This window comes from Podarcis bocagei, assembly GCF_964188305.1.
Source record: "Podarcis bocagei genome assembly, chromosome: 16".
Lineage (NCBI taxonomy): Eukaryota > Metazoa > Chordata > Lepidosauria > Squamata > Lacertidae > Podarcis > Podarcis bocagei.
In genome coordinates, this window is record NC_138142.1 from 24,086,569 (window position 1) to 24,318,662 (window position 232,094).

Sequence of the window (232,094 nt, forward strand, 5' to 3'; positions counted from 1 at the left end):
CCATCCCAGCACATCCACAGGAGCCCTGCCCAGTTGCTATGCCAACCCTGATGGTCCTAGACAGAAGACCATCAAGATCACAAAGAACTTGCATATGGGAGTGGATTCAGCATGGACTGAAACAAGGGGCGGGGGGAAAGGAGGAACCAGCCAGGTGACAGGACACTCAGGTTACCACCACAACTCCTCCCTCAACCCCTCCTTTCTGTAATGTATGCATGATGTCAACCCCTCCTTTCTGTAATGTATGCATGATGTTTCTGGGGGTGGGCTTGACCTAGAGGATGGGAATTTCAAAAGTTTTTATAAGGTCTTGCACACCATCTTTCTGGGTCTTTGCTCTCTCCTGCAAGTGAGGGGAACACCCTGTTGCAACAGTTCAATAAAGGCCAAGCCTACAGGCTGCTGTTTTGTTCCAAGTTATCCTGGTTGGTGTCTTTGTTTTTGTCCAAGGGAGCCCTCGGATTTTTCCGGTAACACGGGTAAATGCTTAAATAATTGCTGCTAATTATGCTTTTATGACCTGTCAAGTAAACGAGAACTTGGCTGAAGCTTTATGGGTCCATGAGTGTTTTATTGCCTTCTGTGTGAAGCTCAACCATCATTAAAAGCTTCTAGGAGCTGTGCTGAGACGTAACTCTGCTTGATCACACATGCAGTAAAAGTGTGCCGGACTGCATCTTTTATCACTACCAACTGAACTGTCCTACCATCCTGGGTATGATGTGCACAACCTGCTCAGTTCCTTATATTTAAGAAATAAGCAAATCTATGGATTGGAAGGGCCAGTCCAGTCTTAATTTTGGCCTAACTTCTCTTATCTTGGTGTTTGCCCTCTGTATGTATGTTTGCGTGAGAGAGAGCATGTGCATGATATCATTTGAACCAAGGGTGCTTCCAGACCACCTGTCAATTGAGCATCCATCCTTATTTGTTGGTGAGGAGGTCAGATGATGTCACGTCAAGCAAGTGTTGCCCACGCTCTCCCCTCGCCTCCCTTATTCCTAAAAGTCTGGTCCTGTTGGAGGAAGCAGGTTTGTTGTGCAAGACACCCCAGTCAACCTTAATTGCAGAGCTTGAATTTGCCTGAATGTGGTTTGAAACAGCAGCTCAGAACCATTCCTCCATGCTGCTGCAGGCTCCCAGCTAAGGTCTGGCACAATGCGGAGCGTCGTGAGAGTCTCTGGTGTGCTGGGCATTGTGGTCCATAGGAGACCATGCAGCGCATGGCAAAGGACACTGATGCAGATGAGAAGCTGTTGTCTCGTATGAGGTGGGGCATCAGTATCTTATTCAGGGACCACCTGGCTGGAAGACACAGCCCTGTTACCACCAGAGGGTGAGTCTCCTGCAGTAACTCCATCTCCCCAGCCTCACAGACCCTGCCTTTCACACTCTGCATCTTGTCAGCCTTGAAAGCTTCAGTAGGCTGCAGCTCAATATCTCCCTGTTGCTGCTGCAGAAGTGGGGGTCTTCTATTAATTTACTAAGCCCTCAACAATGTTGGTTCAGGGCACCTCCATCCTTGTATCCCAGCTTGATCATTGAGATCATCTGCAGGCATGTCACTGGTCATTCCCCGGGATGGTGAGGCTCATTTGACAAGAGAAAGAAACTTAAGTCTTTAGTGTCATGGGCCTAGTCCTGTGGAACACCTTGCCACTAGAGATTCAGCAGGTGCCCAACGTGCCAACTTTCAAAACTTTTTCAATTCTGCCATGCTTATATTCAGGCAATAAAGAATACAATGGTTAACTGATGTCTGTTTTTAACTTTTAAAATGTGGTTTTCACTGCATGGTTTTATGTATTTCTGTAGCAAACTGTGTTGCTTTTTCTAATAAACAGCAGTCTATAATTTTTTTTATATTTATATCCCACCCTTCATCATAAGATCCCAGGGCAGTTCACAGAATAAATAAATGAATGAATATTGCAGTTGGCTTTCATTTGAGCTTTTCCATTGTCAAGCTCTATGCCTACCTTCACTGAACACTGGAAGTTCCCATGGGATTTCCCTTAGAGCAGCCATGGGGAACATGTTTTCCTCCAACCCTGTCAGCTGCATCCAGGAATGCCCATGATGGAGAGTGATGGGATGCTCCCCATCTCTGTCTTAGCGGACAGTGAACAGCTTGCAGGCTTAGAAGGAGCAGCAAAGTCTGGCTGGCACGTGCCAACATTGGGACCTGCCATTTTAATTGTGCCACAATACCTCTGAGCCCCTGACATAGCGTTGCTCCAGAGTCACTCCACATTGGGGGCCTAGACGCACTGTGTGGAAAGTAAGGTGGGCTTCGCCCCCTAAAGCAATGGATAAGTAATTAATAAATGACTGGAATAATGAATACCTAGCCCGATTGTAGTATGAACCATGATCCTCAGGTTGGGCAGGCCCTAAAAGATAAAGTAGAAGATGACAACGGAGTCAATTCACTTCTTTTTTTTTTAATTGATTGCAATGCAAACAGGCATAAGTATTTTTCTTTTTAATTCCATAAAACCAGAAGATCCGAACTATACAGAAAGAAGGTGCATGCTTTAGAACAGTGTGGATACCTCGCAAACAAGAACAGCAGTCAGTCCATGAAGAAAGGTGCTGAGCATATTGTACAAACGGCAGAGACTTGGCAGCATCAAGAGCTCGGAGGTAAAGGAACGTAAAATGCTTCTGGCCGCTTAAAGCACTGATATGATTAAATATTACCTGCCCGCCCCCACCCTCCAAATTATCATACATTTGTGTGGTGTTCAAGATGAACCAGGCTGCCCATCCAGACCAAGGAATGCAACTGTAATTTGTTCATCAGTTGTTTATTAATGGCAGTGATGGTGATGATGATAATATTAATATTAATATTAATATTAATATTAATAATAATAATAAAAGGCACAGTGACACAAGGGAGCTGAGCTGAAGAATAGGGAGAGGAAACTGATCACATTAACAGCTGCTTGGGAGACCTGTACACATTCAGGATTATACTCACCCATATTACATCATTGCCCTACACAGCCAAATGCATTTTTGTTCTTGCTTGATCCAGAGGACACTTAGGTCTAAGTTAACCTGCTGAAGCCAATGGGAGGGAGCAGAGGAGAGTTTTCCCAATCAATATACTGGGTTCATTCAATAGCCTGGGTTAGGGTACAGATTTCTGTTTCAGTCTGCACCATCTCTGCACGGGAACATTTCTGTTTCAATCTGCAACCCCTCTGCACTGGAACATGTGGATTGAAAAAAATGAAATGTGCTGCCATTGCATTGTAATGCTTGATTTCTACCACTAGGTGTTGACATAGCGTGCTGCGCACAGCTCAGGAATGGCACCTCGTGACAAAACACAAGCATCAACTCATAGAACAAAGATCCCCCTTGAATACGGCTGTTCTCTCACTCCTTTTGTGTAGTAGGAGCCTAGAAAACCTCTCCCGTGAGATGAAACTGCACTTCCTTTTCTACAAACAAGCAGCAGAGCAAGGCAAGAGGGCTTTCGCTCAAAAGGACTAGAGCAAAGTGTGGTTGGTTGCTTTTATGTTTTCCTTTTCCGAGGGGAGCAGAATGGAGCAGACAAAATCCAAGAGGTTCAATGGTCATGTTTCCAATGTGTTTCAGTTATCTTCTTCAGGGGAACTTGTTCAACTTTCACAAATTAGCATTGCCTTCTAGTGTTTGACTGGTGATGGTGCCGTCTCTTTGAGCTTCGCCTGCCACAGCATGTTGCTGAGCATGGGTGTTGAGCAAACTGAGCTATTTGTGGGCTTATTGCTGCCCCTCCTTATGATCTGGCCTGTTACAATTCCTCCCACTTTTGGCAGGTGGCTTTTTCAACCTCTCGAGAGACCGACGAGCCACACAGGATACAAACAAGGTAAAACGAATGTTCACGTGCCTTTGCATGTTGACTCACAAACAATAAGTTGGCTGGCGCTCCGGACTTCCAGTTGCACTCACCCATCTTAAAAATGGGGTGGGGTGGGGATCCTCTTAGCAGCTGAGTGTGTGTCTGGGTCACCTGATGTGGGAAAACAATGCGACGCTATCACAGTGTGGTGGTTCCATTCTATTCTTTTGCGAGGCAAGAGGCTGTGTTTGTTATCTGATCGTTAAGGCATGGCATGACCAAGACTTTGTGTCTGTGGGGATGCATGGGATTTTGGACTGAGCAAGAATGTGGGGGATTCTCGCCATGCTGAGTTAGAATAAAGCAGGGGTGGTGGTACCTGCGATCCCTCTGGGTGTTCCTGGACTACAACTCCCACCATCCTTGACCATTGGCCATGGTAGCTGGGATTGATGGGAGTTGGAGTCCAGAGGCATCTGCAAGGCCCCCAGTTTTCCACCGCTATTCTAAAGATATCAGCCACCTGGTTGTATCAGTTTTGCCACTACACTTACAAATCAATGCAATCCTTGTCTACTCAGAAGGAAGTTCCCATGGTTCATCTTTCTTCCAGGTGTGCATAGCAGGGGTGGGGAACCTCTGGCCTAGGGTCCACACGCAACCCTCCAAGTCTCTCTCTGGCCTTTGAGACTCTCCCCAGGAATTGCCCCTCACTCCATGGGTCTTTCCCCCTGCCTTGAATGCATCCTTGAAGTCTCTGTTGCTGCCTCTTGTTTCTCCGCACGGAGGTCGCAGAACGGTGTGTAAGCATGAGCAGAAAGTAGCTTACTACGCAAAGGGGAAATTTGCATATGCTGCTCCACCCACCTTCGCCCCTGGCTCCACCCACCATGTGGCCCCCAGAAAGTTGCCAAAGAAGGAATGCGGCCCTTGGACTAGAAAATATCTCCACATCTCTGGTGTGTAAGACGGTAGCGTGAATCAAACCAGGGGACCTAAACCCAACCAGGGTTTTGTCATGGCTCAGATGTTGTTACCAACGAGAGCAATTGTCCCATGCAAAAAGCACATGCTTGGGCCTCCAAGGAAACTGCTGTCTTGCTCTGCCAAGCTCACAGTCAAATGTCTGTAAGCTTCAAGGAGTCTTAAGGTGGGCAAAAGGAATTCACAGCCGACCTTTGGGGAAGGGCTGTAGCTCAGTGGCAGAGGTCCAAGGTTTAATCCCCCAAAGGCCTCTCCAGGGAGGGCTACCAGGAAACCCTGCTTGAAACTCTGGAGAGCATCTGCCGGCCAGTGTAGACCATACTGAGCTAGATGGACCATTGCTCCGAATCAGAATAAGGCAGCTTCTAGCATCTCACAAATGCTGAGAGCTTGCGACAGACACCAGGCCCCTGCCTTGGCAGCTCCCCATGTTGTCCTTTTTACACAAAGCAAAAGGAAACACCAAGCGAGAAAGCACAGAGTTTTTGGCACTGACAGCAAAACCCTTCAATGAGAAGGCAACAGTTTAGGACCCAGCTGTTTCCTACTGGAAGTAATTCAGCTTTTTACTGCTGGGAGATCCATCTATCTCCTTAGGGAGGAAGGGGATGCCCTGGGTTTATTCTGAGACTAGAAAAGCAGTGATCTATCAGAATAGTCAATCATATTCTGTAACTGGAGAACTCTGGAAGCCATCAGAAAGAGTTCATGAATATAGTCTGCCTGTTCCTTCCTGTGTCCTCTTTGGCTTTGGTCTGTTGTAAAGATGGGCAACCTGTGGCCAACCAGATGGTCTTGGACAGGGGGCAGCACACTTTTTCAGCAGGGGGCCGGTCCACTGTCCCTCAGACCTTGTGGGGGGCTGGACTATATTTTGAAGAAAAAAATGAACGAATTTCTATGCCCCACAAATAATCCAGAGATGCATTATAAATAAAAGCACACATTCTACTCATGTAAAAACACTAAGCAGGCCCTACAAATAACCCAGAGATGCATTTTAAATAAAAGGACACATTCTACTCAAGTAAAAACATGCTGATTCCACAGGCCGTATTTAGAAGGTGATTGGGCCGGATCCGGCCCCCCGGGCCTTAGTTTTCCTACTCATGGTCTTGGACATGATGTGGGGCGAATATGTCATTTTTTGTTTTTCTCCGTTTCTCATGTTTTTCAGTCTTAAATTAGATCCCCCACGTTACCATCTCAGCTCGTGATTTTGTTGTTCTTGTGAAAATTCACCAGAATTTTAATGCGAATTTTTCCTAACAAGTCTGCATTTTCTCCCAACATACACTTTTTTAAAGCAAAGTAATTCCCCCTAATGCAATGCATTTTGTGTCTGTTACTTTTGCTGATATACGCGTTTATATTCACACTTTACTCCGGTGTATGCGTCCACGTTACTTAGCTGGAGAACGGCATTTGAAAACTGGGAGAAGTGCACATTTTGAAGAACGACTGATGTTTCAGTCCACATACTATTTGGCAAAGTGTGAATTAGGTAAGCTCAGCATTGGATGTGAACGGGATCCCCCATCCTGACTGCCATCAGCCCCAGCCTGAATGGGAAATCAGCAGAAGATGATGGGAGTCATAGCCCATCAACACCTGGAGGACCACAGATTCCCCATCTCAGTTCTATGGTTCTACAGAAGTGATCCATTGGTACCATCCTCATTCTTTTTCTTTCTCTCTCTCTCTGTCTGAGGAGTAAAGGAAAAAGCACATCGCATGAATTTAACAAGGGAAACCCTCTTGGATTCCTAATAGTGTATTCATACCCTAAGCAGTGTTTTAGCCACAATGCCTGGTGACCCACATTTGCTTCCTGGCAGTCTGTTGGTTACAGCCCACCCAGCTTGCTGTGTTGCTGACTTTGCGACCATTGGATCAGTGCTCAAACACGTTGCGGAAGGTGCAGGGAAGGGAGCAGGGAGGCCGGGGCAGTGCATCACGTTAAGAGACTGCGCAGGTATGCCGTACGAAGGTGCGACCATTATCTGTGCAACGAAGGCCAGTCCCACCTTGAATGCAAGGACTGAGAGGCTGCAGAAGAACAAAGCCACAGGAGGAGCTGCCCACCACACTTTCCCTCTTCCCCCCTGCCAGATTGCAGGAATGAAAGGGGCAGTGGCAGGAGGGGAGAGAGTGACCCACTGCTTGAAGCAAATCATGCTAGGCAGAGATTTTGGCAAACAGACAAGAGCGGCGATTCTGCGTTCCTCTGCTGCGTAACTCGACAGCAACTGACCGTGACCCTCCAAACCCACCCCAGAACACGCACACACACACGCACACACAAAATGCAGATGACGACCACTAGGGTGGTGGTTTTCATGCAGCCATGAAGTCGGCCTTGTCATGAACGAGCGGAAGTTGTGTGTCTTTGCCGGAGCTGCTTGCAGGTTGCGTTCAAAGCCATCGCGCCACGGTGGGAGATTCCAGAGAAGGTCACACGGAAGGAAAATAAACTGCCACAGGACGCGAGAAGAGGGTGGCGGTGTGGAGGGGAGAGAAATATCACCAGCATTGTCCTCCGTCTCTTCCTCCCTCGCTATCCAAGCGTCAACAACACATCCTTCAGGACACAACAATAGGACGAGACACAGACGAGCGTTTGTTGTGGGCCTGGCGGAAGTCCCTGGAGGAAAGGAGCGGATGGGGACGCGTCAGTACAAGGTCCAGACCCTTCTCCTTTTCGAGGGCTGGAGCAGAGCAGCTGGAGCTGCCGTGGTTTGCCTGGCTCGGCCTCCTGCCTCGGGCAACGCGAGGCGGTCACGTTTAGGAACAAAACACCCTGCAAAAAAGGCATCGGTTAGAGCTGAGATCACACATGCATGGTAAGGCATGTAAAAAAAGCATCGTCCCCTCCACTCGAATCTACATGCATTTCATTCTCCCTTCACAAGTTACGCATTCCCTGGCTTAAATGCCATCCTTTCGTTAGTTGGGCGGAAAACATCGTATGCACTTGCTCACCCCAGATGCTGGGCTAGTGGGCAGCACTTCCCTTTGGCTACTAAACAGGGATGCAGTCACATAATATATACAGTGGTACCTCAGGTTAAGTACTTAATTCGTTCCGGCGGTCCGTTCTTAACCTGAAACTGTTCTTAACCTGAAGCACCACTTTAGCTAATGGGGCCTCCTGCTGCCACCGCGCCACCGGAGCACAATTTCTGTTCTCATCCTGAAGCAAAGTTCTTAACCTGAAGCATTATTTCTGGGTTAGCGGAGTCTGTAACCTGAAGCGTATGTAACCTGAGGTACCACTGTAATCATAGAATTCTAGAGCTGGAAGGGACCTAGATCACTTAGTCCAACTCCCCTGCAATGCAGAAATCACAGCTAGACCCTGCTATATAACCCCACGTTTTGGCATTGTGTGACTACCTGCCCCAAGCAGTACCACAAAGCAGCTGCCTTATGTGGGATGTGAAAAACAGAGCAGTCAAGTACAGCATTCCTAGAATGGACATGCTATGCTTTGTACCAGCCAGGAGTCTAACTTCCTGTTTCCTCCTGAGCATCCTCTGCATGTGACTAGAGGCCTGTGTGTCTGTGTGAGGCTTAACCTGGGCAAGGGAGCACATCTCCTTCCTTTGTCTCTTCTCCATTTTGATTTTCCATGTGTTAGCAGAAGTGACTGCCTGTTCGCAGTCACTTAGGAACTAACTCCCTTATGGGATAGTTCCATATGTGTATATAGTTTTGTAACCTAAGTCTGCCTTCAGGGATCCAACTGTGAACTGAATGATTGTGAGTAAACTACTTTTATATTGACTTTAATAAGACTGCCGTGTCTATTCTTTTTAAGAGGGACAAGAAGGGAACTTACCAGGAATCTTATACTGAGAGGCTCAGACAAGCCTGCAATAAGCAAACCGCTGTGCATTTAAAGAGGAATGTTACTCTGCTAAGATATAGAACTTGCTAATGCAAGATATCATTAAACAATATATCCTCTCCTGCATCCCTGAACATTCCCACACCTTAAACACGAGAGAAATGTCCTCGCCAATTCCCCCCTGGGGTGTCTTTTCTGTTCCTTTTAGAACTGAATGGCTGTTACATATACTAGTTCTGGAATTTTTTTCAAACACGGCAAATAAAATTAACACATCATTATTAACTGCTGTTATTTATTAGTTGCCTAACACAAACCATCTCTAGGCTGCTTACATACCTGGGTTAAAAAACAACCATCACATTTAAGAATAAAACAATACACGCCCCCCCCTACACACACCAGTAGCAGTATAATTATCGTGAACTGTATCTGAGTCTGACCTGTCCAAACCAGGGGCCATATCCAGAGTCCACTTGTCTACTAGAGCAAGGGGCTTTTGCTGTAGTGGATGGCTGAGTTTTACCATTGCACAAGAAAAGAATGCAGTGCAACACTTGCCCTAGGAAAAATGTACTGTGCAAACTGTGGTTTATTAAGGAACTGGGAACTGCAGCACTGTGAGGGGTAAGTTCTCAGGAGTATTTGGGAGACGTGATGGGCTTTAAATGCACTTTAAATGTATGGTGTGGGATGTGACCTAAGCCGTAGTTTGGCTTACTACAATGCGTGAACCAAACCATTGGCTTAGCTCCTAAGTTGAATTCATGGAATAAGCCTGTCTTGCCTGCCTCTTTCTTCTGCAGTCGAAGGCCCACAATCCCCAGCACCCTTAACAAACTACATCTCCCAGGATTCCTCAGGGGAAGCTGCAACAGCTAAAGCGGTATAAATCTGCTTTAAATGTATGTTGCGAAAGCTACTATGTGGCAAAAAAAAGCCTCTTTGAATGGCTGGTACCATTTCTGGACAGTAGGTGGCAGGGTTGGGTTGGGATTAGGTCAGCTGGTGCCACCAGCTCAGCAGAAGGCACAAAATATTACAACAGTGGATCTCATTCCCTTCTCACTTACTTGGAACACTAGAAAATAGCTGAGGGTGTCTTGGAGGATCAGTTAATGTGGAGAGAGAGAGAGCATAGCTCAAGGGCTGAGTGTCTGCCTTGAATGCTGAAGGTCCCAGGTTCAATCCGCAGGATTGCCAGATGCTAGGAATGTCCCCTGCCTTAAACCCTGGAGAACTTCTGCCAGTCAGTGTAGACAATATTGAAGCAGATGGGCTCAGCACAAGGCAGTTTCTTTTGTTCCTATCTCCAGTTGAACGGGATGGGTAGCAGGCAATGGGAGGGGCAGAGTGGAGGCTGACCTACTAGGGCAGGCACCCCCAACCTTCGGCCCTCCAGATGTTTTGGACTACAATTCCCATCATCCCTGACTACTGGTCCTGTTAGCTAGGGATCGTGGGAGTTGTAGGCCAAAACATCTGGAGGGCCGCAGGTTGGGGATGCCGTACTAGGGCAAATGGGAGTCTCAGTACCACCCTTACAGAACTTAGCAGGTAGGAAATGGTGACTAGAACTCTGCCTATCTTTACCTCTGGCGCCACCTGCTGTTAGCTCCCCTAAGTTCTGCCCCACCATTCCCAATAGACACCAGCCACCACTGCCAGGGCTATTTACTCCAACTTGGCAGTAGCTTCCCAGGGTTTTTCTCTGGAACAGGAGTGGGAGAACACCCTTCCAGCACAAGGGCTGCATTCCTTTCTGGGCATGAGAACCTAAAAGAGCCTGTGCTGTATCAGGCCAATGGCCCACCCAGCCCAGCATCCCGTTCTCTCTGCGGAAGAGAGGGAAACCAGCAAGCAGGAACCCAAGTGCAAGAGCACAGGCTCCCGGTTTTCAGAAGAGCTGCTGCCTCCAGCTGAAACCCTCCTGGTGGGCGTGGCCAGAGGAGAAAGTGGGCGGAGCAACAAATGCAAATTTCACCTTGCATGCAGTAGGCTTGTTTCTACTCACATCCCTCTTTCCAGGCAAGCGAGAAGCATTTATCAGAGTCCGAGAGGTGTGTTCAGGCCAGGCAAAAAAAGGCCAGGACTCCTGAGGGGTGTGGCCTATTTGGGGGAAGCTCTGAGGGCTGGGCAGAGCAGCCGGGAGGGCTGCATTTGGCCCCTGGGTTTCAGGCTCCCCACCCCCCGGTTTTAATCGGCAATCCAAGGGATGGAACTTCTGCATGCGGAGCTTAGAGGCTCAACATGCCTGCTCCCCGGTGATCCCCACCCACTCTTGGCTTGTAGCTCGAGCGATGGCGTCAGCCGAACGACAAAAGGGATTCTCTCGCCCCAGCCCACACGTTTCTGGGGAAACAAAAGTGTCGGTTTGAAAAGGAAAGGAAGCCAGCGGGCCCGACTCACTCGTCCGTGTCTTTCTTACTCTCCTCGATGTGCGCAATCGACTCGGACCGGAGGCGGTTCGTCACTTCGTACGTGCGCAAGGTGACTCCAAATATATCCTCGTGGTAGCGGTTGTCATCCTGCGGGGGGCGGGGGGCGGGGCAGGCCGGGTGGGAAGGAGGAGGAGAAAAACCAACGCACGGTTAATTTCAGGAGTGTAGAGTCGGAAGGGACCCTATGGGTCATCTAGTCCAACCCCACTGCAATGAAGGAATCCCGGAAAGATGGCCCTCCACCCTCTGTTTAGAAACCTCCAAGGGAGGGAACCCCACCACCCTCTGAGGCTGTCCATTGCACTGTCAAACGGTTCCCCCGACCACCCGGAAGTTCTTCCTAATGTTTAACCCGAATCTCTTTTCTTGTATAGTAGTACCTTGGTTCTCGAACACAATGCGTTCCGAGAGTCCATTTGAGTCCCAGAACTGTTTGAAAACCAAGGTGTGGCATCCAGTTGGCTGCAGGAGCTTCCTGCACTAAATCGGAAGCTGCGGAAGCCGTGCTGGATTTTCGGCTTCCGAAAATCATTCGAAAGCCGGAACACTCGCTTCCGGTTTTCAATTGTTCAGGAGTCAAAACACACGAGTTCCAAGGCGTTCGGCAACCAAGGTATGACTGTAAAGTTAGAATCTGTTTAGGGAAGCTTTTAATGTTTAATAGACTATTGTATTTTAATATTCTGTTGGATGCCGCCCAGTGTGGCTGGGGAAACTCAGCCAGATGGGCGGGGTATAAATAATAAATTATTATTATTATTATCATCTCCTTTCTTACAAGAGAAGACTGCAAAGGGCTACTATAATGGGTGTGGGAACTTAAAACACCCCAAGGGCCACATTCTCTTCTGTTCAAGCTTCCGGGGACCCCCCCCCCATGTCAGTGGGAAAATTGATTTTTTTCCCTTTGGTTGGTGCGGCAGGCTACTGTCCACGCACCCCTCTCTCAAGCACCTTTCTTTATATCTCCACCTGGGGAACAATGAAGCATTATCAGAGCTTGAGGACAAATCCTGGCCAGGCAAACACAACCCCCAGAGAGCCTGAGGCAAAGCCAGTGAAGGGGATGTTCTGGGGAAAGAGGGTGCGTGTGAAGGAATGACTAGCAGGTGTGGAGCACGCTTCCACCCGCAGACAAAGCCATATTTTATTTGCATATTGTGCTAATAAAAAGAGCTTCGGCAGAGCTAGCTGGCAGCTTGCTTGTGCACAGCTCACCTGCATTACCAACTCTTGCCTCATGTCCTTCACTTCATGCGTGGCCTTGACAGTCTGGATGCAAAGGAGGGGGAGGAGACAGCAGCTGGGGAACCCGCCAAAGGGAGAAAGCTGAGAGCCAAGTGCTTGGTGGCGGCACGGCAATGAGGGGGAAGAGGAAGGTTCCCAAAGTAGGTGCTGTCGGAACTCCGTTCGACCGAGCCTTTGAAATCGCCTCCGACGGTTAATGACCTGAGCCTTTGATAAGACTCCAAGCACATTCTTCAATCGGCAGAGCTCCCAGCACAGGGAAGGATGAGGCCGTATGAGCTACATTTTAAAGAGTTTTATTTTCTAGCTACGCAGAACAGAAAAGACATCCTCTCTCTATGGAAGCAGAGAGCAACTGAACAAAGGAACAAAGGAAACAGGAAACCACTAATGTCACATCCGTCTCTAGTCTCCTGTGAGAATTCCAATAGCCTGGACTGCCTCTGGAATGTAAACACAGTCCTGTGACTCGCAGCAGCTGCACAGTGAGAAACAGAAACTAACAGGTGCTACTGCCTCCTGGGGGGACAGTGGGATTACCTGGGGGTGGGCGCACTAAAATTCAAGGGGACCTGTGCTGGTTTTTTTATTGTAAGCTCCTTGCGCGGGGACCTTGCAAAATCACCAGGGGCAGTGATGGAGGCGGGGCCTGTGTTCAGGACTCGCCTGATTTCAGCTCTGGATGTTGGCAGGGGGCCTGACGCCATGGGCTGCCCCCATGGCATGCTGGGTGGTGGGGATGGCTGCTCACCCGTAGCTTGCTAATGAAAGCGCTGGCTTCCTCTGCCGTCAGCTTGCCCTGATGCCTCCCGATGCTCTGGACGGTCTTGAGGACGTCTCCAGCCATAGTGACATCGCCGCACACGTAGAGGTGCCCCCCCTGCTCCTTCAACGCCTTGTAGACGGTTCCCGCCAGCTGCTCCTGAAGGATGTCCTGCACGTATTTCTATGGGAAGGGAAAGCGGACAGCAATGGGGTGTGTGTGTGTGTGTTTGCTTTCATGTTGTGGAAGAAGGCTCCCATCCTTGGAGCACAGCGCCCCCTGCAGGCAGGCTAATGAACTGCAGAGCTGACCCCAAAGAGGAAGGGAGGAAGGGTAGGGGCAACCTGCAGATTTTGCATATTATGCAAATTATGCCACATATTCGGTAGGTTCAATATCCTCCTATACAGTCCTCACAAGATTCGGACTTAGGTAGGGATGAAAAAGAGTTTCATCTGGGTTGCATTTTAAAGTAAGCCAACCTAATTCACGCTTCCCATAGTGCCGCAAGGATCAGAATGCAATTTTCCTCAAGATTTTACGCTTCTCTGAATTTTAAAATGCAGCTTTTGGCTCAAAAAAAAAAAAGTGCACCAAATGCATTTTAAACACCTCTGTGTTGTTATGGTTTTTTGTTTTTTTTTAAAGGAATGCATGCATTCAGATAAAGTACCTATTTAAAGAGGAATCTTTGCATGCATATTTTTAGACAACGATATAAATTATAATACCACATTTATCTCTTTAACAAATCTGTGGACTGCTTCGCAGCACAAAGCCACCACAGTGATACATATGTTAAAAACAGAATAAAACCCAAAAATGCAAGTTCTAAAAACCATTATATAGGTTTAGAAAACTCTAAAACCATTCACACAACTCTAAAAACTACAAAAACCCTCTCATCCTCTACAAAACTGATCTTCCATAAATGATTGGGTTATATCTCAAGGTAAAGCTGCTTAAACAAAAATGTCTTCAGAAGGAGCTTAAGGTAGCAGACATTGTTCCCCTTGCTACACAACAGCCCTTTGAGGTAGATTAGGCTGGGAGATAGTGACCAACTCCAGGTAGCCCATGATTCAGAGGAGGGCAATGAAGATATTCATTGGTTTGGGAAACAAACCCTTATTTTTTATGACTTCACATATCCCATCTTTACAGGTGGTGTACGTGGTTCTCCTTCCCCACCTATTTTATCCTGACAACAACCTTGTGAAGTAGATTAGCCTGAGAGTCAGTGACTCTGCCTCAGTGTGACCCAGTGTGGATTTGAACCCTGGTCTCCCAGGTCCTAGTCTGACACTCTAACCACTACACCACACTGCCTCTCTCGGATTAAAGCAGAAACAGGGTGGGACGGACTTATGAATGAACATGTGAGCAAAACAGTCTGATCCATAGAACCATACAATTGCAGAAGGGGACCCAAGGGGTCATATAGCTCAGGAATCACTGCTGATCACAGGTTACCTTTGGTTTGTCTGGCTCACGGGAGTAGGCCGTAAACAGCTCCTTGAAGACACCACTGCTTTTCGCCAGCAAGGTCTCCTCTTTGTAAATGTGGTCAATCTTGGACTGTCGACAACCAAAGACCAGCATCATGGGGCATGGCTTCAGCCCTGGGGGGACAGATTGAGGAGGTGGGAGGGGAGTATCAAATAGCTAGAAGGGACCACGAGGGTCATCTCTCTCTCTTTTTTTATAATGATATTTATTAAAATTTCATAAACAATCAATAACTTCAGAATTAAACATAAAATACAAAAGCCAAGAAAAATAGCAAAATTAAAAAAGATACAAAACGAAACACATACAAAATACACAATAAAAAAGAGTTAACAAAATAGGAGAAAAAAGAGAGAGATAAAAAAACACCAATAAACAAAACAGAAAAAGATTAATATTTTCATATCTTGTATTTCCTTCACTAGTTTCTTGACCTCCTCACACCTCCCTTTTTGTATTCCAGTTCAGATGTTTAATTCAGCAAATCCTTACCCTTTATCATTTAGCCTTACTCAGCGTCTTAACCTATAATAAATATATTTTCCACCGTTATCAATACGTATTTACATATTCTTATTAATCTTTATACCAACACCACTTATTTCTAATCCAACATCCCTTTAACATTCATTAATTTTACAGTATTTCCGTAGATAGTCCTTAATTTTTTTCCAATCTTCTTCCACCGACTCTTCTCCCTGGTCTCGGATTCTGCCAGTCGTTTCTGCCAATTCCATGTAGTGGGACCACGAGGGTCATCTCGTCCAACCCCCTCTAATGCAGGGATCTTTTGCCCAAGGTGACACTCGAACCCACAACCCTGAGCTTAAGAATCTCATGCTGTACTAACTGAGCTCCTAGGCGTGCCAGCAGGAGGCAACTAATCCATATATAAAACAAAAAACAACCCGCCATTTCAAAACACAGGCTAAAGAACCACACAAGTGATCAGACACAAACCGCAGGTTTCATACTGTGCCTAGAGGGAACTTGACGTTCTAGGTGGCAGTGGTAGCTGGTGTCCATTGGGGCAGGATGGGCAGAAGGCTGGGAGGCTACCAGTAGGTGGTGCCGCAGCCAACAACAGCCAGAGCTAGCTAATTCTAGTTTTGCCCTCTTCCCTGCTGAGAGCGGAGGAGACTGAGCAGCAGGAAGATGCCATCCCTCCCTGGACATCCTCTCTCGTAACGCTAGAAATCGTGGACATCCAATGCATATCGGAAGGTTAAGGACCGGGGACACAGTACTTTCTCATGCAGCTCATAGCTAAACTATAGAAGTTCCTCCTGCAGGAGGCAGTGATGGCCCCAACTTAGGTGGCAGTAAAAGAGGATTAGGGCAATTCATGGAGGACAAGGCTACTTTATGCTCTGCCCCCATGCTTGGAGGCAGCAATGCTTCTGAATACCAGTTGCTAGAAGCTGTGGGAGGGGAGAAGGCTTTTATGCTCAGGTCCTGTTTGCGGATTTCTGACAGGCTGGCTGCTGTGAGAACAGAATGCTGGTGCCAGGCTTCATGGAATCTGATTCCTCCCACGGAGGGGAGCCAAGAATTAAATAAACAAGAAGAGTTCTTACCAAGTCTTTTATTCAGTATTCACAGAGAGAATTATCTTAGATAATGGCGTTGCTCTGAGTAAAGTCCCACCCCCTTCGTCTCTCCTATTATACGTCATCCCTACGTTGGCAGATCTGTGCTTTATGCCTCTGAGCTCTCTGTTCTCCTACTATCTATGCCTGCCGGGTTCTGGGAGAAGGGGTGTCTGGGATGCTTTCTAAAGACACCAAGTCTGTCGGCTGTCTCTCCCCTTCTTCTTCTTCTTCTTCTTCTTCTTCTTCTTCTTCTTCTTCTTCTTCTTCCTGTTCCCCTCCCAATATTTCCCAGCTTCTCCCCTCTGCAGCCTCTGAACTATGACCTTCTGCAAACCACTGTTGTAAACCTATACAGTAGTACTTCAGCTTAAGAACAGTCCTGTTTACGAACGATTCAGTTTACGGACTCCGCAAAACCGGAAGTAGTGTTCTGGTTTGTGAACCTTACCTCGGTCTAAGAACGGAATCTGAATGGTGGAAGGGCACCGGCAGCAGGAGGCCTCATTAGGGAAAGTGCGCCTTGGTTTAAGAACGGTTTTGGTTTAAGAACAGACTTCTGGAACGGATTAAGTTCATAAACTGAGGTACCACTGTATTGTCTCCCTCTTCTCTGGGAAGTGTAGGAGAAGGGGGGAGGGTCAGTCTCCACCATTCCTCCTCTGTCCACTCCTTGACATCTGGACTAGATGGGCCACTTTCCTAATCCAGCAGATAATGTTATTGGGGCTGGTTGCAAGTAGGAGCGTCTCCACCCCCATCGTTCTGCCTGGACACTGAGGTCCAGCACCGAGGGCCTTCTGGCCGTTCCCTCACTGCGAGAAGCCAAGTTACAGGGAACCAGGCAGAGGGCCTTCTCAGTAGTGGCTCCTGCCCTGTGGAACGCCCTCCCACCAGATGTCAAAGAGAACAACAACTACCAGACTTTTAGAAGACATCTGAAGGCAGCCCTGTTTAGGGAAGCTTTTAATGTTTGATGCATTACTGTACTTTAATATTTTGTTGGAAGCCACCCAGAGTGGCTGGGGAAGCCCAGCCAGGTGAGTGGGGTATAAATAATAAATATTAGGAAGGCAGACAGGTGAGGGCAGGCGTAGGTTGGCAGGGTAGTGCCCCACTTGCCCTAATGCGCCAGCCTCCACCCGGCCCTGCTCGACTCATGTAAATGACTGGACCTACCTTTGTGTTTGACTTCAAAGAGCCGTTGCTGCCAGAAGCTCCGGAAAGGAGCAATCCCCGTCCCAGGGCCCACCAGGATGCAAGGAACCTGCGGGTCTTGTGGCATGTGGAACCCAGGAGCTCTGCATAAAGGGCAAGGGGGGCGGGAGGAAGAAGAGTTCTCTTGTGATCACACATTAGCAGGCTGACCCCTGTGTTATTATCATAGAATTGTAGAGTTGGAAGGGACCTCCGAGGGCATCTGGTCCAATCTTTCCACAGCTGTCCACACTTTTTCAATTTCCCCCCATCTTTGGTAAAGGTAAAGGACCCCTGACCATTAGGTCCAGTCGCAGACGACTCTGGGGTTGCAGCACTCATCTCACTTAATTGGCCGAGGGAGCCGGTGTACAACTTCTGGGTCGTGTGGCCAGCATGACTAAGCCGCTTCTGGTGACCAGAGCAGCGCACGGAAACACCGTTTACCTCCCGCCTGAGCGGTACCTATTTATCTACTTGCACAACGTGCTTTTGAACTGCTAGGTTGGCAGGAGCAGGGACCGAACAACGGGAGCTCACCCCGTCGCGGAGATTCGAACCACCAACCTTGAGATCGGCAAGTACTAGGCTCTGTGGTTTAACCCACAGCGCCCCCCCCCATCTTACCCTCTGACAAAACATGGCACCACTTCGTCCGCCTGTATCCGGTTGAACCAGGAGGAACAGACCCCGTGGTGGATTGGCCCTTCCCCATCTAGGCAGAAACAGAAGGAAGAAGACGGGTCAGGTCTGCAGTGGGAACACAAGGCTTGTATCCAACATGCTCTTTCCTATGCGTGAATTTTAATGTTGCACGACAGAGGAATTTCAACACAGCAGCTGCGCTAGTGGAACCTTATAGCACAACAGATTATGCTTTTTGTGTGTGTGCGGCAACATTTCTGCCGGCATAAACATTTCTCTCTCTTTTTTAATTATTTTATTAATTTTCCAAAAATAACAAAAATAAAACAACAGCAATACAAATTCAAAACCAAACAGAAGAAATAGACTCCCCCCTAGTCCCTTCCTTGGTTCCATTATTTAACAGCATACCACATGTCCATTGTAAATTTAAAAACCATTCAAATTACTTATTGTCCATTCATAATAAAATTACAAGTAGTCCTAGAACCCTGCTAATGTGTTAACCTGTGTACATTGCTTCTGTATATATGCAATAAAGTCCTTCCAATCTTCCTTAAATTTATTGTCGTCTCTTCCTCTTAGTTTCATTGTCAATTTTGCCAGCAAACCTTTCTCAACAGTGGACGAAGTATATAAGCGACTTTAACTTAACGCTATGGAAATAATAGAATTCTAGAGTAGGAAATGAGAATCAGGGATCCTCTAGTCCAGCCCCCTGCAAGGCAGGAATCTCAGCTAAAGCAGCCATGACAGACAGCCATCCAGCCTCTGCTTAAAAACCTCCAGGGAAAGATAGTCCACCACCTCCTGAAGGAGACCGTTCCACTGTCAGAACTGCTCTTACTGTCAGAAAGTTCTTCCTGATGCTTAGTCAGAATCCATTTCTTGCAACTTGAAGCCATTGGTTCAGGTCCTACCCTCCAGAGCAGGAGAAAACAAGCTTGTTCCCTCTTGCATGTGGCAGCCCTTGAGATATTTGAAGATGGCTACTGTCATATCTCCATGGTGCTGGAGGAGACTCTTGAGAGTCCCATGGACTGCAAGAAGATCAAACCTCTCCATTCTGAAGGAAATCAGCCCTGAGTGCTCACTGGAAGGACAGATCCTGAAGCTGAGGCTCCAGTACTTTGGCCACCTCATGAGAAGAGAAGACTCCCTGGAAAAGACCCTGATATTGGGAAAGATGGAGGGCACAAGGAGAAGGGGACGACAGAGGACGAGATGCTTGGTTCTCAAAGCTACCAACTTGTGGGAGGCAGTGGAAGACAGGAGTGCCTGGCGTGCTCTGGTCCATGGGGTCACGAAGAGTCGGACATGACTAAACAACAACAACCATATCTCCTCTCAGTCTCCTCTTTTCCAGGCTACACGTACCCAGCTCTTTCAACCGTTCCTCATAAAGCTGGGTTAAATGCGAATTTTGTAATTTAAAAAAAAATTCCAACTCAAGGTCAAACACAGGAAGCTGCCTTAGACTGACCTATCTTTCCAGTTCAATATTGTCTATGCTGACTAGTGGTGGCCACCCAGTATTTCAGACCAGGCCTTAAAACTAGAGGACCTGGCAACTTCCACACACAAAAGTGATGCTCTACCACTGAGTTGTGGTCCCAATTTACCTCTGGTGCGATAGGAGACCACGGCTACCGTGAGGTGGACCTCGTCGGGATACATGTCAGGGGAGGAGCTAATGGAATAGTAGCGAGGCTGGAGCAGCGGGAGCTGGGTCAGCAAGAAGGTGGACGGCATCTGCACGGACGGGAACTCTTCCAGGACTTCAACCATGGTGGGGTTCTTGGACCATTTCCACTCCTCGTATTCCTGCAGGCCCTGCACAAAGGGGACACAGGAAGCTGTCAGTTTGCATTTCTTACTACAGAGAGTTTTGATCTGATGTGGAGCGCTCTTTCTTATTCTACTTCATTCAAGAGGGTTCCGGAAGCTACTCTGTGTGAAAGGAACAAGCAGAAAGTTCATGATGTTTGGGTTGTTCCTTCAGAGAAGCTGAGTACAGCTGGCTTCAACTGGTTCTGTTATCTCAGGCATCCCCAACCTTTGGCCCTCCAGATGTTTTGGCCTACAACTCCCATGATCCCTAGCTAACAGGACCAGTGGTCAGGGATGATGGGAACTGTAGTCCAAAACATCTGGAGAGCCGAAGGTTGGGGATGCCTGTGTTATCTCTTTCTGTCAAGGTCATGCTGACTATAATAAGAGGCCAGAAGGAGCCTGGGTTTCACTTTCTCTTTCTGTCTCTCTTTCCTTCTGGTGTGGTGTTCTGTACATCATATGCTTAGAGTTAAGGTTTTAGACCTATAAGTTATTGTAAGTTTAAATTAAGTCTGCTGCAACTGGATTTCTTAAGGACTGTTCCAGTGCCAGATTTATGTATAAGCTAAACAAGCTATAGCTTAGGGCCCCACTCTCTTGCCCCCCCCCCCCATTTCACTATTAATATACTTCTTCTTAATTGTATTTCAGTTCAACAATTACTTTGATAAAATACATATTTTGTTATGTGCAAATGGCTTTAGATACCTATTAGGTCCATAAATTACCATATAGCACATATTCAACACAAAAAACCAGCGACAATTTCTTGTTGACAAAGGACACTTGGACAGGATCTTCAGTAGCTTAGGGCCTCATCAAACCTAAATCTGGCCCTGGACTGTGCCAATCCTGAATGTATTGGTGACCGTTATGCTCATTTGCCTTCAGTAGCAGTAAAGCTCTGTTGGATGAAATATTAATTGCCTCTGGTCTATTTTTTGGGAATCCTGCAACATGTTTAAGTTTTTACTCTGCTAACTATATGTTGGAATCTGCTCTGGATCAATATTGAGTAGAATTCAATGACAGAGGCTGCCTTAGATGGACTCAGCCCATGGGTATCTGACTGGGGGGGTAGAATATAGCCAACACGTCTGGTAGGCAATGATATCCGCCTCCACGAATTTGTGTAGCCCTCTGTTAAAGATGTTCAAACTGGCAGTCATCACTGCTTCCTGTGGCAGTGAGTTCCACAGGTTAACCACACGCTGCATGAAGAAGCAGGAGGGTGAATTGTTTTGCCTTTCATGGACGTGTCTAACTTCTGTTCATTCATTTCAGCAACTCTGCTCTGAGTTAGACCTAGTTGTTGTTGTTTTAAAAAAATACACCTATTTTTTATTGACACATCAAAAGATATACAAAAGTTCATGCCTAATACAAACTATATTTTTTATAATACACCAGAATAAAAGAAATACTTTTAAAACCTAATCTAAAAAAGGAACAGGAGCAAAAAGAGAGAGAGAGAGAGAGAGAGAGAGAGAGAGAGAGAGAGAGAGAGAGAGAGAAAGGAAGGAAGGAAGGAAGGAAGGAAGGAAGGAAGGAAGGAAAGAAAGAAAGAAAGAAAGAAAGAAAGAAAGAAAGAAAATGGAAAAAGATAGAAAGACTTTTGGTTCTTTGTCAGCTACATATGGTATTCACTCATTAACATTCAATTATTCTGTTTTCTATAAGCCAATCTTTTTTCAATCTTTAAATCCAGATATTCCAAATTAATTTTCTTGTTCACACAAAATAAGTCCGTAAGAAGTTTCCAATCCTTAAGAAATGTCAATAGTGGTTTTTCTCTAATTAAACATGTTAAGTTTGCCATCTCAGCCAAGTCCAACAATTAAGACCTAGTTGTGATGCATGACTGGACGGATTGATTGACATCCCTTATTGCAGAACCCGAATCAGTCTGCATGTGAGGGGCAAAGAGCTGTATCACAGAACAGTGGGATAATCAGCCTTGTGTAACCAACGCGTTTAAGTCTAATTAGTGCCGGAAGGGGTTAATACCATAGAGTAAGATGTCCTGCCAGGCTTAGCTTTGTCACTTCCTCCCTTACCTTGGGAGGAAATAGGCAACCCCCCCCCCCCCACGAGAACATACAACAGTTCATTTGCAGCTTTGCCTGCAAACATGATACAGTGGTACCTCGGGTTACGAACTTAATTTGTTCTGGAGGTCCGTTCTTAACCCAAAACCGTTCTTAACCTGAGGTGTGCTTTCGCTAATGGGGCCTCCCGCTGCCGCCGTGCCGCCGGTGCGCGATTCCCGTTCTTATCCTGGGGCAAAGTTCGCAACCTGAAGCAACTACTGCTGGGTTAGCGGAGTTTGTAACCTGAAGCATTTGTAACCCGAAGCGTTTGTAACCCGAGGTACCACTGCACAAGTACATAATATACAGGGCAAGGTTCTCGCAGCCCTTTCCAGACTGCGGACTTACCTTGCTGAGAACCTGCAGGCGCTTCTTCTCTTTCTCACTGGTCGCCAGCAAAGCAAATTGCTGCAACAGGATTGGCGTGGGAGGGGTGGTGATGTCCAGGTAATATTTGAAGGCCTGGAAGATGGTACAGGGAGGGACACGGTTCTCGTCTGTCCAGTTGCTGATGACACCTGCCAAGACAGAAGCCAGTTGGCCTGCATTGCAGCGGAGGCTGGTCTATCGGGGCACGTGGGGCACTGCCCCACCAGCCTCTGCCCACCCTCAGACAGCTCTACCTGCTGGGCAGCCCTGCCTGTCGGCTACCCCAAACTGTGCCTTTTGTCCATTTTGGATGGGTTGAATATGGATTTAAGATGAAAACCACTTACCACTTTTCTGCTGGGAACACAGGAAGCTGCCTTGTACTGAGCCACAGTCTTGGTTCATCTAGTTCAGTATTGCCTACACTGACTGGCAGCATCTCTCCAGAATTTCAGGCAGGATTCCCTCCCAGGCCTCCCCAGAGATACTGTTGGGGATTGCACGCAAGGCAGGTACTCTGCCTCCTCATTTCGCCATGTCACGGTTCTGGGAGGAGTCCTCAGGTTTCTCTCAACATATTTGGCTCAATAAGGTAATGTTTATTCTCACTTTGCTCCTAAATTAAGGGTATCTTGGGCTGCAGCTAAAGCGGTACCTTTTATCAATTTCTGAGGGGCTGAATATGCAAACCACGTTCCATTTTCCTATCAGTAGCTGCTCCCTTCCCCATTTCTCAAGGCTGAAAGGAGTCCTGAGCTTTGCTGTAAATACTTGGCTCGATAAAGTAATGTTTATTCTCATTTCTGGGAAATGGACCCATAAATTAAGAGCATCTCAGGGCTCAGCGAAACCTATGGATTTTGCCTCCATTTGGCGGCCATTTGTTACACGTTTGACAGGCCAATTGTGGGGATGGCAACCTCCGATGAAATATGGCTTTCTTTGGTATTCATAACATTTGTTTTGTATTCTCTCTGTATCAGGTCAGTTTTTGTTGTAACATCTAACGCATTGTGTAGTCTCTTGAGAATGTAATTTATCACCCTGGCTTTTTTTGGTACCGTTTCCCCCAACTCTTTTATTTCATTTCATATTTCTTACTGGATTGTTGTTTTAACTTCATTATGAAGTCTTGAAATTTTTATTTTTTATTTTTTAAAAAACAACTTTAGGAAGAAAAATGAAGGGAGAAAAAGGGTTGCCTCCAACTAGGTGAAACGTTGAGTAGACCCAATGAGATTAATGAACCTCCATTAGTCATCTCCATTAATTTCTGCAGGGCCTGCTCCAAATTTGATTAATGTTGGCTGCAATCCTAAGTCTTCTACTGCAGGCACCCAAGCAAGCAAAATACAGATGCTGAAGCAACAAGGAATGGCTCCTACATAAGGAAGTCAACTCTGACCAACCAGGAGAACTGAAGAAACAACAGTGCCTTTGCTCCTTACCTAAAGCCGTGTTCCTCTCTTCCAAGAGCTCCACCTTCACCAGCTGGTTGGTAGGGGGCGCATCTTCCAGCCGTTCGATCAAGGCGTTGACCAGGTCTTCGTGGTTACCTGGGAAGACGCCCAGGTGGTCTCCGGGTTCATAATGCAGCTCCTGGTGTCCGTTGGTGTGAAGCCGGAGGAAGATTGTGGAGCGGCTAAAGCAAGTGAGTAAGGAAGGCTTTGGGCGTGCCGTTCTTTGCAGATAAAATTCCCCACCTCTACAGATATTAGGCAGACCTTGCCCATAGCACATTTAGGTAGTGGTTCTCGGTTTGTTTCTGGGCTCACGTTGGTGTCTAAAAGCCCTAAAGGACCCAGGCCCTAAATATCAGAAATGCGTCCCCCTTCTCTAAAGACCCTCTCAAGCATCAAGACTGGCAGAGGGGGTCCTCCTGGTGGTTCCACCACCCTCAAAAGCCTGGGGGCTGGTGGGCGAGAATATATGTATTTTCAGGACCCACCCTATTTTTTGTGACTCTATTTTATGCCTTTATAGTTTGGCGAGTGTCTGGGTGCCCAAACAAAACATGGTTATGGAAGGGTATTGGGTTCACATGCTAACACCGAGCCATCGTTAAAGCAAATCAAGGTTTGGAAGCAGACAGCAAACCATGGTTTCAGATCATGGCTTGCTGTCAGAGAACAAACCATGGTTAAGCCACCGGCCACACATAACATTAAGCGATGGTTTAATGAACCATGGTTTGGTGCTCTGTGCGGACTAGTTCATAACTGAATGCATTCTGATGGATTCTGGGCCTAATCAAGCTGTGTTCCTATCAAACTTGCCATTTTTGGCAGCGGTGAGCCTGCAGCTCCTACCTGGATTTGGGGCTTTGTAGATTCTGACGTGCCAGGAGCCGGGCTGCGAAGACTCGCTTTTTGTGGATGCTGTACAAGCCTGCGAATGAAAGAGAGTCGGTTAGTCTTGTTTGCGGGGACTAGTTGCAAGTGTAACGACTGTGGTTCAAGGACATATTCTGGCTGGTGGGGGCAGCACTGCACAGTATCAAAGAAGGTGCATACGGCCTGGAATGTGAAACCTGTCAGGCCATATTGGGGCTAGAGCAGGCATAGGCAAACTTGACCCTCCAGATGTTTTGGGACTACAACTCCCATCATCGCTAGCTAACAGGTCAGAGATGATGGGAACTGTAGTCTCAAAACATCTGGAGGGCCGAGTTTGCCCATGCCTGTGCCCACCCCTATTGTAAATACATCCAACATTATAAAAAGTACAAAAACACCACAAAACATTATTACAACACCACTGTAGCAGTCGGCAGGGAAATGGCAGTGCAGTGGTGCTCAGCACACTTCCCAATGCTGAGCATCGCTGCCAGTTGGAGAGAGGGGAAGAGGTGAGGCAGCAAAGAGCTCGGGGTGGTGTGGGGGCAGCAGCGGAGCGAATGCGACACCGTGCTTGCACCGCACCAAACTCCCCGCCACTTCTCCTTCCCGCTAACCTGCAGTGATGCTCAGATTTGGGAAGCCAGGTGAGCAACTGCCTCTCCGCTCATGCAACCGCTACCGGGCAGCCAAGCCTGGCCAAGTCCTCCCTCTGAAAACGTCCAACCAGGCACCGGGCAAATAAGTGGCAAGCCACAGTACCTTGTGTCAGTTCGGGTGCTTCGGCAACATAGGTCAGGCGGAACTTGCTCCTCTTCCAGCTCCGGTCGTTGCTGATGAGGGAGTTGTTGGCTTTCTCGATGTTGACGTCGTCGCCCACGCAGAACACATCACACGCTGCCTGCAGGACAAACCAGGTTCTCAAGGCAAAGCAAGGCAGGCTGGGCGGGTGGGTGGAAGAAAGGTGTCCAGCTAGGATTACTCCCCTCGTCTCAGGACTCTGCTTTGGGGAAAGGGCTAAGCAGAGCTGTGAAGATGTCCTGACGGTTGGCGAGGCAGGGCAAGCTCACTCACGGGACTCTCCTGCCCTAGTTGTGATTCCCGGAGGGGGTTGGCAGGGCCAGACCATGGAGTCTCAAATTTCAGCCATGCCCTGTGTGATGCCAAAATTCAGCGCCCTCTGCCTCTCACACTCTATTCTAAATAATAGTTGCGGTGCCTCCTGCAGCTCTGTTTCCAGGTCGCACTCCCCTAAATCTGCCCCTGGGGCAGGAGAGAGAGCAGACAGAGCTGTTTCCTCTGAGAGGGTCTCTGCCATCCATTCCCAAATGCCTGCCTGTCAGAGTCCACCAGCTCCTTCTCCCTCCTACCTCTCGCGCCTGTGGCTGCCTAAGAATTCCAGTTCCTGATGGAGTCGAGGGGCTTCTGACACCCTTCAGACAACCCATTTATTGATCATCCACAGATCACGCCTGGTCTTTTACTGAGCCCTTGTTCCAATTTCCCCCATCACTTTCCTAACTGCAAATTAGTTTCTCTTCTCCTTTTTGAGGCGGATTTGTTGCACTAGGGTGGTGCAGCTCTCTAAACCACTTTTTACTTGCGCAGATCGGAAACTCCAGGCCATGGGTTCAAAACCCTCCCACAAATTTCTGATGGCCTAGAGGTGATGGCCCAACATCTTCCCTTTGAGGAACCCATTGCCCGTGAGCAGCTGCTTACAACAGGGCTGGCCTCGTGGCCCTGAGATACCCTCTCCCCAACCTTTCCCCATTTTCTAATCCCATCTCTCGGCAGGAGGCTGAAGAGAAGGTGGCTACCTTGAAGACCTTTTTGGCCCACGTCCTGAAGGATTCCTCTTGTCCACACAGCTCATCCCCCTCGCCCATCCTCAGGATGCGTTCTCCACCCAGCTCCTCCAGGAGCGTGTCCACGGCGCGAGCAAAGGCGCAGAAGTGGGGATAGGCCCGTGACCCCAGTCCAAAGACAGAGAATCTGTAGGACAGCAGGAGAGGTGAATCAGTCAACATTCCTCATTTCTCGTTTTTTCAATTTAATTTTTTTAAGACCTCATGAAAACAAATCGGCATTTCAGTGTTGATTTCTCCTAATGTACCCATACTCATGCAGGACGTGGGTGGCGCTGTGGGTTAAACCACAGAGCCTAGGACTTGCTGATCAGAAGATTGGTGGTTCAAATCCCCACGACGGGGTGAGCTCCCGTTGCTCGGTCCCTGCTCCTGCCAACCTAGCAGTTCAAAAGCACGTCAAAGTGCAAGTAGATAAATAGGTACCGCTCCAATGGGAAGGTAAACGGTGGTTCCATGCGCTGCTCTGGTTCACCAGAAGCAGCTTAGTCATGCTGGCTACATGACCCAGAAGCTATACACCAGCTCTCTCGGCCAGTAAAGCGAGATGAGCGCCATAACCCCAGAGTCGGCCACGACTGGACCTAATGGTCAGGGGTCCCTTTACCTTTACTTACCCATACTCATATGCCATTCTCCCTTATATTTACACATTTATTTCAAAGCGATTGTCTCATAATAACAGAATGCACTTTGTATGCTATTTCTCACTAGCATATGCAGTTTTCTGCATGCTTTGCCGTACTGTATGCATTTTTGCACATGGGGCTAGACTCAATAGCTGCATTGCGAAATCCAGAGAACTGCAATTTTTGGAGGACGGCTGAGTTTTCAGTTTGCACATTCTTTTGGAAAGTGCAGATTGGGTTGGTTCGCCTTCCGCTGAGTTCTTAATCGAAATTTCCCCATCCCTATCTGTACGCAAGGAAGCAGACATCGAGGTGGTGGCTGCACGGCCAAGCAGAGCCAGCAGGGGTCACTCTCAGCCCGACAGAAGGCCATAGACAGAGAGTGAGATTTGTTTCTTGGGGCACGATTATACTATGTCTTCCAGCTCCTGGACACTGCTGGATTGCAGCTTTGCAATGTGAGCTCTGAACTCCCCCCTGTTCACCTGCCCTGCTCACCTGACGTTGGCCAGCGGACCGGTGCTCTCAAAGTTGTCCCTGGCTTCAGGCCCATCAGCCGAAGATTTCCGAGCATCCGAATACGAGGAGACGCTGTTGAAGCGCACTTTGTAGCTCCTGCAAAACAGGATGGTAACTCAGTGCCAGAGAATCTGTTTTGCGTGTAGGTCCATCCCCAGGGCTGGGAATACCCCCTGCCTAAAACCCTGGAGAACTTCTGCTTGTAGGCAATACTGACCTAGATGCATTAACGGCCTGGACTTGGTATAAGACAACTCCCTATGCTTGTTTTATATTAGGGAAGAGCCATAGCTCAGTGGCAGAGTGTCTGCTTTGCATGCAGCAGGTCCCAGGTTCGAATCCTTACAACATCCCTGTAAGGTAGGCTCTACTGATAGTGCCACTAGACCTACTGAAAAAGTAGTCAGGAGATCTAGTTCTAGATCATTTGCATCAGGACGGATCTATTTTGGTTCTCAAGGTGCAAATAACTAGCCCACTATGCTGGTCAAAGGAAGAGGCTCACTCTGTGGACGCCTGACACCTAGTGGCTGCTCAGGGTAACTGCTTCCTAATTGCTGGTTGAGAAATCATTGGTGGATGAGCGCCCTAGGAATTTTGTATTCCAAGCTTCTTGGCGATTTGCAGCAAGTCCTAGTTCTTCAACAATAGCAGCAACCAAATGACTAAGGCTGATGCAATCAAAGAAAGTCAAGGAGAAGACTTGACAGGGCAGGCTGGTCCATTAGGGCACACTGCCTTGTCAACCTCAGCCTGTCACCAGCCAGCTAGCTGGAGCCCACCTGCCTGCCATCTTCCCTTTTAGTCTTATTGTTGCCCTTGTAGAACTCAACAGGGAGGAGGCTCTGCCTCCATCGGCTATTGGCTCTGGCGCCACCTGCTGTTCGGCTCCCTGCCTCCCACCCTACCAGTCCACTGGGACGTGTGTGTACAAAAAGACTGTGAGCTCAAATCAGTTCTGGCACTGAAAGCAAATCCCTAGGCTCAGAATGTGCTCGGAAGTAGCCTGGCCTTCAGTTCCTGTCTTTCTTTTGCACCTGGCTCTGGTTGATGGATCTTGGGGTTCCCGTAAAAAAAACAACAACAACCAACGCAATTCATAATTCCTGGATCAGGGTTAGCACACCCACCTTCTCTCTTCGAGGTTGGAGTTGGGATTCCTCATTTCCATCAGAGCACAGCCAAATTTCTGGGAAATGAGGGGAAATGTAAACATGTGGGAGAACAGGCACATTGAACAGAATTAAGTTAAAAATTTTGTTGTTGTTTAGTCGTTTAGTCGTTTAGTCGTGTCCGACTCTTTGTGACCCCATGGACCAAAGCACGCCAGGCACTCCTGTCTTCCACTGCCTCCCGCAGTTTGGTCAAACTCATGCTGGTAGCTTTGAGAACACTGTCCAACCATCTTGTCCTCTGTCGTCCCCTTCTCCTTGTGCCCTCAGTCTTTCCCAACATCAGGGTCTTTTCCAGGGAGTCTTCTCTTCTCATGAGGTGGCCAAAGTATTGGAGCCTCAGCTTCACGATCTGTCCTTCCAGTGAACACTCAGGGCTGATTTCCTTAAGAATGGATAGGTTTGATCTTCTTGCAGTCCATGGGACTCTGAAGAAGATCAAACCTATTCGTTCTTAAGGAAATCAGCCCTGAGTGTTCACTGGAAGGACAGATCCTGAAGCTGAGGCTCCAATGGATGGGGGGAAAATCCAACACAAATCTGGACTTGGGGATCAGAATTAGGAAGCTTCTTATGTTGCTCAACAAGGGCAGACCCCCCCCCCGAATGAACTGCACCACAACTTGCACTTCAACTCCCCAAAGTAGGATGCCTTGGAGGAGGTCTGTCGCATTGTGGGTGGTGCTTAGGACTGACCGAGCTAGGGATCATCTCTCAGCATTGCCTTCAAACCTTCCATCAACATTTCCATTCCAGCAGAAAACATTAATATAGTTAAAGCTAAAAAAATGTGGGCTGGGTTGGACCTCTCTTTTTTTAAGTGGGTGCAGGGAGAAGGATTTCATGGCGTCTAAGTGCAAAAGCTGACCAATACTGGAACGGTTACTTTCCCTACAGGCTAGCGGAGCCACCCAGTCACAGGCAAGACTGCTTTGCAAGACTGTGGCTCCACCACGTCAAGTCTTCCAGAAGTACCATAACAAGTTGCCAAGAACAAAGCCAACATTTTAGGATGTAATCTGAAGGCACATGAGACCACTATCTTCCTGAAGCCAACGAGATCTGGAGGGGACCTGCATTTCATTCTTATCTTCAATCACAAATTCAGGCCTTTCTGCTGTGGGTAAAGATCTGCAGACTCAGTCAACCTAACCCAACGAAATGAACAAGGAAAATCTCCCTCCTACCTCCCCGTTCTCTGGTGGGTCTCCATTGCCAAAGGTACTTGTGACCACCAGCACAAGAGTTTCATGTTCCAAGTGGACAATGTCGTACTCGTCCATCGACATCACCTGGAGAAAAAGGGCACAGAGAGGCTCGTGGGAAGGATCCTGACGGCCGTCCAGGATGGAATGACCTGTAGTGGCCTTCCAGATGTTGCCAACTCCTGCCAGGCCCAGCCAGCATGGCCAACAGGAAGGGATGGTGGGAACTGGAATCAAACAATGTCTAGGAGTCCCAAAGGCTTAATTACTGTAACACGCTGTATGTGGGCCCACCCTTGAACCTAGTGCAGATTTTTGTTTTGTTTTGTTCTTTACCACCCAGTGTTAATTTTATCAAACAAACACACAAATAAACATATAAATGCAGTACATGTTTGTATTTTGACTTTTCCTGGCTTCACGACAGGCTAGCTTTTAAAATGCGTGCTTATTCATTTATTTCTTTGCCTTACGGACAAAACAAAACATGAACAGCTTTATGTACAGGTGAGGGAGGTAATGGTGACTAGCTAGCTAGTGCCTTCTGCAAATCTGCAGAACCATTCAGCACGCCACCCCCCAAACCACCTGCCAAAGCTTGATCTTAAAGAGGAAAAGCTTTCTTAAACACAGGCTGGGCCCAACGGTTTGACAAAAGTTACATGTGTTTGTCCTCAAAGAAAAGCAGTTCAGCTCCTTGCTGGAGAGTTGGAGAAGTTGAGCTAAACTCTGGAATGACAGCCAGGATCCTACCTTGGCATCAAAGGCATGCTTGAAGATCTCACACAGTGTTTTTGCATAGACCTGGGATTTTCCAGTTTCCGTGGCATACAGGATAGTGGCCTTGACTCTCTTTGCCATTGCCTGCCCCATCAGTTTGGCAGAGAACTTCACAGCCCTAGAAGGGCGGGGGGAAAGAAGGAAGATTTATTGACCTGGGAAGCTGATCTGATCTTTCCTCCTAGTTACTCTCAACATTTTTATTTTTATCTAATTTTTAGCATATGCAGGGTAGAGTTTGCATTCAATATATTAAAAGGTAGGTGTGCACCCATGTGTTCGATGATAGCAAGAAAACCACAAGCACTGAATGAAACCTTCCATGTAAAGGTGAATTGACTTCAGATGCTCCTTAGGTCTACACCTACGATTTATTTAAGAAGTGCACACCTAAGAATGTAACATTTGAATGAGACGTGGGTAAAACATACATCTTGCAGGTATGATTGGATCAACTGATTGCACTTATCTCCCATCTCCACCCCCCCAGGAGCTCAAGGGGGCATTCATGGTTCTCCCCCTCCTCACCGAATCCTCACAACAACCCTGTGAGGTGGGTTAGGGCTGAGCGGCAGTGACTGGCCCTAGATCATCCAGGGGATTTGAACCCTGGTCTCCCAGCTCCTAGTCGGAAACTCTAACCACTACACCACACTGGCTCTCTGAGTGAGCCGGGGTGGGTATAGCGTCTGGCCAAGTCTTTTTTTAAAATCATTTTTATTGATTTCCCAATAAAAATCGTCCAATTAATATATCCAATCATAATACTTCAATTAAAAATAAAAAACTAAAATAAAAAAGATCAAATTATAGTCCAAATCGTATTTATTAATTTCTCAGAGCTCCCCATGTTCTGGATCTCTGAAGAATATCTCCAACGTCTGGCCAAGTCTTCATCATTGTCACTGGACTCAAATTCCCACCAGCCCCAGGCAATATGGCCTATGCAAAGGGATGATGGGAACTGTAGTCCAATGCCCTCTGGAGGCCCACAGGTTCCTGATACAGACAGAAGGTCCCTAACCAATTGGATAGCTCTGTTGGTTAGAGTCTGGTGCTGACAATGCCAAGGTTGTGGGTTTGAACCAAATGTATGGGACAGCTGCGTATTCCTGCATTGCATGGGGTTAGATTAGATGATCATCAGGGTATTTTCCAACTATGATTCTATGAACACACAAACTTTGCACAGGTGAAAAATGACATTTTTAAGTAGGGACGGCACAAGTCATTGAAAAGATGCTCTCTTAACAGCAAGCGCCTCTGATCAGTTACTTTTAATGAGGTGTATGCTTTGCCTGAATCTTACTGGGCTAGTTTACTGGGGTGTCTGTGTTAGGAGCCCTGGCTAATGACCGATCGAGTCCAGCATCCCGTTTTCACAGTGGCCAACCAGATACCTGTGGGAAGCCCACAAACAGGTCCTGAGTACAACAGCTCTCTTCCCGTCCTAGGTTTCTGGTAGATGGTATTCAGAAGGTCGGCGGTTTGAATCCCCGCGATGGAGTGAGCTCCTGTTGCTCTGTCCCAGCTCCTGCCAACCTAGCAGTTTGAAAGCATGCCAGTGCATGTAGATAAATAGGTACCACTGTGGTGGGAAGGTAAACAGTATTTCCGTGCACTCTGGTTTCCGTCACGGTGTTCTGTTGTGCCAGAAGCGGTTTAGCCATGCTGGCCACATGACCTGGAAAGCTATCTGTGGACAAATGCCGGCTCCATCGGCCTGAAAGTGAAATGACCGCCGCAACCCCATAGTTGCCTTTGACTGGACTTGACTGTCCAGGGGTCCTTGACCTTGACCTATTCTGAAGTATATTGCCTCTGATGGTGGAGGCAGAACATAGCCATTGTCCAATCCTCTTTTCAAACCCCATAGTTGCCTTTGACTGGACTTGACTGTCCAGGGGTCCTTGACCTTGACCTATTCTGAAGTATATTGCCTCCGATGGTGGAGGCAGAACATAGCCATTGTCCAATCCTCTTTTCAAGCAATTGTTTTGCCCCCACTGCAAACCTCAGAATTTTCCTCAAGTGAGCTAATACTTTTTTTCTTCTCTCCCTTGAAAATAGGAGCATGTCTGTTTGTGTGCAGCTTATATCAACACCAGTTCTCACCCTCTTTCTTTGGGGGGGGGGTGCTTACAAAAACGATTTGCATAAATTGAAGGCAGGGAAGAAGCACAAAAGGTCACTGAGAATAAAAGAAAATGCTGGCAGCCTTCTAAAGGGAAGCAGACTCAGCTTACCCTGCACACAGCTTAAAATCAAAAGAATACAGAAGGGTAGAAAGGTATTTCCACCAAAACGATAATCGCCATGGCGCCCCGTAAAGCTCTCAAAATGATTGAGAAATGCCTCACAAGCCCCAGAGAGACATTGGTAAATGCAACTTAACTGGGTCAACGGGTGTCTCTGATAATCTTCAATAAACGAGAAAGGTTTGATTTAGTTTTATTTTTCAGGCCGGACTTGCATTTTTGTCCGACTTTTGGGGTGGATTGAATACAAATGGTCTGATTACCACGCAAGGCTGGCTCAAGAGATTTTGCCATCCCAGGTGAATTAATTTTGTAGTGACCTCACATTTTTTAATATACTGTATATATATAAAATTATTTGCAAACATCTTGCATTGTGCTCCCTCGACAGAGATTTTTCCAGCCACAGTCCTTTTTGTGTGTGTGTTTCCTACAACAAAGGGAAGGCACATTTCTAAGAGATGGAAGTGAATTTTGCACATTTGCTTGAACAGACAGAGAGGAAAAAGGGATTGTGATTAGGAATGTGCATATGGGAGCTGCAACCGAACACTGCAGCGCATTCTCTCCTTGTAACAGGAATGCACTTCCTCAGAAGGAGGTGGCCCTGCCCTGCCAGACCTTTAAATTTCGTTGTGAACCATCTGCTTTTTGCTGGTTGAGAGAATGGCTGCTTCTTGAAAACACTGAAGTGTTGGACAATGGCAGACGAAGTTGATGGACTATATGGAATTGGTGGAAATGACTGGCAAGATCCGAGACCAGGGACAAGAGTCGGTGGAAGAAGATTGGAAAAAGTTTAAAGACTATTTATAGAAATATTGTAAAATTAAGGAATGTTAGAAAAATATTGGAATGAAGTTATATGGCTTTAGTAGAAATGTCATAAGGAATTAAGTATAAATAGATTAATAGAAAATTAAAGGAAAAATAAGGCAAGAATGTGTTAAGATAATTATAGGATAGAAAACAGAGTAAGATGGAAAGGAATTGCTGAAACAATTAATAGAAGTGGAATACAAAAAGGGAGGTGTGAGGAGGTCGCTGGAAATAAGTGAATGAAATATAAGATATTGAAAATGTTTGAGGTGTTTTTAAATTGTTTTTGTTGGTTTTTGCTTTGTTTTGTTAGTCCATGTAGCGTTTTTGTATTGTATTTGTATTGTTTTTTCTATTTTCTTTTTTGTTTGTAGTGTTGTGTTGAAAATGTTGGAAAAGTAATAAATATCATTAAAAAAAAAAGGAATGCACTTCCTCAGGGTTCTAGCCAGTCACCCCTGCCCTTCTCCAGGATACTCCATTCCACCTTTGGTTTTCCATTTTTCTTTCCCAACCAGAGCTCAACTTTTGGGGGCCAGATTCAACTAAGCTAGTGTGTTAGGGGAAACATCACAAGGACTCCTGCTAGCCTTGTGGGGATTGCTCCCTCTCCACCCCACACACGTCCACGTGCCTCCCCAAAATCTGCTCTATAGGATTGGAAGAAACTCCCCACCACCACCCAGAACAGAGTGCAGTGGTAGTGTTTGATTTACATCCTATGCCCTTTTAAAATGTGTTTTTTTGGGGGCAGGGGTTATTGGGTTGTCGTTTTTATTTTTATTATGTAATTTGAGGTTTTATATCTTGATTTTATTCTGTGAACCGCCCTGAGACACACACACCCCAGGGATATAGGGTGGTATATAGGGATGCAGGTGGCGCTGTGGGTTAAACCACAGAGCCTAGGGTTTGCCGATCAGAAGGTCGGCAGTTCGAATCCCCGCGACGGGGTGAGCTCCCGTTGCTCAGTCCCTGCTCAAAAGCACGTCAAAGTGCAAGTAGATAAATAGGTACTGCTCCAGTGGGAAGGTAAACGGCGTTTCCGTGCACTGCTCTGGTTCGCCAGAAGCGGCTTAGTCATGCTGGCCACATGACCCGGAAGCTGTACGCCAGCTCCCTCGGCCAATGGAGCGAGATGAGCGCCACAACCCCAGAGTCGGCCACGAATGGACCTAATGGTCAGGGGTCCCTTTACCTTTATAGATTCAATAAATAAAATAATAATAAGATGGTGGGCTGAACCTTTCCAGAATCATAGAATCGTAGGGGTTGGAAGGGACCACGAGGGTCATCAAGTCCAACCCCATGCAATGCAAGAATCTTTTGCCCGACATAGGACTCGAACCCAGGACCCTGAGATTAAGAGTTGCATGCTCTACCAAACAGAGCTATCCTGGGACAGCTATCCTACAGCTCCCAGGATTCTTTGGGAACAGCCACAATGGTTTAAAGTGGTATAATAGTGCTTTAAACGTACATGGTGTGGATATAGCCATAGTGCAGCACCCCACAAGCTGAATGATCCCAGCTAGTTCTGGCAGACCCAGCAACGCAGTTCACTTACTTGGCTAACTTTTTAAACCCAATGGCTCTCTTCTTGGTGGGAGTGCCATTGATGCCTTTCCAGATATGGGTGTTCCATGGATCAGGCTGGGAAGAAAAGAAAAGAACCCTGGATGAAAGGGAAGAAAATAAACACTCAAACTGAAAGGGGGGGGGGATTTGTCACACCCACAGCCAGAGCTGGTTCGAGTATATTTGTGTGGTCAGCACCAGAGACTTCACTGTCCCAAGGTGAGCAATGGTGTTGTAAGGACACCATTTGGATCAGGATCTCACTGCTGTTCTCCTTGTTAATATACTGAGCCAGACCAACCAGTCCATTGGGCTCAGCATTGTCTACACTGACTGGCAGCAGCTCTCCAGGGTTTCAACTAGAAGATATTTGTCCCCAGACCTACCTGGAGGTGCCGGGATTTGAAACCTGGGACCACCTGCATGCAAAGTAGGTGCTCTGACACTAAGCTATGACACACCTCTTTAAAATAATGCTAAGATTCCAGTCCTCAAGGTTTTGAAGCAAGGGGCAGTGGAAGCTGCTTTATATGGAGTCAGACCATTATTCCATTTAGTTCAATACTGCCTACACTGATTGGCAGTGTCTGTTTAGGGTTTCAGGGAGGAGATTTTTCCCCCTTGCCAGGCCTAACTGGAGATACCAGGGATCGAACCTGAGACCTTCTGCTCTTCCACTTAGCTGCAGCCCTCCCCTTCCTTGCTAGACAGCGCCCTAGCTATTCTGCATCTCCCGACCTCTGACTTGCTGGACACCTGTGAGGGCTGGAGTCAGACACAGGTCAGCACCAAACTAATCAACCACCAATGGCAATGAAGTGAACTATTCAAGGACACCAAAATACAGCTCAGGCCTAGTGGTCTCAACAATCCTTCCCAGTCGGTCTTGCCCTGATGACCCAGCTACGAGGAGTGAAGGTCCTTACCTTCCCACCCCTCTCTAAGGTTCCTCTTCTCCAGGGTTTCCCCATGCAGTCTCAAACTACACCTGCAGACAGCTAATTTCTCCTCTGCCCTTTTCATTTCTCTGTGCATTCTCAGAGACCAGGAAGGAAGGGGATCTGGTCACAGCAGCAGGAGGAGACTCCCTGGATTCTTCAGCCACCTCTTGATCCCCCTCCTCCCCAACCTTTGCTTCATCCTCAGAGTCTGAACTGCTCTCTGGCACAGACTCTTCCTGCTCACCAAACCCTGTTGCGTCTCCAGCTTCTGACACCTCCTCCTCCCCCTGGCTGTCAGGGACCGTGCTGAAGAGGGCTGCACTGAGGAGGAATGGTGGGAGCCACCCCCTCCTGATCCTGAATCTTCCCAGGAGCAGGAGGACAGTATAGATTTGGAACAGTGGCTTGCCGAGGGGCACAGTTCAGAAGGCAAAAGCTGGGAAATACTGGATGGGGAACAGCTAGCAGAAGAAACACTAGAAGAGAGAGAGTTAACAGATTCACAGTCTCTGGACAGCATTCACCCCTGATCCCAAAAGACACAGAGAGCTCAGAAAGTGTCAGAATAGAAAGAGCAGAGGGTACAAGATCAGAGTATAAGATGTAGGAGTGACGTGGGCGACTAGGGACGGAGAGGAGAGGGAACTTAATTGGGAACACTGCCATTTCTAGGAGGTTTGTTCTTTGTTCTTTTGCTGTGATTATTAAAATTTCTAACCGGTAAGAAGGCTCCTTTGCCTTTGTTCTGCTTATCTATTGCCATGGGGGGAGGAAGCCGATTCCCTGAAGCCTGACACTGGCCACTCATCGCCATCCCACCACCAATCCCCTGGCTCTGAGCTGTCTTCCCTTGGGGCGTCCCCAGCCAGTGCCTCCCACCACATCCTCTGCATCCAGCAAGTTGATGACAACACCTCCTAGTGAGCAAGAAATACTGAACCACATGGCAGGGCATGGTGGGCGCAAGGCAGGAAGTGGATTGTGTACCTGGTACTCAAAGGAGGGCGTCAGCCTGTAGTTGAGCATCTCTTGGTGGAAGACGGGGGTGATGCTCCCGGACATGGGTGGGACAATCCACACCCAGTCAGCCGGGCAACCTCCCCGACAACGGTATTCATTTTCCATGTGCTTGATGAAGGACTCTGTGGCCGAGTGGTGGTCCACAATGGTCACCTTGTCGCTCTGTAGGAGTGGGAGCACCAGGTCAATGGGTTTTTAAGCAAAACAGGTACTTACGTCACAGAGGACAAGGCTATCAGGGGGTGGGGCACATGGAGAAAGGGCTCAAGGGAAGACCCCAGGGTTGGCTAATTGGTCATCATTTTGGGAGATGTGTTTCCCAGTACCTGGAAGCTGTACAAAACAGCAATGTTTATCTCCACCAGCGCTTGGTCCTTCCAGAGCGATGAGGTCTTCCGCATGTCCAGGTTCATCTTTTTGGCAACTTCCTGCAGTGGAACAACAGTGAAAAGCGTTTCCTCCCCCAAAATATCCAAAGTTGTGGATTCCTGCATGGGGTGGGGAAACTTTCTTGGCTCAAGGGCCGGATTCCCTTCTGGCCAACTTTCTGGGGGCCACAGGCCAATGGTGGGAGGGGCTAGAGGCTCAAGTGAGCAGAACACACACATACCCTCTCCATTGGCTGTTGCGCAGATGATGCTAAACCATGGTTTTATTAAATTATGGTTTATTAAACCATGGCTTAGTGTTATGTGTGAATTCAGGCCAGCAGCTTAACTACGGTTTATCAAAGGTCACTCATTACTCAAAGACTGCAGTTGGTTTATTAGCTTAGTTAACATTGACCATAGTTTACTGTCACGTGCAGTCTTGGAACTCCTCCGGTTAAGGAGCTGCCACCTCCCAAAAACTACAGAGCCACTAGTGAAGATTGGACATCAAATTCAAACTGCTCCCAAGGTTTGGCTGGTCTAGTTGGTGCTGTTATCTAGTTCGCAATGTACTAAACCAAAGTTTAAGTCCGCCATAAGCCTCAGCTTTAACAGTGGTTTGTTAACTTTGGTTAACATTAAGCATGGTTAACTTTGACCACGGTTCAGTGTTACATTGCAAATCGGGTCGCAGTTCGAAAAACACCTCCTGGTCATTTCAAAAGGACTTGAAGAGATTGTGGAGCAGAGCAGGGAATGGTCTGTGAAGAAGAGATCTTTAAAAGCAATAGATCTTTACAAACTGAGGTGTAAACTGTAGCACAGAGAGCTCTTTACCAGCAAATCCTGAATGGGATTTCATTGCAGGTAGGCCATTCTTATTCAACCTTAGTTTCCCCTTCTGGCCTGCCTTACAGAGATATTGTCACAATTGCAACACTGTCAAATGCTCTAAACCCTCGTGAGAGGCCCTCTCCTACCTCCAGGATGTTGTAGCGGGAGTTGTCGCAGTAATCGCGGACTCCGATCTCGGTGCCCATGTACCAGCCGCTGAAGGGGCAGGCTGAGAACTCCAAACCACCGATTTCAAGTAGCATGTTGGAAACTGCGGGCAGCCCATACCACTGCAGTCCCAGGTCTTTGAACCAGGCAAACCTGCAAACAGGGAAGGGCAGGGCAAGACGAGACACTCTGAATCGGGAAGACAAACTTACAGCCTGAGGGAGCCAGCGCTTGTCCACAGACAGCTTTCTGGGTCATGTGGCCAGCATGACTAAACCTCTTCTGGCGCAACAGAAACAACATGACAGAAACCAGAGTGCACAGAAACGCCGTTTACCTTCCCACCACAGTGGTACCTATTTATCTACTTGCACTTTTGCGTGTGCTTTCGAACTGCTAGGTTGGCAGGAGCTGGGACAGAGCAATGGGAGCTCACCCTGTCATGGGGATTTGAACCGCCAACCTTCTGATCGGCAAGCCCAGGAGGCTCAGTGGTTTAACCACAGCGCCACCCGTGTCCCTTTCCATGTACACACAGCAAGATCAATGAGGATGCAACTAGATCCCCTATCTGAGGTGGCGCCCACAGCCATAGCCAACTCCAAAAAGGCTCCCTAAACATCCTTGGGGGTGAAACAACAAAGACAGGTGTTATAACTTACTTGGGGTGCCTGATGGGTACTTCCAGGACTAGCTCAGGTGGGATCTCAAAGAGCTCGGGGTCATTGCCATTGGCCTGGAGCAGGAGTGGTAGGACATCAAAGCGGCCCTTGGGTGGCTTCCACCCTTGCTGTATGCAGATCTGCGTCCAAAGAAAAGAGGACCGATTAGTTGTGATCCATGTTGCAGGACACCAGCAGCCAGGTACAGCTCTTGCATGAGGCACAAAGGATTCTGGGAGCTGAAGTTTTCTAAGGATGCTGACAGTTTTTAGGAGGCCCCTTCCTCCCCTCATAGAGCTATAATTCTCAGAGTCCCTTGTGAACAGTCATGGCTTCCTTCAAAGGATTCTGGGAAATACTGCGAGTTCTTAGGAGGACCCTATTCCCTTCAAAGAGCTATGATTCCCAGAGCTCCCTGGGAAGAGGGATTGCTTGTTAAGCAGCTCTGGGAACCATAGCTTTGTGAGTGGAATAGGGACCTCCTAAGAACTCTCAAGATGTTTTAGGTGGTGTTTAATAGTTGGTAAATAAGCTCTTAACTTATTTTAAATTGCACTGTTCTAACATGCTGATGTTTGCTGTCTTAGGCTCCTTCAAGAGGAAGGGCAGGATTGAAATGTAATTTAGGAACAATACTGGGTTGTATCCAACTAAGGCCACATTCATACCAGACCTGTTATGATAATGTTTGTTTGTTTTTTGTTTGTTTTCGGCTATAACCCATATTTGGTTGACCAATAAAATCTGGCTATGATAATGGCAATAAATAAGACGATCACAGTTCTACAATGGCTAGGAAACTGGAGGAGTGTAGATCCCTCTTCCTTGTCCACCAACCTCAGTCAGCTCCACGTTGGCTGGGTCTCCCAGGAAGGTGCCGTCCAGCTGTTTGTAGCCAGCGTAGCGGATGAGTTGGGAGTTCCAGACTCGGAAGTCGTGTCTCCCATCCGTCCTCTGGGGGAATATGGTGATGGCCGACCTACAAAAGGCATAAAAAGGGGGAAAGGGGGCTGGGTGTTAGCGGTCCCCAAGAGTAGAGTCCAAGGCGTTGGGGAGACAGGTCAAAAGTCAACAGCTGGGTTGCCAGGCTCAGGCTGGCGAAGGAGCAGTGGCGGCTGGTGCCCATTGGAACTGATAGGGTAGAAGGCTGGGAGGCACTGTGATACCACTTTAAACAGTCATGGCTTCCCACAGAGACTTCTGGGAAAGGTAGTTTTTTTGTTTTTTAAGGGTACAGTGGTACTTTGGTTCTCAAACTTAATCCGTTCCGGAAGTCTGTTCCAAAACCAAAACGTTCCAAAACCAAGGCGTGCTTTCCCATAGAAAGTAACACAAAATGGATTAATCTGTTTCAGACTTTTAAAAACAACACCTAAGACAGCAATATAACATGAATTTTGCTATCTAACGAGACCATTGATCCATAAAATGAAAGCAATAAACAACTTACTGCAGTCACACAATCTATCAGTATCTGAACTGGGTTCTACACAGTCACAAAAACAACAACAATAACTGCAAAAACGAAAACACAAAATAAATAGCAAAAACAGACAGACCTCAGCGTAATACTCAAATAGGAAATGTGGCACTCTAAACGGAGCACGTTTGGCTTCTGAAAAAAGTTCACAAACCAGAACACTTACTTCCGGGTTTGCAGTGTTTGGGTTCCAAGTTGTTTGAGAACCAAGGCATTTGAGAACCAAGGTACCACTGTACTGAGAGTTGTTAAGAGACCCCCTATTCCCTCCACAGAGTTACAGTTCCCAGCGTTCCCTGTGAAGAAATATTCCTTGTTACACCGCTTTTTGAGGGAGGAAAGGGGGTCGCCTAAGAACTCCCAGCCCACTTAACAAACTACAGTTCCCAGTGGTGCCTGCACGAAGCCATGTCTGCCTAAAGTGGCATCGCAGCGCTTTGGATGCCTGGTGCAACTCAGAGCCTGGGTGGCTGTTTGCAACCTTTTGCCTAATTTCATGTGGTGGTCTTGGGGAACTTGGAAGGAAAGGAGGAAAGCATGAGGAGAACAGAACAGTGAGGGGTTGAGCGGGGACAGAAAGGAAGGGGTGGGACACTTGATGGAGGAGGTGGGGCGAAAGCCCCTCTGCAAACAGCCAATGTCCTGTGGGGAGGGGAGAGGACAATGGAGTACACTGAAAAGGGGCTTGCCTGCCTGGACCCCTGAACATTCCACACTAATATTTATCCAGAAAGACAACAAGGGTCAAATCATCACACTGCTGGCTCTCGGCCCCCATCAGATTATCCCAGAGGGAATGTGGCCCTCAACAGACAATAAAGCTTTCCTATCCCTTGCTTAAAAGGGACGCAGGTGGCGCTGTGGGTTAACCCACAGAGCCTAGGACTTGCCGATCAGAAGGTCAGCGGTTCAAACCCCCGTGACTGGGTGAGCTCCGGTTGCTCGGTCCCTGCTCCTGCCAACCTAGCAGCTTGAAAGCACATCAAAGTGCAAGTAGATAAATAGGTACCGCTCCGGCGCGAAGGTAAACGGCGTTTCCGTGCGCTGCTCTGGTTCGCCAGAAGTGGCTTAGTCATGCTGGCCACATGACCTGGAAGCTGTACACCGGCTCCCTTGGCCAATAAAGCGAGATGAGCGCCGCAACCCCAGAGTCGGCCACGACTGGGCCTAATGGTCAGGGGTCCCTTTACCTTTACCTTTATCCCTTGCTTACTTGGATGGTTTTGGTTTTATTTATCTGAGAGAGAGAGATAAAGAGAGGGGGTGCAGAAAAAGAGACAAGGGGAGGGGCAGGGGTGCACCCATTCCCTTTTCCCTCCAGCCCAGCCCAGCCCACCACTGGCTCTGAGGTCACCCCCAGCCTCCTACCCCTGAGGAAATGCTGCAACCGTCGGCAGAGATGAAGGGAAGGTTTTCCTACTGAGAGGCTTACAAACACCACACACCTGAGGTTCCCTTTGTTAGTGGCATACTTTATGTGGTTGCAAATGTAGTTGAACATCCCGTGGGCCGTGGTGCAGTCCCGGGCGTCAAAGACCTGAAAGGATTCAAAGGGAACGGAGTTCAGCAGACAGGAACAAAGGCGAGCGGGGTACAGAAATCCTGATTTTTTTTGGGGGGGGGAGTAATCACTGCTACATTTCTATCCCATCCTTCCCTCTGAGGAGCTGCTGCTGCTGCTGGTGGTATATGACTCTTCTCCTCCACATTTCATCCTCACAACTACCCTGTGAGGTAGGCTGAGAGACAGTGGCTAGCTCAAAGTTGCCCAGGCAGCTCTTCATGGCTGAGTGGAGATTTGAACCCTGGTCTCCCAGACCCTAGTCCATACCTCCTTCGACTGTTGAGGCAGGATGGCTAGCAGCCATTATTTAATTCATCATTAAATGAATGAACGATGATGACCATGTCATTTAAAGTCTACTCATTATTGATCCAGAGTAGATTCCAATGTATAGTTAGCAGAGAAAAACTTAAGCACGTTGCAGGATTCCCAAAAAATAAACCAGAGGCAATTAATATTTCATCCAGCAGAGCTTTACTGCTACTGAAGGCAAATGAGCATAATGGTCACAAATCCAATACATTCAGGATTGGCACTGTCCATAAGCAATCCAGTTGCAGCAGACTTAACTTAAACTTATAAGACTTATAATAAGTCTAAAACATAACACTAAGCATACAGAACACCACACCAGACGGAAAAGAGATAGAAAGAGAAAATGAGTAAAACCTAAGCTCCTTCTGGCCTATAATTATATTCAGCATGACCTTGACACAAAGAGATAAGAGAACCAGTTTAAGCCGGCTGTACTCAGCTTCTCTGAAGGCATAACCCAAACATCATGAACCTTCTTTCACACGGAGAAGCTTCCAGAACCCTCTTGAATTAAGTAGACTAGGAAAGATCTCTACACATCAGATCAATACTTTCTGCACTAAGGAATGCAAACTGACACACCATATGTGACCTCACCTGCAGTTTCGACCACTGGATCCGGCCCACACAGCGGGAGGCATTGCGCCAGGCGTGCTTGGCCCCGTAGATCAGCTCCGTGTCTCGCAGCTGGTAGGTGTCTGTAGCTTCTATCTCCTTGGTGACTTCTTCCAGCCTCTCCAGGTGGGCCTTGGAGCCGAACCTGCCAGTGTAGGATTATACAGAAGCAGTCATTGGTCAACAACAACACCACTGTGATGGGCAAATCTGGGTTACGTTTTGCAAGTGTGCAATCCCATTTTCAATGTGTGTTGTGTGTGTGTGGGGGGGGAGGCAGCAGCTCCTTGGTCTAGCATTCACATTGCACGTAGAAGACCACAGGTTCAATCCCTGACAACTCCAAGTAGGGCTGGTGTCAGGGGCTGGACTGAGGAGGACTGGTGGGGACTGCCTCCCCTTTCCTGAATCTTTCCAATAACAGTATAGAATTACAACAGTGGTTTGCAGAAGGTCATAGTTCAGAGGCTGAAGAGGGGAGAAGCTGGGAAATACTGGGAGAGGAACAGCAGGAATAAGAAGCACCAGGGGAGAGACAACTTACAGACCCAGTGTCTTTGGAAAGCATTCCTGACCCCCCCCCCCCCCAGGACCAGGCGTGCATTGAGAGTAGCAGAACAGAAAGCTCAGATTAGCTGACACAGGGGTGATGTAGAATAGGAGAGACAGAGGGAGTGGGACTTTACTGGGAGCAACGTCATTATCTTTGGGATTCTACATTCCTTTGTCTCTCTCTGTGAATAATGAATAAAATTACTTGGTAAGAACTCTTCTTGTTTATCTGCTTCTTGGCTGCCATCGTGGGAGAGATAGGATTCCCTGGGAATGCCTCCACCTGAAATCCTGTAGAGTGGCTGGCAGCCAGCGTAGACCCAGGGGAGACAAGGTGGTGGTCTCCAGAGGTTAGAATCCAACATTTGTGGATCCCAGCACCAGCCAGCATGGCCAGTGGGCAGGGATGGTGGCTGTTGGAGTTTAATAACATCTGGCGAACACAGTGTTGCCTCCAAGACTGAGGATGGAAGATATCTGGTTTTCAGCATCACAATATATCACCAGCTAAACACTGTGATATATCATGATGTCTGAAATAAGGATGGAGCTATGTAGAGGCATTGGCTGGCTTCAATGTTTCTACCACATTGTGATTTTGGCATAGCACAAACACACACACATCATGATGCGCAATATATTGCCAGGTCAAGAATTATGAAACCGATATCATGATATGGACTTCAGTTTTGGACGATATATCAATATGTTGCCCAACCCTACCACTGACATTATATTTTGGCAAACGTGCTTTTCATCATCCCAGTGGATGCTGGTCCAAATCTACATTTAGTTTCAAAGGACACCCAGGGATTTCGCTCCTCCTCTAGCATTTGCCATGTAGATGTGAGTTAGATGTGGCATAAATCAAGTCCCGAGTCAAAGGATTGCATAATATTGTACGTAGACGATGTCCTGGTTCATCCATCAACTGAAGATTTGACATGAGAAATCACAATTACAGTCGTACCTTGGCTGTCGAACGGAATCGGTTCCAGAAGTCCGTTCAACTTCCGAAAACATTTGACAGCCAAGACGCGGCTTCCGATTGGCTGCAGGAGCTTCCTGCACGTAACTGGAAGCTGCGTAAGCCGCGTCGGACGTTCATCTTCCAAAGAACGTTCACAAACCAGAACACTCACTTCAGCGTTTGCGTCGTTTGGGAGCCAAAACGTTTGACTCGTAAGGCGTTTGGCTTCCAAGGTACGACTGTTCTGACTATCATTCAGAGAGCAAGATGGGACAATGGTCTGACTCTGTATAAGGCAGCCTATAATGTATAATATGCCTTGACTTGTCATGAACTGAAAGAGGACAGCCATGCAAGCTTCCCAGTCACAAGAATGAACACCTGCATCTCACACTTTCCCGGTATAGGAATAAAGAAATGGGTCTATTTTCAGAAATCTGAATGGTTTCTGGAAGAGAGCCCTCTTCACCCTGCCAAGCAGGAGGGTCCCAGACCTTTTCTGTGCAAGACTTGCCTCTTGATGGAGGAATAATACTGATCAATGAACTCTTTCGCCAGTGGGAGCAGCTCTTCCTTTGTCCGGACTTCTTCAGGTCTTCGGACGTGCTGGGAAGGCATCATAATGGAACCCATGCAGACCTGCTCACTGCAGGGGGTCACCTGGAAAAGGGGTGAAGCAGAAGAACGCTTGGTCACAACAGCTCCTTGACAGTCCACCACCTTCCAAGGGAATCCATTCCAATGTTGAATGGTTTTTACCCTCAGAAAGTCCTTCTTAATGTTTAGTCAGAATCTCTGTAGGGCTGCCATAAGTCCTGGTTTTCCTGGACACGTCCAAGAATTGGCCAGCGAAATAATAAATAATAATAATAATAATAATAATAATAATTTATTATTTATACCCCACCCATCTGGCTGGGTTTCCCCAGCCACTCTGGGCGGCTTCCAACAGAATATTAAAATACAATAGTCCTTCAGATATTAAAAGCTTCCCTAAACAGGGCTGCCTTCAGATGTCTCCTAAAAGTCTGGTAGTTGTTTTTTCCTTTGACATCTGGTGGGAGGGCGTTCCACAGGGCTGTGTCCGGGCTGAACGATGGGGGTGGAGACGCTCCTTCAGGTATACTGGGCTGAGACCGTTTAGGGCTTTAAAGGTCAGCACCAACACTTTGAATTGTGCTCGGAAACGTACTGGGAGCCAATATAGGTCTTTCAAGACCGGTGTTAAGTGGTCTTGGCCCATGGCGTCTGGGTGGATTTTCACTGAATCGGCAAAATGTCTGGGGAAACCCGGCCGTATGGTAAGCAGGGCGATTTTTTTTTTTTTAGAAGCTTGAGAAATCCATTAAAACTCCCAAAATGTTTCTTTTTGGGGGGAGATGTTCCCCCTAAAAAGCTCAACAACTTTGTCCGGATTTTCACTTTTTGGAATATGGCAACCCTACTTTCTTGTCATACTTATCTGTCGGTTTGGGTCCTCCCCTTTGGAGAAGCAGAAAACAAGCCTGCAGCATCTTTCATGTGACAGCCCTTCATATCTTTGAAGATCTTTGGCTATCTCAGCCACCCACACCTCACACTCAGACTGGTTTTTTCTGATATACTGGTTTGCTGTTGTTATTTGTTTATGCAACTCGTATTAGGGTTTTTTTTTGTCACCTGATTTTTCAGTGCGTACACATTTGTGTATGTCACAAAAATTCAACAAAAAAGTTGGGGGTGGGGGAGAAAAAGAAGTGCATTTCCTGCTACTTAAATCAAATATTTTTTTCTTTTTTAAAAAAGTTAACTTAAAAAAAAATCAAAATATAAACAGAAACAGCCGTTTTAAATATATATACAGTGGTACCTCGGGTTACAAACACCTCGGGTTACAAACACTTCGGGTTACAGACGCCGCTAACCCAGAAATAGTACCTCGGGTTAAGAACTTTACCTCAGGATGAGAACAGAAATTGCAGCGGGAGGAGGCCCCATTAGCTAAAGTGGTACCTCAGGTTAAGAACGGTTTCAGGTTAAGAACGGATTTCCAGAACGAATTAAGTTCGTAACCAGAGGTACCACTGTACATTAGAAAATAAAATTACGCAGGAAAACACAGGCTTGCCTAAACCTTCCCTCCCCCAAATCAGGTGCTGAAAACAGCAAAGGCGCCTGGCCTGATTTCAATGGGCAGGGAGTTCCAAAGTGCAGGCACTTATTTGAACAACATAGGAGGAATCATTAGCAGAAACCCCTCCCCAAACATATTGGGAAATGCCAGCCTCACTTACCATGGTACTCTTCAGGTGCAAAGTGTCGTTGAGCACCGATCCGGTCTCCCAGTTCCGCACTTTAGCAAAGCGTGGGCACTTGGAGGGGCTTCCATTCACCACATTCTTTGTTGGTGACTGCCGGCCCGAGGGCGGGATCTGGGTGGACATTGGGCAGAGAGCGAAAGAACAAGAACACAGTATTAGGCCACAAACATCCATCCCATTGGAAAGAGGCTCATGTGCATGTTCTTGTCTGTCCTCCAACTCTGTTTCTCAAGCTTGGAACTCAAGTGCCAGAGTTTGGCTTCCTGAGAATACTGCTTTCGTTGCTTCAGGTTTCTAGTCCTTAAGATTGCAGCTTCCTCTGTGGAATCCCGATTCCCAATATGCCAGTTTCTTCTTTCCTGGCCCAGCTCATAGTGGTGGTTGGCTCTCAAGGTCTATAACAGGAGTAGGGAAGCTCTCTTTCTCTCTCTGGAAAGTATTTTTTATTGAATATTATCCCTATAACCCCAATAACAAAATAGAACTTCATGAGACAAACACATGAAAACCAAACCAGACCAAGGCTGGCAATGGAATATTACATTCACAGGAAGAAATTTTATAGCTGGTTATATGGATATTTGCAATGAGATACAAACAGGCAAGTGGAGAGAGTACAGTCATGAGAAACAAGAGAACAAGAGATGCTGACTTGCAAAACATACAGAAACAAAAAACTGTGACTGAAACCATCAGAGGCACAAGGGCAAACTAGCAGTTTAAACATGTACAAACCTTTTCCATGTTTCATCTTCACAACAGTCCTGCAAGGTAGGTTACTACCTTAAAAACTTTTTTTAAAATTGATTTTCCAAAATTTTAACAAATCCATAACAAATTGAGCAAATTAAATGCAACCCCCCCCCTTTTTAAATAAAAGACTTCAGGGGTAAGGGAAGCTTTCTCAACCAAAGGGCTGTGGCCCCTTCTGCACAGACTTCTGGGGCCACATGCAAATAGTGGGCGGGGCCAGAGGCAAAAGTGGGCGGAGCAGCAAATGTAAATTTCACCTTACATACAGCAGCAAGAGGCATTTTCAGAGTTCAAGGACACTTCCCAGCCTGACTAAAGCACTCAGGGAGATTTAGGAGTATGTTTGTCCTGGGAAGGGCTAGGCAGAGAGATTTGGAGGGCCACATTTGGCCCTCAGGGTTTCCCCACCCCTGGTCTACAACATACACAGGCCTAGGATCATTCTGAAATTTGGGATTAGAAGCCATGCAGGTTGTTCGTTTCATTTTGTTGCAGCAGCAAGGTTTCTAGTCCTCACTGAAGCAACCTGGAAGGAACTATCCTCAGGGTAAGGAAGCTGAAAGCTTTTGTGATCTCTGCTTCATTTAAGGAAAGAATATTGGAGGTTTTTTAAAAAATCCTGGAGGGAGGCTTATTTTCTTCCCCACCAAGTTGAACATTTGTGGTTGGCCAGCCCTAGGAGTGGAGAATGGAGACCCTGGATCTGGGAGCCAGGGGAGTTCTGTGGAACGACATGGTTAAAGGAGGATGGAAAAGAAAGCAGGCTGGGTTTCCAGGCTAGGGGGAGCTTAATAGCGGCTTAAGGGGAGGGAAGGATTTTAGCAGCCCTCAACGTGGAGAGAAACTAAGCCTGCAACAGAGAGTTTTATAGCACTTAGCAGCGAGAAATCCCAACCACTGAAAGACAAGGCATGAGAGATTCAGTCTTGCTCAGCTGACATTGCCTAGAACACTAAGGGGCTTTCCATACGGTTCTATACTTTCCCATACAGCACAACCTCTCTCTCTCTCTCTCTCTGGAACCAACTTTATTGTGCATTTACGATGATTTGCACTCATATTGAGGGAGTTATACCTGATATTGTAACGTTTCTGCCTGCAAAGGTTTGGGGGCAGACATACCGCTTCACTTCCAATCTGTGCAAGTCCTGAAAACTTCCTGCGAAAGTCCCGTAGCTTTTCATACTACAAACGCTGGGTTTTGGGGTTGTGCTTTCGTTTGACCCTTCAGGCATAGCTGTCAACTTACAGATTTGAAAATAAGGGACCAGCAGCCTTGAAAATAAGGGACCAGCAGCCAAAATAAGGGACCTGCAGCCTCACCTGTTCCAGGCACTCCAGTTTTCCTGTCCTCCTGCAGTCTGGTCAAACTCATGCTGGTAGCTTCGAGAACACTGTCCAACCAACTTTGTAACCAGAGGTTCAACTGAATAGAATCTGAATCACATGCACCACAAGGCCTATGCAGCCTCAACTTAAGATGGCTCCCCGGCCTGGCTTTGCACTGCAAAGTTTGCAGCAGCACATGCAACAAAATGGCGTCCAGCATTCAAAAACCCCCTCAGCTTGCATTAACTAGCCACACACAAGGCATGCAAGCTCCACCCCCCAATCGTTCTTAGACTTCTTATTGGGTGAGCAACACAGCCAATCAACACAGTTGGAGCCTTCCTCCTCCCTGGCTGGCAGGGAGGGAGGGAGAGGAGCTGTTTCCTTTGAAATTTAAGGGACATCATTTAAGGGACATTTAAGGGACATCCATCAATAAGGGACAGCAGTGGGACATGGCGCTGGAATAAGGGACTGTCCATTCAAATAAGGGACACTTGACAGCTATGCCTTCAGGCCTCTCTAAAATGCCCTTGGAACTCTTCACAGGCCACTCCCCTTCTCTCCAGGCCACACCCTCCCCAGTCTGGCTTCACACCTTCCTTGAAAGTTTTTGGCCAGGCTGCCTTGTGTCCTTCAACTCTGACAACGCCTTTGGTTTTCCTGGATGGAGGAGAGAGCATGTTTGAGAGCATGTGTAGAAATTAGCCTACTCTACAAGGCTGCACCCATTACATCCTTTGCCCTGCTCACTTTTGCCCATGGCCCTGCCTGGCACTGGGGCGTGGCAAGTAGAAAGACAACGTTAAAAGGAAGAATTCGAAAGAAGAAGCTATAGATGACAGAGCTAAACATTTCCCAAGTCAAAAGATTTTTTTACTACATAGGTCTACTGCACCAAAGAGCCTTGCCACCTCAAGTAATTAGCAGATTTATTATGGCATACAAATCAACATATTTCTTCAAAGGCTGAGATGCCATGAAGCAGGACAGTCTAGGTTGCATCTCCCAACTTTTTTTAAAAAAATAAACTTTAAAAATAGTTATGGAGTGCCCTGAAAATATCTGCGGTCAGGAAACAGGATCAGGAAAGCGGAATGCAGTTAAGGTTTTGAAGCTTCCCCCTGCCACTGTCCTGGGAAAATTGACGCTGTTGGGAAAAGCGGTTCCGTCCTGAGGATTTTGAAGTCGGGAAGCTTAACTTGACTTCCAAACCGGCTGCCAGAATGCTGTTCCAGCTCTGGCCGCAGGGGATACTGCTGCCGCTGCCACTGCTGCGCTTTGTGCTTACGTGGTAACAATAGAAGCTAATCCATCATGATCCTGCATACAATAAGGACACTAAGTTGGCAGGGAAAGCCCAGAAACAGCCCACAAAAGGAAACAAGGGCAGAGCTGAGGCAGGGGGTGGGAGGCGACCACACAAAGCTTTTCCACGCCATCCATCAAACACTGTTTGCACAACACGCAGTTGTCAAGAAGGAGGAAACACCAGCCAGCCTTGGCTTGGGAAGCAGCTGAGGTTCTTTTGCAAAAGGAACCTAGGAAACTGCCTTAGACCATCCAGCCCAATGGTGTCTACACTGACTGGCAGCATCTCTCTAGGATTTTAGACAGGGTGCCCCTCCCAGCCCTACCTGGAAATGCCAAGAAATTCACTAAGGACTCTCTGTGGTAGCTTATCTTAAAGTTTTAAGTGCCTATAAGCTTATCACATTTATAAATTTTAAATTTATTGTTGTACATTGTTTTAAATGTTTGTTTTCCTTCTGGGATTGTACCCCCAAGGGTGTTTTATAAGCTGGTCTCTGACAGTAATAAATTATCTATCTATCTCTCATTAGGGAGGGAAGAATCTATCAAATGTGACTTCTCTCAGCTTCTCGTTGCCCCAGTCCTCAGTCCTCCACATTTCTAAAACTATTATTATTATTCCATCGTTCAGCCCAGATACTGAGGGCCTTCCAGCGGTTCCCTCACTGCAAAAAGGGGAACAAGGCAGAGGGCTTTCTCAGTAGCGATGCCCTCCCCGTGGAACACCCTCCCATCAGGTGTCAAGGAAATAAACTACCTGAATTTTAGAAGACATCTGAAGGCAGCCCCATATAGGGAAGTTTTAAATGTTTGATGTTTTATTATGCTTTTATATCTGCTGGAAGGGATGTGGGTGGCGCTGTGGGTTAAACCACAGAGCCTAGGACTTGCCGATCAGAAGGTCGGCGGTTCGAATCCCCACGACGGGGTGAGCTCCCATTGCTCAGTCCCTGCTCCTGCCAACCTAGCAGTTTGAAAGCACGTCAAAGTGCAAGTAGATAAATAAGTACCGCTCCGGTGGGAAGGTAAACGGCGTTTCTGTGCGCTGCTCTGGTTTGCCAGAAGCGGCTTAGTCATGCTGGCCACATGACCCGGAAGCTGTACGCCGGCTCCCTCAGCCAATAAAGCGAGATGAGCGCCGCAACCCCAGAGTCGTCCACAACTGGACCTAATGGTCAGGGGTCCCTTTACCTTTACCTATCTGCTGGAAGCCACCCAGAGTGGCTGGGCCAACCCAGTCAGATGGGCAGGTTACACATCACCAACCTCTCCTCTCTTTGCATCTTATCCACTCCCTCACCTACCCATTTCACAGCAGGCCCAAATCTCCCCTCACCTCCTAGCCCATCCAGGGACGCGGACTTATAAAAAATATTGGGGGGGGGGGCGGGAAAGCTCATGAATAATAAATAAGCTCATGAATATGCAAATAAAGTGGCGCCGCCTCCTCGTGAGCGAATAGGGGAGAGCGTGCTGCGCCTATTAATCAGCTCCGAAGAAAATTGGGTGGAGCTTTTGCTCGGGAGGGAGGGCAGGAGGCATGCAGCCCGACCCTGTGCATTTTGTTTTTTTTTCCTTTATTTTTTTTTATAAAATTTTTTATTTGGTTTTCTGCTTTTATAAAAACAAAACACACACAAAGAAAAAACACAAAACAAAAACATGTATAAAATCAGCAAATCCCCATTTCATAACCTTGTTCCCTGACTTCCCCCCACCCCCCCTCGTGCATCCCAATTCCCAAGATTATATCAGCAAGTTGGTGTTTCTCCTCTTAACCATCTTATTCATCTTATTACCTCTTTTTATAATAAAAATTGATTTTCCTAAGTTGGACTTAAGTTCTCTTCCATCGATTTTCATTTTGTCTTAATTAAGAGTCATATTAACCAAACCTAAAAGTCTTAAGAGTTTTTAAGAATCTCCTCTTCCCTCCCTCCCATCCCCGGTTTTTGTCCCTTCCCAATAGAAATCCAAATTCGAGATTCTCAGCCTGGATTCCTCACGTCCGAGGCTTTCAAGTCTATTTCAGTCCCTCTCCGCCTGTCTTGTTGGTAGTCCTTTATGTCAGTCGTCGAGTCTGGAAAAAGTTCTTTCACCATCAAAGTGTATTCTCTTCCCACAAGGAGATTTGAAAGTAACTGCTGAAAAATTTCCACAAAGCCTGTATCTTCAGAATCAAAGTCCAAACTGAGGCCCCAGTCATATTTCTTTATTTTAAGTTCCTGTATTCCATATTGTCCCGGGACCTCCTCCTTCTTCTTCTGTGTCTTTCGCAGACTTGTGGTAGATAAGTTCCCAGCGTCTCCTTGCTTGTGTTCCACAGATGTCAGCTTTTGGTTGTTACTTCCCAAGGTTACTTCTTCTTTTTCTTGTTGTTTAGTCTCTTCCACCTCTGTAGATATTGTTTCCCATTCAGCTGTGGATTCTTTCTCATTCGGGTCCTCAATACAGAGAGCAGAGTTGCCTGTTCCCAAGGTCATAGTCACAAGTTGTTTATTCATGGCCAAGCTCTGCTCTTGTAAGGTTCCCACCAATTGAAACATCCTTTCGATTTCCACTAGTAACTTTCCTTCCACAGCCATTGTATCCATTGTAGTTACACCGAATTCCCCCTAGAGGGAATCTGGTTACTTATTAGTCTTTTCTCCAACAGTCCTTTAACAAATTATTATTACTTTGTTTCCAACAATTTTGGCTCAATTATAACTCGTCTTAGTCCAGAGGGATCTTAGATAGCGATTTTTCCACTTTAAGCCGCCCGTTTGACAGCTTTGACAGCTGTCAAACTCCGCAGCTCTTACACAGGCACAAAGGCAGGACTTTCCCGAGCCCGGGAGGGAGGGTTGTTTAAAACAAAAAGAAGGTTTCCAAAACTCCACTCTCCAGCCCAAAATTTCCTTTAGCCAAATCTTGAAAGTTAATGTCCTTTTTAACTCACCCCACCAAGGGTAGGCTCTCCAGCTTAGCTCTTATGTCGTTGCGTAGATCGTCTGCAAGGGGGGGGTGCGGACTTCCTTTTAGCACATCCCCCGGTCGTCTCCAATTCAGGGTAAATTTTTTAAAGTCCCAATCCGTCTTACTCACGGGTGATTCTTTCAGTCCAAATTTTCAAGGAAGGAAGTCAGCGCTCTCTGGTCATGGCTCGCGGCTTCGCTCCACCGAGGTAGCGATCGACTCTCAGTGCCACGCCACCCCCGTATCCTCTCCGCAGCCTTTAAAAAGGCTCTTCGTGGATCAGGGGGGGCGCTTAAGGCACTCGCCGAGTCTTCAGTCCGCAGGCATTCGCGCCTGCGGTTTTTAAGGGTCCCCGCGTCGCCGGCGCGGCAAAGACCCGTCCTCGGTAGAGCCGATTCCCTCCGCAGCTCGGAGGGAATCCGCCATTTCCAGATCGCGTCAACCCGGAAGTCCCGACCCTGTGCATTTTGGGCTGGGGGAGGGGCGGCGATGGCGCTCTGCTGGAGGGGCGCCCGAGATTATTGGGGGGGCAGAGCCCCCCAAACGAATTTTTGAGGGGGCTCGGGCCCCCTCAAGCCCCATGGAGTCGGCGCCTATGAGCCCATCAAACCAGCAAGCAGGGTTGGGAAGTGCTTCAGAGAGCACTTTGCAAACTCAAGCACCTCCTAGCACCTAACTACCCACCTGGACCACTGGCCACCTGCTAGCTTGCTCGCCGGCCTGCTTGTCTATCACTACATCTGGAGTTGCCGTGGCCCCCTACTGGCAGCCACATGAACTTCGGCATGACGACAGCCTTACAGATACAATGCATCGCCCAGCCAGGAGATATCTGCAAGAAGCCTCCCTTGGAAATGGTGTCTTGCTTCTTTAAGAGCTCTTTTCCTAAGCAGGAACTCACTACAGGGAAGGGCCTGGGAAACTCATTCTCAAGCCTATAGGAAGAACATGAGGCCACCTTGAGGGGACAGGCAGGGTCAAACAAAGTCCTGCTTCTCCCCCCTTCCACCTCCGCCTGCTCAAATTCCTCCTGACACGAAATAAGAAGCTTTGTACTGGCGGGTGTGACAACTGGAATTTGGTAGCATTGCTCAGATCACGGCAAGCGTTTATTAGGAGAGTCCTGCTGGATCAGATAAAAGATTTGCCTGCTTCAGGGACTGGGAACCTCTGGGCCTCCAGATGCTGCCGTAAGCAGCGACAAGGGGAAATTTGATTTGGTTTGTATTTTAATGGGAAATTAACTAATTTGCAATCCGCAAACTGAAACACAGTTGTCCTTCGAAAGCTGCACTTCGCCGAATTTTGCAACACAGTTCTCCAACCAAACATGGTGTTCAAAAATGCATTTGTTAGGGAGAAATCTGCATAAACCTGCACACATTAATGAGAACATCACACATACACACACATTATGTTGGAGAAAATTGCTTGCAAATTAGTCAAAGCTGCCTACAAAATGTGTTTACTAGCAGAAAAATGCACTGCAATGCAGATTGATTGGGATGAGGTGTCTTGTTTTTTAAATGCAAATTGCTGAAGAAATGTGGAGGACTGAATTTAAGATTGGAAAAACTGAGAAACTTAACTCCCGTCTGCACTATAAATTTAGTGCAGTATTGTATCACTTTAAACAATCAAAGCTTTTAAGGAGCTTTTAAGCACGATAGGCTCTTCTTGGAATTTCTGAGAGGTCAAGTTTTAGAGGTCAAGTTCCTATCCCTCATGCTGTTGGAGCCTACTTTGGTCATGTGATGGCAAAAAGTGGCCAAAAATCTGCAATCAGAAGGCAAGGAAAAAGAACCCTTGGTGGGTTGTCATGGAATCCTTAAGATATTTCATTCTTTGACTTAAAAAACAACAAAACCAAACCATTATTTTTGTTGCTATTAATGGCCCAATATATTTTGCTGCCTGAGGCAAAATGGCGCGTGCACACCCCTATTCAGAAAGTAGCAAATCCTGCTTCAGTACTGGCAATGAAGCACTGCACTGCCACTGAGGGAGATCAGCAGGGTGGTTATACAGGTGGAGGGCAAGCTCTCTTTCCCAACAGAAGAGTATGGTCAGAAAACTCAGGAGGAAGAACTGAGGGACACCACCACCTCCCAGCATATGCCGCCCGAGGCAATCACCTCACTCTGCCTAATGGTAGGGCTAGGGGACCCGACAAGAGTGTTAGCTGTCAATGAACCTCATATCTCAAAGGCTATGCTTCTACTTTGCCCCTGTGTGAGAACAGATGAGGCCCACTTCCACCCTCCTTACCCTGCTTTTCAACACCTACCGGGTCCTTGTCCGAAGAGGGCTTGCTCGCGATAGAGGCTGTGTCAGTCTTCTCCCACAAGTCGTTGAAGACTCGGTCGTTCTCCATTCCTGATGGCAAAGCCTTTGGCGACTTCCGGTCTGCTTCCCGGAAACTGGAAGAGGGGAGGCCAAAGAGACAACCCCCTCGACAGGTCAGCAGTGGTGGGAACAAATACCTGGCCTGTATTCTTTTACTTTTTACAGGTGTATCCTGCAATATGTGACTGATGCAACATTGGGGGATTTCTACCAGCCTATCCACACATCATTCCAATTTATTAGTGTCCCAGTTTTCCAGCGACAGTCCCGGAATTACAGAAGCTACCCCAATTTCTGATTTGATCCGGGAATGTCCTGATTTTCCCTTTTTCCTCCCCTCCTCATCTCAGAGAACAATCAAAAGTGGTGGAGAGATCAGAACACACACCCCTCCTTCTTGGAAACAGGAGCCTTTGCATTCTCTCTCTCTATCTTTCTCTCTCTCTGTGTGTGCATAGATGCAAAAACGGAGTCGTGTTTATACTGAAAATAAAATACCTGCACAGAATGAAGGAAATGTGTTTGTGATCTTCAGATGTAGAGTGCTACACACAATTAATGAAGAGGAAGAGGAGGAGGGGGGAGGAGGAGGAGGAGGAGGAGGAGGAGGAGGAGGAGGAGGAGGAGGAGGAGAAGAAGAAGAAGAAGAAGAAGAAGAAGAAGAAGAAGAAGAAGAAGAAGAAGAAGAAGAAGAAGAAGAAGAAGAAGAAGGGGAAGGGGACCTTTCTTGGATCAACCGCTGATGGCAAATGGGGAGGCATAACTACCCTTCTTGGATCTGCTTACAGCCACATTAAAATCTGCCCAGCTGTGCATATGCATCTCACACTTGCAAAACAACAGAGAGCTGCTGTCTTTGCAAGTCCATACAGGCACACCACCATAGATGTTTGCCCCGTCTTCCCCAGAATTTCGACTTGCGCCACATTGTTCCCTTTGCCAGCTCTGCCATGCCGTGTTCCCAGCATTTTTTCATTGACCTGCCCATGCAGATGCAGGCAGACACTTGGCCCTGTGAGATACAGGCCAGAGGGAGCAAGAGGGAGGGTACAAAGGGGTCTCCACCCCCTGCCTCCTTTCCCCTCTGCAAACTAAAACTATCTCTTTCTTCCCAATCACAACTGGGCAGATCACAGCGGCTGGCTGAGACGTTATTATTATTATTAGCTTTGATATAGTATTCACCTTTCTTCCCCCTCCCCAATATTTTGTATTGAATTTTAACAACAACAAACAAGTTGGGAGGGGGGAGAAATGAAATAACACTTCTTTTTTAAAAAAGGGTAAGTTGTCACAATCGCCAGTAAAGAATATAAGATATTTACTAAGTCAGAAATAAAACATACAGAGAGGGGAAACCATGGTCTATAATTACAAAGTTGTCCCACGGTCTGAATTAAAACAATTACAATTTTGTATTTCAAAGAAGAAGAAGAAAAATAGCCTTGGGTTGTATTAAGTCTAGACACTTGCATCAGCCTGTGGGACCTGATACTCCTAAACCTATGTTTTTTGTTGTTGGCATACGCCTTTCACAAGAGACAATGTAGTGCGCCTCTGGGGATGAAGTAAAACGGCTAAGTTAGTGGCTTCAACATGACCTCTCCGTGGAGCAAGCCACGGCAGTGTGTATGGAGGTCCTGGGCTGCACAGATGACAAGACCCCAGCTCTTGGTCTTGCAAAGGAGAGCAGAGCAAGATGTTTGGTCCCAGCTTGGCTGCAGGAGTTGCTGGAAGGAGGCGTGCAAGGCACCATCCAACCGCCTTAGGGATTCCACTCCAGATTTGTGTAGGGTTCACACCTTAGCTTTTTCTTCTCCTGAAGACACCCTGCAGGGCAGCGGAGGTTTAGGATCAGAGTTTTCCTTCTCCTAGTTGGGCTACTTTCCCAGGCTGATGAGCCCCATCTGCCCCTCACTTCCCTCTACACTGCGCACCAGCTGCAACATATACAAGAGGCTCACTGACGGCAGCGACAACAACACCAAGCAACCATGCAGGGCTGCAAAGTATGCAAGTTGCAGTGCATACACAAAGCTCTCTGCTCTCTGCACGCATGTGTGCACACGCTGCTGGGCAAACGTGGGCTGCCCCATCTGCCCTCAGCCACGCTCATGCCGTCCAACTTTTCGAGACCCTAAACAGGAATGTGTGACTTCCAGGATGCACTCCCAGGCGAATTATGTGACCCATGCTGCATTTTTTCAACCCGAAAAGGCACTTTCCCCAGGAAAATCTTGTACAGTGACCCCCAAAAAGCACATTTTTGTGTGCTGCGAAAAATCACGACCCCCCAAAAAGAGCACGGCATGCAAGAGAGCAAGGCTGTGATGCCCAAAACGGCTGCTGTGATCTGGCATGGGAAAATGGGCTGTCCCTTTTTTCGTTCTGGAGGTCCGTTCTTAACCTGAAAGTGTTCTTAACCTGAAGCACCACTTTAGCTAATGGGGCCTCCCACTGCCGCCATGCCACCACCGCGCAATTTCTGTTCTCATCCTGAAGCAAAGTTCTTAACCTGAGGTACTATTTCTTGGTTAGCGGAGTCTGTAACCTGAAGCGTCTGTAACCTGAAGCGTCTGTAACCTGAGGTACCACTACTTGGGAGCTGTGCAGCCCCCACTGGCAAGCCTTTGTAAGAGAAAACACACAACCGACATCAAAAGCTGCCCCATTTTGCCAGGGATGCAATACCACCAGGATGTATTAGCCAATAGAGACTGATCCACTGAAGCAATGGGGAGAACTGCCCCACCAATCTCAGCCAGTTCCCGCCTGCCTGCCTCCATACTCACAACCTCTCAGGGGATGGTCTGGCTTCCACCTCCTTCCTCCTTAGCCTCAGTGCTACCTTGTAGAATTCAGCAGGGAGGATGGAGACACAAACAGAATCCGTTGGCTCCACCTGCGGCGTAGCTAGCCACTCGGGTGCCTGGTGCAGGGGCGTGTCCTGCAGCCGGGGGTGGAGTCAGCTGCCCATGAGGGTGGGGTGAGCCTTTCCATTGCTTGGAGCCCCTCGTCTGCCTCCCCCTCAGCTATAGGGCAGCTGAGGGAGAGGCAGTAGGTAGACGCAAGTCCCACACTACCATTTCAGGAAGCACTGAACCTGCAGGCACCAAAGCCACCATGTCACTCCTAAAAAGTTTTGTGAGCCCAATTAAAAAAAACACCCTTAAATTTTCTCACCCCCCTCAGTGATGACACCCAGGGCAGACTGCACCCCCTTCCTCTGCCATTGGGTTCCACCCATCTGTGGCTCTGGCTCCACCTACTCTTGGCCTTCCGGCCTTCCACCCTACCCGTTCCAACAGGTGCTGGCCACAGCTGGCAAGTCTTCCTGGTTTCCGTGACCGAAGCCAACCTGGTTTTAGACGTGCAGAATGTCAGGTTGCGAAAGGCGGTCCACCGAGGTCTTTGCTTCCCACCTAGCTTCCCCCAAGGCTCTGAAACGTTAAAACCAAGAAACAAATCTGGGAGGGTTTGGGGGCACCAGGTGACGGATCAGGAAAAGGACTTGGCCCAATGGCAAGCAACTCTGACGAATCCCTGTATGCTGGCTGGAAGTAAAAACAATGGATATTTCGAAATGAAAACAAACACCGATTCTATTAAAAAAAAAACAAATACCAGGAAATGGAAGTTCTTAAAATAATCATTATTCAGGGATGGGGTGGAGCAGACAATCCATTCACAGAGTAGCAGATCTGGACAGCTCTGCTAAGAAGGCACCAAAGAGTGTTTGCTCTCCTAGAGAGTTGGCTGCAAAGTCCTTCCTTTGCAGAGAAAGAATCTTCGTTGCACATTGCAACCTCTTACATGCAGATGCTCCCTGGTTCAATTGCCTGCGACTCCCTGCCTAAAACCCTCAAGAGCTGCTGCCAGTCAGTGCAGACAGTGCTGGGCCAGCTGGAGCAATGGTTGGATAGTTCAAGGCAGCTGCCTAGGTTGCTCCGAATATGAGATTCTGTCCGTTGCCAGCACAAAGGCTTTGGATGGAGAATTCAGCACAAAGGATAAAGAGCCAGAAAAAATGGAGGAGGAGTTTTGAAGTTGCCCATCCCTCCGGTAACAGTCGTCCCCTCTATGATGAAAAGACCCAGTCGGTAGAGGATGAGACTTAACCTCACGGCCACGGGTTCAAGCCCCACCTTGGGCAAAAGATTCCTGCATTGCAGGGGGATTGGACTAGATTGCCCTTGTGAGAAAGTGTGAGGAGGAGGAGGAAGAAGTTGCAAACAGGATAGAATCAAATAATTGTAGAGTTGGAAAGGACTCTGGTCTTAGTCTAAATTTCAAAGGATAGAAAGACGTCAGCACAGAGGTTGAAAGAGCAAGGGTAGTCTGGGAATCTGCAGGCCCCTTACCCTTAAGCCCCATGCAAACCCCTTTCTGCAAGCCGAGTTGCACCCAAACTTCCAGCAGTTATCGTCTGTGCTAAACAGGAAATCTAGGGAAGCTGGCTTAACGTGGTAACCTTCAAAATGGATGGTTTTTTTTAAAAAATCTTTCCACTGCCGTACTTGCAACTGTTCGTTTCTTCTCCCAGGATCAAAACAACTTCCGTCTTCAAAGAATTTACTTCTGACCCACGTCAAATGACTTTCACAGCAGGGGGCTGTTGCTAGTTCATTATATCCGTATATTCGGGGGGGGGGGGACAACAAAAGCAAAAAAACCCCAAACCCACATATAGGAAATTGCCAACAGCCTTATTGGCACAAAGCCCTGGTGTGTTTCGACCGGGTCTTTTCATTGTCTATTTTTAAGGCTATATGCCATTGGCCTGAACAGGCTGTTTGATTGCATAAAGATTTCTCACAGCCAAGCTGTTGTACATTTGTACAATAGCCACTTTAGCAAGAAAAGGAAAAGGAAAAGGGGGGAAAGGTTTATTTATTTGGATTTTAATCCAAGGAGGCTAAGAAACCAAACCATGCATTAGAAAGTTGCCACACTATTATTTCTGAGTTTCAGTTGCACGACCAGAATAATAATATGGAGCAATCTTAAGCGGGTTGAGGTAAGGTAAGACTGTTTAGTCCTCCCTTTCACAACTGCCTTGCAAGGTAGGCCAGTCACACCTCAAGACTATCTGGATGGGAGATTCCTTGGAATCTCAGTTATAGGATGGAAATGTATATTTGGGTGCAATTAGACTGAAGACCTTACACATTGTTTGCTGCTCTGTCCTTTATATTGGGAGCCCAGATGGGGGAAAATTGTCACCCATTCTTCAACTGCATCCAGATCAATTTCCTCAGGAAGGGACAATTGAACTTCAAGCTGATAAATAGCTGTACTTCATGCAATTGCTACCTAAATTTGCAGTGGAAGCCAATAAACTTGGTTCTAATCATAAAAGAAAATGTAATGGATTATAAATACAGTACATTACCCCGGACAATGATATACATGGTTCCTAACGGTTGCTTTGTGATTTCAATTCAAGTTTTTTAAAAAATTAATTCATGTACAGTGGTACCTCGGGTTACAGATGCTTCAGGTCACAGACGCTTCAGGTTACAGACTCCGCTAACCTAGAAATAGTACCTCAGGTTAAGAACTTTGCTTCAGGATGAGAACAGAAATTGTGCTGCGGCAGCAGGAGGCTCCATTAGCTAAAGTGGTACCTCAGGTTAAGAACAGTTTCAGGTTAAGAACAGACCTCCAGAATGAATTACTGTATTTTTCGCTCCATAAGATGCACCTGACCATAAGATGCACCTGGTTTTTAGAGGGGGGAATACACGGAAAAAATATTCTTTAAAGGGAGTGCTGAGCAGAGCCTGTCACTGCCGGGCTGCCCTTCTCCCTCCTCGGAGAAAAGCCCCCACGAGCCGCACACATGCTCCGTGCGGCTCTTTAAAGGGAGCGCGGCTCTTGGGGGCTTTTCCAGGAGGTGGGGCAAGCCTCCTCAGGGCAGCGGGATGAAGGCTCCCCATACCCTGAAGAGGCTTCACGCAGCTAAGCCAGAAGCTAGAACAGCAAGAGGGAGCGCTGCACAGTGATCCATCTCGCTGTTCTGGCTTCTGGGATAGCTGCTCCATAAAACACACACACCTTTCCCCTTACTTTTTAGGAGGGAAAAAGTGTGTCTTATAGAATGAAAAATACGGTAAGTTCTTAACCCGAGGCATTACTGTATTGCGTTGGAAATTCTATATCATAGAATCATAGAATCATAGAGTTGGAAGAGACCACAAGGGCCATCGAGTCCAACCCCCTGCCAAGCAGGAAACACCATCAGAGCACTCCTGACATATGGTTGTCAAGCCTCTGCTTAAAGACCTCCAAAGAAGGAGACTCCACCACACTCCTTGGCAGCAAATTCCACTGTCGAACAGCTCTTACTGTCAGGAAGTTCTTCCTAATGTTTAGGTGGAATCTTCTTTCTTGTAGTTTGGATCCATTGCTCCGTGTCCGCTTCTCTGGAGCAGCAGAAAACAACCTTTCTCCCTCCTCTATGTGACATCCTTTTATATATTTGAACACGGCTATCATATCACCCCTTAACCTCCTCAAAGGCTTTGGCTGAGTGCAATAAAGGAGACCGTGCAGCATTCAGAGAAGTGCATCAACAGAAGTCTAGTGCCCAGATGAAGGGAAGTGTAACAGTACTACTCTATTCTGCCCTCCTGAGACCCCACCTGGAGTTCTGTGTCCAGTTCTGGACACCTCACTTTAAGAAGGGCATCGACAAGCTGAAAGGTGTTCAGAGGAAGGCCACCAAGATGACCAAGGGTCTGGAAACCGAACCTGCCGAGGAATGGTTAAGGGAGTTGGATATGTTTTGCCTGCAGAAGACTGAGAGGTGATAGGATAGCCATCTTCAAATATCTGAAGGAAGGGCTGTTACATGGAAGGCAGAGAGCATGCTTGCTTTCTGCTGCTCCAGACGGGAGGACTCAAACCAGTGGATTCAAAGGACAAGAAAGGGCTAAACATTAGGAAGGACTTTCTGAGGGTAAGAGCTGTTTAACAGGGAAACAGCTGCTGGACTCTCCTTTGTTGGAGGGTTTTAAACAATAGGCTGAGTGTCCATTTCAGGGTTAAATTTATGTGTGATTTCTGCATTGCAAGGGGTTGGCCTAGATGAACCTTGGGGGTCCCTTCCAACTCTACAATTCCATCTGTTACAAAGCATGCCTGCGCTTTGGTTCTCCTGTTGTTTTGCAAAGTGTGGATGAGGTCGGCTCACTTTCAAAAACCCAGACTGAATTGAGTTGCTCCCGGTCCCAACCTCTCGTTTCAGCTGCTGTTGACTCCCTATGCTCCTGTGTTCTTTTGCTGTTACCACCACAGGGTGAAAATGCCTGGGCCCAGTATACCTGAAGGAGCGTCTCCACCCCCATCGTTCAGCCTGGACATTGAGGTCCAGCTCCGAGGGCCTTCTGGCGGTTCCCTCACTGCAAGGTTACAGGAAACCAGGCAAAAGAGGGCCTTCTCGGTAGTGGCGCCCTCCCTGTGGAATGCCCTCCCATCAGATGTCAAGGAAATAAACAACTATCTGACCTTTAGACAACATCTGAAGGCAGCCCTGTATTGGGAAATTTTTAAAGTTTAATGTTTTACAATTTTTTTATGTGCTGTAAGCATCCAAAAGTGGCTGGGGAAACCCAGCCAGGTGGATGGGGTATAAATAAAAGAATTCTTCTTCTTCCTCCTCCTCCTCCTCCTCTTCTTCTTCTTCTTCTTCTTCTTCTTCTTCTTCTTCTTCTTCTGTCAACTTAACTTTGGCAAATGTGCTTTAATGATGGGTGGGGTTCTGCTTGCTCCCTCCCTCACTTTATCTGATCAAAGCCATTCCACCGAAATATAAACACCAAGCTGGGAAAGCAGACACATTTCCTTCCTTACCAAGGTAGAAGACAATCCACTCAGCTAGAAGTATAATCTGTGACTGGATTGGAACCCTTGTTCTGAAACACACCTGGGGTGTGCTTCCTGCCACCCACTGCCCCACTTGGGGCCCAGAAAATATCTGCAAGGAACACAAAAGCATTCTGACAGTGCTCCATAAACAGGAATATTGCTGCAATGGGAACTTTAGAGCAGGTTTTCATAACATTTCCATGTGAGCAACTGCAGTTGTCCTCAGCCCTGTAAACCAGGCGTGGGAAATCATATGTGGCAGCTAGACTGGTGACTGGGAGTGGCCACTGAGACCATATAACACCGGTCCTGAAAGATCTACGTTGGCTCCCAGTACGTTTCTGAGCACAATTCAAAGTGTTGGTGCTGACCTTTAAAGTCCTAAACGGCTTTGGCTTTTAATGTTTGATGTTTTATCACTGCTTTATTATTATTATTATTATTATTATTATTATTATTATTATTATTATTATTATTATTCTGCTGGGAGCCGCCCAGAGTGGCTGGGGAAACCCAGCCAGATGTGTGTGGTATAAAAACAAACAAACAAACAAACAAACAAACAAACAATAAGGAGAGAGAGAGAGAGAGAGAGAGAGAGAGAGAATTGGCCTTGCAGCAGAATCTCAAGTCTCCATTCTGGGCTGTTCTGAAGTGAGGCAATCCTAGAAATGATGTCTCTATACCTCAGACTCTAAGATCGTCACATGAAGGCTTGATGGTGGCCCCAACTGCAGGGACTACCTTGGTGGCCCCTGACCTGTGACAGGGCCTTTTCCGTGGTGGCTCCCCAGTTGTGGAATGTCCTCCCTGTTGAGGTGCAGCACGTCTATGTATATAGGAAGAGTGCCCCATTTTCAGCGGATTGTTTATTAATGTACGCCACTTCGAGGTGCAAATAATTAGGCGATATGTAAATGGTCTTACATAAATAAAAATAACTGCCCACCCCACACCTTTCGAGGCTTTCCCTTTATCGCTTTCCTAATTGCAAAAAAGAAAAAAATGCTGCAAAATGGATTTGCTGCATTTGAGCCATCCAGATGTTGCTGAAATCCAGCTCCCATCTCTGCTGGCAGGACCCAGATTCAGGGGGATGATGGGAGCTGTATGCTAACAACACTTGGCATGACAAACATTCCCCACCCTGACACTAGGGCAAGAAAGTGCTTTCATCCAGTTCCGTTGCGAAACCCCAAAATTCTGGTATGTGGTTGGAGTCCTCCCACAAAATACTGACAGCCTAGAAGCAACACCAGGGAGACAACAACCTGGGAACGCACCCTGTAAGACAGGATTTCTAATTCATTTCTTTTTTATTGCATTCATATCCCACCTTTTCCCTCCAAGGAGCTCAAGGTGACATAGATGGCTCTCCCCCTCCACATTAATCCCCACAATAACCCTGCGAAGCAGGTTAGGTTGAGAGGCAGTGACTGGCCCAAGGTCACATTCAAGTGAGGTTCATGGCCAAGCAGGGATTTGAACCCAAGTCCTAGGGCGACGGGTGGGATGCGGGTGGCACTGTGGGTTAAACCACAGAGCTTAGAGACTTGCCGATCAGAAGGTCGGTGGTTTGAATGCCCACGACGGGGTGAGCTCCTGTTGCTCGGTCCCCGCTCCTGCCAACCTAGCAGTTCAAAAGCACGTCAAAGTGCAAGTTGATAAATAGGTACTGCTCCAGCGGGAAAGTAAATGGCGTTTCCATGCACTGTTCTGGTTAGCCAGAAGTGGCTTAGTCATGCTCGCCACATGACCTGGAAGCTGTACGCCGGCTTCCTCGGCCAATAAAGCAAGATGAGCGCCGCAACCCCAGAGTCGGCCACGACTGGACCTAATGGTCAGGGGTCCCTTTACCTTTACCTTTTACCTAGGGCAACACTCTAACCACTACACCACACTGGCTCATCGGCAGGATCACAAAGATCCTGTGGCTGGGAGATCAGGGAGCAGTGAAGCTTACTATCAAAATGGAATTAGCAAGGTTTCTGGATGTCAGGATGCAATTGTTGTAATTCTCTGCCTCCCCTTGAAAGGGGAAGGAGAGAAAGGAAGGGAGGAGGGAGGGAGAGAGACTTTGATAATGAAAGAGAAACTGGGGGGGGGGGAGCTAGAAAGGAGCAACAGGAAACTTTGATCTGCAGCAAATTCTTATTCATGATTAGGCTTGTTGATCTAATTGCAAATAGAAACCCAGGAGGTGAAACACAAAAGGATATTCAAATATGTGATGTGGTGTAGGCCAGGGGTGGGGAACCTTTTTCGGCTCCGTGGGACAGATCCTTATCAGGATCTGCCTCACGAGCTGGGTTTGAAAGGTAAGTGGGTTTGCCACCTGTCAAAAATCCCTTCTGCTGGGATCTTAAAAAGGAAGAGGGAGGAGACTTGCAAATGCCTCTTTGTGACTGCTTCGCATTTTACGACTTTCTTTATGATATCAGGGACTTGAAAGTGAAGGAAGAGGGAGGCTCACAAATGCATTTGCAAACCTCTCCCCCTTTAAGTCCTTGAAACCAGGAAGGGAAGAGGGAGAAGACTTGCAGAAGCATGGCCAGGAATTATGCTGTGGGGGCAGGCGGAACCTCCGTTAGTTTTTTTTTAATTGATTTACTTGATTTCAGAGGGGCAGCTGTCCCACTGCTCCTCCTTGGCTACGCCCATGTTTGTGGGGGAATCTCTCCTCCCCTTTTACATCCACGATCTTGCACCCTTCTCCTGACTCTCTACTCATAGACAGCTAGGTAAAGGTAAAGGGACCCCTGACCATTAGGTCCAGTCGTGGCCGACTCTGGGGTTGCGGCGCACATCTCGCTTTACTGGCCAAGGGAGCCGGCGTACAGCTTCCGGGTCATGTGGCCAGCATGACTAAGCCACTTCTGGCGAACCAGAGCAGCACACGGAAACGCCATTTATCTTCCCACTGGAGCGGTACCTATTTATCTACTTGCACTTTGACATGCTTTTGAGCTGCTAGGTTGGCAGGAGCAGGGACCGAGCAATGGGAGCTCACCCCGTCGCTGGGATTCGAACCGCCAACCTTCTGATCTGCAAGCCCTAGGCTCCGTGGTTTAACCCACAGTGCCACCTGCATCCCCACAGACAGCTAAGTGGAGATTAAATCCTGACACTTAGACTTCACAATCTTGCACCATGCTGGGAACAGAATTGCATAGGTACTGCATGGTAAATCCCTGTCCTCCTGCTCATCAGCAGATGTCACCAGTGGTTTGGGGAAATTGGCTTGGTGGGCCAAATTTGGCTCATGCACAGGATTCTTCCCATGGGTGGGCATAGCTGTGCCCTCTTTTTTGTACACAGGACAGCAGCAGCTTAGAAAAAGTGGGGGGAAGACCTGTTCAAGTCACACCCACCTCATTTTGTTCCCGTTTGTGCCTTGGACTCTCTGTCCAGTTAAATATTTCACGCGCTGCTCCCTGCAGACTTGCAGTCCACCCTGCAGCGTACTTGGCAATAAATGCCCCAACCTGCCACATCAAGCAGAAAGCTGAAGGAGTTACTTGCATGAGGATCTGTTTCTGAAGAAGGGCTGAATCTGCTGCTTGAATCTTCCTTCCTTCCTTTGCTAGTCAATTTTGCTATTGCAGGGGAAGAAGGTATTAGAGGGGAGGACTACTTAAGAAGTACCGTACATCTCCTTCTCCATTACTCACCCCCATGCATGAAACTGACTAGTGCAAGTCAAATGGAGAATCTGCATAAATGACCAGGTGTTTTGCACATTCACCAGATTCTAGGGGAAAATAATGCTGTGACCTTTGCTCACAGAGAGGTGGGTTGTTGTTTTTTTGCATAATCGCCCCATTAGTGTGAACAGTCTCAAAAATGATGTTGATGGATGTGTACAACTCCATACCCTCCAACGTGGCCCCAAGGAAAACCAGGATGTGTGTCTTTTGGGGCCGAGCTCCTGTGTGAGTCACGTGACTCGTGCAAAAGCAAAGCACCCCAAAATCAGTGTCTTTCACAGCCGCAATCTCGGGGGAACCAGGTGACGTGTGTGAGAGCATGCACCCCCCCAAAACAGGATGCCCTGCTTAAATCAGGACAGATGAGGGGCATGCAACTCATTAGCACAAGTAGGGTATTTTTGGTACATTAGCCAAGTCAATGTGCATATTCTCCACTTGGACCCTTATGCACATTTCCTCATTAATGCATGAATTTTTCATGGCCTATGGAGGTTATGCATAATGGCGGGGCAATGCCCGCTGTTCTCTAACCATGCTTCTAATGTGCACACAGTCTGCATCCCAAAGAGCAACTGTGCAAAATGCCTAATGTATATGCACATTCTCCATTCAACACACATCAACCCCAGCATGTGCACTGTGCACACTTTTAAACGGAGCACAGGAGAAGGAAACCTTAGCTGTGCAGGTTCCAGGTTTCGATGGGCCTCTGTGTTAAGATGTCTTTGATGGGGAGCCCCACAGCTGATAGGAGCAAAGGAATATCGGAAGCTGCCTCATCCCATATGAGACTGTTGGTCCACTGAGTTCAGTAATGTCTACACTGACTAGCAGGAACTCTCAAGGGTTTCAGGCAGGCATAGCATCTTCCTGGGGACGGAGGTGGCGCTGTGGGTTAAACCACAGAGCCTACGACTTGCCGATCAGAAGGTCGGTGGTTCGAATCCCCGCGACGGGGTGAGCTCCCATTGCTCGGTCCCTGCTCCTGCCAACCTAGCAGTTCAGAAGCACGTCAAAGTGCAAGTAGATAAATAGGTACTGCTCCGGCGGGAAGGGAAACGGTGTTTCTGTGCACTGCTCTGGTTCGCCAGGAATGGCTTAGTCATGCTGGCCACATGACCCGGAAGCTGTATGACAGCTCCCTCGGCCAATAAAATGAGATGAGCACTGCAACTCCAGAGTCGGCCACAACTGGACCTAATGGTCAGGGGTCCCTTTACCCTAGCATCTTCAAGTCCTACCAGAAGATGCCAGGGGTGGAATCCAGGCCTTTCTGCGTGCAAAACCAATGCTCTGCAATTGAGCTACAGCTCATCTCCCTCTTGTTCCCTCCTTTCCTCCCACACACACCACTAAAAAGCAAGCAAGGGGAGTTGCCAATCTCAATGAAGAAACAGCAGAGGAGAGAGCAGCCGAACCCTTACCTCTCCCATAATTGGTCAGTTCGAAGTTGCCCTCAGTTCAGTTGGTTTTCTCCCCACAGAACCTGCACCTTTCCCCCTTCATGTGGGGAAATAGCTGAGGTAGGGGAGATAGGTTCTGTAGGAAAATGGGCGGGGAGGGAAGGGTTAAGTATCTCCTCCCCACTTACTTCTGTGCTCCTGCTCAGAACCTCCAGTGCTACTTTTCAGTTAAAACACATCCTCCATCCCTCTCTGTCTGTCTGTCTGTCTGTCTGTCCGTCTCTCACACACAGAGGGAGTCTAGTTTAGCCCCAGCATCAGACCCAGCCTGCCCTGAGGCAGGCTCCTCTGTCTTGTCAGCATTCCCACAACTCCTTGCTTGCCCAGCTGTGTCTGAAAGTCCCAAGGAGGAAGAGAACTTCAGTTCCTGGTTAGATCTCTCCAGAGGCAATTGACGGCTTTCCCTGTCCGGTCACTAAGATTTCTATTTCAAGATTGGCAGGCCAGGCAAAGGTAAGAGCTTGAGTTTCTCCCACAAAGTCCTCTGAGGACATGCACATCTCAATTCAACTGAGCAAGAAAAGAGGCTGATCTAATCTGAACATGTTGAAAAGGGGATCTGGGGTCTTGGAGAGGTGGGGCTTGGCCCACATCCTAGGGGATCAAAGGGAAAGCAGAAAGCCCCCCCCCTTCCTCCTCCTGCCAGCCTGCAATTAACAGAGGCAAGGCTGAAATGTACCCAGAAGAAAGGGACAAACACTTCCTACCCGAGAACATGAGACCATCATGTGCAAAGATAAAGAGCTCAAGTGCCCAGTGGGAGGCAAAGGTAGAACCGAAGGGAATCCAGAGGCTTTGCCTTGCTATCCACCAGCTAACCCACAAGGATGTACTTGAGGGCAGATTTAGAATTAGAAAAAGAAAGGAAAGGGAGAAAGAAAGAAACAATAAATAAAAAGATTTAGCAGCAAGGACAACGTAGAGCTCAGGAAGTGCCTGAGGGTGGTACCCAAAGTCCTCCGCGAGAAGCTTAGTCCCTTCCACTAATCCTACTCCAGAGCAATGATTTTCACAACACAATGTTTTCCACTTACAACTTGTTCAATGTAAGAAGAGCTTGCCAGATCAGGCCAGTGGCTCGTCTAGTCCAGCATCCTGTTCTCACAGGGGCCAACCAGCTGCCCAAATGGGAAAGCCCACAAGAACACTATCCCTGCCTGCAATTTACAGCAGCTTGTATTCTGAAGCCATTGTGGATAGTAGCCATTGCTAGCCCTCTCCTCCTCCACAAATTTACCCAATCCTCTTTTAAAGCCATAGAAGCTGGGGGCCACTACTGCCTCCCGTGGGCAGGGTTCGAAATTAGCCAGGGGCCAGGCGCATTTTGCACCTGGCTATTGACGTGGGTGGCGCTGTTGGTTAAACCACAGAGCCTAGGACTTGCCGATCAGAAGGTCGGCGCTTCGAATCCCCGCGACGGGGTGAGCTCCCGTTGCTCGGTCCCTGCTCCTGCCAACCTAGCAGTTAGAAAGCACGTCAAAGTGCAAGTAGATAAATAGGCGGGATGGTAAATGGCGTTTCCGTGCGCTGCTCTGGTTCGCCAGAAGCGGCTTAGTCATGCTGGCCACGTGATCCAGAAGCTGTACGCCGGCTCCCTCGGCCAATAAAGTGAGATGAGCGCCGCAACACCAGAGTCGGTCACGACTGGACCTAATGGTCAGGGGTCCCTTTACCTTTATTGACCACTTGCCGCCAAGCAAAGGTGCCTGGGCGTCAGGATGGCTTCTGACCTCTCCACTATCTGGAACTGCATGCCTTGGGATCGCTGGATCTTGACTGTTGACACACACTGATATCTCATCCTGTAGAATTCTATGAGTTATATTTTATCTGCACAACCAGAATGAATTCCAGGAACCAAAATGCTTTTTCTGTGCAGCCTGAGCAGGAGCAGTAAGCAACATTATAGTTAATTGTTGCAGGTTGCCTTCAGTTACCCCACGCCACTGCCCTGTTCACAGTTGTGAAGAATATCCCTACTTTATGAATGGTCCATGTCACCATTAAAAAGAGAGAGGTAGGAATAGGCCGATAGATATGTGGACTGTCCCTGGATCAAGTGACTTTTCTTCTTTCAGTTCCCAAAGTTCTTAACTTAGCTCAATGTTGTCATCTGAACTAGCCAGATGTTTAACTGAGAAACAATCACATTCAGCCCATCCTTTGGGGGAAAAAGACTTTAGAGCCATCTTGCCCCCAAATGGCAACTAGACATTACGATTTGGAATGTAACCTTGGTTTAAGGAGACATTTGTCGCCTAGCTTACCGTATATACCTGAGTTTCTAACAGTGCCCGTTAATAAGTACGGAGTGAATAAGTAATTTATTTTATCTGTCCTGAGTCTTTCAGCACTCAGCTTCATTGAATGCTCGTGGATTCTGATACAGTGGTACCTCAGGTTACATACGCTTCAGGTTACATACGCTTCAGGTTACAGACTCTGCTAAGTCAGAAATAGTGCTTCAGGTTAAGAACTTTGCTTCAGGATGAGAACAGAAATCATGCTCCGGCGGCGCAGCAGCAGCAGGAGGCCCCATTAGCTAAAGTGGTGCTTCAGGTTAAGAACAGTTTCAGGTTAAGTACGGACTTCCGAAATGAATTAAGTACTTAACCCGAGGTACCACTGTATTATGAGAGAGGGACAAAATCTTTTCTCTCTCTACCATCTCCATGCCATTTATCTAACCAACATGTGTACCTAAGAGTGAAATCCTCCTAATATAATGCATTTCATTTTCACTGATTATACATTTACACTTTACCCTAGCACATTTATTTACTTATTGCATTTATTCCCCACCTTTTCTTCTGCAGCACTCAAGGTGGCACACAGTTCTCTCTCCCTCCTCCTTTAATCCCCCACAACAACCCTGTGAGGTAGATTAGGTCGAGAGCTGGTGACTGGCTCCCAGCGAGAGCTTCATGGCCAAGTGGGGATTTCAACCCTGGTCTCTTCTGGGTCCTAGTCTGGCACTCTGACCACTGCGCCAACACTTGTCTGCAGAAGTGCATTGCAAAATTTGGAGAAGTGCCCATTCCAAAGGATTTCAAATGAGGCAGGCTGGCTTTTAAACGTGAACCAAACTGTCTTTCTCCCCTGTCGTCTGTGGGAAGATGGCCTGCCTGCAAACTCTGTTGCCAGCAGATCAGATGCCATAAACGACAGCTACCTGTTTCATTTCGGATATCTCATCTCTCCAGGCACTAGATTTTTTCCATCTCCAGCCTTCCAGCTTTCTGTGCCCTGCTCTGCCCTGCTATTTATTCCTCTCCCTCTTTCTCTGTGCATATTTGTGTATTGCCCCTAAGGGACCTGAGTCCTCCCCACAGCTGATGCTGCTGACTTTTGTTTCCAAGCGAGTGAGTCATCCTGGACTCCTCGCAGCCCCCATGGCTGATGTTCGCCCCTCCTTGGGTGAGTGACAGGACGACTTGGAACTGAAGCGATCTGCGTTCCGGGTGGAGATATCAACTAATTCCGCTGGTGCAGCCCATGCACCAATCACAGAGCAGATGATATGACTGTGCCTCTGCGCATAACAACCCCAACTAGCATGTCAGGAAGAAAGCTAAGCAAGCAAAGACATATCCACCAGCGCCGGGGGACAAATCTCATGGTCACCTATTTCAGGAAGCTGCCTAGCAGTGTGCTGTCCACACTGACTGGTGACGGTAATCTGGGCTCCTTGGAAGACCAACTCGAACTTTGAACTTGATGCCTGCAGTGCAAGCGTTCTACTGCTACGTTATGGTCAACCCCATGAGCTTTGGTTACACCGAGTGCTGGCTGGCGCCCATTGGGGCTGGAAGGGCAGAAAGCAGGAAACTCAACAGTAAAGATAAAGGGACTCCTGACCATTAGGTCCAGTCGTGAACGACTCTGGGGTTGCGGCACTTATCTTGCTTTATTGGCTGAGGGAGCCGGTGTCCAGCTTCCGGGTCATGTGGCCAGCATGACTAAGCCGCTTCTGGCGAACCAGAAGAGCGCACGGAAATGCCGTTTACTTTCCCACCGGAGTGGTACCTATTTATCTACTTGCACTTTGACGTGCTTTCGAACTGCTAGGTTGGCAGGAGCAGGGACCGAGCAATGGGAGCTCACCCCGTTGCGGGGATTCGAACCGCAACCTTCTGATCGACAAGTCCTAGGCTCTGTGGTTTAACCCACAGCGCCACCCGCATCAACAGTAGGTGGTGCCAGCTCCAATGACAGGCAGAAAGGCAAACAGTAGGTGGCACCAGAGACAATGAGAGGCAGAAGCAACAAATTCTAGTTTTGTCCCCATCCTCCCTCCTGCTGTGTTCTACAAAAGCACAAAGGAGACTAAGGAAGAGGAAGCTGGCAGGCAGTGCCATCCCTTGGACTAGTTGTAAGGAAGTTGGCAGGCAGGGTCGGATTTGGCTGAGGGCAGGCTGAGGTCAGTGGGGCAATGCTCCAATTTGCCCAAATGGCCTAGCCTCCACTGGCCACCCCATAGCCTCTGGGAAAAACATACTGCTCTTAAAGGAAGCTTGCAGCTTGATTGCTTTTCCTACCCAGGGAGATGCCAGAGGTTGAACCCAGGATCTCCTCTGTGCAATGTGTGGGCTCTGATGCCAAGCAATGTCCCTTCCTATATGTAAATAAATGCTTCTGAATGGTTGTAAGGAGTTCGCCGCAGAAGTCTATCTAGATGGCATCATTGGGAGCTGGATATACGACGTGACAGCCATCTTTAGGCAAGCGGGGAAAATAGAACAAGGTTACTGGGCACTGAATGAGCCATGCTCTATTTTTACCCAGGAGCTGGGAGGAGGTAGAATGCCTCCCCAATGCCTCTCATAGAATCACAGAATCGTAGAGCTGGAAGGGACCCCAAGGGTCATCTAGTCCAACCCCCTTGCAATGCACGAATCTCAGCTAAAGCATCCATGACAGATGGCCACCCAACCTCTCATGGGTGGGGAAGAAGTCTTTCCTTAGCATCTCACATGCTGTCTAGGGGACATCGGAATTTGCACCCTGGGTGATAGTTAAATGCTAACAGAAGGGTCTTTTTTTGCATCAGGATCCCACCCCACTGTCTATCCACAGAGAGAGTAGGGGGTAGGCAACCTAAATGATGAAGATGGAGTCTTTGCTCACAAGGCTCCATCCTTGGGGCGTGTGGTCATAATTCTGCCACACAGGAGAGAGCCAGTGTGGCAGAGTGGTTAGACCAGTGGTTCCCAACCTTTCATTGGCCATGCCCCAACTAAGCATCTCTAAAATCCTGATACACACTCCCTCCCCATGACATATAATTCTTATTATTTAAAAAGTGAACTCCTATTCACGTAGAGGAAGCCTAAAAGGCCATTAACTTGGTCTCAATGAGCTTCCAAATTGCCCCCCTTAAAAATCAAATTGCCCCCCTGTGGGGCGTGTGCCATGGGAACCATGGGGTTAGACGATCAGACTAGGAACTGGGAGACCAAGGTTCAAATCCCCACAGGGAATGAGTGACCTTGGAGGCCAGTCATTGTCTCTCAGCTGAGCCTACTTCACAGGGTTGTTGTGAGGATGAAATGGGGAGGGGAGAACCTTGAGCTCCTTGGTAGAAAAAGGCTGGTCCATCTAACTCAGCACTGTCTACACTGGCTGGCAGCAGCTTTCCAGGGTTTCATACAGGATTCCCTTCCAGCCCAATCTGGAAATGCCAGCTGAGATCAAACTTGGATAATGCTGCGTGCAAGGCAGATGGTTTAACCGCTGAACCCCTATTCACAGTCCCCCTCTTTCTTTTTCAGGACCTTGTAAAGGTTTCTGTTTCGACAAGAAGTGGTCAAACTGCTGCGTGCGACGCCGCAAACCCTGCAGAAAGCAAAACAACAATTTGCATATTTGCAGAATTTATACGTATCATAGATAGCGGCTTCCCTCCGTCTCCAAATCTGAGTTTACTGTGGTGCAGAATTGTAATGCTTCTGTATTTTCAAAGCACATAGAATCATAGAATTGTACAGCTGGAAGGGACCGGGAGGGTCATCTAGCAGTCCAAACCCCTAGAATGCAGGAATGTAGGGTTCGAACCCAGGAGCCTGAGATTAGGAGTCTCAAGATCTACCGACTGAGCTACCCCAGTTATGCCCAGCCCTGTCCATAAAGGTAAAGGGACCCCTGACAGTTAAGTCCAGTCGCGAACAACAATGGGGTTACGGCGCTCATCTCACTTTACTGGCCGAGGGAGCCGGCGTTTGTCCGCAGACAGCTTCCGGGTCATGTGGCCAGCATGACTAAGCCGCTTCTGGTGAACCAGAGCAGCACATGGAAACACCATTTGCCGTCCCGCCGGAGTGGTACCTATTTATCTACTTGCACTGGTGCGCTTTTGAACTGCTAGGTTGGCAGGAGCTGGGACCGAACAACGGGAGCTCACCCCGTTGAGGGGTTTCGAACCGCTGACCTTCTGATTGGCAAGCCCTAGGCTCTGTGGTTTAGACCACAGTGCCACCCGTGTCCCAATAGCCCTGCCCATACCTAGCCGAATATTTGGCTTCTGATGGCCTGTTGGGTAGGACCACCCCTCTAAGTCGCTCTCTCCTTCCCAATCCTGCCTGAAGGTGGGATGCAGAATGAGAGCACTGCCCACAGTCATTACCAGGACTTTGCATCCAGTCTCAGTGGCTTTGCTTATCCAGAATGAAGTGTGGAGGGGATTACAATCCTAGCAGCTTTGATCACTTCCTTCTTGCCGTTCAGTTATGGAGAAAAGATGACAATGAAAGGTGGGGGCGGGGGGAGAGGGGAAGGAAGATGACAAGAAGGCAAACCTGTCAGCTTTTTTTAGTGGGGTTTTTTTTGGAGATAGGCACCTGAGACAATCTTAACAAGTTGGGGCAAAAAAACTATGAATGAATGAATTCAGTGAACGCTCAGGTATGTCAAAGTGATGACTTAGTTTTAATTCCATGAAACTAGGGCTGCAAGCATTAATTAATTGGCACCATTTGCTGATGGTTGCTTTAATGACAGGTGTGTGTGTGTGTGTGTGTGTGTGTGTGTGTGTGTGTTTTAAAGAGAGAGACAGCAAACAGAGCGAAGTCACTATCCCCGAACTACAGACCCCTTTCGTGCTTCAACAAAGGAAATATAGAGTGCTGCAGAGAAAAGGAAGATGCAAAGCAGAAGGTGTAGCTATTCAGGAGCATGATCCTGCAACTATTATGCAGAAGCCAGAGGGGCATCTTTAAAGTTTCATAGAATAGTAAAGTAGGAAGGGACCACGAGGGTCATCTAGTCCATCCCCCTGCAATGCAGGAATCTTTTGCCCAATGTGGGGCTCAAACCCACAACCCTGAGATTAAGAGTCTCGTGCTTTACCATCTGAGCTATCCCAGGTCAGTTTACCACCCTGTGGGATTCAAGCTATAGAGTAGAGCCCACTTGCAGGTTTCCTCATTTGGGGATCTGGTTGGGCACTGTGAGAACAGGATGCTGGACTCAATGGGTCTTTGGCCTGATCCTGCAGGGCTCCTTACCCACCTTATATATTTATATAATAAATCCATAACATCACAGCATCATACAATACATAATGGGTGTAGCCAGGGGAGCAGGGGGGCAGCTGACCCACATAAAACCAAGTCAATTAAAAAAAATTAACTAAAAGTAGAAATAATTGGAATATTTGAAATCGAAACGCTCACTGAGGTCACTCGGATGATGTCATGAAAGGTTTTCAGCAAATCCAAGAAACTTGTTTTAGTTTTGATTTTTTAAAAAATAAGCTGCAAAAGGTGTGTTCATTGTAATTTTGCAAAATATGCTTGTTAACTGCATGAAAGGTACTCCCTGATTTTCTTTTTTTATTATTTAACTTCTTAGTTTTCAAATGTCTGAAGATTTTGACAGATTTTTCTGAACTCTTGGGGGTCAAAAGAAAGCAATTTAAAACAACCATAGTTGAGAAATGCCATTCCAAATCTGCTAGACAGAGCCAGACAGAGGATGGTGACAGGTGGTTGTCCGGTCCCTTGCCCCCCCCAACAGAAATCCTGACTATGCCCATGATAAGTAGGCAAAAGAGCTTTAACATAACCATAATACAGTGCCCAACCAATTGCTGCATGTCAGCAGGGAAAACTCGCAAACATACTAAATGCATCAAAAACAAATCTAACCAAAAGCATTTATGGAAAAGCACATAGCGCAAGAAGGGGTCTCACAGACTACAAACTTGTCTCTCCTGCTTTTGCCCCTCACTTTCAGCTCCCGCAAGAGACCAGACTTGGGACCACCGTCCCTGCAATGAGATCTATGTGAAGTCCTTCTAGCAATGGGCTGGCTACCTCTAACCAGGCAGCAGCTACCGTCCAGGTCTTCGTACATTTGAGTTTTCTGCAAATATTAGAATCATAGAATCATAGAATCATAGAGTTGGAAGAGACCACAAGGGCCATCGAGTCCAACCCCCTGCCAAGCAGGAAACACCATCAGAGCACTCCTGACATATGGTTGTCAAGCCTCTGCTTAAAGACCTCCAAAGTAGGAGACTCCACCACACTCCTTGGCAGCAAATTCCACTGTCGAACAGCTCTTACTGTCAGGAAGTTCTTCCTAATGTTTAGGTGGAATCTTCTTTCTTGTAGTTTGGATCCATTGCTCCGTGTCCGCTTCTCTGGAGCAGCAGAAAACAACCTTTCTCTCTCCTCTATGTGACATCCTTTTATATATTTGAATATTGAGAGAAGCAGGGTCAGGACAGGCAATCTTTATCACCATGTTGGTGGTGGCGCCCTTCCTGTGGAACGCCCACCTGTCAGATGTCAAGAAGACAAAGAACTACACAACCTTTAGAAGACATCTGAAGGCAGCCGTGTATCGGGAAGTTTGCAATGTTTGACATTTTATTATGTTTTCATTATTCGCTGGAAACTGCCCTGAGTGGCTGGGGCAACCCAGTCAGATGGGCAGGGCATTATCTTTATCATTATCATTATCATTATCATTATCATTATCATTATCATTATCATTATCATTATCATTACTACTGTTACTATTATTAGTGTAGTCTCCTGAAACACCCAGACCCACCATTCCAGAACTGTGCAGCAAGTCAGACTTGGGAATCCGGTCGCCCTCCCTCACGACTGGATGCCGGAAACAGAAAAAGAAGGCATTCTCACCAATCTACAGTCATACCTCTTGTTACGTTCGGTTACGGTTACGTCTTTTCAGGTTGCGTCCTGCGGCGACCTGGAGGTACCGGAAAGGGTTACTTCCGGGTTTTGCCGCTCATGCATGCGCAGACACTCAAAATGATGTCACACGCATGCTCAGAAGTGGCGAATTGCAACCTGTGCATGCGCAGACACAGGTTGTGTTCTGCTCATGTTGCGAACAGGGCTCTGGAATGGATCCTGTTCGCAACCAGAGGTACCACTGTATTTATTCAAGATTCACTGAGAGATATGGAGGGTGCAGCCACCCGAATAATGGCGTTGCTCCAACTGGGCTGCCCTCCCTAGCAAGGCAAATTCCCTTTACGGTGGCCGTCAGGGGTTAATCGTCTATGAGTCTTTTGCTCTTGCACTTTCAATGCATGCTGGGTTCTGGGAGAAGGGGGATGGGGAATGCTTTCCAGTGATCAGGTGTCAGCTGGCTGATCTGGCTCTGTTTACCCCTTCTCTTCTCCCATCACCTCCCAACTCTTCTGTTCACCTGAGACCTTCCTCAAACTACCGCTGCAAATCAAGACCGCCTTCCTCTTCTCAGGAAGGTTCAGGAGAAGGGGGGCTGCGCTCCCCACCATTCCTCCTCAGTCCAGTCCCTGGCACAGCAGAACCACCAGGTGTTGAATGTTGTACCAGTCTGGTTGCATTCTTTCCAGTATACTCTGCTTTGCCTTCATGGGACATAACCTGAGTAACATACCAATGAGGCAGAATGATGCGTGGACAGTCCAGTATAAATCCAGTGCACTATTATTGGGTCAATGGCATGTTGCACATTACACCAGCAAAAAGCTCCCCTGTCCGGAGGGGGCCCCTGAAGCACCTCTGCTGAGCTTTGGCAGCAGGAAGTTGTATTTATTGGCCATATTAGAACCCCACATTTCAGATTTAAAAACTTCGAAGCCGTTTGGTAAAAATACATCTATATTGGCAGTAACAATTTTTCTTTAAAACACGCTGTTTTGTTCCATCATTTAGCTATTTGCCCTGAGCTCCAAACCGGATGTAGGGTGGGATATAAGAATCTCGAATAAGAAGAGAAATGATTAATTCCGATAAAACTAAGCTTAAATCCATAAATTACAAAACAGCTTTTCTAATACATATATATATTAAAAAATCAACTCAGGGAGACCAGCGTCCAAATCACAACTCTGCCATGAAGCAAATTTGGCAACTTACTGTCACTTAGCCTAATAGTGGTCTACCTCACAGGGTTGTGGGGAAGATAAAATGGAGAGAGGGAAAAATAAACTTGACCTCCTTGGAAGAAAGGCCAGATATAGATATAGATAAAGATATATAGATATACAAACATTAATAAATAATTATAAATATGAATTTAAAAAATGAATAAAACTGTTGATAGCCCTTATCATTTCTGCTCTCAGTGCTTCTTTCTGAGGAACCAAGTCCTACAGACACATTTATTTATTATATTTATATACCAACTTTTCTTCCAAGGATCTCAAGGTGCGGTATACATGGTTCTCCTCCCCTTTTCATCACCACAACAACCCTGTGAGGTAGGTTGTTAGGCTGAGAGATCTCCAAGGTCACCCCGTGAGCTTTGTGGCTGAGCGGGGATTCGAACCCTGGTCTCCCAGGCCCTAGCCCACCACTCTAACCATTACACCACAATGGCTCTCTGCATATCACATCACCAAAGAGTGAACAGCCAAGGGACCTACCCATCCACCTGGACCTCCGCGTCTCTTGTGACCATCCTGGGTTGCGCATCTCCGTTGAGCTCCTTGCTGTTGCTCTTCAGGAGGTCCAAGACTGGCTCAATCTCTTTCAACAGTTCGCTGTTCTCGACGCTGCCATTGAGGCAATGGTCAGAAACGTCCCCGCTCCCTTTCAGAGAGTCCCTGGGGACGGACCCAGCGATCACCCCATTGACGTGCACCAGGGACTCATCCCCCTGCCCATTCTCCCGGGTGCACCGAGAGCTGACAGAGCCCCCCATTGTATGGTCACCTCCTTGCCACTGATCTTTGGTGTGGATCCCGAGGCCGGCCGGGAGGTCAACCACGGACGGGGAGGTGGCGCACAGGGGCCTGGTGACTCGGACGGTCTTGGGCGTCCCGTCCCCGGTGAAGGTCGTCTCCAGGTGAGTGGTGAAGCCCTCTGGGCCTCTCAAGATGAGGACGACGTGGGTTTCAGAGGCGATGCTCCTCAGGACCTCCAGAGCGGTGTCATAGTTCATGTCCACCAGGGGGCGCCCATTCACGGCGAGGATGATGTCCCCGGTCTGGATAAGGCCACTTTGCTCAGCCGCCCCTCCTCGGATCAGGTCAGAGATGATCACCGGTGGCTTGCTGACACGCTCCTTCACCAGGAACCCGAGACCCCCAACTTTGCGCTTGAAGAGTTTCACAGAAATGACATTGGGCTGAATCTGCTGTACACTGAACACATTCTCTTCCATTGTAGTCCTCGGGTCTTCTCTGAATGGCGAGCTGGCGGTGCACGCAGGTCCTGTCCTGGCTGGCTTGCAGCCTCTGGAGGGAGAAGGGAAGGGAAGGCGGTTCCTCTATTCACCTGAAGGTTCCCGATTCTCCAGACCTCGAATGACCAGAATGCCTCTGCAAGACATCAGTTGCTGGACGTCAGTTCTGATGTAGCACCGGGTCCCCAGCCTTGGAATACAACGAAGTGAGCAGACCTCTGTGGAACGTGTGAAGAGAGCCAGGCATTGCCCGGCTGAAAATATGGGGCTTGCTGAACACACTCGTGGGGACTTGGGTTGGAGGTCCGCTTTACATCTTCCTTACCTACAAAGCAAGAAAGGGAGGAGGGAAAGAAAAGAACAATAAGGGAAGATTGGCTGATGTCCCATACCAAGATGGGCTGTGCCCACGTTCTCCGGATGTTGAATGTACGAAACACATTTTATTACACTGCAATCTGTATAAACAGGTCAGACGGCATCTAATCAACCCGATATTAACAGAACAACCTGAAATCGCTGACTCTTTCCATGTCAAGGTTCTCCTTGAGCAGTGGTGGCCAAACGTGGCCCTCCAGCTGTTTTTGGACTACAATTCCCATCATCCCTGACCACTGGTCCTGCTAGCTAGGGATGATGGGAGTTGTAATCCAAAAAGAGCCGGAGGTTTGGGCACCACTGTCCTAGAGGATAAGGTTGATGCTATTACATTGGCTGTAGCAAAATTCCTCTCGGAGGCTGTAGAAATCAGAAATCGGTATGTACAGGCTAAAGCCAGGCTAGCAAGGTCAGTCTTACACCATAATAACTATTGGTATATATTATGTTGTACATGAGGTTTGACTATACTGTGTATTTTTGGGTCTAAGGACTGCAATAAAGCTGTGTGTGTGTGTGTTTAAAAAATCAAGGTATCATGCTGGATAGAACAAAGCACTGGCTCTGTTAACTATCTGCAAGCTTCAGATGTGGCTATCTCCTGCTCAGACTACTGCAAGGCTCTCTGTGTGGGGCTCCCTTTGAAGGTAACTCAAAAACTACAACCGATGCAGAATGTAGCAGCTCAACTGGGGACTTGGCCGCCATAGAACACCGGTCCTAAAGGATCTACATTGGCTCCCAGTATGTTTCCGAGCACAATTCAAAGTGTTGGTGCTGACCTTTAAAGCCCTAAAGGCCTCGGCCCAGTATACCTGAAGGAGCATCTCCACCCCCATCGTTCAGCCCGGACACTGAGGTCCAGCTCCGAGGGCCTTCTGGTGGTTCCCGCACTGCGGAAAGTGAAGTTTCAGGGAAACAGGCTGAAATTTAAGACCCCAAGGTTCTCCCCTGCTGAGGTTGATAGAAGATGTAGTTCCCCACTTCAGGGTGGGGTGGGGGCTCTGAGCTGTGTGTGGTGAGCTTAGCAGCAGGTGGATTTACAATTCTCCCCCACCCCCGCCTTTTGACGCTTCCTGGGAGTCAATCCTCTTCTCTGATCCTTCTCTTCTAAAGATCCCGCCAAAGTGAATGACAACAGAAACAATGAAGTGTAACATCTTTGCAGCTGTCACCAATTTCATTGATTCTGCCAGCTCATTATAAATAATAAAAAAGGGATTTTATTTTGAGGGGGGGTGGAGGGAGAAGCCTCGAAAGTGGGCGGACGGGCAAAGCCATTGAAGTTGTCAAATGGTGCAGATTTGCAGAATTGGATTTGTCATGACATTTAGGAGAGAGAAGAGGCTCAAAAGCTCTTTTCACAGCTCTGGGTGAAAGAGAGAAAAGATGGCGGAAAACACAAATCTGCATCTCTGTGTGGAAGGAGTTCAGTTCCCGCATCCATCCCTGCACTCTCAGGTGACCGAGGTGGAAGAGAACTCTCAGCCTCAACCTTTCCATCTAGGAAATGGGTTCAATCTTCACTCATGTTTTGAACTGAGGGGTGGGGAATGAATAGCCTTGGTGTAAACAGGCCCTGCTGTTAGGCAGAGTGAGGCAGCTGACTCAGATATTAGATGCTGGGGGAGAAGAAGCAGTCAGTGATAGCCCCTGCCCAGCTGTTTCCCTGTGTACAGCATGTGTACTATCCATCAGCCATCCTCTTGGAGCAGGCTTGGCAATGTGGGTGAAAAAGCTAGGAGAAAGCCCAGTAATAAAGTTGCTTTCCTTTAAATGGAAACAGGATTGGAGCCACAGTGGAAATGCAGACTAAGCCCGAACCACTTGGAATCACAAAGAATATTTCTGTCAGGCTCTGCACCGTACATTTACATACCTCCCAATTCTTTCTGACCAAAAAGCAAGATGTACGTCTTCCGGAATGCTCTCCAGGGCGAGTCATGTGACCTGCACTGTGCTCGTGCTCCCCCCAAAAGCACTTTTGGGAGGGCAAGATCGCTCCCAAAAAGTACTGGGTGAGAGCACAGCATGAGAGCGGCACCCAAAACGGGATGTCCCGTTTTTCCGGGGCACTTGGCAGGTATACATTTAAAGCAGTATCGTATCATGCTAAACAGTCATGGCTTCTTCTTTTTACCCTCTGTCATTCTTTTCCCCCCCAAAAAAGAAAAGAAAAAAAGATGGCAGATCTCTTTTCTGGAAAAGAGAGGAAAAAGAGGAAGAAGCCATATCTGTTTAAAGTGGCATGTTACTGCTTTAAACGCTTCCCCCCTGAAAAATCATGGCAGCTGAGATGCTGAGGGTTGATAGGAGAGCCTTCTTCCCTTCACAGAGTTACTAAGTGGTTTAACAATCAATCCCTCTTTCCAGGGAGCTCTGGAAATACCCCCAAACTATTGGTGGTGGTGGACAAGTTCTCTGTCCCAGTCTAGGATGTTGCAATCTACCAAAGCAAACTGTAGTTCGAGCTACATTGAGCTGCAGAGAAAGTGATGGAGGCAGAGATTTTGGACTGCAAATTGGGGCTGGTGGCTGCCTCCTTCTCTAAAGATCTGGTGCGGGATGTTGGATTTGGCTGTCTGCGGGAGTGCTTAAGCCAGTGTTTCCCCAACTTTTTCAGGTATCTGTTCCCCTGGTTCCATAAACTCACCCCCAGTGCCCGCTACCCTGTAAACAACATTATTCATAATAGCGGTTTGCAGGACCTGCTACAGTGATGGCCAAACTTGGCCCTCCAGCTGTTTGGGGACTACAATTCCCATCATCCCTGACCATTGGTCCTGTTAGCTAGGGATGATGGGAGTTGTAGTCCCAAAACAGCTGGAGAGCCAAGTTTGGCCATCACTGCGCTGCAGAATATAGTAACACAACAACATTCAAAACAGGAGCAATTAATTGTACATTTCTTCGAAATCCAATCGAAACTATTTAATCTACTCAACAATCATTTGATCCAGTGATCAACATCTCCAGCAAGCAACTGGGTGGAGTTGTGCCTCCATCTACGCTCAGATGGTATATCTGTCAATCAACTCAGAAATGACAAAATGCCCCAAAGGGAGACTATACCTGGGTAAGAATACCCTCCCAACATTTCTCAGATGAAAAGTGGGACCTTCGATTCTACATCAGGAAGTTTCTCCCACATTTGATCTCACCACAAACATGCTTCATATGCACATGAGCGCCTGTCACCTTGAGGAAATTGCAACCTCTCAGCCTAACCTACCTCACAGGATTATTGTAAAGAAAATAGGTGTGAGGGAAGGGATCACGTACAACACATTCAACAGATAAATGAAATAAAGTTCTAGCTGTAAGCTGCCTTAAGTAGTCCCTGTCAGGGGAAAAGGTGGGTGGTAATAATAATAATAATAATAATAATAGAAACTGTGAGAATGACCAGGAACGTAACAGAGAGTAAATCCTACTGAACTCAGCAGGGCTTAGTTTTGAGTAAAAATGGCCAGGATTGCAGTATAAGACTGCGTCTTTAAGCAGTTACCTGGGAGTAAGCTCCATTGAAGGGACGCGGGTGGCGCTGTGGGTAAAACCACAGTGCCTAGGGCTTGCCGATCGCATGGTCGGCGGTTCGAATCCCCGCGGCGGGGTGAGCTCTCGTCGTTCGGTCCCAGCTCCTGCCCACCTAGCAGTTCGAAAGCACCCTTAAGTGCAAGTAGATAAATAGGTACCGCTTTATAGCGGGAAGGTAAATGGCGTTTCTGTGTGCGGCTCTGGCTCGCCAGATCAGCTTTGTCACACTGGCCACATGACCTGGAAGTGTCCTCGGACGGCGCCGGCTCCCGGCCTCTAGAGTGAGATGAGCGCACAACCCTAGAGTCGGACACGACTGGCCTTCGGGCAGGGGTACCTTTACCTTTACCTTTTAAGCTCCATTGAATACAGTGAGACCTACTGCTGAGTAGACAGTGCATGGCTCCATTTACAACAAAGAACAAACATTGCATGCATTTCCTAAAAAATGCCTGGCTGCTGAAGCATTGCAATTTGAGAATTTAAGTGGATCGGGTACAACAGGCTTCCTCAACCTCGGCCCGCCAGATATTCTTGGCCTACATCTCCCATGATCCCTAGCTAGCAGGACCAGTGAGTGGTCAAGGATGCTGGGAACTGTAGTCTCAAAACATCTGGAGGGCTGAGGTTGAGGAAGCCTGGGGTACATTTCCCTTGAAAATTATAGGAAGCTCTCTGTATGCAAGTTTCACTGTTTCCTTCATCTGGTGCAGGTATTTTATTTTCCGTATAAACAGGACTCGGTTTTTTGCACCTACACACACAGAGAGAGAGCAAAGGTTCCTGTTTCTGAAAAAGGATAGGAGTGTGGGCGGTCTGATCTCTCCACCACTTTTAATTGTTCTCCGAGAAGAGGAGGGCAGGGAAAATGAAAACCGGGGCATCCCGGGATCAGAACAGAACCGGGACGGCTTCTGCAATTCCAGGACTGTCCCTGGAAAATCGGGACATTTGGAGAACATGGATAAGCAAAGGAGGCGCCTCTGGGATGTCTCCCCACTTAGGGAAATGGGGAGCAACTTAGAAGAGCTGTGTCTCTCTAAAAGAGCGCAGGAACTCTGAGGACTCTCAGTTGACCAGCCGAGGTGGGAAACCCTGCTATCAGCACTAGTTAGACAGCAAGGATATTTAGCACTTAACACAGCAGTTCCTAGACATTAACTAACTAATCAGACAATTGGGAGGGAGGGAGCCCAAGTGAAGGCGACCGGGAAAGGATAGAGCAGGTGGACCAGACTGACTCAAGGTAAGCCAGCTCCCAAAGTTCTCCTTGTTTTCTTGCTTAGGCCTACTTTTCTCCTCTGGGCTAAATTCCCCTTGCAAACTCACTCCTGCATCTCCCTCCACCGTTACCTATCACAAGGGAGGTATACCAATTTGTCACAAGATTCCCCCCTCCAGAAACAGCCCCCCTGCCTCCGAGTCCCTTGGTCTCCCCTTCCTGCCTTCCAGCCTTGACAGGGGCTGCTGTTAATGGGCTGGCAGGTATCAGCCACCAGCGGCTCCATCTTACAAAGAAAGCCCGCAAGGGGGCGGGAGACCAGGAGGGGAGGCAGCCGCAAATCAAGAAGCCTGCTTGTCAACACCGCGGTCATTAGGTTGTTTTGCCAGACACGCAACCCCATTAGAAACCATCACATGTCAGCTTGCCAATAAATTCCCCCTCGCTCCCTCCTTCCGCGGAGATGTCAGGAGGGAGATCAGAGCCTCGCAAGCTTTTCCAGCCCAGCAAAAAAAAAAAAAAAATCTCCCAGGGCAGAGCCCCAAGGAAGAGCTCTCGCTGCCATCGAGGGCACAGAATGATCCGGCTTCCCAGCTTTGTACATTTTCTGCCAATCACTGGAACAGTACTAATGTCCCACTTCCGGAGATGAGTTTTCTCCCCGCTCCCAAATCCATATCATCACACATCAAGCAGCAAGAACCTCCAGGGGTTCCAGGTTCATTTCCCTTGGAATAAAGGTCAGCATGGACTATGTTGCCTTTAGGACATACGGTTTCATTTACGCATAAGTACAACCTGAGCATAATATGGAGAGGCTCACGGCATTAATAACCCCAACAGATCTTGCTTTTTCGTTCAGCACAGTTTTGGATCGAGCACAGAGCAAGCAGGTCTCTGTGCCTCCAGCTTCCAGCTTGCTTGCAGCTCAGCTCAGCTGCACCCCAATGGTTTTTGTTCTGCTACCTAGCAGGCCAGGTGAGGGAGGGTGGAGGAAAGGCCCCACCACTAACCTGGAGGGACCCATCACTTAGTGGCAGCTCTTGCAACCTGACTCATTCTTTTGGGATGTTGATGAGGACACTTAAGTGGTCAGTTAAGACCATTTTTGTCTTACAAAGACACATGCACGACTAGTTCAGCAACAAGAATCCTTTACAGTTGTACCTTGCTTTTCGAACAGCTTGGTTCTTGAACATTTTGGCTCCTGAACGCCACAAACCCAGAAGTGAGTGTTCCGGTTTACGAACTATTTTTGGAAGCCGAATGTCCAATGGGGCTTCCATGGCTTCCGATTGGCTGCCGGAACCACCTGCAGCCAATCAGAAGCCGCGCTTTGGCTTTGGAAGTCGAAAAGGCTTCTGGAACGATTCTGTTTGACCTCCAACGTACAACTGCATTAGGTTCCATCCTCAGGACCTCAAGAATGAGAAGGGACATCATTGAGACTCTCTCCCACAGTGCTGGAACCAGCAGATATACACTGAAGCTGAATATTGGAAGATTCAGGGCAGATAAAAGAGAGAACTTTCTTAACGCAATGCATAGTTAAACTCACACGAAGCCACCTAGATGACTTTAAGAGAGGACTGGACAAATTCATAGAGGGCACAGCTATCAATGGCTATAATCCATGATGGTTTGGCCTGTTTGAGGGTGAATGAATGAATGAATCTTTATTTGCGTCAGCCATCGACCATAGCAATAAAACAACAATACAATATACAAAGAATAGAAATAAAAAGTCAATTATATAAAATATATAAAATAAAATATAGGGTTCTGAATCAATAGTCAAATAGTGGATCTTATTCTGATTGCCCCAGTTAAAACCTTGCAGCCTTTGCTATCACCTGCTCATTTTGATCTGCCAAGAGAAAGGATACTGTGGCAGTGGTTGGGTGACCCAAAATGGACAATAAAAGAGAAGTGATAATCTCATTCCTCAAGTCTTTATAAAGAATGCAAGCCAGAAGGGCATGCGCCACTGATTCGGTACTGCCATCTCCACAGGGACAGAAGCGTTTTTCGTGTGGAATCTGTTGGAATCATCCCTCAAGTGCAGCCGAGGGCAATACATTCAATCTTGCAAGAATAAAAGTGCGTCTATATTTCAGAATTGCTAGGTTATGCAGATAGGGTGCCAGAGAGTCAAAATGGGAAGATGGAAAACAGTCACACCATGGGCAAAATGTCCTTATTGCGGCCAAGTTGTTCTGACGCTCGATATCATTTAGGCGCTGAAAAATTAGACGGTTTGCTTTACTAAAACCCAAAGTGAGTAGCTGTTGTGGTGATAAACCACAAGAGTGAAGTTTTTGATAGACAGTTCAGGTTGGTGGCCATCACTGCCTCCAATGGAAACAAGTTCCATAGTTTAACTATGTGCCACACAAAGAAGAACTTTCAGAAGTACCAGAAGGTACTTCATTGCAGGAGAGTTGGGCCAGATGACCCTCATAGTCCCTTCCAACTCTACGATTCTATGATTATTATTAGTACCATTAGTACCCACCAGAACAGTGGTCCTGAGGGGGCAACTAGGGCACCCTCAGGCGGGTGTTGTCTAGCTTCGCTCTCTTGAGGCAGAAAACACCACCTTTCCAGATGTGAGTTCCTCCTCTTTCTGTAGGGGGCAGTTTGTTTCCTGCCTTGCTTGAAGTTAAGTCACATTTATTCTAGTATGTGGGGGCCTGCATACAAAAAAAGACATTGCCTGCAAGCCTAATTCTCTCAGTGTGCGGTAAGCTGGGTCAAGACCATGTGACTTCCAGCTGTGACACCCCTCCCCAAAAAAGTGAATGCATCAAGGAGACAAAAATGGAATTAAGAATGTACATAAGGCACAAAAACTAGAGGTCAATTTTTGATACTGTATAAGGGTACAATGTCCACAGTCGTAAAATTATGCGCAAGTTGGAGAAAGCAGATGGGAATTTTCTTTCTCCTCTCTTTCTGCCTTAATACAAGAATCTCATTATTGAAAAACAACAGCAACATGCAAACACCTGAGTTCCAATAAAGAGTTTTCATAACTGTGGTTGAATTGCGCCATTCAGAAACAGGGAGCTAACCCTGACTTTGTCAGGTCAAGTTACAGGAACGTATCCTTAAGTGCATTAAAAAAAAACCCCAAAACCAGTCTGATTTGGCAGCTGCTGGATGCTAATGCCAAGAGTTAAATTAATGACTAGTTTGGCTAAGTACGAATTTATTGCATTATTTTAGAAAGAAGAAAGAAAGCACATCATCAAGGTAAAAGAGCTGGCACAAAATAGATGCTTTGCAAAAGCAGAACAAAATCCCACATTACCTTGAAAGATTCTATCTCCCCTTAACATTGTTTCAGGAAAGTGTTGCCCAGTTTCTAAAGGTGATTCTTGGATCACTCACCCTTCCCCTAGGCATGATGGAGAAAGTGAACAGAGGGAAGTTCTCCAGCCCCCTCATACAACCCAGGACCATGCAGTGAAACGGAGTGTTGGAAGATTCGGGACAGACAAAAGCAAGTTATTCCTGCATCGCATAGTTAAACTATGGAACTCACTTCTGCAGGAAGCAGTAACATCCTTGTGTGGCCATAAAAGAGGGATTAGACAAAACCATGGGGAATAAGGCTATCAATGGCTGCTAGTTACCTCTACTGTCAGCAGCTCTCCAGGGTTTCAAACAAGGGTCTCTCTCACCCTCACCTGGAGGTGCCAGGGATGGAAACAGGGACCATTCCAGCATGTAAACAAAAGGTGCTCTGCCAACTGAGCTGCTATTCTTCTTGTTTCCAGTGGTTTGGGGGCAGGCAGGACCATAAAGAAGGCTGATTGCCGAAGAATTGAGGCTTTTGAATTATGGTGCTGGAGGAGACTCTTGAGAGTCCCATGGACTGCAAGAAGATCAAACCTCTCCATTCTGAAGGAAATCAGCCCTGAGTGCTCACTGGAAGGACAGATCCTGAAGCTGAGGCTCCAATACTTTGGCCACCTCATGAGAAGAGAAGACTCCCTGGAAAAGACCCTGGTGTTGGGAAAGATGGAGGGCACAAGGAGAAGGGGACGACAGAGGATGAGATGGTTGGACAGTGTTCTCGAAGCTACTAACATGAGTCTGACCAAACTGCGGGAGGCAGTGGGAGACAGGAGTGCCTGGCATGCTCTGATCCATGGGGTCACGAAGAGTCAGACACGACTAAACAACTAAACAACAACAAAGGACTTTCCTCAGCTGAACTGGCTACCCCAGGGGTAGGCAACCTAAGGCCCAGGGGCCGGATGCGGCCCATTCGCCTTCTTAATCTGGCTCGCCGACGGTCTGGGAATCAGCGTGTTTTTACATGAGTAGAATGTGTGCTTTTATTTAAAATGCATCTCTGGGTTATTTGTGGGGCCTGCCTGGTGTTTTTACTTGAGTAGAATGTGTGCCTTTATTTAAAATCCATCTCTGAGTTATTGGCATAGGAATTCGTCCATTTTTTCCTCTTCAAAATATAGTCCAGCCCCCCACAAGGTCTGAGGGACGGTAAACTGGCCCACGGCTGAAAAAGGTTGCTGACCCCTGGGCTGCCCTGTCCACCTGGGGCAGGTCTGGTCATTGGCTAGATGGCATTTGGAAGACGTAACTGAATAACCTATTAGAACAATATCATGAACACCTTTCCTGGCGTTGGTTGCTAGTATGCAAAAACCGAAGCCTGAAAGGGAGAAAGACAGCCATCTGACTGCTTTGATGGTGATGCCTCTATTTACATATGAAAGAGGAAGCAGCCAGGAGTTCACCCACACCCATAAAAACCTGCTGACAGCTTCCAGAAAGAACTGCAACACTGTAAAAGGGGCTGGAGCAGGAGGCAAAACAAGGACCTAGCAGTGAAAAACTTGATGTGTCAGTTTGGAACACAGGAAGCTGCCTAGTCTAGTCTAGTGCCTACACTGACTGGCAGTGACTCTCTGGGATTTTAGGTGGTGAAGCTCTCCCAGCCCTAACTGGAGAGGCCATTGGGGATGGAACCTTGAGCAAATGCTCTAACCACTGGGCTACAGCTCCTTCCCGTAGGTGGCCCACCCCAGGCTTTAAAGAAGACTGGATAAATTCATGGAGGACAAGGCTATTCATGGCTACTCTAGGCTCTGCCTCCACGGTTGGAGACAGCAATGTTTCCAGTTGTTGGAAGCAGCAGGAGTGAAGAATAGTCTTGTGTTCAGGTCCCACTTGCAAGTTTCCCAGAGGTTGGCCACTGTGAGAAGAGGATGCTGGACCAGATGGGCCACTGGCCTGATCCAGCCAGCTCCTCTGATGTTCTTATGGTGGTGCTAATCCTGCTGCTGCTGAGTTAGCCTGTGGAATCTGATGGTACGTGCCTACAATGGACCTGGCAATTCCACCCACTTTGGCTTCCTGCGGATAATGTCATTATTTAATTTCACCACTAGGCGGCACAGGATTTTGTTTGTGTCTGGGTGGAATCTGGAATGAGTGTGAATGCTGATATTATTGTTTTGTGGTTTTTCTGCTCAGGAATCAGGAATGCGTATGAATGACGATCGCTATTGCCTTTTCTTTTGTCTGGTAGAATCAGAAATGCGTACGAGTGACAATTGTTATTGCTTTTCATCCTAGCTGTCTTGAAGTCTCGCTGAATATCTGTCTCGCACGCAGCGAGATTAATCCAATTAGGTCTGCATTGCAGGATGCCTCCTGCATTCCGTCTTAAGAACTGCAGGCTTGGAATTAAGTCATCGTTTCTTACTCTACCCCCGCTTTCTCCTCCCTGTTCAACATCTTGCCTGATGAGTTTTGAAAAGCTTGCTCATGACATTTTGGTTGTCCCTAGAAAAAGTATTACAGCACTGTGGCTTATTTAGACAGATTCACAGATATGGAAAGAGACCTTGTAAGGTCAACTATCTCAGCCTCCAGCTGAATGCATGCACCTTGGGTGCTGATCAGAGCCAATCAGTGTGAAAGGAGATGAGTCAGCTACTGAGGATTGGCTCCAGGAGTCATTCTTAAGAAGGTACACAGGAAGAATACAGAGGAGGAGTTGTTCTGTACACTCTACAGCTAAGCATTTAGGAACACTGAAAACAAGGTGCTTCAGTGTCGAGAGAACGGTCTGAAAGCTGTTACGCACAATGAAACTTCAAGAAAAACATAACTTCAGTCACTTTGAAATAACACTCCAAATCATTTGCCCGTGAACGTGCCCAGAATACAGCAGATCTCGACAGTGAACTTAGTCCAAGTACTAGATTCAAGATTTGTTGTGTTTGATAGTATCTATTCCTTAATTGTCTGAGAAAATCTCAATAAAAAATCAATTTATGTTAAAAAGGGACTATAGATCTAGCTGAAAGGCAGCATGTGGAGATCTGCATTGATTGTTGCGATACCTCCGTAATTATTATTGTTGTTTATCAGATTATGCAACCTTCTAAGCTTATACAATTATCTTAGAAGGGGTGTGGCTGTGAGGGGGCGTGGCTGTGACTATCACAAAGGGACTCTGCACTTCCGAATTTGCATTTGCGAATTATCTACACTACTGTAGATTATTGGCACCCACAACCCGAACATCGGAAAGAGGGAGAAGAGTTGCATACACAGCCTTAGGTCCTTCTGCAATGGAAACACATAATCATAGAATTGTAGAGAAATCTGTGCCGCCTCTTCCCTGCTTGGTGTCAGAGGCTGGAAGATGGGAACCATTCAAAACCTACTGTGAGGACAACTGCTTAGCAAAAAAAATAAAAAAATAAAATAAAGGTGATCCCAGCACACTACAGAACAAAACAAGGTTCAAGCATTAGAACGTAAACATTATCCCCAAGTCAAGACAGGATAAGTCGATTTGCTCCAGGCAGTGATCTCCGTCCTCTGCTGTGTACGTTGCAAACAGCACCGCTTCTCTTCCACTACATTTCAGCTTCTTCTGAAACCTGCTTCCACTGAAGCTAGCACCATCAGTTGTGTAATTAACATCAATACATTTCAGTGGAAGTGAAACGCCGAAAGCAATGCAGAAAACAATGTGAATATTTATGTAACCTTTGCGAACGGGGGGGGGGGGGGAGCAATTAAAAGCAAATAGCGCTCGTATTTGCTTGCGTCATTTCTGTTCCTGACCTCAGCTGAACGTGCACACTGCAGCAATTTCCATTTCGGATAGAATTCTCCAACATCCCTACTCCAGAGTGATATGGTTGTATTTCTGGAACTTGCAAAGCCAATACTGCAAAGCGAAATATATGGAAAGTCAACAAAGATGATGGAATCAAGGTGTTCTGGGCAGTGGTGGGTGGTGCCCATTGGGACTGGTCAATGACAGACAGATTCAACTAGTTCTAGTTTTGTCCCCTATCTGCCTCCCTGTTAAATTATACACTGAGTCTACGGAGGAGGAAGCCAAGATCCAGGGCCTCCCCCTCGACTGACTGAATGCAAGCAAGAAGGCAGGCAGGTGAGGGCTGTATAACGGTAGACCGAGTTTGGTGGTGCAGAACCCCCTTTAACATTATGGACCCATTTTAGAGAAGAGAAAACTAAGGGGCTCAAGGACAGAAGGCGAGAGTCTCTGAAGTTCACAGCAAGGGAGCTTTCAAAACCAGGCCACTCATTGCTTTGGCATAATCAACCAACTGGATTCCACATACCGCAGCTGAACAGGTTGTTCCCAGGCCTGAGAGACTGATCTACCGGACAAGTGTCACATAAACTACTAGCAGGGGGTGGGAAGGTAATGCAATATAGCATCTGGCAACCTCTCCTTTGTTTGAGAGATTGCTCATTAAATGGCCCAGAGTTTCCTTAATGGTGGGGAGATTCAGGCTCTGGGAATGGAAACTTGTCAGAGGTTGGGAGAAGATGCCATGCCCAGGCTGCACATATTTCTGCCGTCCCCAAAGAATATTACAAACGGTCGCTTGTAAGGGTGCTGGGAATTGTAGTTCTCTGGGGGTAAACTACCATTCCCAGGATTCTTTGGGCAAGAAGCTGTGCATTAAATGCATGGTGTGCAAGAAGTCCTAGTGATATGTAGGGCTGCCTCTGAAGTCGGTTCGGAAACTTCAGCTGGTGCAGAATTTGGCAGCCAGATTGCTCATCGAGGCAAGACAGTTTGAGCATATTACACAAATTCTGGTCTGACTGGCCTGGCTACCAATTAGTTTCTGGGCCCGATTCAAAGTGTTGGTTTTGACTTATAAATTCTTAAACAGTTCGAGGCCACAATACCTCAAGGACTGCCTCTTTCCATATAAACTGACCCAGAATCTACAATAATCCTGTGAGGCCCTTATTCATGTGCCTTCTCCACTAGAGATCTTGAGGGTGGCAACATGAGACGGGGCCTTTTCTGCAGTGGCTTCATTGCATATCTTTAGGCGCCAGCTCCTCTTCAACCAGACCTCTGGCTGATTGACATCTCATGGGCCCATTAAGTATGAACACCAAAATCTGGGATCCTCTCCAATCCTGTGCCAAAGTTTTGCAGGGGTTTATTCCCCACCCCACCCCACACCGCCCTGGCAGCATTTTGTGCTTCATGTTATTAATGACTCACTTTGTGGGGCACTGCAAAATGTGAGGCTTTCCCCACAAAGTGATATCCACAATTCCGTGGCCCTGTTGCTCCAGACATTGCATCTCCTTGTGCAACCATCTGGGACCCACATGGGAGCGGTAGGTGGGGCCAGAGAAGAGGCAAGAGGGGGCAGAGGAACAGATTGAATTGTTACCTTTGTACAACAGGCCAATTTCTAAACAAACCCCTCTCTACCCCTCATCCAGGCAAGCAAAAGGTAACATCAGAGTTCATCCCAACCATGGAATAAATACTCAAGGAGGGGGCGTGTCTGGAGAGAGTCCAAAGGGCCTGACAGAGAGCCCAGGAGGGCCACATTCCTGATGTTCCCTATCCCTGGCAAGAGGCAAAACTAGGCTTTATTTCACCCAGGTCAAAGACCCTGTTTGGCACCCTCCCACAAGCATTTGTGTACACACACACAGCTGGGAGCATCAATGGTACCCCTCTGGAGGCTTCACCAGGGGCAAAAACCTGGATAGCCCCTCCCCCCCCAGCTATGGCTCTGTCCTGGCCTGGGGGAAGGTATCTTGGAAAGGGAAAATCAGAGCAAGACCACCAGGACACACCATTAAGAGTCAGCTCTGGGAAAGGGAAAAGACCCCTGGAAGGTTAAGTCCAGTCGAATTCAACCACAGTGGTACCTTGGGTTAAGAACTTAATTTGTTCTGGAGGTCTGTTCTTAACCTGAAGCCGTTCTTAACCTGAGGTACCACTTTAGCTAATGGGGCCTCCTGCTGTCGTTGCACTGCCGCTGCACAATTTCTGTTCTCATCCTGAAGCAAAGTTCTTACACTGAGGTACAGTGGTACCTCAGGTTAAGAACTTAATTTGTTCTGGAGGCCCGTTCTTAACCACTTTAGCTAATGGGGCCTCCTGCTGCCACCGCACCACCGCCACACAATTTCTGTTCTCATCCTGAAGCAAAGTTCTTAACCCAAGGTACTATTTCTGGGTTAGCGGAGTCTGTAACCTGAAGCGTCTGTAACCTGAAGTGTCTGTAACCCGAGGTACCACTGTATGGGGTGCGGCGCTCATCTCCGCTTTCAGGCCGAAGGAGCCTGCGTTTGTCCACAGATGGCTTTTCCGGCTCGTGTGGCCAGCATGTGCAAATACACAAATCTGCAAAAGAGGGGCTTATATATTCTGAACAGCCCCCGCAAGAACCATACAAAACGAAACACTAGGATCCGCATACCTGGATCCCCTCAACAGCAGCCTGCTGCCACCTCCCTCCACTCAAAGTCAATCGCCTCTCCTTCGCCATCCGTCTTTCCTAGTTTAATGGCATTCATTTTTACGAGCCAGATTTAAGACGCTCTCAATTGTCTCGCTCAATCAGTTTCCGCGGGATTTATGCCGCTAGTCAAAGAGGCCCGGAGGCTGATGGATTTACGCCGGTTTAATTTCGATATCTTCATACACACACACACACACACACACACACACACACGCCAAGTGGATCTGGCAAACGGGAACGGGATGAAGCATCTGCGCGGCTGGGCTGTGCACAGGATCTGAAAATGGAGCACTGAGATGAGTCACTGGCAGCCATCTGTCTCGCTGCCAGCTTTGCTTTAAAAACCAGGAGAGAGTTTTACATATATATAGTAGCAGAGTGGTCTGGCCAATGTTCCTGGTCATTTCCCTCCCCCACCCGCCTTTTGCTGTTTTGCTTATCCATCACTGGAAAATAAAATGGCAGATGACTGGGCCACGGCTGGGCTGGTTCAGTTGCTTGACTGTCCCACCTTTTAAAGGGTCAGGTATACCTATTGTTGCCTTCACTCTAGCGTTCCCCCTTCTGCCCCTCCATGTGACTACAGAAGATTCACCTGCATCCATCTTCATCATCATCATCATCATACCCAAATTGACTCACCTGCTTCCAAAGCACCACATTTTTGTGACTTGCAAAATATTTTCTGGTTTCAGAACATTTAAATAAACCTGCCACGAAAACATACCCTCTGAAGCAGGCTCATTTTCCCCCCTTTTTCGGCTAATATTGTTGTTAACTGATTTGCAGAGATTAATTTCTGTATATGCACACACGCAACAGATTAATATATGCACGTTTCTAGCTCCTGATGAATTCGCAGAGGAAGCTCCTGATTAATTTGTGTATACGCACATACGTGACAGATTAATAAATGCAAGTTTTTTGCTCTAAACGTATTAGCGGAGAAAGGCTCCTGATTAATTTGCCCAATATATATTTTGCTTAATGAACGGAACAGGGCAGGGGAATCTTTTGGGTTTGCCGGATGGGCTTTGCAATAGAACTTGCTGTCTCCTTTTGCTAGCCAGTTCAGGGTTGGGAGAAGAATGTTGCACACCCCGTGGGCTGCGTTGCCAACTGGGCAGCCTCTGAGGGGCTTGCCTAAAAAAAATGTTTTTAGCAGGCGCCAAAAAGAGTACAGTGGTACCTCGGGTTAAGAACTTAATTCGTTCTGGAGGTCCGTTCTTAACCTGAAACTGTTCTTAACCTGAGGTACCACTTTAGCTAATGGGGCCTCCTGCTGCCACCACAGCGCGATTTCTGTTCTCATCCTGAAGCAAAGTTCTTAACCCGAGGTACTATTTCTAGGTTAGCGGAGTCTGTAACCTGAAGCATCTGTAACCTGAAGTGTCTGCCTGATGTCAATATGCAGGGAGTTCCAAAGTGTAATAATAATAATAATAATAATAATAATAATAATAATAATAATAATGTATTTATACCCCACCCATCTAGCTGGGTTTCCTCGGCCACTCTGGGTGGCTCCCAACAGAACAACAACAACAACAAGCTAAACATTAAAAACTTCCCTAAACAGGGCTGCCTTCAGGTGTAGGTGCTGCCATACTAAAATATTGATTTGTTATGAATGTGAACAGGTGTCATGTGGCATCTGTAAGGATACCAGTTCCATTTCAAAAGTAGATATCTCAAGGAAGCTTATAATATAGATATAAAATAAAGTAAGAGTTGTAGTCTAACAACATATAGAGGGCACCGCCTTAACTATTCCTGATTTATGTAATAAAAAAGACACTCATACAAATTCTCTACCATCTTGAAAGTAACGGCGGGGAGGGGGGGAGCCCATGTCTTGGGAACGTCACCAAAATTCTCTTCCACTCTTAGAAAAGTGTGACTGCAATGGTGGTGCAATGGGTCAGAAGGCTGATGGTTTGATCCCACCCAGTTCTGACTGGGGGCAGGATTTCCTGAATTTCAGAGGACTTGGGAACCCTTCCAGCTCTTAGATGTTATGCTCCATGTCTTTTCTTACCAACTGATGGGGGGTGTTGTTTTTTTAAAAAAATAAAGGATAATTTCTCAGCGCGGCATTAATGAAACAAGCTTTTAAGAATCCAAGGGCTTCGATGTACTTTAATGAAGCAGTTGCCAGTTCCATTCTACTCACTCTCAGGGAAGGTTGGCGGCTTGCAAAAGCCCAATGGCAAAAAAAAAACCCCCACAACCCTTTTCATTTACTAGTCAATTAATGCTCTTGTTAGAGCCGGGCCTGGCCATATACGTTTCATCGAGATCAATTTGCAGAGCTGAAGAGGAGCTCTATCGGAGGCCTCCCGTTTTTCAAAACAGAATGAAGGTGACTTCGCCATGAGTTTTGACCAAAATCTCTCTCTGGCAAGCTGGGGGAGGGGGAAATAAATGAGAAAAATGTCACCTGAGAGATGGCTTTGAAATCCAATCATGGCAGAAGACAAGAAACATGCCCTCGTTTAATAAAGCACTCAACAGTCGCAGCAAAGTTGGGTCACGGCAAAGCGGCGAGGCTGTCAGAAGAAACTTCCACTTCAAAAAAAATTATGTTCTTTCTGGGGGAATTGGGTGCGTGTGCGTGTTAATTCCAAAGAAACCTGCATTCATCCGCTTTGCCTGTTTCCCAGGAAATTCACTGCTAAATGTTCCTAATATAATGATCTCAAGACAAAAGGAACCCAATTAAGATGTAAATTGGTAATAAACGACATTGTTCCGAAAGGATGACTCATGGCTATTCAGAATTCTCAGTGAAACAGCAATTGGATCTCAGGCATGGAAGATGACCGATTCCTGAGACATGCATATTTATGGGAGGATATTAGCAATATCCAGCATTGGCTTGGCTGGTGACTTTGAGCTGAGATATTGCTTTTCATGGCCTGGTATCTGACACACCTACAAAGACATTCAACATTGCTGTCTACTGCTGGGTTGAGTGGGTTGAAGGAGCCTCTAATTCCAGACCCTCCAGGTGTGCCTATTTTCCAGGGAAAGCCCTGGATTTACAGAAGCTGTGCTGGTGTCTGATTTGATCCCGGAATGTCCTGCTTTTCCTTAGGATGTCCATATTTTCATCAGACAATCGTTGGAGGCTATGCAATCCCTGAGCCAGGGAGATAAGTAACTATACACGCATTAGAAGACATCTGAAGGCAGCCCTGTATAGGGAGGTTTTTAATGTTTAATGTTTTATTATGCTTTGATAAATGCTGAACCTGCCCTGAGTGGCTAGGGCAACCCAGTCAGATGGGTGGAGTATATTATTATTATTATTATTATTATTATTATTATTATTATTAATAAAGAAATCCCTATTTTTAGTGGAGAAATGTTGAAGGGTATGCCAGGATGCGGGAAAAGCCATTTCTGTTCACTTGGGATAATCTTTTGGGGAAGAAGAAGCAGCGTTTGGATTTGATATCCCACTTTATCACTACCCGAAGGAGTCTCAAAGCGGCTAACATTCTCCTTTCCCTTCCTCCTCCACAACAAACACTCTGTGAGGTGAGTGGGGCTGAGAGACTTCAGAGAAGTGTGACCAGCCCAAGGTAACCCAGCAGCTGCATGTGGAGGAGCGGGGAAGCAAACCCAGTTCACCAGATTACGAGTCTACCGCTCTTAACCACTACACCACACTGGTTCTCTGGGAATGTGTGCTGGCCATGGATGGGTACAGATTCAGCAATGGGGAGGACCCCACTCATTGGTGGAGAAAGGGGGGTGCAGTGGGGGCTGTCCACCCCAGGTGTCATCCCTGGGGGGGTGACATCGCCACGGGCAGCGCTCCCCCCGGGACATTCGCCAGTGCACCTCCGCGGGCCATTCCAGGTGCCGGAGCAGCTATCTCTGCCTCTGCCCCCACTCCCAGCTGATGAGTGAGGGATTGGCTGTTACCTGTTGGGAACAGGTGTGCCCAGCCAATCAGAGTTTATGCCCACCCTCCTGCCCATCAGATAGTGGCATCAGTGGGCGGACATGGTTTGAGGGAAAGGGTCTCATGGCCCAACTGGGACCCTCCCCCAGCGGGCTGAGATTTAGCTAGCAGGCTGGGCATTTACCCACCCCAGATACAGAGGGTGTCTCTGGACCAGGGGTCAGCAAACTTTTTCAGCAGGGGGCCGGTCCACCATCCCTCAGACCTTGTGGGGGGGTCAGACTATATTTTTTTGCGGGGGGAATGAACAAATTCCTGTGCCCCACAAATAACCCGGAGATGCATTTTAAATAAAAGGACACATTCTACTCATGTAAAAACACGCTGATTCCCGGACTGCCTGCGGGCCGGATTGAGAAGGTGATTGGGCTGGATCCGGCCCCCGGGCCTTAGTTTGCCTACCCATGCTCTGGACTTTCCCTATTTAGTGGGACAGACTCAGGCGCATAGCAGAACTGCGGGTTGGTGCAATTAGAGTGAATGAAAGCACTCCGTCACCTTAGAACAGCAAATACACTTTCAATGGACTTAGGAAGGTGACAGGGAAATGTACTGAGACATTCAATGAACAGATGATTAACGGGAAGGTGCATGAGCAAATCAGGATGAATGCTCATTATTGGATAACTGCCCTGCCAACCAATCGGAATGAATGCTCAATTGACAATGGACACAGTCTAAGTGTCATATAAGTTCTGTGCCAGCAAATCAGGATGATTGCTGGTTGTGGGGGCGGCGGGGGGGGGGGGAGAGGTTATCTGGAGAAACCCAGAGTTACTCTCAAATCAGCATACAGAAGATTTTTTAAAAAGCTCAATAGATCAATGCAATTACTGTTCTGGAGAGTAAGTAAAGCAATTTCTTGCTGACATATATATATATATATGTGTGTGTGTGTGTGTGTGTGTGTGTGTGTGTGTGTGTGTGTGTGTGTGCAAGCACACCACACTATATAACTGAAACCTCTCAGACTCAAAGGGGAAAGGCTTCTTTACCCACAAGCTGTACAACCAGTAAAAAAGTAAAAACCACGATAACCTTCCCAGTTATCAGATAACAAGATAAAATACTGCACCTTCCATCTTGTCCCAAAAATGTATTAAGGGGGGGGGGGACTTTAAAGAGTTAGGAAAAATAAGGAGGAAGGGGTCAGGAAGAAAGGAAGGAACTCTGATGGGATGGGGGACATGAGGCAGCTTCAGGAGTGGAATTAAATAAAAGGGTTCTGGATCAGGCCAGTGACCCAGTGGCGTAGTGTGGGGGGTTCAGGGGGGGCCGGCCGCACCGGGCGCAACATCTGGGGGTTAGGGTTAGGGTGTGCAAATCCACGGGTTAGGGGGTGCAAATCCACGGGTTAGCGGGTGCAAATCCACGGGTTAGGGGGCGCAAATTACTTGCCTTGCCCCGGGTGCTGACAACCCACGCTACGCCACTGCAGTGACCCACCTAGTCTACCATCCTGTGCTCACAGTGGCCAGCCAGATGCCCCAGTTGGAGGTCCACAATCAGGACCTGAGCACAAGAGTGACTCTTCCCTCTTGCAGCTTCCAGGAACTGGAATCCAGAGGCATAATGTCTCCAACAGTGGAGGGGGAACATAGCCGCTGTGCCTAGTAGCTGTGGATAGCCTTATCCTCCAGGAATGTCTTGAATCCTCTTCTCAGTCTGTTAGAGTGTGGTGCTAATAACACGAAGGTTGCAGGTTCAATCCCTGTATGGGGTGGCTGCATATTCCTACATTACAGGGAGTTGGACTAGTTCAGAGTTTCCCAAACATGGAACTCCAGCTATTTTTGGACTACAGTTCCCATCCTCCATGACCAGCGGTCTAGCTAGCTAGGGATGATGGGAGTTGTAGTCCAACAGCAGATGGAGGGCCACGTTTTGGAAACCCTGGACTAGATGATCCTCAGGGTCCCTTCCAACTCTACGATTCTATGATGCTAAGTTGGCGAACCATCACAGCCTCTTTTTGGAGCAGATCCCATACTTTTAACTATACGCTGTGTGAAGAACTACCTCTCTTGAATCCTTCAACATTCAGCTTCACTGAATGGTCCCGGGTTCTTCTCCCAACAGCCAAGGCCTTAGAACCTGTCACAGGAATATAAGAAGAGCCCTGATGGTTTGGACCAAGGGCCATCTAGTCCAGCATCCTGTTCTGGTTCTTCATGTACCCAACCTGGTGGATGTTTCTGCTTCCTGTGGGAGTGAGTTCCATAGTTTAACTATGTGCTACCTAAAGAACTTTCTTTCATCTGACCTGAATCTTCCAACACTCCGTTTTGCTGGGTGGTCCTGGGTTCCACTATTATGACAGGGGTGGAAAACTTCCCTCCATGCACTTTCTCCATGCTTTGCATAATTCTATGTGCTTCTCTCATGAGGCTGCCACATTTGCAACCTTCAGACTGATCAATCAGTCAGAGCAGCTGGATATTATAAGAACATCATTCTTGCTCCACAGTTACTGCCTAAAACAAACACATTAATAATCATAATCTTTATTACTTTCATCATCATTTATTATCCCCATCATCATAATCATTATTATACTCCTCCAAGATAACCCCCAAGATAAAATTCCAAGGCGGTTCGCAAACAAATAAAAAGTCAAGCATTGAAAAACAAAAAACCAGTTACAGGTAGGTAGCCGTGTTGGTCTGCCGTAGTTGAAACAAAACAAAATAAATCCTTCCAGTAGCACCTTAGAGACCAACTAAGTTTGTTATTGGTACAGTGGTACCTCGGGTTAAGAACTTAATTCGTTCCAGAGGTCGATTCTTAACCTGAAATTGTTCTTAACCTGAGACACCACTTTAGCTAATGGGGCCTCCCGGTGCCACTGCGCCGCCGCCATGTCGCCGCCGTGCAATTTCTGTTCTCATCCTGAAGCAAAGTTCTTAACCCGAGGTACTATTTCTGGGTTAGCGGAGTCTGTAACCTGAAGCGTCTGTAACCTGAGGTTCCACTGTATGAGCTTTCATGTGTATCTGAAGAAGCGTGCATGCACACGAAAGCTCATACCAATAACAAAAGAATAAAACCAATTAGAGAAATGAAACTACCCATAATTAAACTGCAACAAAAAATAAGTACTTCAAAGCATCACTAATTAAAATACACAATGAACAAGCCTGTTAAAACACTATGGAACATTTAAAACAACAATCAAAGCAGGAGATGCAAGGCAGGAGATTGAGGAAGCGCTTGTTCCAAAAGGTGTGTCTTCAAGAGCCGACGGAATGCCAATACTGATGGGACCTTCCGCATTTGGGCAAGGAGTGCATTCTGCAGTGTTGGCACAACCCATGAAAAAGTCCACCTGTGTGATACCTCAAGCCAATAATCATAAGGCCATGGCAAAATTCACTGGATTCTCATTTGCTGATTTTATTGTCCTTACCGAACAGCCTGAACCACACTCATCTGGGTCCGGTTTGGACCCCAAGAGCTTCTAACATCAGATATGTAAGGGGGGAGGGACTGCTTTGATTGAATGAAGATGTCAGCTTGTGGTTATGCTTTAATGTCAGTGGCCTGCATGTGTTTATTTACCACTCTATGAGGGCCTTCGTAATCCACATTGGCTTCAGGTAAGGCTCGGAGGCAGAGAACATAGCACATGCGACTACTGCCTCTTGCTCAGAATGGTCCGTCTCTCCCCCCCCCCAAACTCGGCGCAGCACATGTATTGAGCAAGATGTGCCTATATCAGAAGGGGGGAGGGGCTGCCAAACAGGCAAGCGGTGCTAAATATAGTTGTTTTCAATGTGACTTTTCCGTTTGTTTGCCAGATTTCCTGAATTTGTATAGATTTTTCAGCATTCGGTCTGCAAGGCAGAATGCAGACTAAGAAGATGCTTCAGAAAGCAGAAGAGTAGTTGGGTGGGCGGGTGGGGATCTTGAGCTGATCTCTACTTGAGAAGACCTCAAACCATGTTGCTTCCCACTGGATCGCCTTCCTAGGCACAGCCAGATCACAAAACTAGCAGTTTCCAGCCGTGAAAAGTTATTTCCAGCTTCCCCCAGGCAGTCTCGTATTTCTTGCACCTGTTTTTTTACTGCTTGGGAGTCACCGACTCTCAGCCTACCTCGCAGGGTCATTGTGGGGCGTCTTGGCTTCCACCCCAAAACACACCGACATAGGCTCTTACTTGCAGGTAAGAAGACAACTGTGATCCCAGCAACTGATAGACAGAAGAATACAGCCTCTGACCATCAAGGCAGAGAATACCCATCGTGACCCTTAGCCACGGAGAACCTTATCCTGTTGCATGGATTTCTCCAATCCTATTTTAAACCCATCAAGGTTGGTGGCTATCGCTACCTCAAGTGGGAAGGAGTTCCATAGTCTTCATCTGTCCCAAACCTTCCAACATTCAGCTTCATTGGTTGCCTGTGAGTTCTAATGTTAGGAGAGGGGGAGAGCAAACTTTTCTCTATCTACTTTCTCCACGAGGAGGGAAGTGAAGCACGTACGCTACCTTGAGCGTCTCGAAAGAAAAACAGGATACAAATGTAAGGAGAAATAAGAAGCAATATCCACTGGAAAGTATTATGCAAGGGGAAGGAAAGGTTTCTCTGCCGTGTTTCAGTTTAAAACACCTCAGCTGAAACTATATACCGTATTTTCGCTCTATAAGATGCACCAGACCACAAGACGCACCTAGTTTTTGGAGGAGGAAAACAAGAAAAAAAATATTCTGAATCTCAGAAGCCAGAACAGCAAGAGGGATCGCTGCGCAGTGAAAGCAGCAATCCCTCTTGCTGTTCTGGCTTCTGGGATAGCTGTGCAGCCTGGATTCGCCGCATAAGACGCACACACATTTCCCCTTACTTTTTAGGAGGGAAAAAGTGAGTCTTATAGAGCAAAAAATATGGTATATGTTATACCGACCAAGAGCCATTTCCTACAAACACAGGTTTCAGTTAAATATGGATGCAGCTCAGCAAGTACAAAGGGGATGGTGGGTTTCCTTCTTATTCCTAAAAAGCTGCCTTATACAGCCAGACCCATCAGCCCATCTACTTCAGTATTGACTACACTGACTGGCAGCAGCACTCCAGGCTTTCAGGTAAGGGGGTCTCTCCTACCTTTACTTGGAGATTAAAAAGTTATTCTTGATGTTTCACTTGGATGGATTTAAAAGAGGACCAGAAAAATTGATGGCTGACAAAGTTATCAATGGCTACTAGCCATGATGGATGTGTTCTGCTTCCACTGTCAGAGGCGTTATACCTCTAAATACTGGCTGCTGGGAGAGTTGCTGTCCCACTTGCAGGCTTCTGGGCAGAGGCATTTGGTCGGCCACTGCGAGAACGGGATGCTGGACCGGATAAGGCCAATGGCCTGATCCAGCAGACCCACATCCTTATGGGCTTCTGCATGCAAGGCAGGCCCTCTGCTCATGAGCTACGGCTTGTCTCCAAACATACGCTCAAGGAAGAAAGAAAAAATTATGTGGGAGAACCAACCTAGAGAAATTGGCACCACAATTAAGGAGACTCAGCTGCCAACATTTCCAAAGTCAGACAGATCTTTGGCACCTTTCTCCACACAGGAGCGTAATAACAAACTCAGAATGCACATTCTCCTAGGAGTTTAAGGACAGCTGCACCCAGGCTGGCACAATGGGCAAATAAAAACTGTTTATGTTCCAGCCTTACCCGGTAATTCTGGATGCAAGCAGTAGGGAGGGGCGGGAGGGGGGGGGAGAGAAAGAGATTAGACAGAACAGAAGCTTTCTCTTAACTTTCACAATCTTTCGAAGGCCCTGGGGCACAGTCCGAAGGAGCAGAAAGGCAGTCACCCTGTTGAAAGCTGAGCAGCTATGGTTCTCAATAACACTTTGAATTTAACATGGGGGGGGGATGCTTTATACCGAATCAAACCATTGGCCCATCTACATCAGTTCTGTCTACACCAGGGTTTCCCAAACTTAGGTCTCCAGCTGTTTTTGGACTACAACTCCCATCATCCCTGACCACTGGTCCTGATAGTTAGGGATGATGGGAGTTGTAGTCCAGAAACAGCCAGAGACCTAAGTAAGGTCTGCAGGGTGCTCCCATTCAAGGGAAGCCAAGCCTTGTAGTGCTGCCCCCGGACTTCTTACTGCTTGGGGAGGAGATACACTTAACACCAAGAACACAGATCTCATATATTTGATAGCTCGTATGATCACAGGAACATAGGAAGCTGACCAGCTCAGCATTCTCTGCACTGACTGGCAGCACCTCGCCAGGATTCCAGACAGGGAGCCTTTGGCAGCCTTGCCGCGAGATGCCGATCACTGAACCAGGAACCTTCTGCATGCAAAGCAGATGTTCTGCTGCCTAATCACGGCCCTGGGACCACTGCAGAGCAGTCAGAACTTTTGCCACCATCTTCCTGCTCCGCTTTGGCTGCTGTTCCCTTATGAAGGGAGAGGAGAGGTGCCGGACCATCTCTGGAGAACCCTGGACCCACCCACCACCGATTTGCAGCAGTTAGTCTTGGCACGGGAGTCCTGGATGGGAGGTTAAGGGGAAGAATTATTGGGTTGATGTGAATGGTTTGGGGACTGCAGCAGGGACTGAGATTAGTTTATCTGCTAGAATGGGTATAAACATTGTTTATCGTTTCCATATTGCAGATAATAATAATAATATAATAATAATTTATTATTTATACCCCGCCCATCTGGCTGGGTTTCCCCAGCCACTCTGAGTGGCTTCCAGCAAAATATTAAAATACAATAATTCATAAAATATTAAAAGCTTCCCTAAAAGTCAGATAGTTGTTTATTTCCTTGACAACTGATGGGAGGGAGTTCCCCAGGGTGGGCGCCACTGCCAAGAAGGCCCTCTGCCTGGTTCCCTATAACCACACTTCTCGCAGGGAGGGAACCGCCAGAAGGACCTCGGAGCTGGACCTCAGTGTCTGGGCTGAACGATGGAGGTGGAGACGTTCCTTCAGGTATACTGGGCTGAGATGCTTTTAATTACTGTTAAGGGGGCTTGTGTTTCATCTTGTGTTTCCACAGTATGTTGCATGTGCTATTAATGCATTATATAATGCGCACACACAATGTGTTCCAATAGCAGGACCTGCATGTACTCAGCCTCCATTGATTCTAGAACAACATGTTGAATGTACGCAGGCTTATTGAGGTTGCAGTCACTATTCTGGAACCAACTCTAAAAAAATGACCTTCTGACTACAACATCCTGCCAAATTTTTGATTTTTTTGAAGTTTTGATTTATGCTGATCCCCACTTGCTGCTTTTTGTAACTTCTTACCTGACTAAGAGTGATGTATAACACTAAAACTTATCTTTATTTTGTGGCATTTAGCTTGGCCTAATGAAAGGAAAGGCTCGACTGTATATTTTTGAGGGGTGTGTTTTTCTTTTCTCATACTGCAACTTTTACTTTTCATGAATTTATTGCACAGCTTGTCGACCACTTGGTTGTTATGCAATTAAATGAATAGTTTCTATCTCATGAAAATTCATACATACATATACACACACAAAACACACACACACACACCAAGCTAGTTCCTATCAGCCTAATCTAAACACTTACAATTTTTTGCAACCCCCATCTGGCTTCAGTTTCTTAGGGCTACACCTATATGATTCCAGAGATCCATGATCAGATCTCCAAACTTTCCCAAGGAGCAGCAGGAGAAAACTCCAGATTTGCTCAGAGGAATGATACAGGGGGCGAAGGGTGAAATAACAGTAGCTGATGCCCACTGGGGCTGGTATGGTGTAATGCAGGAGGCCAACAGTAGGTGGAGCCAGAGCCATTGACAGACTGAGCCAACTAATTCTAGCTTTGTCCCCATCCTTCTCCCTGCTGAATTCTACACTGAAAACAAAGGAGGAGGAAGACGACACAGCAACGCCACCTCTGGGACTGGTTGTAAGTCACAAGGCAGGCAGGTGAGGGCTGGCTGAGGGCAGGTGGAGGTTGGTGGGGCAGTACCATTTCCCCCAATGGACCAGCCTTCAATGAGAGACATATTGCAAACAATCAAGTCAACGTTTTTTATCTCATGCAAATTCATAAAGATAATGTATCTGGGCCATACACACACAGCCTTTGTTGCAAACCCTGCTTGTAGATTTTAGAACCCCTTGCAAGCCTGTTTACTCTTCCCCCGACAAAGAGCGCTTTGGTTCGGTCAAAGCTCTCTCACTCGCTCCCTCTCCCTCTCTCACTCCGTGTCTCATTTCTCGACGACCAACCTGGCAACAACTCCATCAAACAGTTTCCAGTCACAGTGGGGAATGGGGAGCCTGCTGGCATCCATCTGTGAAAATGTGTCCAGGCAAGGTGACAAATCTAACTTCTTCCCTCCCAAAAAGTGCTTTAAAAAAAATTAAATCCAGACAATGCATGCTATGCACAGAAACTGTGTGTATATGAGCAGAGAAGAGAGATTGTGGTGCATTGTGGGTGGGGGAGAGCGAAATGTTTTCAGATAAATCCTCTGCACTCTCTCCAATAACAAAACTCAAGGCAGGGAGGGAAAGTGCCTAAATTCAAAGGCACTCAAGAATACCAACAAAACCTTCATTGGGGTGAAGGCATTACAATAGCTCTGGATACCAAATGTGGCTCTCTAGGATTCTCAGTACCTTCCCAGGTTACACCCATCTAACTTCACCGACAGGGAAAGGGGAACCATCTAAGCTGAAGCTGGTGGCCCTGTCCATTTTCTACAATTGCACGCTGCCTTACACAGAGTTAGACCACTGGTCCATCTAGCCCAGCATTGTCTACACTGACTGGCAGCTGCTCTTTAGAATTTAAGACAGGGAGTCTCTAAACCTAGAGATGCCAGGGATTCAAACTGGAGGCATCTCTACCGCTGAGATACAGTCCTTCCCCTAAAAGGAAAGTTAAGTTTGTAGACCTCAAGGCTCTAAATCAAAAAATGTTTCCCAAACTTGGGTCTCCAGCTGTTTTTGGACTACAGTTCCCATCATCCCTGGTCTTGCTAGCTAGGGATGGTGGGAGTTGTAGTCCAAAAATAGCGGGAGACCCAGGTTTGGGAAGCACTGCTCTAAATGAAGGGCTGAATGGAAATAGGAACACAAGTTGCTGGCATTGGTCCATCTACCAACAGCAGCATTCCAGGACAGTTCCAGCTGTACCTGGAGATATGGAGGACTGAACCTGGGATCTACTGTCTGTAAAGCAGATGTTGTAGCACAGAGCTGCAGCCCTTCCCATGTTAAATTCGAGAGTGCTCTATTGACCCGATGGACAGTTCGGAAGCTGAGCAGGGATCTGAACTCGGCACCCTGTGGCTTTAGTCCAACACTCTAACCACACTGCGCTTTCTCTCTCACACACATACAGTTTCTCTGCCCTTCCCACTAGCAAGGGAACATCCCCTTCTGAAAGAGAGAAGCGGAGAAATACTTCCAGCCACCAGGGAACACAAAACGTTCTGTTATTAAATCCCCAACCACTTTAAAGCTCCCGTAATTAATTTATGGACTTCACTGCCCCAACATGCGCTGATGGCTTAGATGGCTTTAAAAGATAGCAGGCAAAATCATAGACTCAGTGGGATGCAGGAAGCCTGACTATGGTCTAGCAAGGCAAGGCAAATGTGTGGGCCCCAGGGAGTCGCTTGCCACCATTTTCCTCCTCCTCCTCAAGTTATTTTATTTTTATTTTTTTACTTCTGTGAGAATACTTAAGCAAAGCCCCCCCACTGGATCAGGCCAATGGCCCATCTAGACCAAAATCCTGTTCTCGCAGTGGCCAGCAAGAAGTCTATGGAAATTCCATGAAAAAGATCCTATGTGCAACAGCAATTTTCCCCTCCTGCAGTTGCCAGCAAGTGGTATTCAAAAGCTCCAGCCAAGGAAGCAGAGCTTAACCATCATATTTAGTAGCCATTGATAGCCTCCTCCATGAATTTGCCCAATTCTCTTCTAAAGTCATCCAAGTTGATGGTCATCGCTGCCTCCTGTGGCAGGGAGTTCCACAGTTTAACTCTGTGTTGCATGAAGAAATGCTTTCTTTTACCTGTCCTGAGGCTTCCAACATTCAGCTTCACTAGATGTCCATGAGTTAGGACAGGCTTCCTCAGCCTCGGCCCTCCAGATGTTTTTGGCCTACAACTCCCATGATCCCCAGCTAGCAGGGCCAGTGGTCAGGGATGATGGGAATTGTAGTCTCAAAACATCTGGAGGGCCGAGGTTGAGGAAGCCTGAGTTATAAGGTAGGGGGGGGGGAAACACTTTCTGTGTCCGCCTTCTCCATGTCACGTCTAATTTTTTTATAAACTTCTGCCTCTTCTCTAAACTAAAAAGTTTAGAGTTATACACAAGCTCACCTTAATACAACTAGTGCACTTGCAGAGGTTTAGGGGCAGGCATCCTGCTTCATTTCCAGTCACTGCCTGGACCATATAGCTTCCTTCTAAAATCCTGTCACTTTCTATACTGCAGATTTTCTGGTTTATTCTATTTTGCTCTGCTTTTGTTGTGCTATAGCAGAAGTCAGCGCCCCCTTCCCCAAGATGGCAATAATATGGTGGTACTGGGGAAGCCTTAAGGAACAACTAATAAAGTGGAATGATGCGTCCGGTACAAATCAACCTGTTGTTGTTGTTGTTGTTGTTGTTGTTGTTGTTGTTGTTGTTGTTGTTGTTGTTATTATTATTATTATTATTATTATTATTATTATTAATATTACAGTGGTACTTCGGGTTAAGTACTTAATTCATTCCAGAGGCCCGTTCTTAACCTGAAGCACCACTTTAGCTAATGGGACCTCTTGCTGCTGTGCTGCGCCGCGGAAGCACAATTTCTGTTCTCATCCTGAAGCAAAGTTCTTAACCTGAAGCACTATTTCTGGGTTAGTGGAGTCTGTAACCTGAAGCGTATGTAACCTGAGGTACCACTGTATTATTAAATGTGTATGCCGTCCTATACCCGCAGGTTTCAGGGCAGTTCACAAGACATAAATCACAAAATAAAAACACAAAATACATCATCAAAATAAAAACAAAAGCAACCCAGTAACCCCCACCCCAGTATTCTTGTGTCCATGACATGCTGCAGAATAAGCACAAGAAGAAGAAGGGAGAAAACATGGATTTGAAGGGGTTCATAGTTAGACTTTCTGGGCTGCGGGAACTTGCTCTGTGAAAGCGTACTGTCATGATGTCTGGAAGTCACCTCCAGGCTCAGAACCAGTAGGGTCACTGCTTTTTTACATTCGAGTGTGCCCCCAAGCATTTCTTAAGCTCTTAAATTTCTCAGGCAAAACCCAGCATGAGTGGCACAGGCAGATTTAGGGGAGTGCAGCCGGTTCGGTCACACTGGGCACAGAGCCTCAGAGGCGCTGCAACTATTATTTAGAACGGAGCGCAGGGGGCAGAGGGCGTTGAATTTTGGCCATCGCACAGGGTGTTGCTGAAATTTAACACGCCAATGTCTGCCACTGGTCCAGGTTAGAATCATGGACTTGTACAGTAGAGTTTTAAGGGACCACAGCGGTCATCTAGTCCAACCCCCTGCCAAAGTGGGGGTTGAATCCATAACCCTGAGATTAAGAGTCACATGTTCTACCAACTGAGTATAGAAATACTTTGTATGAAACAGGGCAATCAAACTGCTAACACCTGCTGTGTGTGAGAGGGGACCCCAAGAGCCAACTAGTCGTACCCCTGCAATGCATTTTCCCGCTCCTCAAATAGTAAAAGGCAGCATTCTCTGCTAAAGTAGGGCTATTCTCCCATAATAGCTGTGAACAGGTCCTTGTGAGTCACAACTCCTCCTCTTGCCACTATAGTTCAGGTACAGTAGTACCTTGGTTCTCAAACTTAATCCGTTCCGGAAGTACCGTTCCAAAACCAAGGCGCACTTTCCCATAGAAAGTAATGCAAAACGGATTAATCTGTTCCAGACTTTTAAAAACAACCCCTGAAACAGAAACATGAATTTTACTATCTAACGAGACATTGATCCATAAAATGAAAGCAATAATCAATGTGATGTGCTGTACTATAAAATAAATTAAACAATATTGTAGATAAAAATTAAAATTATATTTTTTTCTTACTTGCACTGATGATAGTCATGGTTTGGATGGGGGGCTTTTATCCATTTCCGCAGTCACACAATCAATCGATCAATCAGTAGCTGAACTGGGTTCCACACAGTCACAAAAACAAATTAACCAAAAAAGCCTCAAAAACAAAAACGCAAAATAAATAGCAAAAACAAAAGCGCCACACTTAATCCATTCCGGAAGTCCGTTTGACTTCTGAAATGTTCAAAAACAAAAGCGCAGCTTCTGATTGGTGCAGGTGCCCTGGAAACAATACCCGACAGCTGCATCGGACATTCGGCTTCTGAAAAGCATTAGAAAACTGGAACACTTACTTCCAGGTTTTCGGCATTTGAGAACCAAGGTGTTTGAGTACCAAGGTGTTTGAAAACCAAGGTACCACTGTATAGAATTGAACTGCAGATTGTGGCTTGATCAAGTTAAGTTTACAAATGACCTTGGTTTTGAAGCCAGGTCTCTCCCCTAAGGGACTTCCAGATGGTGGTTTTTTTGGGTAGGATTCAATTGCAATTTGGGAAATTTGGGTCTTACAATTCATTTGGTCCTCTTGTGCAGCAAACCCACTCCCCCCCCCCCGTGAGAGGACTTTGGAGTAAAGAAAATGCACTGGAAAGTGTGGGGTAACTTCATCTAACATCCCCACAGCTAATCAGAGTGACCGCTCATTAAAGAGTCAGCGTCCTCTAATCTTGCGGTGAAATGAATCAGGTGGAACGTTCAGTAAACAGGTTGCCAGGAAGCAATAGTAGATCCAAGCTCAGCGTTCTACCCTGAGGGCCAAAACAGGTCTGACACCAGAAATCTCCTGACAGTTGTCTCTTCCCTCCCACATTGAAAAGCAGCTGTGGGGAGGTGTGTTTTTTAAATTAAAAAATCAGAGCACTAGTACCTGGAGAGGAGCCAAGCCCTTTACCCTGTGCTTGCTTACTGGCTATCGGTCCCCTCCTGTAGCTTTGCGTGAACCTCCTGGTGGAAAGCAAATGCAGACATGAAACAGATCTCTTCTTCCAGAGAATTCATAGGAGCCTTAAGTGGCAACTTAGATCCATAAAACTATATGGAACAATAAAGATTAGACCCTTTCCCGTCCCGCCTCCCAACACAGCATCACTGTTCCGAGAAAAAAAAACCACGCAACTACTTTTTAAATGAGAAAGAAATTGCTATCAAGGCTCTGTTGCAAGACTCCCGCATCCCATCTGTTTTGATGCTGGGGGCTCTTGAGTCTAGAAATGTTCTGGCTGGATAGCTAATATTTCAGCTAGCTTGCAAAATTGTTCTCTACTCCTATATCCCCACACTTTCCCTGCATGGAATATTTAGGGAATTTCCCTTATACTTCACAAAGCTCTGAAACAAAAAAACACATACCATTGTAGCAGTCAATCTGGGACCCTCCATGATGCTGGAGTTGTTTTTTTGGGGGGGTGTATTCTGTGTCATGTCATTCAGCAAATAATAGTGCTTTATTGTTTATTTGTACTGGACCGCCCAAACATCATTCTGTTTTACTAGCCATGCTCTTCCAATGTTTCCACATTATTGCCATCTGGAGGGGCACTCTTGCAATATAGCGCAAAATAAATAAAATAAAAATAAAAATGGGACCAATAATAATAGCAATCCCATTTGTGGTATAAAACGTTGCGGGATTTCAGGAGATAGTTCTGGGACGTGCACAGATCGCAAACAAAGCTGCAGTTTCCCCCCCAAAAAAACTTTTGCAAGCTCAAAGAGTGTTGAAAGCAAGATTACGTACACCCAGGTTGATACCACCATGAGAACAGATCATTGTGAATGTGCAATAGAAAGGATGCCTTGAAAGCATGGGTAGGCACACTAAGGCCTGTGGGCCGGATATGGCCCAATCACTTTCTAAATCCGGCCCGCAGATGGTCTGGGAATCAGTGTGTTTTTACATGAGTAGAATGTGTGCTTTTATTTAAAATGTATCTCTGGGTTATTTGTGGGGCATAGGAATTCATTCAACCCCCCCCCCCAAAAAAAATATAGTCCAGCCCCCCACAAGGTCTGAAGGACAATGGACCAGCCCCCTGCCGAAAAAGTTTGCTGACTTTCTCTCTTAGCTTGACCTACCTAACAGGTTTGTTGTGAGCATAAGGTATTTCAGGGGAGGGGTAGTTAGAGTGTTGGGTTAGGACCCCAGGAGTTCAAATTTCCACTCAGCCATGAAGCTCCCTGGGTGACCTTGGGCTACTCACTGCCTAACTTGCCTCACAGGGAAGCTGTCAGAGTAAAATGGAGAGGGATAACTGTGTATGCCACTTTGAGCTCCTTGGAGAAAAAGGTGGGATATAAACACAACAAACAAAGAAATGTGTGCGCTGCATTGAACTTTGAGGAAAGGCAAACGATGCATCAGTACATAACAAATTAATGTTTATTAAGAATTCACAATTTATTATTTTTTACTATTCATTTAAACTATGCATTAACTGATGGCATTTGTCCCCTATCTTTCCTCCAAGACAGGTGCCATGCAGCTGGTGTGCGGGCTAGGGAGGTGGTGGTGAAGGGGACGCCACAGCAGTTGCCCTGTCTATGTATCTGATGCAGGTTCTGCAGTTGTGCCGCCTGCTGTAGGAGCTGCTTCCTCTATGAACTGCATGCATATTTGTAAAATAGCAATAGATATTAAGGTTTCCAGTGAACTCTCATTCAAGAGAAGCCAAGCCTTGTGCAGCACTGCCTCTGGATTTCTTGCTGCTTGGCTGGGGGTGGGGGTGGGGAGACGGAGAGCTTAACACAATGAATGCAAACATCACATTTTCACTCGCTCATAAGATCATGGGAAACATGGGAAGCTGCTCTGTAGTGAGCCAGACCATTGGTACTTCCAGATCAGTATTGTCTACACTAACTGACAGTGACTCTCCAGGATTGGAGATGCCAAAGACTGAACCCGGGACTTTCTGTATGCAAAACAGAGATGCTCTAACCACTCAGCTATGCCCCCTTGAGACTGAGCATTTCGCTCATTGTTACATTTATATCCCACATTCCCTGCAAAGAGCTCAAGGGGGCATACATGGTTTTCTTCAACCCCATTTTATCCTCACAACAACCCTGTGAAGGAGGTTAGTTTGAAAGACTGTGGCTGGACCAAAAACATCCAGTGAGCTTCACGGAGATTTGGACCTTGGTCCAGCTCACTAACTTATCTCCAGCCAAAATGGCTGTAACTTGTGCAGAGCCGTAGCTACAGGGAGCTAGATGGGTTTTTTGCCCCGGGTGAAGCCTCCAGGGGGGCACCATTGAGGATCCCAGTCTCTCTCTTGGTGCATGGCAGAGTTCAAAACTGGGTCTTTGACCTGGGTGAAATAAAGCCTAGTTAAACTTAACCCCAATCATAGCAACAAATAAGGAACCACGGGCTATGTAAGATTTGGGTCAGCACAAACCACACACCCACATCTCCAGGAGAGTGTTTTCTAACTCTCTCTCTCTAACACACACACACACACACACACACACACACACAGAGAGAGAGAGAGAGAGAGAGAGAGAGAGAGAGAGAGGGAGAGAAGGGGGGAAGAGAAGTAATTAGGTGGATTTAAGGGCTCAGATTGTATTTTTTTTTTAAATGCACCTACATTCCAGTTCCCAGTAGGATGCTTTCCATATCTCCTTCATCAACCACCTGAGAGACTATTCTTCACATTTTACAGACAGAAGGCAAATCTGAAATGTATCAGCGACATTTTACAATCCCCACTTAATTAGGACTCGAACCCAGGACCGAAAACGGCAGTTCGCCACAACATGATAGCTGGAATTTAGTGGGACAACGAGCAATCCACGTTTAAATGTCACTCCCAGCCCCAGTATTCTCTCTCTAAACAGTCCTCTTCCCACCCTCCAAGCTACAAGACTGCAACCTAACAATGCAACCAGTCTACTCCGAAGTAAGTCCCACAGAGTTCAACGGGTTCTTGCGTGTGCAGGCTTTGCTATCAGTGAGAATTAATCTTGAGAAAAAGTACGCAGGATCTCGGCTCACTCAGCTTCGAGAGATGGGGGCGGGAGGAATACAAGTACATATAACACACAGGTAGGTAGTTGAGCGTCTTCGGGCAGAAACAGCTCCCGGGACGGCTGAAAGGATTTGGAAATATTAATCGCCGGAAGTAGCTTGTGAACAGTACAGAACGTCCCAGGAATTCGGATTTCTTTTGATGGAATGCACGATTAAAGGAAACCTGTAAATATGCCTCAATAACTCTTGGCATGAGTATACCGACTCAGAAGTAAGCCCATTGATTAGAGGGAAACATGGAGAAACAAACCAGATGCGCACACACACAACTTCCTTGCTAGCTAGCTAGCTACGGCAAGAAGCAATAGAAAAGTAGGATCTCTTGGAAAGCGGCGCCGTAAATCCCCGAGCGCAGCGCAGCTGCGTCTCTGAACCACATTAGCGCGGGGAGCTGTCCGAGGTTCTGATCTATCCCGAGGTGCTGAATACGCCTCAGTACCGACCCCCTTTTTAACCGAAGAGGAACAATGAGACTTTATTACCGGATACCTTCCTAGAACTAAGAGACGCGCAGTTCTTTCAAGGCTCCTTGCCGCCCAGATTTAATCGCTTCCCTCTTCCCACTTTCTGAGTTTAGGCTCCCTCCAGCAAGGGTTGCCTGCCTCGCCCTGGGCAACTCCGAGAGCGCGCTGGCTCAAGTGGCAGGAAGGCGCCCTGGCAGAGGGCGGTCCGCGCCGTCGGAGCCAGGAGCGAGAGACCGCGAGGACTCTGGCCGAACGGGGTCAGCGCGGGAGGGGAGCGGAGGAAAAGGACCCGTGTCAGTATCAGCAAAGAGAACAAGGGGCTGGATTTCTCCGAACCCCGTCTTTCAAAACTCACGCTCCCCCACCCTTATTTTAAACAAATTTTGGGTTTAGGATTAAGTCCTAAAAATAACATCCTCTGTCAGCATTCGCCAAACACTACCCTCCCCTTCACACGTTACGATTGGGAGCGGGGGTATCTAATTACCTGCCACCTTTCTAGGTATGGCGAATAAATCTGACAGCAAACGATTCTTGCCGGAAAATGGAAAGCCGACCCCCCTCCCAAAACTCCCCTCTCAGCTACAGTGTGACAGCAGAATGCTACTGCTCTCCGGTCCAAATCGCGCCGCGGAACGAATATTTTATTGGTGCGCTTGCAGCCTCAGTTAACCGTCTGAGAAATGGGAAGACGGGAAACTCACGCGGTGAAATGTCGCTGGAAGCAATCTGGAGCTGCTAGAGTCCCCGGAATAAACCAAAGAGGAAAACAAAACAAAACTCCGAACCTGTCTTATTTATTCACGTTTTCCCTTCGTTTGTCTCCCATCTCTCCTGTACCAGATGGAAAGGTTAATTTATGGAGTCTAATTCGGGCTGGTTGATGGAACAGCTTTTATCCCCCCCACCCCGACGTGAAAAGGAGAAGCATCTGCCCAGAAACTGCGAAGATGGAGCCCCGATTTTGGGAAGTGGGGAGCGAGCAGGAGACTGGATCGAACCGAGCCCAGCCCCCCCCCCCAGCAAATTGCGAATTTTCCCAGTTATCCTACTCAGGAAAGCAGACCATAAAGAGTCTGGAGAAGAAAAAGGCGCGCGCAAGGGGGGGGGTGTTCTATTGAGCTCCGGAACCTATTTCAACCCGTTTCACTTGAAAACACATGACTTTCCCGGTTCGACAGTGCCTTTGGGCGTGTGCCTTTCCCTCAGCAAAGTAGAGTTGATTAAATGGGTTAGAGTCGTAGCTCGGGGGCAAAGCGCCTGCTTTTCACGCAAAAGGTCCCTGGTTCGATCCGCGGAGCCTGCCTGCAACCCTGGAGAGCAGCTGCCGGTCCGTGTAGGCAATCCTGAGCGAGATGGACCACTGGTTCAGTATTAAGTATTCTATGCTATCCTATGTAAATACGGATTTAGCCTCGGTTTGCTCTGGCTTTGAAGCTAAAGGTTAAAAGGGGGGGGGGGCAGAGAGACGTGTAGACCCGTTTGCTTAGAAGTAGGTCCCAAGGAAGAGCGGCGCCACCCGATTGGATTTCCTAAACTCCCGCCCTGAGCGCTGGAGTTCCGCGTAACCCAAATTAAACCCGGTTGCTTACACTCTGTCCAGGAGCACGCACAATCCCCGCTTAACGGATGGGTCTGTTCCAAGGCTGGCTCCGCTGGCAAAGCCGGCTTGCTGGACGCCTCTTGGCAGGGAGAGAAGCGGACGGACGAGTTTTAAGAGGCTCTCCGTCGCTCCAGAAGAAGGCAGGGCGAAGATTTCAAGGGGTGGGGTTTTCCAGAGAAGCAGATTCCGGCGACGCTTCTAAGGGAAACTTCCCAAGGTCTATTTGACTGTGGAACAGACTGACACAGGACAGAAGAGAGGAGGGAGTGGGAGAGCCCTGCTGTATTGCAGATCTTAGGTGACTTCAGAAGTCCAACTCTATGCTCAGTCAGTAGAGCATGAGACTCCATCTCAGAGACGTGAGTTTGAGCCCCACATTGGACAAAATATTGCAGGCGGTTGGACTAGATGATCCTCGCGGTCCCTTCCAACTTTGCTTCTATGAGTCTAGGACAGGCTCGCTCTCTCTCTCTCTCCCCCCCCCCCTTTGTTCTCCCCGGCCCGGTATATTGAGACAAGAGGCTTGGATCAGAGATCGCCCGGGAAGAGGGATGGGGGAAGTCTGGGAGAAATCATGGCAGGTCCCGAAGATCTGGAATCTCAGTTTTGCGGGTGTATGGGGGAATGTGGGGGTGCTCTAAGGCAAGACTCTCTGGCCCTCACGTCTGTTAAGAACAGCAGAACTAAACCACCGGTGAGTGACCCAGCCCCAGTCAGGGGGCGAGGGGAACTCCGCCTAACTGCTCCAATGCTTGCCCCGAGTTGGCGGGCACCCCGAAGGCGTCTGTGCTTCGACGGCTGGCTCGATGGGCAAAGGAGACGGGGCCACTTACATCCTCCTACACAAACACACACACACACACACGTCCCAAACCGACGCTTGAGGTCAGATTCTCCCGCACCCTTGAAGGCTTCGAGCCCTTCTCTCCGGCTTCAGGAGTTATCAACTCAACCCCCCCCCCATTCCAGCTTTTCCCTGCAGCGGGGAGGGGCTCATTTTGCTGGGTTTCGTCTTAGTTTCTTTTCACGTCGGGTCTCCCCCGCCTACGAACTGCTCAGAGGGCAAGGAAGAGGTTCGCCCTCCTCAAAAAGACGATAGAACCCCACCAAGTTAATCCGAACTAAAGGATGACCCCCCGAACCTATAAAAACAAAACAAAGTGGGGAGGGCTCACCCTCACAGCATGGCAAGCCGGGACTCAGGAGTGCCTCTGGGCATGTGCGGAGAGCCCTCGGCAACATCGCACCAGACCTGGGGGGGCAAGGAGAAATGTTGCCGAGTTAGGGCTTGGAGGAGAGGAGTAGAGGCAGCATGGCAAGTCAGGAATGCCTCTGAGCATGTGCAGAGAGCCACCTCGAACCGAATCTTGGGGGCTAGGACAGTATTGCCAAGTTTGCGCATTCGGAGACAGAGACAGAGACAGAGACAGAGGCAGAGAGAGAGAGAGAGAGAGAGAGAGAGAGAGAGACTAAAGAGAGACTAAAGATAGCTTGAGCCCCGGTTCCTATTTTCTTTGACATGTGATGCATTCAGTGGAAGGAGGGAGCGCTCACCTGGTGGCCGGAGGTGGGTGGCCGGGACCGTCGAGTCCTCGCGGAGCTGTCGGCTCGGCCGGCGCCTCCTTCGCCTGCCTCGCCCGTCGATCCGGCCGTCCTTTTCCTCCTTCTCCGCCCCTTCCCGGTTGCTGAGGTTCCCGCGCCGCCGCCTCCTCGGCTACCCTCCCGGGGAAAGAAGGAAGGGAGGGAGGAAGGGGCGAGGGGGCAGCCCGACCAGCCGGTGGGCTCGCCCTGCCACGCTGCGCCTCCGCTCGGCTTGCTGGGTCCCCTTTATGCGCTCTGCACGGCCCCCGAGTCGAGCGGGACGGCCAACCACGGGGGCGCAGCCAGCGACGAGGCGGCCTCGCCAGCCACCTCGTCAGAAAAGCTTTTATATAAGCGCGTCAGCTCCACGCCCCGCCGGGGGAGCCCGAATCAAACTCCTTCTCCCGGGAAGAGGGAGCGCGTCGCCCGCCCGCCCCCTTCCCCGCCCCGCAAAAAATAAAACCCCGGGACCTGTTTCATGGCTTCTGCAACTCCGCAGGGCGAGGCTGCAAAACCTATGCGCGCTCTGCTCCGAACAAGCCCCGGATTCAATGCTAGCTCTACTCGGCGTAGACCCATTGAAATGGGCAAACCCGACTGCCCGAGGCCCATTGATTTCAATGGCTAGACTCGGAGCAGGGCTGTACCTCGGATACCTCCGAAATTGCGCGCTTATACTAGGGAGTAAGCTCCATTGAACATAGCGGGACTTGCTCCCGAGTAAACCTGCTTGGACTCCCTGGGTTTTTTTGTTCCTCCCCCCTCGCCGACGAAATAAAGGCCCCGAGGATTGTATTATGCGAGGCTGAAATCTTTTGCACACTTACACCGAATGCATTGGGACTCACTCCGGAGTGAAACTAGATAAACCTGTGGTGAGCACAGGGTCTGTGTATGGGTTGGGACGGCTTATTATGCGTGTTTACTGGGAAATAAATCCCACCGCATTCAATAGGACTTACTCCCACGGAAGTCTGCCCTGAATAGGGACAGTTTAGGCACCATTTAGACGGGATTAAAGCTGCAGTCCAAAGGGATTTGTGTGCGTGGGGAGGTTAACCCTCCACTGAATGCGGTGGCGTTGAGTTCTGAGTAAACGTGCATAGTATCCAGGTGCAAAACCAAGGGATGAATTTCTCTTTACCATCAGCCGTGCAAATGAGAAGCCCCTAAAATGGGGGGAAAGGGAGTCCTACTGGATCAGGCCAGTGGCCCATTTAGTCTGGCATCCTTTTCTCCCAGTAGCCAAACCAGATGCCTATGCAAAGCCTGCAAGCTGGACCTGAGCCCAACAGAAATTCTCTCCTGTGGTTTCCAACAACCTCCGATAGTGGAGGTAGAAAGCCACCGGGGATTGTAGCCATTAAAAGTCTGTTTGCTTGTGTGTGTGTGTGATCACACTGTACTAAAAAGACGTCAAGGATTCTGTGGTGGTGATACTGAAAATTGAATCCCTGGGCTCAACTCCACCAAGGCGATGTCCCACTGAGCTCCCTTGCAACTCTACAGTTCTTATGATGTCACAAGATGCTTGTGTGTAGCTATGTATGTGTGTAGTATGTTTCTCTGTGTGCCTTTATCTGTTTATTGCATTTATATCCCACCTTCTCCTCAAAGGAGCTCAAGGTGGAATACATAAAAAAAGGACCCCTGGATGGTTAAGTCCAGTCAAAGACAACTATGGGGTTGCGATGCTCATCTCGCCTTCAGGCCGAGGGAGCCGGCGTTTGTCCGCAGACAGCTTTCTGGGTCATGTGGCCAGCAGGACTAAACCACTTCTGGTGCAATGGGACACCCTGACGGAAACCAGAGCACATGGAAACACCATTTACCTTCCCACTACAATGGTTCCTATTTATCAACTCGTGCTTTCGAACTGCTAGGTTGGCAGGAGCTGGGACAGAGCAACGGGAGCTCACCCTGTTGCAGGGATTCGAACCGCTGACCTTCTAATTAGCAAGCCCAAGAGGCTCAGTGGTTTAGACTACTGCGCCACCCGCATCCCTGGTTCTCCCATCCCTCAGTTTATCTCCAGAACAACCCTGCAAGGTAGGTTAGACTGAGAGACAGTGACTGACCCAAGGACATCAGATCTGAATGCCAGCCTACACACACACACACACACACACACACACACACACACACACTGTCTATATTTGTGGACATGATTTGGGCATGCAGCTGGGGAAAAGACAACTCTGCCCAAACATGTCATTTAAAAAAAAACCAAACCATTAAAAAATAACAGTCCAGAGCTACTGAAAGATTTCTTCAAAAGGAAAAGAAACATTAACAAAGAAAAATAAAAACTGCATCAAAAGGAAACTGTCAATAAAAGGATAAAATGGCACCAGCTGGAACTACCAGGAAGACTTCCCTCAGTAAAAAAATTATTCAGTTTTTAAAAACTGGGCCTTCATTTCACCAATCCAGGGCCTGGTTTGTAGGACACAGTGAGCCCACACTGCATATTTACTGGGAGTGTGTAAAGGTTTGTTCTTGTGTATTGCTCACGGTTAGCAAGGGAAGACCTATCCCGGGTTCAGACCACATTCCAACATGCCTAGGCTTAGCACAGAAGGTGGTTATGGGAGTAAAAAAGGACAACAGAGGAACAAATTAGTTGCAAGGTCCACACTGGGAGCCCACACATTTGTGCAGCCCCAGAAAGCCATTATTTGGCCCACAGTGCCCCCATCTGCACTATACTTTTAAAGCAGTATTATGCCACTTTAACCAGGCGTGGCTTCTCCACAGAATCCTTAGGAACTGTAGTTGGTGCTGAGAGTTGCTTTGTTGTTGTTGTTGTTTAGTCGTTTAGTCGTGTCCAACTCTTCGTGACCCCATGGACCAGAGCACGCCAGGCACTCCTGTCTTCCACTGCCTCCCGCAGTTTGGTCAAACTCATGCTGGTAGCTTCGAGAACACTGTCCAACCATCCCATCCTCTGTCGTCCCCTTCTCCTTGTGCCCTCCATCTTTCCCAACATCAGGGTCTTTTCCAGGGAGTCTTCTCTTCTCATGAGGTGGCCAAAGTATTGGAGCCTCAGCTTCAGGATCTGTCCTTCCAGTGAGTACTCAGGGCTGATTTCCTTCAGAATGAATAGGTTTGATCTTCTTGCAGTTCATGGGACTTTCAAGAGTTTCCTCCGGCACCAGAATTCAAAAGCATCAATTCTTCGGCGATCAGCCTTCCTTATGGTCCAGCTCTCACTTCCGTACATCACTACTGGGAGAGTTGCTTGGAAGACCCCTATTCCCCTCATAGAGCTAAAAGATCAGAATTCCCTTGGAAGAGGATGGTCAGATCACTCTGGGAACTGTAGCTTTGAGAAGGGGAAAGGGCTCTCCTAATAACTCTCACCAGCACTCTTAACAATCCACCGCTCCCAGGAAGAGTTTCCTCAGAGGAATACTGGGAAGTGAAGTTTGCTAAGGGTTTTGGGAACTACAGCTATTTGAAAGGAAAAAACAACAGCTCCCACAGTTCTTTGGGAGTAGCCATGTGCTTTAAAAGTATGGTGCAGATGTGAAGTGCTGTAGAGTAGGGTAGCGGGGGCAGACACCAGACTTTTTAAAAAATCTCTTTTGGGTTTCCCCCCTTTTTTACTAGAACCCCAAGATCTACTAATGAGAGCCAGTTACAAAAGACATAACAGTCAAAACTAAAGGAGAGGGTGCCAACTGAGCTCAGAAATGTTTTACACACAAGCCTGGTTACAGGTAGGTAGTCATGTTGGTCTGCTGTAGTCGAAACAAAATAAAAAAAATCCTTCCAGTAGCACCTTAGAGACCAACTAAGTTTGTTATTGGTATGAGCTTTAGTGTGCATGCACACGTATCTGAAGAATCTGAAGAATTCTGATTCTGAATTCTGAAGAAGTGTGCATGCACATGAGAGCTCATACCAATAACAAACTTAGTTGGTCTCTAAGGTGCTACTGGAAGGATTTTTTTTATTTTGTTTCGACACAAGCCTGGTTAGCTTTCTTCATTTGGGTGTTGCTGCTGTTATACAATTAGGTGCCAGAAATGCTCCTCTGCCTGCTCTTCAATATCCGAATGGTCTCCCTTGGAAGGCGGCGGTATCTCCTTCCCTGGGGGGTTTTAAGCAGAGGTTAGATGGCCATCTGTCAGGGATTCTGGGATTCTTCAGCTGTGATTCCTGCATACCATGGAGGCTTTGAACTAGATAACCCTCAGGGCATAGGAGTAAATTCCAAGGAACCAAGGTCCATTTGCCCCCCAATAAAATATTTAAGGAGGCCAGGCCCATCCAAAGTTGATGGGAATTGCCATTCAAATGGTGTGTGTGTGTGTGTGTGTGCACTGCGTCTTGTGATCAGTTATGCAGGGCAGGGCTTTCCTGGGCCCCCCAATATTTTATTCGTTGGCACCACTGCTGCAAATTGCCCAGAGATTTATTAGAAGGTAGGAATCATAGAACTGTAGAGCTGCAAGGGCCCCTGAGGAACATCTAGTCCAACCGCCTGCAATGCAGGAATATGCAGCTGTCCTGTATGGGGATTGATCCTGCAACCTTGGTGTTATCAACACCATGCTCTAACCAACTGAGCTATGCATAAGCAAGCTGCCTCATACTGAGTCAAGCTATTGACCCATCTACTCAGCAATGACTACAGGAAAGAATAGTCAATGTGGCTCACTCCAGATGTTGGACAAAAACACCCACTGGCCCCAGCTAGCACAGGGATAGTGGGAGTTGTAGACCAACAAGATATGGAAGGGGTCACTTAGTGGCCAACACTTAGTGGAAGTGGCTCTCCAAGGTTTCAGATGGTGGAGATTCCAAATCCTACCTGGAGATGCTGGTGGTTAAACCTGGGAATAATAACAATAATAAATTTTATTTATATCCCGCCCTCCCCAGCCAAAGCTGGGCTCAGGGCGGCTAACAACAATCAAAATAATCCAACATTCTAAAAACATTCATTATAAAATTAATTAAAATCAAATTGATGGCAACCATTAAGCAAAATTCTGCATGCAGTGGCAGATGCTCTGCCACTGAGCTATGGCCCTTCCCCTGAAAGAAAATTTAAGATTATAGTCCTCATTGTTCTAAATAAAGGGCTGAACATGTATAGCAACATAGGAGGTTGCCATATATGAATCAAAACATTGGGCCATCCAGAAGCAGCATTGTCTACACAGGCTGGCAGTGGCCTTTCAGGATATCAGTTGGGGGACATTCCCAGCCCTACCTGGAGATGTCGGAGACCTTCTCCATACAAAGGAGATATTCTACCACTGAGCTATAACACTTCCCCAATCTACTTTCTTCCTTGTCCTCAAGGACTTAGGGGCCAGTTGTTTGTTCGATGTCATTTATTTGAAATCTGCCTTTGAGATTTGTGAATGTTTCAAATCCTAGCTCAGCCTCTTAGCCACTATGCCGAGGGGGGGGGGGGAAAGGTTTGGTGGATAGGCTCCAATTAAAACAAAGATTAAACAAAACATCCTGCTAAATTTGAACCGATCGGAAAAGTAACAGTGGCGGATGTGGCAAAGTTTGCTATGCATGGGAGCGAACTCTTGATCTCAAAGTGTTATGGCACATCTCACAACGTTGCTGGATGAAAAAATCCTGCAGGGATTGCGCAATTTATAGAATCATAGAATTGGAAGGGACCCAAGGGTCATCTAGTCCAACCCCCTGCAATGCAGAAATCTCAGCTAAAGCATCCATGACAGATGGCCACCCAGTCTCCGCTTAGAAAGGAGAGCCCTCCCGGGGGAGACCGTTCTATTGTCAAACAGCTTTTACTGTCAGAAAGTCTTTCCTGATGTTTAGCTGGAATTTCCTTTCTTGTAACTTGAATTGTTCTGTTCTTCCCAGAAAGTTGGATTCTTCTGAAAGTCCTGGGGGTGGGAAGAGGGAAGTAGCACAGGGCAAATACAACAGAGGGTGTGCATGATCCAATGGCCCTGTGCATACAAAGTGAATGGACAAAACATGGCAGCTGAAGAGTCAATGTCTGCAATGGTAGTACCCTGGTAGGTCTTCCTCAACCACGTCAGGAAAGGAAGGGGCCATAGCTCAGCGGTATAGCATCTATTGCCAGTCACAGAAGACAGCACTGAGTTGACTGGGCCAATGCTCTGACTCTGTATAAGGCAGCTTCCTAGGTCCCCATGTTTGTGGAAGGAGCCAATAGCTCCATGGTAGAACATCTGCTTTGCATGCAGAAGGTCCTGGGTTCAAGCCCTGGCATTTCCAGCTGGGGTTGGGAAAAGAGCCTGGTCTGAAACCCTGGAGAGCTGCTGCCAACCTGTGTGGTCAATACTGAGCTAGATGCACCATTGGCCTGACACAGCATAAAGCCTATGTCTATCCACAGTGGCCAATGAATATCCCGTAAAACCAACCCACACCCTTTCTCCACTATTGTCTTCTGCACCTAAGAAGGAAAGACACAGCCTCTCCCCTAAAAATGGGTGGGTGGCTTTGTTCCAGGAGTCTCAAACAGAATCAGTCATTGCATATGTTGTGTGCTGTTTAACATCATGATGACCCCCTTTTATCTAGACCTTCTTAAGTACAATGGAGACTTGTGTTTGACATCAGCCTTTGTAATAGTTCTGGATTTCCATGGCAACGCATTAGGCGTTCAGGCAAACACACACATGTATGCAGAGTCTGCTCATGATCAAGAGTTTTTCTTGTCACCTGATCAGGAAGTGACGGTTCTGATGATTTGCAAATGGAAATTGACTGTGTTCTGGTTGAGACTCAGGTGCTTTGCAGAACAGAGCCAAAGATGGTCCTGTAAGGTGAATGGCCCACTGCCCCACCAACCTCAGTCTACCCTTAACCAGCCCTCCCTGCCTGCCTTCTTACTTATAACCACATAACAACAACAACAACAACAACAACAACAACAACAACAACAACAATTTATTTATACCCATCTGGCTGGGTTTCCCTAGCCACTCTGGGAGGCTTCCAACAAAATATTAAAATACAATAGTCTGTTAAACATCAGAAACTTCCCTAAACAGGGCTGCCTTCAGTCAAGTGGGTGGTCCAACTGATCCAGCACCCTGTTCTCACAGGGGGCAACCAGATTCCCATTGGAATCCTGCAAACAGGATCCAAGTGCGAGAGCATCCTACACACTAGCAATTCCTAGCAACCAGTACCCAGAGGTGTACAGTACTGACTCCAACAGTGAACGTAGAACACAGCATAAGAACATAAGAAGGGGCCTGCTGGATCAGGCCAATGGCTTATCTGGTCCAGCATCCTTTTCTCACAGTTACTTCCCATCCAAATGGTCCAGGGAACCACCCACTAACAGTGCTTTAGTCTTATCTGGATTGAGCTTCAGTTTGTTGGCTCTCATCTGCCACCGAGGAAAGACAACAGAGTCCAGCACATCTGCCAAACCTGCAGAGGTAAAGAAGCAGAGCTGTGCGTCATCAGCATATTGCTGGTAACATACTACAAAACTCTGGATGACCTCACTCAGAGTTTTCATGTAGATGTTAAACAGCACGGGGGGTTAAACTGAACCCAGAGGAACTCCACGTTGAAGGCCCCATGGGACCAAAGAGCATCACCCTCGGGACATGACCATCAAAGAAGGACTGGAACCACTGCAAAGCAGCGTCACCCACCCACAACCTGGGCAGTCACCCAAGAATAATACCATGGTTGATGGTATCGAAAGCTGCTGAGAGGTCATGGAGAATTAACAGAGACACATTTCCCCCATTTCTCTCCTGACAGAGGTCATCTTACTGGGTGACCAAAGCAGTTTTTGTGGCAAAACCGGGCCTAAACACAGGTACAAGGCAGCCACTGCTGCTAATAGCCACTGAGAACTCCATTCTCCATGAACATTGTCCAATGCTCTTTTTAAAGCCATGCAAGCTGCTGGCCCAACACTACATTCAGCAACAACAACAACTGCCCCCCCCAAGCCAAACCCCCTGTGCACTTTGTGGCTGACTTGGGATTTGAACCCAAGCTCTCTCCCAAGTCCTAGCTCAGCCTTTTAACCATTACTCCACACTGGCTGGGTTCCTGCCCTGGGCTCCTCCTTGAAGGATGGAGCGGAATGTGTTCTGCCCGCAGGAGAGATCGCTTCTAATAAACAAAGGCAAGGGAAGGAGAAGCGAAAACCAATTAAGCAAAGGCAGTAGAAGCATGTCAAAGGCGCAGGCACCATCAACACACCGTTCTCCTTTCCCCGGCCTGGCTGGGACCTCCAGATGTTATACATCATCCTTGGCTAATGAAAACCTAATTATCTCCCCTCCCTCCATTTGGGTGCAGAGAGAACTAATTTAATAGAAAGGCATCTGCTAGAAACACGCCCGGCAGGAGAGCCCGGCGGCGAAATCAGAGGCAGAGGGCTCAAATTGCCTCGCTGCCACCACAGCCCAATCTCTGGGAGTATATGGGGCAGGGGAAGGAAAATAGAGAACCAGTCTGATCCAGTAGGCACTGGGCAACATGAAGTGATGGAGAGCATCTTGTTTCCAAGAGGATGGAGAGCATCTTGTCTTAAGAACAGCCTGCTGGATCAGGCAAGTGGCCCATCTAGTCCAGTCTCCTGTCCTCCGCACAGTGGCCAAACAGATGGCTGTGGGAATCCCACATGCAGGATTCGAGTACAAGAGCTTCTCTCCCCACCTGCGGTTCCCAGCAAGCATTACTTTCACCAGCAGCGGAGGCAGAGCACAGCATTCGTGGCTAGCAGCTGTTGACAGCCTTCTCCTCCAGGAATTTGTCTAATCCTCTTTTAGAGCCATCTAGGTTGCTGGTCAAGGGACGCGGGTGGCACTGTGGGTTAAACCACAGAGCCTAGGACTTGCCGATCAGACGGTCGGCGGTTCGAATCCCCGTGACAGGGTGAGCTCCCATTGCTTGTCCCAGCTCCTGCCAACGTAGCAGTCCAAAAGCACATCAAAGTGCAAGTAGATAAATAGGTACCGCTCCAGCAGGAAGGTAAACGGCGTTTCCGCGTGCTGCTCTGGTTCGCCAGAAGCGGCTTAGTCATGCTGGCCACATGACCTGGAAGCTGTATGCCGGCTCCCTCGGCCAATAAAGCGAGATGAGCGCCGCAACCCCAGAGTCAGTCACGACTGGACCTAATGGCCAGGGGTCCCTTTACCTTTACCTTAGTTTGCTGGTCATTGCTGCCTCCCATGGGAATGAGTTCCACAGGTTAACTAAACACGAAGTTCAGCTCGAGAGAAGGTGACTGGCCCGAGGTCACCTGGTGAGCTTCATAGCTGGGGGGGGGGGGAGGTTGAACCCTGGTCCCTGCAGAAGGAAGCTCGATCGAACACAGAGGCACCGAATTTAACCATGCACAGGATCAGGCAGCAAAGGTCGCATGGGAAGCCAAGAATTTGTGCAGCAGCTTCCACATGCAACTCTTAAATGGAACAGAAGCCCTCTTGGGCTCTCTATCTGAAGTCCTTCACCTACTGGGCAAGTTATTCATTTGCCCTGACCATACACACACCCGGCTGCCCTGTAATTTTAACACATCTATTCCTTTCCAAGAAGCTGCAAGACCCAGCTATATTTTCATCAGTGGAGGCAAATGGGGCACCGGCCCACCCATCTTAGTCTGCCTCCAGCCAGCCCCCAACAGCATGCCTTCTTACAACCAGTACAGGGTTACTTACACAGTACACAGGACACAGACTGTCAACTTCCTCCTCCTTGGTCTCAGCAGGGAGGAAGCTGAGGAGAAAACCATCAATGGCTCTGCTTGCCATTGGCTCTGACTCCCCCTACTGTTGGCCTCCTTCCTTACACCAGCAGGCTCTTCTGATATTCTTAATGCTCAGTGAAGACCAGATACAATCCAGCCTCTGTATAAGCTTTGATGCAAGTAAATCCAGGTGGATGCTGAATAAACGGGTTGTTTGTGGGGACCCTAAATGTCCCCGAATAGAGAGTGAATTTCAGTAAGCTCACTTCTTATTAATGTCCATACCAGCATGGTCCAAAACCAAAAGCTTTCTCTGGGCCCTTGACCATCATTTTCTATCAGAGGCAAGTAGTTTCAAACTTACCAATAAAACTTGAAGCATAAGGCACTCTGTTCCCATCCATCTCTCCCCCCCCCACCTGCCCACTTTTTTTGTCCAGTCAATAGAGGTGGGTGATACAAGCCCTAACCTTAGATCTCTGCTATCCAAAAGCAAGCCTTAAGAGACAACTTTGAAACTGGCGAGACAATTATGGACTCAATCTCCCCTGATCAGCCTGATGCAATTTAAACATAAGGAAGAGACAACTTGGCGCGGCGATGCAGCGTAATTCCACATAACTGAAATGCTATGGGATGATGTATTTAACTGCGTCGTAAAGTCAAGGAAAGGAAAATGTAATACAATATGAAGGAAATCAGAAGAAGCAAACAAATAAACAAAAAACAAGCTGTTTTAAAGTTCAGCGCCATCTCAAATTGAAATCAGTTTATGGTAATCCTTGTTTTTTTGTGGTTTTCTCTCAATCTTGGCACAACAGAGGCTTCGTTCCCCCACACCCACCCCTTCCCTCTACGCGAAAGAAGAATACTTCTAAAAGATGTTTTTGAAAGGAGCTAATTACTGAAATATCCATCAGTTGCTTCGCTGCCACATAAAGATGTAACTCTTTTCACTCAGGCTTTCTCTGGCCCATAAGACTAGACCTCATTATTACCGAATTCCTGTTTTCAATAATGCTGCTTAGCTAGTTTTCAATGTACTCTCTCTGTTATTTTATAACACTGTTGATTATTTTCATGTTGCATTTTTGTAGGCCACTTAGAGAGTTTTAAAAAAGATCAAGAGGTTTAGGAATGCCTTTACATAAGTTATAAAGGAGTTAAATCCAAAGAATTACATGGAGAGCCGGACAGCAGAACTCAGAGAAGCTGAAAACTGGGGAAACTTGAGAGGCATTTTCACTGTCTGGTTTAAAGAACTGTTATGGCAATGGGGTTTGTAAAGTTTGATTTGGCTTTCTGGGTGTTGTCCAGTTGCTCACTCTCAATGGTGCTGATACGGAGGGTGTGTCCTTTGAGAAAATGTAGCATTTGGGAGCTTAACCTCAAAGGAATTGGGTCTGCTCTGTCAGGTCTCTTCAGCTGCAAGTCCCAGAACAAACAGTCCATATCTAGTTGTTGTTTTAAATCTCATCCTTTCCCTCCAAATCTCAGAGCAGAGTAAATGACTCTGCTGCTTTATTATCCTTCACAAGAACCCAGTGAGATAGGCTAAGGTGAATGGCAGTGACTGAGCCATTCAGTAAGTTTTACGGCTGAGCAGAGGGTGCTGAACTGCATTGTAAAATTCAGAGAAGAGCAAACTTTGAAGAACAGCTATATTTCGGTTGCTGCATAGTGTCTGAAAGTGAAGCTTCGGTAGATTTGTCTTTAAATGCAAAGTGGGTTTCTCCTCCATCCCTGGAGTGAATAGTGTGGGATCTGGTCCATGAGAGGCAGTCAAGTACAACATTCCTGATAATGCTAGAGAAGACATGCAGGGAATGTTTGGTCCAGCCAGTTGAAACTTCCTGTTCCTCCTGGCTGGAGCATCCTTCCTGTTGCATGTGATAGAAGGTGGGCGTGACCTAACCTGTCCAGGTAACAAAAGGATGAGTCACGCAGCACACCGTCCTCTTTTTGACTTCCTTCTTCGTTTGACCAGCTTCTAGCTAGGACTGCTCTGCTAGCTCTCAGCTAGCAGAAGCACTGGGATTATTCCCCCAAAAGGGGTAGATCCACATGTACATATTTGTAACTAAGTCTGCCTTCAGGAATCCAACTGTGAACTGATGTGAGTAAACTTCTTTTATTGACTTTGAATAAGACTGCCATGTCTTTATTCTTTTAAGAGGAACTTACCAGGAACGTACAATTCAATCTGAGACAGATTGAATTGTATAATAGTGAGAGGCTCACACGAGCCTGCAACCAGCTATCTGCTGTGCATATAAAGGGGGGAATGTAACTCTGCTACATAAAGGAACTTGCTAGCGCAAGTTAGGAAGGATACTAATAAACAATATATCCTCTCCTGCCGCCCTGAACATTCCCACAAATAGAGACCACTCTCTCCAGAGGAGGTATGAACTGATCCACTCCAGCAGGCTCCCCCCCCCCCACTCAATCATTCCTTCCTGGCTCTCCTTCCCATATGCTCCTTCTCTCCCCATCATCTCACTGAACTCACATGAAATTATGTCATGGGCTGCATGTGGCATCCGGGATGTAGATGGCCCTCCCTGCTTTCAAGTAATCCTGAATCATCCTTGGATGTGGGTTCTCCTCTGGGGACTTTGAACACAGGCCCACAACATGTGGAAGGCCAGAGCCTGGCTGTTTGGCCCTGTTTGGCCATAAACTGCCCTCCTGGGAGATCTCTATTCTCTTGACCCCCCTCTCTGAACAACTACTCATGTTGCTCACAGTTCTACACCAGTGCTGTGCACTCTTCTGCAGAGCAGAGGCTGGGAACCATTTCTCATCCCAGGGGCCACATTCCGGGGTCCAAACAGCAGCAATGGGTGGGGCCAGAGGCAAGAACAGGCAGAGTGACAGGTGTCCATTTTAACCTTTGCGCAGTCAGCTAGTGTCTACAAATGCAGCTTCTCCAGTCAGACAAGCGTGAGGCATGAACAGAGCTACTGTACATCCCAGGCAGGCTAAAACCCTCAAGGGGTGTGTGAAGCAGAGCTGGGGAGGGGTGTGGTTTGGGGAGCATTGCAAAGAGAGAGGCCTAAATCAAGTAAGTAAATAATACTTAACTAAAAGTAGAAATGGGACGCGGGTGGCACTGTGGGTTAAACCACAGAGCCTAGGACTTGCCGATCAAAAGGTTGGCGGTTCGAATCCCCACAACAGGGTGAGCTCCCGTTGTTCGGTCCCTGCTCCTGCCAACCTAGCAGTTCGAAAGCACGTCAAAGTGCAAGTAGATAAATAGGTACCACTCCGGTGGGAAGGTAAACAGCATTTCCGTGCTCTACTCTGGTTCGCCAGAAGCGGCTTAGTCATGCTGGCCACATGACCCGGAAGCTGTACGCCGGCTCCCTTGGCCAATAAAGTGAGATGAGTGCCGCAACCCCAGAGTCGGCCACGGACCTAATGGTCTGGGGTCCCTTTACCTTTACCTTGAAAGTAGAAATAATCAGAATATTTGAAACTCAGCAAAGAGCAGTTAAAAGAGCTGAAACAGAGGACCTAGTAAAAGAGGCAGAAATCTTTTACCCAACCCCAAAAAGGCATTCCTCATTTCTCTTGCTCAGCCTGCACCACTTTTACCGTGTAGTGGTCATTCAGTACCTTACAGAGAGTAAAGACCTGGCTAAGGTCAACTATGAGAGGGGAACATCTCAATGGGCTCTGCTTACTGAGTGTACACAAAAAAACTGCATGGGGGGAGGGGAGGGATTTGAGAAGGAAGTGCTGAAAAGGTTTTCAGCAAATCCAAGAAAACTTGTTTTAGTTTTAAAAAAAACAATATGAAAAAGGCATGTTCTTTGTAATTTTGCAAAACGTTAACCGCATGAAAGGTGATGTTAATTTTATTTATTTAACCTCCTGATTTTCAAAGGACTGAAGATTTTGACAGATATTTTTTTCTGAGCACTTGGGGTCAAAAGAATGTAATTTAAAACAACCGTCGGTGAGGCATTCCATTCCGAATCTGCTAGACAGAGCCAGACAAAGGAAGATGACAGATGGGTGTCGTGCCCCCAGTAACATAAATCCTGGCTATGACGCCCCTGCCTGGGGGGCTACATTTACACCCCGCCCCAATGCAGTTTGTGGAGTCCCCATCCTTGCTACAATGTGGCTTCCAGAAGACTTAATACGTTTTGTTTTTTTACTAAAGATCACACGCACACACACACACACAGAGAGAGAGAGAGAGAGAGAGAGGAAGAAATTGAGTTTCTTGCTAGACACCATTCACAAACACACGGCACTGGGTTAGTACTGTTAAGACCCTGCCCTGAGCAGAGAGGATTTCCACAGCCTCTCCTGGGCTTTTCCAAAGCCCTAATATCCCCCGGAAGCTGCCTGCGCTGGCCTCTGGATCAAGCTGAGCCTGCGGCGGTGGCTCCCAGAGTAGCAGCAAGCGTGCCGGCTTTGGAGATACTTAGCCGCCCGTGCATAACTCGGAGCATCTTTGAGGGATTACAACACTGGAGAGGATCAAGAAGGGAGGGGGGGAGGAAAAAAGCTCAACATATTTATATTAAATGCTCCTGAGCCTGTGTAAACCATATGCACACACAGCAGATGAGAGTAGGTGGCCCTGGCAGAGAGACGGATCTGAATTGGGACCAGCGCCAGGGCTCGTCCTTTCTCTGCTCCAGTTAAGGGGGGGCGCGGACGGCGGAGGAAGGAGCCTCGTGTCTATTCAGAGCCTTGCCTAGAGATGGCAGTGATCCTACATGTGGCACCCATAACTCTGATCTTCTCAGTTCAGGGAAGGATGCTTCAGTCTGGAGCTTCCTTCTAGGATGCTGCTGGCTGCTGCAGAAGCAGGAAAAGGTCTGTTTCTAGGGATGGGAGGATTTCTCAATTTTGGATTCTTTCCCTTTTCCCCTGTCTTTTAAGTTGAGATTGACACATTTTCACAGCAGTTTGCAATCATCATCATTCTTATTATTGCTGTTTTTCTACAAAAAAGGTGCCAGAACTCACTACAATGCCTTCCCTTGTTGTCTTAGAACATGGACAGGCAAACTAAGACCCAGGGGCCGGATCTGGCTCAATCGCCTTCTCAATCCGGCCCGCAGGCGGTCCAGGAATCAGAATGTTTTTACATGAGTAGAATGTGTGCTTTTATTTAAAATGCAGCTCTGGGTTGTTTGTGGGGCATAGGAATTCGTTCATTGCCCCCCCAAATATAGTCTGGCCCCCCACAAGGTCTGAGGGACGGTGGACCAGCCCCCTGCTGAAAAAGTTTGCTGACCCCTGTCTTAGAATGGCAATGGTGCCCACCTGAGAGGTGCTGGAAGTTTCGGCAAGTTCCAGCTGAACAAAAGCCATGATGATGTTGATTTTAAAGGGTCCTTGTGAAAATTCATCGGCATATTATTATCATTACCATTAATTTATTAATCGCCTCCCAAACCACCGTCCCAAGGCAGTTTACGCATTAGACACACAAAAAAAGTTTCAAAGCACTAATACAAGAAAGGCATTCACAACAAAATGAAAACCCCAAGGAGCTTGTGGTAAAGACCCACGGATCCATTGGGGAAAGCCTGTCGGAATAAAAACGACTTTACTTCTGGAAAGTGCACAGAGTGGGTGCCTGTTGTATCTTGATAAGGATGCTGTTGCACAGAACAGGGGCAGCCACACTCAAAAGCCCTGCTCCTCTGAGTGAATACAGAGCAGGGGCTTCTCTGAGATCTTTGGTGCAAATCTCTCCTAACACACACACACACACACACACACACACACACACACACACACACACACACACACTTCTGCATGCAATTTTGTACATTTCCCCCAAGGCAAATTTCCAACAATAACTCCGTTTCCCTAATATGATACATTTCACACATATCTTTTCACTGCCAAATGCACTCAGTTCCCGAATGCCTCGGTTGCCATATGTTTCAGTTCCCAAACCTAGAAGTAAATGCTTCTGTTTTCGAATGTTTTTCAGAACCCGAACATGCAACACGGCTTCCGCTGAGTGCAAGAAGCTCTTGCAACCAACTGGAAGTCGCACCTCAGTTTTTAAATGTTTTGGAAACCAAATGAGCTTCTGGAATGGATTATGTTCGAGAACCGAGGTACCACTGTATATGCATGATTTACCTTAGAATACATATGTATTTCCACACACATTACTTGACTGGAGAACTGCATTGCAAGATTCGGAGGAGTGTGAATTTTTAAGGCCGGTTGGGTTTCAGTTCACACACTGCTCTACCACTGAGCTACAGCTCTTTCTTATGTTCCTGTGTGCAGAGTCTTAGCTGGGGGGGGGGTGAGCTAGCCAGGATTTTTTGCCCCAGGCAAAGCTTCCAGAAGCTTCATTGAGGCTCCCAGGTTGTGTGAGGGTCTTTGACCTGGGTGAAATAAAACCCTAGTTTCACCCCTGTCTGTGTGAGTGTTGGGAGGTGCCAATCAACACCACCACAAATTGGCTTATAAGTATAATTGGTACTTATAAGCCAGTTTGTGGTGTTGTTGTTTTGTTGTTGTATTATTATTACTGTCACCACATTTGATATTTTGTGTATATAGGTTCCAATCAGGACCACAATAGAAGCCAAGGGTTAAAAAAAAACACAACTTAGCCACGCCCTGGTCCTCCAGATCTGATTTCCGATGTCTATTTATTCAACAAAAAACCTTGAGTCCTATCATGGGGAAAGGTGATGTAAAGGTAAAGGGACCCCTGATCATTAGGTCCAGTCGTGACCGACTCTGGGGTTGCGGCGCTCATCTCGTTTTATTGGCCAAGGGAGCCAGCATACAGCTTCCGGGTCATGTGGCCAGCATGACTAAGCCGCTTCTGGAGAACCAGAGCAGCGCACGGAAACGTCATTTACCTTCCCTCCGGAGCGGTACCTATTTATCTACTTGCACTTGACGTGCTTTCAAACTGCTAGGTTGGCAGGAGCAGGGACCAAGCAATGGGAGCTCACTCCATCGCGGGGATTCAAACCGCTGACCTTCTGATCGGCAAGTCCTAGGCTCTGTGGTTTAACCCACAGCGCCACCCGCGTCCCTTAAAGGTGAGGTAGAAATAAACAAATTGTTGATGATGATGATAGCCTGTAAACCTGCTCCTTCTCGTCTTCGCCCTCTGCTTCTTGTTTTCAATTCACCTTTGCTTACCTGTTCCTGAAAACTCATGGCACCGTTTCCAACTTGCCTCAGGGAACTCTGGCGCTCAGCTTCCTTATTCACTGGGACATTTTGCAAAGCTTAGGGCCATTCTCACCCCACATACGCCATGAAAATCAGCATGTTCCAGTTATACTTGAATTTCAACTTTGCTTTTGTCTTTCTGGGGCCACAGCTAAGTGTCCTAAATGGATAATTTGAAATAGACTTATTGGGGTTGGGGAGAATGGATAAAATCAAATGGGAGAGGGGGATTTCATTTCTGGAATGAGACTTCCCCTACCCCCAACTAATACCCACTATTATTAAAAACCCAGTCTTTGAGGTGGGTTAATGATTGACTAAGGTTAACAGGTTAATGATCCAAGAAGGTTTTCTACCGCCTCCAGAGAACTAAAATAAACAGATGAATTATTGCAACCATCTAGGGATGGGGAAGAAAGTCAATTTAGACCACACTTAAAGGCAAACTTACTTTATTCACACTTTCTTGAACAATGTGTGAACCGAAATACACCCGCCCTTCAAATTCCGCAGTTCTCTGAATATGGCATTGCTGTTCTCCAGCCAAGTAACACGTACAAAATTGCGTAGATTATCTTTACTTATCTACTATTGCGTTTATACCCATCCTTTTCTCCAAGGAGTTCCAGGTGGCGTGCACGCTGCTTCCTGGTCCCTCCATTTTATTCTCACAACAACCTGGCAAGGTAGGTTAGGTAGGTGAGAGATCAGGACTGGCCCAAGTTCCCATTGTGGCTGAGTAGTGATTCAGACCCTGGTCTCTCACATATTAGTAAAATCAATTTTCCAAATTGCCTCATATCAGGGGAAATTGCTCTGGAAAAAAATGTGTCATTGGACAAAAACATGCTTAACAGTAAATATTTGCACAAAAATGCTGATGGACATTCACGAAGGCTTTTTTATTTTTTATCTTAAAATACAAACCAATGTGAAGATGTGAAGAACTGAGCTTAAGCTTGGAAAAAACACATTAAGGAAAGGGCTATTGATGGCTACTAGAAATAACAACAACAACAACAACAACAACAACAACAACAACAACAATTTATTTCTGCCCCACCTACAACAACAACAACAACAACAACAACAATTTATTTCTGCCCCACCTATCTGGCTGGGTCTCCCCAGCCACTCTGGGCAGCTTCCAACAGAGGTTAAATATACATTAAAACATCAGTTATTAAAAACCTCCCTAAACAGGGCTGCCTTCAGATGTCTTCTAAATGTCAGATAGTTGTTTATTTCTTTGACATCTGATGGGAGGCTGTTCCACAGGGCGGGCGCCACTACCGAGAAGGCCCTCTGCCTGGTTCCCTGTAACTTCACTTCCCGCAATGAGGGAACCGCCAGAAGGACCTTGGAGCTGGACCTCAGTGTCCAGGCTGAACGATGAGGATGAAGCACAATGGCTGTGCTCTGCCTCCACAGTTGGAGACAGCAATGCTTCTGAATCATAGTTGTCAACTTTCAGATTTGAAAATAAGGGATCAGCAGACTCGAAAATAAGGGATCAGCAGCCTCACCTGTCCCGGGGACAGTCTACGGGATATCTAACAATCTGGGATAGCAGCAGGAAGCAGCGGGAAATGGAGCTGGAATAAGGGAATTTCCCACAAAAAAAGGGAGGGTTGCCTGAAATCACAAGAGGCGAGAGGACCCTGTTTGTGGGCTTCCCCTTTGGGACATCTATTTGGCCACTGTGAGGTAAAAAAGTGGGGCACATGGGTGGCGCTGTGGTCTAAACCACTGAGCCTCTTGGGCTTGCCAATCAGAAGGTCGGCAGTTTGAATCTGCACAATGGTGGTGAGCTACCATTGCTCTGTCCCAACTCCTGCCAACAGTTTGAAAGCATGCCAGCGCAAGTAGATAAATAGGTACTGCTGCAGCAGGAAGGTAAACAGTGTTTCCATGCACTCTGGCTTCCATCACAGTGTTTCGTTGTGCCAGAAGTGGTTTAGTGCTGGCCACATGACCCAGAAAGCTGTCTGTGGACAAACGCCAGCTCCCTCGGCCTGAAAGCGAGATCAGCACTGCAACCCTATAGTCGCCTTTGACTGGACATAACCATCCAGGGGTCCTTCACCTTGACCTTGGCCACTGTGAGAACAGCATGCTGCACTAGATAGTCTATTATTGGCCTGATCCAGCAGGATCTTCTTATGTTCTCAACTCCCACTGTCTGCAGCCACCGTGTCCACTGGTCAGGGATGGTGGGTGTTATAACCTAACATCTGAGGACCCAAGGCTTGTTGCCTGAGCTGACTTTGCAAATGGAGGCTCCACTGAACTAGCAGAGACTAAATAGTTGCTGGAAATTGATGGAGGGGGAAGCGCCTTTTGCACTCAGGTCCTGCTTGGTCATCTGTTTGGCCACTGAGTGAGCAGGATGGGTCCTCACACAGGAGGGCTCTTCATATGATCTTAAAACTAGTGCAAAACGAGAAACCAGGGGAAAACAGAAACTGACAGGTTCATTCATCCCTGCACAAAACGCGTGTCAAAAACTTTTACACTGCTGTTATGGAAGGCGTAAGGCAGGCTTCCCCCACCCCTCCTCCCTTGCAAGAGACAAGAGGCTAAATCTGCCCACCCTTCCAATTAACCTCTCAGGAAGCAAAGTAGAAGAAAGCCAGGAGAGGAGCTTCTGTAGACTAATGGCTCCATTCACCGAAAGACTGTCAGCAGGTAGATTTATTACTGAAATGATTTTAATGGGATATTGAGCGAGTGCTTGTTAACATAAAGCATTGTAATAGCAGCACTTCTGGGAGAGGAGATGGAATCTCCCCCTTTGGGCACGCAAGCAAGACCGTTAAATTTAATTTAAGGTTTATTAGATGTTCATTAATTTGCCTGTCACCAAACCACTCCTCCCGGAGAGGAAAATGTTGTTTCCGGGAAAAATAACAACAACAACAAACGATTTTGCTTGCTACAGAAGTGAACCCGCCGCTTTTGGAGCTGGGTCGTGTGAGTTGGAAGAGGACCACAGTCCTTAAAATCTTGGGAAGTCACCTGGTCCCAATCCTGGAAAGCAGGAGTGGGGAACTTGGGGAGACAGGACACCCCCAGTGCACAGATCAACACAGGCCTGATAAGGGTCACTTGGCCCACAATGCCTTTTCTCCAAACAGTGTCCACATGCCTCGCATCTCAAGTCACATGTGATGTCAAGTGTGGGTTTGGTCAAGGCAGCTGTTGGCTTGCTAGGAATTGAACCAGGTGTCTTCTTACTTGGAGATGACAGTGATTGCACCTGGGACTCTCTGCATGCAAGGAAGATGCTCTACCTCTGAGCTACGGTCCTTCTCTATGGACCCAAATTAGGCTGGTTTCCCCATCCCTGGTTGGAGCCATTGCATCAATCATTGCCCCTTCCTTATGCCAGTGTCATGGACTGGCTGGATGCAAAGGAGTGGTGGGAGGTACCAGCTAGGGAACCCCAAAGGGTGAAGGTTCAGAGTTTGGGAATGGGGGAGGAGTCTTAGGCAGCTGCAGGGAGGCAGGAACCTTCAGTCTCAGCAACTGCCTCATAGGGGCAAGACCTACCAAGAAGAGTTGCTGTGCATTAGGCCTGGCACTCCTGAGCAGACATTGTTTCTTCTAATAAAGAGTTAACTTCACTTACTCCCTGTGATTTATTGCTGGCTTGCTCCTGACAGCCACATACAGTGGTACCTCGGTTTTTTAACGTAATCCGTTCCGGAAGACCGTTCAAGTTCAGAAACGTTCAAAAACCAAAACCTCAAAATGGAAGCCTCAAAACGGAAATCTCAAAATGGAACACTCAATATGGAAGCCGCGTTTCCAGTTCGATTTCCGAGGCACGTTTGAAAACCAAAGCATTTACTTCTGGGTCTATGGCATTCGAGTTCCGAGACTTTCATCAATGGGGACATTTGAAAACCGAGGTACCACTGTATCTCCCCGCTTCCCAACAGAGATAGAGAACGCAAGAAGAGCCTACTGGATCAGGCCAATGGCCCATCTAGCCCAGCATCCTGTTCTCCCAGTGGCCAAGCAGATGCCTGTGAGAAGCCATCAAGAAAGACCTCACTACAACAGCACTCTGCCCCTCTGTGATCCCCAGCAAGTGGTATTCAGAGGTACACTGTCTCAGGCAAGAGGACTTGGTAATCCTTTACAACCCTAGCACAAAACATTATTGCTATCCTTACAGCCAGTAGCTCCCTCCAAATTCCAACCACCCTTATGATAAGGTTGCAGGAACTGTTCTAGGCCCAATCGTGTGAGATGATGATGATGATGGTGATAATTATGAGAGATTGCAGAGATCAAACCCAAGACCTTCGCCATGCAAATTGGGTGACTTCTCCCAAGGTATGGGCCCTTCCATAATAGATATGCACAAATCCAGGATGCTATAAATGTGATGGTTATGACGTGTGAAGCCACTGTAATAGCTTTCTGTTGCAGAAAGGTTAGTTCCTGCATTGCTTTTTAAAAAAATCTTTTAAATCCAGCTCCTTGGCAGTTACTTCTGCTTCTAACAAGATCTGCCACGGGTGAGTAGAGTAAGCTAAGTGAACAACACTCGGTAGCAAGTGGATTTTAAAAGAATCCGTTCCCTTCATAAGTCTTTCTTGAACCCCCAAATGACAGCCTAGAGCCCCGGGGCCCCATTACAACAGCCAAATTCCATCATTCATTCTCTAAATGCAACCGGGGAGTGCTAAAGGAGCCTGCAGCCAGGAATTTTTAACAACTTGAGAAGCTGAGGCGGCTCAAAGCCGGCTGGAAGACTATTGCCAGTCTAACCTTTAAGTAAAAATAATTTCGGAGGCAGAGCAAACATTCAGGGCAATAAAGTGAATTATTTTAGAAAATATGCAGAACATAAGAAGGATGGGAAGAGCATGTTGCAAGCTAGGGCAGAAGCAAAGGGCAAGCTCAATGCTGTTAGAGGCAGTATACCACCGAGTGCCAGTCGCTGAATCATACGTGGTGAAGAGCGCATTGCACTCGCGTCCTGCTTGAAGGCTTCCCATAGGAAAAGGGAAGGGATGTAGCTCGGTTGGCAAAGCATCCACTCTGCATGCAGAAGGCTCTGGGTTCAATTCAAAGCATCTCCAGGGATGCCTGGCAATGTCTGCAGCCTAGAAACCTGGAGAGCTACTGTCAGTGCTGATAATCCTGAGCTGGGAGGACCAAGGGTCAAGTCACAGTATAAGGCAGTGTTTCCCAACCACTGTTCCGCGGCACACTAGTGTGCCGCGAGATGTTGCCTGGTGTGCCGCGGGAAAAATCAAAAAATTCGAAAGATTTTTTTTTTAAGTCAAATTTTCGATTGGGGCGCCGTCACTAGATGACCCCTGGGGTTCCCTCCCTCCCTCCCACTCTGCACCTCCCTCCTCCTCCTCCTCCTCCTCCGGGGAGGCCCTTCCTGGCTCTCGGCCAAGGCTTGGCGGCTGCCACTCACTCACTCGCTCGCCCACCCATCCCTCCATCCCTGCACCCGGCCTCTCCCCCTCCGTCCCCGGCGCGGGGGCTGCCGGGATCCGTAGTCCCCTCGCCCTTGGGCTCCGCGCCCGCGCGGGGTGCGCTAACTACGTTTCCCAGCGTGGCCTGGCGGGCCGGGCGTTTTGTTTGAAGCGCTCTTCTCCCGGCCATGGAATGAGCGCAGCGGCGGCGGCCGGGCGGGCAGGGGCTCTTCCGCGCAGACCCCGCGCAGCCTGCCTGCGCCCCCGCGGAGATCGGGCAGCAGGATGGAGCCCGGGGATCCCCGCGGAGGCGGAGCGGCGGCGGCGGAGGCTGCACCCCAGGTAGGGATGCGTCGGGGTTTTTTTATTTTTGCAATGCTGCATCTGCGCCGGAGGGGACGCATCGGACCGCGGGGAGACCCCTTGCCGGGCGTGCAAGGCAATGCATGCGTGCAGGCGTTGCATGGAGTGCAGTGCAATGCAATGGCAACGCGGCGCCCTGCATGCATGCATGCAACTTCCACCGGCGCTCCGGACTTGGCGGGTGAGGGGGGTCCCCAGTGGGCGGCAGAGAGAGCCGGGAGGGCGAAGGGGACCCGGGGGGGAGCAGCGCTGCTCCCCGAGCCGAGCCCGGGGGGAAACTTCGGCGTCGTTGCGCCGGGTGTTGGAAGCGGAGGCTGGTGGGGGCCCCTCACCTGCAAAACCTGGTCGCCTCTCATATATTTCGTGCATTGCATTCATCGCCCGCTTTCTCCTCCAAGGAGCTCCCGGGGGCGCGCGTGGTTCTCCCCGTGTTATCCTTGCAACAACAGCCCTGCGAGGTGGGTCAGGCGAGTGGCCCAAGGGAGCACCCAGGGATTGTCCTGGCCAGGTGGGGTGATTTGAACCCTGCTCTCTGCCCGGTCTTCGTCCTCATTTAGCCCCCACATGTGCATGACTGTGCATGACTGAGGTTTTCCCCCCTCGTCTTGGCTATGGTGTGAGTCTGTGCTGTTAATTAATGGGGTTCTGCCTTCGGAGAAGATGAGCCAGCCCTCAAGGAGGTGATTATGTAATTTGCTAGCAATTCATGTCCCTCCCGGCGTGACGCTGCGCGCTGACGTCACGGGGCTGTAATGGTGATGTGCCTCGAGATTTTTTTCATGAAACAAGTGTGCCTTTGCCCAAAAAAGGTTGGGAAACACTGGTATAAGGCATCTTCCTGTGTTGCTGTGTCTCAAGGGAAGGGCTGTAGCTCAGTGGTAGAGCATCTGCTTTGCTTGCAGCAGGTCCCAGGTTCAATCCCCAGCATCTCCCATGTGCTCAACCACTGAGCTATGATCCTTTCCCCTGAACATGGGGAAAATTTGACCCCTACACCATCTAGCTCAGTATTGCCAATATCATTCTAGGCTTTGTGGCTATGGAGACATACTTGGAGCATGGGAAACATTACTTTTTTTTCTAGGTCACACTGGTTGTCCATAGTATTGCCTACTCAGTCTGGCTGTGAGTCAAGCAGATAGGCCAGTTGTCAAATTCTTTTAATTCATGGTTGGCACCTCCTAGATGTTCTTCTAGATGTTTCAACTCCCATCAGCCCCAGCCAATATGGTCCATAGACAGATATGATGAAAGCTGAAGTCCTGCAAGATCTGGAAGGTCATGGGTTCCTTTGCTAGGTCCTAACTGGAGATGCCCAGGCTTGAACCCAGGGCCTTCTGTGCAGAGTATCCTGACGGATATGCCCACAGAACCCACCCCTGACCTCCAAACTTCCATGGAAAGTGGCCTTATACCATTAGCCCTTTTAAGAACATCAGGAGAGCCCTGCTGAATCAGACCAATGGACCATTTAGTCCAACCTCCTGTTCTCACAATGGACAACCACGTGCCCCTATGGGAAACCCACAAGCAGGATTCAAGCATAGGAGCACTCCTGTGACTCCCAGCAACTGGTCTTCAGAAGCATTACTGCCTCCAACCATGAAGGCAGAGCATAGCGATCATGGCTAGCAGCTATTGACTGTGATAGAGTGGCTGGATGCAGAGGAGCGGTGGGAGAAACCAGCTGGGGAACCTCCAAGGGAACCCCCAGGGGAAGAAGTCTCAGAGCCAGGGCACTGGTGGTGGGATGACAATGAGTGGTCAGAGGGAGAAGAGAGAGCAGACTGGGAGGAGGAGGAGGTGTCAGAAGCAGAAGAGGCAACAGGGTTTAGTGAGCAAGAAGAGGCTGTGGCAGAGAGCAGCCCAGAATCGGAGGCAGAAGCAGAGTGGGGTCAAGAGGCAGCAATGAGGCCGGCTGCTGAAGAATCCAGGGAGTCTCCCCCTCCTGCTACAACTAGCTCCACTTCCCTCTGGTGTCCCTGAACATGCAGAGAAATGAAGACGTCAGAGCAAACAGAGACAAGGTGAAGGAGCTTTAGGCTGCTGGGGAAGGAACTTGTGGAGGAGCCTTAGAGAGCAGTGGGAAGGTAAGGACCTCCGGTCCTCGCAACTGCCTCACTGGGGAAAGAACTACAGGGAAGAGTTGAATAAAGAGTTAACTTCACTGACACTGGTGTTTCATTGCTGACCTACTCTGGACTCCGGTTTCTGACACGTCTTACACTCCATGAATTTGTCCAATCCTCTTATCAAGCCACCCAAGTCAGTGGCCACTCCTTCCTCCTGCAGGAGTGAGTCCCACTGTTTACACGCTTCCAGCTCAGTACTGTCTGCACTGACCGGAAGTGGCTCCCCCAGGTTTTCAGGAAGAGGATGCTCCCAGCCATACCTGGAGATGCTGGGGAATGAGAATGGAAAGACCACCATCTACCACGGAACCAGGTCTCTTTCCCCCTTTCCCCCACTGTGCTGCTTGCTGCAGCGGGCCCTGCAAAAACATTTCACTGACCTTCATGGCACAGCAAACAGGACACAGGCCTGCAGCTCTGGTTCGAGAACAAAGAGCCTCCTTTCTCTTCAAACTCTTTGCAGACGTTCAGCTTCCTTTGATGCAATGCAGAAGCAACAGCAGGAGGAGTAAAATGGGGAAACAAAACCCCCCAATGTATTTGTAAAAGGTCCCAAAAACAACAGCGCCGGGCTGGAAAGATGTTAGCGGGCTTTTGAGAGCTCCAGGAGAGGGACAGTGTCCTTGGTGCAAGCTGGCCTCCTGGCTCAGGTTTCAAATCACACAAATGCCCAGAGCCAGCATCTGCAACCCTTTTGTACAAGGGAAGCCAAATCTTAGGTCACTTTCACATGCAAGGCTGAGATCAGAGGTGTTGGCTTCCTCCCACAAGCTTTCTATTATCTTTATTTCTTGTGTTTTCTCCCTCTCTTCTATTCATGTTATTTTTACTCATGTTTGGTTTCGTCTTCTGAAGTCCTCTACTCTGAGTTAATGAGGGTATGCACAGGAAGGCGATGGATGGAAGGTGGAAGACCCTGTGTGAGAGGCAGGGAAGGGAAGATTTGCCATAGTGGGAGGCTGGGAAAACAAAGGAAAGCTCCCAGCTGAGAGCTGGCAGGGTGTGTGAGAGAGCTAGGAGGGCCCACCCCTTCTATATGAGGGTGGATCTACACATGGGGGGGCACACTATAAATAAGTCATAAATTAAATTGTTATAACAAAAGAAGAAAACTCTATGTAAAATCAAATACAATTTTTTTTTGCTCTACAGCGCCATCTGGTGTTGTTTGTTTATATTTAAAATGCTGTTTTTTGACTAATGTAGCTGAGTCCTAAGACAAGGGTTAAGATCTACCTCTGATGGGGGCTCTGTTTTCTTCCTTTCTTCCTCCTCTCTTCTTCCTCTTCTTCTTTCTTTTCTTCCTCTTTCCCTTTCCTATTTTTTTTGTTGATTTTTAATTTTTATTTAGATTAATGCTGAAAAGTTTCAATACAAATAAATTATAAAAAATAAGTAGTTTTTTTAAATAAAAAAAGGTTTATGTTTGGATTGCCAACCGGAGTAGAAGAACCTAGTCCAATGAGCCCAAAGGCCGCCCTGGTATACAGCAGCTTCTTGGTTCAGTATGCTCTGAGCATTGGTGGTGGTGCACCAGGGGCTATTATCGGGAACCGCTAAGCCACAGCCTAATCCAACAGGAAGGAATAAACGCTGCAGACACTCCAGCCCTGGGATCAAGAGGCATGGCTGGCCGCCTTCAGAAGCGCTCACTTTGCGCAGAGTGGCTCAATGGCCGTCGGGGCCGTGCAGGAACGCCTTTGATCGCTGATGCAATCAAGATTGACAGCCCTTCGGAGACAGCTTTCTTTTCTCTACATATTCCCAGTGGCCAAGAACATTTAGTCTGGCCGGGAAAAGGAAATTATATTACAGAATTATAGTTCATTTGCTGGGCCGCACTGGGAGTTCTGCAATAATCACCAGCCTCCTAACATTATTAGCCAGCGCCTGAATTTTATGATTTCAGTGTGGTTGTCTCCCACCCCCTCCTCCCACCTTTGATACACCAGGCCCAAGACACCAAAAGCAGGGGGGGGGGGCGACGACCTATGAACAGCCAGAAAATCCTCAAGAGCAGAGGTCAAGTAAGGCAAGGCCAAGAAAGGCAGAGGGAAATGTGCTAGCACAATTTCTTCTTGCCCTGGCAGTGGTCTTGCGCAGGAACAAATTGCCCTTAGTTCATCAAATCTCTCTTCTCCAAAGCAGGTTGATTCCTCTGGGAGAAGCCCTAAACGAATGGAGAATAGACAAAAGACTCTCCAACTGTCCCTGTTTTCCAGGGACAGTCCCGGATTTACAGAAGCCGTCTCGGTTTCTGATTTGACCCTGGAATGTCCTGCTTTTCCTTAAAGGTAAAGGTAAAGGTACCCCTGACCATTAGGTCCAGTCGTGACCGACTCTGGGGTTGCAGCACTCATCTCGCTTTATTGGCCAAGGGAGCCGGCATACAGCTTCCGGGTCATGTGGCCAGCATGCCTAAGCTGCTTCTGGCGAACCAGAGCAGCGCACGGAAATGCCGTTAACCTTCCCGCTGGAGTGGTACATATTTATCTACTTGCACTTTGACGTGCTTTTGAACTGCTAGGTTGGCAGGAGCAGGGACCAAGCAACGGGAGCTCACCCCGTCACGGGGATTCGAACCGCCGACCTTCTTATTGGTAAGTCCTAGGCTCTGTGGTTTAACCCACAGCGCCACCCACGTCCCTTTTCCTTAGGACGTCTCTATTTTCACTGGAGAAATGTTGGAGGGCATGGAGTTATCTGACGCCCGAGCCCTCTGAAAGCGGCCCTGTATAGGGAAGTGTTAAAATGTTTAATGTTACAGTGGTACCTTGGTTTACCAACTTAATCCGTTCCAGAAGTCCGTTCTTAAACCAAAGCGTTCTTAAAGCAAGGCATGCTTTCCCACAGCAGCGGGGGACTCAATTTACAAAATGGAACACACTCAACATTTTCTGCTTCCAAGGCAAAGTTCACAGACCAAAACACCTACTTCCGGGTTTGCAGTATTCTTAATCCAAGTTGTTCATAAACTAAGCTGTTCTTAAACCAAGGTATCACTGTATTATATATGTTGGAAGCCTCCCCGAGTGGTTGGGGCAACCCAGTCAGGTGGGCGGGGTATAAATAGCAAAATTGTTGTTGTTGTTGAATAGTAAAGATAAAGGGACTCCTGACCATTAGGTCCAGTCGTGGCCGACTCTGGGGTTGCGGCGCTCATCTCACTTTATTGGCCGAGGGAGCCGGCGTACAGCTTCCGGGTCATGTGGCCAGCATGACTAAGCCGCTTCTGGCAAACCAGAGCAGTGCACGGAAATGCAGTTTACCGGTACCTTCCCGCCGGAGCGGTACCCATTTATCTACTTGCACTTTGACATGCTTTTGAACTGCTAGGTTGGCAAAAGCAGGGACTGAGCAATGGGAGCTCACCCCGTTGCGGGGATTCGAACCGCTGACCTTCTGATCGGCAACTCCTAGGCTCTGTGGTTTAACCCACAGCACCACACCCTTATTTTCATCATAGAAATGTTGAAGGTTATGGAAGAGCCCAGCACCCAGTTCCCACAGTGACAAGCACGAGCTGCTTGCAAGAGTCTTGGATCTAACAACATCCTTGTTTTCAGCCCCATCACAAGTTACTTCTTAATAGCACCAGATTTTGTTCTTAGGGGAGGGGGGCGGTGCAGAACACACAATGGGGTTTTTAAAAAAGTTTTTAAAAGTTTAAATCAATGTTATATTGCAATTCTATGATTCTATAATTCTGTAACAGTATGCAGCCGAAACTATTCTTCATCAAACATCTTTGCTTCTCATGCAACCTTCCCCTCACACAAATGAAATGAAAAGAGAAAAGAGAAGAAAATGAAAGGGAGGGGCAACCTAACAAAATCTCCTTGGCACTATGAATAAACTCAAAAGAAAAGCATCATCATTCAAGTTGTCATTCCAGAAATGTAAAGGAACATTATTTTTTATTTTATTATTTGAGCCAAGATGTTTGATAGACCCAGAGTTCAAGGAACTGGGAGTCTTCCAGTGTTAGAAGTAGTAAGAAGGGGCTGCTAGATTACATCACGAGTCCATTTCGTTCAGAATCCTGTCCCCCAAATGGCAAACCTGATGCCTGTGGGAACGTGGCCAACAGGTCTTGGGTGCAAGAGTCATTCTCCCCACCTGTGTCTCCCAGCAGCTGCTATTCAAAGGCACGTCTGCCTCCAACAATGGGAGGTAGAACACAGCCTTTGTGGCTAATAGCTGTTCATGGCCTTCACCTCCATGGGTATGTCTAACTCTCTTCTATAGCCATCAAAGTTGGGGGCCATCACTGCCTCCCATGGGAGTTGAATCCCATACTTTCAACTATGCCCTGTGTGAAGAAGTCACTCCTTCCGTCTGTCCCAAATCTTCAGCTTCATTAGATCTCGTCCCTATCATAGCTGGGATTGCCCGCCAAGGCCTTAGGCTCTTGAATACAAGGAGAGCCCTGGCGGAAGCCCATCTAGTTGTGAAGGGAATGTTTCAGCACCCCAATATTCCACTTCTCCAGAATCTGTATATTTGCTTAAACATTGTTGCAGAAGAGGTATGAAAGGCCTTCACTAATCTCAAATGGATGCTCCTTCAATACTGATCAGAGACAGGGATGGTGAAGAATCTGTCTTTTTAATTAGCTGAAAGATTAATGTTTTGTCAGATCTGCTTCAGTTTATTGTCCTGCTCAAACATTAGTTATGGTACCAGCCAACTAGACCTGTATGTGAAGATGTCATGTCACACCTGATGTGTAATGGACATGCGGCAGTAATTATATAACATATAGGACGTATGCTGTTTGCGAGAAGGTGTGCAAAAACCTGTGATCACTGCAGTTCCCATCGTTTTATGAAACTGCCCTTGGCTGCAGTAAAGTCAATAAAGTAGGGTATCGCCTTGTTTGAATATTGGTTGTGTTGTTATTTAACAAGTTCCCTACCTGGGAACAAACTACTAGGAGAGTGATGTAGATCACTTCCTTGACCCAGTCTAGCATCCTGTTCTCACAGTGGCCAAACCAATGCCTACAGAACGCCTGCAAGTAGGACCTGAGAGGAACAGCCCCATCCCCACTTGCAGGTCCCAGAAACTGGTATTCAGAGGCATACCACCCCCAACAGTGGGGCAGAAAGGGGATTGACAATCCTTAGCATAAGACTCAAAGTGCCGGGCATTCTCAGGGTTGGCCCACCCATAGGGCAAGATGGGGCAACCACCTCAGGTGGCAGGATTCACTGGATCTCCAAGGAGATGCATCTTCTTGGAGGCCAGCTCTGCCGGCTACAATGCCACCTCTAGCTTTTGGTGAATAGGAGGCGATCTGCTGGCCTCCTCCCATCCTTGTTCCCAACGTAGATCTTTATTTCCTCTGGCCCAAGACATTTTGGCACCTGAGGTGAATCACAAAATAGCCCAGACGCCCCCCTTTGTGCCCGATGTAGATCTTCACTTACCCCTTCTGCCCTGGTGGGGTGTCTGTGCCATTTTGTGATTTGCCTCAGGTGCCAAAATGTCTTGGGGGACATGAGGGACAGAAGAGCTATGCATGAGGGACAGAAGAGCTATGCAGGAGGAACCAGCCCACCCATGAGGTGGACTGAAGCAGTGGCCTCGGGCAGCAAAACCCATGGGACAGCATCCCACAGGCTCCCCTCCTGTCCCTTCCACTGCCAGGATTGCATGGCATAATTCCAGCATGAACTCAGACGGCAAAATGGGATGGGGCACCCCAATGCATCCCTATTTTTGATCTGTAAAACGTTGGTGGGTATGGACTTTTACCTGCTTGTTGCTGAAGCTTTGATAATAAGCATGCAAACCTCCCTCAAGGTGTTGGAGCAGGGGCAGGCAACCTAAGGCCCATGGGCCACAAATGGCCCATGGACAAGTGCCGCCCACTGGGGGACCCCCATCACCCACTTGGTCAGTTTCTGTGCATCACGCTAAACTGGCACAGAGCAGAGCGGGGACCAGCTTCCGAGACACTGGGTGGTTTCCCATTGGCTGCAGGACGCTCCTGCAGCCATTGGGAAGCTGCGCACACCTCTTCCGTGCTGGAAGGAGTGCCAGAAATACGCGCACACTCCAGCCCACTGCAGCATCTGTGGGACCGTGAACCGGCCCAAGCCACAAAAACTTTGCCAACCCCTGGGTTGGAGCCTGGACACGCACACATTCCCTGGCATAAGTGACATGGGTGAATTCCTTTTCTGGCATCACTATCATCTGGTTCTTTTCAAGGTGCCTTTGTCCCCATTGTGAGAACAGGCCCGTCCATTGTGTCCATCTCCTCCTTTTGTTTTCCATGCAGTCTCCCCTCTCCCCAGTTCTTTGTCCCTTTTCAAAAGCTGAACCACAAACTCAGCCTTATTCAGACACATCATAGAGGAGCTCCCCCCCTCCCACCACAAGCCCTTAATCATTCTGATCACCCTCCGGCACATCCTTTCTTGCAGCATCTTAGATACAGCCTGCTAATAATGAAGGCCCGTTGATGTGGACAATAGCTAGACATGAATTCTAAGTCAGCATCCTTGCACAACCACCCAGAACACAGTGTGTGGGCCTGCTGGCTGTTGACCGAAGAAGGACACTTTTCAATACTGAGTGAGTCTGGGGAGCAGCAGTGCACTTGTGGCAGGACTATGGGGAAAGGGCTGGCCCTATCATTGGGCAGAGTGAGGAGACCACCTCAGGGAGGAGATAGTAGCACAGAGCTAAACTATGGAACTTGCTCCCACAGGAGGCAAGTGATGGCCACCTGCTTTGGTGGCTTAAAGAGATTCATAGAGAATGAGACGATTGATAGATACCAGCCATAAGGGCTAGGCTTCATTCCCACAGCCAGACACAGTAATGCTTCTGAATACAAGTTGCTAGAGGAAGGTGCTCTTGTGTGGGGGTTCTTCTTGGGGCATAGGCATCTGTCTGGCTAATGTGTGGACAGGATTCTAAACTTGATAGACCATTGACCTGATCTAGCAGCCGGGCTCTTATGTTCTGAACCCCCATCATCTCCAGCCACCATGGTGAAAGTTTGTGGATGAACTTATGAATATGCATATGCAAAATTGATATGGACCAGAAATCGGCATTCATTCAGTATACTACTCAATATGCTACTATACTACTACAGTGCAGGCATTCTGCTCACTGCAAGGAATCTTCCTATGTTCTTCTCTAGAAAAGCTGGAGGTGGTACTGCTTGCTGGAGAAAAGGTATACAACATATTCCAGGGATGGCCAACATGGAGCCCTCCTGATGCTGTTGGACTACAACTCCCAACATCCTTGACCATTGGCCATGATGGATGAGGTCAAGGATGATGGGAGTTGTGGTCCAAAAACATCTGGAGAGCACCTTGGCTACCCTGAGTTATTCCACAAACACTTGCTTAAAAAAAGAAAAGTCAACCAGTCTTCATTTGAATTGAAAGAGTAATCTGCCTGTCTATTAAACTACTCATTATCAAAACCTCAACATACCTGCCCTTCTGAGGCTACCAAAGTAAAAGTTCTTCCCCAAAAAAATCTAAATAAAAAATCCAGTACCATCACTCCTGGCTAGAAGGAAAGGTCATCTTTAAATATTTCTCATTCCTCATTACAGTGACATAGAAGACCTAAAATTGCTTTCCCCTCCAAAAAAAATCAAAACAAACATGTCATTTGATCTCAGCCTGATTAAAATTTGCCCTATTGATTAATTCAACTACAACAGCAGCTTTCAAAACTTTCAACCATCTGCAAACACCTTGATTTCTCTGCCAAGAGGCCACCTACCACAGAACACCTGGGAATTGCAGAGGGTTCTGGGATGTATTTTAGGGCACACGCTTGATTCACATGGAGTGACCTTCAGCAACACCTAGGGGTTCAGGGAGGCATCCATTTCCATCCTGACCCACGTTCACCACATGCAATGCTGTTTCCATTCTGCTGCAGTTCGCTTTCCAACACAAGCTATGCTATTTGTCTTGCTATCCACTGTGGCAGAACTTTATGTCATTAATTACATCATCATTATGTCGTTCAGCAACCATTCATTTCAGTGCAAAGGAAACAATATGCAATCAATTACGTATCATTTGTGGACTTGAAAACAATAGCAGAGAAGACCAATCCTATTCGCTGGATTGATATATGCTCCAGACATGTGACGGATAAGTGAACATCAGCAACTTCCTCTCATGAACTGAGAGTCTATGCGAGCCATGAAGGACTTACTCACAAACCTGTTGACCGCGGCAAGAGTTATCATAGCTAGGAAATGCAAAAAGCATGGTGGATATGAAATAGAACAGGCATTAATGATAAATTAACGTGTGCTGATAAAGTAAGAAGGGGAATATGCAAGAGAAATGACTTTGAGGAAATATGGAAAATACTTGTGGAATTCATATTGTTAAAACAGAAAGGGGTGAAACCATCTCAAGAAGTGTTAAATTTTTGGAAAGTTGGATAATTATGATAAACAATTGTCTCGGGGGTGGGGTGCACATTTCTATTTGTATTATTATTAAGGAAAAAATAAAAACGTTTTTTATAAAATGAACTGAGAGTCCAGCTCAAGTACCTAACTGCAGTTGAGAATTTCCTAGAGCCGATTTGTTTTTGTTTTTCAAAAAGGAAAAAAAACCAGTAAGTAAAGCTTTGCAGGAACAGAAGCCAACACTGGGGCAATTCAGAGCAGCTATTGAAGGAGCAATTCAGAGCAGTTTGTTCTTTAAAGAAGGGAGGAAGAGCGCTCTTGTGCTTCAATCTTGTTTATGGGTTGCCCATAGGTCAGAGAACAGGACATAGCAGTGACTACCATGAAGAAGAAGAAGAAGAAGAAGAAGAGTTTGGATTTGATCAGTGGCGTAGCGTGGGTTGTCAGCACCTGGGGCAAGGCAAGTAATTTGCGCCCCCTAACCTGTGGATTTGCACCCCCTAACCCTAACCCCCAGATGTTGCGCCCGGTGCGGCCCCCCCTGCACCCCCCCATGCTACACCACTAGATTTGATATCCCGCTTTATCACTACACCACGGAGTCTCAAAGCGGCTAACATTCTCCTTTCCCTTTCTCCCCCACAACAAACACTCTGTGAGGTGAGTGGGGCTGAGAGACTTCAAAGAAGTGTGACTAGTCCAAGGTCACCCAGCAGCTGCATGTGGAGGAGTGGGGAAGCGAACCCGGTTCCCCAGATTACAAGTCTACCACTCTTAACCACTACACCACACTAGTTCCCATGAGGGGAACCTGCACTTCTGAATTTGCCACTACACTACTGCTCACCATCCAGGCATGCAAGAAGCATTATCAGAATCAAAGGAAACATCCTATCTAGGCTAAACAACAACAACCCTTAAGGAGGGAACAGAGTGGTGCTGTTGAGGGGCGTGGCTTGGGGAGAGTCCTGAGGGCCAGAGAGAAAGGCCTGGAGGGCCACATCCCCTTCCCCCAGGAAAAGAAAATGCTTTTTAGGAAACTAGGCAAGATGATGGAAGAAAGTTTGGTGTTCTGGCTGTGCGTTTCTTTTTCTTTTTCTTTCTTTTCTTTTTTTAGAGGAAAGTCTGCCTCATATCATGGCTTGAAATATGCCTGCTGTTTTGATTCTCCTCTCTGGGAAATTGGATTTATCGTTCCAGTGGCATAATCCCATTGTGTCCAATCCTGCTTCCCTTTAATTTATGGCTGGAGATTGGTATTATTTGATGGATTGCAGAAGTTCCAAGAGGGGGCTAAATTGCTTTCAGAGGAGCAAATTTGAGGTGATACAGATGGAGGGATATGACTCGCAGCAGCAGCAGCAGCAGCAGCAGCAGCAGCAGTGAGTGGTCCAGGCAAATCACCTGAATTAAAGCTTCTTCCCTGGAGGAAGTCAGGGACCCATAATTCCCTTGGCATTACATGCCTAGAAAACATCCTTGCAGATAATCTGCAGCGAGCTACACGTGAATGAATATGCCAATGTGTCAGTCAATGGAAAGCACCTCCAAACATAGAAAGCTGCCTTTGCCTGCCAGACTCTTAGTCCATCTAGCTCCATACTGTCTATACTGGCCGGCAGGCTTTCAGACAGTCAGAGCAGGCAACTAGAGCTGGGCGATATATCAATACATTGTCCAAAACCGGTTTGAAGTCCATATTGTGCTATCGGTTTTATAGTTTTTCACCTGGCAATATATCACGAATCATTATGTGTGTTAGGGCTGGGCGATAAATCGTCCCAAAACAGTTTTAAAGTCCATATCATGATATTGGTTTCATATTTTTTGACCTGGCAATGTATTGTAAATCATGATGTCTGTGTGTGCACGTGCGTGCGCTACACAAAAATCACAATGTGGGGGAAAACTGTGAAGCCAGCCAATGCGTCTACATAGCTCCTTTCTTATATCAGACATCCTGATAAATCAGTCTGTTGTGATGTTTTGCTGGTGATATGTCACCAAGTTGAAAACCAGATACAGTGATACCTCGGGTTAAGAACTTCATTCTGGGAAGGGACTTCCGGCGAGCCGCGATCCCAGCGCAAGCAAGGGCTTGCACCGCGAGGTGAAGCCCGAGCTATTTTGAAGGATTGGGGCGACTCCAGGGCGCGGAGACCCCTTAAACTCTTTGGAAGGGTGTTCAAAGAGTCTAGTTCCCAGCATGACCGGAGAAAGGATCAAACCGGCTACCAGGTAACCCCGAGAGAGGTGAAGAGAGTAGCGGAAAGATTCAACGGGTCTAGGGGAGCCATTTTCTTACCTTCAGATAGCGAAGCCCTGCGCTTGCAGGAAGAGCGGCTTGTTTTCAAAAAAAAAAGAACTCCGATACCTGTAACTTTGTGGCTAAGAGAGGAAACAAAGAACCTTCGGAGTAACAAAGAGAGACGAATAGAGTTCAGCGGATGGCCGAAATCAACTAAGACACGGCAGTAACGCAGTACAAAAGAAAGTGAGTGACTTGCCCGGGCGGTAACATAGTTCCCTTTCGGCTTTCCCCCCCTCACGAGGATAACGTTGTTACAAAGGGAGAAGGGGAAGAAAAGAATCTCAGAGGGGAAAGGAAAGTAACCGGAAGGGTCTAGGCGAGAGGGGGAGTGGAGGTCCCTGATTTATGGCGAGCAGGAGGCTCTTTTACAAGCGGGATTGGAGTTAGAGAAGAAACCTGGAAGAGAAGCCCCGCCGCCATTTGAAATCGGAGCGCAGCGTTTGTGTGGAGGGAAAGGGAAACAATGATACTACGTGTCGGCGTTCTATAGAAAACTATATATTTTATCGGGAACTGCATATGGGAACAGGAGTTGGAAACGTGAACTTTGAGGATAATTTAAAGATTTGGTAAGAGTTGGTGCAGACTTGGGACAGAAGTGGGGGTTAATTTGGAGAGCCTCTGAGGACAAAATGGAGAACATGAGCTGTGCCTAAACCTCCCTACTTCCTCCTTCCGGCGCTCCCCCCCCTCCATTAGATTCCCGCTGTGTTCTCATCTTTCCCTACCTAACACTCCTCCTTTTTTGTTAAACCTCCTGAAGTTTACGCAATTTCTGGACTAAGCAGCAGGTGAACTAGAGAAGAAATAGGCGAATTAGAGAAGAAGCATCGGCTTCTGGAAACTGCAGCCTGCTGCTGGGAACACCATTCACCCAAAGGATCTTTTTTTCTTTTTTTTTCTTTTTTTGTATTATAAACAGACATTGGATGATAAATAAGACCAGGACCGGAACTGTGAGAATCTGCTAGGATTTAACTTCACTGTTTTAGAGTGTTATATAAGAGCTTATAATTTACTGTTTATAACTTAATGTTTACAGATCTAAAGGTTACCGATCCGATCTTAGAAAAAGCAAACACGGGGTGAGAGACAAACTATAATAAGGAGAGGAAGTGAATGTAAGGAAATTGCGGGAGGGATTAAGAAGGATAAACGTGGGTGGGAAGGGACGGAGGGGTAAAGGATTACGCAAAATACAAGATGTCTCATACAGGAAAGAAGGGAACGAATGGGGGTACACCAGGAGAGAGGAGAGGCTCCAAACAGGAGATAGACTTCAAGACAGATATTCTGAAGATGTTTGCAGAGATTAAACAAAGTCAAGCAAATGTTGAATATAAGTTAGAATCGGTGGACAACAGAATTGGGAAACTAGATAAAAAAATGGAGGAAACTGTGAATGAAATTAAGGGCCAAATAAAAGAAATATTTAGGAGAGCGCAGCTCACAGAAGAAGGTTTGAAAAGGACAAAGGTAGAGATAAGAGAGGTTAGAAGAGATAAGGAAAAGATCAAGTCAGATGTGATGGAAATATGTAAGACGCAGGAAGAGATAAAAGACATCATAGCAATGAATGAACTGAGGCAGAGGGAGGTAAATCTGAGGCTGAGAGCAGTCCCAGAGATACAGAATGAGAATATCAAAGAAAAGTTGACGAAGGAGTTAGCAGAATGGATGGGTCTGCCGGCAGAAGAAATGGCCAATAGCATATCAAACGCATTTAGAATGCGTGCTAACGCAACAAAAGCAAAGAAATTTCCGGGTGACTGTCTGATTACATTCGAAAACAAAGCAATGAGGGACAGGATCCTCCATAGGAATAGAGAAAAAAGACTGAATATAGATGGAAACTATATAATCATTTTTAAAGACGTCCCAATAAGATTACTTAAAAAGAGAGATGCTTATAAACCTTTGGTGCAAACATTGAGGAAAAATAGGGTTGAGTTTAGGTGGGAATTCCCGGAAGGGATATCTTTTACATATAGAGGTAAAAAACACAAGTTGATAAACTCTGAAGAAACCGGGAAATTCCTTAGGAAATACAAGGAACTTAAAGCGGAAACCCAAGAGATAGGAAGAGAGGAGAGAGCCTCACCAGGAGAACTAAGAGTGTTGGAGGAGGGGGAAGGGGGGGAGGGTGGGTCGGAGGAGGAAGAGGAAAAAGAAGAGGAAACAGAGGATTTAGAAAATATATAATAGACAAGATAATTTCAAAAAATAACAAAAGGTTAATACACGGGTTATGGGGTTAAAAATTTGGAATTGGAATGTTAACGGGATGAATGACAAAAGAAAGAGAAATAAAATTGAACAATGTTTGAAAAGGAAAAACCTAGATGTTATCTGCCTCCAGGAGACACATGTGGCCAGAAAGCATAGAAAAGTGATAATTAATAAAAGGTTGGGAAATGAGTACGAAGCCCTGGATAGGGTTAAAAAAAGAGGTGTGGTTTTGTACATCAGTAATAAGATAGAAGCTAAAACAATGTTTAAAGATGAGGAGGGGAGGATGATAGCGGTCAACATCAATTGGCAAGGGGAAAAAAATATTGTTAGTAGGGATATACGCTCCGAATGGTAGCAAAACTGAATTCTTTAAGAAACTAGAAGAAAAATTAATGGAATATGCCGATCAAAAAATAATATTAATGGGGGATATGAACGCAGTAGTTTCACTTGAGATGGACAGACTTAGAGATAGAGCAAATAAAGAAGGAAAGTTGCCAAAATCTTTTTTCTCTATGGTGGAAAACTGCGGCTTAGTAGATATTTGGCGCTTGAGACATCCGCTAGAAAGGCAGTTCACCTTTCATTCAGAACCCAACCAATCCTTTTCTCGATTGGATCAGATCTGGATTTCAAAAGAACTATGTCCAAGAATTAAATATATAGAAATAAAGCCAAAAGTAATCTCAGATCATAACCCACTAGAGATGGAATTGGATGGTTATGAGAAAAGATCTTACAGATGGCGTCTAAAAGATTACTTGTTGGATGATCAAGAGGTGGTGGAAATGGCAAAGAAAAAATTGACGGAATACTTTAAGGATAACTGTGGCAAAGGAACGAAAGAAAATATAGTTTGGGATGCCAGCAAGGCGGTCATAAGAGGATTTTTTATTCAACAAAATGCAATTAAAAACAGGAATAGGGAAAAAAACAAAGAGGAAATTCTAAGACAAATAATGATAAACGAACGAAAATTAGTTCAGAAACCCAACTGCTTAGAAACAAAGGAAAGAATAAAAATCCTTCAAACCCAGTTTGCCACAATAATAAATAGGGAGGTGGAATGGAATACAAAAAGACTCAAACAAAGAAACTTTGAACATGCTAACAAATCAGGCAAATGGCTTGCCTGGCAAATTAAAAAAAGGAAAGAGCAAGGGATAATCAATAAAATAATAGTAGAGGGGGAAGAAAGAACCGACCCTAAAGGAATAAGGAGTGAGTTTGTAAGTTTCTATAGCAACTTATATAATGACCAAGAAAAGATAGGACAAAGGAAGATAGAGAGATTTTTGAAAGACAAAGGAGGACAAAAAATTCCACTGGAAGGAAAACAAAGATTGAACATACCTATTGAAAATAAGGAAATAGAGGAGATAATCAAAAATTTGAAGAGGGGAAAAGCCCCAGGCCCCGACGGGTTTACGGTCGGCTACTATAAAGAAATGAAATCAGTCCTGGTGGAACCTCTGAAAAAGACAATGAATACAATACTAAAGAAAGGGGAAATCCCGGAAACCTGGAAAGAGGCGTTTATCACATTCCTACCCAAACAAGATTCGGATCTAACTCAAGTCAGAAACTATAGACCAATCTCATTGTTGAATGTAGACTATAAAATATATGCAGGAATCCTGGCAAGAAGGTTAAAAGATGTACTGGCAGATGTTATCCATAAGGACCAGGCGGGATTTCTGCCAGGTCGGCAGATGAGAGATAATATAAGATATATTGTGGACATGTTAGAATTCTTATCTATTAGGTTTAACAAACAAGTTACAATGATGTTCATTGATGCTGAAAAGGCGTTTGACAATGTGATATGGAACTTTATGTTGAGAAACTTAGAGTACATGGGTGTAGGCAGCGACTTTCATAATGGGGTGAAAGCAATATATACGGATCAGAAGGCCAAGCTGATTGTAAATGGTACAGTAACGGAAGAGATTAAGATAAGGAAGGGTACGAGGCAAGGATGCCCACTCTCCCCGTTACTATTTATAACAGTGTTAGAAACCCTCCTAAACTCTATAAGGAAAAATGGAAACATAAAAGGAGTGACTCTAGGTCAGAACGTATATAAAACCAAGGCTTTTGCCGATGATCTAGTGGTGATGACGGAAGATCCATTAACATCAACAGGAGAGATAATGAGAGAAATAGAATCATTTGGAAAGGTGGCTGGATTTAAACTAAACAAGACGAAAACCAAAATGATATATAAGAATGTGGACTCAAAGACTATAGAATTAATTCAACAGCAATGGCAGATAGGGATGGTAAAGAAAGTTAAATATCTTGGAATCTGGATAACATCTAAAAACATGGACCTTTATAAAAACAATTATGAGCCAGTATGGAGGGAAATAAGGAAAGATTTAGAGAAGTGGGGACGACTAAAACTATCATTATGGGGAAGAATAAACATGATAAAGATGAACGTATTACCAAGATTGATGTTTTTGTTTCAGTCGATACCCATAATAAAAGGGAGTAAGACTCTAAAAGAATGGCAGAGGGTAGTTTCGAGGTTCATATGGCAGGGCAAAAAACCCAGAATCCAATTTAAACTACTCACAGAAGTAAAAGAAAGGGGGGGGGTTTGCGCTGCCAGACCTTATGTTATACTATGAGGCGACATGCCTAAGTTGGCTAAAAGACTGGGTCAACTTAGAAAATACAGAGTTACTTGATCTGGAGGGTTTCGATAACCACTTTGGCTGGCATGCCTACCTGTGGAAGAATAAAACGAAAGTACACAGGGGATTTAGCAATCACATCTTTAGAGGACCGATAATAGAAGTGTGGGAAAGATACAAAAACATATTGGAACCGAAAACACCCCACTGGTTAGCACCACTCGAAATAATAAACAGGAAAACTATTAACACGGGAGGTAACTGGGCAACATACAACCAACTAGTGACTAAAGTGGATGGGAAATGGAGAATCAAACCCTACGAAACGATTAGAGAATATGTGTATGACTGGTTTAGCCATCAACAGATTAACCAGATGCTTAGTAAAGACATTAAAGAAAGAGGGTACGTAGACAAGGATTCAAAATTCCAGACGGAAATAATAAACAACAAGGTGAAAAATATATCTAAAGCATACAGGATGCTGTTAGACTGGAATTTGGGAGATGAGGAGGTGAAATCAGTGATGATTCGTTGGGCAAAGGACGTAGGCCACAGTATACAATATGAGGACTGGGAAAGACTATGGAAAGATGGGTTGAATTTCACAGCGTGTACGGCGCTAAAAGAAAATGTTATGAAGATGTTTTATAGGTGGCATCTGACACCTGCAAAACTTTCAAAAATGTACAAGGTGAACAATAAGTGTTGGAGATGTAAAGACGTAGAGGGAACCTTCTACCATATGTGGTGGGAGTGCGGAAAGGTAAAACAGTTCTGGGAAAAGGTATATACAGAACTGAAAAAGATATTAAAGTACACGTTTATAAAAAAACCAGAAACTTTCCTATTAGGAATATTACAACGAGAGATAAGAAAGGAGGATTGCAGAATGGTATACTATGCGGCTACGGCAGCAAGGATCTTAATAGCTCAAAGATGGAAACAGGAAGAAACCCCAACGATAGAGGAGTGGAGATGCAAACTAACAGAATATGCAGAGCTAGACAAATTAACAGGAAAGATCAGATATATAAAAGATCAAGTGTTTATCAGAGACTGGGGAAAATATGCAAACTATCTGGAAAATATCAGTAATGGACAAATAACGCTAAGGGGGTTTAGAGACGTATTGTGATAGATTAAGGTTATTGTATAAGGAAAATAGAGAACAAAATTGGACACAACGACAATATAAAATGTGAAACGTGTGACTTTATTTATTTACTTCGTATGATTTGCGGCCAGGCTGAAGGAAGTCCCAAAAGAAAGAAATATGTTATGAAAAAACTATGGAAATAAGAACTTTGTGAGCTTTTTTGTTGTGATTGAGAATTTTTGTTTTTCTTTTTCTCTTTTTTGTTTTTCTCTTTTCTATGCTTGTGTTTTGTGGATCTTTTGTGCGTATTTTGTCTTTATGGAATAAAAATAAAAAGAATTTGAAAAAAAAAAAAGAACTTCATTCTGGGAGGTCCGTTCTTAACCTGAAATTGTTCTTAACCTGAGGTACCACTTTAGCTAATGGGGCCTCCTGCTGCCGCCGCGCCACCGGAGCCCGATTTCTTTTCTCATCCTGAAGCAAAGTTCTTAAACCGAGGTACTATTTCTGGGTTAGCAGAGTCTGTAACCTGAAGCGTCTGTAACCCGAGGTACCACTGTATTGCCCAGCCCTACAGGCAATTCTGGGTTTAACTCAGAAATGAGCAGTTTCTTATGTCCCTGTCTTTGTCAGTGCAGCTGGCCAAGATTCTGACCTCGCAATGTTAAGCCCAATGATCTTAAAAGGTCACGGCAGGTTCCTCTGGAAGGCTTTCATTTTCTCGGCAGCAGCAAGGGAGTTTTCAGGGCTAATTAATTCAAGGGCCAGCTTAAATTGATAGCACCTTTCCCCCAAAATAAAATTGCGCACAGACAGAGCATTGAAACGCAACAAGCGGCAAGGTGCCCAGGCAAGTATATTTCCAGCAGACCAAAACTTCTCATCAAAAAGCCGCTGTTTAAATGGCAGTTGAGGATTTCGCAAACAGCTGCCACTGTGTTGACGGAGGAAAAAGAAATCACTTGGGCACACGAGGACACAATCAGTTTTGCAATAACCACGAACAGGAGGAGCCCAATCCGGCCAAGAAGGGAACATAAGGAGAGCCTTAGCAGGATCAGATCAAGAGTCCATGTAGCCCAGTATCTTGTGTCCAACAGTGGTCAGCCCACATTCAGGGTATGAAGACAGGTCCTCTGTGCCCCACACTCACCCTACAAATAGTTTCCAGAAACCTATTTTTCTACTCACAGGAGGATATTTTGCCTCTCTGATGCAAATGCATCACTCAGGGTTGAAACCACGACTTTGGGAGGGAAACAAGGATACCTAAAAGAACATTGCAAGATGCAAACAGAGACAAGGAGGTGGATAAAAACACCATCAATGAACAGAAACCTTATCTGCCATAAGGATGTCGCCACCTGGCAAAGATTGAGATGGGAGGGGCTAACCAAATCACATGGATCAAAGAGCTCCATTATGACAGAACTCGTGTTTAGAGCACATAGGGTGCCTTCAGACATGCGGAATATGGTGTTGGTTTTCCTGGTTGGAATGTTAGCATTTTCTAACGTTCCTTTCATGCTGCAGGACCTGTTGCATTACAGAATCGTGGCTTTTTGAGCAATAAACGGGTTATTTTGCTCAAAACTTCATTCACTCCATTGGGCCTGGCGTGGCACAACAACGGACATCCTCGGACAATGTAGCTGCTCCCCCCAACACTCTCCGCTTCTGTTCTGCCATGAAAACAGCAGAAAATAACTGGGTGCCAGTAGTCTGCCCCAAATTCTGCCACTTCGCACGCACAATTTTCTGGATCAAGGAGGCTGCAAATGGATTTCTTCTGGAATCAAATAAAACACGGAAACAAGTATCGAAGAGGCGCTATGTTCCACTCATTTCCCAAGAGCGCCTTTCCTGGTGTGCGAAAGCTCAGCTATAATACAGAAATTAACATTGAGGGAAATGTCGAGGAAATGGAATGAAGTGCCATGTGAATGCAGCCAATGTCGTGCCTAAGTGAAGACTTAGGGACAAAGGTGAGAGCTGTTTCCTAGTTCTGCTGGATCTCTCAGCGGCTTTTGATACCATCAACCATAACATCCTTCTGAACAGGGCCTGGGAGCTGGGGGCACTGTTATACAGTGGTTCCGCTCCTTCCTCCTGGGCTGTGTTCAGAAAGTGGTGGGGGGAGGATGAGTGTTCAGACCCCTGAGCTCTCACTTGTGGGGTGCCTCAGGGTTCTGTCCTCTTCCCTATGGAAAGGTATCACAATGAGATTTTTCTGCAGGGTTCGGGAGGGAGAGGAGAGGGAAGGCAACAGCTCTCCTTGCTTGCTGAGCACCGGGTCTTGTAAACCTCCAGCAATTACCGTCCAGAGTTACCTGGTGTTTTAACTGCCAGCTAAATCTCAGCAGCTGCGGGAGCCTCTAAGCTCAGCCAGGAGGGCAGTCTGTTTGGAAGCTGACATTGCCCATTTCCCAGTGGGATGTAATTAAAAAAGGCACCTATTTCATGCACAGTTATGCATGTCAGGGGAGATGCTTTGGCCTGCCTGTCTCTCGGCAAAAACATGCCACCCAGCCTTCTGCAATCCTGACAGTTAACAACGTCAGGTAGGAGAGGAGGAGAGCAAAGGCAGGCAATATTTACTCTCCGGATGGTCCCTGGCTCTCCTTGCAAAACAAACATGGCCATGGTAGATAATAAATTTCAGGAAGACAATTTAAAACACACACTCCAACTGCACACCTGAATCTTAGGCATGTTTACTCGAAGCCTGTTGATGGCTGCCAGCCCCAGTGGCTATCTTCTGCCTCCATGTTGGAGGTTTCTGAATATCAGTTGCTTGGTAGCTAGAGGATGAGAGAGGGCTCTTGCTTGCTGGCTCCCCATAAGGCATTCCTTTGGCCACTGTGAGAAAAGGATGCTGGACTAGAGGGACCTTTGGCCTGATCCAGCAGCCAAGCTCTTCTTTTCTTATCAGTAAGAAGCAGGGAAGGGACATGGGTGGCGCTGTGGTCTAAAACACAGAGCCTAGGGCTTGCCGATCAGAACTGTTACTCGGTCCCAACTCCTGCCAACCTAGCAATTCAAAACTCTTCCCACCTTGGATCAAATCTATGCTTCCAGGTGCCATAAGAAAGCTACAGAGATAGTGCAGGATAGTGCGCACCCTGGAAATGATCTCTTTCAGCTTCTGCCTTCTGGAAGAAGGTACAGGGTTATAAAGGCTAGGACTAGCCGCCTGAAAAACAGTTTCAATCCAAATGTGATTTTGGTTTTAAATGCAGTGTAAGGTAGTCTCTATGTGAGTATATTGTATTCAATTATGGGGTATCAGAGTTTTTAGGGGCTAACCAGGCTGGGATAGTTGGGATAGCAGGCTTGTTGGTTTTTGAATGTCTGGTGTAGGTTTTTTTCAATTTCGTTGTTCTGTATGGGACAATGACAATAAACATTATCGTATCGAAAGCATGCCGGCGGGAAGGTAAATGTTATTTCCATGCACTGCTCTGGTTTCGTCAGAAGAAACTTAGTCATTCTGGCCACATGACCTGGAAAAACTGTCTGTGGACAAAACACTGGATCCCTCGGCCTGTAAAGCGAGATGAGCGCTGCAACCCTAGAGTTGTTCGCGACTGGACTTAACTGTCAGGGGTCCTTTACCTTTTTAAGAAGCAGGGAACGTTGGTCCATGAGGGCAAAGAGGGCTTTGCCCCCACCAACCTCATTCTGCCCTCAACCAGCCGCCTTTTTATCTACAGCCAGTCCAGGGGGAGACGGCAGTGCCTGCATACCTTCCAACCTTCCTCAGATCAAAATAGGGACATATCTTAAGGGGTAAAGGGTAAAGGGACCCCTGACCGTTAGGTCCAGTTGTGGCCGACTCTGGGGTTGCAGCGCTCATCTCGCTTTATTGGCTGAGGGAGCCGGAGTACAGCTTTTGGGTCATGTGGCCAGCATGACTAAGCCGCTTCTGGCAAACCAGAGCAGCGCACGGAAACGCCATTTACCTTCCCACCGGAGCGGTACCTATTTATCTACTTGCACTTTGACGTGCTTTAGAACTGCTAGGTTGGCAGGAGCAGGGACCGAACAATGGGAGCTCACCCTGTCGCGGGGATTCAAACCGCCAACCTTCTGATCGGCAAGTCCTAGGCTCTGTGGTTTAACCCACAGCGCTACCCGCATCCCTGGGACATATCTTACTCTTCACCAATTGACCCTCCTTGACCCATTTTGTCCACCCCCACACCTCGCCTGCAGAGCATTTCCTATCAAAAGAAGGGCAAACGCCACTTCACTAATTTGACACAGCATCCACACCCTCCACCGTCCTGAGAAAACCCCTTAAGATTGTTAGCAGGATTGGAATAACACTTGTAGTTTAATGGTGAATTTTGGATATAACAGAGATGTAAAAGATCTGGATTAGTATAAAAGATGCAGGATGAAATGACTAACAACAGGACCCACAAAGCGGAGGAGGGGAGTCCAGGAGATTCTTTGGAATCTTGTTTTCATGTTGTACGTTGGATATGTGATTGTAAAACTGTAATCTGAAAAACCAAATAAATAGAGAGAGAGAGAGAGAGAGAGAGAGAGAGAGAGAGAGAGAGAGAGAGAGAGAGAGAGAGAGAACCCCTTAACCTCAATTTGATTTGATTCTTTGGTGGCTATACAAAAAGAAAAACACCAAATAATTTTTTAGAAAGGGGAAAGATTGGACACAGATACACAAAGCAGGTATTATCTATCTATTTATTTGCCCCAGCCACTCTGAGTGGTTTCCAAGACATAAAAAAATAAACATCAAACATTAAAAACTTCCCTGGGCTGCTTTCAGATGTCTTAGAAGACATCTTAGAAGTTGTGCAGTTATTCATTTCCTTGACATCTGATAGGAGGGCGTTCCAGAGGGAGGGTGCCACTACCCAGAAGGCTCTCCTCTGCCTGGTTCCCCTGCGACTTTACTTCTTCCTGTGAGGAAAACACCAGAAGGCCCTCAGAGCTGGACACAGAACTTTCTACACTGACTGGAAGTGGCTCCCCAGATTTTGAGACAGGGGATGTTCCCAGCCATCCCTGGAGTTGCCTGGGATCTCTTTTCAACACCATCCAAGCTGGGGACCACCATTGCCTTCCGTCGGAGCGAGTTCCACAGTTTAGCTGCCATGAAGAAGTCCTTCCTTTTGTCTGTCCTGAATCTCAGCGGACCTTATTTTGGCGCAGAGGGGCCAACTCGGAGGCTCTCTGAAGTTCCCCAGGCTCGCAGAAACGAAACAGTGGGTGTTGTGTGTGTTTAAAGAGGATAATGATGATAATAGCTGGCAATTAAACATGCCACGAATAGCACATTTCATGGCAAGCTAAGCTCTGCAATGCAGCGGGGAGAGAGGGAGAGGGAACTTTGGAAAGGCAACGGAGCCCTCTTCCTCCACTAGCAGACGCAAGCCGCTCCAGACAGTGTTTGCTGACAGCATGTCAGTCACAAGCAAACGCGCCCTGAGAGCTGCATCCAATGGGGAAGATTAGAGGGGAGGCTGGGGGGGGGGCGAGGAGGTTGTTGATGTTGACACGTGAAATAAAAGCAGGGATGAAACTGGAGCAGGCAGAGCGCCTCCGGCCCCTTCCTCGGGGTGGGGTGGGAGAGGGAGAGAAAGAGCGAGAGAGGGTGCGAGAGGCAGAATAACCGCAGCTAAGAATAACCACCACTCCCCGATCAAGTGTCAAAAGTCAGGGAGATTCGAGATGGTGCCTGTTTGGTGCCATCTGCTTTCAGCGTGTGGCATGTTGAACTGGAGCACAGGGGGATGAAGGGTGCCAGGCTGGCTCCAAAACGAAGAGTGATGGGCATGGCTCACAGCCCTTCTCCAGCACAGGTCCTCATTTCACCCTTGGGGCAGTGGGCACATTCGCTGCCACCTGCGCCCCGCCACCCCAGGTGGCAATGACTGCTCCGCAGGGAGCAAGCAGGACCTTCACAGCTGAGCCACAAAGCGGGGCAGGGGAGGAAGTTAGGAGGATAATGGTCTGGGCAGATGTGGGGCACCTTTGGCCCCCCATATGTTGCCAAACTACAACTCCCGCCATCCCTGGTCATTGGCCATGCTTGCAGTGGCTGATGGGAATTGTAGTTCAGTGAAACAGCCTATAATGCAGCAATCTTTTGCCCCACATGGAACTCGAACCCACAACCCTGATATTAAGTCTCATGCCAATGCAATTATTTTTTATTACTATTATTATTACTATTATTATTACTATTATTATTATTCTGAAGAGAGTGTGTGGCTGGGGAGGAGGTGCGACTCTGGGGAGTGTCACAAGGGCCAGGTAGTAAGGCTTAGAGGGCCACATTCAGCCCCAGGCCCAAGGCGTCTGACTCCTGGCCTGCTACTGTCCTCCACCAACAAAATGGTTCTCAAATGGCTTAGTTGACAAACAAATTGGCTCCTGAATGCCAAAAACCCAGAAGTAAGTGTTCCGGTTTTCAAATGTTTTTTGGAAGCTGAACGTCCGATGCGGCTGTCGGCTATTGTTTCCGGGGCGCCTGCGCCAACCGGAAACTGTGCTTTGGTTTTTGAACGTTTTGGGAGTCGAACGGACTTCCGGAACAGATTGAGTTCAAGAACCAAGGTTCCACGGTACATGATAGAGTAGCTAGCCCAGTCTAGCCAGACTCCTACACAAGCATCGCTGTAATAGCATCCCCAGCAAGATCAAAGGACGAGGGAAGGACAGGGGAAACTCTTCTGGGGAGACTGACACAGTTACCAAAGAGGACCAGATGGGCATGGCTGCCTGGCAAGTTCCTTCCTCGGTCACAAGCAGGTCCAATGACAAGGGGACGGCAAGCCTCGAGCACCTTGGCAGAGTGCAGGGAGCAATCTGGTGGTCTGCAGTGCATAACAGGAGTGCCAAGTGGCTGTCAGCACTGCTCAGGCTCCATGGATATTAAATGATGCTGGGTGATGGATGGGTTTTAAAGCTGTCTATCACGTTAGCAGTGGGCTTCAGAGTCCCCCACCGTTTGGTATTCAAAAGTACAGGTGCAAACATTGAAGCTCCCCATGTAACAAGAGAGAAAGAGAGGACCACTCTGGTTGCAAAGAGACAGACTCTCAAGGCTTAAAACAATAAATTCCTCAATGGTCTGGAGATCTTCTTGCCCTTTCTACATTGGAATGTATATCTTATCATCATCAAACGCATGTGGATATCTACTTGGGCATATAGACTGCTTCTCTCTCTCTCTATAATAAAAATGCAAGTATGTCACGGTACAGCCCCATTGGAGGATTTGTAGTGCCTCATCACAATCCTGGATTTGCAAGGGGTCAGGGGAAAAGTGAAGGCAGGTTCCCCAATAGCAGTGGCCATGGGAGCAAAAAGGGAGGGGGGAAATGCAGGCACAAAACCATGGCAGAAGTTTGAGCAAAGCAGTTGTGGAGGGTCACTGAGAGGGAAAAGGTAGAGATTTTAAACAGTGGCAGAGTAGAGCAAGCAGGGGGTGACACTGAGGGGGAAACAAGGTACAGCAAGAAGGGAGTTTGAAAATGCTGTGTGGTTTTAGCTTCCTGGTGTTGGCTTACCCACTTCTGCTATTTCTCCTTGTTAAAACTGGTTTGTGCTTTTAAAGAAAAACCTCTCAGTATCTCTCCATCCCTACTTCAATCAAAACTCTGTTGTTGTTTTCTCCTCCACCCCAAGCAAGTCAGGGCAGGACTTTGGAGCAGAAGTCCAGGAGTCCACTCTGCAGAATGAGCAGCAGGGCTCCCCTGAAGTGCAGCAGAGAGGGCTAAAATTGCTTAAGCGATACACACCATCGTCTAAGAGCACCTTTAAGATCATTAAGACCATTAAGTCCAGTGTTTAGAACTACCCAGCTCCACTACTGGGCAGAGTTGCTAGCTAGATGAGAATTTGGTCCTACCTTAAAGGGTTTTTGTGAGATCACACACATGAAGCACACTTAAAAAAAGGAGCAGGATAAATGCTTAGCATTATCTTTCAGCTTCTGTTTTCCCCCACCCCAGCTCTTTGCCTTCTTTGCAGGAAGAAATTTGCAGGCATGTCCGAAGAAGATCAGAGCCTCGTGTCGTATTTCCCCATCAAAATGCTGCAACTGATCCATCATTAATTCTCTCTCCCTGCCACTGCCCCACCCCATCTCACCTCGAAACTCAAGCATTGGATTTCCAATCAAGTCAGAGTCAAAAGCCGACCTCAAAATCCACTGAAATGTGTGTGTTGTAGCAACCGGAGCAAATTCCAGTTTGCAGAGAGTGTGTTTTGACTGCTTCAGCACAGAAAAACCCACCAAAGTCACCATGTGGGACTTACACCTGTCTATCCTGGGGTCTTCCAGCAACACAAATCAAAACACTATGACAGAGACGGGGGAACCTGCATGCCCTTCTGGGCCACATGCCAGCGGTGGGCAGGGCCAGAGGCAAAAGTGGGCGGAGCAACACATGCAAATTTGTACACTAGGTTAGGTACACTCACAAACCTCTCTCTGTCCTCCTCCCCAGCAAGCATGGCGTGTTATCCGAATGCCACAACACCTTTCAGGCAACAAAAACATTCAACAAAGGTGCGAAGCAGAAGGGGTGTGGCCAGGGATGATGTCCGAGGGCCAGGCAGAGAGGACTAGAGGGCCACATCTGGCCTACAGGCCAGAGGTTTTCCACTCTTAGAGCAAGAATAATTCACAGCAGACAGCAATGCAAGAACTCCAGTTGTGCTCTCCCAAGTGGAAAAGAGCTCTAAAGTTAAGAGAGATCTGTCTCTCTCCCACCTACCAAACTCACGTCCCGTAGCCTCCTCTTCCTGGGGACTGGGATTCTCCACTCAGATCCCAAAGCCAGCAAACTGAAAAGACTCAGAGGAGTGGAACTCCAGGAGCTTCGGAAGTTTTGCTGTGAGATGTCACCGTGCTGGCCAAGATCTCCGGGGAGGGCTGGGATCCAGGAAGGGGTGGGAATGGATACAGGTGCTCTCCTCTCCACTATCAACACTTCTCCCTGCGATAATCCCAAGCCAATTCCGTCCACCCGGCTTCCGGCAGGGAGAATTGCAAGGACAAAGTCTGATGACACAAACTGAGGCACCTGTTCAAGCTACTAAAAAGCCTTCTCCCCCAGGACCTGATCCTCAGATTCCTTCTCCTTTGGAGTTTAAAGACGAAGCGATTGGGATGGAGACTCTTATCCTCTGCTTTTTTTAAAGCGCACACATAAACCTGATCTTCAGGTGGGCATTCTGGAGCAGAGGAGACTCCAGTGTGAAGCTGTTGCATTGCAGCAGGCCACAAAGTTCAGTGCTATCTATCTGGGTCTAAACAGAGGCAAGGGTTTCTTGTTCCAGAGCAGATGTTAATTTACATGCAAATTGTATTGTCTCTTTACTCAATGGTGCTAACTGGCACAATGGTTAGAGGGTCAGACTAGGCCCTGGGAGAGACCAGGATTCGAATCCCTAATCGGCTGGGAAACTCACTAGGTGGCCAGTCACTGCCTCTCAGCCTAACCTACCTCGCAGGGTTGTTGTGGGGGTTAAATGAGCAGGGGATAACCATGTATGCTCATAGAAAAAGTGGGATATAAATGCAGAGGGGGAGGAGAAACATGATCACCAATTGCAAGGATAAATTTGCAAACATTTGAGCTCCAACTCAAGCATGAGAAACATTTGGGCACCCTGGACATCGCTGAACTAAGTATTTATTTTTAGTTATTAGATTTGTATACCACCCTTCATGGAGCTGGACTAGATTCTATGAAGATCTTAGGGTGGTTCACAAGGTAAAAAAATACAAGTAAAAGCAAAAAATAGTTAAAACAAAAACAGCAAAATAATAACCCCAACACGGGTGGCGCTGTGGGTTAAACCACAGAGCCTAGGACTTGCCGATCAGAAGGTCGGCGGTTCAAATCCCCACAACGGGGTGAGCTCCCGTTGCTTGGTCCCAGCTCCTGCCAACCTAGCAGTTCGAAAGCACATCAAAGTGCAAGTAGATAAATAGGTACCGCTCCGGTGGGAAGATAAATGGTGTTTCCGTGCGCTGCTCTGGTTCGCCAGAAGCAGCTTAGTCATGCTGGCCACAGGACCCGGAAGCTGTATGCCGGCTCCCTCGGCCAATAAAGCGAGATGAGCGCCGCAACCCCAGAGTCAGCCATGACTGGACCTAATGGTCAGGGGCCCCTTTACCTTTACCTTTACCTCCCAAATACATCTAAAAGGCTGTAGAATGTTAATCAGCCAAAGGCCTGGTTGAAGAGGAATGTTTTTGCCTGGTACCTAAAGATATATAATGAAGGCGCCAGGCAAACCTCCCTGGGGAGAGCATTCCACAAACTACAACTCCCATCAGCCCCAGCAATCATGGGATGAGAGGAGTTATAGAGCTTAGCAACACTGGGAGGGCCAAAGTCTCCGTACACCTGCTCTGCAAATTGCCACCCCTTTGCCATTTTTTGCCAGCCTTCCCTTCTAATAACTCCATGTAATCTACGCCGATTGGCAGCAGGTCTCCGAACACGACATTTCCAGCCCTATCTGGAAAGTCTGAATGCAGCTCATGGCAAGTTTCCATGCAGCTGGTTGGCCACTGTGAGAACAGGATGCCGGACTGGATGGGCCACTGGCCAAATCCAGCAGGCTCTGCTTAGGTTCTCATGTCTAAGGCTGACAAATGGGTGGTGTGGGAAACCGCATGGAAGTGATGATGACAGTAGCCAATTTGTGTGTGTGTGTGGCGGGAAATTGCAAGGATGGATATCTGAACCCTTTCGGGGCCAGTATCTGGCCTGAGCTTATCTGCTATCAACCATTTCTTTTTATTTCCTCCTGCTCTCGTGGGCAGACTCTTCTGGGGGCTTCGGGGTGGGGAGGGAGGAAGCAAGAGACATTGGTGAGAAAGTTTAGGGCTGCTGTAATTGAGTTTGGGATTAATGCACCAAATGGCCTCTTGCTCGCTCGCCTGCTGCCCAAGCCTGTTATTGTCAAGGCGACATTCCATTGTACCTGCCTTCTCTTGCAGAGAAAAGGGCCATTCATCACCTCAACGGCTAGTTATTTTTCAGCTAGCCGGGGCTGCTAACCGAAAAGGACGGGCATTAATTGGCTGGCTTGCTAACAATCATGGTTATGTACAGAGCAGAGATGGGGAACCTTTTTCCCAGTCTGGGTACCACATTTCCTTCAGGGGGAGGGGAACATGCCAGTGGTGGGCGGGGCAGAAACAAAAGTAGGTGGGGCATCAAGCCAGGAGGTTAGTTTCTACACAGCCACACACCCGTCTTCCCCCTTCCTTCAGGCAAGCAAGAGGCATTATCAGAGTTCAAGACACACTCCAGCCAGGGACAAACTCTGAAGGAGTGTTGGTAAGGAGTATCATTATTATTACAGGCCCTCCAAGTGTCCCTATTTTTCCAGGGATAGTCCCGGATTTACAGAAGCTGTCCCGGTTTCTGATATGATCCTGTAAATGTCCTGCTTTCCCTTAGGACGTCCCTATTTTTATTGGAGAAATGTTGGAGGGTATGGAATTCTGCGATTCCCGAGGCAAGGAGATAACTAATTAGACAACCTTTAGAAGACAGCTGAAGGCAGGCCTGTATAGGAAAGTTTTTTTAATGTTCAATATTTTATTTTTATATGTTGGAAGCTAATAATAATAATAATAATAATAAATAGTAATAGTAATAATGGAATAGGACATCCCTATTTTCATCAGAGAAATGTTAGAGGATATGCTATCATCATCATCATCATATATATTTATATTCTGCCTGTCTTCCAAGCTGGGATTCAAGGCAGCTTACAACATTCAAAAACATTATAAAATACAAAGGAATAAAAGCAAACTAGTTAAAAGCAATGATTAAAATACATCAGAACACATTTAGAACCAGCATTCAAAATGCAGTTTGCTCTGACCGCAGCCAAGCGGTCAGCATCGTCTGGCACTTTAGTTTCCAAAGGTCTCCCTGAGTAGGAAGGTCTTGGCCTGCCAGAGGAAGGAAAGCAAAGAGGGAGCCAGTCTGGCCACTCTTGGGAGGGAATCCCACAATCTGGGAGCAGCCACAGAAAAGGCTCCCTCTTGTGTCACCACCAACTCTGCCTCTGGTGTTGAATGGACTGAGAGAAGGTGTTCACCCTTGGATTGAAGCACCCGGGTTGGTTTGCATAGGGAGACACAATCTTTCAGCTAGTCTGGGCCCAAGCCACACAGGACTTTTATCGGTCATAACCAGAACTTTGAATTGTGTCTGGAAATGGACAGGTAGCCAGTTTTAACTGAAGAGTAACCTGCTCCCTGTAACCAGCCCCAGTTAGGAGTCTGGCCCCAGCATTCTGTACCAGCTGATGCTTCTGCACACTTCTCAAAGGCAGCCCCACCAAGAGCGCGTTACAGGAGTCCAGCTGGGATGTAACTCAGGAATGAGCCACTGTCGCCAGATCAGACATATCAAGGAACGGGCAAGGTGCCACACAAGATGTAACTTTGCAAACACACTCCTGGCCAACACCGAAACTGGGTTCAGGGCAGAATCCAGCAGTACTCCCAAGCTGCGATCCTGGGCATGGAGAGTCTCTATGGCCAAAAAGTCTTCAAGGGCTACATTCCCTGAGATTCCCCAGCCCTAGTATAGAGCCCAATCAGGACGAATGGCATGTCAACAGGACAAAGAGCCTGCAATCCAAAATTCAAAACAGGGACAACAGAGGGTGAGTGTTGCTTCTGTTTTCATGGGAAGCACTTCAAATGAGCCAATCAAGGGAATTTGCAGAAGTACAGGAGATGCTCACAAGTGCAGATTTTCATTTATTTATTTTTTAAAGTGTTATCCAAAAATATACATATACGTTGCTAAAAGTTTTACCGTGAAATGGAACAGGTTAAAGAATTTATAGCAAATTGGGCACAGGGTATAGGAAAACAGTATTCAAATGCAAATCTCAGAACATCTATGATTAGAAGGAAATGTGCTCTCATTCTCTTTCCTTTAAGCATTAATAGTAGCGAAAACTGTTTTAATGGGATGGTCAGATAGCATCTCACTTTTAGCGATGATGAGTAAAATCAACAAGGACCACCAGGGTTAGGACAAGATATTTTGCTGTTGGAAGCAAAGGGGAAAGAAGGTCCAATTAAATGTACAGAACCTGACCAAACTGGCCCCTGAATCTGAATGACAATGCGAAACCATCTTTCGGGATGAGTGAATGTGTCAATTTGAGTTTATCTCAGTTCCTCACTTTACCAGTATTTAGTTCTTCACATGGCTGCATCAGTCTGCAATCCCCCCCACCCCACCCTTTAAAGGGCCCTCAGGAAATCTTGCCAGCATAGATCAGATGGTAGAGCATGAGACTCTTAATCTCAGGGTTGTGGGTTCGAGCCCCATGTTGGGCAAAAGATTCTTGCACAGCAGGGGGTTGGACTAGATGATTCTCGTGGTCCCTTCCAACTTCATGATTCTGGAGCACATATCTCCTATTGCACACATTTTTTTGTATGCAGTTTTGCTTGATACATACACACCTTGGTAAGTTATTCTCTCCTAATGCACTGAATATGTGGTTTTCACTAATAAATTCATATTATGCACACTTTGCCCTGATATGCACATTTTCACACATGGTATCCAGTGCAGAACTGCACTGCAAAATTCAGAGATGTGTGAATCTTGAAGGGTAGATGTGCTTCGTTTTGCACGCTTTCAACACAAAATGAGAATTTATACGATATACGATATCTTTATTGTCATTGTCCCATGCAGAACAATGAAATTGAAAAACTACATAAAACATTCAGAAACCCCTAAAAACTCCAAAACCCCATTTTAAAATACACTATACTATAGAGACCCCTTATGCTGCGGCAGGAGTCAGCAATGTAAGAGCCTGCTAGATCAGGCAATGGCCTTAATAATAATAATAATAAAATTTTATTTATATCCTGCCCTCCCCAGCTGAAGCCAGGCTCAGAGCGGCTAACAACAGTAAAATAACACAGCATTCTAAAATCAATTCATTATAAAATCAGTTCAAATCAAATTGATGGCAACCATTGGGCTAGAGTTCTGTGAAGAATTACCAAAGGAGGGGGTCAGGCTGTGCCTTGGCCAAAGGGCCTGGTGGAACAGCTCTGCCTTGCAGGCCCGGCGGAAAGATGTCAAGTCCCTTCCTGGTCCAGCATCCTGTTCTCACAATGGACAACTAGATCCTTGTGGGAAAGCCTTGAGCGGGAGCCTTCTCCCCTCCTGTGGTCTCCAGCAACTGGTATTCAGAAGCATTTCTGCCTCCGACTGCAGAGGCAGAACACAGTCATCATGGCTAGGAGCCATTGGTATCCATGAGATCCTTTCTGGCTCCACAAGCCAGATAAAAATCTGTGGGCCAACTTTGACATGTGGGCAAGACAACCCACCTGCTAATCAGCTGATGGGGAAGGGAGAAAGATGTGATTTGCCAGCCCTTAACTGGTGCTTCTCAAAGCGCTGAGCACAGGTCTAGCCAAAGGACTTCTTCTCTCCTTCTCTCATTTTGCAAACACTGGCTGCTGTGCCCTCTTCCCAGCAACGTACTCTGACTTTGAAACTGTGTGTCCAAAACCTGAGTTAAACACACACACAAACTTAAATGTTCAGAAGCTCAGGACCAGCTCACCTATCAAAACGCCCCTGACTAGTTCCTATCTTGCGTTAACGCAGGCTGTGCAACATTCATTTGTTCTGAAACAAAACCATTGCAAGTAACAGATTATAAAAGAAAAACAACAGCTCCAGCTTGCAGCTTGGCTTGGCTTCGTTCAAGAAATCGGATCAGATTCCTAGCAGGCTGTTGGGAACTCAACAAGTCCTCCTCTTCACTTTCATTTTTCAGATGCTTGCTTTCTGCATCTTTCTGGTAACTTTCCAGCTGCCGAGGAAGGAATAAATGTCTTCGGCACACGGCAAGCACCGAGGAGTCTCAGAGAATGTGCGCTTAAGGAGGTCTGTAATGAGATGGTGGATGCCGAGGGAGAAATGCTATCTGGCCGGCCTTTGCTCAGATTAAAACGGAACATTGCCCTTGGTAAATGATAAAAGGTTTTGCTGTGCATAGAACACCTTAACCCTCAAGATGCGGGGCAGGCAGAGAGCGCTAATGTCCAGGCCAGGCCAGGGGCCTGATCTGGTCCTCCAAACAAGTTTCCCCATCTCCCTAGGGATTGAACCTGGGACCTTCTGCATGCAAAGCAGATGCTGTACCACTGAGCCAAGGCCCTCCTGCCCTCACCCCCAGTTCATAATTGAATTTGCAAGGATCAAGTCCCTACAGAGACCCTATACCTGCAAAGCAAAGCGGCCCATTCATGCAGACAGCCTAGCAGAAGGGCATCAGAGTTGTGCCACACTCCCTCTGCTGGCTTCCCTCAGCACACAGAGACACATTGGCAAGGAACAGCACCATAGCCTATCCAGTAGCCCAACTGGGAAGCAGCCAGTCCAAGGAGACCAACGACTAGAGCTGTGGTGTTCCCAGGTTGCAGGGGCTCGAAACCCCAGTACTATTTCTGCAGAAGGGTCCCAGTCTCCAGTGGCCTGGCACTGCCCAATCAGCATGAAAGGGGAGCTTTTTAGCCACTGAAAAGAGGTCTTCTCACCCTTTGGGCTGAGTGGAGCCAATCCGAGTGAAAGGAGAATCCTGAGGATTGACTCCTAGGGTCACTCTGGAGAAGGCACATATGGGAAGAATCCTGGGGAAGAATTGTTCCATGTGCTCCAAAGCTAAGCCTTTAGGACCACCAAAAACACCAGATGTTAAGGAAACGGCATGCATGTTGTGTTACATAAAATGGAACTTCAAGGAAAAGCACAACTGAAGTCACTTTGAAAGGTGAAACTGGAATCTTCCAAGCATCAGCTTCAGACAATTCTTTATGAATGTGATATGTTTCAACTGTTTTTAATTCTGAATCTTAAATCGCCGCAACCCACCCTGGGACCTGCTGTTGAAGGGCAGGTAACAACAACAGCACGATGCCAATAATATAGTGTCTTAGAACATCGGGCTTCATGCGTTCTGGACGTAGCCAGGAGACGAAACCACCCACTTCCCGCCTAAGGCACACACCCCGGAAGGCTGCACATGAGGGAATATAATCCAAAGGTATATTGAGACCCCCACCCCACAGAACCAGGGGAGCTGCTCATTTATCCAGAGTAGCTATTCTGATCTATGCACATCTGTGAACTCAGGAAAACCTGTGTGCTTGCAGTAGGTCTGCGACGGCAACTCTCTTCTCCCCATAGCATGACCCCTTAACCCAAATAGAAATACCACATGGCCCCATTAATTCCAGCCCGTCAACTGTCTCTGCTCTTCTTTGCTTAAGGGAAAGGTCAGAACGCAGTGGTAGAGCCCACAATTCGCGGAAGGTGGAAGGTCTCAGCCGCAATCCCACACGTTTCCATGAGAAGTCACAGGAAGGAGGCAAGCGGGAAAGAGCTCTGAGAATCTAGAGCCCAACAGCCAGGCAAGGTAGACCACATTGAGCTAGGAGGCTGACCTGTTTATCAGGCCCTTTGTTCCTATGGGGCAGTCACTCTGCCTCAGCCTAACCTACCGCACAGGGTTGTTGTGTACAGCTATATGTATGCCACCCTCTGCTTTTGGAGGCAAACCATAGCTCAGTGGCAGAGGCCAGCTAGCAAGTGGTTCCTGGTTTAATCCCCGATATATCCAGCAGGTTCAGTGTCTGAAACGCTGGAGAGCAGCTGCCAGTCAGTGTAGACAACACTGAACTCGATGGACCAATCATCTAACTGGGTTATGAAGCATCTACTCATGTTCTTATACAAGGCAGGAATATTAAGGAATCAGAACCAAGATCCCTGCAGCATGGCTTAATTTCCTACTGCACCAGGAAGGTGAGCAAGGGACCCAGCCAAGGAAGGCGCCTGCCAGCAAAGGGCTCGCGAATCGTGAGATCCTGATTATCATCAGAATTTTAGATCGCCCAGCAAAGATGCACAGACCTACCCCCCATCACTCCGTCTTTCAGCAGCCCGCGGATGTCTCGACTTGCCCTTCATCTTGGGGGTGTACAAATTTCAATTGAACTTCTTCTTTTTTAATCTCAGAGGATCCATCAAGAGATAAGATTTCCCTCTGTGAATCTCAAAGAGGTATCTATCGATTTTCTTGTCCCACAAAAGGAGAGGAGCAATCAAGAGTGTTGTGGGGTGTGTGTAGTGGTGTGTTTTTTTAGGGCTGGTCACCTGTTCTTCCAAAGTCAAACCGGCCCAAGGAATTAGCATTTCTCAGAGGGCAGCTGCTATATTAATTGGTCAAGTGCTCCTTGAAAGGTCTGGGACAGAAACTCTTCTCTCTCTCTCTCTCTCCCCCCCCCCCCACCTTCTTTCTCTCACACACATCCAGGCATCTTGGCAGCCGACCAGGACATTGTCATCCCAACACAATGCAATTTGCCTTGATGAGGCCCCGTTCGATCAGCCTCGCACGTCACTTTGTTTGGTGAGGTGGCGCGATTCGAGGAAAAGGGTCAGGAGCTGGCTACCCTAAACTGGCAGAGCCAAGTCTGATTACGTCCTTGCAGGGCTTAAAGCTCCCTGCGACCCACCAGAGCAGAGAAAATCTGGCTCCAGAGAGAAATCCAGCTTGGACCAATTTCACACATGCTGTTTTAAAGCACTCCTGAGCCCCTCTCTTGCAATTGATGTGCTGGTGTTAAAGAGAGAAATGCTTCCTTTAAATAAAATGTACCTGTCACTAGGTTTTAAAGTCAACAGAGGGCAATTTAACCTTCCTGGCATTTTTTTGCGTCCCGCTGAGGAACAGATGCATTCTATCTGAAGCGCATTTTAGGGCTACCTCCACACTATTTGCTGCTGCTATTATTATTATTATTATTATTATTATTATTATTATTATTATTATATATCCCGGACCAGGATTCAAGGCGGCTTACACAAATTAAAACAACACAGATAAAATACAAAAAGCTACTGTGCATATAAAAGGGGGAATGTAACTCTGCTACATAAAGGAACTTGCTAGTGCAAGTTAGGAAGGATATTAATAAACAATATATCCTCTCCTGCCATCCTGAACATTCCCACATCCTTGATAACCCTCTCCTCCATGAATTTGTCCAATTCTCTTTCCAAAGCCATTCAAGTTGGTGATATTCACTTCCTCCTGCAGGAGGGAGTTCCATAGTTTAGCTCTGCCCTGCACGAGAAACCACTGTTGTCTGTCCTGACTCTTCCAATATTCCGCTTCATTGGATGTCCAGGAGTTCCGGCATTACGAGAGAGGGAGAAAACCTTCCCTCTGCCCATTTTCTCCAGGCCACACAAAATTTTGTAAGCTTCCGTCCTGTCTCCATTTACTCTTCTTTTCCCTAAACTAAAAATCCCTCAAAGCTGCAACCGAAATTGCAGTATACAAATATTTATAGATAAATAGATATACGAACATCTGGAAGGCCAAAAGTTCTGCACCCCGACCTGCATAGTCTGAGAAGTAAACCAAAGTCTGCAACGTCTACTTAATTTTCCCCCTTTTTTTTAAAAAAAAGTAAAGTTCATAAGATCTGAGATAGTTTGGCAGATTTCGCTAATGAGCACACACTGTCACGGAAAGGAAGATCTCAGCAGAACTCACTTCTTCAGCTCCAGCTTGGGTTGCCAAGTGCTTCACCCAGAAAGGGCACAGTGCCACACCTCTAAAGGTGTGCCAAAGGATCTGGAGGGTTTGCAGCTGCCGTGTCTCCTGCCTGTTCCTTTACATCACCTCTTGTCCCAGTATTTTTGCCCAAGATTGTGTGGGGCACAACCTCATATTATTAGTATACAGTGGTACCTCGGGTTAAGAACTTAATTCGTTCTGGAGGTCCGTTCTTACCCTGAAACTGTTCTTAACCAGATTTAGCTAATGGGGCCTCCCGCTGCCACCGTGCAATTTCTGTTCTCATCCTGAGGCAAAGTTCTTAACCTGAGGTACTATTTCTGGGTTAGCGGAGTCTTTAACCTGAAGCGTCTGTAACCTGAAGCATCTGTAACCCAAGGTACCACTGTATATATATATTTTAAAAAGAAGTGTTGCAGGTTCGTAAGTTCAGAGCATTTAAATGTGGAAGGACTGTTTTTTTAGGAGGGGTTACACTCAATCAATAACAGCATCTTCCAGCCTGAGGGGCACATTTCATTCTGGGCAACCACCCAGGAGCCACATTCCAATAGTGGGTGGGGCAGATTTGAAATCATTTAAGCACAGGGAATTTGTTTCCGGCTCTTTATTTTAATTGCCATTTTTAATATATATTTGAAATTGCATAATTGTCTTTATTGCTGGTGTTTTTATTCCGAAATGGCTTTGAGATATTTCATGAGTTCAGTACTTCATTATGACGATCACAGCTCAGCCACTAAATTATAGTAAAATGGAAACAATTTGCAAGGCCAGCAGAAGACTATTAAAAATCAGCAGTGCAGCAAAAGAAAAAGCAAAAACCTAGGATGTGTGTGTGTGTGTGTGTGTGTGTGTGTGCTCTGTTGCTGCATGCTTCCAGCCACACTTAGGATGGATTGCTGAGCAGCAGGATAGTTAGTAAAGAGGTTTAACCAGCTCCTACATAGCAATGCTTGCTAATGCACAAAACATTGCTACTCTGGTAGTAATTTCATTCGCAGCATCTAACAGGAAGGAGGAGGTGTAAAACTCGGGCCACTTGTCTCTCTGCTCTTACTGGGAAGGGTGACCATCTAAGTCCTACTCAGAATAGAGCTCTTTGAAATTAATAGACCCAACTTTGTTGTGCCCAATGATTTCAACGAGTCCACTCTGAGCAGGACGAACGTGAGATACAACCCATTAAGGCCGTGGCTTTCAACCAGTGTGCCGTGGCACCCTGGGGTGCATTGAATGATAGTCAGGTGAGTAAGGGGCTGGCTTTGGCCAGTCTCCATTGGGCCACTAAGGCTGGGGGCATCCTCTTCCCAGGCCTGTGTGGGACGGTTAGAGGAGGTCCCTCTTTTTAGGGGGTGGGGGGCAGCTCAGAGACCAGGGGAGGACTCCTAAGGTGAGGAGGGGAGAGGAGAGGAGGCTGAGGGAACTCTCCACAAAAGAGGGTGTTTGAAAAGGGGTGAGGAGCTGCTGGCTCTGCAGGCAATGGGTGATATAACTGGGCTTTTCAGGCTCGGAGCACATTTCCCTACAGGGGAACAGCAGAAAGAATGTAGTTGGTCATGGGAACTGTGGACTCAAAAAAGGTTGAAAACCTCTGCATTATGGACATAAGAGCCCTGGTGGATTAGGCCAATGGCCCCTCTGGTCCAGAATCCTGTTCTCACAGTGGCCACCAAGGAAATCCCTCGAGCAGGATCCGATTACAAGACTCCCTCTCCCTTCCTGCCATTTCTAGCATTCAGAAGCGTTGCTGCCTCTGACCGTGGGGCCAGAGAACAGCGTATGTGGCCAGTAACCATTGAGAGCCTTACCCTCCACGAAACCCATTGTTTCTGTGTGATATGCAAGTTCTTAAAGACCTTTATTTTCCCCACATGCTTTTATGCCTCTTTGTCGAGTGCGCTCTTAAGAGACTAAGTGTGAAGATGCCTGAAGCCAACGGTATTGGCTATCCGAGCCTATAGTGAGCTGGAGCTCTCGGGAAATTTCTAGGGAATGCCAGGGGCGTCGTTTTAATTTTTAACTAAGCCCCACGTGCTCTGCAGGCCAAACCGCAGTTATTTCCCTTTCCATGCCAATGGCTGCTTATTTAGGAAGTCGCTTCAAATCAAGTCAAATGAAATCCACAGCCTTGCCTCCAGTGGTGGCTGTCGCGCACTGGGACTGGCAGGGAGGCCCACAGTAGGTGGCGACAGAGCGAACTAATTCCAGCCTTGTCCCTCGCCTTCCTCCCTGCTGAGTTCTACCAGAGCAACACAGAGACTCAGGAGGAGGAGGAGGAAGTTGGCAGGCTGTGCCAACCACTGGGCTGGTTGAAGGGAAAAGGTACGGCGGTGAGAGCTGGCTGGAGGGCACATTGTCGCTGGTGGGGCAGTGCCCCATTCACCCTTCTGGATCCGTCTTCCACTGACTGCTCCTGAATAAGGAGGCGCCATGTACTGTCACGGTCCGGTTCACGGGTGATCGATGTCCCGGCAGGGGATGTCAGGACCAGGGGCAAGATGGCAGGGTGGGAGCAGGAACGGGGGTCTAGAAGCCAGGAGTCAGGAAGCCAAGAGTCCGAGGGTCAGAAAGCAAGGAGTCATAAAGTCAAGGGTCCAAGGATCAAGAAATAAGGAGTCACGAAGTGAGGGGTCAGAGGATCAAGAAGCAAGAAGCCAAACGCAGCAAGGCAGGAAATGTGTTGCTGTGGCAAAGAGCCGAAGGGGAATGCTGACCTTATATCCCTTCCCGGCTCTTGCCACCAGGTGCTGTGAGTTACCAATCAGCCTCACCTGTGAGGCCACGGCTTGCCTCTTCAGAACAAACTTAGGAAGGCCCCAGTCCTGCTAAGTCCTATTGGTCACAGGGCCTGGCTCCTGCACACACACCTGACATGTACCCACTGTCAGGGACTGAAGTGAAGGAGAAATGGCAGAGGTCTCTCCACCCCCCCCCCCTTCTCCTGTAGCTTCCAGAGAGTAGGAGGGCAGTTACAGCAGGGCTTTGAGGAAGATAACAGCTCAGAGACAGGTGAACAGCCGAGTTATGTGGTGTTAGGAGAAGGGGGAGGGCAGGCAGAGACAAGTCTCTGGGCAGCATAACCGACCCCCCCTTCTCCCAAAACACGGCGTTTGTTAAGGGTGTAAGAACAAATAGCGCAGAGACAGTTGTCCATGGACAGACGCCGTAGAAGCAGGTGTTGTTGCTAGAGGGGGAGGAGCTCAGTGTGAGCAACTCCATTATGGAGGAATCACCAGAATTCTTTGCCTTTTACCGCAATGACTGAATAAATCATACGTAAGAACTTTCTTGTTTCCTCCCTGCCTCCTGGTGCCATCGGGGGGCAGGGGAGAGGATTCCTCAAGCCTAACACCACCAGGAACAATTGCTGTTGATAGTTCTGGCTACAAATTCTGCACCAAGAGAAGCAGGATTCTGCAATCCTTAGGGACTAGCCTCTTCCCGTAGGAATTGTCCACACTATTCCTGTTGTGTGGACAGGGAAGCTGTCTGGAGCTTCCTCCTCCCCTTAAAATGTTGGGTTTTGTTTTACTACCTCCTTTTTAAAGCTGCGGGATTCAAGGATTGAAACGGGGACATCCTATCCCTGAGCTACAGTTGACACGTAGCAGTTTGCTCATGCCAAGTTCTCTCCCCCAAAGCAGCACTTGATCCCACAGAGACAACCAGTCTTACACTCATAGGAATCTCTTTGCACAACTGCAGGAGAGTTCTGGTTGTTTTTAGGGTCTCATGTATCGGCAAGCCACTCCGGACAGTTTAAAAAGCTCAAAAGCCCACCTGCCCAAGAGAAATGATACAAAACAACCAGCAGGTGTTAGGGGGTGCCTAGCAGATTGGGACAAATCCTGAACTGAAGCAGGACACTTCAGAAAGGCTTGCAGGATCTCTCTGAAACGACCCGAACTGAAGTGGGAACCTCCAGAGCGGTTCGTGGTGCTGCAGAGATTCGGAGGTAAAAAAAAACACCACAGGCAACATGATTGCCAAACCTTCTGCCCAAACTGGCCATATATGGAAAATGCCAGAGAGGGGAGGGGGAGGGAGAGAAGTGTTGGGACTGACAGATCTAGCTTCGAATCAGATTTTAGGTCCCGGCTTCCATCCCCAACAGCATCTCCTGGTAGGGTTGGGAAAGCTCCCTGCCTGAAACCCTGGAGAGCCACTGCCAGTTAGCGTAGGCCAGGGTTTCCCAAATTGGGGTCTCCAGCTGTTTTTGGACTACAACTCCCATCCACCCTGAATTGTCATCCAACAGCAACTCGAGACTAAATTTGGGAAATCCTGCTAATCTAGATGGACCAATGGACTGACTCAGCTTAAGGCACCCTCCTCCATTCCTAAATTTTTGCAGGTCTCTCTAAGCAGCACATTGCTCAGCTGCAAGGACACCACCCAAAAAGACCAGCAATGTGTTCAACCTTATCTATCCTGGCAGAGACATCACAGGTACACAGGAAGCTTGCCTTATGCAGTGTCCAACCAGCTTAGCATTGCTCTTCAGATAAATTTCCAGCCCTACCTGGAGATTGGAAAAGGAACCTTCTGCATGCAAGGTAGATAGCTCTACGGGGTCTCTGCCATGGGAGCATATTCACCCAGTGCTTTTCCAGCTGCCCTGGCTCCCAGTGGAGTACAGGGTCAGATTTAAGGTGCTGGTTTTGACTTTTAAAGCCCTTCACGGCCTAGGACCCTCATACTTATGGGACCGCCTCTCCTGGTATGCCCCACGGAGGACCTTAAGGTCCATAAACAGCAACACCCTAGAGGTCCTGGGCCCTAAGGAAGTTAGATTAGCCTCAGCCAGAGCCAGGGCCTTTTCAACACTGGCTCTGGCCTGGTGCAACGCTCTGCCTCATGAGACCAGGGCCCTGCAGGATCTGATTTCTTTCTGCAGGGCCTGTAAGACAGAGTTGTTCTGCCTGGCCTTTGGCTTAGAATCAATTTGATTCCCTCCCCCTCTTTCTTTTTTCCTTTCTCCTCCTGTGAAGAGGCTGCATCTTAATGTTTTAATGTTGCGTTTTAATCTTGTTTTTTAAGTTGTATTTTAATCAACTTGTCTTTATTATTGGTTGTTAGCTGCCCTGAGCCTGGTCTTGGCTGGGGAGGGTGGGGTATAAATAAAATTTATTATTATTTTTACCACTGAGCAGCATGATCAACGCTTCCACTCTGGAGAAAGAGTGGGAGGGTCCTGGAGACTCCCTGAAATATGTGGAACAAAGGAGAACCGCCTGTTTTGGATGGAATTCCCCATTCCTCATTCCACAGGCAAACTCTCCTACAGCCCATCCTCAGAGATCTGAAAAGCAGCGATTTCACTTTGCAGCGCCAGCAGTAATCCTCACACCAATATCACACCCCGCCCTGTCGACAGCTCTCAAAAAAGGCGCACCGGCTGGCTGTGTGCAGGCATGCCCCTCAGACAGCATCTCTGGCATCCAGGGATGAAGAACATGAGAAGCACCAGCAAGACATCTGGATGCCTGCATCTTGGGACCATTTGGATTTTGGAAACCAGACAGCTGGGCCAGTGCTGGGAACCTTGCCTGCAATTATCACAATCGTATTTAATATGCAGAGCAGGGGAACCTGAGCATGAGGTCCAGCCTGCCTGTGGATAGCAAGAGGAGCAAAGGGGGTGGCAGAAAAGAGAGAGGGAAAGAAAGAAGGGAGGGCACTCACTTTTAGAAACACAGAATCAGCCTGATATCGAGCTGGAGGCTTGGTCCATCTAGCTCTGTTGACAGCACAGACTGGCAGCTGCACCCCATGGTTTAAGGGGGGGGCATTCCTAGACTTTCCTGGAGAAGCCAAGGATTGAACTTCTGCATGCAAAGCAGGTTCTCTCCCACTTAGTTATGACTCCTTCCCTAAAAATGAAGTTGCTAGTCCTCACCGTTCTGAATTAAAGGCAGGTTTAAATAGGAACATAGGAAGGTGCCTTATACTGAGTCAGATCCTTGGTCCATCTAGCTCAGTATTGTCTAGACTGGCTAGCAGTGGCAGTCCAGGTTTTAAGTCAGGAATCATAGAATCATAGTTGCAAGGGACCCCATGGGTCATCTAGTCCAACCCCCTGCAATGCAGGAATCTCAGCTAAAGCATCCGTGACAGATGGCCATCCAACCTCTGCTTTAAAACCTCCGAGGAAGGAAAGTCCACAACCTCCAGGGTCTCTTTCTATCCTACCTAGAGATGCCAGCGAATGAAACTGGGACGTTCAGCATGCAAAACAGGTGTTCTCTCATTAAGCTATGGTCCAATGACAAAGACGCCCCCCACTCAAAAAAATAAATAAAAATCTCTTTCTCTTTCTCATACCCAGGTGCTTTAAAGAAATCTTCAGCATCCCCCATTTTCCTCTGCTGGTTCAGAACGATGGCAAATGGTTCACTTATGAAAAGAGCTGCCAAACCCAGATAATGCAAGGAGACCTTGTTGCTGAATATGATTAGGAATGACCAGCAGGTTAAAGGAGTGCAGGTCGGAGCTAAACAGTATAAGTTAAGAGCATTTGCAGATGACCTAGTACTGACTTTGCAAGAGCCAAACACTAGTACAAAAAAGGTCCTGGAAATAATCCAACAGTTTGGCCAGGTAGCTGGATTTAAGTTGAATAAGCAAAAAACCAAAGTTCTAGGGAAAAATTTAACAGATATGGAAAAAGAGAAATTCCAAGAGGAGACAGGGCTGACGGTCGTCAAGAAGGTGAAATACCTAGGGGTCTATCTGACATCCAAAAATGCGAATTTGTATAAGGATAACTATGAAAAATGTTGGTCAGAGATTAAAAAAGATCTAGAAATATGGTCAAATTTGAAATTGTCAATGTTAGGCCGAATTGCAGTGATTAAAATGAATGTATTGCCTAGAATGTTATTTTTGTTTCAGACCTTGCAGATTCTTGATAAGATGGAATGTTTCAAGAGGTGGCAGAAAGATATTTCGAAATTTGTCTGGCAGGGCAAAAAGCCCAGGATTAAATTTAAAATATTGACAGACGCTAAAGAAAGAGGGGGTTTTGCCCTGCCGGACTTAAAATTGTACTACGAGGCAGCAGCTTTTTGCTGGCTGAAAGAATGGATGCTCCTCGAGAACACAGACATTTTAGATCTGGAAGGTTTTAACAATGCTTTTGGTTGGCATGCATATCTATGGTATGACAAAATCAAGCTGCATAGTGCCTTTAAAAATCACATTGTTAGAAAAGCATTGTTCAATGTTTGGATAAGATATAAAGATCTGTTGGAAAACAAAACCCCTAGATGGGTGTCACCAGTGGAGGCCAAGGCAGTGAAGAAACTCAATATGGAGGTCGGATGGCCGAAGTATTGGGAAATTTTGGAACAGGATGGAGATAAGTTGAAATTACAAAGTCATGAGAAATTGAAACATAAAGTACAAAATTGGTTTCAATACCATCAAATAATGGAGTTTTTCAAACAGGACAGGAAAATTGGCTTTCAGATGGAAAAATCAAAACTAGAGACTGAATTGTTAGAACCCAATACTAAGAATTTATCCAGAATGTATAACTTGTTGCTGAAATGGAATACACAGGATGAAACAGTCAAATCGGCTATGATTAAGTGGGCACAGGATGTTGGTCATAACATTATGTCAGCTGACTGGGAATGGTTATGGAACACCGGTATTAAATTTACGGCATGTAATGCCTTAAAGGAAAACATTATGAAAATGGTCTATAGGTGGTACATGACCCCAGTCAAGCTGGCAAAAATTTATCATTTGCCCGACAACAAATGTTGGAAATGTAAAGAGACTGAAGGTACCTTCTACCACCTTTGGTGGACATGCCCGAAGATTAAGGCTTTCTGGGAAATGATCTATAATGAAATGAAAAAGGTACTTAAATGTACTTTTCCTAAAAAACCAGAGGCCTTTCTCTTGGGCATTGTCGGCCAATTGGTGTCAAAGAGGGATAGAACTTTTTTCATGTACGCTACAACAGCAGCAAGAATACTCATCGCAAAGTATTGGAAGACACAAGATCTACCCACTCTGGAAGAATGGCAGATGAAAGTGATGGACTATATGACATTGGCTGAGATGACAGGCAGAATCCGTGACCAAGGAAAAGAGACGGCGGAAGAAGAATGGAGAAAATTTAAAAGTTATCTTAAGGACTATTATAAACTTAATGAATGTTAGAGTGTTGTGGTTTTCAGGAACAAAGGGATACAGTGATATAAGGTCAGAATATAGAGATGACTAAGATGACAGAGGTTGGAAAGTAACAAATGGGAGTTGCTATAAAATTATGGACATTGGGATGCAGAAAGGGGGGGGTATGGGGGAGTCCCAGAAAAGAGGTTTATGAAAATATGATATGAAATTATACGTGTATGTTTGTCTTTTTAAGTGTTTGTTTGTTCTATAAAATTTTGTAAAACCAATAAAAATTTTATATAAAAAAAAAAAAGATAATGCAAGGAGACCAGCAACCAGCCCCCGAGACCCTGAATCCAGGCCATTTAGGCTTTAAAGACCAGCAATTTAAACAGAGGAAGGAAGCACACCCTGCGCATCAGGAACATAGAACAGAGAAATCTGCCTTATATTAGACCATTAGACCATCTAGGCCAGTATTGTCTACACTGACCAGCAGCAAATCTCCAGGCAGGGGACATTCCCAGCCCTATCTGGAGACACTGGGGATTGAACCTGGAATCTTCTACACATCTGTCAAATGAGTTATGGCCCTTCCTCTTTGTTTCTTGCCCCAGCCCCACCAAGCACAGGCACGCAGCCTGGCCCCAGATGGAATGCCTGATGGAACACAGGCCCTGGCAGGAAGCGGATTCCCCACCTGAAATACCAGCACACATTCCCCATCCCTGATGGTGCACCAAAAGGTGGGCTTTGAAGTGGCATTTGAAGCTCCTAAGCAAAACTGATAAATTGTAGGAGGCAGATCAAGGTGCAAAGCTGGAGAAGAGCCAGATTTGCACGCAAGCTAAATGACAGCATGGAGCAGAGGCAGAGGATGCTTAGTTACGACATGAGATTTAACTCGGCTTCTCGCGTATCTACCGGAACATACGCAAATGTGTATAAGAACAGCCCACGCATTAGGCCAATGGCCCACCGAGTCCAGCATCCTGTTCTCAGAGTGGCTGAAGAGATGCCTGCAAGCCAGACCTCAGCACAACAGCATTCTGCCCCCCTGCAGTTCCCAAAACAACAACAAACCAACCTATGGTCACGTAAAGCATCCTCAATAAAGACAGGTCAGTTCATGCATAAGTTCCATCCGTGTAATGGTGTCTATTCCACCTGTCTGTTCATAAAGTCCAAACAATCTACATGAAAGGTTGTTACAGTTCCACAAAATCCTTTCACGGAGTCTGGACAAGGATTTCCGGAATATTGGCCTTGTTAAGCCGTCCTGGGCTTCATCAGTAGTTAAAGCACTAAGTAATGCAAATAAATACAATATCATGATCTCACATCTTACAGCAACAATAATACCAAACAATAAATAACTGTACGTACCATATGTGATATTACAAGACAGTGGATCTTATGGCATAGTAGTAGCTGTCGTAAGCAGCAACTGTTACAAAGTAGGGTTATATGGACAAGCACAAACTGACTAGAGACTGATCTGATCCACTGGGTCTTCTGCTTTGTTCGTTTGTTGAACTTTATGAGTTACTTCTGTTGAAATTTGATACAATGAATAGTATTCCTTATTTATCTAAGAACACAGTCAGTTACATCCCCAGCAATTCCCAGCAACTGGTTTTCAGAGGCATACTGTACTGCCTTTGACAGCAGTAAAACACACCCACCATGTCTAGTAGCCATGGGCAGCCTCATCCTCCATGGGTTTGTCTTATCTCCTTTTTAAGACATCCAGGTTGGTGGCCATCCAGTGGCAGAGAGTTCCACTGTGCACTGCACGAAAAAGTCCTTTCTGTCCTGATTCTCCCAACCAGAGCTTTCCAAACTGTGTGCCGTGACATGTTAGTGTGTCAGCTGCAGTGTGCAGGTGCGTTCCTCCCGGGGCTGGAAAAGGGTTAGTTAAACCACAGAGCCTAGGACTTGCCGATCAGGTTGGTGGTTCGAATCCCTGCGACGAGGTGAGCTCCCGTTGCTCGGTCCCTGCTCCTGCCAACCTAGCAGTTTGAAAGCATGTCAAAGTGCAAGTAGATAAATAGGTACCGCTTCGGCGCGAAGGTAAATGGCGTTTCCGTGCGCTGCTCTGGTTCGCCAGAAATGGCTTAGTCATGCTGGCCACATGACCCGGAAGCTGTACACCGGCTCCCTCGGCCAATAAAGCGAGATGAGCGCCGCAACCCCAAAGTCGGCCACCACTGGACCTAATGGTTAGGGGTCCCCTTTACCCCTTTAACCTCCTGCTTGCTAGTAAAACTGTGTCGCGAAATGATGCACGTCTAAAAAGTGTGTCAACAACATGAAAAGTTTGGAAAGCTCTGCTCCCAGCGTTCAACTGTCCATGAGTTCTCATGTTAGGAGAGAGGGAGGGAAAAAACTTTTCTCTTTCCGCTTTCTCCATCATTAAAAAAATTCTATCTTGTCTCCTTTTCTCTAAGAAGTCCCAAATGCTTCAGCCCTTCCTTGTAGAGGTGTTATTCCATCCCTTCAATCATTTCTTTGCCTGGGGGGAGAACGAACAGCCCCCCAAGTTGGGCATCCCTGTGTTAAGTGTAGGTTGGAAACACAAGATCGCCCAGACCCGCCTCTGCCTCACAGAATCGCAGACTTGTAGAGGTGGAAAGGACCACGAGGGTCATCAAGTCCAGCCCCCTGCAACACAGAAATCTTTCACCAAATATGGGACTCGAACCCGGGACCCCGGGATTAAGAGTCTCGTGCTCTACCGCCTGAGCTACCCGCCCTTTACATTACAACCAATTCTCCTCCCACGACCTCCCATTGCTGCGGCTACTTTGCTTGTTTCTCAGCAAACCACGTTGCTCCTGATGTGAATCACAGCTGTTCCTTTCCCCCCTGCCTAAGAGTCACTCTCTCTCCTTAACAACAACACCCCCACTAGGTGGGTTTTAATCCCACCAGCAAAAAAAAAAGAGGTCTCTAAAGTCCCCGGGGGAATCTATAGAAATGGAAACCACACTCCCCTGCTAGGCAGGCTCAAGCATTTTGAGTACACGAGGTAGGAAAGGGTAAGTCACTCACTGCCTGCATAGGCCGCATTCACAGAGAGAGATCAGGAGCCCCACCTTTTCCTGTAGAGAAGAAAAACTAAGAGATAGGGCACAGAGGCTTCCTACAGTTTGCAGAACAAAGGAATCTGGCTTATAGCAGTGTGGGGAATCTCAAGAACCCAAGGCAGCCCTGTTTATCTTTTCTATGTATTCCCTGCATTTCATAGAACTGTAGAATCAGATGGGGTCCCAAGGGTCATCTAGTCCAACCCCCACAATGCAGGAATCACAACCAAATCATCCCTGACAAGTGGCCATCCAACCTGTGTTTTTAAAAAACTCCTGTGAAGGCAGTGCTGTTGCTATGGGGGGGTTGCCCCGGGTGAAGCCTCCAGAGGGCGCCATTGAGGCTCCCAGCATGTGTGTGTTTGTACACAAATGTGGGGTGCCAAACTGGGTCCTTGACCCGGCAAAATAAAGCCTTGTTTCGCCCCTGACGAAGGAGAGCCTCACTTTCCATGGTGGCCCGATCCACTGTAGAACAACTCTTACCATCAGAAACTTCTTCCTAACATTTAGTTGGAATCTCCTTTTCTGTCATTTGAATCCTATGTGTAAAGGGAATTGGGGGTTGCTTGTGCGTAGAGGGTGCGGATGCTCTAGGCAACGTTCCCTGGCTAAACCTTTCCCTGGCTGGACAGCCTTTACTCCGTGGCTGTGTCAGTCACTGGCAGAATCCGTCAGTGGGCGTTTCCTGAACTTCTTCCAACATAAAAACTCCTTGACACCAAGTCTCCGCCTAGACTCCCTGCGCGGAAGTCTTCTGCGCAGAGTGGGCGTGGCCAGCGGTCATGGACTCTCCCCGCTGGTCTCTGTGGAAGAGTCCTGGAGCCCTCTCTCCGAAGTCCTTCCCTGCTCCCCTTCCTCCCAGGTGTCACGCTGATTTCCTTCCCCAAGGGAAGTGTTTTCTCTCCCTCTGCTGGCCCCTTCTCCCACATCGTCGGAGAGCCTTACCTCCACTCTTGGCTCCGATGGCAGTTCCCTGACACTATGGTTGGGGTCTTCCCTTCTGGAGCAGCAGAAAAGCAAGCTTGCTCCATCTTCCGTGTGACAGCCCTTCAGATATTCAAAGATGGACATAATACCTGTCTTCTCAATCCTCTTCCCCAAGCTAAGCATAACCAGCTCCCTCAGCTGTTCCTCAAAAAGCTTGTTTTCCAGGCAAATATAACCCCGCCTTTTTCTCCAAGGAGCTCAAGGTGGTGTACATCGTCCTCCCGCTCCCCATTTTATTCCTACAACAACCCTGTGAGGTAGGTTAGGCCGAGAGGAGTGACAGGCCCTAAGTCAGCCAGTGAGCTTCATGGCTCTGTGGGGATTCAAACCCTGGTCTCCCAGGTCCTGCTCCGACACTAAGCCAGGGTTTCCCAAACTTGGGTCTCCAGCTGTTTTTGGACCACAATTCCCATCATCCCCAACCACTGGTCTTGCTAGCTAGGAATCGTGAGAGTTGTAGTCCAAAAACAGGCCCAAGTTTGGGAAACCCTGCTCTAACTGCTACACCAAACTGGCTCTGTACACTCACCCTATCTGGCCTGCAATACATTCCCTGAACCACGCCCCCTCCCCACGGGCCACACCCCTCTCCACAAGCCACACCCCTGGATATTTTTGCCTGGTTGTAATGTGTCCTTGAACTCTGGCAACGACTCCTGCTTGCCTTTATAGGGGGATAGAGAGGGGGCGCAAGTGTGTGTAGAAACTAACCCACCCCAGAAAGGTACAGCTTACATTTGTCGCTCCGCCCACCTGGACACACGTCCCCTCCGGCCACCAGCATGTGGAATGTGGCCTTCAGACTGGAAAGGTTTCCCCATCCCCAGTGTGCGGGGCTGCAGTTTTAGCCATATTCCGTGAGATGATCCAAAGGGTACATGCTTACATTGGACTTCATCATATTGACCATGGGCTTACTCCTGAGTAAACATGCATAGGGCTACGCTGTGAATAACATGCACCGGTCAGCCGCTGCCACAGAAGCCGAGGCCTTTCCAGCAAATTGCAGGCAGGAAAAACAAAATACTCAAGAGAGCACAGAGCAGGGCTGGTGGGAGACATGGCCTGCACTAGTCAGAGATGTCCAGAGCCTCACATCCAGCCCTGTGGGGAAGGGGAGGACACACACATGGGAGGGACACCTTTGCTAAGGGCTCCCTAAAAGAGAAAAACTTCCAAGACAGAACGGAGCACCCTTCGATCCAGAAATTGTGCTCCCACACTACCTGCACACTGTACTTTTAAGAGAGGGGACGTGGGTGGCGCTGTAGTCTAAACCACTGAGCCTCTTGGGCTTGCCAATCAGAAGGTCAGCGGTTCGAATCCCCATGATGGGGTGAGCTCTTTCCCAGATTTTCGAAAGCATGCCAGTGCAAGTAGATAAATAGGTATCACTGCGGCAGGAAAGTAAGCGGTGTTTCTGTGCGCTCTGGTTTCCATCACGGTGTTCCATTGCACCAGAAGCGGTTTAGTCCTGCTGGCCACATGACCCGGAAAGCTGTCTGTGGACAAATGTCGGCTCCATCGGTCTGAAAGCGAGATGAGCGCTGCAACCTCATAGTCGCCTTTGACTGGACTTGACCATCCAGGGGTCCTTTACATTATACTTTTAAGAGCACATTCAAAGCCCATGCCCCTCAAAGAATTCTGGGCACTGTTGTTTTCCCCTCATGGAGTTCCAATTCCCAGCAACCTTTAGCAAACCACAGCACTCACAATTCTTTGAGAGGGCAAAAGAAATGTGATTCTATTATGCTTCATAGTTTGCACACAGCCTTAGAAACGAGCAGCCATATAGCACTGCAGACGTGGATTTAACGCAAGCCCGCCCCCCGCTTTGCAAACTAAATCCATTACCAGGAAGGTCCAGGAGCCCAAATCTCTCCCCCCACAAAAATAATCTTTTATTGGGCTATTTGGAAGCGGGGGATAAAAGCTTCCCGCCCCCTTCTCTCAGACAATTTAGCCCTATTTGATCCTCGTCCCCCCCCCCCAGGGAAAAAGCGAGGAATGATGTGGGGGGCGTTCAAAGCTGGGTTGCTATGGGAAGCCAGCGCGCACGCAGACAGCTCTCTGCCCCTTCCCCCGTCCTCCTCCTCCCACCCCCACCTAAAATTCCGAGTCGACGGTCGAGATCCTCGGACCTAGGAACGAAAGGGGGCGTGCAATCGCAACCCCCTCACCCCCACGCAAACACTTTCCCTTTCGCGCGAGGCGCACGTGCTATATTTGGAAAGCCGCTCGCCCGACCGGCGGCGGCACCTCTGCGCAGCTTCCCGTCGAGAGAAAGGAGGAGATCCCCGACCGCCCTCCCCGCGCAGGAAGCTGGAGGGGTAGAGGAGAGGGGACGCCCCCTCGGAGGAGGGAAGAAGGCAGGCGCCAGGGTTGTCCCGGGGCCAAGAATCCGTCCCTCCTTCTCCCCTACCCCTGAGCCACCCCTTCGCCTCCCCTCCCCTCGAGCCAGCCCCCTTCCCCCCGCCCCCAGTCACTCGCCTGCCTGGCTCCCGTCTGTCTGCCTCTGTCCTCTCGCTCCGACGGCAGGTCGCCCGCAAGGGCGGCGGGAAGCGCGCAAGCCCCGAAGGCTGTGCGCTCTCTCGCTCCCCCCGACGGCGAGCCTTTGCGCACGGCAGAGCGTCTTCGCCGCCGCTTCTCTCCGTTGGCTGCCGACGCCTCCCCCTTCCTTTGCCCTCTCGCGGCCTCGGCCTCGGCGGGCGGCTTCTTCTCGCGCTTCCCTGGAGAGGCGACGTGACCTTTCCGCCCGGGGCGCTCGTTGGAGGGCGCTGGAGTCCGACGGCTGCGCGGAGAGGCCCGGCGCGCGAGAACCGGCGGCGAGCCTAGCGAACCTTTTTAAAGGAAGAGGGGTGCGTGGCGGTAGTTGAGGGTCGGACTCTGCCCAGGCCGCCAGCTCCGTCTCTCAGCCCGGAATCCAACAGGTGGCCCAACTCCGTGGGATGTGCATCAAATGTTAGTCCCACTCAGAGTAGGGCGCGCGTGCGTGTCATTCCCTACAGGCAGCTCCGCGGGATGCTTCAGTATTAATCCTACTCAGCGCAGAGTGAATGGCTGTGGCTAGCAGATCCATTCATTTCAACGGGCCTACTCTTGAGTAGGACAGGCCTGGAATAATAATAATAATAATAATAATAATAATAATAATAATAATAATAATAATAATAATAATAATAATAATAATAATTTATTTATTATTATTTATACCCCGCTCATCTGGCTGGGCCTCCCCAGCCACTCTGGGCAGCTTCCAAAAAAATACTATAATACATCAAACATTAAAAACTTCCCTAAACAGGGCTGTCTTCAGATGTCTTATAAAAGTCTGGTAGTTGTTGTTCTCTTTGACATCTGGTGGGAGGGGGTTCCACAGGGAGGGCGCCACTACCGAAAAGGCCCTCTGCCTGCTTCCCTGTCACCTCACTTCTCGTTGTGAGGGAACCACCAGAAGGCCCTCGGCACTGACCTCAGTGTCCAGGTAGAACGATGGGGATGGAGACACTCCTTTAGATATACTGGACCGAGGCCGTTTAGGGCTTTAAAGGTCAGCACCAACACTTTGAATTGTGCTCAGAAACATACTGGGAGCCAATGTAGGAATGTAACCCCAACCTTTTGACTTTCACCGGCTGGACTCTAATTGGATCTTCTCTTCAGTGTCAAATTGGTGGGGTGAGGGTCATCGTAGATGTAGGTGTTAACCCCTCCCTGCACAACCTCGGCATCAGAGGCTTCATCTGGACCAGCCCCCGCCCCCCAAGTTGCTTCGTCTGCTGTTCAAGGTTTTAAAGGCGATAGATAAGAAAAAAGAATACATTTGCTGCTGGATCAGGCCTAAAGTTCATGTAGTCCAGATGTTTGTGGTACTCCCCCAAGGAGGGCCATACCTAGGAGTTGGCTAGGTTGCTGCTGCCAAGGGCACACAGATCACACCCCTCTGGTTCAGAGTGGCTACAAGCTGCTTCTCTGGGTGGCCAACATCTCCTTGCCCAAGGGTGCAAGGGAGCCTCAGCATGCCTCTTCCCCCAAGCAGGATTCTGAATAGTTCTGTTGGTTAGAGTGTGGTGCTGAGAACACCAAGGTTGCAGGTTTGATCCTCGTATGGGACAGCTGCTTATTCCTGCATTTCGAGGGGGTTGGCTAGATGATTCTCTGGGTCCCTTCCAACTCTTGGTGGCCTGTGTGGTGGAACCAGCCATGCTGCCCTAAAGTCACCTCTGCAATAGGTGTCAGCCAGTGTGTTGTAGTGGTTAAGAGCAGTGGACTCATAATCTGGGGAACTGGGTTCGATTCCCCACTCCTCCACATGCAGCTGCTGGGTGACCTTGGGCTAGTCACACTTCTCTGAAGTCTCTCAGCCCCACTCACCTCACAGAGTGTTTATTGTGGGGGAGGAAGGGAAAGGAGAATGTTAGCTGCTTTGAGACTCCTTCGGGTAGTGATAAAGTGGGATATCAAATCCAAACTCTTCTTCTACTACTACTACTACTACTACTGCAATCCCCCCTCCTCTGCTTTTTAGCCAGTTTTTAGAAAAGGCATAGGCAAACTCGACCCTCCAGATGTTTGGGGACTACAACTCCCATCATCCCTGACCACTGGCCCTGTTAGCTAGGGATGATGGAAGTTGTAGTCCCAAAACATCTGGAGGGCTGAGTTTGCCTATGCCTGTTTTAGAAGTTTGGGCTGCCATCCTATGCACACCTGCGAGCCAGCTCAGCTAAACTCAAGTGTGCAGCTACCTTCTGGGCAGACATGTACTGGCTTGCATGGCAGGATTCCATGTTTGAAGGCAGCCTGAATAGCTCAGTTGGTTTGAGCATGGCCCTGATCATGCCAAGGTTGCAGGTTCGAGTCCTGTATCGGACAGAAGGGCCTCAGCACATCGGTTAAAGCATCAGCAGAGGACATCAGGGGGATGCATTTCAGTTTATAAGATATATATAAGCGTCATAGGATCACAGAGAAATCAACACCATGTTATGCACAGGTCTGGGCCACAGCTCAGTGGTAGAACATCTGCCTTGCATGCAGAAGGTTTCAGGTTCAATCCTCACCATCTCCAGGTAGGAACGAAGGAGAGAGACCCTTGTTTAAAAGTTTGGAGAGCTGGTGCCAGACAGTGTAGACAACACGGAGCTAGATGGGGTCTGATGATAAGGCAACCTCCTATATTCCTGTGTGTCACGGGAAGCAGCGAAGCTCAGTTGTTAGGACACTTGGCTTGCATGCAGAAGGTCTCAGGTTCAGTCCTCAGCTTCTCCAGGACAGGCAATGCCAATGTAGACAATCCTGAGATATATGGAGCAAGAGTCTGACTTGGTATAAGGCAGCTTCCCATGTTCCTATTTAAATCTGCTTTTAATTCAGGACCATGAGGACTAGAAACTTATTAGGGGAAGTGTATTAACTCAGTAGGAGAGACAACAAGATGTGCATGCAGAGGTCCCCAGGTTCAATCCCTTGCATTTCTAGGTAGGGCTGGGGGAGACCCCTGCCAGGAATGCTGGAGAGTTGCCACTATTCAGTGTCAGCTTGTTTTCTCCCGCTCTGGAAGGTAGGACTTGAACCAGTGGCTTCAAGTTGCAAGAAAGGAGATTCCGACTAAACATCTGGAAAAACTTTCTGACAGTAAGAGCTGTTCGACTGTGGAACATTCTCCCTCAGGAGGTGGTGGGCTCTCCTTCCTTGGAGGTTTTTAAGCAGAGGTTGGATGGCCATTTGTCTGGGATGCTTTAGCTGAGATTCCTGCATTGCAGGGGGTTGGACTAGATGACTTGTGGGGTCCCTGGGGATTCCATGACAACACAGAGCTAGATGGACCAATAGTCTGATTCAGTAAAAAGCAGCTTCCCTATGTTTGCAGTTCATCCATGTTTTCTCTGATCCTTTGGAAGCCAGATGTGAGCTTTTAAGGTCAAATCCCAGCAGCTTGGAGTGCTCAGGGCCTCCAGAGATGGGTCAGTCTCCCCCTATGCATCTCGGGAGAGGCTGTGACCAAAATGTGGGGAGCAGCGGTAGGCAAAGTCCTTCTCCCCTGGCCTCACAAGCCCCACATGCAGCTGACGGCACCATTGATTTCACTCGTGAAAGTAGGCTGACTCTGGAATAATATCGCCCAACACGGCAAAAAGGCTTTTCTTTGGGAGATTATAGCAAAGAAATAAAGCCTCGCGGTGGGGACAAAAGCCTCCTGCCGCGCCAAGGAGCGCAGAGGCAAAGTCACCCCGTCTATTCCCTGGGATGCAGCTCCAAAAAGGTTCAAGCAGTGGTTCATTGTTCACTCGCACTAAACGATGGCGATTAACGCACGGGAGAAACTGATGCATCCTGAAGGCATGACGGTGACCTGGGAGCATTTGTGTGTGTGTTGTGTCTCTGTGAATACACATGCGGTGAGAAATGCATCGCTTTGCTACATGGCCATCAATTCCAGGGGCCAGATCTGTAAATAGGCCTCCTCCGACTGCCTTGGCAGCCTCCTGATGCTGGGAATCAATAACAACATCAATATTATTTAAGCACTTTGCACCAGATGTGAGCATTAAAGAGCTCTGCTGGATCAGACCAAAAAAAGGCCTACTCTTGACAGTAGCCAACCAGATGCCTACCTTGCCTACAAGCAAGGTGTGGTAGCAAAAGCCCACACCCATAGTTAAACCCCTCCTATCAGATCTGCTTGCACATGTTCGTAAACATGACTCCCTACGGTCCTGTTTAACTGAACTGTGCCAGATGGTCATTATGTGATCAACTGCTTTAAAATTGGTACCTGAGTTTAATTACTTCCTCTTCCCTCCCTGTCCCTTTTTCCTTGTGTGTCGTGGTTTTCGTTTGGGGGTGTTGTTGTTTTTTATGTTGTCAACCTGCAAGCAGGGACTGTTTCCTTTTAATTGGTTGTGCGCAAGCCACTCTGGAGAGGGGTACAAATGCCCTAAACAAATAAATTTACAGGAGCCTAAGGCTGCTAGATTAGGTGAAGCAATGATTTCATTTTCAGTAAAAGTAGTCAGTTGTTTTTGCTTCTTTTTATTTATCCTTTTGACCAATTTTGGGTTGTATTTTTAGGGCATTCCATTCTTATTGATTTTAGTTAACTGCTGACAGTGTGTTTCATTTTAAAAATGTGAAAAATGTAAATGTGTAAGATGTCCTGGGGACTGTAATCCTGCACCCATTTCTAAGTGGAGAAGATTGACAAGGCTTCCCCCACCCCCCAACTTCACCTGTGGTTCCCTGGGGTAGACTCACCAGTGCAAAAAAATTAAGCATCCCCAGAGGCAACTGCTTTGATGTTTTGTGTGCTGATGTTCCAGACCTGCTTGTGTCTGAACACAGAAGGCAGCCTGAAGATTGCAAATCTTCCCCCTGAGTTGGGCAGTTCTGGGGAAATGCAAGGGGGGGGTGGAATTCTCTGTTTGCAAAGCAAACATTACTAATTGCCGGAACACTTGAGCAAATTTGCCACCGACTAAATCAAATACAGGACAACTTGAGAATTGGGTTTCTGAAACTATTTGTTGCAGGGAAGGAGGGAGAGTAAAATAGGTCAGCAAAAGAAGTCTGAGTAACCCAAAGAGATGGGGCAGTGAATTAATTGCTCAATGTGATAAACAGAGCAATCTCAAGTGACTTTGTGTTGGGTTAGGAGGGGTGTGGATAGACAGACATGTCCCGCCGCCCAGCACTGCTAGCATCTGTGGCCTCCCACCTTCCTCTAGATTTCGGAGTGATGCCAGCATCACTCCCCTAGTGCAGAGCACCCTGTTGCAGAACTGCTGGCAGAAAACCCTGGAATGAAGCTTTCAGGGGGCAGAGAAGGATCGGGGGCTGAGCTGGCCCAGGACCTTTTGGAATCCAGACTGGTCCTACAGTCATCATGTAGTGCCAGGGGGCCCAATCTGGACCAATCTAGAGTCTCCCCTACCGCGCTCCTTGCCGCTCGCAGGATAAGCCCATAAACTGCTTCAAACAGCCCTTTTGAGAAGCGCTGTAAGGCAGTCCCCACACTTGCATTTCAGCTGAAACAGGAGCACAGAGACTGCCTTAAAGCGCTTCTCAAAAGGGCTGTTTGAAGCAGCCACTCGCTGCCTTCTTCATTTGAAGGAGAAGGGGGCAGGTGCTTAAACAGTGCTTTTAGAACCCGGCATTAAGCAGTATTGCTCTGTGTAATGATCCGGGATATCAACCTCAGTATGTCCTCAGCCAGCGCCCACTCTGGGCCACTCTGAGAAAAGCAACAGATATAAGTCAGCAACCTCAATAAGCTCCAGTCCCCTTCCTGCAAAAAATACCCACAACAGATTATTAGATTATTTCCAATAATCGACTCCTACTCTCTGTTGCCTGTTCTTGAACAAATTATGTGTACAGGCAGCCCCACATTCACTTGGGGGTTACGTTCTGGGTCATCACATGTGTCAGTGGGGTGCATGTAAGCCTGCTACACCCCATTCCACCCTCTTCCAATGCTGAACATGGCGTGCACATGTGCAGCCGCACATGTCTCAAATATGCGCAAATTGAGGGTTGCCTGTGTATAGGAGAATCCAGCAGCCCTTCAGGACTGGTTTTTGGGTTTTTTAAAGCTAATATTTATCCTCTTCCCAGCCACGAGGGCTAGAAACATACCCCCCCCCCACACACACACATAAAACCAAACTAGCAAGAAAGCGAAGATCCTGAACGCTGGGAAAATACCCTTCATTCCTCCACTTGTGTGATATGTTCGTGGTCTACACTGGTCCCTGCTTAATGTCAGTTCCCTTTGCCTCCCTCCATCATTAGATGAAGATGCCCACAGCTAAATCTTTACAGAAGCCTTGTCTTAAGTAAATATCCTGAATTCCTCCTCTTGAGCGATCACTTTAGAATGCTTGTTACCAGTTGTGTTGAAGATAACAAGGGGAGGAGGTAGGAATCGCTCAATATATTATCTGGCAGAGGCAGGACAGTTAAGGTGGATCCGAGTTTTGCTGTTTGGAAACGAGAGGGGGGAAATCTACCCTTTCGTGCTTTCTGCCCAACGAGGTACCGTACTTTTCCGTGTATTAGATGAGGTTTTTTCTTTCAAAAATAAATTAAAAAATGGGGGGGGTCGTCTTTATACATGGTCAGTGCATATTGGTGACGTGGGATTGGTTGCTTCCACTAGCTGTGTGTTTTGGTGGCTGCGACAATGCGTGTGGTGGGTGGGCGATTGGCAGATTCCGCCTGCAAGGGATTACCTGATAGTTGGCCTTTATGGTCAGATGGGTGAACGGTTTTCGGCAATCCCCCCTTTAAAAAGTTCAACAACTCTGGGCAATCTCCCCCCATTTTCTTAAGTTTGAGTCCCACAAAATAGGGGGCGTCTTATACATGGGGGCACATTATACACGGGAAAATACGGTAGGTAAATTTGGAGACTGTGCAGTGTCAGACTTGTCAGTCAGTGCTGACATGAGGGAGTGCTCCCCTACAGGAAAGGAGTAGGGAGAGATTCCTCTGCCTAGTGGGTGGCATTTTCTGAAAATCTCAATCACAGAATTACAGTGGTATCTCGGGTTACATACGCTTCAGGTTACATACGCTTCAGGTTACAGACTCTGCTAACCCAGAAATAGTGCTTCAGGTTAAGAACTTTGCTTCAGGATGAGAACAGAAATTGTGCTCCAGCGGCGCAGCGGCAGCAGGAGGCCCCATTAGCTAAAGTGGTGCTTCAGGTTAAGAACAGTTTCAGGTTAAGTACAGACCTCCGGAACGAATTAAGTACTTAACCTGAGGTACCACTTTATAGAGTTAGAAGGAACCATGAGGATCATCTAGTCCAACTCCCTGAAACACAGAAATCTTTTGCCCAGTGCAGGGCTCAAACCCTTGACCCTGAGATTAAGAGTCTTGTGCTTAATATATCTAGATCAAAATGCAAGGTTAGTTGTGAGCAACATTACTACTGAGATGTGTACAATATCAAAAGGGACAAGACAAGGCTGTCCACTGTCGCCTTTGTTGTTTATGTTAGTCTCAGATGTCTTGGCGCGGAAAATAAGAAGTAATCAGGAGATTAAAGGAATCACGGTGGGACAACGGTCCTACAAGTTACAAATTTTTGCAGATGTTGTGATGTTATCATTAGGAGAACCATTGGATTCCGCCCCAAAGGTGCTGGAAGAAATTTAAAATAACTGGTGAATTAGCAGGCTTTAAACTAAACAAGACTAAAACCAAAATGTTAGTTAAAAATATGAAGGAGAGCAGAAAAAAGAACTAGAGGGAAGAACAGGTCTGATGATAGAGAAAAAAGAAAAATATTTTGGGGTATGATTTTGGGGCAAGGAACTCAAATTTGTTTCAAGATAACTATGTTAAAACATGGAGAGAAATCAAGAAAAAGTTGGAAATATGGAGGACGACAAAACTTTCCTTATTAGGATGGGTGTCAGTCCTAAAAATTAATATTCTGCTGAGAAGAGGTGCCGAAAGATCAGAAAAAACTATTTATGTATGCTACCATGGCTGCCCGAATGATATGCGCACAAAACTGAAAAGTGGAACTGACCCTAAAAAGAGACAATTGGCAACTAAAATTGATGGAATACGCAGAGGTGGCGAAACTTACCGGAAGATTAAGAGATAAAAATGATAAACTCTTTGTAGCAGAATGGGGGAAATTTATTGACTATATGAAAATGAACTGTAAACAATTAAAAACGTTAGCAGGATTGATATAAACACTAGCAGTAAGGAATCTAAGAGAATTTAAAAGGATAAATGGGTAATAAGGATAAATTAAGACATGCAGTAAGAATTAGGTAGAAAAATAGGAAACCACAGAAGAGGAGGGAGGAGAGTTGCAGAAAACATCACTGGATTTGCATATGATTTGTATTTACTGTTGAATATTGTAAAATGGAAAATAAAATATTGTTTAAAAAGAGCCTCATGCCTTATTATTATTATTATTATTATTAGATGAATGTTGTAAAACACAAGGCTACACACAGTGCTTTTTTTCTTTAAAAATGTATAGGGTTACTCTCATTTGGACTCAAGAAAATCACCATGTTATAGTTCAAACCGGGGAAAATTAACACAGTACAGTGGTACCTTGGGTTAAGTACTTAATTTGTTCCGGAGGTCCGTTCTTAACCTGAAACTGTTCTTAACTTGAAGCACCACTTTAGCTAATGGGGCCTCCTGCTGCTGCAGCGCCGCCAGAGCACAATTTCTGTTCTCATCCTGAAGCAACGTTCTGAACCCGAGGTACTATTTCAGGTCTGTAACCTGAAGCGTATGTAACCTGAAACGTATGTAACCCGAGGTACCACTGTACAGTAAATGGACAAAAGTACAAAGAACATGCATTGCTCATATTGAAATACTGCCCCTCAATAAGGCCAAACTTTCATCAGTAAAACACCACACATCCACATTCCACACTGCTTCACACATTAAACGCCCGCTTCTGTATGAGACTCTGGAAACACCATGGCAGGAAATGAGGCTGCCATCGGGGGTAGCAATGGAATTGGCGATTCACCGTGCTAGAGAAGAAACTTAAATTTAAATTTTAAGTTTCTTCTCCCATTAGATTCACAAAATATTTAGGGGTATGCGTACCCCTGCGTCCACCCAGAAAAAAAGTCACTGGCTACATTACACATAAATCACGAACACTATGGTAAATGCTGAAACCACAGGAAAGGAGAGTGTTCTTGTTCTGAGGTCCTTCTTGTGGGTTTTTCAACAGGGCATCTGGTTTGCCACCAATAGGATGTTGGACCACACGGTCTACTGGCCTGATTCAACAGGGCTCTTCTTATGTTCTTGAAACACACGAGAGAAATCCTCAGAATTACAAGAAAGGTAAGCAAAAATGAGATGTCCAACAAAGGTAAGCATTTACTCTGATAATTCCATCTCTCTTCACAAGTTCCATAGTGTGCAGCACAGAGTTCTCAAGATGCTGGTGTCTGATCTTTGACGTCAAAGCTGTTTACAAGTTCCAAAATCTGGGGTGACTGCTCTGCCATTTATATAGGTAATAAAGTCAAACCAGACTGGATAAAATGTGTCTTTTCTTGATATCCCTCTGTATTTATTCATATTTTATTTTGATATCCCTCTGTATTTATTCATATTTTATTAGAATAATTCCATTAAAAAAAATAGAGTGAGGAAAAAAGAAAGAAAATGAGTGAGAGTGAAAAAAGGGGAAATATTTCCACACATTAATATACAGATATGTATATTCTTAATATCCTAATATGCATATGATTGTCAATTACTCATCCCAAGTATGATATCCCTCTGTATAAACAAACTTTCTGCATTAACATAACCAGAAACTAGATCCCAACGTTGAGCTTATTTGTACAATTCCCCACCCAACACCATTCCCAATAAATAGTAATGGAAGCACTGAACAGCACTTCAGACAAGTTTGTTTTTGATCCTGGTAGGATGCTGTTAAATCCCTAACACTATAGATTTATCAGAGTGACTGCCAAACAGAATTGTAAACGCCTCATAGCAAAACCTTTTCAGCTTCTTCCTTAATCAGTTCCTCTGATAAAAATGATGCTGTTAAGAAGGTGGCTGTTATATAGAGCTCTGAGGCTGGCATGCTTAGCTTCACCGAATTAACATAACCTGAAGATTTAGTCTAGTGGGTTTCCTAAAGCAGCCAGCGCATAAACAGCTACGCATATAAACTCTATAAAATTATAGATGTGACGCTGTGGTCTAAACCACAGAGCCTAGGGCTTACCGATCAGAAGGCCGGCGGTTCGAATTCCCCGCAACGGGGTGAGCTCCCATTTCTCGGTCCCAGCTCTTGTCCACCTAGCAGTTTGAAAGCATGTCAAAGTGCAAGTAGATAAATAGGTACCACTCCAGCGGGAAGGTAAACAGCATTTCCGTGCGCTGCTCTGGTTCACCAGAAGCGGCTTAGTCCTGCTGGCCACATGACCTGGAAGCTGTACGCCAGCTCCCTCAGCCTATAGAGTGAGATGAGCGCCACAACCCCAGAGTTGTCCGCAACTGGACCTAACGGTCAGGGGTACCTTTACCTTTTTAATTCATTTAAAAATTATGCTGCATAAATATAGGACAGCACGAGGCTTAGGTTCTTTGTATATATATTACAGATACTTTTCGAATTTTATTTCTGCATAAAATTAGCCAGGCTTTTAAAAGTAAATTGAAGCAACAATGCGCAAGAGGTTCAGACGTAAGCAGGCAGTTGATACGCAATGCGGTCTGACGGGGACCCAGATGCTGACTCTGTCCTTGCGTCTTACTCTAGCAACCGTATTTCAGGACCTCATAATGTCACACACACAACATCAGGGGCCTCATTCACCAGCTCATATTCCAGTGTGATCTCTGCCACCATCTGCCAGCAAAGCCCTTCTGCATTCGACAGGCAGGGTCAGTCTCTGTGCAAAAGAATCAATGGACACAAATCCGATGGCAGGAAAGGCAATATTCAAAAGCTCATGGGGGGACATTTGAAACTTCCAGGGCACCCTGTAAGTGGCCTTAAAGAGGTCATCCTAGAAGCAAAGGGAGACTGTGCCATCAACAGTGCCATCAACTGTGGATTGAACCAGGACGAAGGATCTGAGACATGTTATATGTGTTAGTTGGTCTAGCAGTGTCAGAATGTCCAAGTCATCAAGAACTGTTTTGTGAATTATCATTTACGTAATAATTGGTTGGGACGTGGGTGGCGCTGTGGGTTAAACCACAGAGCCTAGGACTTGCCGATCAGAAGGTTGGTGGTTCGAATCCCTGTGACGGGGTGAGCTCCCGTTGCTTGGTCCCTGCTCCTGCCAACCTAGCAGTTCGAAAGCACGTCAAAGTGCAAGTAGATAAATAGGTACCACTCTGTCGGGAAGGTAAACGGTGTTTCCGTGTGCTGCTCTGGTTCGCCAGAAGCGGCTTAGTCATGCTGGCCACATGACCCAGAAGCTGTACGCCGGCTCCCTCGGCCAATAAAGCAAGATGAGCGCAGCAACCCCAGAGTCGGTCACGACTAGACCTAATGGTCAGGGGTCCCTTTACCTTTAATAATTGGTTGGCAGTACTTTCCTGCATTTCAGTTCCCTCTAAGGTCACTTTTGACAATCCCTCAGTCCAATAAGCTGCAACTCATGATAACACTTCATGTATCTGACTGTATTTTTTCCGTGTATAAGACTAGGGTTTTTTAAATTTAAACATTATGTAAAAAAGTTGGGGTAGTCTTATACACGGAGGGTGGACTGGCGATTGGTTGCTGCCATGAGCAGGAGATTGTCAGTGGCGATAGGGTGCGTGATTGGTGACTACAGCAAGAGCTGCTGTCGATAGGCTGGCATCATGGCAATTGGGCAAGTGACTGGTGTTTTATGGTTGCTACCAGGCAGTCTATCGCTGTCTTTGGCAGTGCGTGCTATTGTCAGCGTTGGTCAGGCGGGTGAGCGATTTTAGGTACACCCCCCCCAAAAAAAGCTCAAATACTGTGGGCAATCTCCCCCCATTTTTTAAATTGTGAGTCTCCAAAAATAGGGGGCATCTTATACACGGGGGGGGGGGGGCGTGTTATACACAGAAAAATACAGTAACTTTTTATTCAAAGCAACCAAAACAACACAGGCCTAGTGAACCCAGCTACGATTTCCTCATAGGTCTTGCCCCAACAAGGGCAGTGGCGAGGACTGATGGTCCTCGCCTTCCCACAGCTGCCTAAGTCCCCATCTCTCCTCAGGGACTGTGTCTGCACACAACCAATATCTCCTCTGCTCTTTTTACTTCCTGGTCCGGCACGCTAACCACTGCACCACACTGTCTCTCTTTAAATGTGAGCGGAATCAAATTTCTTCCCCACCCTGATCTCTGAGACACTGTGGCCTCCTTCCGTGATCCTCGTTCCTCCTTGCCACTTTATCGGGTTCTCGTAGCTTCTTGTTTCTCTTTCGATTGGCCGGTCTCAAGAGCTGTCGCTCGGTTGGAATCCCCTCCCATGACGCTGTTGGCCAGCACTCAGTGTTACGTCTGTGTTTGGAGCGGGTGGGGGTTTACCTTGTGATTGGCTCTGCTGAGCCAGCTGCCTTATCCTTGTCAGGGGACCTTGACCTGCATCAGCTGAATAAGCTTCTCAGGTTCCACTGACCTGTACAGTATTTCAGGAGGGTGACTGATCAGTGACGCAAAGCCAAGTCTGGCCTTCGGACCAGACTGGCAAATTCGGGGAGAGAGGGAGGGAGCTGGCCCACCCCTAACATGTGAGATCCAACTCCCAAATTAAGGCACATAAGCAGCCCCCCCTCAAAGCCCTCTGGACTGCTTCCAACTTTCAAGAGCCCTGGCCATATTATTTTTTAAAAAATGATGACGCATGAAAACAATATAAACCACCTCTCCAAAAAAAGGGGATCCGGTGGTTTGTTTATATAATCAGCTGATTTGATCCGACATGTTCATCATGGTCTAATATGGTCTGCCATCAGAACAGATTTTTTAAAATTTGTATTTATGAACGTTTTAACTCTTTCATACAATAATATATTTATTAGTAAATAACAAAAAGGTCCCCCCATGCTAGTCCTACACAGAGTAGACCCAATAAAATGAATGATCCTAAGTTAATCAAGTGCATCCATGTCAAGGGGTCTACTCTGAGTAGGACTAGCAGTGGACGCAGCCCTATGTTTGTTTGTCCCAAGTTACATCTCTTCCTTGATTCGATTTGAAGCCCCCAGCTGCCATATTTTGATCCGGTGTGCCTAATGCCCCAGTTCTCCCTGACCCACAAGTTCATGGGCACTGACTTATGTTCACAGATCTCCTGAATTTCTGTTTCTCAGTGAAGGAACATCAAACCTGGATCAGTCAGAAGAGCATCAGCTCAGTGAGTTCTGTGGGTGGTCCTTCTGGATGCCTGGCCAAAAATATTCATGTCAGTAACAACAACAACAACTTATTTACATCCACATCATTCTGCCCAGATACTGAGGTCCAGCTCTGAGGGCCTTCTGGTGGTTCCCTGACTGCGAGAAGTGAGGTTACAGGGAAGCAAGCAGAGGGCCTTCTTGGTAGTGGCACCCGCTCTGTGGAATGCCCTCCCATCAGAAGTCAAGGAAATAAACAACTACCTGACATTTAGAAGACATCTGAAGGCAGCTCTGTTTAGGGAAGTTTTTAATGACTGAAGTTTTAATGTATTTTTAATATTTTGTTGGAAGCCTCCCAGAGTGGCTGGGGAAACACAGCCAGATGGGCAGGGTATAATTAAATAAATTATTATTATTATTATTATTATTATTATTATTATTATTATTATTATTATGCCTGCAGGAAACCCACAAGCAGCAGGATTCGAGTAGAAGAACGCTCTCCCCTCCTGTGGTTTCCAGCACCTGGCATTCAGAAGCATTGCTACCTCCAACTGTGGAGGCAAAGCATACCCATCACGGCTGGTAGCTCCTCCATGGACTCATTTCACCATGATAGCTCAGTGCTCAATCACAGTGAGGCCTACATCATCCTTGACCCTCTTCAAAAGGAGTGTGAAGGCCAGGAGCAGAAGGGGTGGCATCTGAAGAAGCTCATTATAGGCCTCTTATTCTCATATAATGCAAAAGCAGAGTATATCAGGGCAACCTGTCCAGATGGGGAGCTTCCAAGTCAGTGTTAGAATTAGTAATTGACTCACTCCTCCGTTGTTATTTCAGAAACAGAGCGTCCATCGTGCCAAAGCAACCTGAGAGCTGTTGCATTCTGAGCAGGGATGGATTTCAACCTCCCTCATCGTTCCAGGACGTCATCTGTGAAATCCATCAACAACCATTGGAGGGATTTTCAAATAAGGAAGTTGCTGAGAATTTCAAGTGGGGAAGTCATGTTGCATTTGCCTCCTACTTGCATCCTACGACATGCATCCTTAGACATCCTACTTGCATCCTTAGACGTTTGGTTGGCCGCTGTAAGAGGAGGATGCTGGGCCCAATAGGCTTTGGGTCTGATCCTGCAGGGCTCTTCTTATGTTCTTAAGCAGAGAAGGGGGTCCGCTGGGGTGTGTGTGGTTCTGTTTGTGCCATCCTCTGAAATTTGCACTCTTCTGAATTTTGCAGTGCCATTCCCCAACCAAGCAATGCGTTCATAAATGCATGCGCCAGAGTTAAGCGTACATAAAAATGCATATATTCACGAAAATACCATACAAAGTGCACTAAACGAGTGGGGAAATGCTTGCAAAAATGTGCATATCCATCAAAAGTGCATGAAAAAGCAATATGTTTATTAAGAGAAGGGTCCACTAAAATACCAACGAATTTTCTTAAGGATGGGGGCGTTTTTTGCAAATTGTTGAGGAAGTGGCAAGAACTGAAGAAGATGGGGGAAATGAAAAAACTTGGAGAACTGAAATCTGTCCATCCTTTGCCCAACCAACTATTCACCCCCCCGCCCCTCTGTTCGAAGGTTTTAAAAAAAGCACCAGCAATTGCTGGAGCCTCCAAGGGCAATACAAAAATAGCCGGAGCAGAAAGAGAATCTCCTGAACAGCAGGAGGAAGCTGAGAGGAGGCTTTGCATAAGGCTTCTGGAGGAGACCCCAGACATGGCCCCTGCCACCTCTCAGCCCCTACTGCTATAGATCCAATTAGTGCTGCTGTGGTCAGCAAGCATGGCCCAAGGGAGGCCTCCTGCCCAGACAGTGGGATGGCCTTGGACACACAGCAATGGAAGAGGGAAAGTGAGCAATTAAAACCAGCACTCTTGCGCTCCCTGCTGCTGCGTTGCTGAGGAGCACGGCAGAGCCTGGGAGCTCAACCTGTCAATCAGTTTAACTTCTGCCCTGAAGACAATGGGCTGGGAAGGATGACGAGTGGACTGGAGATCCCAGGTGTTTGAGATTAGAAGGGCGCTATGGGACTTTTTAGGATAAGCTGCTTTTTAAATACGACATTTTGGAGCTTGGCTGGTTATAGGTACACAAAGACACACAAAGACATGCATCCATGGAGGGAAGGGGGCAAGTGCCCACCCCCACCAGGTGAGCTATAATCCCAAAATTTGTGGAGGAGGAGGCTATTGTTGGCTACCAGCCACAATGACTATGCTCCACCTTCACGGTCAGAGTCAGCCATGTTTTGGAATACCTGTTGCTGGAAACCAGAGGTGAGGAGGAGAGTTCCCTTGTTTTCTGATCCTGCTTGAGAGTTAAAAGATAAGTGAAAGGTCTTCTTCACATGCTGCATAGTTACATTATGGAACTCACTGTTGGAGAGAAATCCTTACTCTCTCCCAGCAGAGTGAAGCAGAATGGTGATTGCTCCAAGCACGTTTAAACTTAATTAGATTTACATCTGCCCTCGTCCACCTTTAAACAAATATTCCCTCTGAAAATACTTAGGCTACAATAAATCACATTTCATTGCAGTTTTTGGGTTAGGAGTGCCGGATTTATGTATAGGCTAAGTAGGCTGAAGCCTAGGGCCTCTAAATCTAGGGGGCCTCGCCAGCGGGCGGTCTCCCCTCTCCCAAAATTGCAAACCCAAGACTTCATGCGAGGGCAGGGCAACTCGGGCCTCTAAGTCTAGGGGGCCTTGCCAGGCTGCCCTCTCCCCAGTGCTGCAGTCTTCCCTCTCCCAAAATTGTAAACCCAAGACTTCATGCAAGGGCAGGGCAACTCAGGCCCAGCAACTATTAGACTCAGGGCTAGCTGGTGGGGCCCAATTTGAAGCAGTGAGGCGCAATTGATTTTTTATTTTTTTTTTGTAGGGCCGCAGTTCACAGCCAAAGTCTGCAAAATCTTATAGATATAAATAAAATCCATCTAGATTGCCCAATTGCTCCAATTGCCTTAAGGTCAGTCCTGATGAGACTGTGCAGGGGTTGGACTGACAAGCCCTGCACCTTCTAGGTCCCTGGTGTCACCATTCAGAGTACAGACTCAAGGACTTGTTATGGAAATAAAGGGGGGCACTTATTGGAAATCAGTTTTGTCACCTCTTCCCCTCCAAACCCTGAGACAATGAGCCCAGCCACCTTTTATTCACAGTCGCATAAGCACTACACCACAGCATGGCCATAAACTTGTACGTTCAACAGCTGAAATATACACCCAATATGTAGCAATGGAGATTTATGTTACTGCTTTATGAATGAACACTGTGTTTTATGAATGGACTCTGTATTTTGTGAATTACCTAAGAGCCACCAATAGGGAGCTCTAGAATCTGACAGCTAACCAATTGGGTTCTACCAAAGAGCAACCCCTATTGCTGAAAGCAGGTGCCAGCAGGGAATGATTCAGCTCAGCCTTTGCACTGTTGACTGAACACCCCCTGCTGTGCAGATAATGGAGAAAGCTCATAAATTGTATCCCTTCTGGCCAACTCTATTACACTGGTGTAAGCCCTGGTGCACCAGAAGCCCAGAATAGCAGCAAATAAAATCCACTCATACGTCAGCAACTGATAAGACTTGTTAACCAGTTCTTCCAAAGTCTTCCTAAATTATAAAGCTCCAAAATACAGGCCAAAAGAGAGCAGGTCTGGGAAGAGCGAGGCATACAATGGGCACCACCAGTGAAAAGGCCCTGCTCCGTGTAACCCCTGCCCTGTCATTTGATAGAGTGCCCACTTGCCCTCCTTCTTGACATGGAATGCTCTCTATTGGAGTCTCCAGGTCCAGTACAAAGACCATAAGAAGGGAGAGCAGGGACCTTGAAGTTCCCAACAGCTGTTAATTAAGCAAGCAAGCACACAGGTCACCTTTGTCACAGTCAGGATGCCTATATCCTGGCCAGGCCTGCACCTAATCTTGCTTTTGTACAATCTTGTTTGTCCTCAGTAACCAAAATTATATTATCAACATATACAAGCAGAAAAGTTGTTTTCATTCATTTGCAAGGAATCATACAAAACAAAGTGGCACTAATAAAGAAAAGTTCCAGGGTGGCAACAGAAAGCAAACTAAAATGCTTTTGCAGTTCATCAAAACGATCCAGCAATATCAAGTTATAGGAAAACTGGTGCTATTAACAGTAATCCTTCTAGTTGGTTAATTGGTTCAGCAACTTCCATGCACATGACATGTGATACTAATTATTTCCCCCAAGAGTTAAATGATAACTAATCAGAGGCAGCTACAGGAGAGCTATGAGATTCAGATGAGGGTCAGATGCCTTGTTAATCCCAGCAGGTATATAAGAGGACGACCCGGCCTGCCCAGCATTCTCCTAAAGAGGGGAAGCCTATCGTGGAAGACTTTTGTATAGTGCACAGATCTGAAAGGACCACAAAGGGTAAACCACCCAAAAGGTATGCTGAAGAGTTTGCTAAAACAGCGATAGTAGATGCAGCTGTTAGTAACTCAGAGAAGGTTTGGGAACCTTCCAGCTTCCAAGAGGTCCAAAGTTTAACCTCAGAGGATGCTGAGCCGTGGCTGGTAGGGCCAGAGTTGGTGTCACCTGGAAGCTGGAGAGAAAGAGACCTGTTTGCTCTGTGCTGAACTCCAGGAATCTCCTGCAAACCTAAAGGGGAAGCAAGATCTACTGGAGTGTTAGTTCTGTGAGCCCCTCCATTGTATGCTCAGCCTGGATATATATGTGCAAATAAAACCATATATCCTAAAAGACATCACAGTCTCCACTAACCCTCATTCCAAGGAAACAGAACCCTGGGTAAGCGCTGGAATCCATGGAGTTTCTCACCACTAGAGATTAGGATGGCACATAACATAAGGGTTGCCCTTTTTCAGAAAGTGAAAATCCGGACACCAAAGTTGTTGATCTTTGACAGCAGATTCCCAGCTATGTCCGGACATGTGGCAACCCTAACATAACAATATGTTTAAAAATAGTGCTTGGCAAACATAACAATGCCTGGATGCTCTCTCTCTCTCTCTCTCTCTCTCTCTCTCTCTCTCTCTCTCTCCCAATTAAGAAGCTTACTCTCAATCTTAAAGGCTGCCAGGGCAAATATAGCTAGCTGCATTTGGAGTCTTTGCAGCCTAGCAATTTGAAGAACCCAAGTCCATCAAGATCGGCTGCCCAAAATATGGCATCTACATTGTGGAAGAAGTAGGAGCTCTGTTTTTGTTTGTTTGTTTTTGTTTTGTTTTACATTGTCAAAAATTGCATATTCGGGCCCAGATTTAATGTTCTCTGACCGCCATAGCTGTGCAATACAAAATCCAGCACAAGAGTTGTGCTAGCAGGCAGAAGATTCTTCTGCAACAAGTTGTGCAAGGGTGTGACAGCAATCTGGGCTCCCGCCAGCCATGCTTGCTTCCTGCATCTCCTTTTGCACAAACCATCCTGCTAGCACTAAGGTAAAGGTAAAGGGACCCCTGACCATTAGGTCCAGTCGTGGCTGACTCTGTGGTTGCGGTGCTCATCTCGCTTTATTGGCCGAGGGAGCCGGCGTACAGCTTCTGGGTCATGTGGCCAGCATGACTAAGCCACTTCTGGCAAACCAGAGCAGCACACGGAAACGCTGTTTACCTTCCTGCCGGAGCGGTACCTATTTATCTACTTGCACTTTGACGTGCTTTCGAACTGCTAGGTTGGCAGGAGCAGGGACCGAGCAATGGGAGCTCACCCCGTCGCGGGGATTCGAACCGCCAACCTTCAGATCAGCAAGTCCTAGGCTCTGTGGTTTAACCCACAGTGCCACCCGCGTCCCAGCCTGCTAGCACTAGTGCACCTCTAAAGGACTTTAACTTGTTGCTATGTGAAATCCTCTCTCAGATTCAACTCTTGCATATCACCCATTTTACCAACATAAGAAGTTAGTCAGCTGCCTTATACTGAGTCAGACCATCTGGTTCAGTATTGCCAACACTAACCGACAGTAGTTCCCCAGGTTACAGGTTCAATTCCATACCAGGATTCCTGTCTGAGAGCCTGAAGGGTTGCTGTGAGTCAGAGCAGGCAATATTGAGCTAGATGAATGAATGATCTGACTTACTGTACATGGCGGCTTCCTATGATCCTGCAATGTGTCCAAACCAGAGCAGGAATGTGGCTGCGGCGGCTGCCTCAAGGAAGACTAAGTATGCATTGAGCATCCAGCCTGCCTGCCATACCATTTGGGAGCTCCAACTGTCTGTGCTTGATAGGCTAATGCTTAATCCCTCTAATGTGCCGGATAGTTCCTGAAAAGTGGGATAATCCCTCGTGCATTTAAGAGGCGTTCTTAGCAACAATCCCTTTAGCAGAGAGACTTGCTCCAATAATAGCCAGATTAGTCGCTGGGACTGCAGGGGCCTTTCTGATCTGGGTCAGTGCTCTACTTCTCTTCCTTCCCATTGAGCAGGTGGGCAATTTGCAGGGCAAACTGTGTGTAGCTTCCGACCCAGTAAACTGAGCTCCAGCTAAAAGCGACGTACTGTATCCCCCCTGGAAAGAGCAGGCAGGCAAGGCTGCAACTTGGTTCTTGACAGTCGTGGCTGCTGGATACTGGTAGGGTGGGATTCAGGGAGCCCGACAGCAGGTGGCACTAGAGACAATGGAGGTGGAGCCAACTAATTCTACTGTTTTTGCTGCCATCCTCCTCCTTGTTATAAGAATAAGGATAATAATTTATTATTTATACCCCAGCCATCTGGCTGGGTTTCTTCAGCCACTCTGGGCGGTTCCCAATAGAATATGTGAAACACGATAAAACATCAAACATTAAAAACTTCCCTGAACTTCAGATGTCTTCAAAAAGTCGAATAGTTGTTTATCTCCTTGACACCTGACATGAGGGCATGCCAGAGGGCGGGCGCCACTACCGAGAAGGCCCTCTGCCTGCTTCCTGTAACCTCACTTCTCACAGTGAGAGAACCACCAGAAGGCCCTCGGAGCTGGACCTCAGTGTCCAGGCAGAACAATGGGGGTGGAGATGCTCCTTCAGGTATACTGGGCCGAGGCCATTTAGGGCTTTAAAGGTCAGCACTAACAATTTGAATTGTGCTCGGAAACGTACTGGGAGCCAATGTAGGTCTTTCAGGTGTTACCGGTATATGGTCTTAGTGGCCACTCCCAATCACCAGTCTAGCTGCCGCATTCTGCATTAGTTGTAGTTTCCAGGTCATCTTCAAAGGTAGCCCCATGTGGAGCGCATTGCAGTAGTCCAAGCAGGAGATAACTAGAGCATGCACAACTCTGGTGAGACAGTCTGTGTGGGTAAGTAGGGTTTCAGCAGGCGTACCAGATAGAGCTGGGAGACAGTTGCCCTGGACACAGAATTGACCTGCGCCTCCATGGACAGCTGTGAGTCCAAAATGACTCCCAGGTTGCACACCTCGTCCTTGTTGAGTTCTGCAACTGCAATGCTAAAACAGAGGAGGATGGTTCATTAAAGCAAGTGGGGAGCTGTCCTACCAAGCTCAGTCTGCCTTCAGTCATCTCCTGCCTACCTCCTTAGAATTGTAGAGTTGGAAGGAGTCCCAAGGATCATCTAGTAGTCCAACCCCCTGCAATGCAGGAATCTCAGCTAAAGCATCCCTGACGGATGACCACCCAACCTCTACTTAAAAGCCTCCAATGAAAGAGTCTACCACCTTCCGAGGGAGTTTCTTTCACTGTTGAACAGCCCTTACTACCAGAAAGTTCTTCCTAATGTTTAGAATCTCTTTTCTTGTAATTGGTTCAGGTCCAACCCTCTGGAGCAGCAGAAAACAAGTTTGTGTCATCTTCCACACGACAGCCCTTTGGATATTTGAAGAAGGCTCTCATATCACCTCTCAGTCTTCTCTTCTCCAGGCTGAACTCCCTCAACTGTTTCTCATAAGACTTGGCTTCCTTCTCAGGGGCCTGGGAGGGATTTGACTGGGAATGTTCTGAGGTCCAGAAAAAGAGGCATGGAGGGCCACATTGAGTGCCCAACCTGTGGTTCCTCACCCCTGCATTAAGCGTTTACCAGCCCTGGGAGAAAGCCAGACTAGCTGAACTTGAAGAGAGCCACCAATTCGCTGTGTTGTGGAAAAGGAGAGTGTGGACATCTGGCAGGGGCTGGGGCATGACTGCTACTCACAGAGGAAGTGGGTCGTCCCCCCTGCCGTATGAGCAGCCTTTGCTGGAATGACTCACAGACCCGATTCACGTCATTGCGCATTAGTTCAAGCCTATTGAAGCTGCACATTCCGGCATCCTGGAGAGACGTGCTTCGAGCTGTCCTCTTTGCAGACCATCTGGGAGCCGCTCCCTGATGCCTTCTGACTTCAGCGCATGACCAGGACTTTGGACGGATCTTTCCTGGCCAAACTGTTACCCTTGATGGCCAGGGATTTGAGTCATAGGTTCTGCCATCATGGGCGAAAACATAGGAAGCAGCCCAGTACTGAGCCAGGCCATCCGTCCACCTAGCTCAGTGTTGTCTACATGGACCTGACAGCTCAGTCAGTAGAGCATGAGACTCTTGATCTCAGGGTTGTGGGTTCGAGCCCCATGTTGGGCAAGAGACTCCTGCATTGCCCAGGGTTGGACTAGATGACCCTCGCAGTGCCTGCCACCTCTACAACTCTATGACTGCCAGTTGTTCCTCAGCATTTCAGAGTTTTTTCCAACTCTACCTGGAGATGCCATAAATTATTAGGTTCTATTTATTGGAAGTGAGAGCTGGACCATAAAGAAGGCTGATTGCCGAAGAATTGATGCTTTTGAATTATGGTGCTGGAGGAGACTCTTGAGAGTCCATGGACTGCAAGAAGATCAGACCTATCCATTCTTAAAGAAATCAGCCCTGAGTGCTCACTGGAAGGACAGATCCTGAAGCTGAGGCTCCAGTACTTTGGCCACCTCATGAGAAGAGAAGACTCCTTGGAAAAAACCCTGATGTTGGGAAAGATGGAGGGCACAAGGAGAAGGGGACGACAGAGGACGAGATGGTTGAATAGTGTTCTCGAAGCTACCAGCATGAGTTTGACCAAAGTGCGGGAGGCAGTGGAAGACAGGAGTGCCTGGCGTGCTCTGGTCCATGGGGTCACAAAGAGTCGGACACAACTAAACGACTAAACAACAACAAAATTTATTGGATCATTTAATTTATATACCCACCTTTCCTCCAAGGAACTCAAAGTGGCATATATGGTTTTCCCCTCCATGTTTTATCTTCACAACGACCCAGTGAGGTAGGCCAGGCTAAGAGACAGTGGCTGGCCGAAGGTCACACCCAGTGAGCTTCATGGCTGAGTGGAGACTTGAACCCTGGTCACTCACTTCCTAGTCCAGCATTCTAACCACTACGCCACACTGGGACCTTAAACCTTGGACCTTCTGCACCCTAAGCTCTCCCCCTGAGCTATAGCACTTCCCAAAAGTGAGTCTGAACTGTTGGCCAGGCTCCTTGGGACACTTCCGTTGCCCTGATGAGATTTGCGACTGGGATTTCTTCAGTAACATCCAGAGTTCATACCGCCTCGCTTTTTGAAATCACAGCCTACACCAGAAATGAGGCTAGCCTTAACAAATGTTATTTGGAGCAACCGTCAAACAGATCTTACAAAACTGGGCTAATAAACGTGAAAACTCTTTATTGTTGACTTATTCCTGACTTGATGCCCTTAAGGCTGCTTTTCCTGTAGCTGCAAAACAGTATTAAATACAAAGCTAAGCGAGAGAGAGGCCTTTGATAAACTAAACATCCTTTTAAAGCTATGCAATTTTCATTATGTTATTATCAGGGTCTTTCAGATTACTTTTTTTGAATTATCTGCTGGCGTAACGAGGGGCACGTTTATTAATCGCATCCAGAAGTTGTTGTCGAAAGAGATTCTTGGGACAATTTGTTTTATGATTTTTTTTAATTCAAATTTGTATGCCACCCTCCATCCACAGATCTCAGGGAGGTTCACAACGCGAGATAAAAACAAAAAATACATAATAAAAACAAGAACGTAATGAAAGCTTTGTATAGCGGGGTCGTTTTCTATACATGCTCACCCAGCCCTCTCTGTTCTGCAGCCATGCAAACGAGTGGCATTTTCACAGTTCAAGGGGCACATACCTAGCCAGGCAAAAAAACCTGAGGGTTGATAGGTAGGGTGGCCTCAGGAGGGGAGATTTCTCTGAGGGAGGGATAAAGGTAAAGGTAAAGGTAAAGGGACCCCTGACCATTAGGTCCAGTCGTGACCGACTCTGGGGTTGCAGCATTCATCTCGCTTTATTGGCCAAGGGAGCCGGAGTACAGCTTCCAGGTCATGTGGCCAGCATGACTAAGCCGCTTCTGGTGAACCAGAGCAGCGCACGGAAATGCCGTTTACCTTCCCGCCGGAGAGGTACCTATTTATCTACTTGCACTTTGACGTGCTTTCGAACTGCTAGGTGGGCAGGAGCAGGGACCGAGCAACGGGAGCTCACCCTGTCGCGGGGATTTGAACTGCCCACCTTCTGATTGGCAAGTCCTAGGCTCTGTGGTTTAGACCACAGCTCTACCCGCGTCCCTTGAGGGAGGGGTAGAGTGCCAGAAAAAGAAGCCTGGGGAGCCACATTTGGGGACTGAGGTTCCCCATGGGAACCAGGGGGATGATGGTGAGTCCTGTGCCACCCAATATTTTCTTTTCACCCTCCCTGGAATGAAAATGGCAAGCAGGCTTCCTTTGGCAACATTCACCACCCCAGAAAACTGGGTGAAAAGTTCAGCCCACGGAAAAGGTCGCCCATGCAAACCCATTTCAAATGTGCATCGCACAAGGGGGTGATCCACTGGATCACCAAAGTGTTGGTACTGACCTTTAAAGCCCTAAACGGCCTCAGCCCAGGATACTTCAAGGAGTGTCTCCACCCCCATCATTCAGTCCAGACACTGAGGTCCAGCGCCGAGGGCCTTCTGGCGGTTCCCTCACTGCGAGGTTACAGGGAACCAGGCAGAGGGCCTTCTTGGTAGTGGCATCTGCCCTGTGGAACGCCCTCCCATCAGATGTCAAGGAGATAAACAACTATCTGACTTTTTGATGTCATCTGAAGGCAGCCCTGTTTAGGGAAGTTTTTAATGTTTGACGCTTTATTGTGTTTTTAATATTCTGTTTGAAGCCGCCCAGAGTGGCTGAGGAGGCCTGGCCAGATGGGCGGGGCATAAGTAATAAATTATCATCATCATCAAATTGGGGATTTCCTTCCTTAGGCACCAGACTCCTGTGGGTGGCTCTATGTGACATATCCATCCAGCTCTTTCTCCCTCTCTCTCTCAACCTCTGGAGTTCCTCCAACTATGTAGGAAGATGGCGAGAGCGCCTGGAGACTTGCTGGGTGTTTGCATGTGCTCATTTGTTAATGTCTCCTCAACGGCTTTTGAAGATGAAAAGATCCAGCCAGAGCCAGTGTGAGGTGTGAGCCACCTTTCATAGTTTATTCATGGCCTTTTAAAATATGCAGGGTTGTGGAATGAGCAGAAAGGAGAAGGCGGAAAGAAAAAAAATCGCACTCCCCCCCTGGAAATCCTGCAAGGTCCATGAGGCGTGGATCCACTATGAAGCTAATGAAGATTAAGCTTCAGGACCCCTAACCCTGGAGAGGCCCCAGAAGCGACTTTAATCCACATTGCTTAAACATTTGGGGTCTAGTAGAGTCGCACGACTCAAATTGATTGATTTTTCGTTGTATATACATACCCGCCAACGTTTCTCCAATGAAAATAGGGATGTCCAAGTAACTAATAATAATAATAATAATAATAATAATAATAATAATAATAATAATTTTATTATTTATATTCCACCCATCTGACTGGGTTGCCTCAACCACTCTGTTGGCTTCCAGCATATATAAAAACATAATAAAACATTGAACATTTTTTTGAAAAACCCTTTCCACATACAGGGTTGCCTTCAGATGTCTCCTAAAGGTTAGATAGCTACATATCTCTTTGTGTCAAGGGTCACCTAACTCCATTCCTGCCGATGAAAATAGGGACATGCTACTGTACCCTACAGGACGCGGGTGGCACTGTGGGTTAAACCACAGAGCCTAGGACTTGCCGATCAGAAGGCTGGTGGTTCAAATCCCCGCGACGGGGTGAGCTCCTGTTCCTCGGTCCCTGCTCCTGCCAACCTAGCAGTTCGAAAGCACGTCAAAGTGCAAGTAGATAAATAGGCAGGAATGGTAAACAGGCCTTCCTCTGGTACCTTCCTCTGGCAGTAAGGTAAACGGGCCTTTCCGTGCGCTGATCTGGTGCGCGGCTTAGTCATGCTGGCCACATGACCCGGAAGCTGTACGCCGGCTCCCTCGGCCACTAAAGTGAGATGAGTGCCGCAACCCCAGAGCCGTTCGTGACTGGACCTAATGGTCAGGGGTCCCTTTACCTTTACCTTACTGTACCCTACATGACTTTGACCAATATAAGCATTTTCCCACATATTTTTTGGCTGGAGAAGTGTGTCAAGAATTCAGAGAATTTAATATTATTGAAGGATGAGTTTTGGTTCACATATATGTTTTAGAAGTGCAAATTAAGTAGCTCTGCATTAAAATGCAAGCAGAGGTCAAAAGATAAATTCCCCATCCCTAGTGTTGTGTCAACATCTGCAGGAAAAATAGGGGATAAACTCTTAATACATTGACTTGGACTTGAGTCTTGGATGCTTGTTAAGAGTGAGCTGCTTCCCATCAACCCACCCTGCCCTTTTCCTTTTCAAATCTCTGCTTCACGGCAGCTGCGCAACCGGCTGGAGGTACGTGGCACGTGGCCTGGAAGGCGAGTTCTATAAATGGGACGAACAATGGCATTATCTGCGCAACCGAGCCATAATTTTCATTAGCGTGACATCTTTGCGGCGTCTATCCCTGCTGTTGCTGTCCAAACGTTCAGGGCAGATTACGATCATGGCTGTAATTTATCGCCAAACGGCAGATTCTTATTGGGGGTTTAGGGAGGGGTCCTTCTAGGAGTGTGTCATTTCCTTCTTTGCAAAGGGGGGGGGGAGAGAGAGAGAAACTTGACAAAGGAAGAGCTTTTCCCTAACTTGCTTAGAACTTGGGTTGACATTTCCTAAAAAAATGGACACTGCAAGAGATACAAGTTTCTCTCTAGATAGATGATAGATGATGATGATAGATAGCTAGATGACAGATGACAGATGATAGATATAGATAAATGATAGATAGATAGATGATAGATAGATAGATAGATAGATAGATAGATAGATAGATAGATGATAGATAGATAGATAGATAGATAGATAGATAGATAGATAGATAGATAGATAGATAGATAGATTAGATAGATAGATAGATAGATAGATAGATGATAGATAGATAGATAGATAGATAGATAGATAGATAGATAGATGATAGATAGATAGATAGATAGATAGATAGATAGATAGATGACAGATAGATCATCTAAATCCTGGTCACTGTCTCTTCGAGCTCTTGCCGTCGGGACGGAGATACAGGACGATGAAGACAAGAACGAGTTGTCTTAAGAACAGCTTCTTCTCCAGAGCGATCTCGGCCCTGAATGGGAAGCCTGGACTTTGAAAGTCATCTAATCTTCCTTGCTGTGTTAGACTGTATTGTTTTAATTAGTGTTTTTATAGTTGTTTTGATTTTGTGTGGAGTGCCCTACCTGGGTGGATGGAGCAGCCAAGTAATTTCGTTGTCCCCGAGAGGGGGCAATGACAATAAAGATATTATTATTATTATTATTATTATTATTATTATTATTATTATTATTATTATTATTATTATTATTAAACCATAAGAAGAGCCCGTTGGATCAGGCCAATGACCACCTAATTTCATGTATATTGCACCTTTCTTAAAAGTTGCACAAGATGACATACAGTGGTACCTCTGGTTGCGAACGGGATCCGTTCCGGAGCCCCGTTCGCAACCTGAAAGGAACGCAACCGCGTCTGCGCACACACAGGTCACGATGTGCTGTTTCTGCGCATGCGTGTGATGTCATTTTGCGCTTCTGTACATGCGCGAGTGGCAAAACCCAGAAGTAACCCTTTCTGATACTTCTGGGTCGCCGCGGGACACAACCTGAAAAAAACATATCATGAAGCAAATGTAACAAGAGGTATGACTGTACAAGGTTCTCTCCCTCTCCATAGGGGAATTTATGAAGAGCCTTCTGATCAGGCCAAAAGCCCATCTAGTCCAGCATCCTGTTCTCACAGTGGCCACCTGGATGCCCCAATGAGGAGCCTGTAAACAAGACCCGAGCACAACAGCAACTCTCCCCCCCTCCGTGGTTTCCAGCAACTGCCATTCAGAAGCATCTCTGACTCCAACTGCAGAGGCAGAGCATAGCCATCCTGGCTAGTAGCTATTGATAGTCTTATCCTCCCTAAATTTGTCTAATCCTCTTTTTAAAGCCATCTAAATGGATGGCTTCAACACCCAATCCCTCTTCCCTCAGGGAACTCTGGGAATTGTACCTCTAACAATTCCCCGCACCCTTAATGAACTGCAGCTCCCAGGATTCCTTGCGGGAAGCAATGGCTGTTTAAAGTGGTGTCCTAGTGCTTTGGAGACGGGATGCGGGTGGCGCTGTGGGTTAAACCACAGAGCCTAGGACTTGCCAATCAGAAGGTCAGCAGTTCAAATCCCTGCGACGGGGTGAGCTCCCGTTGCTCAGTCACTGCTCCTGCCAACCTAGCAGTTCGAAAGCACGTCAAAGTGCAAGTAGATAAATAGGTACCGCTCCGGTGGGAAGGTAAACAGCGTTTCCGTGCGCTGCTCTGGTTCGCCAGAAGCGGCTTAGTCATGGTGGCCACATGACCCGGAAGCTGTACGCCGGCTCCCTCGGTCAATAAAGCGAGATGAGCGCCACAACCCGAGTCGGCCACGACTGGACCTAATGGTCAGGGGTCCCTTTACCTTTACCTTTAGTGCTTTGGAGGCATGGTGTGACTGTGGCCTCTGTCAGTGCCTCTCCTACAGCTCCTGGTTGCTTTTGTTCAAGTTTGACTTAACTTTCTCCCCCAACTTCTGCCAGAGTTTCCCCAGGTTCAGGAAGAAGGAAGTGCTGAATAAGGCGCTTTGCCCAAGTACTGCAGCCTTAATTCCTAAGGGGGAACGGGGAGGGTGGCAATTTATCTCATTACTTACCCCAAAGGGTTTTGCTTTTCTTGTCCTTAAATGCAGGCTAATGAAACTATTTACTGAAAGGAAGCATTAAAGGAGGGAGGCGATGAAGAAGGAAGAGTCAGCAGTGTCGTTTTGCCACGGTGACTAGCTGTGGTCTGTGCGATGAGCCCTGGTTCCTTAATGCTACCCTCAGGCTGGCTTTGCCTCGGGAGCCCAGCCCACCCTAATCGGAGAATCCTGTCCCTTGGGAAGCCACAGTCGGATGAGCCGGTCCTCTGAAATAACTTGCAAAGTCCCAGCATTTGCAGAGTCAGCAGTGGAGAGCGGTCCAGATCAGAAAAGGAAATGTAATGTTACTTTAATCACATCCAGTCTGGCATTTTACTGCTCCATTTGCTTCTGTTGTCTTGCCTCTGATTCAGTAGTGTCTCTTTGATTTCTACCCTGCTTGCTTCCTTCCCCTCCAAGCAGCTTGGTATTTAAAAATGCCGTGTCTTTTGCCCATACTCTAGAACTAGGATGCCTAAGGCTCCTAAGGTAAAGAGCCATGGTAGCTCAGTGGTAGAGCATCTGCTCTACATGTAGGAAGTCACAGGTTTGATTCCCAATGGCCTCGCCAGGTAAGGATGGAGGAGTTTAACTGTCAGGAGCAGGTGTCAGGTGCTGGTCAGCAATAAATCACTCGGTGTAAGTGAAGCTAACTGCTCAGGTGGCCAGGCCTAGTGAGCACAGCAATGCGTCCTAGTAGATCTTGTCCCCATGAGGCAGTTGAGGGGACTGAAGGTCCCTGCCTTCCCACAGCTCCCTACATCTCGTCTCCCAGGCTACTGTCATCATGCCTGTCTTTGCTCCTCCCTCTTCTGGTTCTGGGAGACCAGGGGAAGGGGAGCTGGTCACAGCAGGAGGTGAGATCCCCTGGCTTCTTCAGCATCCTGCCTCATCTCTGCCTCCTGGCCCTCCTTCTCTCCAACCTCTGCTTCTGCCCCTGGTTCTGGGCTGCTCTCTGCCACAGACTCTTCCTGCTCACTAAACCCTGTTGCCTTTTCAGCTTCCGACACCTCCTCCTCCCAGACTGCTCCCACTTCTCCCTCTGACCACTGTCAAGGCTTCAGGGAATCCCATTCCTCCCATGGTGGGATGCCAAGAAACAGATAAAAAAAAAGAGTTCTTACCAGGTAGTTTATTCAATATTCACAGAGATAAAGGAATACGGTCTCTCTTAGTTAATGGTGTTGCTCCAAGTGAAGTCCCACCCCCTTAGCCCCTCCTATTCTACGTCACCCCTGCGCCAACTGATCTGTGCTTTCTGCCTCTGAGCTTTCTGTTCTACTATTCTCAAGGCACGCCTGGTTCTGGGAGGGGTGGTCTGGAATGCTTTCAAGAGACACTGAGTCTGTCAGCTGTCTCTCCCTTGGTGCTTCTTCTTCCTGCTGCTGTCCCAATATTTTCCAGATTCTCCCCTCTGCAGCCTCCAAACTATGACCTTCAGCAAACCACTGTTCTAAATCTATACTGTCCTCCACTTCTCAGGAAGGTGCGGGGGGGGGCGGTTCCCACCATTCCTCCTCAGTCCAGCCCCTGAAATCCGCTAATTGTCATCCTACTACCAATCCCCTGGCTTTGAGCCTTCTTCCCCTGGGGTTCCCCAGCTGGTCCCTCCCACCAGTCCTCTTGATCCAGCCAGTCCATGACTGAAACCTGGGAGAGATGTTGCCAGTCAGTGTAGACAGCATTGAGCTAGCTGGACTAATGGTCTGACGCTCTGTAAGACAGCTTCCTAGGTTCCATCGAGACCCAATTTTTCGGTGGGGCCTGCAAACAGGCTGTTTATGTGCCACGGCTCTCTAGAGGAGCCAAGTCGTCTAGACCGTGTCATCACAAACATTATGGCATGGTAAGGGAATCTGTCACCCTATCGCGTTGCAAATGCAAAATGCCAGGAGGAAGCTGAAAATATTTTTGGCATCAGTGGTAATGAAGGTCAGCACCACACCTTCCTTTCCTCCATGTTTTCTTACCTGAGATGAATGACATCATGTTTACCCCTTTGCTGACAATCCCATTCCCCGCTTTGGACTTCTTTCGCATTGAGCAAACACATAGGAAGCCACAGCAACTCAGGAATCTGTTTTATACTGAGTTGGGCCATTTGTGCACGAAGCTCACTGGGTGACCTTGGGCCAGCCACTGCCTCTCATAACAATAACAACAACAACAACAACAACAACAATATTTCTTATACCCCACCTATCTGGCCAGGCCTCCCCAGCCACTCTGGGCAGCTTCCAACAGGATTTTAAAAAACACAATAAAACATCAAACATTAAAAACCTCCTTAAACAGGGCTGCTTTCAGATGTCTTCTGAATGTCAGGTAGTTGTTTATTTCTTTGACATCTGATGGGAGGGCATTCCACAGGGCGGGCACCACTACCAAGAAGACCCTCTGCCTGGTTCCCTGTAACCTTACTTCTCGCAGTGAGGGAACTTCCAGAAGGCTCTCGGAGCTGGACCTTAGTGTCCAGGCAGAGCAATAGGGGTGGAGACGCTCCTTTGGGTATACTGGGCTGAGGCTGTTTAGGTCTTTAAAGGTCAGCACCAACACTTTGAATTGTGCTTGGAAACATACTGGGAAACATATGTAGGTCTTTCAGGACCGGTGTTATATTGTCTCGGCAGCCACTCCCAGTCACCAGTCTAGCTGCCGCATTCTGGATTAGTTGTCGTTTCTGGGTCACCTTCAAAGATATGTAGCCTAACCTACCTTGCAGGGTGGTTGTTGTGGGGATTAAATGAGGAGGGGTAGAACCATTTACACTGCCCTCAGCTCTTTGGAGAAAAAGGTGGGATCTAAATAAGCAAGCAAGCAAGCTGTCTGCTTATATTTTGTTAGGCATCATTGAAAACCAATTTAAAAAATATACCATTCTTTAAAAATACAGAGGGTGGGGAGTTAGAGGAACGAACGAAAGAAAGGAATGGAATGGAATGGCATCATTTTCAAAGTCTTTATTGGCATAAGTAAGTCATACAGAATTAACCTCACCGAACACCACACAAAAGCACAAGAGAAAAAAGAAGAAGAGAGCAACCCATTTTTCTTATTATTTTTATTCTTTACAGTCCACGGCAACTCACACTCCAGTCAGACGGCAGAAATAATAAATACTTTTCCTTCGAGTGTAGAAAACTTTTAGAAATGGTCCTGTACAAAATTTACAATCCTCAAAGAAGAACCCTCGTGCCTTATATTTTCATTCCAGTTCAGAGTTTGGGGCGGGGTATTTTTTTCTCTACGTGATCCCCCCCCCCCTTTTGCACTAGAGTCAATGTTGGTTTGTTTGTTTTCCAGTGACGAGAATTCGGCAACAACCACCACAAAATAGATATATTTATATTCCATATACAGTTATTTATAATGTTCTTTTAAAAAAAGAAAGAAAGAAATCTCTAAATGAAAGGGGGAGGGAGACACAATTCTCAGGGGAATGCTCTGCTATGCGTATCCTATTGCAAATGCTTTTGGGGTGGCAGGGGGGAGGATTCTGCGATTGAATAATAATGAAGGCTTCAATTCCTGCATCGCAGCAGGTTAGGCTAGATGACCTTTGGAGGCCCCTTTCCAACTCTACGATTCTGTGAATGAATGAATGGATTTATTTTGGTCACTGGCCAGAGTGACTATGATTCTGTGATTGTATGAATGGGAGCTGCGTAAGAGCTCTAGGATCGCTCGTTCTCAGCTCTGTTTTACTGGGGTTCGCACATGAGAGCTTCCACTTTTGATTGTGCCCGCAATGATGTACCACAGCTCACTCTGTCAAGTCAGAACCAACACAGAGAAAACAAAAAGCAGCCATTAATTAAGAAGAAGAAGAAAAAGAACCTGTACAGTGTCTGAGATTTGGCAAATACGTATGCATGTTGCCATATACATACATACAGGCTGTGAGTCTATATTCATATGTACAGAAGGTGGAAACTGTGTATTTTACAGATAATGGAGTCAAAACGGCCAACGAAGTTTCCCCAACCAATGCTCAGTGTTTTCATAAAGTCGTAACCCCCCACCCACACCTACCCCACGCACACAATGTGCACCATGTGATGTTGAGAACAAGGGTGCATGGGATCCCTGGAGTTTTGCAGAGGTTTCAAATGTCCTGGTCACCCTCAAGCACTCCCAGCTTAACATCTGCACACCAGTCTCTGGTATAGAGTTTGAGATCCAGAATGTCAGGAACTTCACGAGCTGCTACTGGACTGAGCAAATGGCAGCTGCAGCAAAATGTTGCAGCATATTCTCACTTCCCTTTAAACAAAAAAACCCTATTACATTTATAGCCCCGCCCCCTCTCCTCCAAGGAGCTCAAGGTGGCATTTAGACTGTCAGACTAGGACCTGGGAGACTAGGGTTCAAATCTCCCCACTCGGCCATGGAGCTCACTGGGTGGCCATGGGGGCCAGTCGCTGCCTCTCGGCCTAACTCACAGGGTTGTTGTGACGATTGAACAAGGAGAACCGTGAACACCAGCTTGAGCTCCTTGGAGAAAAAGGTGAGATATGAATGTAACAAACAACTGGAAGGAAACTTCTGGACCCTTCACAACAAATGATTGATCACTGTCATGGACTGGCTGGCTGCAGAGTGGTGGGAGGCACCAACTGGGGAACCCCCAGGGGAAGAAGGCTCAGAGCCAGGGGGGTTGGTGGTGGGAGGATGATAATTGGTCAGAGGAAGAAGAGGGAGCAGATGGGAGGAGGAGGTGTCAGAAACTAAAGGGGCAACAGGGTTTAGTGAGCAGGAAGAGGCTGTGGCAGACAGCAGCCCAGAATCAGAGGCAGAAATGGAGGCAGAAGGGGAGTGGGGTCAGGAGAGAGAGAGGCCGGCTGCTGAAGAAGCCAATGAGTCTCCCCCTCCTGCTGCGACCAGCTCCCCCCTTCCTGGGTCTCCTAAACCACAAAGAGAAATTAAGAGGGCACAGCAGAGGGGGGTTGTGTGCAGGTCACTATGGAAAGACCTTGGAGAGGAGGAGCCTGAGGAAGCGTCAGGAAGGCAGGAGCCATCAGTCCTCGCAACTGCCTACTGGGATCACGAGGCCTGCAGCATTCTGGTTTCTTGAATAAAGAGTTCACTTCACCGACACCGTGTTTTAGCTCTGACTGCTCGCCTACGCTAGACTCCAGCTCCTGGCGACCACACACCTCTTGCATAAGACCAAACAAAAATTCATTTGCAGCTTTAAACATACAAGGAATGTCTGCTTTGCATGCTCTTCCAGGGGGAGATGTCAGGAGTTGAACTCGGGACTCCCAGTGCAAAGCCTATCCACTGTCGCTGCTGCTGCTGCGCTGAGGGCCTTGCTTGTGGGCTTTCCCATTGGGGCATCCGGCTGGCTACTGTGCTAAAAGGATGCTAGGCTAGATGGCCTGATCCAGGAAAGCTCTGCTTAGGCTATCGTCAGACAGTCACTGATTGAAGCCCATGGAACCCCCTTCCACAAGAAGCACCGACAGCCACCAAAAGAGGATTCGACAAGTTCGTGGAGGAAGAAAAGGCTATCAGTGGCTACTAGCCATGAGGGCTATATTCTGCATCCACTGTTGAAGGCAGCAATACTAGTGGCCGGGAAATGCAAAAAGGAAGGGAGAGTGCTGCTGAGCTCAGGTCTTGCCTGCGTGCTTTGCAAAAGTGGTTAGTTGGCCAATGTGTAAGAACAGGGTGCTGAGCCAGCAGAGCTGCTTTTAGGTTCTCCTACCTCTTCTCAGTTCTCACTCCCTAGATCCAGAACCTGTGGGGAGGTTGGGAGCAGCAAAAACTGCCGGTGATTTCGGATGTGCTGGTGGGTAGAACCAGGAGTTCAAGAGGAGACCATCTGCTACACAATGGTGCAGAAGGGGAGGGAGCTGTCTAGCACTCGGCATGAATTTCCATGAATTGATAGGATGCCAGCCTATCATTTGCACCGGGCATTCTTATTTTTGAAAGTCTCCATTAATCATAAGAAATCTTTTAATTTTTTCTCTCTACACCCTTCCCTGATCTTTGCTATGTAGCCCCTCCCCCCAGCCCTCTTTAACCCCAGCTTTTATCGACTGATATTTATCCAGTGTAAAAATAGCCCCCTCTTCAGAATATAAGGGAAATCACCACAATGCCATCTAATAGGAGATCCGAGGGAGGGGCACGGGTCATCCGGTAGCTTGGATTTATGTGCAGGCTCCATAGAGACGTGGGTTTATTTACAGATTTGCCTCGATGAGCTGCAGAACTTTCCCCCTCCCCACCCACCCCCTCTCGATTTCGGCTTCTCCTCATCAGCCTTCACAGAAAGGCTTCTCCGCACCTTTCTACAATGTCAACTTCTAGGGTTTCTGTCACCACATGTTGTGGGTCTAAACCAGGGTTTCCCCAACTTGGGTCTCCAGCTGTTTTTGGGGGGGACTACAACTCCCATCATCCCTAGCTAGTAGGACCAGTGGTCAGGGATGATGGGAGTTGGAGTCCAAAATCAGCTGGAGACCCAAGTTGGGGGAACCCTGGTCTGAACACAAGGCACATGCGGATTAATTCACATAGGATATGACCATTGTTTATGCACACTATTATGAGTTTGCTGGGGGGGGGGGGTTAGTCTGCATGATGCCCCATAGTCTCTTCTAATCCTTGGGGTCCTGTATCTGGTGGAGGAGGAATGCATAACAGCAAGCTTGCCAATCCAGTCCCTTTATTAAGGTAACGACTTCAGCTAGCTAGTGAAGTACCACCATCAGCATAACCAAAGAAGTGGCTCTGTGCCACCTATAGTGGAATGATTTGCTTTTGCACAAGAGCTTGACACACACAGAAAGAGAGACACACGCATACCTGCACCCATGTGGGTGTGCTACCGACAGTGGCCACCTCTCTGCACCAATTTGCTGTTCCTGTAGATCCTGCACTGCCTCTCTGTTGGGGCATCCTGGTTGCCTTGCCTCGCTTCTCACCATGCTGAATATCTGCCAGCCGACAAGGGCTAAGAAATGACTATGGAGACCAGCATGTTCCTCTGGGGAGTCGAGGTGCTAAGATAGCAGGAAGAGGGTTTGTTGTTCCCAGCCCGTCAACAGGAAGCTAGCCAGCTCTCCGGCACTTACCATATTTTTTGCTCTATGAGACTCACGTTTTCCCTCCTAAAAAGTAAGGGGAAATGTGTGTGCGTCTTATGGAGCGAATGCAGGCTGCGCAGCTATCCCAGAAGCCAGAACAGCAAGAGGGATTGCTGCTTTCATTGCGCAGCGATCCCTCTTGCTGTTCTGGCTTCTGAGATTCAGAATTTTTTTTCTTCTTGTTTTCCTCCTCCAAAAACTAGGTGCGTCTTGTGGTCTGGTGCGTCTTATAGAGCGAAAAATACGGTAAGTGCTGAGCTGGTGACAGCTTTGAAAAAGGAGAATGAATTATTCCTGGTGAAATAGCTTCTTGGCAAATTTGGGAATTAAGGAATCATACAATTGGAGGAGACCTCATAATAATGGCCTTGCTGGATCAGGCCAATCCATGGGTGAATTTAGTCTAGCATCCTGTTCTCACATCCTGACATCTGGCATGTGTAACCGAGAGAGAGAGAGAGAAAGAGGAAGCAACAGAGACAGTGAAGTAGGGCTGAAATAATAAATATACCACCACTGATGGCATGGACGGAACCTTTCTCAGCTTGAAGGCCACATTTCCCTGTGCACAACCTTTTGAGGGCCACATACCAGTGGTGGGTGTGACCCAAAGTCCATGTGCACCCCCAACTTTCCATCCAGGCAACTTTCCACCGTTCAAGGACACATTCCAGCCAGGGGAAATTAACCAATGGGGGGCACAGCAGGGGGCAGAGAGGGGTGTGGCCTTAGAGACGTGGTCTGGGCAAAGTTCCAAGGGCCAAGGAGAGAGGCTCAGAGGGCCACATTAGATCTCCGAGGGCCTGAGGCTTTAGGAGTTCTTGAAAGGTTCTAGAGACAAGGCCTCTTTCCCCAAATAAACCACACACACACCACACACCCCTATGTTGGGAAACAGCTGAAAACCTCACTTCCACCACTAGGTGCAATGAAACAGGATAAAACGAAACAAAAACAAAATATTACACACACTCTTTCTATCCCTCTCCTCCGTTGGTTTCAGAGGGTGCTGGCAAGGTCCTGAGAACCTTTGACTGTCTGATGAAGTTTGTTGCCCCCACTTAAGCAAAAATCACCGCTGGGGAGGGTTTCAAAGACCACCTGGCCCTCCAACGTCTTTCGCACCCTGAGGGCGAGCAGAGGGCACCCCCCCTCTGCCGCTTGCCTGGCAGGGGCTATCTGGCATTGAACCTGATTTTCACCTGCTCATGGGATCCTTCTGGACCCCCCGGCAGAGCGTGGTGCTCCTCCAGCTAGCCAGGAGGCGCTCCCTCTTCCAGAGACCAGAGCGAGGCCGTGTCTCCTTGTCCTCGGGAGCGCTCCCAAGCTTCACTTCCCTGCTCCGGCCTTCTCGCAGAACAAGGAGAAGAGGAGGAGGAGGTGGTGGTGGTGGTGGTCAAGGAGAGGAAGAAAAGCGTACGAAAGGCACCGTCATTTTGAGCCATTCATCACAGCCTGGAAGGAAGCAGAGAGAAGGAAGGTGAAACAGGATGGAGCAAATGAGGCAATGCAATTCCTTTGGAGGTTCATCTCACTGCATCCTGGGTAGGGTAGAAAGCAGGGAGCCCAACACTAGGTGGCGCCAGAGCCAGTGGCAGGCTGAGCCAACTGATGCTAGATTTGTGAGTTCTACAAGGGGCAATGCTGAGACTAAGAAGGAGGAGGAGGAAGCGGATGAGCAGTGCTATCCCCCTGATTTGGTGGTAAACCAGAAGGCAGGTTGGTGGGGCATTGCCCCACTTGCCCTAATGCACCAACCTCACTGGGGTATTTATTTTGTTGGCCATGGAACCAATCTTTTTGCTCGATAATGTAAATCCCAAAACCACTGGTCCTAATAATTGGAAAGAACTCCAATTATTATTATTATGGAGCTTCCAATCACACTTCGGAACTCTCTGCCTATTGACACCAGGCAGCTGGATTCATTGTTCTCTTTTGGGTGTCTGATTAAAAACATTTTTTTGTTTAGGCAAGCCTATCCAGACAGGTATTTTGATGTGGTTTTTAGCTTATCATTGATTTTAATTATATTTAAATGTTTTAAATTTTAAATAGTTGCTTTCATCTGTTTTCATGACTTTCTTTTTTAAAATTTATGACAATTATTTAAGGGATTTTTTAAAA

The 232,094-nt window shown here is 47.3% G+C and overlaps 1 protein-coding gene across 7 annotated transcripts; it reads right to left on the bottom strand.

Moving 5' to 3' along the window:
* Window positions 1-2,460: 2,460 nt before the first annotated feature.
* On the bottom strand, window positions 2,461-194,511 carry NOS1 (nitric oxide synthase 1; the record flags this gene model as incomplete). Of its 7 annotated transcripts, XM_081175253.1 has the most annotated exons (30): window positions 119,398-119,745; window positions 117,833-118,038; window positions 79,949-81,034; window positions 55,960-56,092; window positions 47,292-47,429; window positions 45,533-45,678; window positions 43,479-43,641; window positions 42,448-42,539; window positions 40,360-40,501; window positions 39,523-39,662; window positions 38,839-39,013; window positions 37,814-37,915; window positions 37,455-37,649; window positions 35,516-35,601; window positions 30,845-30,989; window positions 30,074-30,178; window positions 28,845-28,903; window positions 27,694-27,810; window positions 26,519-26,693; window positions 25,461-25,599; window positions 24,672-24,750; window positions 23,811-24,004; window positions 22,342-22,511; window positions 19,693-19,903; window positions 18,053-18,140; window positions 17,408-17,529; window positions 14,604-14,752; window positions 13,119-13,313; window positions 11,088-11,206; window positions 2,461-7,472 (listed from the first exon to the last, which is right to left on the bottom strand). In XM_081175253.1, the coding sequence occupies exons 3-30, from the start codon at window positions 80,686-80,688 to the stop codon at window positions 7,412-7,414; spliced, it is 4,380 nt and encodes a 1,459-aa protein (XP_081031379.1). In that variant the 5' UTR covers window positions 80,689-81,034; window positions 117,833-118,038; window positions 119,398-119,745. The 7 variants fall into 7 exon arrangements, with proteins under 7 accessions (XP_081031379.1, XP_081031378.1, XP_081031377.1 ...); XM_081175252.1 differs by lacking the exons at window positions 117,833-118,038; window positions 119,398-119,745 and adding an exon at window positions 194,308-194,511; XM_081175251.1 differs by lacking the exon at window positions 117,833-118,038.
* Window positions 194,512-232,094: the final 37,583 nt, after the last annotated feature.